This window comes from Brienomyrus brachyistius, chromosome 1, assembly GCF_023856365.1.
Source record: "Brienomyrus brachyistius isolate T26 chromosome 1, BBRACH_0.4, whole genome shotgun sequence".
NCBI lineage: Eukaryota > Metazoa > Chordata > Actinopteri > Osteoglossiformes > Mormyridae > Brienomyrus > Brienomyrus brachyistius.
In genome coordinates this window covers 43,311,773-43,588,254 of record NC_064533.1, presented here as the reverse complement: position 1 = coordinate 43,588,254, position 276,482 = coordinate 43,311,773, and the positions used below count along the sequence as shown (strand labels likewise).

General features: G+C 48.1%; 12 protein-coding genes and 4 long non-coding RNA genes across 39 annotated transcripts; 5 read left to right on the top strand and 11 right to left on the bottom strand.

The window, feature by feature from the left end:
• Positions 1-15,961: 15,961 nt before the first annotated feature.
• crlf2 (cytokine receptor like factor 2) lies at positions 15,962-20,709 on the bottom strand. Of its 3 annotated transcripts, none has more exons than XM_049015945.1 (7): positions 20,596-20,709; positions 20,049-20,197; positions 18,283-18,428; positions 17,518-17,677; positions 17,037-17,130; positions 16,706-16,784; positions 15,962-16,394 (listed from the first exon to the last, which is right to left on the bottom strand). In XM_049015945.1, exons 2-7 carry the CDS (start codon positions 20,059-20,061, stop codon positions 16,185-16,187), a joined length of 702 nt encoding a protein of 233 aa, XP_048871902.1. In that variant the 5' UTR covers positions 20,062-20,197; positions 20,596-20,709; the 3' UTR covers positions 15,962-16,184. The 3 variants fall into 3 exon arrangements, with proteins under 3 accessions (XP_048871902.1, XP_048871903.1, XP_048871901.1); XM_049015946.1 differs by having other exon boundaries at positions 20,049-20,296; positions 20,596-20,672; XM_049015944.1 differs by having other exon boundaries at positions 20,049-20,661.
• A 2,961-nt stretch (positions 20,710-23,670) lies between these two features.
• Positions 23,671-33,077, bottom strand: LOC125749420 (granulocyte-macrophage colony-stimulating factor receptor subunit alpha-like). Of its 3 annotated transcripts, XM_049026689.1 has the most exons (12): positions 32,979-33,077; positions 30,058-30,099; positions 29,593-29,664; positions 29,419-29,486; positions 28,872-28,983; positions 28,553-28,694; positions 27,549-27,721; positions 27,329-27,459; positions 26,812-26,950; positions 26,492-26,597; positions 25,038-25,172; positions 23,671-24,609 (listed from the first exon to the last, which is right to left on the bottom strand). In XM_049026689.1, exons 3-12 carry the CDS (start codon positions 29,654-29,656, stop codon positions 24,525-24,527), a joined length of 1,155 nt encoding a protein of 384 aa, XP_048882646.1. In that variant the 5' UTR covers positions 29,657-29,664; positions 30,058-30,099; positions 32,979-33,077; the 3' UTR covers positions 23,671-24,524. The 3 variants fall into 3 exon arrangements, with proteins under 3 accessions (XP_048882646.1, XP_048882638.1, XP_048882655.1); XM_049026681.1 differs by lacking the exon at positions 32,979-33,077 and having other exon boundaries at positions 30,058-30,678; XM_049026698.1 differs by lacking the exons at positions 30,058-30,099; positions 32,979-33,077 and adding an exon at positions 29,822-30,051.
• A 3,947-nt stretch (positions 33,078-37,024) lies between these two features.
• On the bottom strand, positions 37,025-43,668 carry slc25a6 (solute carrier family 25 member 6). Of its 5 annotated transcripts, XM_049029545.1 has the most exons (5): positions 42,088-42,392; positions 39,327-39,389; positions 38,903-39,245; positions 38,300-38,440; positions 37,025-37,416 (listed from the first exon to the last, which is right to left on the bottom strand). In XM_049029545.1, exons 1-5 carry the CDS (start codon positions 42,196-42,198, stop codon positions 37,259-37,261), a joined length of 816 nt encoding a protein of 271 aa, XP_048885502.1. In that variant the 5' UTR covers positions 42,199-42,392; the 3' UTR covers positions 37,025-37,258. The 5 variants fall into 5 exon arrangements, with proteins under 5 accessions (XP_048885502.1, XP_048885512.1, XP_048885480.1 ...); XM_049029555.1 differs by lacking the exon at positions 42,088-42,392 and adding an exon at positions 43,453-43,668 and having other exon boundaries at positions 38,903-39,389; XM_049029523.1 differs by lacking the exon at positions 42,088-42,392 and adding an exon at positions 43,276-43,405 and having other exon boundaries at positions 38,903-39,389.
• A 930-nt stretch (positions 43,669-44,598) lies between these two features.
• Positions 44,599-48,445, bottom strand: LOC125751063 (uncharacterized). The gene is made up of 3 exons (XR_007400511.1): positions 48,416-48,445; positions 45,425-47,802; positions 44,599-45,316 (listed from the first exon to the last, which is right to left on the bottom strand). It is a non-coding gene; the product is annotated as an uncharacterized LOC125751063 (long non-coding RNA).
• Positions 48,446-55,075: 6,630 nt separating this feature from the next.
• On the bottom strand, positions 55,076-65,708 carry LOC125745842 (ETS translocation variant 5-like). 4 transcript variants are annotated; one of them, XM_049019075.1, is made up of 13 exons: positions 65,525-65,708; positions 63,461-63,586; positions 63,131-63,221; positions 62,763-62,810; positions 61,834-61,884; positions 60,449-60,572; positions 60,091-60,357; positions 59,037-59,323; positions 57,894-57,956; positions 57,574-57,642; positions 57,197-57,366; positions 56,989-57,096; positions 55,076-56,878 (listed from the first exon to the last, which is right to left on the bottom strand). In XM_049019075.1, exons 2-13 carry the CDS (start codon positions 63,506-63,508, stop codon positions 56,645-56,647), a joined length of 1,560 nt encoding a protein of 519 aa, XP_048875032.1. In that variant the 5' UTR covers positions 63,509-63,586; positions 65,525-65,708; the 3' UTR covers positions 55,076-56,644. The 4 variants fall into 4 exon arrangements, with proteins under 4 accessions (XP_048875032.1, XP_048875058.1, XP_048875042.1 ...); XM_049019101.1 differs by having other exon boundaries at positions 56,995-57,096; positions 65,525-65,706; XM_049019085.1 differs by lacking the exon at positions 65,525-65,708 and adding an exon at positions 64,604-64,903.
• Positions 65,709-69,253: 3,545 nt separating this feature from the next.
• Positions 69,254-142,122, bottom strand: LOC125744660 (diacylglycerol kinase beta-like). Of its 3 annotated transcripts, XM_049016717.1 has the most exons (26): positions 141,746-142,122; positions 125,781-126,068; positions 124,109-124,185; positions 122,751-122,771; positions 121,245-121,395; positions 118,316-118,543; positions 117,660-117,788; positions 117,014-117,063; positions 116,603-116,677; positions 116,088-116,207; positions 115,537-115,654; positions 114,736-114,824; positions 111,873-111,989; positions 111,416-111,514; positions 110,285-110,392; positions 109,838-109,911; positions 108,262-108,336; positions 104,980-105,065; positions 104,122-104,211; positions 102,180-102,340; positions 94,031-94,095; positions 82,629-82,719; positions 81,061-81,262; positions 74,768-74,888; positions 74,111-74,171; positions 69,254-72,802 (listed from the first exon to the last, which is right to left on the bottom strand). In XM_049016717.1, the coding sequence occupies exons 2-26, from the start codon at positions 125,845-125,847 to the stop codon at positions 72,707-72,709; spliced, it is 2,571 nt and encodes an 856-aa protein (XP_048872674.1). In that variant the 5' UTR covers positions 125,848-126,068; positions 141,746-142,122; the 3' UTR covers positions 69,254-72,706. The 3 variants fall into 3 exon arrangements, with proteins under 3 accessions (XP_048872674.1, XP_048872683.1, XP_048872664.1); XM_049016726.1 differs by lacking the exon at positions 122,751-122,771; XM_049016707.1 differs by lacking the exon at positions 122,751-122,771 and having other exon boundaries at positions 69,254-72,797.
• Positions 142,123-143,409: 1,287 nt separating this feature from the next.
• LOC125744673 (uncharacterized) lies at positions 143,410-150,890 on the top strand. The gene is made up of 3 exons (XR_007398470.1): positions 143,410-143,466; positions 150,608-150,739; positions 150,838-150,890. It is a non-coding gene; the product is annotated as an uncharacterized LOC125744673 (long non-coding RNA).
• Positions 150,880-151,452, top strand: LOC125744676 (uncharacterized). The gene is made up of 2 exons (XR_007398471.1): positions 150,880-150,927; positions 151,236-151,452. It is a non-coding gene; the product is annotated as an uncharacterized LOC125744676 (long non-coding RNA).
• A 15,376-nt stretch (positions 151,453-166,828) lies between these two features.
• nbeal1 (neurobeachin-like 1) lies at positions 166,829-196,509 on the bottom strand. Of its 3 annotated transcripts, none has more exons than XM_049007957.1 (55): positions 195,772-196,509; positions 194,658-195,072; positions 189,159-189,250; positions 188,514-188,675; positions 188,348-188,429; positions 188,025-188,152; positions 187,858-187,940; positions 186,040-186,125; positions 185,606-185,948; positions 185,410-185,516; positions 185,167-185,250; positions 184,218-184,301; positions 183,697-183,795; positions 182,989-183,560; positions 182,490-182,622; positions 182,264-182,383; positions 181,866-182,172; positions 181,703-181,788; positions 181,531-181,620; positions 181,112-181,283; positions 180,846-180,979; positions 180,606-180,765; positions 180,364-180,466; positions 180,106-180,262; positions 179,836-179,994; positions 179,071-179,230; positions 178,724-178,812; positions 177,819-178,364; positions 177,517-177,692; positions 176,649-176,937; positions 176,261-176,566; positions 175,807-175,956; positions 175,547-175,704; positions 175,339-175,463; positions 175,122-175,248; positions 174,883-175,031; positions 174,589-174,722; positions 174,378-174,479; positions 174,203-174,298; positions 173,988-174,112; positions 173,686-173,826; positions 173,472-173,602; positions 173,122-173,231; positions 172,913-173,030; positions 172,740-172,837; positions 172,309-172,425; positions 172,107-172,196; positions 171,905-172,014; positions 171,529-171,701; positions 171,282-171,376; positions 171,084-171,200; positions 170,834-170,995; positions 169,748-169,896; positions 169,357-169,492; positions 166,829-168,876 (listed from the first exon to the last, which is right to left on the bottom strand). In XM_049007957.1, the coding sequence occupies exons 2-55, from the start codon at positions 194,706-194,708 to the stop codon at positions 168,775-168,777; spliced, it is 8,175 nt and encodes a 2,724-aa protein (XP_048863914.1). In that variant the 5' UTR covers positions 194,709-195,072; positions 195,772-196,509; the 3' UTR covers positions 166,829-168,774. The 3 variants fall into 3 exon arrangements, with proteins under 3 accessions (XP_048863914.1, XP_048863931.1, XP_048863922.1); XM_049007974.1 differs by having other exon boundaries at positions 189,159-189,246; XM_049007965.1 differs by lacking the exon at positions 185,167-185,250.
• Positions 196,510-198,994: 2,485 nt separating this feature from the next.
• stradb (STE20 related adaptor beta) lies at positions 198,995-206,904 on the bottom strand. The gene is made up of 13 exons (XM_049009987.1): positions 206,682-206,904; positions 205,705-205,785; positions 205,513-205,581; positions 205,046-205,126; positions 204,556-204,658; positions 202,987-203,108; positions 202,616-202,724; positions 202,401-202,524; positions 202,028-202,199; positions 201,779-201,883; positions 201,340-201,587; positions 201,203-201,245; positions 198,995-201,104 (listed from the first exon to the last, which is right to left on the bottom strand). The coding sequence occupies exons 3-13, from the start codon at positions 205,522-205,524 to the stop codon at positions 200,946-200,948; spliced, it is 1,278 nt and encodes a 425-aa protein (XP_048865944.1). The 5' UTR covers positions 205,525-205,581; positions 205,705-205,785; positions 206,682-206,904; the 3' UTR covers positions 198,995-200,945.
• Positions 206,905-206,911: 7 nt separating this feature from the next.
• trak2 (trafficking protein, kinesin binding 2) lies at positions 206,912-221,198 on the top strand. Of its 5 annotated transcripts, XM_049009955.1 has the most exons (17): positions 206,912-207,253; positions 210,851-210,987; positions 211,712-211,882; positions 213,906-213,962; positions 214,354-214,430; positions 214,513-214,629; positions 216,174-216,383; positions 216,467-216,545; positions 216,713-216,843; positions 216,941-217,015; positions 217,162-217,299; positions 217,498-217,574; positions 217,738-217,929; positions 218,019-218,299; positions 218,509-218,913; positions 219,010-219,109; positions 219,251-221,198. In XM_049009955.1, the coding sequence occupies exons 2-17, from the start codon at positions 210,933-210,935 to the stop codon at positions 219,888-219,890; spliced, it is 2,805 nt and encodes a 934-aa protein (XP_048865912.1). In that variant the 5' UTR covers positions 206,912-207,253; positions 210,851-210,932; the 3' UTR covers positions 219,891-221,198. The 5 variants fall into 5 exon arrangements, with proteins under 5 accessions (XP_048865912.1, XP_048865883.1, XP_048865893.1 ...); XM_049009926.1 differs by having other exon boundaries at positions 218,509-219,109; XM_049009936.1 differs by having other exon boundaries at positions 210,801-210,987; positions 218,509-219,109.
• A 136-nt stretch (positions 221,199-221,334) lies between these two features.
• Positions 221,335-230,348, bottom strand: trim25l (tripartite motif containing 25, like). 2 transcript variants are annotated; one of them, XM_049009975.1, is made up of 16 exons: positions 229,625-230,348; positions 229,171-229,266; positions 228,407-228,640; positions 227,758-227,917; positions 227,360-227,398; positions 226,547-226,597; positions 226,340-226,384; positions 226,210-226,257; positions 223,612-223,659; positions 223,506-223,535; positions 223,286-223,408; positions 222,805-222,870; positions 222,625-222,672; positions 222,325-222,390; positions 222,179-222,244; positions 221,335-222,085 (listed from the first exon to the last, which is right to left on the bottom strand). In XM_049009975.1, exons 1-16 carry the CDS (start codon positions 230,252-230,254, stop codon positions 221,511-221,513), a joined length of 2,325 nt encoding a protein of 774 aa, XP_048865932.1. In that variant the 5' UTR covers positions 230,255-230,348; the 3' UTR covers positions 221,335-221,510. The 2 variants fall into 2 exon arrangements, with proteins under 2 accessions (XP_048865932.1, XP_048865938.1); XM_049009981.1 differs by having other exon boundaries at positions 223,612-223,656.
• Positions 230,349-232,882: 2,534 nt separating this feature from the next.
• On the top strand, positions 232,883-236,690 carry LOC125733816 (caspase-8-like). Of its 2 annotated transcripts, XM_049006075.1 has the most exons (10): positions 232,885-233,446; positions 233,626-233,954; positions 234,037-234,130; positions 234,243-234,381; positions 234,483-234,520; positions 234,703-234,736; positions 234,938-235,047; positions 235,135-235,246; positions 235,714-236,197; positions 236,280-236,690. In XM_049006075.1, exons 1-10 carry the CDS (start codon positions 233,354-233,356, stop codon positions 236,407-236,409), a joined length of 1,563 nt encoding a protein of 520 aa, XP_048862032.1. In that variant the 5' UTR covers positions 232,885-233,353; the 3' UTR covers positions 236,410-236,690. The 2 variants fall into 2 exon arrangements, with proteins under 2 accessions (XP_048862031.1, XP_048862032.1); XM_049006074.1 differs by having other exon boundaries at positions 232,883-233,446; positions 234,938-235,246.
• On the bottom strand, positions 235,525-244,008 carry casp10 (caspase 10, apoptosis-related cysteine peptidase). Of its 3 annotated transcripts, XM_049006073.1 has the most exons (13): positions 243,891-244,008; positions 242,687-242,972; positions 241,138-241,243; positions 240,889-241,024; positions 240,073-240,155; positions 239,918-239,957; positions 239,739-239,803; positions 239,543-239,579; positions 238,315-238,380; positions 238,157-238,200; positions 237,910-238,030; positions 237,332-237,818; positions 235,525-236,891 (listed from the first exon to the last, which is right to left on the bottom strand). In XM_049006073.1, exons 1-13 carry the CDS (start codon positions 243,898-243,900, stop codon positions 236,729-236,731), a joined length of 1,644 nt encoding a protein of 547 aa, XP_048862030.1. In that variant the 5' UTR covers positions 243,901-244,008; the 3' UTR covers positions 235,525-236,728. The 3 variants fall into 3 exon arrangements, with proteins under 3 accessions (XP_048862030.1, XP_048862028.1, XP_048862029.1); XM_049006071.1 differs by lacking the exon at positions 243,891-244,008 and having other exon boundaries at positions 242,687-243,159; XM_049006072.1 differs by lacking the exon at positions 243,891-244,008 and having other exon boundaries at positions 238,157-238,197; positions 242,687-243,159.
• On the top strand, positions 243,199-248,209 carry LOC125733858 (uncharacterized). The gene is made up of 4 exons (XR_007393197.1): positions 243,199-243,336; positions 246,799-246,960; positions 247,826-247,898; positions 248,001-248,209. It is a non-coding gene; the product is annotated as an uncharacterized LOC125733858 (long non-coding RNA).
• A 90-nt stretch (positions 248,210-248,299) lies between these two features.
• On the bottom strand, positions 248,300-275,922 carry LOC125733842 (disintegrin and metalloproteinase domain-containing protein 23-like). The gene is given in 27 exon segments (XM_049006076.1): positions 248,300-248,485; positions 250,804-250,894; positions 254,435-254,546; positions 254,720-254,888; positions 254,972-255,091; positions 255,357-255,462; positions 255,764-255,827; positions 255,908-255,958; positions 256,097-256,177; positions 256,296-256,382; positions 256,488-256,559; positions 257,081-257,180; positions 257,573-257,624; positions 259,506-259,593; positions 259,675-259,759; positions 260,007-260,173; positions 262,142-262,210; positions 264,786-264,851; positions 265,494-265,561; positions 265,678-265,750; positions 266,297-266,360; positions 267,288-267,325; positions 267,327-267,371; positions 268,705-268,771; positions 273,080-273,156; positions 274,308-274,501; positions 275,492-275,922. Coding segments are annotated over 27 exon segments (2,331 nt in total). The 5' UTR covers positions 275,571-275,922; the 3' UTR covers positions 248,300-248,439.
• Positions 275,923-276,482: the final 560 nt, after the last annotated feature.

Here is a 276,482-nt window from a genome sequence, read left to right as displayed (position 1 = left end):
CAACAAAAGCGAACAGCTCCATAGCTACTGTGAAGTGCTTTTTCATTACAGGGATCCCCAGGCAAGGAAATGCATGGAAACACAAGAGGAAACCTTGGGGGGAAACTGTATTACAAAGGAAAACAGCCTGAGCTACCATCCAATAAGACGATACAGCCATGTGACTCTAGTGAAACGCTACATCAAACAGAGGCTCCTTGGCAGGGTGTCACTGCGCAGAGTTGGCGGAGAAGGGTCCCGCTTTGCTGCGCGGCTGCCTGGGGATGCCGCCGGAGCTGCACTTCCGTACGGCGCTCGGCAAACAGCTGTGAAATGACATCAGCTAAGGGCCTGGCATTTTCTCCCACCCACTCTTTGGCTCCTAAGAGGTTTCATCAGCGCCACCGTGAAGAGCTGCTGAGTAACATGTTTCAGCGTCGCGGTCTGCCCCGGCCAGCTGGCCCCAGTCATGCTAAAAGTACCTCATGGACAGGGGGGTTGCTCGAAATGGCTTGTTGCCCGACATCTTGTCAAGCAAAGTATGGAATTCAGTCTTTGTTCTCTGGGACAACGTACCAGTGAACTGTGTAGGCACTTTTATCGATACCAGCATGGAAAAGACCAGATAACGTGGAAGAAACCCCAAAGTATGGCTGATGCCCGTTTTGCCTTATGAGAATCGCCTGAGGCACAGATCCAAAGTTAGGGTTGTGGTATTATTTTGTAGAAAACCAGCACCTAAGATCTGGGTGATTTCTAATCCAAAGACTGACTTTAATCAGCAGAGATTGCTAAACTTTAGCTTGACCTTACTGGCTTTTTCTTCACAGAGGTTTACTCACGACTGAGCGATTTTGAATGCAGGCACAGGACTCAGAGCAGCCCCAGGTGGGGATAATCACCCTCTAATTCATTAGAGTCAGTCCAAACCACCCACGCTGCGTGGCTGCGTCAACACTGCTACACTGCGGAAGAACTAACTTAAATGTCTTTAGTGAGATGAATAACTGGATTTGTAACAACAAAGAACTTAAAAACAAAGAAGAGACCATAAAGTGCGATGAAATAGATTTGCCCAAATATCGCGAGAACTTTAAACTTGAGATGGGGAATGAGATACTTAATGCTACGAATGTCATTGCATTACTGGGTTCTGCAAGCCATCCACGCTTAATGTTAATCCATACTGTCAATAAGACGAAACAAAGCTGCAGTTCATGCTTACAGGACTTAGAATGCTGAGACGATGCATGTTGGTAGCGCATAGTTGTCCTCCATAGTTGTACAGTGCATTTAGGGTAAATTGAATAGTACACCAATGTCAAACCACACATATAAGTGATTCATATGAGAGAAACAAGCTTATGTGAGGCCAAACTATGTCTAATGTAGCTTTTATTCAAAGTATTTGAATGTTAGAAGAGAAATTCACACAAACCTCAAGACAATATTAATCTTTTCTTTTTTTTTTTTTGCATCATTAATTTTGACCCAGGTGGGGCACATCATTCTGGTATGGCACATATAAATGGCCGCTTAGGTTAAAAAATGTTTTCAAAACATTGTGGGGGGGCTGTAGCTGACCTCAGTCTAGGTACCTGCCATTAAGTTTTCATGAGGGCCATTGCACTGAACGCTCTTTCTGAAATAATGTGTTCTCAAGGCACCAATAACAGCCCTTACATACATAGTGAAATCTTTTGTGTGACGGCTGTGTTTTTGTGCTTTAGTATTACCACCATAAACCCCCCCCCCCAAAGCATGCACAGTCCCCCACCACTACTTTCGGTCCTCATATCGTTTCTGCGATGACACCAAGGGACCAATTGCGAACAAAATCTATTTGCACGGCGTCCAAGTACGACCAGAGAGGATGGCACATTGCCTGGAGTTAGCAAATCACCAGAGTGGAGAATAGAAGAAGCGTGGGAAGGACCCTAGCATTGGTGCAAAGCGGCCGAGGGCATTTAGCGGGTCCTCGTTACCCCACACGGGCTGCTGGGAAACAGACGAATAGAACTGAAGTATCTGAGCGCGACTCACTGCGTTTGTGGGCTGGATCCGCTGAGTTTTTCTGACGAAACGCAGTGACACGGGTGAGGCGACTGCGGTCTGCCCCTGGATGCACGGCAAGCCTGGGAGATACGAGTGCATTGTTTACCCAGGTGAGGATGCCCGCGGACTGCCTGCTTCTGCCCGCTAAATCAGAAAGGAGCAAATTGGATCAAATTAATTCCCCTGGACTCAAACAAGTGTGTGTCAAACTGTGAAGCAGCCATCCCAGCATGCACATGGAAAATGACCGCTAAGAATTTCAAATAAATATTATAAAACTGGAAAACGAGCAGTTGAACCACTGGGACTGTATTCAAAATCTCAGTACTACCTTTGGCATGCACAAGGTTTTTGCACTGGCTGTCATGTTGCATCCAAGTCAACGGTTACGAGATGAAATTTCACTTTTCCCATTTGTGGACAGTATTATTTGTAAATCCGTTTATTGGATTATTGTTCATCAGCCTAACTGATCAGTTGTGGCCTTGGAATTAGAATCGCTTACAATAAACGACAATGACAATAAACCCTTTTAATCCACTGAATCCTTAAATTAATATTTTTATTATTTAGATCCAAAATCAGTGCCATGTGATCGTTTTCCCTCAGGACTGCCCAGTGCTCGCCTTCAAATCTCCTTAATCTGAGGCAATCTGGGATCTGAGGAATGAACAGCATGCAAAGGCTTCCCAAGAAATCCTAGCTGGCCTTAGCTTTTTAACTACACAAAACAAAACAAAGGCAATTAAGGGCTTCAAAACTGCTGTAACCCAGACTTGAACCAACAGTGTCTGAGCTGAAAGGCCTCGCCTCTGGAGAGTGTTGTACGTTGTAATAACCCAAAAAAAACACGTTTTTCATCTGTAAATTTCCACCTGTATGACTATCAAGTGGAACACCAAGAAACATATAAAAATGTTTTATGTCTCCAAAAGTCACCATAAAATGAAATAGTCGTATGTATGGAATGCACATGTATTTCATGGAATACGGAAAAGTGTATTGATTCCAGACATATAGACATTTAAGGGGAACATGACGAATTTTTCAAAAAATTGTTTACTTTGTCCTTAATCAAGGCAGGCGAGGCTTCCTCAGACTGGAGATCCAGCGGCAGACGGCGTGTACTGGGGGGCCTTCTGGCTAACAACGTTAATCAATAAGTAACAGCGTTTCCGAGCGGCGCGGGTGTTAGATATAACCGGCCGCTCGCCAGTCCAGCTTCCTGACCCAGTCATTAGTGCCCACGGCCGGTGTCCATGCAGCACATGGCTAAAGCCACCTCCTCTTCCACATGATATGTAATTAATGCTTCCCAGCACTGTTTCTCCGAAAGAGTGGGCTTTGCATCCCCCCCGCCGCCACCCCCACCCCCATCGCCTCCCCACAAGACGTCGCTAACGCAGGGTTTCAGCCAGGCCTGATCTAGGGTTGGCGCTTTAGCGGATGGTCAAGCCCCCGACGCTCTTTGATCTCGTGAAAGTTTGGGAGATCGCTGTCTGGATCCGGCCCCAGAGCCAGCGTACGGCAGCTTCATTAGCAGGGGCCTTCTGCCGCGTCGCAACAATTACGACTTCAGCGAGCAGCCCTGATCTGCCCGGGAATGGGTGCCTGACTAATGATTCCCGGAACAGACCCGACACGGGGTCACAGTCAGCCGTAATTGAATTTAAGCTCTAACGAGCCTTTGAACGGTTGAAAGAAATGTTTCATAGACGTGGACAGTCCTGTCTCAATTTGGTGATGTTGATAATCAAAATTATTTCACTTGGTCTTTTTTTTAGCCTGTTTTTTTCTTCCGACAACAAGTGGGGAAATAAATGTAAAATTTTTGGCTTGAAATATATTTGCAGGGAATTGCCTGGTCCGCGAAACATTATGAATGCTTTCTCGCATATGTTTCCTGTGCAACGTGTCTTCTGACTTTAACAAGCTTCATGTGCCATTCTGGGTGTGTGATAATGTGTGATGCGTGACCTCTGACCCCTAACAGCCGGGGCCTTCAAATGCAGAGCAAAAGGCCGCTTCCTTCTCTCTGTTCCTGCACACATGACTGCAGAGAGAAACACCTATTATCCCTTTGGGGTGTTCAGGGAATAATGGCCGTCATTGCATTTGCACGGGAGCATCACAGGACAAACTTTCACAGGCTACGCAAACCCTGTATGCATCGCCGTGAATCCAAATGGCACCGCGCCGTTTAAAAATACATTTAAGTGGTCGGATCCAAGCTAAATAACAGCTCAGTAAATACTGCCGGTTCCTTGTATCCAAAATAAAAAATAAGCAGAAAAATATAGGATTTTTTGGTCCAGTCAAAGGCACCGAACGCAGAATGAAACATCAGAAGACTGTAATATCATAGGGTCCAGTAATAAAGGGACCTAGATCTCAAAAATGTCACAAAGCTAAGAAATTACAAAACAAAAATGATTAATTGGACAAAATTGGACAGAAAAACAGTGAAATATGAAACAGGCTCCTCTTCACTTCAAGGGCACACGATGCACAAACGGTATCATTTTTTTCGCTTAGTGTAAAATTGTCAATTTCCTATGCGTGCGGGAAGACCAGCACTTATTACACACAAGGTCTTGGACATTTTCAGATCAACTGCATGTCTTTAATGAGGACAAATTTAGGGAGAGAAAGTCATTATAATAATGGTAATGATGATAATAAAATGCATTTTGCTCGCTTGGTTTTTAAGGACCTATTTGTGTCGACGAACAAAAGGACTCTGACATGGCGTTATGAGTTTTTTTAGTTTATAAAAAAATCAAAGTTGCAAATCATAATTATGAAACTGCAGTCAAAAAAGAGAGAAATTTTAAATTAGGTCCTGTTTCATACATATATTAAAAATGTTTTTCACATAAATGTCACTCTTTGAAAATGGTTTTTATCCATAACATGAATACAAGTGTTACAGCTACTCTTGTTCTTCATTGAGCCGGTAGATATTTTATATTTATGCATCCCTTTTCAATATTTTGCAGGTTTTTTAAATGACCTCGTTAAGAAGCTTACCTAACATTCGACTGTCTTACCTTAGTGTGGAATTGACTCACTGCAGCTTCCAACATCATAGACTGTGGGTCCCCTCTGTGTATGTATGTGAGTGTATATTATGTTTATATTACATTGCAGGGACCAAATGTCCACACAATGTGATAAAAACCTGTTATTTTGACATTGTGGGGACCATTTTTCAGGTCCCCACAAAGATCTGTGAATGCAATCAAAAAACTAAAAATTCCGAAAGTCTCGTATTTAGTTTGGTTACTTACGGTTAAGGTTAGGGCTGGGTGGGGGTTAAGGTCGTCATGTTGGGATTAGAGTTTTCCCCATAGAAATGAATGGAGAGTCCCCACAAAGATATAATTACAAACCTGTGTGTGTGTGTGTGTGTGTGTGTGTGTGTGTGAGAGAGAGAGAGAGAGAGAGAGAGAGAGAGAGAGAAAGAGAGAATAGTGTTGCGTTTTCCTCTGCCGCTTGTTTTTGTCTCTCGACCTCTTCCTACTGCTGCGTGCCCTGTGATGGGCTGACCTTCCCCAGCTGCCCCCAGTGGCAGGACTGAATGCTACAGACATTTGCAGCTTCCATCATTTTTCATAACTTCTGTAATTAACCTTTTATGCTGCTAAGCACTAGAAGACCTGCAGAGAGCTAATAAATCAATTAGGCATGTGTCATTATGTCAGCTTCGGACAGAGTTAATGGAGCTAATAAGTCTGCACACATTTGCAACATATAGTTCACTGTCTGAAGGAAATGCAGGTGGTCGCAATTATGTGACATATAAAGGTATTTCTGCTCATTCTGCCCTTCTTTGTACATCATTGGTTATGGAGACCACAGAAGCGGCAGAGAAGGTTTACGGATCAAATATTGTGGTGCATCACTGGCTACATTGACTCACATGGGTAAGTCATACAAACCCTACGAGGCTTCAGTCTCTCGATGGGTGTGATAAGCTCCGCCCCCATTGGCTTCTACCCACCAGAAATGTGCAGACAGGCCCCCCGCCCGTCGCTGCGGCCGTTGTCATCCCTTTGTACACTTGCTGCTAATTGCCGCTGGGTCAGCGTTACGCGGCTGTGTGTGTGTGCATCGCACGAAAGGTCCCACCGGTGTCACGGGCGGAGTGCACAAGCCGCCACCACCGTGTGCCACGTCTGCCGGGTTTGTTAAGGGGCCCACAAGATTCTGATGGCCAGGGTGAACATCACAGGGCCCCAGGTCTAAGAGACAGGCCGATCGGGCGCTAGCCACAGGGTGTCATCCGACTCAAACCCGGAGTCAATTAAGTGGCGGCAACGGATGGCGGGCGCAGCCCAATCAAAGGCGAGGGCGGCCCGCGTGATGCCACCGCTGGCCATGTTTATTGTTTGAGCAATGGGCTCAGGCAATTACGAGGACGTCCTGAGATGCCACCGCTCAAAATCCCCCTTTCTTCCCGTTAATGGAGAGTGGGCGGCAACCCCCAGCCCCCCCACACCGGATGGGGAGCAGGTGACAGGGGCACCAGGACGGCAGGAGCTGGAGGGAGGAAGAGGTGGGGGCCAGAATTAATTTGACAGTGAATAAGTGGCAGCCATTTGAGGGCCTTTATTTCGGCCCCCTTGTCTGTGCCGTGTGCTAATTGCGCCACACGTGGCACCGAGCACATGGGGGAATTACAGGAAGATTAACCAGCCCAGCATGCTTTTGTTGCTGCTGTATTTGCATGATAATTAGTTGATGGCAGTATATATATTAATCTGTTTATTCTTTCCTTTCAGGAAACCGCAGAGAGGTACTGAGGAGGCAGTGCAGGAGAACACAAGCACATGCATTAATTACAGTGATTAAAGCACTCCCTGAACTTTGCCTTGATGTGTTTATTAAATTAATAAGTGAGCTGAAGGATGAGTCTTCGCATATCATTCTGATTTATTCGGTGTCCTCCTGAAATCTCGGCAGGTTCTGAGGCTGAAGCCGTCAGGTGGGTTACTGGTCTGGGCTGATGTGTGCGACCGTCGTGCTTCAAACAGAGTCATGGCATCAGACAGACAGCAGAGGCATGCGGACCACGCAGGGACCAAGGGGAAAAGAGACACAAAATAATAATGTGGCGAAGCTCACGGACACGACGGCGCTCAGAAATGCAGGCGGCGCTTTAAGCACATATTATGATTATAAAAGCACTTCTAGAACGTGGCATTTTTTAAACGTGGCCCTTTGGCCCAGGATTTTGTCATCAGACAGAAAACGTAACCGCCGGTCATTGTCAACAGCGACTGACGGCCCTTCAGCGCAATTCAGCCACTGGCTGAATCCGCATGTAGATAAAGATTAGAAAAGCCATGACAGCCAAAGAAACGGCAGGGGGAAATTTGCCAGAACACGCTTGTTAAATATTAATTGTGCTTGAGGAGCGTTCTGGAGAGCGACCGGAGGAGCGCGTGAAGCAGCCCTTCCTGGGCTCCTGTCAGGCCGCTGCCTTTGGGAAGCTGCAGACGCCGATCCCTGCTACTCCTCTCCTTGGGGTCTCGGTGAAAAGGCACTGCTCTGCCCGACCGAGGTGAAACCAAACTGCGGCTGTGTCCCGCGGTCGGGGCGAGAGGGTGTCCGATCCAGACCCCCCCCCCCCCCCCGCCTCACACAAGGGGGAACAAAGGGAACAATCTATTTTCCTGATAGAAGCCAACAGTTGGTAAGAGGTTTTAGATGAGTGTGAGGATACAATTTGCCTAGAGATCGCCTGAGGATCAGGCCGGCCCGGATCGCTCCGGAATGAGTCTGTCAGCTGGCATTTGGCGGTAATTGCATCCCATGGCAGGACCCCAGCAGCCGGGGAAGGATGCGCCCGTCTCTTCGGTCAGCCCGGGAATCAATTTCCGTGGCAGTGCGGTCATGATTGTTTTCTGAGCAGACAGGACCTGTTGCCGGTCTGGGCGGTGACTGGAGCTTGACTGACACCCATTGACCCAGGAAAGCTTGGGGACTGGATGGGAGGGGGCCTGGAGCTCTGCTGGGCCACTGCCTCCTCACTGCCCCCCACCCCACCCTGCTTTCAGTACAGCAGAGCACGAAGCATTCCCCAGTGTAAGTTCCAATGCGATTTTCCAATCGGATTTAAAGACTGGTTTCCAGTGGGTTTTTGGACAGCACAACCTGTCTGTGGGTTGGGCTGTAATCAGCAACAGTTCTGGTGACTGATGCAAATGAGTTTGTTTCAGGGCAGACCAGTGGAGAAGACCCACTTGTTTCATATGAAATTTCCGCTCGGGTTTTGAGGGCTCACGTCCAATTCAGACAAATGGTGATAATCATCAGCAACCTCCGACATGCTGCAGTGGTGCTTCTCAGCCGAGCAACAAATGGGACCTATTGATCTGTATATTAAGCGAGCAGATTATAAACCACTACATTATAAGAAGGGGAGCATCAGGTCTCTGCATTATTTAGAAAGAAAAGGTTAAAGGTTCATATAGGACTTAATTGGCCCCATATGAGGTAACATCCTCATAAAAGCTTTTTTACAGCGCTGGGTGTGAGTGGGGTGATCGCAGTGTGGAACCTGCGTGTGTATATCGGGGGGGGGCATGAAAGACGTCCTCACCACCTGATCCTGGCAGTCAAGTGCCGCACCTCTCTCCGAAATGTCACTTCACCCGAGTGCGAACACGCAGCAGTTGGGGGCCAGCGACAATGACATCCTATTATCTCTCTCACAGGGAAGGGAGATTTTGTTGTCAGTAACGCACGACTTTACACGTGTATCCATCAGTGATAGGCAGATGGCAGGGATCAGAGCACTTCTACGTTAAAAGCCCTGTGAAATGCCCTCCCCCCAAGAGCGCTTCACGGTGGACGAGTCCTGTGGGAGACTTCAGAGGCGGCCTATTGGCTAAAGAGACCCCATGTTGTCACTCCATTGACATTCTCTGGGGTGAGAGCAGGGCGCCCTGCTGCATTTAACACAGGGTAACAACGGCGAATTACGAGCCTCAGTCCGTGAGCAAACCCGCCGGGCCCCGGGGTCGAGAGGAGTACAAGTTGCTGGCAACCCGTTGGCAGTTCGTTAAGGAAACTCTGCTGTTTCTGGCTTGCTTTCCGGAGTATTCCCTAATGCACCATAACCAAAACAAACATTAGCCAAGTTATTTTATTATATTTAGAATTATTCCATTAACTTCAAACTTTCATTAAAAATGCATCTGATAAATCTGGCGGCACCATAAACGCTCCCTGAAAGGGTGGGGGGGTGGGGGGGGTCTGTCATGCGACAAGAAGAAGCTCAGCCTTCAGAATAACAAAGCCAGGCTGCCTTAAGGACGCTTGGCTGGACTCTGGCCTATACCAGCTGAATGGGCGGAGGGTTACGCTCTGAGAGCAGACACAAGCAGCCCTGCTCCATGCTGCTCTCTCCTCAAAAAGCAGGCCTTTCCCCATTTCACGTGGGGAGGAAGTTTCGGGGTACCCAGCCCGACAGACGGCAACGAGAAGAGGAAGTGGAAAGGCGACCGCAGTATGCAGTATCGACTCACAACGCCAGCTGGCCGTAAGACTCTGACCCACAGGAGTTAATTAGAACATCTTTGGTGGAGTCGGGATGCCGGACAGATTACGGTCTGACGGCGATTTGATGGCAAAGCTGTCAAAATGGAAAAGGAGAGCAGCCGGAGGTCACTTACTGGCAGGTTCACATGCACCGGCCGCCTTGTCCTGCAGAGCCCTGCAGATCTGCTCCAACACCCTGCTGCTGACTTTGTAGAACTGAGGTTCTGTGGGCTGCCTGTACACCCTGGGGATGTTATTTAACACTGCCACCCAGTCTGTCAGCGCACCCCCGTCACAGCGGCTCACTAAACAGATCACGCCCGCTTTCCGAACTCGTGCTGCCACGCACGGGCGCATTAGCACCAGCGCTGGGGCTCCGTCGCACGCGCTCTGCATCCTGACAACTGCCGGCGGAAGATGCCTTCCCGTCCCGCCTCTATTCCAACGTCCTCAGAGCAGATCAATGTGGCACGAGGGCCCATGCTGATCAGACGTGGACGTGCTGTCACCGTGGCGACGACCGTGTCATCCGTCTACATCCGTGTTGGGCTCCGGTGCGAATACTGGTGTCCATCCCCAAGCGTGACTGACTTCTCCGAGAGCCCGCAGGGGTGTCAGGTGTATCTCACCTGACAGTCAGGCCCTCCCTGAACCAGCCGCACCCCCACCGCCGTCCTGATAAGGTGCAGTGCCATTCAGCCCCCCACAACGGAGGAAAATTACACTTAAGTTAAATAACAAAAAAAACACAGCAAATATATCATCAGGGTCTATAAATGGGCTGCATGCAGAATCCTGACAAGAGTCCCCTTGTAAGCAAATCAGCCCCAGTGCTTACACCAATGTCGCATTGTAATACAAATTGAAATTGGATTGAATCCCCCTCACGCTGGTGCCTCTGCGCAATCGCAGGCATCTTATGCAAACTGTGTGTTTGTCGGCAGTATCTGACGGGCGGCTCGTTATGCCGGCACCGCCGGTACACCCTGGCTACGGCATAATGAAAGCCCGGGGGGCACGTATTAATTATCCTTTTGAATAGTGATGAAATTTTAAAAACATCTCCTTAAGGCTCACATCACCGGCAGATGAAACAAAGCCGAGGCTCACATGTGTTTTTACATCTGTTCAGGATATTTCAATTTGACGCTCAACAAGCCGCACCCGAGATTAAAGGACGGCAGGAGCGGCGGCGTCCCGGCGTTCTCCAGGAGCCGCGTCACCCGCTCCCCACCGCAGACGCCGTCTTCCAGAGCGCGCTGCCAGTCAAGGAGGCTGCTCTCGCACCAACGTGCTGTCGAGCCGACGCTCTCCTCTCCCCTTCTTCACTGTGCAGATTTGCTTTTAAGAAATATTTATGAGCTGGTTTTCTTTTTAAGAAAGCGTTGTCTTTAATGAACATGTTTTAAAAATTGTTTCAGCATCTATAATTTATAAGGTAAGGCTTCATCTGAGAACAGGGCCAGTTTGTAAATGTGAATACTTAACAGTAATGGAGAATCTGCACCCTGCGTAAACTAGACTTTGAAAACAAAACCGAGCAATATTCAGCAAGCCGGCGAGTGCAAGGAATAGCCGGACAGCCAGCCAAAGGTGCAGAATTCTCATCATCTGTAGAATCCGTGATTCACCATCCCAGAATTCTGTCTGCTGCAGTCCTTTCCATTTATACCAGAGATTTGTGGGCCTATCAGCTGATGTCTGGGCCGAAACATCACCATAGCTGCAGGATTCCACCCAGTGCGGCAACAGCCAATCAGGTGTGACATCTAAAGAGGTGATTCTCCAGCCTTACAGACCTCAAGTGTCTCATGCACTCGTTCACTGACTAACCCCAGCCAGAATGCTTGGTGATGAGTACAACCACCGAATGAAGAATAGAAATTTGTTCCAAAGGGCTGAAATATGTAACACTGAGAAATTAGAGCTTGAAATTATGATAATCTATTGCATTTTCAAACTTAATGCACTAAGAAAATTTCACCAGCATAATTTCTGAAGATATGGAGCCCAGCTCCCGTTCCTCTGGATTATCAAAGGCTCCTGAAAAAGACTTTGACGTTGCACCAATAAAGACTTGAATTTAGAAAGAAAAATGTAAAAGCTCTCTGACACAACCGGGGACCCTGTTTATACTTTCACTGGCACATGTGTAACTCTTAAAATCTCATCTGCTTGAAAAATCTGAAAAGTTGATACAAATCATTAGTTCTGACAATTCTGCCAAAATGAGGCCTCTAAAAACTTAACTACTCTTTGCGTTTCTGGACGTGAGACAGAAGTTGAATGTAATTTCCAGTCGATGGACTAATCAATAACTGATCTGAGGTTCACCTTCTCCACCTCCCACTCAGTGTTGTCATCTTGCGGTCGTAGGCAAGCATGTCAACAACAGGCTGAGGCGCTGATCCTAACGGTGGTGCACAACCCTGAGCAGGCAGAGGTCACGAGCGATAAGCGCTATTGTTTTTCGGATTGGTGCTAATGCAAGGAAGTTCAGAGGAGCTCTAAGCTTATAATTCTCAAGAAAAGCATGAGGCTGTTCACACCAGCGAGGGTGTTAACCCAGCAAAAACAGCTGTCAGGCTGTCGCCTTCTCTCAGCGTCTTTCAAGAGCTCCACAATCTTGCGCGCACTGTGAATTTGCAAGCGATTCTTCCATTTGTCAGGCTGTTGGCAAACCTGTCACCTTCTAACGATGAGAAGCATGCTTATTTATTTAATTTCTGGAGTTCAACGTAATTATAGGCTTTACGGCGGCAGTCTGTCGTCAACGCCTCTTCACACAGTTTAGCGTCGGAGTGCTTGCAGTTGAGACGTTCTCATAGGAAACGTTGCCTCTTTTTAATCTTCTAGTGAAATTAAACAGTGCCATTTCCTGGAAATGGCAAACAGGTGGAGAGAAGGAATTATTTCCTGGAACGTACAGGCAAAAAAAGTAACCTGGGAGTCTTTTGTCGTCGTGTATTTCCATGAATTTCGGCCAACGGGATTTCCCTAGAAGCCAGGGATGCATGCGACTAGCTGTTCAATTTGAGGTCCTTCCCTTGCATTCCCTAAAGTTGTGCGCCAGCTGAATCAGTGCGGGGTCCCTGGGCACAGCACTTCAGAGAGACCATGTTGATGCCGTTGCCTTACATTCTCACTCGTTAAATAATTGAATACAAACGGTTGCCCCTTGCAGGGTTTCTGTCGATCTCATCCGCACCTCCGTCAATAAAAAGACAGGTTACGAAAGCCCTTGCATCTAATAGCTGTGATCTACCCTCCCCCCCACTACAAAAAAACAGTAGAGGGGATTAAATACTGTTCCTCCAATATGGTCAAGCTCCTTTCTCCAGTGGTTTTGCCAACAGTCATGTTTGTCAACCACCCCAGACAGCCTGAGGGGAGCCCTGACAGCGTCGACACGACATATTAAAACAAGTTGATGGCAGCAACAAAAAGCTGAAAAAGAGTTAGTGTTTTACACCCACCCTCCCCCCCCAAGTGCCTGCTTCAGGGAAAGTTTATGTTAGAGAGTGGAAGGCTCTTTGACTCTGTCAAATTCTGTCACGTCGCTGCAAGCCTGGCGAACGCAAACGGGAGGCCGGCGATAGCGGGCGCTCCTCCGTGTGCCTGTTCCATGCCTCATGGTGCTGCAGTGAATTCAGGCGTCGCGCACAATGTCTCCGGGCCTTTATGATAATGAACTCTTCTGCTGGATCCTTCCCAAGGAAAACCGTCCGATAAATAAAACATTGAACCCCAAACCCGCATGGCACGGATACAGGCAGCTCACCTCAGCCCCGTTATAAGGACAGCCTCCGCACAGCACGTACAGCACCATAAATACTTAAGACAGAGTGTATTTCCTGCTCCGCTGGAAAAGTATGATGCATAATTAAAAGTGCAAAGTGTAAAGATGTAATTCTTTGGGAGGGGGGGTGTTGATTACCATTAAGATGCGTTAAAGAAACATAACTGTGAGCCACAATCAGAGTACTTTACTTATTTGCAAGTTGCTTGCTACCGCTTTTAAGAGAGGTGACATGTTGATAAAAGGTGCATACGGGGGTTGGGGGGGTGGGCTGGAAAAGCAGGACAAGAAACAAAGATGCTGTTGAGGTCAGGAGAACTTGACCACCTTCTGCTATAAAAACAAGGTGTAAAGGACCATATGTAAGAAAGAGAGGCTCAGAATGCGGTACTGGCCCTTGCCGAGAGTCAAAGCCTCAGAATGCGGCACTGGCCCTTGCTGGGAGTCACAGCCTCAGAATGTGGCACTGGCCCTTGCCGGGAGTCACAGCCTCAGAATGCGGCACTGGCCCTTGCTGGGAGTCACAGCCTCAGAATGCGGCACTGGCCCTTGCCGAGAGTCACGGACACAGAATGCGGCACTGACCCATGCTGGGAGTCACAGCCTCAGAATGCGGCTCTGGTCCTTGCCGAGAGTCACAGCCTCAGAATGCGGCACTGACCCATGCCAGTAGTCACAAACACAGAATGCGGCGTAGGTCCTTGCTGGGAGTCACAACCTCAGAATGCAATACTGGCCCACACCGGGAGTCAGAGCCTCAGAATGCAGCACCGGGAGCCAGACCCAGGTCCTTCACATGCTGCTCCACAGGTTCCTATTGAGTCAGACAAGCTAATGATTGACAACACCTGGTAATCCACAGTGAAGCCTCATTTGTCCTGTCACAACTGTGTACCATTAGCCACTGAAACATTATACATGTTTAATGGAGGGGGGGAGTGAACACCGTTCAAAAAATGGGTCGTTTTTCTGCACCAGAAAGGAATCAGGTAAGGGAGGAAACTGGTCAGCAAGTGGCTACACAGGGCTATGTGGGCTCTCACAAAAATATTACTGTTTATTCACTTATTTGTGTTTTCCGTGGCTGAAGCTGATTCGGGATCCTTCTGTTTGCACTTAGGTGTTCACCAGTAAACAAAGCTTACGTATTCCGCCAAGGTCACGCTCAATCAACAGCCGCCCCAGGCTGCGAGTTTGCTCTTCAAAGGAACTTCACTCAACAGAGTCCTAGGGTTAAAAAAGAAAGCGATGAAACATTGATTAAGAAAGAAAAAGCTGGCCTTTTTATTTCCAGAACCAAAGTAATTTTGATGGGTTAAAAAAATAAATTAGATAAAGAAAGGAACGAGGCTGCCTGCACCGCGCCGCTCTACAAAACACGATTGTGACCGTCCACCTTGACGAACAGTCCTGGCCGCCTTCAGAGGCATTTTCTCCGTATGAGGGAAAAATTACGACGCTTGAATGGCAGAATTAAAATCTCGGCTCGCTTAACGGGCAATTATTAAAAGAAGCGCAAGGCAGCGCTTCGATCGGCCGTGACAGTAGACGCGAGAGGGGAGGCACCGCCGTCCCGCATCACGAGCGTGGCTAGCCGCGCCTCGTATTATTCTAAGAAATTAGTGCCGCGGTTGTAAGACGAGGAAACTGTGGGCCTTTCCCATGTTACTCTGCATTCTCGCTGCTGAGAACGTCTAATTAAGCGCAGCACCTGCAAGCAGAAGGAAATGATTAACAGCGGAGAGTAACATGTTAATGACCTGGACACATCTGCTGGGAAAGGCAGCGGTAAAGCGGGCTGCAAATTCAATTATACACGGTGGTTGGAGACCTTTATTATTTACCTCATTACAACAGGTTAGTGTTTTAAATAAATTTATCTCACGTGTGTGACTGCGCTGTTCCGCCCTACTGTACATCTTTGGATCCTTTCAAAGTTTTCCCGTTATCGATCACGATGGACTCGAAACGCAGATTCCACTTTATTGGCGATCCGCGTGCAGTGTGATGTCATGCACGTGCACATTCATCTTTAAACCAGCCTTCATATCAACCTACATCTTGTCTTATATATATATATATATATATATATATATATATATATATATATATATAATGTGTGTGTGTGTGTGTATGTATATATATGTGTGTGTGTGTATATATATATATATATATATATATATATATATATATTAGTGTGTGTGTGTATATATGTATGTATATGTGTATGTATGTGTGTGTATGTGTATGTGTATATATATATATATATATATCGCTGAGTGTTTTTAGTGTTCAATGGAAATCAGGATGCAACACTGCCCTCTTTTGATCCATTATAGGATTTCACTCAACGCAAAGACACATTCACGGGAATACAAGGCGGAGAAAGTTAAATGACTAAGAGATTAGTGTATGTGTATGTCGCAACCTGAAATACCTTGGTACGATCCTCAGTTTGGCCGGTTTGGTTTTTTAAAAAAAAACTGATGACAACCCCCTTCACAAAAAAAAAAAACTTGGTAACATTTCAATACACGATGGACAGCATGATCGACATATACATTTATTTTCCATGATTTGTATAAAGCAAGTATAAAGCAAATTATTTGTAAATGCTAAATGTGATAATAGTGAATAACTACTGAGTGCTGTCAAACCACCCAGCTGACTTACTGGCCAATCAGGTGTGACATCTAAAGAGGCAAGGGCAAAGCCACAGTGACCTGGCGATTCCTAGACTGCATCCCACTCCCGGGAAAGAGTGGTGGCAGCACTGTGTCATGTGACGTGACACGACGCCCCCTTACAGGTAGACATAGGCACTGTGCACAGGGCTATGGCCACAATCTCTAGGGGAGCAACTGCTTTCACTGGACACCACTGTTGGGACCAGCGTGGACCCCTCGGTGCAGACTGCCCCTCTGGGGTCTCCGCCATCTTCCCCCTTTGAGGGAACAATCTCGATGTCCGCCGTCATACAGTCCATGTAGCGGTTTTCCAGGCTGTTCCACAGCTGCAAGCAGAGATCAAGAGGAACGTCATTTTCAGGTGAAATCCCGAAGAAAAACACACAGATGGAAACAAAACCTACTGCTATAAGATAGCTTATCTCTATACTTGCGTATAAATTGCATTTTCCATTGCTGCAGAGCAAACTGAATAGATTTTGAAAGACACCCATTTGGGGGGAAAGTACACAGTATGTAGAAAACTATACGAAAGAAAAGTAAACTTGGCGTTACAGTTATGCCGTGATATGAACTGTGGAGGAATGGAAATCTCATCAAGCCACTTATAATGAATGTATATTCGACAGATTCAAACCTGAGACTCGTCAATGGTCAACAGGCGACTGACTATGTTCTTTGGGTCAGGGACTTGAGAAATGCATTTTCTTTTTATCCTGAAGAGAAAGTCACAATGTCGTCACGTCAGTTTGCCTTCTATCACTTCATCTTATCTGCTGCATTTCGCAGAAAAATAAACATTGTCTGCAGCGCACCGGCTTCCCGGTTTGAAAATACAGCACATATTCAACATGCACGAATGGCACGATACACAAAACTTGTTTTCATGAGATTTTAGATAAGCAGAGAGCGTCCCCTTTAGATAAATGCACGACTTAAGCAGAAAAACATAACTTGAAGACACTTGCCACTTTTCTGAAAACAGGCAGAACAGCAAGAAAGCGATGAAGGGTATGAGAATGAGAGAAGTCAAAATGCCGTGGTTTGTGTCCATATGCCGAGCTGTGGGGAGAAAAGAGAGATGCATCACTTTATAATGGTACTGCACTGGCCTGGGCTTAATGCACGTTGTACCTCACATGAACAAAGCATCTGCATTCATATGTGCTGAGAATGAAGCTGCCAAGCTCAGAATGAAAGTCTTCAGCTTGGCTTGAGGGTTCCTTCTAAGTTTGGGTGCAATTTACCATAATTGTATGACCATCATTTTGGTGCCCCACTGAATAGTCATCAATCTCCCTCCGTAACTGAAACTCCATTGTTTCAGGTGGGTCATGATCCTGTTCTCGACACCACTGCGAAAACCCAGTATTCTGTGTTCGGCTATTAAATGCCCTAAGGGCTGGATGCGTGTTAATCCTAAAACCAGGAGATGGATGTAAAGGTCACCTTCAGAAGGTGGTGATGTACTGTTCCACCACTTCTCCAGCGTCCACTGACTCCAAGGCCCTATTGGGGAGCAGCTGTACTTCATCCTCACTCTAAACGCATAGCTCTTCCTCCAGTTTGGACTGGGCAAGGTGTAGGAGAACCCAGGAACTTCCAACCCCTACATAAGGCAAGGATACGGCAAAAATCACCGCTTGAGGGCAGAAAAGGAGCTCATTACTAATCCTTCTGGCTGGAATGTTCTTATAGAGCCCTATTACTCAAATCACGGTCCTCGGGGTTCCAGCACTGCTGGTTTAACAGCCTTCATTTACCTGTGAGTCAGGTGTGAAGCCAGTGACCAATCAGAATCAGTCATTATTAAACTAACTACCTGGGAGAACTGAAAACAAGGCCTGGATTTGGAATCTAAGTCCAGATTTGAAGAACCCCGTTATAGAGCATAGGACCTGTGATGGAAAGGCACTAACTAAAATGTGTTTATTTAGTTATGATGTAATAATGTATACTTGATGTGAATTATCACTAGGTGGTGGCACTGTCATGTTCAAATAAATGTTCTATTTGGGATTTCTAAGGCTTTCAAAGCTCAAAGCATGGCTGGGAAGTGTGCACACGCTCACCTATAAACACAAGCTTCTTGCCAGCACTCCTTTGACCGTATTAGCAATAATGTAAAATTGTAGAAATATTCCATGCAAAAAAAAATGTTTAAATCATCCTACATATGAAGTCGTTTCTAACAGAAGGGAAAGTGCAGCTTACCTCCCACTTGCCATCTGTCAGGCTCCTGAACTGTACATTGGAGGAGTAGCAAAGGTCACCAGTCCTGGGCTGTGGATTATTCCACTCTGCTACTATGGAGTCCGTCGTGTTTCTTATAGTCAGCTGTATTTTACTCGAATTGATATCTGAAAGAACGCATGCATTTTTTCCAGGGCAGGTAGAGAAAGTCAGAAGTGTGTGAGTCCATATTTCTTGAGATCATCACATTTTCCCCCAACATATAATGGAAATCTTTAATGGGGAGGGATCTTGTGAATGCAGATTTGAAAACCAAATGACCAACAGCCGTCGGAGCCGTGAAACACACACACACACACACGCACACACACAGAGGCGTTATTAATGACACAACAATGTAATTGGTTGCTGGTTCTGACCATGAAATAATACACGCTGATTCAGTCAGCTTAACTAATTATTATTTGCAGTTCTTGATTGAGTTGCAAAAGCCTAAAGTACGTGACAAGAGCTGTACTCAATAAGACTATGTTTGAATTTATATTTAAAACCAGAAGTGAATATTGAGAACTTGAGACGGACAGGAAATAAAGTAGTTTATTCTCTAGTGTTCGTTATGACAGCGAAAGTCGGTTATTATGAAAGAATTTGTCACAGAAGGACACCTCTCTCCCTGGAACAAAAGATACGTATAACCTTATCTGCTTCAAAGGAGTAGGTTTTTAAAATGTGACACATTAATAAATCACCTACACGTTGTACTTTCCAGAGGAAGTCTACAGCGAGTACTCTGGGCGGTTTATGGTTATTCTATGCAAGACGCTCTTTCGCCACGTAAAACATCCTCATCGAAGTTAGCTGCATCGGCTTTGGTTTATCAAACGTGAACATCAGCTGCTCTGCACACCTTCGGCTGAAAGCACAAACTTGTTCCTTTTGTGAAAAAAAGTCCCCCAACCGCAGTGAAAAGGTTGGGGTATCCATCGTAGGGCGTTCAGGCCGAACTATACATATGAGCGTTCGAACAATGTATGGATGTATGACATTCATGCCCGTTTATAACACAATATACATCGAGGAAATGTGACCATTAACCCACGACAGTCACGAAATGAAAAATTCTGCGCAGGCCATGTTCATGCTTATGCAATTTTACACAGAATTTCCTGGCGACTTTGAAGTGGTTTAGGCGCCGCATTCTCACACTGCATCCTCTGGCTTTTCCACAGTCGCGCATCATCCGCGCCGCTCAATCAGACGCTCATTTTCAAGGCGATTTTTTCCCACGCGTTTAATCGCGCCCCTTTACACCTTTACTATAGGCTCCGGCTTACTCGTCTAAGTGGAGGTAAATGTTTAGATAGATCACATTTTACAGATGAAAAGGTTTTTTATTCATTCCTGCTTTAGGTACATTTTAAAATATAAGGCTGTTACGGACATGTACAATATACTAACAATATGAATTTGTTACAAAACATAGGCTACAGCCTATTATTTAGCTGCCGTATAATTGGTTAAAGCTTAATTAGCTCATTTTGTGAATAGGGTGACACATTCTCGATGTGTCTGGGGGTGCATATATCAGTCGGAGTTTAGATTTAATGAAATTAGAGTTAATGAAACACCTAAATTCTACATAACAAATAGGCTACATGCATTAGGAAACAAATGTTTTAAATACATATCTACATTTCCACGTTTTGCCGATTTTCAGAACACAAATGACACTTATAAGAAAAGACTAGCCAGACTCCGACTTCAATAGTCAGTAAAGTGCGTGTTACCTGGTCGGTACATCGCTCCGCCGGCGGGCGACACAAGGCACAGGCGCCCCGAGCGGGATCCGCAGCCTCGCTGTTTCGCAGAAGCTGCTCCGTCACCTCACGTAACGTTAGGAAATTCTGTCACTTGACCAGCGCACAGGTGAAATCAGCTTGAATAATTTAACAAGGCAACAAAAAAGAGAGAATTCGTACCGCAGACTGATCAGACACTTTGCCGTGCAAATTCTTATAATCCACTCGTTTTATCCCTGAAAGTGGTGTTCCCGACAGTAATTATCCTTTTCATAATTCGTATGAACGCCGATGACAGTACCGAATACAATATCACACAAAGATAGTTAACTGAAATGTCAAGTTAATTTCCCAATGAATTTTAACTGCCACTTGCCGTGAAGAGGTCAAGTTCAGCTGCACCAATTGTCTAATTGTCCTTCGTCAAACTGTGCCGTAAATGATATCAATAATATTCACTTGCACTCTTTATGTTGCTACCTCCTTAATGTTAATCAATTTGCCAGTTATAAAAGTGAACTAATGTAAATTTTACCTGAGTGCGTCGAAATAAATTTGCATCCACGCGAGGATTGTATCAGCAAAAAAACTGACACCCAGATCTGCTGTGATGCCATTATGAATCACTGTCTTACAGTTTCTTAGAACTGCAGAACAGCCGTCTATCATTGCTTTTAATCTGCGAGATGTCGGGGAACCACCTGAGTAAAATTCGTTACTAGAATTTTGGTATATTCATTTTGCTGGAATTTATTAATGTTTTTCTAAGCGTTTTTTGGCCCTTTGCTAATTAGCCTATACTTATGCAGTTGTAAAAGATTGCTGCTAATTATAGTGACACTCGTCTAACATGTAGGAACACTGGACGGCCTGAAGCCCTTGTCTAGCACAGAAACCCAAATCCGAAGCCTCGTACAATGAAGGTCACATATAAATCCAATAAGAATCGATAGGAAAAGCTTTGAACTGTATATACGATTCTGTTAATCAAGTATTAAACTGATCAAAATTAATGTACTGACGTTCGCTTCCCATTTATCAAAGAACGTCTGCTTTTAGGGAGGTACATTTAATATATTTTTGGATGAAACCGGACCCAAGTTAGTCAACGAAATCTTTCTGAAATGAAAAAATATGTTATTTCTGTTTGCTTAAGCTTTGACCGTGACCTTTCTGTGGAGAGTATATTTCTGTTGTAAACAACTAGTTATTGAAAGGAGGGACTTACTACCATATATCTACCATATATCATTGTTGTGTCAGCAAAATGCTGAGAATTATTTCGGGACGGTTCCAGCCTCATTTTCAAATGCCCTCGCGATTAAGCCTGTCCTCTAGGAAATACGGGTAATAAATTAGTTCATTGGAGCACTCGCAAGATGGCAGCAAAGTCACTTCTTGGTCATGCATTCTTCTCTTATTGGCAAAACAGAACAAGTGGTATGAACTCGAAAAAAATATTTTTTGTGGGAAATCACAAAAAAGAAAACAGTTGAGATTGACCATGAATGGAAGCGCTGAGGAGTTGGAGTACTGCTAAACTGAACCTCCTGGCATCAGGTCTCCGCTGGGAGGCTATCAATGTTTGTTCAGAAACCACAGCAAGACGAGGGCTGTCATGAACAAAGCGTGGAATTCCAGTGATAGGTTGAGCTAAAAGGGTGAAAGAGGAACTAAATCAAAGCAGTGCAGGATCAAAGAAGGAAACAATAAAGTCAACATTGTTACCATGGGACCAGCAGAACATGCAGATACTTTATGAGTTAGTCTCCGGCTCGCTCTGAAGTGGGGGCCATGACTGCTTTTTTATAAAATGGGGGGGGGGGGGGGGGTTAAGAGCACACTGGTTAAAAATCACAGGTCAGAATTGTACAAAGGAAGTTACACCCAGCGATAAACAACATCTTCACACATGTTAGATCCAGCAAAACAATAATAACATTGACCTTTGATACAAGCAAGGACACATATTTCAGAAGTTGTGGTGTCTACTTTCTCCATGAATATGAGTGCAGTTGTGTGTGCATTCATTATACAAATTCACTGTAATTCCTGTGCTTTATAAAAGTTCGAAAAATGCTAGTTATTTCATATGCTAACCCACATTATATGAACTGTTTAAACTCAGACGTTTTACAATGTTCTGTTGTCTATGTAAGTCTGCTGCTGTTTGTCATTCTCAAACTGTAATTTAAGGGTTTGTATTCACACTGGAGGAGCCACAGATTAAACACACATCACTTATCAAATGATTCCTCTCTGGCTGATTAGCAACGGTGTCTTCAGAAGGATGAGGAGTGAAACAGTCATTCCTCCATTACCTTACTGCTTGAATCGAGGCAACCTAATCAGTTTAGGGAAGAGGTACTGGAACTGTATGCAATTAAAATTTCACCCTGAAAACACATAGTTTGCAAGGAACTGCTTTTTAGCAATGCAGTACCTGAGCGGTTATAAGGAAAGCCTTATGTACCTGTAACAAACTTCTAATGAGCAATGGGTAAGAACAAAATACTACATCCCAGTGCAATTAATGTCCCAGCTGTTGCTACTTGGAGCTTTTATCCATTTGTACAGTTGGAAATTTTACAGGAAAATTGAACCCAAACTTTCTGGACTCAGGTCTCCCTTCTCACCTGTCACCTGAACACATTCCTTGTCTTCCATACTGAAATATTACTTTTTAGACACAGAAACATTAATGTACCATTGTGATCCCCAAAGTGAATACTTGCAGTCACTGAAAGTACATAACAGGATTGTTGTTACCAGTTTCCAGGATTTCAAAAATGAGTTGCTCACGTCTCTTTTTTGCCACATCTCTGTGACTTTACAGTGAAAGACGAGACAGCCAATCACCTTATAAGTATATAAGCAGTGATGACGCAGAGAGAGTGTGGTGCAGTGCTGGAGGATCGGAGAGAGCATGGTGCAGTGCTGGAGGATGGGAGAGAGCCTGTTGCAGTGCTGGAGGATCGGAGAGAGCCTGTTGCAGTGCTGGAGGATCAGAGAGAGCCTGCTGCAGTGCTGGAGGATCGGAGAGAGCCTGCTGCAGTGCTGGAGGATCGGAGAGAGCGTGGTGCAGTGCTGGAGGATCGGAGAGAGCCTGTTGCAGTGCTGGAGGATCGGAGAGAGCCTGTTGTAGTGCTGGAGGATCGGAGAGAGCGTGGTGCAGTGCTGGAGGATCGGAGAGAGCGTGGTGCAGTGCTGGAGGATCGGAGAGAGCCTGCTGAAGTGCTGGAGGATCGGAGAGATTGTGGTGCAGTGCTGGAGGATCGGAGAGAGCCTGTTGCAGTGCTGGAGGATCAGAGAGAGCCTGTTGTAGTGCTGGAGGATCGGAGAGAGCATGGTGCAGTGCTGGAGGATCGGAGAGAGCGTGGTGCAGTGCTGGAGGTTCGGAAAGAGCGTGGTGCAGTGCGTGGTGAGATAATTACTTTTAGGCAGGAGGGTGCTGGTCCATTTTTGGCTTTGTAGGCAAGCCTCAGTGTTGTGGTGTGTAATGGAGACCCTTGGCTGTGACCTAAGTGTTATTAATCCTTCCCTATATCAGTTTCTAATAATGTTAGAATTAGAAAGATATCACTTTTGAAAACACAAATTACAAATCTGACAAATTTTTAAAGCATCTTTATTCCAGCATGTAAAAATTCTATACATACATGCAATATTCTAAAACAGCATGTTACATACACCAATTGAGTAGTTTGTTTCAAACTGGACAGACACCGAACCTGTCCAGTAAATATCATGATCAAAATAACTTCAAAAGTTGCTGCCAAATGACAGACCCTTTATGCCAGTCTGTCAGTGGTGTGTTTATGCTTTGCAGCAAATTCAAATCACACCAGAAAAGCTTTCGCCATAATTTAACCACCCTGCAGCTTAAACACTGTTTACCTTCATTCAAAAAATCCAAATATTAGCTTAGTTTCTAAAGTGTACAACCATGGCCTTTACTTAAAATATTTGCGTGGAGTATGATGATATTGCCTGAAATCAGCAGGTCCGCTTTGGAGGATTTATATGAAACCAAAAGACAAAACTGAATTCAAATGCTGCACAGATATCAGCCCTAAGGAACAGAGCAGAGAAACCTGCTATTTGAATCCGTAACTGTGCTGTTATAACTTATACCACAAAAAGGACATTTTCTCAGTGATCTAACAATCAGTGGCAGCCCCCTTAAAAATAAAATGCCTTTTCTATTAGTGTTTTATGTTTTTCAACTCACGCCACAATGAATGGTGTACAGGGGTATGAACTGTAACACTGCACCTTACTTTACCTCTGAAATGTATTCATGTACCCCTTTGCACACCCCCCCCCCCCCCATGGCTGATTTAAACCTGAAAACATTCAAAAATTCAGTTCATTCTTCAGTTAACACTGTAAAAATTGTACGTGCAAATCACTGTAAGAATAAAGGAAGCCACAAAGGAATAAAATTACAGATAGAATAAAAGTCTAGATGGAGGCTGTCCAGCAATTCAACAAATGTGGCCTGTTTTCAGCGTCACTGTTTCCTCCACATGCTTCCTCTTCACAGCCGCTACACAAACATGAATTATCAATTATTTTCACTTCAACACTTGGGAGCTAAATTACAATCTAAACATTATTTCCTCATGATGCACAAGCAATGCTGGACATGGAACCAACCTTAACAATGATAATATTTTTGCAAAAATCACTAAAAACTATGAAAGCCAAAATCCAAGACTCTCAACCATGAAAGATGCATACATATCTCACTACATTTCTTATATGCAAGGATGCCTTAGAATGCAAAGGCAGGAACAGGCATGCAGTGGTAACAAATGTTCATGGTGATATATCTGGCAATCAACTCTCTTATAGACATAAATCCAAGGGATAAGTGAGAGACTAAGCCAAGCTTTATTTAAAATATGTAGATCATCAATAAACAGCTGTTAACAGCTGTGTCCTTCATGCATAAAGTGTATTTTGAATTTTCACCATCTTGCCATTGTGTAGTCCCTGTTTCCCTTGCTGTATGTCTGGCCTGGTTTCCATGAAAAATCTTCTCTTTCCAGCAAAATCTTTATTTTTCTGGAAGGTCCTGGAACCGGAGGAAACAGCTTCTCGCAGATCCTGAAACAAAAGCACCATGAGTATTCTGAACAGAAAAGTATTTTTATGAAGATTACTTCAGTCTTCTGTTTTCATTTTCATCTGCTAGGCTGTCATCCTGAGCAGGCAGCACGCGAGTCTGAAGTGTATCGTAGTCCCTCACACAGCTCGGGGCTGGGGTCTACCCTGGGGGGGACGCCAGTCCAGTACATGGACATCTATACGCATCATATACTACAGGTAATTCAGAAACACCAATGAGAGTATCTGCTTAAGGGAAGGCATGTGACTAGGTGAGAACATGCAAACTTCAAATGTATAGCTCTAACATCATATGCACATGTACTGTTTAAAGCTTAAGATATTTTTCTATATTGGAACCACTTCCATATTTCTCTGTATTATGTATATATTTCACTCTTAGTTTTAGTTTTAGTTCATTGTAAGATTTTTAACTTGCTGACTTATTCTTAATTCTATTTTTGATTTGCACAGTCTACGGCTCGCTCAGGGTACATTCCACTACATGTTGTACTTGTATAACTATGAATGTGACAAACAAAGTATCTAGAATTTTGAATCTTGAACTTTGCACACAAAGAGCAGCGGCGGGATCCAAACAGCCCAAAACGGAGGCCACAGTTGGCCTCAATGCTGCCTACTTTCATTTTCATTTCTGCTCATTTCTTGACCTGCTGATGCATGGCCTTCTTGGCTAATGTATAATGGATAATTTGGCAGCCTTTGTTCATTTTTATTCCCTCCTACGTCCTGAGGATTTCCTGCCACCAGAACAGGCGTCTCCTTTGTCTGTGTGCTTGTCATCCTGTCAGTTTTGGGTGTAAAATGAGCCCAAGTTCAGAGAAAAGAGAAAAACATCTCCATTCTGCACATTCCTTTTTTTGGTTTGTGCTGAAAAAGTTAATATGTAAGCTGAGGTGGCAATGAGCGCTTCAGCGAACTAGTGGAATGAGATTAGTCAGAGAACGGAGGCTGGAACTGAGCCCTTCATTGTGAAGAAAACCATTCATAAGACTAATTTGTTAATTGTCACATTGGACATGCACCTTCCTCAGCAGGCTTTCCTGCAGCAGAGGTCTTTCCTCAGTGATGAGGGATGCAGTACCGCTGTATTGCGTTAGAAAGCTTTTTGCTGCTTCCTCTTTCGTAGTTTTGTACTGAAAGTCTGTGGTCGCTCCTCGATTACTGCAGACGCACGTTTTCTATATCAGGACCAATATGGGTGACAGGCGGCAAGCGTGTGTGTGTGTGTGTGTGCGCGAGTGTGCGCGAGTGTGTGTGTGTGTTTACACTGGTGCACGTCAGGAGGAGTGGCTCACCTCAGTTTGATGAGCAGCAGGACGGAAAGCACTAACATGGGAATGCAGAAGGTGATGATGACTATTATCACGAGGCTTATTACAGAGGGGTTGATGGGATTCATCACTGGAAAACAGAGGCAGAACATGGGCACATTTCTCCAGATGGAAAAACCACCAATGCATGGCATGTTTGTGTGTCACGTGGTGTAAAACATCACACTCATCTATTCGTAGCGCCCAGCTGTAGCCCTAGTTGATTCTACCACACAACATCGAAACAGGAAATTGATATTCAGATTATATCAGAAACAGCCCATTACTGTCATATAGCGTCATACCCAAGACGTCACTCCAGTCACTCCATATATGGTTTATTCTGCAGATCCCAGTTTTGGTGACTCTCATCTGCACAGAATACCTCCTTGTCGGATCTGCCCCTGCTATAGTATAGTCCCTTTGTGCAGTAACATTAATAACCTAAAAAGAGATTTGAAAATTCAGACACACGCTTCCTAACTATGAAAATATGTGGCTACAGACAGCGTTACAGATCTTCCCTGTATTTCCCTGTGGAGTGAACTGATATGTCTGCATCAAATTCTTTGACCAAATAAAGTTAGCTGAAGGCAATTTCTCAAACAGTTACAGAAATATTTGCCTGTGAACCTAAGTATCAGCTACAAATCCTTGTGAGAAGAAGCCAAGTACCTACAACAAACCTTTGTGAACACAACAAGAACCAGGTGCAATTCAACTTTTGATAAATGAAAATACAAAGATACTATTATTGCTACTGTAAAGCAAAGATGCGGCGATATCATGCATATCCACATATTAGACCAATGGCAACATTACCTCAGAATTATTGTTGATTTTTAACTGGTAAGTGAAGCAATGGTCACCAATGCTGGATGGAGTGTCCCATCGGATTACGATATGTTTAGAAACAGCTGACATTGATATATTCTGGGGAGGGTTAAGTTTTTCTGGAAAAAAAAATACACACCCGATGTGAATATATGCAAAATGTCTATGTAACATTCCAGCAAGCAGAAATGTATTAATACACCCTTACCGATATTTTTTACATCATAATCCTGAGAGTGGAGGTACCACACATCTGGGAGTGACACGTTGATCTGTAAATTCATGTGTAATGCCTCATAATTAATTATAGCCTGGCATGCCACAACATTTCCGTTTGTGCCGGTGGGACAGTTCCAGTTTGTGGTGCTGAGATCAGGCTGTCTGAAGGCAGAAGGATATCAGTCAATTATTCTTGCTGTAGACATGGAAAACACTTTAATATGCCTTAATGAAAGATAGTGGTGGGAACTGCTTCAGTGAAATAAGTTAAGTCAAGTTAAGTAAAGGCATAACACATGGTAGTATGTCAACAATCGGGTAAAGCCTGGCTGGTTATATTGTCTTTCTGTATTGTCATATATCTGTACAGTTCTCTCCTTCTGTACAGCCCCCTCTTTCTGTACAACTCCCTCCTTCTACACTGCCCCTTCTTTCTACACTGCCCCCGCTTTCTGCACTGCTTCCTCCTTCTGCACTGCTCCCTCCTTCTACACTGCCCCTTCTTTCTACACTGCCCCTTCTTTCTGCACTGCTCCCTCCTTCTGCACTGCTCCCTCTTTCTGCACTGCTTCCTCCTTCTGCACTGCTCCCTCCTTCTACACTGCCCCTTCTTTCTACACTGCCCCTTCTTTCTGCACTGCTCCCTCCTTCTGCACTGCTCCCTCTTTCTGCACTGCTCCCTCCTTCTGCACTGCTCCCTCTTTCTGCACTGCTTCCTCCTTCTGCACTGCTCCCTCCTTCTGCACTGCTCCCTCTTTCTGCACTGCTTCCTCCTTCTGCACTGCTCCCTCCTTCTACACTGCTCCCTCTTTCTGTACAGTTCCATGCTGCAGATTCTCTGCTCTGCTCTATCCCAGTTTTTCCAGTTGTGACTTTTTGCACCAGTAAACACCAAAACGGCACCTTCGTTTCCCTCTATTAGCCTTTGGTTATAGGAAACATAATGTAAACCAAGCACATGGCGAGGGAACCACAGTGACACTGGGATCTTACCTGACAGTGAGGGTGCAGTGAGGGTGACAGTGAGGGTGACAGTGAGCATCCGCGGGCAGCTTCAGGGCAGCCCAGGAACACTGCAGGTGATGGTGGTTGTACACAATGCAGGAAAGGTTTTTCAGAGGAAGCCCTTCGATGCCTGTAGGGACACCATGACCTGAAACAAACTGCACTGCTTCTGTCTTGTAGTCTAAACCAAGATCAACAACATTTTATTTCATAGCACCTGCTACGTCTAATTATCGGTCATATATGGACTGTCCTTCTGACCTTTCTGTGACAAAGTTAAGTGAATGGGATATAAAATATATCTTACCCTCCAAGTAGTTTGATTTTGTAAAGTTTTCATATTCGACTTGAGGGAGTCTTGAAGAATTCGCTTTGGTCATATATCCACTCTGATTCCTCAAGAAAAGGTTGACTTCAAACTGTGATGGAATTGAACAATTTGTTGTGATAGTCTCTACATTTTGAGTGTTAATATGCAATAAGCTTTCAGTTTAATAATAATAGATGCGTTATTGACCCCTGGGGGGAATTCTCTTTAGGCCTCCCCCCACTTGCTCTCTGCAGGTGAGAGCAAGCTGGCTGCAAAGGGCTGCCACCCATAGCAGCACCCAGGCAGCTGGGGGTTAAGGGCCTCGCTCAAGGACCTGCAATTGTGCCAAGGCCAGCCTCGAACCGGAAACCTTCCGATCACAGGCACCGAGGTTAGGTCACTGAGCCAGACAGTGCCCCCATGTGTGTAGACTTTTGGCATTAAAGACGTTTTAGATGTAAAAATTTCAATGCAATTTGAAACAAGTAATACGCAGATGAGTCACATGACATAGCTGGGATATTCTACTTGGAATGTCTCTTACAAATTCATCGTCATAGTCAACATCTTGATCATCATCCTCCTCGGTTTCTGAGCCTTCTGTCTGTGCCTCTGAAATACATTTAATTCTATGTAAGCTGTACTGAAGTCAGTTGTACATGGTGGACATGCAATCATGCGTTTCCTCTGATTGACGGTAGCTGACCGACTTACGCACCACTCAGGAAATATGAAGCGCCCAGTGCGGCCAAGAAGAGCCACATCAAAACACTTTGGGCCATGCTATGTCCTGTCAAACAGAGTGATATTATGCCTTCACTGTGATGATAACAAGTAACAAGCCGGTCACATTATAAACCATGACAAAACTAAACATTTTAAATTCGAAAACCTGATTAATTGTTAATTTATTATACTTTCAGTTTTTTCCTTTTCTTCTTGCTTACCAGTTAAATATTGTAAGACATCTGGCCTCACTGAGAAAATCGCTGAAATCTCTTACCATTGATTAAAATAGAGTTTTAAGCTTTCTCCCGTATCCCAATACTCACGGGAACCGTAACACGTCGTGTAACACAGGTTGTAACACACGACGTGTTTTAATATTCTCAGTTATAAGAAATGTGAAAATAATTCTGATCTTAAACACAATCTTTAAAGTAATCTGTACTGCCAAACTTGCCTTTCCGTTTGGATGTCCTGCCAGCACGAACACGTTTAGCTTCTTTCGTAAAATGCAAAAAAACAGAAAAAAGGTTTCACTTCTCTTACTGGAAAGCATGATTCTGTACGGAAGTTGCGATACGTCTGACTAGGAAGAGAGTGGTGTAAAACTTATACTTCGTAGCAGAATTTTCTGTATTTTACATATTGTGTCCGGCAATATAATATTTTTGAAAACGCAATTAAAGTCAACCAACACGTCTTTGTAATGCTTAGGTTTTAAGATAGACATAGCGGACATATATACGTCACGGAGTTATGTAGATTTGCTTACATCTGTGGGAATTTCCGGACTGGGAGGTTTCTGCTTTCGGGGGGATTTTACTCCATTGCTCACTAAATCTATGTCTACCATAAAACCGGCACACAAACACGCATATATGAAAGGTAAGACAACAAGCAGACTGGCTGACAAACAGACCGAGCACAGAAATATTACAGGAAAGCCGGAGAGAGAAATTCTGCCTTGTTTTACTGTAGTGAAACGGTTTCGTTTCAAAATGCGCGCACGAATCTCTGGTCGCCTACACAGACAGGAGACATAAAACGCTCATTTCACTGTGTATTTTAATGGTGTAAAAACATGAACGAAATGTCGATTGCAAGTGTAAATGATGTATTTATGTTTTATTGTCCATTTGCCAACATGTACCCAGCTACAGGCACGTGAGCAGCTATTAAATTAGGAGTTTGAAACATCACCGGCCCCTCCCCTCCCAAAATTTGTTACCCACATATGAAGCATGTAACTAGGTAGTAAAATGAGTTTAAAATGCATTTCCCGCCCTGGGTCGGCGAAATCCAAGGAGAGCGCCCCATCGGTCAGGCATAAACTGACCAGTTTCTACCAGTAGGGGCGCCAGTCCACTGGCCCGCTACCACCCCCCAAATTGCAACTGACTACAGCCGTTGCTGAAAGTTTTGAGAATGACACGAGTATTGGTTTTCACAGAATTTGCTGCTTGAGTGTTTGTAGATCTTTTTCTCAGATGTTTCTATGATATACTGAAGTACAATTACAAGCATTTCATGAGTGTCAAAGGCTTTTAATTGATACTTTATTGATCCCTCTGTGGGGAAATTGTCTTTACGCCTCCCTCAGCTTGCTCCATGTAGAGTAAGCTGTCCGCGAAGGGCTGCCACCCGCAATGGCGCCCAGGGAGCTGGGGGTTACAGGCCTTGCTCAAGGACCCACAGACATGCTGGGGCTGGGTTTGAACCTGTGACCTGCTGCTTACAAGCACACAGCCCCCTCAGTCTCCTTTGCTTGAGACTGAACAGCTTTAGCTCAAGTAACCGTTCCTCATATGACATTCCTCTAAGACCAGGAATCATTTTTGTGGCCCTATGCTGCACCTTTTCTAAGGCCACAATGTCCTTTTTAAGATATGGTGACCAAACCTACACACAATATTCTAGGTGAGGTCTCACCAAGGAATTGTATAATCTTAGCATTACCTCCCTTGACTTAAACTCCACACACCTGGAGATATACTCCAACATTCGGGGTATATCAGAATTTGTGGGTTTTTGTCTGTCCACCAGCCTCTTGAGGATCAACCACAAGTTCTCAATGGGATTAAGGTCTGGGGAGGCGCTCAGACCTGCCTGCTGCTGTTCCTGAGCGAGCTCTGCCCTGGTGCTGCCCTGATCCCACAGCTGAATCAACTGTCCTGGCACTTGCTGGTACCCTGAAGCCTTCTTCACAAACATCAATTCAGCTGAAGAGCTGTGTGGTAATTAGCATAAGGAGTTGAATCAGGTGTGTTAAAAGAGGGGAAACCCCAAAAATGTGCAGAGCTCTGGCCTCCCAGGACTGGAGTTTGACGCCCCTGTTCTTGATGATACGATAAATTGATTTAGGTGCAGTCTTACTAGCAGCAATATCCTTGCACGTGAAGCCCTTTTTTTTTGCAAACCTTGTGAAAATAAATATTTGTATCATTCTCAAAACCTTTGACCACGGCTGTACATTAACAGACAAACACCCCTGAAGGTACTCCTGAATTCAGTCCCATCTGAGTTTCAAGCAAACAGACTGATTTGCCGAGATATGATGACTTCTCAGTCTCACTAAAGTGGAGTCATTGCATGTGTAGAAAATTACACCTTATCTGATTAAAAATGATCTGACTCCCCACTAAAACACTTTGATTTCTAAGAAACAGTTAGACCTACTTGCAGCAAGGTTACGTATATACAATTTAAATAATTATATTATGTTTCAGAGAATGTGGGGAAGTATCACAATGTAGGCCTAGTATAAGAAACGTCGTTTTCCATAAAAAAAAAAAACCGCCTGTAGTCTTTTGTAATTCGTTTCTTTTCCCCCGGCACTGCTCTCACGCAGTGGAATGTATCTCTCTTGTTATATTTTGTCATATAGAATCTTCACAAATTGATTTACTACACACACAGAATTAGTACTCAGTTAATTAGTTATGGTGAAAATAGGCCTATGTGAAAACCTGAAATTATACTTAATAAACTGCCGACTTCAGCATAGACATAAGCATGTCTACTTACGACATATACAACTTAATATATATTAATCTACCAAGGTATCAAAAAAACAGGCTACGTGGCACTAGGCCTACATATTAGCATAGCAATATACAGTATGTCCAAATTAGAGGTAACGGTGTTTTAATTGATAAATGTGGGTAATGGCGCGTTTTATTCAAATGAATAAACGCCAGGGTGAATAGTTAATCGTAAATTAAAGTCTTGTTAGTCACCACTTGCAGCACGACGACGTTACGTTGTGCGATGCCAACTACTAGTTACAACATATCGCAATCGCTATTATAGAACAATATCATTACCGAAGAATATCAAAAGGAATTTTAAGGACAACTATGTAGCGTAGAGCAAACTAACATTTTAAAAGCCACACAACAGACTTATGTCCCGCTATTCCAGAAGATATGCTTGTCCGGCGTAGCACACATGGAAGTGGTTGCGAGTTTCCTGCCATCAAACCGGTTTTTGTGCGCTAATTTAAAAGCTCTAGCAAGATGTCGTAATTACTTGCAGGTGGATTCCCAGTGCAGCATATCACAATTGTACTGGAAGAACATGGGCTTTGTATTTATCTGACAAGTACAGTACGCTAGACGGCCAGTGGAGCTTCGTATTACTAACGATTACACGGCATTATAGCCATTACAACAAATCGCATTGGCCTTTTGATCCAAGTTAAGCTGATTAACTTGCATGGTTTTCATTAAAATCACTTAAACGTCAGCCTAGATATTCCCGTAAAGAAAATGAAAGTCTGTCTGTCTAAGTGCAGCACGCTCCCGGTACGATTGCAAATGCGCGTAACAATAAATAAATAAATGGACATAAATTCAGTCTCCCCTGTAACGGATTTGAGCACCAGCTCGGATTGAAATCAATGCAGATTGTCTTACACACGGATATTTGCCAAGGACATAAATATGCAAAAAATGTGGTCTTGTCACAGGAAATAAGCCTAGGAAATAACTGCTAATAAGCGTTAATTAGGGCTGTAATTCACGAATATGGATTTTCCGCACAGCAGCATACGAATGATGCTGTAATTGAAGGTACATTTTGCATTTCAAAAAATATTTTATTTTTTTTAAAGAAAATCTTACTTTTATTCAGAAAAACATATTTGTTTATTGTATGATAAGTCGACTCTGTTACGGACAAATTCGCCAATGTGTGTAAATAACCCCAGGGACAGTTTGATGGTAACAGAACTGACAACTTTAAACTTTTAAGACACGAACTCCACTTTCCAGCATACATGCTAACAGCATACGGTTAAAAGACTTTTAGATAAACATCTGCCTGAACAATAATCGATGGTGCTTTCCTTATGATATCGCGGTAACTTTTTAGACTGAAATAATGTCCTTGAGAAGAGCAAACATATACATCTTGGTACTTAAGATCTTGCAAATAAGAGGAAGTGGCTTCGTTCCTGTAGCTCACATAGTTCTGGGAGATAATGCCCTCAATCCGAAGAGAAAGTGGTAACAGAAATGATGCAAGATTCTCTGACACATAATTTGGAGAGATACGTTATTTTTAAATAATTAAAACGTAAAAGAATTATGAAATTGATTGTTTAGGCATTTCCATCCATCCATCCATCCATTATCTGCCTCTTATCTGGGGTGGGGTCGTGGGAGCAGCAGTCTAAGCAAGGGGATACCAAGGCGTTCCCAGGCCAGCCCGAGAGACATAATCTCTCCAATGCGTCCTGGGTCTGCCCCAGGGCCTCCTCCCAGTTGGACATGCCCATATTTAGGCATTTTATAAATAAAATAAAATAAATGAAGTGTTACCAAAAGAAAGGTAATGTAAAATATTTTTATTTCACAACAACCCATGATGTACATAAACTACTGACCAGTTGGGACAAGAAGAAATCATGTTTTTCAGCTGCATAGGACACATTTTTAAGATCGTATGTGACATCTTATGATCCATACAAGTGAGCAACAAATGACTAATATCCGAAAAATAACGTCATTTGAACAATGCAGGCCAAAAGTAGTGACTTCAGACCCCAAATGAACCTGTGATTACAGGATCAGCCGCCCACTCTTAAGTACACCAACGTTTCCAGCTCACGGGTATCGGAGATATTTGCAAACCGCAACCTCAAGCACAGATTCATAATCTTCCACAGAAGATGGAAATTGATTTTCCCCCATAAACTATCATTTCAAAGTAATATGGATGCCAATCACATTTTGTCTATGGGTCTATGTAATTGTATTCTATACATTTCTCACATTTACAGCCAGCTAACCAGACTTACAATGGATATTTCATTGTGTATCATTAGGCTTAATTCAGTATGTAGATGTGCTGTCTCTCTCCACGGTTTCTGAGAACCAAAGGTATATTGCTGTGACTTTGTGCTTTACGTCTGGCTAAATTTAAATCAGCACTTCTCCATTTTAGAGTTCCTTTCCTGATGTCGTGTTCCTGCCGGCCTCTGGTATGAAGCAGCCTAAAATAACTCTTCCATCAGAAAAAAACACATTCTCTTACAAGTAGTCGCAGCATAATCATAGAGAAATCTATGCGCACTCACCTTCTCGGCATTTACCATATACATTTCAGAGGCAGCCCCCCTCAGCAAGGTAAACAACTAAAGCTTCTAAAAGTGCAAATATCAGCTCTAGCTGCGGCCAAGAGAGGGAAAGGGTCATAATGATAAAGGCTGAAGCCGAAGCGCAGCTAAAAACTTTGGGCCCCTTGATAAAATGTCACCTCTGGCCCCCGTCCTGCTATCTTTGTATTATTTTATAACTGTACATATTCCCTGTGCCCCCCCCCCCCCCCCCCGAATCTGCCAGCGTGTCCATGCTCCCCTAGTCTACAACAAACGAAATAATTTCACTGGAAAATTGAGGTTCATCAATCCTGCGTCTTTGGCACCACCTGGAGGAACATTGCAGCATAACGAAGCATGACGAAGGCGGTGACTCGGGAATTACCGACTACACTTCCCATCCATCCATCCATTTTCCAAACCGCTTATCCTATTGGGTCGCGGGGGGTCCGGAGCCTATCCCGGAATCAATGGGCACGAGGCAGGGAACAACCCAGGATGGGGGGCCAGCCCATCGCAGGGCACACTCACACACCATTCACTCACACATGCACACCTACGGGCAATTCAGCAACTCCAATTAGCCTCAGCATGTTTTTGGACTGTGGGGGGAAACCGGAGTACCCGGAGGAAACCCCACGACGACACGGGGAGAACATGCAAACTCCGCACACATGTGACCCAGGCGGAGACTCGAACCCGGGTCCCAGAGGTGTGAGGCGACAGTGCTAACCACTGCACCACCATGCCGCCCCCCCGACTACACTTATTAATGTGAATTAAATTAATAGTCGAAATCAAGAAATGTGCTTATTGCACTGTTAAACTACCGTTGGTATTGTACCGTTAGGTTACAAATGGCAAAAATGTCAGAGACAGTAACATAAAATGATCCATCAGTGCCACATCCACCCACCCACCCACCCATCTATCCATCATCTGCAGCATTGGTCTGCCAAGGCAGCAGTCTCAGCAGGGATGCCCAGACCTCCCTCTCACCAGCCACCTCCTCCAGCTCCCCCGTGGGATACCAAGGCCTTCCCAGGCCAGCCGAGAGAGAATCTTTCCAGTATGCCCTGGGTCGGCCCCGGGGCCGCCTCCCAGTAGGACATGCCGGAAACACCTCCCCAGGGAGCCACACCAAAAACCAATTCTACAGACAGGGCTATGGTGACCCAGAGGCTACCTGGGACCAGCAGCTGGTCAACTTTTGTGACAGAGATCCAGTTTTCCAGAAAATCTCATCTGCTGGACTGCAGAGAGCAATGCTACCTCGAGACTTGATGACCTGCACAAACACATTTATATTTCAGGTGTTACCTGTCATGGTCCTTAAGCAAGACCCTTAGCCCCCAGCTCCAGCTCCAGCTGCACACTGGCTGACCTCATGCTGCCCTTGGCCCCTACCTCCAGCTGCGCACTGGCTGACCCCATGCTGCCCTTGGCCCCCAGCTCCAGCTGCGCACTGGCTAAGCCCGTGCTGCCCTTGGCCCCCAGCTCCAGCTGCGCTGTGCACTGGCTGACCCCATGCTGCCCTTGGCCCCCACCTCCAGCTCCAGCTGTGCACTGGCTGACCTCATGCTGCCCTTGGCCCCCACCTCCAGCTGCGCACTGGCTGAGCCCGTGCTGCCCTTGGCCCCCAGCTCCAGCTGCGCTGCGCACTGGCTGACCCCCAAACTTGCTCTCACCTGTCTGTGGGTCTCATGGAGAGCAAGAAGAGGTTGGTGAAAAGAGGATTTCCCCACAGGGACCAATAAAGTATCACTATTTTATTGACTAAAAACTACATGACCAAAAAAAATGTAAAAAAAATCGAAGTACCACATACTGTTTAAAATGTTTATTATCTCAGAATGCCCATGTTTAAAATTAAGACACATATATGGTCAAAATGTGCGAAAAATGTTAGAACATACAAAATGAAAAGGACATTTCGCAGGTCAGCGGTTTGAGGCCTTCTGCCACAAGTTTTGTAAACTCATAACGGATCTTTAGTGGTAACATTACTTCCTACACATAAGTCTCTTCACTCCGAGCCGCTAACACAAGTGAGGTCCAATCAGACAAACTTCTTGAATTCATCGTACAGAACCAGCACGAAGGCCCCGCCCATCCCGCGGAGCACGTTGGACAGGGTGCCTTTGAAGAATGCCTTGTGGCCTTCGTCCCGCCTGATCTTTCGCCAGCAGTCCAGCGTGCCGGTGTACATAATATCGGCTGTGTGTACGGAGGACAGAAAGTCAGACATACCCGTAATGCTATGTGGGAGTTATTCAAACAGATGGACGGATGGATGTTAAATATACCCTGTGACAAGTTTGATAGGGGTTACATTGTGGGTCTGCATGAGGCTGGGTGGTCGTATTGTGTAATTGCCCCGCATGTGCGGCATGCAGATGTCACAGAAACGACGGGCAGGTGAGGGTGCCCACATGGGGCATGAAGGTTCCGGTCGCCCAAGACAGACCCCACCGAGGGAGGATCGTCGTATCGTGTGCCAACCATTACAGAACCGTGCCTGCCATGCGGACACAGGTATTGGACACCCTGTGTCATCCTGCATCGTGTCTTGATGGCTGGCATCAGCCGGGCTACGGGTTCACCTTCCCATGCGTAGGCTGCTGTTAACACCAGCGGAAAGACGGCTGCCATTGGAGTGATGCTGTAACTGGGAGGCATGGATTGATGACGAGTGGCATCGGACCATGTCCAGCGATGAATCCTTGTTCTACAACAGCTGTGGGCTGTTGCCCGACTTGCTGCAGGAGAGGATATACCGGCTGTACGACTCCCTTCTGCACCGTATCACCCCGTGTATCCAGGCCCGGGGAGGGGGGGGGTTTCCTATACCCTACTGACCTGGGACCAGCACTGTGCCCACACTGCCAACTCTGTTGTCCGTTTGATCTGATATTAACGTGTAACGTGACCTTTCACCACGTGCAGATTCATTTCATTTCCACCACCATCTGCATGTTTCGCTTTTTTTTGTCACTGAGTGTAATTGGCTCATGATCCAAAGTCCGGTTTCTCCAATATCATGAAGAATCTTTGTGTAAAACTTGACAAGAGTCGCTTTTAATGAAGGTTGTTCACTTACCTCCTTTGAGGCCCGACTGCATCATCATACGGCGCCTCACAGTGTCGAAGGGGTATGACATCACTCCCGCCACAGCGGTCACCGTCTGCGCGATCATCCAGCTCACCATCATGTGGGTGTTCTTGGGGTCTGGGAGCAAACCTGCCGACACAGCGACAGCGCGGGCATGTCACAGCGAGGGCGCGTCACAGCGAGGGCGCGTCACTCCGAGGGAAGCACAGATTAATCATGTTATTACGGTGCCTATTTTAAAACTAACATTCTCATCAAAAGCACACCGACAGAGGATTTAGTGCGTTTTTAAGAGGTATACCCGCAATCTGATTAGAGTTACGATTTTCAAAGGGCTCCTCTTTAGATCGAATATCATTGGTTAATGAAGCAGAGAAGCTCTGGTACAAGGAAGGACAACTTCACTGGCTGCAACTTCTGAACAAGTTTCTGGATTCTAAGCAGAATATTATTTCCCAACACTGGTCACCTCTAACAGCTCATTCTGTAACCCAGGTAGGATGAGGCCTGTCGATCGCTAATAACAAACACGGAGCAGTTTGCTTTGCGAGGGTGGGTACTTCACGCTGACAAGTGTGCGGCATCGCTCACCTTTAGCTGTGTCATAGATACCGAAGTAAGCAGCTCTGTATATCATGATGCCCTGTACCGACACGTTGAATCCCTGGTATAGACCTCGCAGGCCGTCAGACTTGAAAATTTTGGCCAGGCAGTCGGCGAGCCCATTGAACTCTCTGGAAGGCCCGGCCTTGCCCACGTCCGCTGCCAGGCGGGTGCGGGCAAAATCCAGCGGGTACACGAAGCAGAGCGAGGTAGCCCCCGCAGCGCCACCCGAGGCCAGGCTCCCGCCGAAATAGCGCCAGAACTGCGTGTGCTTATCCACGCCGCCCAAGAAGACCTGCCTGTACTTGTCCTTGAAGGCAAAGTTGAGGGCCTGCGTGGGGAAGTAGCGGATGATGTTGGCCAGGTTGCCGCGCCAGAAGGAGGCGAATCCCTGCTCTTTGGGGATCCTCACCATGCAGTCGATGATCCCTTTGTACTGTTTAGCTGTACTTATCTGCTTGCTCGCATGTTGTACCTGCATAGAAGACAGAGAGGGAGATGAAGTGAATTGTCAATCAGGAGAGCGACATACAAAGAGTCTATTCAGGCAGTATCAAACAAACAAACAAATAAATAAAAAGGAAAAAATAAACAAATAAATCAAGCCATTTTTTTGTCTTGCCTCTTAGGGCTAGCAGATCTCTCCATAATTTGACTTTGTGTCAAAGAAAACATACTACAATCTGCAGATGTCGCTCAGTTGGTGTGATTGACTGAATTTTACATTTTAAGAGCACAAATACTGAATAAATCTTTATTTTATATTACCACCCCAATAAAAATCCAAGTCAGGCTAAATGAATTAACCACTAGAAGCAAAATTAAATGAAGATCTTTACAGCTGACAAAATAAGAATTTAGAAAAGAATAACATTAAGTAAAGGATATATTTTGTTTAATAAGATTTGAAGATTAGTTTGTTTAATAGATGGGAAATATTCTTTGGGGGTGGCACAGTGGTTAGCACCGTCGCCTCACGCTCCTGGGACCTGAGTTCGAGTCTCGCCCAGTATTCCCCGTGTGTAGAGTTTGCATGTTCTCCTCATGTCATCGTGGGGTTTCCTCTAGGTGCTCTGGTTTCCCCTCACAGTCCAAAAACATTTGGTGCTAAGGCACCAAATTGCTGTGCACGCGTGAGTGAATGGTGTGTGAGTGTGCCCTGTGATGGACTGGCACCCCATCCTGGGCTGTTCTCTGCCTTGTGTCTGCAGGCTCCGGACCCCCCAAAACCTTGAATAGGGTAAACAGTTTCAGAAAATAGAATATTAAATTTTATTTGTATAGTGCATTTTCACAACATTACATTGTATCTATGCGCTTTACATTATCCCTGCCCAACGCCCCCAGTGAGCAAACCAGAGACAACAGTGGCAAGGAAAGCCTCCCTAGAAGGAAGGAACCTTGGGTGGGAGCCCATCTTTCAGGGGCACAAAGTCAAATGAGCAAAACGATGTCACAATTTTAAGATTTGAAGGTGATGTTACAATTTTAAGATTTGCACAAAAAAGACTGAACACAAAACAAAAAAAGCAACAAAAACATGCAAAAATAAGGAACACATTACTTTTATTTGTTTGTTTGTTTAAAAAGTGCTTAAAAGTTTAAAAGAACATAACCCCACAGTGTGGGGAAGCATGGAGCGGGATGCGGGAGACTTTAATATGGCTTCTCAAGGAGAGTGATGACCAGGATGCCACAGCAACCTACCAGACTGCAAACCGAAGACGTACAACTAAAACTCTGCAGCGGACAGTCCGCAGCTCTGCCATGCATTTCAGTGCGGCCGGATAACAGCAGCGCTGCATCGCCCGCCTCCGTGAGATGCTCGTGTTACCTACAGCAGCAACTTCACTAATCAATAGGCGCCACTGCAGTTTTGGAGACAGCAGCAGCCACACCGCCAGCCAAGAAGTCCTTCGCGAAAGAGACGGCAGCGTCCGCCATAGCAGAAGTGCCATTTTAACAAAATAGCGCCAGTAAAGACAGAGCGACGCAGCTGGGAGCATCTGGCGAGGCAGGAACCATCACTTCGGTCCCTGATGCTGCGCAGCTCTCAGCGCACCGGAAAAAAATGACCGAGGGTAAAAAAAAAAAAAAACAGCGCTCTTCTTACTTATCGCGAGAAGAAACGTGGGATCACGGGAAACTCTTTTTTCTAGTGAGAAAAGTGATGTGACGAGGTGTGGGAGCGTTTCAGATGCACCTCAGGCAGCGCAAACAGTTCTGGTAATGCGATCAAGTGCAGTTATGACAAGTATCAATTTAATCCTTAATCATTTTCAGTAAATCAAAATTGCCCATCTTACATTAAAAAATGTACACTGTTTTCAAATAAATATATACGTTTACTAGGCCTATATATTCTTCAAATATTTCATCTTGCATGCTTCTTCAGTAGTTATATACCACTTTTATGTATTTTATATAATTAGCATCATTTTGTCCCCAACATTCTTAATCTCTGCAGATGACCATCACAGGCACCTCAGTCTTTTCCTTCACCGTTTCTTACAGCGCTTCCATTTTTGAAGACTAGTACTTGGATTTCAATTTACGCGGCTCATAAAGACGTATCCATCTATAATCTTCCATGCTTCCACGTGTAAACCATTAACTTCACCAACAAGAAAACACCTATCTGAGACAACACTGAAACTACCATTAAAGAGATGGTTGTAGACTAATGAAATTAGTCAAAAACAGCAGAGTCGGGGAAAACGGCAAATAATTTGTTCCCAAAATACCCTCTGCATTATTATCATCATTTCAAGGCAGATGACATACAACACTCTCAGACAGGCCTATTAAAACACCAAATTTGGTCATTTTTTCCAAAATAAATGAAGGACATATGCGATCGTATGTCGATGGCTTTTGGACATATGAATTGCTATTCACTTCGAACACAGCACAGATCTTGTGGTATATACTGAAATATTATCTACTGATCGAGGGCTACAGCCAAGCGATTTTCCCCCCAACATGGTTCTCCAGGAGGAAGCCGATATGTGGCTGCATCACCATACCCGGTTAATGGTTTTCGTCAGCAATTTCCAGAAGTATATAGCAAAAAAGCAGTAGCGCCTGTTTGCAGTCTCGTGATGCGTCTCACTGCTGCTGTATTATACAACGACGGGCGCGCGCCAGTCGTCACCACGAGATGCTCCGTTTACCTGCAGAAGCAGCTTCACTCTTTCAATTGGTGCTGTTACAATTTCGGTGATAGTTGCGGCCACACCGCCGACCAAGAAGTCTTTCCCGAAAGAGATGAGCGCGTCCTCCATGACACCTGTGGCTCACTTAACAAAATAGCATGATTCAGCAAAGACAGCGGAAGAAGGCGGCAGGTGAGATGGGCTTGGTCTCTGGTGCTTCCCACCCCCCAGTGCCCCGGAGAAAATGAACACTATCATTTCTGAACGAGCAAACACGTCGTGCTAGCTTGCGACGACTTTGTTGCGTGCAGTTCTTCGCAAAACTTATTCAGTGTGTCTGGTTTTGCTGTTTGTCGGATCTGTGGATGCGGTCACCACTTTCCATCGGCAAACGGGGTTAATGCTTGGGACAGGAGCTCGATATTTGTTATTCACATTGTACAGCTGGAGTCGCTACCTGTGTACGGTCACCACCTGCAGCACGTTGGGTGATGACGCTGCGGACACCTACTCCAAATGCACATCATTTTCTGTGGATTATTCAAGCATTGTCGAAGTTGTAGTTTAACCCAACAGAGCTGTACGATTCACTACTATGTGTCTTCTCTGGTTAAGACCACCGACCACACCGCACATGGTGCTGTATGCGGTACTGATAACTGCGAAAACACTCTTCCTGGATAAACATTAATCATCGCCGTCCGTTAAAGTTTTACACCGTTTACTACCAAGGCGTCTCCTGCTCCAGAAGAGGAAGCAAACAAGCCAGACTTAAGACTTAAGGAAGAAATTTGCATTCTAATAGCTTAATGCGAAAAGGCTCTCCGTAAGGCCCATTATAAGCAAAATGATTAACAAATAGGTGTAAAAAATGCACCATTAAACACCAAATCTGTCCCCCTCTTTCTCCCCCTTTTCTGCGAGATCCGTAAATGGCTGATGCGGCTATGCCATATTATATCATGACTGCAGAGAACGAACTTCTACGTTTTTCATGCATTACAGAGGTTATGAGGAAACGCTTAAGATTTAACATATTATTACAACGATCAAGATGAACCAAATTTCTCCGTTACCTCCCAGATTACAAACACAATATGCTGACATAATCTCTGAAAAGATTTAACACGTAGCCTAAGGGATCATTTGTACATCAAGCCTTTTATTCTCCATAAACACCCATTATGAGAGGCTAAAATCCTTTACCTTATTATGGGTCCTTATCGAGAGGGAACCGGTTAAACGTACAAAATATGACTTGCATTTGGTTTCAGTTTCACATTTTTGACAGTAGTCAGTCTTCATGTAATAAGAGTGAGAGAACTTTGGGTACAATTGATGGTTGTTTTTGGTACATTAATGTGCAGGCCTACGAAAGCTTACCCCTTATAATCGACGCCTATACGGATAGAAAAACGCTTAGCGTCCAAAATTCAGGTTGTTAGCTGGGCTGCGATTTCAGTCTTTTATAGTAGATGGTGTTTCCGACCTCTGAAGGCTTCGAGAAGTTTGACTCGGAAGGTCCGTATAGTTGAGGTAGGCCTACATTAAGACGCGTAAAGCGCCGTGCTCCCCTCTCCTGTTTCCGGGCAGAATGCTGGACTCTGCGTGTAGATGCGAAGCTCCAGGGCAGCTGTCCTTCTGTGGACAGGGGTATGTTCACCAGATGTGGATTGATACGCAGCAGTCGTCACGTGATTCATTAAAATGTGCTTTGCCTACCGTATTCCCATGGAAACATTACATTTCCCCTAATGGAAATCAGAGCCATCCACAATTTGATGAAGACACACTGCAGCGCACCAGTCCGGAGACGCGCAATTTTAGAAGAAAGGCGCTATAAAAAGTTGGCAAACACAGAACAGGACTTCGGGAACAAACTGGGAATACAGTATGACAGCACTAGGGGCTCGGCCCCATGGTAAATGTGCAGGACATTCACAAAGACTGTACAAGGCAAAATTAACTTGGTAACGTCCAATACAAGTTTTCTCGGCTACCTGAATTTTATGTTATTATTTTTACGTGGATCTTGCAAACAAAGACCTTCTCCATGCATATGCCTTGGCAGTTGAGATCAGCAGGAGTTACGGAACCCATCCTATACGCATACAGTGGCCAAATCGCTGCTTTTTAATGTCATTGTACGGAATGAAAGGAATCTGCATTTTCCACCCATTTGAAAACACTACAATCATTCCGGTTTTACAGATGCGAATGTGACGAGTAGTAAAAGATGCAAATACAGGGCTTTTATTTATATAAAAATGCTGCACATTTATTGGTATCATGGCCAGAGGCGTTACTAAAGATTTTGGGCTCCACGGCGACATATTATATTGGGCCCCCCAGTCCAGACCAATAATTTTTTCATTTAAAAAAATTGCTACAATTTTCAGTAATCGGTCAGTTTCTGAAATCCCATGATTCCTCGCGTAAAACCTTGAATTGCTTTCCTGGGGTTGATCAAATAGTTCAAAAACGGTAGAATCGTGACAAAAGGAAACATGTTTCCAAAACATCCGCTATATTTTATTACAAGTTCAAAGTGACGTTCAATACAGGGTAGCCCATTGTCTTTGAACAGAAAACAGGGGGATCTGATATTTTTTAAAACTATCTCGGATACTGCGATCTGCAATTCAGGATGGCTTTTGAAAATACAAACAGCGATTCACTTTGAACTCAGAGTAAGACTACTGATATACTTCGGCATTTAGTCTATTGGGGCTTTGAAGTTGTATAAGCCAGTTGGATACAGCTGGGCCAAAGCCCACTTTTTCAATGTGGCGACCACATGACAATGCCGACACGGTTGTTATAGTAACCAAACAGGTTAAATGGTTTCGACTGCAAACGACACATATAAGTAAATACAAAAACTCTGCAGCGGAAAGTCCGCAGCTCTGCCATGCATTTCAGTGCGGCTGGATAACTGCGCAAACAGCAGCGCTGCATCACCCGCCTCCGTGAGATGCTCGTGTTACCTGCAGCAGCAACTTCACTAATCAATAGGCGCCACTGCAGTTTTGGAGACAGCAGCAGCCACACCGCCAGCCAAGAAGTCCTTCGCGAAAGAGACGGCCGCGTCCGCCATAGCAGAAGTGCCATTTTAACAAAAAAGCGCCAGTACAGAAAGAGCGACGCAGTTGAGGGCAGCCGGCGAGGCAGGAACTATCACCTCCGTCCCTGATGCTGCGCAGCTCTCAGCGCACCGAATAAAATGGGCGATCGCTGTCATTTCTACCTGAGGATAAAAACAGCACTCGTCAGACTTATCACGAGTAGAAAAGTGGCATCACGGGGAACTCCGTAGATTTCTAGTGAGGAAAGTGTAACCAGGTGTACACAGTACCTGTGATGCTGTGTATTATTCAAATATTACTTGCTTCTTTATCTTTCCATCTTCTTTATACTTCGTATCCACTGTATGGCTGCAGTGATACTGCTTTAATGTTGTCGTGGTTTTTTCTCCTTCCCCGCCAAATCAGAAGTCGGAGGTCCGCTTGTGCAGTATCCAGAATTCAGTCTTTATTGCAACAATGAAGTTACAACCAAGGCTGGACACGTAAAAGTGTGTCCAATACTGTTTTACACCAATTTTTATACAAGTTCTTATCATTTAACAATATCTCGTCACTTAAGCATCATCATTCCTTCAGCCATTCACAATAATTGTTTTTTCCCTTAATCCACACCCCTAGGTGATAAGTTTGTCCATCATTTCTTTTACCGTTTGGTCTCTCGGCTGAACATAATGGTGGCGCGAGCAGCTCCACTTGGTTTTTGAAAAATGCTCAGCCGTGAATGTCTGGTGTACTCAGGCGAATCCCTTCCTTCAGTAGTAAACCTAGGCAGTTTCAGCCTTTTACACATTGTCTAACTAAAAGGTTGATAATATATTTGTCCTTTAATATAGTGATAAAATATACGTTAATAAAAGTGAATATTCATAGATTCAGGACTAACATAAAGTAGCTAACAGAAACTCAGACTAACAAAAGGTGCAAATACATACTCAGTTGATTACATTGTGTTGAGTACATTATAATGTTTACATTGTAATGATTACATCATGGATATCTGGCATACTTTTAATAATATCATAATACTTGTATTCTACGTTATACAGTGCTAAATAACATTCCATAATGTCTAATTTGTTTCCAATATTATCAACACTGCGTCGATCTATGAAAAAAAAAAAAAGATTCGTTCAGGCACCTCGATCTCTGCCTTCCATGGTTTCACAGTTAAAATCACGAACTGGTTTTCTGAAGTAAACTGATAGTAAAAAAAGGTTCTAGGTTGCTGAAGTAGTTATAAAAAACTGCAGAATCAGGGGAAAAACAGATAACTTGTTTGCAAAACATTCTTTGCAATTAATTCCCATTTCAAGGTGACATTCCACACGACTGGTGAGGTCTGTGGTCTTTGAACAGGAATATATGGTTCAACACAAAAAAAAAACATTTGAACTGCAGGGTGTCTTTGGGAAACACAAGCAGCTCAGAGTATCACTTCTGATTGACATTTGGTCTGTCGGGGTGCTGAAGCTGTACAGGACAGATGGATCCAGCAGGGGCCCAGTGTAGCTTGCAGTATTGTGCTGTAGTGGTGCCACCCAGTGGGGTAAGCTAAGACTTACTGTTTCCTATCACTGTGGAGCTACAGTTAGGTTCCTCAGTGTTTGGACAGTGACACACTTTTGTAATTTTACTTCTGCACACCCCCACGGTGGATTTCAAATGAAACAATCAAAAATGTTATGGAAATGTAGACCTTCAGCTTTAAATTAAAGGGCTTAACAAAGGTATTGCATTAAGCTTTGAGGAATTACAGTCATTTGCACAAAGCCCCTCCATTTTCAGAGGCTCAAATTTGCCTTTTTTTACTAAAGTGGGGTGGGAACCCATAGCAGTCAGTGACTCTGCCTCAAGTCTGGAACCAATGGACATGCTGACACCAGGGGTTTGATTCCAGGCTGAGCAGCCTCTGTTTGATTTGGTCGCCATGGAATCATGCATCAGCTCTATACATGAGTCTCAGGATGAGGGTCATGGAAAATAATATCAGAAGGCAGCTTCAGGGACAATGCAGAAAAGACAGAGTTATACACTGGCTTGCCAGTCCCTTTTCTCCTGACCCTTATTCTATGCCCCTTACAAATCACCAAGAACGCGAAACGTTCTCACTTCATTCCAGGAGCTCTCGCTGACTCTGAGGCAGGAATTAACATGTCAATTCAATGCGTAAAAATCATGCACATGCAGATTATTTGATAAGTGGACTGTAATCTTAAATGCTTGCCTCATTTGATACTCAGAGAGACCATGTTTATGTTTTATACAAAGTTGTGGATTTAGAGCTGAGGTTATCAGTTCTGGTTTTGAAGACTTCATTTACAGACCCTTTAATATACTTGCTTGAAGTGTTACATGCTCCAGCTACATTCACCGTAATGCTGTCAGATCTTTGACTGGTGTAACTCCAGGAGACCCTGGCTCATTTACATTTAAGGTATGCAGAAGAAGGGGTAGTGTCATACGTTACTGAAAATTGTGGATGTATCAGCAAAATTCAGCCAGGGGACGTCGTCAGGAGAAAATATTCCATCTTGCGTGGTACTTTACCTTTGGAAGTGTTTCTGGTGCATTCGATTATCTTGGCGAAGTAGTTAATTCCAACGTGCGTGACGTCACTTCCCCCCTGGAACAGCCACCCTCAGATGGACTGAGGGCAAACACAAGATTATATGATTCAAGGAGCTTACCAAAACTGTAATTTTAAATAAATAAATTTTACATATAATGTCCCATAAGCGCAGAGGTGTACCATGTACAGGCCTACGCCTAAATCGCACCAATTCGGTGGAATGGCCCATAAGTACACATAGTGAAAAATGTACTTAAGTACACTGAGAAAGTAATTGTACTTCATTACTTTCCACCACTGACAATTACTACCTTGATAAATCGACAATATTTGAGATTTTGCTTCACATATATGCATTTGACTGCGCTTCTCGTCCTATATATTACAAGCAATCTAACACACCTTTATAAAAAAAAGTCAAAAATATGCTGTATATACGGAAACATGTCACTATAGAGCTAAACATACGTAATCTAATAAAATTAGTGAAACATTTCTTATCGAGCGAAATATACGGTTATTATCCGTGAACCATATCACTGTCAAGATAAATACAGATTAATAATAACACATGTCGGTTATACTATCAAGCTGAGTGTAAATGATATTGTAATAACTAATAAAAACATTTGTTATGAAAACATAGATAAACGTATTTTTATGTGAAGTCTCGCTTGAAACTTATAGTTACCTGGAAACTGCGTCACAGGGGGAAGGAATTCGAACGACGGAAGAGATTTAGCACGACAGCGCCATCACGGTGCTGCCATGCTCCAGCAAACTGGAGGTGGACTGGGTTTTCTGCAGTAACTACTGTTAAACAAGAATAATAGCAGATTTCGAGAGAAAAAGAACAAAAAAATAAATGGAACAAGGACTTTTGGTCTTCAAAGCATCGTCTATTTTCGGTAACCGCTTGTCCTATTCATCGCAGAACACACTCACACACCATTCACTCACATACGCACAATTTAGGCACTTTTGTAACTCCAGTTAACCTCGGTATGTTTTTGGACTGTGAGGGCACGCGCAGAGGAAACCTTACAATGACACAGGGACAACATACAAACTCCACACACGAAGGCATGGTAGAGACTCAAACCCTACTCCCACCGGGGGAGATAACAGGGCTAACCACTGTGCCACCGTCATTTTAAACATTAATTAAGGCTTAATATTACTAATACATTCTGTTTGTGCTACTGGTAGAATTCTTGAGAATACTGTGCATGTACTTTTTGTGTTTTTGGGTATATTGTGCTTTTCTGAGTTCTGAAGCAGATGTCCGCTGATACTGCACTGGGTAAGGGATTAAGAAGATGGATAGATGGCTAAACAGATTAAGCAAATATAGTCCTCAGGTGTTGTAATATAGTTTTGCCACTGTGTGGCAGTCACGAGCCGTGTAGTTCCTTTTGAGCATCCCAGGGATAGGACAAATTCGAATCTTTAAGTGCTAAAACTTACAAAAAGTTGCATTTTCCATAATATGTGACATAGAAACAGTTCTTTTATGATTACTGCTTTGTGGGTGGACAGATCAATAGTTTCACATACATACATTATTCAATAACGTTACTCTTTTTAAACGGAAAACTTAGTATTTGATCATATCCGAAAGAACGTGAGGTTTACGTCATGACGTGGGGGATTCTGGGTAACGGAAATCATGGTTTTGTTTACGCGCCGTGTTGTGAGGGTCGCGCCGGTTTTCTGTTATGGGAGCTGGAGGCTGGTAGGTTAGTGCTGCTGCATCAAGAACTGCCATAGTAGGTCACACAGTCATTTCGGGACAAAACTCGATAATGGAAGACGGTTTTTAGCTTTTCCCGCATGGACTAAACACGAAAGGAAACAGGTACCCGAACTACAAAGGAGAAACATCACTTTTAACTATAGTCCTGTGTGACAGTGTGTGCTGAACATTTTCATTCGGTTGAGTTCTCTGGCCACGAACTTTGGCGTAAATTATACAATATTCTCATTTTGCGGTCAATAGCTTTCTTATGATGTTCTGTGAAGTGTAAACATCTGTTACTGTGTGATAGAGTGTGTCTGTGTGCTTGTGTCTGTGAGAGAGAGAGTGTGTCTGTGTGAGAATGTGTCTGTGAGAGTGTGTGTGTGAGAGAGAGAGAGTGTCTGTGTACGTGTGTCTGAGAGTATCTGTGAGAGAGAATGTCTGAGTATGTCTGTACGTGTACGTGTGTCTGTGAGAGAGTGTGTGTGTACGTGTGTCTGTCTGAGAGTTTGTATGTGTGTCTGTGAGAGAGAGTGTAAAATATATATATTTTTGGATTCTTCACGATGAGTGGAATTCAAATAAATGGCATTCACTCTAAGGCCACTTAAAAAAAATTGGTTCTCGTCCCCTCCCGACACGCCGAAATGCCTCCGACCCGAATTATTTTTTATTTCGTTAAAATCGCATAGAAAATGCCCAAGAATGACGAAATTTGAATTTCCCGCGCATTCCACATCGACGATTGATCCACATTGTGTAATCCTAGTCTTGGAATGGTTTCAAGAACCTAAATTTTTCTGTACCTGAGATGGGCTGGTGCAAAGATTTAAATCTGGGGAAGTGATGTGGTACATGTTCTTAAGTACTTGTTTGTAGAGTTGCATTTCCTTGTTCAACCATTCAGGTTCCTGTATTTTGTAAATTCCTCGTGTTTTAACATGTTTTAATACACTTTCTTTCTAGATACATATTTTAAAATCTTGGTTGTTCATTTAGAATGGGAATGACAAACAGAATATTGGTTTCAAATAGTATCATTTTTATATTCACGAATGAAACATCAGCATAAAGTATCCAAGTCCATAGTTGGGAAGGCATTTATGAGATACACATGGATCAAGGAATTTACATTCTTGTATTTTCTTACATTTAATATATTTGAAACGCAACAAACTGGAAGAACTGAGGAGGCGTACTAAGTAGGTCTGCTCTCTTCGGTATGTACTTTCAAATATGTATTTTCTTACATATTTGAAAGTCCAAACAGTCAATCAAAATTTGTAAAAAAAATAAAAATCCCGACCCCCCGACCCACCCCCTCCAAAAAAAAGGACAAGAACCTATTTTTTTTTCTAAGTGGCCTAATTTCCAAAGCATCCAGAGCATCTTTTATTTCCATTTTATAAAATACTGAAATATTTCAAGAGTGAAGAATTACTTAAAGATGACAACGAGAGCTTGGCGACTGGGCGCACGCCGCAGCCGTGTGTGGAGCAGGGAGTAACGTCAGAAAAACGGGCAGTTGTAAAACCACAACAAATGCTCAGGGATGCAGCGTATGTCTTACTTAAGGTGTCCATCATTCTCTGTCCTGCCAGTGCATTCCGTTTTGTTCTTCTGCAAGCATGAAATGATATAAAGGCTTGCATCATTGTATATAACCAACAAAACTGCTGTATTTACAAGGCGTCCAGCATTTGAAATGCTGGTCACCGATCCTGACTGGATGCCATCTTTGCTTTTGGGCCATGATGCAAAGAAAGTGACAAACGAAGAGAGGTTTACACATCGGTCAAAGAGACGCTGGAAACACAAGAAAACCCGAGAGACGCGGACAGGGGACAAAATCCCGATGAGCAGAGTGTGCTAGTGGAACTGTGCTCTGCATATCCAGCCATGTGGACGGTAATAAATCAGAATTTGAACTGACTGAAAAAGTGGGCCATTATTAATAAGGCGTTAGTGAGCAGTAATGGACATTGTACGGCATTGCAGCCAGTAAAGAAACTGAAACCGGTGTAATATAAGAACGATCACTTTTAAGGCGCCAGTCTGTTCGCGGTAATGCCATGCAATAAATATCGAGCACAGGGAGATCAATGAAGCTCCGTGCTATTACCGTGAAGCAGCGCCGCACTTTTTCTGGGGCAGTGACAAAAACCAACCACTAGAGGGCTGAACTTCTTTTCTTTTCTATCTTTGGCATAACAGCAGTATAATTCGAGGTCATGGGTGTGGTATACAGCAGATATGCATCGCTAAGAAATATATAATATATTACACTTTCTTTAAAAAGTGCATAGAGCTGCATATAAAATATGAATGATTTGCATTTGCTTTAACAATAAACGGAAACGTATTAGAAAGCGTTGGAAAAATTGTTTATTTGAGCGCACTTCATTTGGAAGCACACCCATTATCTAAAAAAAACCGGGTACACTCAGTCCTTAGCATTTACATATGTGAAGGGAAGAAGTGTGGAGATTCAGGAGGTTGGAATATAATGTTCAACATCAATATTATACTGCAGCGATTCCTATTTGGGCAGAAAGTTTTTTTCAATGTAAGAACTGTGTAAGTTGGAAGAGAGCTTTTAACAGCACTTCGATCCCCGGGTGAAAGCATGGCCCTACTTCGAACCCCGGGTGAAAGCATGGCCCTACTTCGAACCCCGGGTGAAAGCATGGCCCTACTTCGAACCCCGGGTGAAAGCATGGCCCTACTTCGAACCCCGGGTGAAAGCATGGCCCTACTTCGAACCCCGGGTGAAAGCATGGCCCTACTTCGAACCCCGGGTGAAAGCATGGCCCTACTTCGAACCCCGGGTGAAAGCATGGCCCTACTTCGATCCCTGGGTGAAAACATGGCCCTACTTTTCCCAGACAAGCTTATAATTCATAAAGCGCATACATTCTCATGTTTACTGTATGCATTAATTGTTAGCATGTCTCTTCGCTGTAGGAAAAGTCTGACCATATAGAAAAGTGCATTAATGTGTTGGCAGGAAAACAAATGGGAAAAAAGTGGTGATCTAGGCTCAGATTTATGGCGTTAAGCAGAAAGCAACCACTGGATCAGGGCACTCAACACGCTTTACCAAGTATGGCAGACCAGATGAATGGTGTCACAGGTTAAGTGAGAGACCAAATTCTTGGGGGAGGGGGGGGCTTTAATGGCTTAACCATGTGCTGTCCTGCCTCAGGCTGGTGAAGGAAGGTGGATCTTGGAGTGCCAACATTTGCACGACAAAACAACAGAGAAGGGGACATTTGTGAGGGCCGGGGGGGGGGGGCAGCAAGGAGGAGTGGGGGGAGGAGCAGATTTCTGTGGTGATGTGGCAGACTGGCTGCGGTTTTACTTCATTTCACAGGCCTGCTGGTCTTCTCATTCCGGTCAAGTTCTCACTTTGCGTTTTTGCATTCTTCCCATGGTGCTCCCAGAATTCCCTTCTGCTGATACCGTCTTTCCCTTGTTTGTCAGTCTCACTAGCTATGGAGACTGTGAACAGCCAATGAGCGGAAATAATGGAGATTAGGGCTAAGCTCAGGGAGGGAATAAATGTGGCAGAAGCAGTGGGACCCTGTAGCCCAGCTTCTTTCAGGGACAGGACTGCTAAGAAAACTCATCTGCTCGTTTAACTTAGCTGGGAGCAAAGGCATATGCAATATGTGTAAGGAGAAGGGGGACAGAGGCGGCTCACACACCGGAAGCCCGATGCTACAGTGAGATTAATCTCTAAGACCGAGTTTCAGGATCACACAGAAATATCACCCTGGAAAAGTGACCCGTGGCTCACCTTAAAATCTGGAACTAAATCTGGATGGAGATCTGGTTGCGGGATTGCAGGAGCAGGCCACGGATATCTGCAATGCAAGAGGGAAGACCGTATTTCCTGAAGGAGCAATGCGGAAAGCAGCTGTAAAAGGACATCCTACCAAGCTCTGTGGCACGCTGCTGGCTCCTCCCCTCTGGGAAAGCAAAGGGCCCATAATAGCATTACAAGGCACTTTACCTCCTTCCTCCAATCAATAGATCTCCTGGCATCGCGTGCTGAAGATCAAAAACCTTACGCGTTTCAGTTTTAAGATCAGCGAGGTCCTGGACCGAACCCCAGACGCCAAGCTCAGCTGCTCCATCTCTAGGATCAAATCACACATGGTCTCCTGCTTCAGGTCTTCAGCTGTCTTTCCTAAAAACGCACCTGAGCTGTCAGGTTTCCCGATATCCGATATTCTGATATCAATTGGCAATTTAAACTAAATTAGGTTAATGCGGTTTCTGTCAAGCTTGAGATTGGTTTGCTGCATTTTGATCGCAGCACTTGGCAGGTAAGAGGGCATGAGCAACCCCCACAGTCATGAGAAGCTGGGAGAAACCCAGAGGACAGAGCTAAGCCTAGCGTTTATCCGCCATCATCCAGTGAAGACCATCACTGCATTCACTTCATGGCATTTGATAGGTATCAAACATGCATTTGTCTTATCCAGTTGAATCTGAGTTAAGAGGAAGACTTTCTTGCATTCGATAGAAATTAGAGAACAGGTCTGTGCTGCTGCTTGTGTGTTTGCAGACACTGTCCGGTCTTTCTGGTCCATCCATCTATCCTGAGCAGGGGCTTTGGGGAGCCCTGGAGCCCATACTGGGCAGCACAGGGCACCAGGCAGGGCTGCACCCTGGATGGGATGCCAGCTCATGTTGTACCACCCTAGGTTTACTCACCAATATGGGTTTAATCACACCACTGCGCCTGGTGAGGTACAAGACAAGACCCAAGGCAGGTGAGGGGATGTGGTGAAAGAGTTGTGGTCCTGGGGACTTCAGATGAGCTGACAGCCTGTTCGGCGTCTGCATTATTTACGACTGACACCAGAAAACGACCAAACTGCGACACTCCTGCCCATAGCTGCAGCCTAAGTGTGTCTGTTTATACTGCGCAACAATCAAGCAACGAGCATCGCATGGCCAAGATAGCCGCTGCATCGCAGCGCCAGCAGTAGGACATCCCATGGACACACCTGCACACAGCAATAAAAATGCACAGTATACATAACCAGAACTTGAGCTGCACATCGCCACCTCATGTACTCTTAACATTACATGAGAACATGGGAAATGGGCATTGGTGAGAAGGACAGACACGCAGACTTAATCACAGTGATATAACCAGGCTACGATGAAAGGGGGGTGGATGGTCAAGCTGTTCAGAAACACTATCTACATACTTTGCCTCCATACAGACAGCCACACCTGCACAAAAGCAGATAAGCGTTTCAAGTCGACGGTGCACAGCTGCGTCAGACCGGTGTCCAATCACGCTTACTTCCCCACATGCCACGGTGCATCCGGACCAAGACTTACCAGCAGTAACTAATAAAAGGAGCCTGACTACTGAAAAAGGGGGGGGGTCCTCTACAGAAAGGGCAGCTAGCCTTTACATCTGACCACGCTGCCAAGCGTCCCCAGACCAGTCGCCGAGCCGCTTCACTCTGTCGGAGTCGCTGCTTCTGTCCAATCACCAAATTACATTCGTCACAGACACAAATAAGCATTCTGAGCTTGTTCAAAGGAACGAAGTAGGTCACATCAAAAAGCACCAGAGAGGATTCAAAGTGGAGCGGTATGTGTAGTTTATTGTACAGATTACAAACTCAGTGTAAGGAACACGTTGTGAAGGGAGAGGTGAACGTCTGTACAAGTACAACACGCCCCCACGGCGGAGCAGCGCAGGCAAGTCCATTCGTCTACAGGAGACGTCAATCAATGCTAAGCACGCGCTCACCCCGGACTGCCCCGCCTCCTACAAGCTCCTCCCACCCTCTTCACCAGTAGGCTGCAATCTTGGTGATCAATCAATGTATCAAAGGGATCTAGATTAGGATATACTTACATGTCTGTAATCAGCAGATCTATACAGTGTGTACAACAGATTAAACAGATGCAAGCTTTGCAAAGATATATTTATACAAAGTTCCTTAATTCCCTCTGTACCCCTAACCCCCACAAAAAAAAAGAAAAAGACACCTTAAACTATACAGATGCAGGTTATTTAATTTGCATTAATTCTCAAAAGCAGTGCATTACAGGCAGTTTGCCAGACACACGTGGCCCTTCTGACTGGGCCGTACCACTTACAAATCTGGATGCTGGGAAGGGGTTAGGGGAGGTCAACAGTCTCTAAAGCCCCTGCTCTTAAGCTTGGTTTACAAAACTTTGAGTGCCAAACGGAACATTAAAGCTGCAAATACAAAAGGCCTGAAAAGAGGTTGTTCTCTTCCTTCCCTTTTGAAAGTAGTTACACTAAAACATGGGGGGTTAAAAAGGCCCAAATCTTAAGAACTGTTCCCTTGGAACTGGGGGTGCGATCCCAGCGAACCAGTCCGGTCCATTTCAGGACACGGGGCACAGAAGACCATGCTAACAGCTCAGCTGCAGGGCGCGACTAAATGAGCACATATCGCACTGTGTTAAAAGAAAGAAAAAAAGAATCTTAAATTAAAAATTTTGAATTAAACAGGCTTTTGCTTTAGACAGCCATTCAACCAAAACTGCAGTACAACCTACAGAGTGTGAACTCAAGGGGAAGAGGCTTAGAATTTAAAACCAGCAACACGAGTACAGTAACCCTTAAAAAAGTTTAACCAAATAAATCTAGTTAACAAAGCTAAGGTAGTTTCCTCCACAAATAAAGCCTTTTATATTTATTATGCATGTAATATACTTTTGTAGCTTTTGTTTAGTATTAGAAGACACGCCATAAAATGAAATAGGCCTAGCATAGTTTAGTGCTCTGTTCTTTCTCCTTTAAATAATTATGATACAGTCACACTTCTAGAAAAGAAGATTGTCGGTACAGAATTGCCACAATTCCTATAAATCAGCACATGAAATAGAAACCTCAATCTCTCGGCACTGCACCTACATCTGCACCCCCCACCCCCACCCCCACAGCAAGGCCAACCCCAGAAAGACAAAACCATTTGTGTCCAATCTGCCCAATATCTCTCAGTTCCAGCTGATTGGCTAAAATCAGAAGGGGTGTGGCTGGGAGATTCGTCTTCCGTTCCCTGTGGCTGGAGTGTGGGGGTGGGCTCCTGGAAGCAGGAAGTCAGGTGGAAAGACAAGGGCAAGGTCATATCTCCCAGTCTGCTCAGCAGATTGGGCTTCAGTGAGCCTGCGATGTCAGTACACGTAGCCGTCTGGGAACGGCAATGCTGCTGCGCACTGCTCCACCCCATCCACTAGGTAGGGGGCGCTCTCATCGTAGTGAGCCAGCGGCAGGGTGTCGTCCTCGGCCCCTGGGGGCAGGCTATCTGTGTCGGCCTTCAAGTTGGGCCTCTGGTTGTCGGGAAAGGCCATGGAGAAGAGAGCCTCGGGGTCACACACAAACTTATAGACATACCGTTCTCCGGCAACCTGGAGCAGAGCAGAACAGAAATCGGTCCTTAATTTAGCTAGCAAACCACAAGGAAATCAGAATGTAAATGGATAAAAATATAAGGTAAGGAAGTGGAACGTAAACCTGCCTTTACCTTCTGCATGATTCCCTTCTCATAGTAATAACGGAGCGAGCGGCTAAGTTTGTCATAGTTCATGGCTGGCCTGTTTTTCTGGATGCCCCAGCGCCTAGCAACCTGAAAGAGACAAAGGGCACACGCTCAGTCTCCTGGGTCCTAATGCCCACCCCACGAGGCCAGGGGATCCGAACTGCAACAGGATGCCATGGAAACGCACCTCCTCGGGCTCGATGAGCTTGAACTCCATGCCGCGGCCCGTCCAGGCGATGAAGTGGCCATTGGCAGGGTCGTCCAGTAAGGTCACCAGGAACTGCCAGAGCTGTAGAGAGCCGCGGCGCTGGTAGGGGGGCCCGTCACGGAACACGGAGGGCTCCTGCTTCACTTTGCCTATGTGTGGGGGGGGGGGGGCAGGGGCCGTGTCAGGGCGGGGCATCACACCAAGGCAAGACATTCCACTGGAGTGGGGCTCACACAATGTGCTGGAGGGCCTGTCCACTCCAACCACTCAACCCCCCCACCCCAAACCAACAAAGTTCATAGCATCCAGGCATGCCGCACTGTTCACCGGCCCAAACACCTCAGCATCCAACTTACCTTCCAATCGCTCAGGGACCACACAGGTGTCGTCATAGTATAGGTGTGGCTCTCTGTCAAAGGCATAGCCTAGGACACAAGGGGGGGCAGGTAAGATGAGAGGTTCATAATGTCCTCCTCAGCAGATATCTGCAGCTAAGCGGTCTCTCCTTTAAAACAGCATCAGTGAGTCGACATCCATCCAGATCGATGCCCAAAATGCTTCTGTAACGTCACCTACTTTCCATTCGCAGCCCTTTGGCTGAGCCACATGCAACAGCTACGTCATAATACCCCTCAGCCCCCACTACACCCAAGAACACACCGCATGGTTTACTTACTGTCATGGTTGTTTTGGTAGAAACTAGCTGCTCTCCCAAAGGAGGACTGGCAGTTAGGCACTTCTGCAAGACAGAAAAAGAAATTTCTAGACCCAACAATCTCTCACCACTCAAGCCTCTATTTGCACTAAAAACAGATTTAATAAGGTATTTTAGGGATGCTCCTTATGCGAGGCTCCGCGAGCTGCCCCTTCAGTCAACATCAAGGGTGTTGTCTTCGCGCTGCCTTTAAATTTCGTGACCGTCTTCCCCCCCCCATTTTCCTACAAGTGATGCACTTTCATTTCACTAAAGCAGAGATAGAAGCACAGAAGTGTGGCCACTTCCAAGAAGACAAAGGGCTTTCACCAAGAAGCAGGTTCTCGTGAAAAATCCAGGCCAAAAGTTCAATCTGGGCAGGACAGCCAATCATAAGCTACGTGCTCAAGGGACAACCAATAAGCTTGAACATTAACCAGCAGTCATGTGACAAGTCAGAATGGTAGCATCTCCACCATCCCGCCACCTCTGCATCAGTGATCACGGAGGATGTGCCCTCCCCCGGCCAGCCCCAGACCATCTGTCACAGCACCGCCCTGGGAAACATGCTCTCCGCACTGTTACTGGAGAGTCTCCATGGTGACCATTTAAAAAGATTACAGCTGCGACCCCCCCAGCAGCCCGTCATTTTGTACTGTAGGCCCCTGAGACTCAAACGAATGAAGAAAAATTGGCTTTAAAATCCCGTTGTACTGGCTGGGGGGGGGGGGGGGGGTGTAGCTTACTGGGAGTGACTGCCAGCCCAGCAGATGAAAGCCCCATAACTCAATCACTGAAAACTTAGCATTGTAGCGAGTTATTGCGCTGCGACATGCAGAGCTAAAAACACTCAGGCTGTGAAGTGCTGAATTCAGTCTGCAAGGCCCCCACACTCAGCCTGAACGACCCCCCCCCCTCTCATGGACATAGCCATTTCACACAGCTCACTGAGTCAGAGTGGGGGGGGGACACAGAGCAGGTCCTTGTGCGTCTTTACGCCTGGGTTTCATACCGAGGTGCCAAAAGTGACAGAGCAGCTCCAGGACGCATTCTCACGCATTCCAGGGCGTGACCCCCCCTCTGGCATGTCTCCATGACGACCCCACATCGTTCGCTGCCACTCACCAGAATCAAAGCAGTAATCTCGGGGCTCCTGCTTGATGGGCAGGGGGGGGAAACTTGGCTGGGGGGGACCCATGTTGGGGACGCCCTGCTCGGCATAACGGGGGTCCAGCAGCTCCTGTTTGAAGCCCTGGGGGGGCACGGGGACGAGGGGCTCAGACATCTGACGGTGGTAGGCCGGCCGCCCATCACGGGGTGAGGTGCTGGGGGCTTGGGGAGAAAATGAGTGGCATCCCTGGGCCTCGGAGGGGGGAAAAGGCAAACAGGGCTCCGAGAGCTGGCGGTGAAACCTGTGGGGAGGGGGGAGAAATCACCATTATACAAAGGAACAGAAATTGCAGAAATGCTCTTAAGGGCAGATCTGTCACCAGCATGGCGAGAGCATCAGATTGGGGACAGGCAGCCCAAGGTTTAAAGCCAGTTCAAACTGGTATAATCGCCAAGACAGATGCTGCAAATGACTTCTTGCACTTCTGGCCCAGTAGCTGCTGCCGGAGGGATAAGGGCTGTGGATGGATGTCTGTGTCAGTCAGCTGCCCCCCCCCAATAACAGCTGCCGCACATTCCCTGGAGTATCACCGGAGTCCTGGCTCTGGGCTGCAGGGCGGGCTGCCTATTCCCACGGGGGTTGCGTTAAACCTTCTTTGCCACCCAGGGTTGAGGGGGAGGGGCATAGGGACTCAGCCGCACCCCCCCCACCCTCCACAAGCCATTCTCAGGAAATGGCAGACTGCAAGCCAAACCCCTCACATGGTCTTGGGGCATAACGACACCCAGCGGTGGCCAATTCGCCCCCCCCCACCTCCACCCCACCCCACCCATGTAACCTGATCGCCGCAAGCACTGAAATCCCATCACGGATTTGGCAACCAGGCCAGAAATTTGATCTGTTGCCTTTTCCTCTGCAGATATTGTCCTTGCTTACATATTTACACAACGCGGCGAGTTTCGGGAGGACAGGACAAGCCGGAGATGCCAGCTCACATCATCCAGGCCCCTGAAATCCCCAGTGTGTTGGGGGGGGGAGAAGCACAGAGGGGAGGGGACGCTCACTCACCTGTGCTCAGAGCTGTAGGCCGCATCGCCGTGGCTGACAGGCAGACAGGGCACGGCGAAGGGCAGGGACCGGGCAGGGAGGGGCAGCGGCCTCTGGCGGGTGGGGCCGGGGGCGGCGGCGTGCCCGTGGACGGGACGGGGCCCTGGAGCCTGGGCAGGGACCGGGGGGAGAGTCTGGTCCTGGAGTGTGACGGGGCCACACGGGGAGACCGGCGTGGACGGGGGAGTCAGTGGCTTGAACCCGGCAACGGGCTTCCTGTCACAGGCACTGTGGGGGGGGGGGGTAAAGAGCACACTGTAACCAAGGGCTGGTTCACAACTGGGGGTGTGGCCTCGGTGCAGTGGGGGCGGGGGGTTACCTGCAGCTGTAAAGGCACTTCTCTCCATAGGGTGCAAGGCTCTGCTCCTGTCTGCAGGGGGTCAGCTCCTTGGCAGGACTCACTTCACGTTTTATCTTGCTTGGAGGGGGGCCATGGAACATCACTACATAGGTGGGGGGAGGAGCAGGTTATTAAGGAGCTCATCACTGAGCCATAGCACATTAGCTGCATGCTGTGATGTGCTGGTCGCCAGTGGCTGCAGGCTGCAGTAGACCCACACAGATATGCAGACACAAAGCCCCCACCATCCCCACTCACTACCAGTATATGCACAGTCTGAGTTCCATTACAGACCAGTCAATACTCATGAATCAGTGCGGCTGTAATTTAATGATTGCAAACGATTCCCCCACTTGCTTTGAAGCCATTAGCCTCTGGATCTCCTCATTGGCTCCTATTAACCACATCACACAACAGCCGGTGAAACCTTATAGCACCCCCCCCCCCCCCGCTGCAGGGATGGCCCCCCCCACCGCAGGGACAGCAGAGCCCACCCCCTGCGCTTCTCAGCAGACATGTGGGGTTACCTCACAGGCTGCAAGTCTGCTGCCCCTCAACCTGAACACAGGAGTCACGGAAAATCTCAGTAATCAGTTTGTTAACCTGGGACTATGCAGGCTGGCGGGTGAGTTAAGCCTGGGCCAGTAAATGCTGGCAGCCGGCAGCCCATGCGGATCCATCGCACCACAATAGGCACCATCTCCTTCTGCAGCCTTTCTTAGGCTCATCTCCACACGTGGATCTTACTAGCAGACTCGCCTTTCAGCGGACGGCGGCTGGGACAGGTGGCCCCCCAGTGGCTGGGGGCCTCCCCTCTGACCCCCCCAATCTACAGCCAACGGCGGGCGGCTCAACCAGTGGCCGGGAGTTTGTGTGTGTGTGTGTGTGACACAAAGCTTAGATGAGATTACAGGCCCCTCTCACGTGACCAGTTTGATGCCAAACGGCAGATTAAGCTTAAGTAAACAAGGAGAATTGCTCTCCACACGCTTAGAACAAGAAGGACATTCAGCTGTTGAGAATTGGCTAACCACAAAGAAACAGTCAAAGCATCCATCTGTGTATCTAGAACTTTGTCCCAAAGAAACAAACCAATCACAGGCTTGTTAATGTACTTAAAGGGCCGCGTTTAACCAACCCCAGACTCACAATGGCGGCGGGTGCAGAGGCACATTGGATAGCAGGACTGTGATTGGTGGCTACACCCCTTTATACCTGTTCCCACTGTTGTGCGATGGAACCGCCAGCGGGGGATGAATTATTAACTCTAGGACGACGATTTTAGCCCAGAAAGCCAAGCCACACCCACCGTTCCAGCAACCACTAAATTAAAATAAAAATAAAAAAAACACAAATGTACTCACGATTATCTGACTGGAAATCTGGGACAAACTGTTCATCGTCAGGCACCTGAGCTGTGGGGGGTTGGGGGTGGGGAATGAATCACAAACAATATACAAACTGAGATATTAGGTTCTGCAATCCAGACTCGAGATTCCCCCCCCCCCCCCCCCAGCCAAACAAAAGCTGAACAAACAGCTGCGATAATGCAAAATTCCTGGAAGTGACTGTCAATTGGAGGAGAAACACTTCCTGCTTTATTACAGCTTACATGTTATGCAAAACACTCCATGGAAATGCTGGCGACAATTTCGCCGCTGAATAAACTATAGCTTGTGGTGAACTAACCAAATCTCACACCATGTACGGTGTACTGGGGGGGGGGCTATAGCCAGGGGACTATTAATAGCATTTAAAATGCCCGAGTTTTTCCTCCATCAGCAAGAAGCAAAAAAGACTCAAACTCTCCCGAAGCGAAATGCTGCCAACAGCCCTTACAGCCTCCCCACACGGCACCGCCGTCCTCAAAGCACAGACAGACAAAACCCAATCAAGACGATTTCTAATTAGCACACTTTTTGAGGCTTGTATCCTGGTAACATGGAAAGCTAAAAATAAGAAACTCTTTGGGAAGGTGGGGAGAAAGTATGGAAATTGGATTCAATTTACGTCACAATGAATTTTTCCATGAGTGATATTCATGGGAGCGATTAACTCAAACAGCCAGAGTACAGGCAGAGTGATAACTGCTCGCACTTCTGTGCTATGGAAACAGCCAACCCACAAAGAAAAACCACTCCCCATTCAAGATGAAAACTACCCCCAATTTTATTTCACCCATAAATTGTGTATGTGAATAAGACCATAAGATCAACGCCACATATACATGCCACCTACGAACAAACATGCCAATATATGATGGGTGATGAGAGGGTGGGACTGTTTGCCTCACCTTCAGCAATCCATATCTCCTGCAGTTGACTGAGGTCCTGAAAAAGCTCTGCAAAACAAAGAGACCACCAGTTTGGTATGAGATCATAGACTACAAGTCATGTGGGGCTTTCAGTCTGTCAAAGCCAGACGCTAGCAGACTAAATCATGCATTACACCACCCTAGGAGAATCAATGTGGCTGCACTCAGATCGTTTGTCAAAGGCATGGAGAAAATGGGCACAGACAAGGTATGGGCAGGCAGTTGATTTAGAAGCTGATTCCCACGTGAAATTACTTTAATTTTTTAACCTTAGATGAGATCGGGTAACCAAAACAAAATATTGCTTATCCTCATGAGCTAAGGAAAGGAGAGAATTGTAAATGTACCTTCTGTGTCTTGGGCAAGTTCAGTATCTACAAACTTCCTTTTTCTGTCATTTACCGGTCTGCTACATGGTTCCTCCACGTGAGATTTATGCTGGGGGGGGAAATCGTATTTAGATAATGTGCGCATATAAAAGCACTTGTTTCAGCACTTGTCCCACAAAGGATTACCTACAATATCACAAAGGATCAAATTACATCTTAAAGCACGTGTCACCAGCTGGAAATGTGATTATCGTGGTGTGAGGAAAAAAAAAAATCACGTAGAATCACGAGAGCAGGAATCACTGCTCTAGGAGCGACTCCACAAAAAGCACTAAGGCGAACACTTACACTGGGGGCGACCAGGAAAGGGACTTGCTGATCATAAAATCCATCCATTTCGTCCTCGTCTTCAGGTTTTCGAAAACTAAAGGTCTTCGCTTAAAGCGACGGCCGGAGGGGATGTACACTTCTGTCCTGAGAACAAATAGTAAAAAAAAAATAATGAAAATGACACGCAAGTGCGCTTCAGTCGCATGTGGCCATCCATCCATCCATTTGTGCGGACACAGTAAGCCTGCAAACCATGCCAGATTCACCCCGAAGGTCTGTCCATCCCTACTCTGTCGTCTATGGCAACAGCCCCACTGACCGAGCACGCTGGCTCAGTAACGTAAATACAGATTTAAACCTTACATAAGCAACGCTACCATCTGTGCTGTTACTTGTTGGAGTCGAGCGATAATCACTTGATCGACTTCTCAAGGGATATAAACGCACTTTTATTTGGTGCATCTTTATTTAAGGAGCAGGCCGTGCTGATTAAAGCGCATTTGGTGAACACAGCCACAGAAGCATTTCCCATTATAATTAGTGACGGACACATGCTCTTCATGTGATGCACAATGAAGTCGAAGGCCAACAATATTGTCTGAAGTGCCGGATTTGCTTTAAATACGAAAGGGCCACAGCTGCCGCGGCAGTGAAGTATCTCACTAGGAGCAGGGAGGCAGATCTACGGGGAAAGAAGCCAGAGATGGAGTAGCGTGAGTCCCCACATGGGCAGCACAGACCGCGGGACACCCACGCCAGCAACATGACTCATGTTTAAAAATCAACCATGCGTCTTGTTAACAGATTACGTGTAAAAACCATTCGGACTCTCTCACCATGCATGTACTTTGGATAGTATGTTAGTTAAAGCTGACTATCAATAATCATTTCTGAAAACAACGCTAACAGCACAGACTCAGTTCTGATTTATCCCAATTAAATTATTGCAGTGTCCTGCAGGACTGGAAAACAATTCCATGTATGGAACCAAGCTCTGTGCTCCAAGAGATCAGTTATCAATTAATTTAATCCGGGCCCCATATAAAGGCATGACGGCCAGTCGCTGAGCATGAAAGTTATCAGAAACCGGGCACCGCTCGGCCCCATAAGCGAAAGCGATAAAGCCGCGCTGCTCGCATCCTTATATAGTCCAGCACTCACCGATGTGTGCGCCTAACATCGCCAAAGGAAAGAGCTGGTTAAGGGGCAGCAGGATCCTAATAGTCAGACTCCAACACATTAAACCAATGTGATTTTAATAACTCGAGGCGCAGCTATACAGGAAAGTTAAATATTCGACATTCAAGCTTCTTGCGGTCCTACCAGTAACATATGAAATATGAAACAGTCAACATGAACTATTTTTGACGTTAACGACAAAAAAGTGTGTTGTATCGAAAATTCAATAGACATTTAAGTACTATTTAAAATACAAACACAACTTGTAATATTAAATAGGTAAATGACCTGTAAAGCAAATTAACAAAATCAGTTTCTCGGCAACAGAGCGCCTTTCATGTCCACCCAGGCGAGATGTGAAGTCCTGCTTGCTCACTGTATTGCCCTATAGCAATGAAAGCGTTAAAATCTCAGATCAAAGCAATTGCAGTTGACGAGGAGAAAAAAAAGCCAAGCCAACCCCCCCCCCGCCGCCCTTTTCCTCAGCGCACCCACCCCCTCCCCCGGCCCCTTGTTTTTCTCAATGAAGTGAAACTCGATCCTTCTGTTACAGGAAAAAAATCCCGACTTGTCCATTCATTAAATCACAAACAGCCGAAACTGCACTGACCCCGAAGGTAATACAAAGCCCAGACAAGCACAAAGCCATATCAAATGCAAACCCAATACTTTTTGGCAGCACTCGAAAATACATTTAAGAACATTGTGTAACTTGCAAAGCCGCAGAAAATGGTTGTCCGAGTAACTGTACACTTGAAGAAAATGGCGTTCGTTTTCCCTTTCGCAGATGCAGCGTAAATCTGTTGCAACTCGGTCTAACTTCAAATGTGGCTTATTTACTTGCCAGCCAGAATCTGCTCCGAACGGTCGTTTTTCTGCTACTGCAATTATGATTAAACTTACCCTCAGAGTTCTGTATTTCCTTGGTCTTGTAAAAAAATGTGTTTATTGTATATCCGACCAAATAAAAACGTACGTCTCAGCTGACTGATCCGCCGATGCGAACCGCCCGACTTGCAGAACTTGAATAAGCTTTTCTCAATGGAAGCGCTCGGTTTTTCCCTTGGGCTCCGAGCGCGGCGCTGAAGCACACGCTCATTGGTACATAAACAATGCTGTGCCAGGGAATAGCCAATAAGATTTTCAGAGTCACTAAATTATGCATGGTTCTTTGGGACATCCAATCGGAGCGTCTGCCTGGTCTGTATTTATGAATGACTGGGTTTCATTCACTAAAAAATGTTTTCCATGGCCGCGGAGTCCCTTAAAGCACTAGGCGTTGGTTCGCTGTGGAAGTAATCTGACCGCAAATTCCACGTGATTCGATCAAAGATTTACTTTGTTTATCTTTTCTTCGGTGACTCAGAAATGTAATGAAAATGTTTATGTTGTATTGTGTTGAACGCCACGACGGCACACAAAGTTTCTTTCATTGATGTTTACTACAGCTGAGTCTGAATTTTAACGATTTAATACATTATATAAACTTATTTTCTGTTTATTATATTCGTTCTAAAATTTAATTAGGGTTACAAACTACTGTTTAATAAACCAAACGGGTATTTTGGTAGACTGCGTTTCCCCCTTCTTTAAATATGAACTTGCAGATTTAATTCCTTAATTTAATATATGACAGAAAGCAAAAGCGATGCACGCCTGTCGTCACATAAATTCTTAGTGTCAACAAGCGTCACCTGTTTGTTCTGCCTGAGAAGCATGCAATGCGCCAGTTTGCAATGTTCTGCAAAAGGCCAGGGGGATCGAGTTGAGCGCGCGGTATTCCAAAGGCATAAAATGGCCTCGCAACCAGGTCATGGGACGGTTGGCCTGAGGCTTCGGGAATGCCTCCGTTTCAGGTATCCTGAACCAGTAGAAGTCAGTCAAATGGCAATTTCCATGTGTGATTAGGACTGTGACCTGTCCGGCTGCTGCTGGTCAACTGTCTTTTTCTGCAGGTACCTTGGCAGATGCACATTTGTAATATCACATCTGGCCCTGCGGAGGGCGCTTTCATGTACATCTCCAGATTTGTTGTTAGTTTCTGGCTTTATACGATATCAAACGAAACATGACTGAACTTGGTGTCAAAAGGCAATATTTATTATGCAATGTTTTCTATTATGAAAAAGCCAACTGTTCATCAGCAACAGCATCACCTTTCAGTGAAATGGTCACGCTTTTTGTCCTGGTTTCACCCAAAGGAGGACACTTCCAGTGTTTTTAATGAGGCCCGAAAGAGTTACAACCACAAATGCAAAACTAGCGTGTGAGATTTATGCTGTTGCATTTGCATCTCAGGGACGTACTTAATGTGTCTGTGTGGCAGTGACCCATGAACCTGAGCTTGTGGTGACCCCAATAAGACCATAATAGCCTTTGATATTTCCACCGTCATATTATATAAGCGTAAGCCGGCCAATCTGATGTCCTCTGTGGAAGGCATTATTGCCCTGGGGTCAAAGGAGCGAGCAAATAAGCTGCAGTCATTAGCGCAGCTGTCCCAGGTTAGAGCTATATATATCGCCATCCCTCCAAGGGCATTCTGGGATGCCCAGCGTTTGGCATTCAGAAACTGTGCTTAAATTTCCACCTGTTGCAAACTGGTAGTGAACCGAGAAAAGACTGAAATTTTAAAAAGTAATGGTAAGTGATGCGCAGCTTCTGTTATCATCGACATCTGCGATGGACTCAGGAAGGAGGGGGGTGTCAACTTTAATGATGGCTTTTGTTAGTTCCCTTGCTGTGCGCTCAGTACAGATGGGCGGCTTGGGAGAGAGCCACCACCTGCGCCAGCCGTCACGCGGCATGGCATCTGCAAGAAGCAGAGGGCGCCTGTGTTTCTGCCCGTCCTCATTTCCCTGGGGACTGGGTCAGTGTGACACGCAGGGCTGATCCGCCTCTTCCCCGCGAGCCGTGCTGGCTAAAAATATCCCCTGCAGAGGCGGCTGGAGCAGCAGCAGGCAGGGCCCGTTGTGTGGAGGGGTCCGGGGCAGGGGGCCAGCATCCCGCCAGGTTTCACCTTAACCTACCTCTCAGAGCCTCGAGTCACATCAGCCATCGCACAAGCAGAGCGGAGTCCAGGTGACTTTCCCACTTTTCCAGCCTCTTTTCCCTCGGGAATGATTGTCAATAAAACAGGGGAGAGTTAGCCTGGATGCTCGGGGCCGTCGATGCATTCCTAACTACAGGCATGATCTGACATGCTGGCTATTAATAGCAGGTAGAGAGCTAATTCCTGCCTCATTATTTTGACACACCTAGGCACCCTGCCTCGACCCGCGGGGTTCTTCTTGTATAACAGCAGCTCCTGCTCTCGGAAGGGCACCTGGGATGCGTCCTGCAGTCATAGCTGCCTGCATGGACCACAGGCCTCCCAAATGTCCTGTTGCTGGGAACGGCCCTTTTTGTCCCTCTTCAGCTCCTGTACCTGTCGCCCTCTGTGTCTGAGGAGGTCACTTCTCGCCCGTACATGGTGCTGGTCTGAAGGTCTGGGCAGGATGATGGGCAATGACTGGTACTGTAATTAGTGTTTCAGATTGAGACACAATGAGATTTCCCTGGTTTTACCTGTGATATAGCTAATCAGGGATTGTAGTTCATTTTACATCACTGCATTCTTTAAACATAACCTAGACATGCTGTGTAGCCCACTCTGTTAATTCTCTATCATTGAGTGCCAACATTCTTTGATGGTGCTACTTCTGAATGGATAGATTTCCATAAAACACTTGGAGGTCGCTACAGCACTGCAGCGTTAAGTGACTTCCATAAACGGTGCAGGGTTTACTGGGCTGGATGGCTTGCGTGTGGTAATTACAATCAGGGAAATCAGCGAGATCAAAGGCAAAAGACGCCCAAATGCCAGAGGAGCCCAAGCGGGGCGGAAGCCATGTTTGCTACATTCAATAAACAGAGTCAGTCTGAGAGGTGGGACTCAAACTGCTTGATGTGTATCGCAGAAGCAAACGTGCATGATGCATGGAGGGGTGTTCTTGTGTGTGTGTGTCTTTTGTAACGTCATGGTGACATTTTCGGAAAAAATGTCCAGCAGAAACTATAAATCATGAATATCAGCCTCTTTGGGATCCAGAAAGTACCAAAGTTTGTCTGCTTTAAAAAAAAAAAAACTTTTTTTTGATGTCAGCTTTCATATGTTTCTGAATTTCTGTTTGGGTGGAGTTTGGAATACTAACTAGTGCATATCAGTGAGAAGCCCCCACCATAGGTAAACAAAAGTGTGTGTGTACAGCGCACGGGCGTGCATGTGTGTGACTCTGATGGATGACGGTTCTCCAAGGCATCAGCCAGCAGGACAAAACCGTAGGCGAGTAGATGCTTGTCTGATTTCTGAAGATGCTGCGCGGTAAGACAGGCTGGCAAAACAGACACCGGTAAGACTCACTTTGTCAGCTGGGCGTGAGCAACCTGGCAGAAGGGAGCCCTATTTATTTATACTTTAAGCATCGCTTGCAACTTTATCATTCTTTCATTAAAGAGTGAGGTAATCTTTTCTACATGGGGGCTGTAATGTGATTTGAGATTCAGACCCAACGAATATGGGTGTGTAAGAGACTTATTTGTCAAAAGACTGACTTCTTTACATAACAAAAATGGCAGCAATCAAGCAAACAATTCATTTCATTTTGCTCCTTTTATTTATGAATCTATTCCCCAGGTTTTCCTTGTCGCTACACAGGCAGATGGCTAAACAGTGCACCCTAAACACACATGGTTTACACAGACAGGAGAACATTATGCTCAGGAATGATATGGATTTTGTTAGGCCCCTCTGCCACTGATGTCACTTAATCAACTTAAGCCGTCCATTTCCAAAAATAGGATGGTACATGCCACAAAAAGCATGCTGCTCCAGTGAAACAGCTCCAACAAAGGCCAGAATAACAGAGACAGGAAAGGTCATCTGTTAGGACCCCCGCTGGCCGCGTCGGTGCCTGAGTAAAATTCCGCAGAGGAGGTCGAGGTTGGAAGTCTCCACAAATCAGCGAGACACCCCGACTGATGAGCCCCCTCGCAGGCGTGAAAGGATGCCGGAAGCAGCCTGGTTCATCCCGAGAACGTTGGCACGTGTCCAGATGCGAGAGCAAAGGCAGCTACGATGCATGTGACAGGTCGATGAGAGAGCTGACATAATGTTGGCGGCCCACAGGACTGTCATATCCCTGCGACTGTCACCGGTCTGCTGTTCTAGAGCGGAAACGACGAGTTGCATCAGGCTCGGGGGTTTTAGAAATGATAGTCGCAGGACCGCAGCACAGACTGGGCTCGGCCAAATAGCCCCAGGCTCAAAGTTATTGCGAATGAGACAAAGCTGCCTCATCTCCTGCCATCGCGTTGACTCAGTTTTTGATTCTTGCTCGTATCAACTAGAGTGGCTGAAATCGATCAGTTAAGGCTCAGGAAGAACATAGGGTCACTAAAGACAGTCACACGGACACATGTGGTCAGGGGTTGAGCGTCTCTAAGCAGGTCTGTTAGTCGTTAGGAGGATGGATACATAACCGATACAGACCTGCTGAGTCAGACACTTGTTGTTTAGCCTGCTTAACACTAAGAAAGGCAGCGTTACAGCTCTAACAGACAGAGGGCGAGACATAATGCGGGACATGACTCAAAAATGCTCATGAGAGACATACTCATCACAGAAACGCCATGGTATTCCTCCCAGTAAATGTATGGCACTGGACCGTCAAGACAAACAGCTGTCCAAATGAGGATTTAAAACCATTCCCACCCTTAACAAAAATGTCATTGTAAACATGCACGTTGGTTACTGGATGGCACACTCCTCTAAAATCAGGGGCCGTAGATAAAGGGCCATCATCAGTTCACCCCACGGCCTCATTTCGGGAGCCCGTAACGGAGATATACTTGATATGGATATTGATATCAACCCATGTAATGGAGCGGTGCCTTCCGGTACTCGCTGTGTTTGGGAGCGCAATGTGAAAAGTGTTCCTGCAACTGCTCCTTTACAGGCCAGTCACACAGCCGCCCAGCGGACCCATTATTTACAGTCTTTGTGTGGCACTCCGCTGCGTAGCGCCCTTAAAGGGAAGCGGACGGCCTTAAAGGGAAGCGGGCGGCCACGGGGGCCGAGACCCCAGACTGCCGCCAGGCTCAACATTCAGTCGCCTTTTGTGTTATTCTGTACAAAGTTTGCCGTTTGCTTGTTCCTGCAGGAAAGGTTGGTGGTTTCACAGGCCAGGGCACCTGTGAAATACCTTCTTACTGCTCGGTAAACATACAGCTTAGTGCACAATGCACGTTTATCATAAAATAGCATCACGTCTGTGTGTTATACGTTTCCTATTTATACAAACATAATATAGGCAAGTAGATGACTTATCATTAGACATGTGATCGGTTCTGACAGGGTAATGTGATATATGCACTGTATCTTCTTTCATTCCCTTTCTGGTATCTAATATGACAGGTTAATATATCAGTCTAATGCTGACTCCCTTTCAGAATACTGGCCCATTGACCCCTTGTAAAGAACGACATTTACATTGAGTGCTTTGGAAATTTCAGGCTGCTCCCAGTATATTTTCATGTTGCTGGATTGATTAATGTGAATGTAACTAATATAGTAATACGCACTCAGCTAGTGATAACCTCCATCTGAAATACTGCTTGATGATTTTACAATATTAGAATGAAACGCTATAGTACCGTTAATGAATGATTCTGTAGGGGCAGTATTTGTGCTGCATTGTCCCGAGCATGTTAAGCAGGGACTGGGATATCAGGGAGGTCACGTACAGAAAGATCCGGACAGCAGTTACATATTGGTGACTCTCCTTCATCTGCTCGACGATGTTAAAGCGATATAAAAGCACTGTGCCTTTAATTCGCTGTCTCCGGGGCGACCTCGCACCGTCGTTGCAGTGCAGAGCCCGAAAGGCGAAGAAGCCAGTTCACAGCTAAAACGTGGCCCCATTCCCCTGTGGATTATCCCCGATCATCTTGGGACAGGAACTTAGCATCGTCCACAGCCATCTGGCGTTCTCCAGGACCGCGGGCCTGGCCCGGCTGGACTCACTGCTCGTGCCAGTGGAACAGCCGAGTGGGACAGGTGGGTTCTTTGGCACCAGGACCCCAAACCTGCCAGCATCCTCCGAGGGGGGGGGAACTTTTCCCACCTGCCCTGGCGTAATGAAGGAGACATCAATAAGGGACGACACATTCCTGAACGCTGCGAGGCAGTGAGTCACACATCAGATGCGCAGTGATTTAAAGCCTCCCAGGGTCTTTTCCTCTATGCCTGGTCACAGATTTTTGGCTCAGGAAAGGAAAAAAAAATAAAAAAAAAATCCACCCACTCGTTCAGTATGGCAACATAGGGTCCTCTCAACATGGTCTGCATTGGGCACACATGCTAGTTACACTCTGCAGAGTCACCAAACAAACACTGACTCTCTGGCCAGCCTCCTGCCTGCTATGAGCCCCACTACTCAGCTCAGTAAACCTCAGGCAACCACAGCTTGTCTGCTGTGTCCTCCCAACTGTAAGATGTACTAGGAATCAGAGCTTGGACTAAATTCGTTATCCTTCAGCCCTATTCTCACTGAGCCAGTAGACACCCCCCCCACCTCCCCCCAACCTGACTTCCACCCCAGGACACCCCTGTAACTGGTGGAGCATCGTCAATGTGATGAATTTCTTGTTCACTGTAATTCTTAACGACTTTCCCTGGTAACATGGTCAGCCTGTCAAGACTGTGGCAGTATCTGTTAGTAAAAAGCTGCCCCCTCAACATGTCGCTACACATAGCTGTGACACGGACAAAGGGCGCAGTGGCCAGTATAAAGGGAGGACAGGGAACCGGGCAGATACAAGGACAATCATCTAAAAGGCAGGGGGCTCCACCTGTGGCGCTCAGGGGGGGTTTGTGGCAGGTTTTTGTGTCTGGATTCTGTTTCTGTCCAGGAGGTGATGAGAAGTCTGACAAACTAAATTCCGTTGTTTCTGCTATCAAAACTGAAGCTCCGCCTCCATGAGCATTGACCAATCAGCTGGCAGTTTTTTCTGGCGATTCTGCCCAATGTCTGTATCTCCACCCCTCTAGTCCCGACTCTGGTTGCGCCTCCAGAAGAAGAAGGAAGTCTTCAGTGATGGTCCAAACAGCATGGGCACCTGATTCTTGTGCGTGATCCTAATCTGAGAAGCAAAGAAAGGGGTTTTGGGCCACTGAAATGTACTGAACCTTCAAAATAAACATAGTTATCAATTGCTGCTCTCCGAATGCAGACAGCTAGCTGCACAACTTCATTCTACCACATTTTATTCCATTACACCAAAACAATGCATGTAAAAACATCACCCTCCATTAACTCAGTCTGAGAGACCCATGGAAAGCACTGCGCAATGGTGCTGATTCTCGGACGCACATCTGAGAGTGTCTGATCGCTTTAACCTTGAGGGTTTGTTCTATAACCTGCAAAAGTGTCCAGAAAAAGAAAACTAACATTTATTTGTGCTGGTATTAATTATTCATTCCGAGAAATACAGTAAAGACTATGGAATTTTGACTGGAGTTTAGAGATACTAGTGAACGGTTTTGTGGAGATTGCATCGGATGTGTGGTGTGGTCCATCCTGGAGCTGCGTGGTACGGCTTGCAAAGTGACACCAGAGAGCTGAGTGAGAGCATCGCAGAGTGACAGTGGCACTGCCTTCTCAGCACCACGGGGTAGCTGCACCAAAAGCCGGCTCCAAAAAGCAGCTCTCCGCGTGAAGGACGCCGGTCGGCCTTCACAGGCACCTTGCTGTCTCCTCCCCTCCAGCACCATAAACAGGCAGCCACCAAGATTCAGGGACGCTTTTCACCCGAAGGTCATGAGAACACACAACACACACTGATTTACACTGCACTTTATACCAATACTGCTAGCCTGTCAGTGTTACATATCCTAATACTGCTGCAGTGACTCTCCACTTCATCTCACTGCTGCAGTGACTCTCCACTTCATCTCACTGCATGCTGCTGCAGTGACTCTCCACTTCATCTCACTGCATACTGTTGCAGTGACTCTCCACATCATCTCACTGCATGCTGCTACACAGGTTACAGGATTATATTTAGTGTTTATGGTCCACTGTGTTGTCATTTATTGTTCTCTGTAAATCTTACATGAGCCTGTGGCTTAACACTGCAATTTCACTGTGCTTAGAACACCTGACAATGACATTCGGGGCCCTTGAATGCTATTGAGAGGATGCCTGGGCCCTGTGACTGAGTGGCACTGAGCCTTAGTGCGCACAGAAAATGTATTTCTACCGTGCTTGAAATGATTGCTGTTTATATCCTCCTCGGTGATGACATAATCTGTTTGTCGCTGGGCACAGCATGACAATGTTTCAGTGAAGCGGTGTAGGCAGGAGGGGGGGGATGAAAGAGGAGCGGGTAAGCGAAGGAGGAGGGGCAGGTGGTATTTTAGGGGACGAAGGCGTAACGTGCCCATCTCACCGTGCACGGGGGCTGCATCCAGGGCTCCCCGTCGATCTGCATAGGCAGGAGACGAGACGTCCTGTCAGAGGAGACATGGCAGTCAGAAGACGCTCGTCCCCAAAGGCACTCCCCATGACCGACCCCACAGAAATAGCACGTCCCTTTGCCCGAAAGCCCAGGGCAGGTGCCGGTTCCACAAAGGAGACTTAAAGCAGTGGGGGGAAGTTTAAAGATCTCTGTGCAAATTCAGGTTCTATGGGGGCAGAGCAGGAAAAGGCTGTAATGGGGGATCTGTGGAAGTTTCCATTGTGGGCAAAGTGGTTCAGTACCGCAGTCAGGAATGATTATTAATGATACAGGAAGAACTTACAGGGGAAGACATATAACACATATAAAGCAGTGGCTTAAATAAATAAGGATATGACACTCCTTATATGACCATACCCAAGGCTACTAGCTGTGCCTTCGAACTTCACAATCATCGTTTTCTGCTGCAGAGGTAACTGGGTCACTTGTCCCCATTAACAGCCGCGTCAGATGATTAAAGGTCTGATTAATTTTTTTCAGGCCTCCGCAAAATCAGAAAAGGGAGACGCTGTTACTGGAAAGAGTGCGATCAGAGGGCACTTCAGAGCGGGCAGCTGACCTGGCCATTCCCAATGCGAGGACACCTACCTGATGGTGATGTTGGAGCACTGAGCCAGTCTGTGGCCGGCACTCTTCAGCCCTGTGTAGATCTGTCCCATCTCAATGGCCCCCTCCAGCCCCACCACCTCCAGGAGCTGATCGCTCAGGTCTAAGAAGATACAGAGCAAAGCAGAGTTATGGCCACTGGCTGCAAGCCAGTGGATCTTAATCAGAGGAGCCATTTCTGAGTGCCATTTTTCACACCTAGAAATAAAATTAAGCTCAGAAAAAATGGCCGCTCAGCGCTGATAACGGGACAAATTAATATTAAACTCTTAATCTTTCTTCATGAAGTTCTGCAAATATAAGAAACCCGGATTTCACTCATTCATACCGCCTAACAACATTTACATATGAAATATATTCTCCTTTTTACTGATGCTCACAAAAGTAGAATATACACGCCGAGCAGATGCGACAAGAAGGTCCCTCATTCTCCTGAATGCCAGGGCTGCGTGACGAGGACATGTGACCATCATGGGCGGTGTCACCCCCACCTCCTCACGCCTTACATCAGCTGTGTACACAAACAGAACTTTCCTTTATCGGTCCCACTCGAAAGTAAATGCCAGCCGCCAGCCCAGAGCCTCCAAATGGCTGCTCCTCTGAGCAAAGCAGGACCCGCTGGAGCTCGGATTCCCCAGCAAGATGTGTTGCGACTTGTCAAGCAGGCAAACCGCACAGACGCCTGTATTTTGACTCTGAAAGTCAGCAACGTGCCGCCATGGCGATCCGACAGGTAGCTCCATAACGTCAATGACTTTGTTTGTATTCCTGGGCCAATGGGAAGCACATGTTCTTGTTTATTTTTTTGTAGCAGATAAGGGACACTGCAGTCTCCAAGGCCTCAGTTCTGGCCAGGTGGAAGAGCAAACAAGGCGATGAAGAGCTTCACGTCAAGTCGCAACAAGGTCCATTTCTTATGGCAGCATTCGAGAGGAACGATGACGCTACCAATCCAGGATGAGATACGCTAATGACGCGCCGTGTTCATTAAACAGACCCTCATTCATGAAGCATTTCCGACAATTAAATACTTTGCTATAGAGATTAGATTCTAAAATTGCTCCATCTAGAAGTTGCAGAAGATCTGAGGATAATCCAGGTGGGCTTTTTAAACTGGAATTTTCCACTTGTGTAAGTAACATTAAAGACTATGAAACACCATACACGTTAAAAAGCATGTGTTTTATTCATTAAAAAGTGCAGAAAACACTCAGGTCCTGGGCAATTACTGCATCAACTCCATTACTTACTTGAGTGAATGGTGAGTCATCCAGCTTGAATATTTTAGTCAGCAAAGCTAACAGTGTGTACCTTCCTCCACGTGGGATTGTGGGAAATTATTCAAAGCTATCCACCCGCAGAGACTTAAACACACAGGGGAAAACGTCTCACATGGCCTGCTGACCCATCACACCACGCGAGAAGTAAAGATTCACCGCCCAGTTTTAATTTTAGTAACCTTGATGTAAAAACAATGTATGAAAAATGTGCCTGCAGACAGGAGAGTGAAGACAGTAATCTATGGCCGACCTTACAAAGCTGCTTCTGGTGTTGGGAATAATAAAATTGATAAGGTCTGTATGGGTAACCAAGGGAGTAATTCTGTTTTGCTATATATATTTTATAGGACATGCCCCTTTCGTACCCTTATTTGTCTACGGATTCATCTTCCCACAGTTTCATAATGCTGCTTTGCATACACTGGCTTTACCTTCAACACGACTTGGTAATCTCACACTGTCTGCTCTGCATACATTTGCATATGTGCGAGAGAGCGCACGCCTGCACACGCCTCGGCTGCGAGAACCGTTACACCGAGAGGGCGCGTTGGGCCTGAGAGGGACTGGAGAGAAAGCACATTAAAAAATGGAGGTTTAATATGAAGCAGGAAAGGGATGCGGAAGTGATGATGAGTCAAAAGCCAGCTCAGCTGTGACCAGCTGTCCCGCCTGCCAGCCTGCCCCCCCCCCCCGCCGGCATCTTCCTCCCGTGTGGCGAGCATATTTTACATTTTGCTCCCTGCGGGCACAGAGCCGGGCTCTGGCGGCTGCAGCGCTCGGGGAGCCTCCTCGAGCCGGATCGGTTCGGCTCGGCCCAGCTCGGCACCACACGCCCGCTCTGCGGCGAGCAGTGCTATTATTAGGCGGAGAGCGGCCTCTTACATAACACTGCCGGGGAGCTTTCTGGGGAGCTGCGGCTCTTCCCTGCCAAGCTACCGCGCCGAGCAGCCAGCTCCGGCAAGTGTGCCGGGCGGCGACGCGGATCCCTCTGGATGGGGGCCCGAGGCGGGGGGGCAGGCTAATAGCTCCGAAGCAAACCCGGAGATTAAAGTTTGGGGGACACCGAGCTAATAAGACCGGCATGAAATTTTATAAATACTCCCTCTGCTTTCAGTGGGGGTGTGATGTCAAGATGCTGTAGAAATGGGCCCCTCCCCTGGGGGCGTGGGGGGTGCGGCGTACACCTGAGCTTTTCAACTCCCCCCTTCAAAGTGACTGAGTCGAGGCTGAACCACATGACACCAGGCCGGCAGATCCACGTTACAGCTGCCCGGGCCCAAAACCACCCGACCCCCAAACTGCCAGACCCCGACGGCACCCACGACTAATACCGCGGGACCCTAACCCTACCCAGGCCCAAAACTCCCCCACCGTGGTACTCCACTCTGAAAATATCTGCGTTGATCCTCGTGTGAGAAAGCTCCGTCGTAGCGCGAGTATAATGCGCTGTGGGCCCTTCTCACGCCGTGGCGTGCTCCACATGCGCAGTGGCCTGCTTGTCGCAGGAACACCGGCACCTCCGATTCATTCTACACGGCTTGTTCCTAACCCCCCCCCCCCCCACATCCACCTCCGATGTTACTGCCTCCGTCTTATTGCAGCCCTTGCATGGGAGTAATTCCGGAGGAGATTTGGGAGGAGCGGGGGCGGTGGTTATTTCGCATTTTATAATTCCTGTCAGAATGGGAGCGGTGCTGCATGCGCGCTGCGGCCTCTGCTGACTGACAGCACGCAGGTATCACACCTGAAGAGGACTGCTGCCTGAGCCGAAGTTATCGCAAGTGCGAACACGACAATAGCAGCATTATTAAACGCACACACGGGGGGGGGGGGGGGGGCTGTGCCTGTGTGTGGGAAGCCAAATATATTTAAGCTTTTTGCAAATAGTTAGCTAAAAGTTAAAAGCTTGTTTGGTATGTAAGGCAGAAGAGGAGCAGGCTGTACGGCAGCTGACTGGACCCAACGTCTGCAGTGTCATTACTGCTCAGTCACATGACACGCGGGTAAACCATGTGACAAGCAGGGTGGTGGAGGAAGAGGCGCCCTCTGTGAGGGAGAAGGGCGCCGAGGCCTTGCCGTCGTTCCCGGTTTTCCCCCTCATGTGCTGCTCTCACGGATTCACACCTCACGGAGTTCATTAACGACGGGAAGAAAGCCAAGCGGCTGTGTGGAGACGGCCGTCCGCACTGATGTCACAGCGCCTGGCAGCTCTCGCAGCCTCCCGGCTCCAGCTCCCCGTTTAGCCGCTTTACTGACTAATTCTCAGGCAGATAAATCGGTGCCTACATCTCATCTTCCGTTTTTGGAATTTGACAGGGTTTGCGCTCAGCTGACGGATAAACTTCTTTATTGCTTTAGCTGTTTGGGAAGGGGGGCGGGGGGAGGGGTCTTATGATAATCGTAAAAATGCGAACACACTCATCAGTATAAGAGCGCCTGAAAGTCCCCCCCCCCCCGTCAGTCTTACAATTTCCATTCCTTTTAGCTGAAACTCGAGACGCTCTGCTATCCAATCTGTTTGTGAATGGAATTAGGGGAAGGAATTAATTTAATAAAGGTTAAATCCTCAGAGAATACATCCCCCCAGTCGTCCTGTTACATACCCTCCTCTCTCATTACAAGCCTGCCTCTCACGCACACGCACTCATAAAGCAGAGCGAATACAGACAGCAGTGTCTCCATATTCATACCTGCAGCTGATTCAATTAGACACACACACACTTAAGCAAAGGGAAAAAAAAGCCTTTTAAGAAATGTAAATATTGTGAGCATTACAACAGCCGTGGTTCTGCCAAAATCAAATGCGGCAGTTAATTCCTTAGGAGCTGAATCCTGACCTGAAGTCTTAAAAGCTCCGCTAACCCATTCGTCTGGGGAAACTCCTCACGTTTGGAATTCAGCGATAGCCTTGTTGCACCTAGGCGCTGGGAGAAAGGTGTGTGTGGCATGGCGTTCGAGCAAGCGTTTCTGGGGGGTGATTCTCAGGCTGGGGAAGGGGGGGCCCAAAAGCTACCCAATGCAATAACAGCATCTAGGCATTTTACTCAGCTTCGGCTTGGTGGAATTTCTCAAACGCGTCACCTAAACTGTGTGACAGTCGGGTATTTTGGCTCCAACGAAACATCGCAAGGAGCTGAAAAACAGGGTCCCTAACGAGCGCTTGTATTTCTTATAAATGAATATAGAAATCGCACCTCGGCCAACTGGACACCTCTACACAAAAACAGGCCTGTTACATAAACCCCAAAAAAAGCCTTACTTAGCATATATGGAAAACAATTTCTGCTCTGCAATACTAATGTCAAATATAAAGGTGAGAGGAAGCCAGAGGATACTGATATGAAGGAAAGAGATCATTATAATCTTCTTTGCCTCTGCCGGCCGGGGGGAGGGGTGGGTATATTATTTATCCGTCATCTTCTGGTACTGTGTGTTCTCTCCTTGTGAGCCGATCGCTGCTTTGTGTTAATACACTTTAGACTTCTGCACCAGACAGCCCAGTTAAATACTGTTATGATTAACTGACTGGGCAGAATGCATACTGGGAAACGTTAGCACTGGCTAGCTGGGAATTAAAGCCAGGAGGCTCTGTTTCACAGCCTGGAGGGCAATTAAGGATTACAAATATGAGTCACGCAACTGGCAATGATGCCCCCCCCCCCCCCCCACACACACACACACACACACACACACACACACTCGCCCTCATTTCTTTCACTCACTTTCTCTAGTTCGGCAGAACCCAGAGGTCTCCATGGAAACTGTATCTAGCCCAAGTTCAGACAGCGGAGTGTGGAAGAGAGGGAAGGAGGAAGGGCTGGCAGCAGGAGAAGTGGAAATGAAGAAAGGAGCGAGAGGAGGAGAGGTGGGTGGCGAGAGAGCCAGACAGATGGAAGGAAGCTGGCGACTCCGAACGGTTTTCTGTCCTTTTTGAGCATTTCGGTCTGCGAGCATGATGTTCGATGGCAGGCCTGTCCTTCAGGTGCCTGCGCTGAGGCCTGTCCTCCAGGCGCCTGAGCTGAGGCCTGTCCTCCAGGCGCCTGAGCTGAGGCCTGTCCTCCAGACGCCTGCGCTGAGGCCTGTCCTCCAGGCGCCTGGACTGAGGCCTGACCTCCTGGAGCCTGGGCTGAGGCCTGACCTCCTGGAGCCTGGGCTGAGGCCTGACCTCCTGGAGCCTGGGCTGCTCAGCCAACAAAGAGAAAAGCCATCTGACCACAGATGGGGGTTCATAGGGAATGATGGGAGATAAGTGTCTGTCACAGGTCTTGGCCCCAGTGGCGTATGAGGCTAATTCACAGCAGCCTAAAGCGCAGGAACCCTATCGGCTTTCCGGATCACTCCTCTAACCACAATGTTCAGAAAATGACCTTAAATTGCGCCACTTATTAGAGGGCTATGCAAAACTTACAGGGGTTTTATAAATTAATCAGCAGAAAGGGACAGGAGGTAACATCAGTTCAGGAGCAGCTTATAAATCACCCCCCCTTTGTGCTTTCAGCTTCACCGATGATACTTCACAGGTTCCATAAGCTTCCATATTTAATGTAACTCATTATCAGACCTGGGCTCCCAGCCTGATTACAGCACGACGCAAGATGAAGCTGCAAAACAAACTCCCAGGTTTCACTGGGGCAGAAAGCAATCGGTGGCTCTCTGGGTTATTAAGGCTCATAAACCAATCTTCCTCAACATGAGAGTGAGTCACATCCCCAGTAATAAAGAGGGCCGATTAACCAGCTCCATGTGGCAAGCAGAGAAGGGCCTGCTTTCCATCCAGCTCCAAGCAGCCCTCTTTACTGTGTTTCCTGAAGTCTGTCATGTTCAACCTGATTCCTGTGTCTCTAGATTTTTGGACAGTTTTGAAAATTAATTTGAAATTAACTTGTATTAATGTTGAGCATTTGAATAGGACTCTGTGCATGAAGAATAACAATGAAAAGGTTGAAATTAGTATCGCATTGTACCAGGAAAAAATGGCTCCTTAATCAGACTTACCCTGTATACAGAATTTCAGCTCTTTGGCATCGGTGACTGTGCTCGCTGGCGCCCTCTCTGGCACCTTCTTGCTCATGCGGCTGTAGTTCCGCCTCTTCTTGCTCTTGCCCCACAGGTTGGAGCCACCATGCATGCTGGGAATGTTGAGGATGGCAATGCCTTCCAGGGAGGTGCTGCTGAGGTCCAGGATGATGCCATCGCACTGAGTCGAAGGAGAAGTGGGAGGAGATGAAAGAGGGAGTGAAAAAAATCAGGCGGAGAAAGCAGAAATGGGGTTAGTGGTGAAGAAGCTGATGAGATGGCACTCCTTCAGCTTCCAACTGAACCATAGCACAAAGTCCACAAGATTATCCATTAAAGAATCACTGGACTTTGGCCAGTATGACTTGGTGCTGACATCCGCAGTGACAACTACAGCTTCACATGACGCGGATGGTAATTGCCAGGACACACAGAAAAGCTCATAGGTTATAATCCCTTTTGTTTGCCATGAAAGCCGTCAACTTCAATGGAAAGAAAACTCCAAGAAAAGCTCGGTCCTCATATACCCCAAGCATTTTGGGCAAGATTCTGGTAAAATGTGCAAATCTCAAGAGAGCCCCCTGCAAAATGAGCAATCAATTTACACAGAACTAGTTCAGTAGATATTTTAAGGAATTAATGGATAAAATGTGACCCACTGTTTGCAACTTGGTAAAAATTCTAAAAAAGTATGTACATACTTCTGACATATCAGAGGCGAAAAAGGGGGGACCTGCCTTCTGAGAAGACATTATTTCAGACTGTACCATCCATCTAGAAATGATTTGTGCGACCTACAAAAATATGGCCGTTCTGTGCATTCATTAATGTGTTGATTTTTAATAAGCTTCCTTAATTAGCGCAAGATGAAGTAATATAAGGAGTTTGTGTTAATTTTCCTACTCCATGTTACATTTTGAATATCTCACCCATCAAACTTCCAAAACAATGATGCAGGATGTGGATGCTTAACATACTACAAACAGGACATGCCCACAATGCAATGCGCACATATGTCAGACTCTGCTTCCGAGGCAAAACTAGATTAGAACGTGGGCCAAATTTGTTCTGGATCACGGCTCTAAGTGTTTTCCAAGGAGCGAAACATTAAAAATGTGTGGTTTGGATTTACTGATAATTTTGGGCAATCGCTGTTACTTTTACAATGGTGTGAAGCAACGTGAAACACGAGACTCTTGTTTCCTGACACACTCGACTGCCCGTGAAAAGTGATTGGGCTTCCTATGGATAGCATGCTCCAAAAATATTGCAGTAGGGTACCGGTGTATCTCCATCGTGCCGTACATTTAAAGGTTCTGTTATTTACTGATGTTTCTCTGCCAACGCTCATGAATAACTTTGCACTGTTGAGGCCCTCATGGGTCCATGGGAAGTGCATTGTCTTTCATCAAAAATATCCTGCCTAAATGCTCGGCACCACATGGTACTAAAGCACTACAACTTTAACGTGACTTTTTAATGTTCTAGCAATGGGGGGCATTACTTCTAAGCACTGGAAATGGATCCTACGGACACAAGAACCTCACCTCCACCTCCAGACTCTCGTTCAGCTTCTTACACGTGGCGGAGATGGTCTCTGTGGTGCCAAACTCAAAATACCACAGCTTGTTCTTCATTCTGTGGGGGGGGGGGACAGGAGGAAGGGGCTCAGCAGTCTCCAGGAGCACAGATATACCCGTGAGCCCCTCTGACAGTGAAACGTTACCCTGGAGGATAACGAGCGCTCGCTCCAAAAAAACAGAGACAAATAGCTGAGAGGTCAGAAAACAGATTATCAGCCCTAAATAGTTAAAGTGTGTCCTTCAATATCGGGAAAAATGTAATTAATAAAATAAAAGCTAGGATGAATATACACAGACAGAAATGATCATTATGTACAAGAAACATCTTATGCATGCTTGTCTTTTCATTTAATGCTAGAGCCATTCATTTAACATCAGGCAAACGCAGGACTGCGTCTTACATTTTTACATTTATCTGACAGTTTTATCCATATCAACGTACACTAGAGAAAAGGGTTACAATTTATGCGTGCACCCTGGGATCTGAACCCACAACCTTTACATTGTTAGCGCAAAGCTTTACTTTACCGACAGGAGGCATTAACCAAAGCCGGTGACGGCTCACAGCTGGTCCTCTGAGCCACGGCTGAGCTGGGATTTGGGTTTGTGCTTTTGTTTTACGTCTCCTGCCCAGGCCACAGGTCGACAGGAAGGCAGTGGGTGGGAATGGGATCTTCAACCCCACTGGGAGGCTGATTCTGCTGAGGCCGCCCTTTCATGCCGCTGGGAGACTTCCTCCTACAATCACAGCTGTCCACCTATACGATCCCAGCACGCTCACGCTCTGACGAGCTCGCTTCCGCCCCCCACAGCCTGACCATGGCTCCTGGTAGAAGCCTTAATAGTACAGCAGCCACTTTGCCAAAAACAAGGGCAACAGGTTGTCTGTGTGCTATTTACAACCTTTCACTATGGGAGACACCAGACAACCTCTCCACGATCCGCAAAACGCCTCGTCCTCCCTCACATCTCGGGCGGCAATCGGTAATTACCAACTAGCCGGCAAAACAGCGCAACCCATAAGACAAGCTTAGTCATCCCAACTTGCCCGTCAGAGCCCAAACAGCCTAAGGCCTCGCTCGGTTCGGACAGCACCTGGCTCGGTTCGGACAGCACCTGGCTCGGTTCGGACCGCACTTGGCTCGGTTCGGACGGCACCTGGCTCGGTTCGGACATTGTCTGATCGAAGGGTCCATTCGCTGCATGCGAAACGCCTACAAATTAAGGGGCTGTTTCCACCACTGCTCACCTCCTCACAGGAAACGGCAAGTCGGGTCTGTGGTTTGCCGAGCAGGTCCTTGGCCCGCTGCTTAGGTGGGCTGCTAATACCTTAACGTGGCTAGAAACAGAGTATTCAGATAGATGGTATTCATTGCCTGGGTCTTTATTGAGCTAGTATCTGAAAAATTCATTGTAGAGTCTTAAAGCACTCATGTAAGTCGCTCTGGCTAAGGGCGTCTGCCAAATGCTGTAAATGTAAATGTAAATGAAACACTTCCGGCAGCACATGACAACAGAACACCCTCTTAGTGGAAAACTGGCATAATGAAAGTCCCTCAGTTGGCTCAGGAAAAGGTCCGATTACAGAACCTATTACCTTTAACCATATAAAACCACATTGCATTTCTGTTTAAAGGGTGCTGGATAATATCGGCACCATTCCTCTTTATAAATTTCTATATAAACATCAGAACCCTTCCGGGCGATACAGAACCTTCCAGAACAATTACGCTTTACACTGGCCTTATGGATTTAAAGGATTTTCTTGCCCCTTTGTGTTCTTTGACACAGTGTATTTCTTCAGTTACGGGCTGCTGGGTGGGGCCTTGAGCTGCCTTTTATTCCCCTTCTCTTCGGAAGTAAACCGAATGCTAAGCTAGCTCAGCTGGCGCTGTGAATGCTGGGTAATAATTAAAATGTATTCGCGAGAACCTGCTGGAACACGACGCACCCCCTCCCACCCCCCTCAGCGCAGGATGGCCTCAGACCGAGATGTAAGAGGAACTTCAAGTACATTAATAAAGAAATAAACCCAAAACCCCCACATGAAACACCGCCCCCGAGGTCTGAGAGTCCCAGCACTCGGCTGCCGCTCTCACTGGCTGACAGAGACTAAGATCACGGCTGGCTGGCAAAGTAACCCTCAGCAGTAAATCCTGACGGGCGTCATCTACTTGATTGGTTTAGTCCAAGGTTCCCACGAGGCAGAGCGCAAATGTTTGGCTGTTAGCGTAGCCAAATCGCTCCCTCCATAGATTACTGGGGCACCGGGGGCATGTTTAGCACCCCAGCAGATGGCACTTATATTACCCCACATATCCATTTTCCCGGGGGCTGAATCTTAGAGCCACACCAGGAGATACACAAAACACAGCAGTGGGTGTGTGCTTAGACGGGTTCATATGCAAATGAGGGGGAGGAGCCACCATATTTTTAGATACTCGCTCAGCAAACACCATTTATTAGAGAGATTTAAGAGATCGCCTGCTGAATTTTTGTGCATCTCATTTAAATTGCGAGCGGGGGGGCTGATGGAGAAGAAGGAGTCCAGGCGCTGGAAAGAGGAACCTTTAGTCCAGGCGCATGCATCACTGCCATGTCGTGCCCATGAGAAGCGGGGCGCCGTGGCAACACGGGCGGCACTGCCTCCATCTACATCCATCTGTGTCTATAGCCTCCATGCAGCCGGAATGAGGGCACGGGCCTCACCGGGCTGTTAATCAGAACAGCTACCTTAAATTCCCAGTGGGGGGGGGCTATTCTTTTGTTTTATGTACAACTTCACAGTCCCTTCAGTCCCTTCAGCACAGAACTTAAGTAGCTTGGGATTTTATATAGCTTTCCTGGTCTCATATAATGGCTGGACTGATGGGTAGGGATCCTGGAGGTGGGGGTCTGACCTGCCAGGGCCAAACCCCCCCCAGCTCAAAGCCCTGGCCTCTGCCGATCAGAAACAGTGGCCCTGGGTACATTACATGCCCTGTTTCAAATGGAGACATCAGATCACACCTTCCTCATTCCTGCAGGTCGCAGGTGGTTGAGGCTAAATATTATGTGACTCGTAAATGGCGGGTTATTCGTTTCAGACTGTGTGAAAATGGCGGTGGGCCGTATCAATGCTGCCTTCTCATCGGTTCATCGGTCAGGATTCTGGAAACTGAACTTCTGCTGCTTGGACCAAGTCATACCCTGTTTACCCTGCGGGCACCTGTCTGTGTGAATGCCGTCCCAGTAGGTCCCACTCTGGGCCAAACCCCCTGATCTTCCGATTGGGTTATGGCTCCAGGGTTGTGAAGGGCTGCTCCAGTACAGGCAGACAGGTGCCAGAGAAATGGACCACCGTCCTGGGCCCACCAGGTCAGCGCTGTAACTCGGTCCATCCATGGTGCAGGCATCTGTGAGGCACTGAGGATCTGTTCATTTTATTTCTATGCAGCTGATCTCCAGAACAGGCAGGGCGGCGTGACGTGGAGGGGTTATGAAACGGAAACCCACGCACTCGCTGGATCAGAGGGGGCCCGCCCCCCCAGCTATCCTTGGGGCTCCACTCGGGAGACAGAGATCCCAGTCTCCCCCCCCCCCCCCGTAAGGCTATTCAAATAAAACACAGATGTAATTAAAAGCCCAAGCACCCGAATTAGAGGAACAATAAGCTCCTCTGACTTTGGCTGAAGATACTACATTTGCATTTCTATGTAAGTGTGTGAGTGTGCTGGGGGCGCGGCGAGTGAAGCCACTTCACAAGTGTTTTTTATCTTATTGCTGAACTGCCTCTATGTTCCACTTCCCAAAATACACACTGTACCCCTCTTGAATTCTATAACCCAGCTGCAGTTTTACACGCTGAATACACACTCGACTGGCGCATTGTGCTCCAAGTGTGTCCGCCAGGGACCCGCATGAGAAAGCACTTGTTCTTATTTTTTTGTGATTTTTTTCCCCCTAGGAGGGATACGGACTGGATACACCTTTCTGATCTGGATTCCAATTCCGAGCGTGAAGCCCAGGGGGGTCTGACCATCTGGGGCTCAGGCCGTTTCCGTCCGTTAGACGTACAGCAGGACTCAGACTGACTGACATGAAGCAGCTACCCCGAGGGACAGCAGTCTAACCCTGCCTCTCCATCAGTCTTGCACTTTAATAAGAACATAAGAAATTTACAAACGAGAGGTGGCCATTCGGCCCATCAAGCTCATTTGGGGAGAACTTAACTAATAGCTCAGAGTCGTTAAAATCTTATTTAGCTCCGATTTAAAGGAACCCAGGGTTTTAACTTGCGCTACACTAGCAGGAAGACTATTCCATACTCTAGCTACACGCTGTATAAAGAAGTGCTTCCTCAAATTCATTTTAAGATGTTCTCCCGCTAATTTCCACCTATGGCCATGAGTTCTAGTATTTAAACTAATATTGAAATAGTCATTTGGCTGAACAGCATCGAGACCTGTTAGAATCTTATACACCTGGATCATGTCCCCCCTTAGTCTCCTTTGCTTGAGGCTAAACAGATTGAGCTCAGCTAACCTCTTCATAAGACATTCCTCTAAGACCAGGAATCATTCTCGGAGCCCTGCGTTGCACCTTTTCCAAGTCGGCAATGTCCTTCTTAAGGTATGGTGACCAAACCTGCACACAATTCTAGGTGGGTCTTACCAAGGAATTGTATAATCGTAGCATAACCTCCCTTGACTTAGACTCCACAAACCTAAAGATATAACCCAACATCCTACTGGCCTTTTTAACTGCTTCCCCACACTGGTGAGAGTGGGACATGGAAGCATCAACATGCACACCGAGGTCTTTCTCGGAATCAGCTACCGTTATTTCAGTGGGACCCATAAAATATTGTGCTGCTAGTTCAGTATCTGCTACACCACCCACCTTGGTGTCATCTGCAAATTTAACCAATTTACTGTACGCATTGGTGTCAATATCATTAATGTAAATTAGGAACACTAGTGGTCCTAAAATTGAACCCTGCGGTACCCCACTTTGACATTGTGCCTCTAATAACTACCCGCTGCTTCCTGTCTGTTAACCAGTTTTCGATCCAAATAAATAGTTTTATTTGCAGCACTGAGCAAGTACACTGTGTAAGAACAGAAATGGGATGGGAAGTTTGAAGTCCATAAATAAATCATGTCCTCCATCTTGATATCATACATAAATCTACTCAGGCAGGTATATACATGATGTTTTCATGATCAGGATAGCCAGCAGGACAGGAGATCTGGCTGTCATACTGTCAACTTCTCCGTTTGTTTACACAGCGAACTGTAGCGGTCAAAGGTCAAGGACTCCTAAGAGGATTCTATCACTTTGCTTCAGTTTTGACATGAGAAACATAATTGAATCCTTGGCATATTCTGAAGTCCTCCCACATGGATCTTCTGGCCAAATACATGCACATCTTTCCATATTTTGCCATTTGCCACAAGAAACATTCACCTAAAAGTTTTCTGTTACAGTCAGTTGGTAGGTTGTAGTTTCAGCTGAGATCTGTGATTCTCCTTCTAGGCTCTGCATTGCCTGTAGGTTGTAGTTTCAGCTCAGATCTGTGATTCTCCTTCTGCACTCTGCATCTCCTGTAGGTTGTAGTTTCAGCTCAGATCTGTGATTCTCCTTCTGGGCTCTGCATCACCTGTAGGTTGTAGTTTCAGCTCAGATCTGTGATTCTCCTTCTGCGCTCTGCATTGCCTGTAGGTTGCAGTTTCAGCTCAGATTTGTGATTCTCCTTCTGCGCTTTGCATCGCCTGTAGGTTGTATTTTCAGCTCAGATCTGTGATTCTCCTTCTGGGCTCTGAGTTGCCTGTAGGTTGTAGTTTCAGCTCAGATCTGTGATTCTCCTTCTGGGCTCTGCATTGCCTGTAGGTTGTAGTTTCAGCTCAGATCTGTGATTCTCCTTCTGCATCGATATGCACAGTCAAACTTAAAGCTAAGCCTTCGCACTGTGTTTTGTTAGTTGAAAGAGAAATAAAGAGCAATGGAGCCCCCTAATCTGGAACTTCTACCCCAGGTCTGCAGAAACAGACGAGAGACGGTGCTGATCCTTCTCCATTGTTCCTGACAGGCGGTCATTAATACTGGGGCTACTGGGGCCTTGTGTCTGCCTTCTGGGAATCTCACACGAGGATGAGGCTCCGGCAACAGAGGCGTTGAGGGTCACACATCTTTCTCAGTATTGCTCACCCCACCCCCCTCCCTCAAACAATGAGGTGTTGGGACCCTCCCCCAGGGGGAGATAATACACCCACCCCCTCACCCCCATCCATCGGAGAGCACAGTATGTCACCGTTGGAGCTCGATCAACCAGGACGACACGCCCCCCCCCCCCTCCCCCCAAGCTTCCGAAACCCCACTGGAGACACAGCATGCCTGTCTAAGTACACTCATTTACATTTATCTATTTGGCAGACACTTTCTGAGCAATGTACAAAAAAAGTACAGTATTAAGCACCAAACAATAGGGAGAGACGTAAGCAAACAGCTGAGATCAGTAGGGGTCATGCGTGTTCACAGGCCCCTCTACGAACAATCAGTGTCATGCACCAGTTGAAAGAGGTCTTTAATACGCTCTATCTCCAGAACCAGGGGTATCGTAAGGAGGGGGGGGGGACTTCCAAGAACCGCTGAGTGAAAGGGGATCTAAAAAATGAAAGCTAATTGACAGGTGGACATGACCTTATGCCCCCCAAGTCCCCTTATGCCCCCCCCTTGCTCAGATGTTTCTCGTGGTCCATGCAGTACTAGTTTCTGTGAATGTACTCATGCATAATAATGCCAATTTTGATGCCTTTTCCTCTCTATTTTCTTGTTTATTCTCCTGCCCAATAACCTGGTGTGACATAAAACTCTCTAAGTAACAAACACACAGAGTTATTCGCTGACAGCATTGTAACCACACATCAAATGATCCAGGTTTATGTACAAATTGTCTTAATGACTGCGTTATACAGCATGCCATTAAACTTGTACCTTTCAAAAAAATTTTGTACCTAACAGCTTATTTTACAGAAAACACACGTGTGTTTACATGTATGTTTCCTGTATCCTTGTGGTTTCATTTTGTTCTAAACCATAGAGACACGGTCTCCTTCTCCCAAGACTAATGGCACCTGGCCGCCCTCCCTGCAGTGTAAGTTTGCTCCAGGTACTGAATTCCTCCCAAAATACATGCAGTTCAGGTGACTCGGTCACTGTACTGTGCTCTTACCGTGCATGTTGCATGACACACTGTCTGTCACCCAAGGTGCATGCTGCTCCTCACCATGACTCCCCCACTCCTTGCCTGGCCCACCTGCTCCTCACCCTGCCCCCCTGCTGCTCACCCCGTCCCCCTGCTCCTCAAGCACTCTGCTCCTCAAGCACTCCGCTCCTCACCCCGCCCCCCTGCTGCTCACCCCATCCCCATGCTCCTCAAGCACCCTGCTCCTCACCCCGCCCCCCTGCTGCTCACCCCGTCCCCCTGCTCCTCAAGCACCCTGCTCCTCAAGCACCCTGCTCCTCACCCCGCCCCCCTGCTGCTCACCCCGTCCCCCTGCTCCTCAAGCGCCCTGCTCCTCACCCCGCCCCTCTGCTGCTCACCCCCGTCTCCCTGCTCCTCAAGCACCCTGCTCCTCAAGCACCCTGCTCCTCACCCCGTCTCCCTGCTCCTCAAGCACTCTGCTCCTCACCCCGCCCCCTGCTCTTCACCCCGTCCCCATGCTCCTCACTCCGCCCTCCTGCTGTTCACCCCGTCCCCCTGCTCCTCAAGCACTCTGCTCCTCACCCCACCCCCCTGCTGCTCACCCCGTCCCCCTGCTGCTCACCCCGTCCCCCTGCTGCTCAAGCACCCTGCTCCTCACTCCGCCCTCCTGCTGTTCACCCCGTCCCCCTGCTCCTCAAGCACTCTGCTCCTCACCCCACCCCCCTGCTGCTCACCCCGTCCCCCTGCTGCTCAAGCACCCTGCTCCTCAACCCGCCCCCTGCTGCTCACCCCATCCCCATGCTCCTCAAGCACCCTGCTCCTCACCCCGCCCCCCTGCTGCTCACCCCGTCCCCCTGCTCCTCAAGCACCCTGCTCCTCACCCCGCCCCCCGCTGCTCACCCCGTCCCCCTGCTCCTCAAGCACCCTGCTCCTCACCCCCTCTCCCTGCTCCTCAAGCACCCTGCTCCTCACCCCGCCCCCCTGCTGCTCATCCCAACCCCCTGCCCTTCACCCCGTCCTCATGCTCCTCACCCCGCCCCCCCTGCTCCTCACTCCGCCCTCCTGCTGCTCACCCCGCCCCCCTGCTCCTCACCCCACCCCCCTGCTCCCCTGCACTCAATATTGATAATTGTCTTTATTTCTTTACTTCAAGGCTCCATTTTCGCTTAAATTACCTTAACATTCCTCTTAAACAAACTTAGAACATGAAATACTCAAACTGACTGCAAACTGAAATCTTATTTATAAATTATACATCTTATTTATATATATATATATGCACATTATACATAGGGGGCAGTATTATTATAGATTTTAATTCTTTTTATTCTTTATATTACATTCCATAATTAATTTGAAATCCAGTTTAGTTTTCAATCTGTTTTTAGTACTGATTTTAAAGATATCTTTTTATCTATTTATATTTAGTGTTTTAGTTAAAGAATTAGTAATTTCTAAAAATAGACTCATAGTGGTAGAGCTAGTTCATGTGTCCAGTCTTCAGAGAATCCGACCGGAGTACGGAATGCGCTCTACGCAGTCAGAGAATCCGACCGGAGTACGGAATGCGCTCTATGCAGTCAGAGAATCTGACCGGAGTACGGAATGCGCTCTACGGAGTCAGAGAATCCGGCCGGAGTACGGAATGCGCTCTAAGTAGTCAGAGAATCCGACCGGAGTACGGAATGCGCTCTACGCAGTCAGAGAATCCGACCGGAGTACGGAATGAGCTCTACGCAGTCAGAGAATCCGGCCAGAGTACGGAATGCGCTCTACGCAGTCAGAGAATCCGGCCAGAGTACGGAATGCGCTCTACGCAGTCAGAGAATCCGGCCGGAGTACGGAATGCGCTCTACGCAGTCAGAGAATCCGGCCGGAGTACGGAATGCGCTCTAAGTAGTCAGAGAATCCGACCGGAGTACGGAATGAGCTCTACGCAGTCAGAGAATCCGGCCAGAGTACGGAATGCGCTCTACGCAGTCAGAGAATCCGGCCGGAGTACGGAATGCGCTCTACGCAGTCAGAGAATCCGGCCGGAGTACGGCATGCGCTCTACGCAGTCAGAGAATCCGGCCAGAGTACGGAATGCGCGCTACGCAGTCAGAGAATCCGGCCAGAGTACGGAATGCGCTCTACGCAGTCAGAGAATCCGACCGGAGTACGGAATGCGCTCTACGCAGTCAGACAATCCAGCCGGAGTACGGAATGCGCTCTACGCAGTCAGAGAATCCGACCGGAGTACGGAATGCGCTCTAAGTAGTCAGAGAATCCGGCCGGAGTACGGAATGCGCTCTACGCAGTCAGAGAATCCGGCCGGAGTACAGAATGCGCTCTAAGTAGTCAGAGAATCCGGCCGGAGTACGGAATGCGCTCTACGCAGTCAGAGAATCCGGCCGGAGTACGGAATGCGCTCTAAGTAGTCAGAGAATCCGACCGGAGTACGGAATGAGCTCTACGCAGTCAGAGAATCCGGCCAGAGTACGGAATGCGCTCTACGCAGTCAGAGAATCCGGCCGGAGTACGGAATGCGCTCTACGCAGTCAGAGAATCCGGCCGGAGTACGGAATGCGCTCTAAGTAGTCAGAGAATCCGACCGGAGTACGGAATGCGCTCTACGCAGTCAGAGAATCCGGCCGGAGTACGGAATGCGCTCTACGCAGTCAGAGAATCTGGCCGGAGTACGGAATGCGCTCTAAGTAGTCAGAGAATCCGACCGGAGTACGGAATGCGCTCTACGCAGTCAGAGAATCCAGCCGGAGTACGGAATGCGCTCTACGCAGTCAGAGAATCCGACCGGAGTACGGAATGCGCTCTACGCAGTCAGAGAATCCGGCCGGAGTACGGAATGCGCTCTAAGTAGTCAGAGAATCCGGCCGGAGTACGGAATGTGCTCTATGCAGTCTGAGACCCTAACCCTAACACATGACAATGCCGATGGTACCGTTTGCTGCCTTTTTTCTCTGATGGCCTCACTGCTCATTCCAGGGAACAGGTCCTGTCCTGAATTTTACAGGACTGTCCCCAGTAGAAAAATAAAATGTGTGTTCCATGTTGAGCCATTACAGAACACGATGTGCTCCCCCCAGCGTATTATCATCGGCAACCCCGCCTCGATTGAAAGTGAAACCCTACCTGCATTCTGTATCTACTGAATGGCAGTGCTCCACATGGCATAAATTTTTGTCAGAGCACCACTTGTTGCGTGCTGGACTTTAAACTGCTAAAGTACCACCACACCACTGGTGTCCTTTCACCTTGTGTATCCACAATGTCCTTTCCTTAAATTCAAATAACTTTATTTGCCCCCGAGGGCCAATTAAAGGCACACAGGGCAGCTGAACAAGGACAGGACACAATGACATGAAGCGCAACAGTATTTGAAAGATGCTGTGTAAAACTGCAGTCATGCAGTCAATCAGGTAGATGTAAGGATGTTATAGCTGAGGAGCAGTCGATAGCTTCACAGCCCTCCCGGCTGCCACGTACACCCTGCTGTCACTCCCCCGTCACTCCAGGCTGCCACATACTCCCTGCACATCATCACTCCTGTTACTGGGTCATATGCTGTTGCCAAGGAGAATCTATTACCTGATTCTGTAAGCAGGCACTGTTTGGTCAGTCGGTCATCGATTACTGCCCATTACATGTAATAAGTGAGGAAAATGCATGTGCGTCGAAGCACAGCCCTCTGATATGTTGTCACTGCCTTACCCCGCCCTTCGCCCTTACAATGTTGAGTCACTGCCTTGATTGTTTACTGTTGGCCAGCTTAAATGCTCTGTTATTGTTCTATTGACTTGAATAATTACATAACTGTATAATGTATCTTTTAAACTGATATCCTTATTTTATAGTGCGGCTAATGCCTGCTATCCATGAGTTTCACCTATTTTTACCGCAAGGGATTTGCTGAAACCAGCGAATCGTCCCGTTTAAAGCAGCAGCTTGCAGATTAGAAGCTTGTGACGCCATGTGCAATGCCGTGTAGTGCAGACACTCTCCCCGCTCACAGGGACTCCTAAAGCAGCCAGCCAGGAAAACTGTTACGGGGGGGGGGGGGGGGGGGGCTTTCACCACTGCCATTCTCACGCCAGCCCAGCCACCATCTCCATGCCACTCTACCCCATCATTCTCTTTGTCCATCTACCAGCCTTGTACCCACTTCCTCTCTTTCTCTCACCTGCTGTTAAACTTTTCCGGGTGTTTCTCCCTCATTAGGTGGAACCGGTGGGCGATGGAGGCGTCCTGTGGAGGAGGGGGACACAAGTCAGGGAAACTTAAAACTACAGGCCTCACAACACTCAGCACTGGAATGCACACACCAGTAAACCTCGGTTTAGGCCACAGACTTAATCACAGATTATTCTGCATTACCTGGAATTAGAAAGAAAAACAAGTATTCAGTAACCGAGGGCTGACGCTATACCACACTACTGCTGCATCTGGGGGGCTACATTTCTGCTTGTGATCACGGTAGCAGATACGGTCCAGCTATGAGAGAGGACCATTCCATTTTTTCCCATCACCCCCACTTTACAAAAAAGTGTTGGCTGGGTAAATACAATACTGGCATCTGCCTGAGTGGGAGATTCTCGGAATGGGGGTGAGCAGGGGAAGCGTTTTGCAGCAAACGATTCGAAGACACTCACATACCAGGACCGAGGAACAGTAGGGAGAACACCAGGCTCATGGAAGCAGGCTATCACTGGAAGGCGGCACTTTGTAACATACGGAGAAGCCTATTTCCATGAGAATACCTCTACAAATTCAGGTGGGGCTTGAGTAGAACCATAAAACATTTTTAAGCAAGTTATTGAGATCTTTGTCAGACCTTGGAGGACCGGAAAACTAGAGGGGTGCAAATCCCTGCAGCAGAGTTTGTCCTGTAGTGAGACGATGCCTTTATGTCTCCCATCAGTAATGAGGTTGTTTTGCATCCAGAAATAAAACAGATCTGTGTGTCCATTTCTGGGTGAGCTACAGCCTGAGCAGGCCCACAAAGCTCAGTACCAGTGTATATACACAGCACTCCCACTCACGGAACCAGTTCATGAGTAGGAGCTTCGGACCTGCAGATAATCTGAGAGCTGTGCAGTGGAGGTGGGTGGCAGGAAACATCAGGGACGCTCACTGCCAGACACCAAAACAGCGAGACACACTGGAAGGACATCCTGGCGGAACCAGGCTGGTGTCTGTGCGCTTCGGCACTGCCAAATGAGCAGTGCTGTCAGTCAGGTTTCTGGGCCCAGTTTTGACCATTACTGCCATGCAGTGATTCAATAGATCCAAACTTTGTATACTTTAGGAGGTGGGGGGGGGGGGGGGGGGGGTACAGATGCTGGTAAAACTTGTGGAAAAAGAAGATGAAAATACGCATTTCCAGATTTTTTAATTGTGATGTTGACCAGCAGGGAAAACCTCCAGTGGACTTATAGGCTAGCAGGGAAATTCTGTTCTGCCAGGGCAATGACTGTAGCAACTAAGACTAGTGACTCGGGTGCATTCTGAGAGGCACCTGAAAGAATCGGGACGTCTGTGAAAGAAAGCAGATGGCAAAGGGTCGTCAAATCATTAAACTGACTGGCCAGCAGAGCGACTAACCTGGGAACTGCTGCTCCAGTCAAGCCAAATGAGCCGGTGCCCAGTGGCATAACGAAGGGCCCCAATCTAATCCCACCAATAATTAAAGGAAAAACTAAAGATACACTTTTGCAATATCCATTTGCTCCAACACCAGCATTTAACTGATTAATAATATAGCGATAAGCTACAAGGAGCTAAATGCAAAATGCATGTAGACAGGCACTCTCAGAGCAGAGTTACAATGCCAGTACTCTGAACACCACAGAGTTACGATGCCAGTACGCTTAACACCACAGAGTTACGATGCCAGTACTCTGAACACCACAGAGTGACGATGTCTGTACTCTGAACACCACAGAGTTACGATACCAGTACTCTGAACACCAGAGTTACGATGCCTGTACTCCGAACACCACAGAGTTACGATGCCTGTACTCTGAAAACCACAGAGTTACGATGCCTGTACTCTGAAAACCACAGAGTTATGATGCCAGTACTCTGAACACCACAGAGTTACGATGCCAGTACTCTGAACACCACAGAGTTACGATGCCAGTACTCTGAACACCACAGAGTTACGATGCCTGTACTCCGAACACCACAGAGTTACGATGCCAGTACTCTGAACACCACAGTTACGATGCCAGTACGCTTAACACCACAGAGTTGTGATGCCAGTACGCTTAACACCACAGAGTTGTGATGCCAGTACGCTTAACACCACAGAGTTGTGATGCCAGTACGCTTAACACCACAGAGTTTTGATGCCAGTATACTGAACACCACATAGTTGTGGGGCTGAATGCCTTTCTGTGGAGCACTGCAGTATAGCACAGTGCTTTGAATGGTTTTGGGAGGCAGGCAGAGCCAGCTACCTTGTGTGGGAACCCAGTGCTGGGATCTGTGGCTGAGGAAGTTGGACTCAGGTGCATATTCCGCTCCCCGGCCACCTGTGCTGTTTGCCACGAGCAGACAGGGGCCCTGAAAACAGGCCGTGTCGCCAGGTTTGCCTCACATGGCAATCAATCTAAGCCGTCGCCATGGAAGAGAAGGCTCCTGGAGGCGGGGGGGGGGGGGGGGGCGCGGCAGCACAGAAATAGAAACAGAGCTGCTGCTCCCTGCGCCTCGCCGCAGTTGTCGGGTGACTGCGACTTACACCAGAAGCGAAGGCAACAAAAGCGCTACATTGCTAACGCTAGGTCACTGACTGCCGTACTTAAACACTTATCCATTTCGGATGCTAATTTTAAAAATAAAACCCCAGTAAACCATTTAGCCGATGTAGTCATGCTCAAGTAGGGAGTGAGCCATGCTGATGAACTAGATAAAGCACTCGCCAATGAAACAGAGCCTCCTTCTGGCTGTGCTGCACAGCTGGGCTGGATCTGGTCAGGGAAGAAGCTCCTTATAATTGCCAGCTGGGAACTATCTAGGCAGATATAAAAATGTCCCCCTTACAAACACCGAATTACGACGACTTGATGACTAATGGGCTCACACTGAGGATAAAGCCCATCCTGCAGTTATTAGTGTCAGTTTGCTGTTATTGAGAGTATTTCACTCAGTAATACAAACCACAGAGGAGCAGCATGCTGTCCTTCGGCACCCCGGCTCAGTATGACACGGGCAGTTACCTGTCCATCCTTTTGGATGAACTTTCTATACCAGCATTTAAACTTTCACACGGGGGGACTGAGCCACCTTTCATTAATCTCCATAAACCTTTTGGCCGGTGCTGACATCAGACGGACCTCGAATGATGTCATCACCAGCCTCTCCCGCAGACTGCCCTCTGGCCCCCTCCCACCCGAGCATCGTTAAGGTGACCGGCACCTTCCCCTTGTATGACGAGTACCTCTTGGCCTCTCGGCTTCAGTGCTACGTGTAACCTGACCGTTAATATAAGGTGCAGTGAGTGGAATAATGATACATGTTAGCCACGTTTGAGGAGAGACCCGAACAGCTTTCGGCATCCTGCTTTCCGAGCGCAGGGCCACTAAGAGCAGTGAGGCGGGCACGCTTTCACTCCGGGGGCAGCCGGCGATGTGGGGCTTCACCCACGGCAACCAGAACGTGTCAATGGGCAAAGAAACACAAGACAGAAGAAATGAACAAAGGCCTCTGGAGACCTTTGTGTGTCAGTCAGGGTGCCTTACAGTAAGCTGCTGTGTCTGTGCACCGTCCTACTGTCAATCTTCTGTGTGAGCAGACAGCAACTGGTGCATATGGAACCTGACAACAGATAGCATGTTTGCGTGTGTCGTTTATGTATATATTAGGGCGCTTTTCCACAGAAGGTGGATTAGACTTTTTCCCACAGAAATGAACGGACAGTCCCTATAAAGATATGAATACAAATGTGCGTGTGTGTGTGACACCAAATGTCCCCACAATGTGATAAAAAAATCTGTTATTTTGACATTGTGGAAATATTTTTCCAGGTCCCACAAAGGTTACTTCAATTTTATTAAAATCTGTGACAAAAATCAATCAAAAAACTGTCTGTTGGTGTGTGTCTGTGTGTCTATGCACGAGTGGGTATGTGTGTTTATGCATGCATGTGTGTGTGTGCGTGCATACACAAGAGTGTGTGTGCATGTATGTGCGTGTGTGTGTCGGTGTGTGTCTGTATGCACGGGAGAGTGTGTGTGAGTGTGTGTGTTTAGGGGGTGTTCTTTTCCCTTCAGGCCTATCTTTACAACCAGCCAGGTGTCACTCAGCACGGTCATTCATTACCGTGGTAACCCGCTCTGAGCCTGGCAGCCCTCTACTTCCTGTCACTGATACTTCCCCTGACCTTCAGCCCATGCCAGCATTTCCAGCCCCCTCCTCCCCCATCCCGCCGCCTGCCACCAGTCACAGCAACCTTACGCTCCCCTGAGCATCAAGCAGACCTTCTACCATCCAAACTCCGCTGACTCGAGAAATCTCTAGAAACCTGGGACCACTTGTTATCAACACCATGGACAGGCATGTTGCTTGGCTTGGTGTTAATGCAAGAAGAAGAGCGGCGACCGCCCCCCGGCCCACCCCCGAAGCACAGGCTGAGCACTGTGCCAGGGAAGCGAGACCTTGTTTACTGCTGGACCGCCGCTCCTCTTTCACTGCCGCCAGGGATCACCTTCCCAGATCGGGGCTGCAAACCTTCCGTGCCGCTGACTGAGGTATTCACGGCAGCGTTCTTTCCAGGTCCAGAGGAAGACCAGACACGTGCATTTCACGAGTTCAGGAGACACCTTAGAGGGGCAGATAACCTTCCCGAGCTTCAGGTGTTACAAGACTTCTTCCTGAGAACATTCTTTCCAAGTCGTGAGTTCCTACTGCTGTGATTCTGTTGAGTTTTCCAAACAATATTTGAGTCCTTCATAGAGACGTTGGTCTCCTGCATTTGCACCAAGGAAAACTGATCACATGTACACAGTACAGCAGGAATTCGATGTCCCTTATGGACGAGTATATCAGATGGGGCAACTGATACGGCACCCTGAGATGGCACTTTGGTATGGGGCAGGAACAGGAAGTGACCCGCAAATATGACGTCATGCTGGAGGACAGGCCCAGTTCGTCCCACTGAAAGGTACTGGATTAAAATCAATACCGCAGATCGCAGCTAATGCCGTGTCTCCTGATATCATCTGTCTGAGGTCACCGTATCTAAAACTTCTCACAGAGAAAACAGTCATACAGACAGCCGCACCGATGGTGCTCACCCCACTAATTTATCCACTTGCTGGGGAGTCATTCTGTGCCCTTGTTCAACCAAAACAAGGTACAAGCTCTGTCCCAACGGGGATAAATAACGATTAATTTTTCCATTTCAGATTATTCCGCACAGCTCGACAGCCGAGAGCGCCATGGCAACCCAGCCCCGGCGAGAAGCTGAAACCGTAAAGAAACGGTGTCGCTTGGGATATTTTGTCAGGTTTTTGTGCTGTCCGGGCCATGAGTCATGGCCGGCGGTGCTCATGCCGGCGGCCATCTGTCGCTGATTAGGAGCGTGTGCGCGTAGGGGCATCACGCAGGACCGGCAGGCCGCTCAGCAGCACTCCGCACTGCTCCACACCGCCAGCAAGCATAATAAACGCCACGTCCGTAGCCTGGACCCTGCTGCGTGATTAAAGGGAACGCTGGGGCTCGTTTTGCACCCGGCCATCTCTGGAGAGGAATAAAATAAAATCAAACTAAATATCTGTCTTATGTGTCTTAGCTGAGCCTCTCACTCGGGCCTCTTAACATCAGTTCTGCAGATCCAGCCAAAGTGCTCTGCTCCCTCTGCAAAAACCCAGGATTGACGTCCACAAGCGAGGCTTTGTCCTCTTGTTCTCCTTGTCTTTGTGCACCCCCCCCCCCCCCCCCCCCCCCGATGGGCGGACGGCAGCACCCTGCCTTGAATCACTGACATTGTCAATTGTGTTGGCCCACCTGATGGGGCGTCCGCCGGAACGCTTCCGCAGCACTGCAGAAACGGGGGCACCAGTGGTGCTGGCAGGGGGGGCCCGTGTCTGCGTTGGGTCGCCCGCCACAGGACGGCACCGCTGGTCAGGAGTCAGCAGGCTCTGAAGTTGCATAACCTGGCAGCGTTGTGCTGCCGCCCCATAACTCCCCCTGAGAGTCGCTGCCCCGCTGGATTCCGTTCCGTTACCGCACCGACGTCAGCCGGCCTACTTTAGGCCCCGCTATATTTTTGGGCATCCTATGAAGGTTGCCCGTGGTTTTTGGCCCAAGATCAACAGCTAAAAACCTCTCGCTCATCCACCTGCGAGGTAGCAGTCAGCATCCCCAGAATGTGTTTCATGAATGGGGAGGGGTGCTGAGATCTCGTTCGCTGAGCCCATACTTGTCCGAATCTGTTTTCCGAAGCCGACTCGTATCTTGTCAGTTTTGACTGTAGAATGTGACAAGACCCCGGAGTAGCATGCTGTTTCCTGGACAGCAGGGTACAGTTTCTGGAGCAAAGGGACTCGCAGACAGCTATAGGACAGCTTTGGGAGTATTTTTTTTTACCCCACAAACGGCAGTCGCTCCCCAGGGTGTGTAAGATCACGCACATCGCTCCCCACTGGCCTGACTCCGAGGGTCAGGGCTTGCTGGGATTCGGGTCGCGAAGTCGGCGGTGACTCACAGGCAGAGCTGATGTCAGTGACAGGGACCCGGGGGGGAGGGGGCAGAGATGGAGCAAGAGTGAGATGCGGGAGCCCGGCGAGTCCTCTCGGGGCCGCCCCCTGAGGCGTGCCACCCGAGGCGTGCGTGTGACTTCCGGATGGCTTTGGGTGGCTGGCTGCAGGGCCTACAGTCGGCAGTGACAGAATCGCCGGGGCGGCGGAGGCAGTCGCGTGCGACTCATCAGCGCCATCTGCTTCCACGGCGAAGGCTCCCGCTTCAGCAGGGAGATTCTGCTTGGCTTGCGGCGTGACAGAAGCTGCGGCCTGCTGTAAGCCACACACCGGCATCCTGCGCGGTTCTGCAGGGATTCTGCACTGACCCTCACACAGACAAACAGCAGAGTGCGAATGTGCGGACAGGCGTGTTGCACATATGCGAAAATTCTCTCCCATCCTGCTTTACAGTCAAGATAAACTTCAGTTGCACTTTACAGGTGATGAGCGGAGAGCAGCAGAGACGATACTGCACGGAAGCGGCTTATTTTTAAACCTGTCGTTTTTTTTCTCTTTTTATTTTTCTGATGTGTCTGCTTTGGTGTAGATTCTGTTTCCTCAGTAGACACTTCAGTCCTTGAATTTTACCTGCCCATAGACGTGTCACCGGCTTTCAGGTGTAAATTACACTCATTGTGAGCAGTAAGGAGTTAAACCGAGATACAATAAGCTGGAGATAACGACTGTTGACCTCCTCCTACCTCTTGTTTCAGCTGAATGTGTCTCCAGTATCCTTATTGAATTAAAGAGAGATAAAGAGTTGCTAGGCAACCATAAAGTGCCTATAATTTTTTTTCTGGTTAAAGAAGAATGGCTGAAATGTAATTTCTAGACTATAATGGTCGGCTATCAATTTTCCCAGTGAATGCACAAATTCAGCCGTGATAGACGAGGCAGGTGTCCATCCACTTGACGTTTTGGACGCACGCTAACACTGGCACTAACTGTGACAGTGACAGTGCCGGTCCTTATGCCCTCATGGCATCTGTACTGACTGGACTGACTGCACTGAAAACTCTGCCATTCAAATCCATTATTGGAAATGACATTCATGATCATTAATCAGGCAATTTTTCATTGATCTATTATGGAAGTGCTGGGAGTCTCCTGAAAATTGACAACAGCTCTCTGACACCCATGAAAGATGCACAGTGTCCTGGAAATCTGTCATTCCACTATTCAGCAGTGAAATTAGTGGGCAATAAGTTTTACTGCATCAACGCCAGCCAGCACTAGGCACAGGCGGTAAACAGTGTTTAATACCATCTAGAAGTTATACAGTGTTAAATGGTTTGTATTTTGAAGGCATTCACACAGCAGCAGTATTCTGTCATTTCCCGCTAAAATTTGTGGGGGGGGGGGGGGGGACATTATATGGTGTCACATCCTTGAATTCAGTAACTCTAACGTGGGATAACTGATGGCATAGAAATTACCAAGGGACACTGGAGGGGCACAGACACCCCAGCACTTAACGGGGGCCCTTGAATACAGGAAAATTGTGCCCAAGGGGACATTTTGTCAGGGGGCCCAGACCTTCTGGTCACCCCCCAGGAATGAGCGAAGCCGGGCAGTCTGTGAGGGCCTCACCACTCCAATGGAGAAGTAGTTGTTGACGATGCTGTAGGGCACAGGGTCACCCTTCGCCTCCTTGTCGTCGGGGATGATGTCGATGTTCCAGCGGTCCAGCATCACCTCAGCGCTGTGCTCAATATCCCGCAGGACGCGGAGCAGGTTGCCGCCCTCGTAGCCTGGAAGGGGATCAGGGGGCCGTTACTGTGACTGTGAGATGCCAGGTAGCAGTTACTTACGGGGACTGCATGTAGGGGGGCCGGGTAGGTAGCTGTTCCTTTAAGTAGGTCTTCAAATTACAGGCAGAAAAAAAAATGACTAAATATATACGCAAAAAAAAAAAATAGCAATTAAATCCACACCATGGGAAACTTAAGTAGGCTCTGGATTGACATTTTAATAAGTTTGTATCTTAATATTTTAATTCTGCAGTAAGTCTGTATCTTGATATTTACTAATTAACTAAATAAAGTTCCACTTTTCAGCAGGCTTGACATAAGTTCCTTCAGACTTTTTTGAAACCATACTCCGCCTTCTTGAGCTCTTTCCTACAGGGTCAGCATGCCGGTGAGCATCATCCCGTGCGTCTGACCCTGGAGGGGGACCTCTGCTCAGTGCAAGAGGCCATTTCCACATCCAGTACCTGCCAGCTCCACACGCTGTCATGGTTTCTGACGGGTTGCGGCACAAGAACAAACCTGATATCTATTAACGAGGACTGAGAGGTAGGGGGCTAGCAAACGCTAGTGGGTTTGGGGGAGGATTTTGGTGGCGATGGAGGTGGGGGTGTAAGAAACTGCGAGAAGAATCTAGTGTCCGCTCAGTGTAATCAGGCTCGCGAGTGTCAGCGTGACCTATATAGATATGATGTGAATTCATGAGACTCCTCCGTATTACACTTACGGGAGCCTTACACTGTAACCAGCAGAAGTATCTCATGCAAATTTAGAAAATATTGACTTATCTTTGTGCTGAGAGTTTTATTTAACAACAGAGATTCTTTTCATTTATAATGATTTTATTCATCATTTGTACAAGTACATAGGAATTCTTTGCTTTCCGTAGACCAGGTCTTGCTCTCATATAAGGGACACAATCACACAAAGCGGGGAGAGTGAAGATAGGGGTGCTGAGGCAGGGGCAGACCGATTATCTGGCACCCCCAGTTTTTGGGTTTAAGGGCTTTGCTCAAGGGCCTAATGGTGACAGGGTCACTCTGCCAGCCACGGGATTTAAACCGATAACATTCTGAACAAACATGAGGTTTTTCTCTCATGCTTGGAATTCATACTGCCATTGCTGGACAAAATATTTCCAACATTCTCTCAAGCTACAATCTGATATTTATATTTATACATCTGAAAGAGCAGGCTTTTGACCGAAGTAAAGCATGATGTAAAGGACCTGCTCATGAGGCAGTTACAGAGCACGGCTAACGTGCAGACTCAGGACTGTCAAGAAGTCTAAGAGAAAGTTATGGGGTGACACGTTACCTAAGGCCATTTTCTTAGAAACTTATAAACACATTCATAATGCATTACAATGCATTCAAAAAGCATTATAAACATGGATATAAATATTTATAAAAAAGAAGCATTATAGCCATGTTTATTATGCATTATGACTGCCTTATGAAGCTCTCATCTATGATGCACTATAGATACATAATGCAGTACAAAGCATCCTTAAAGCTTTTACCGAGAATTATTATGTATTATAAATGTATATATAGTGCATTATAGATATGTTCTTAATAAAACATTCACAATGCACAATAAATATGGCTATAATGTGTTACGCCTTTTGATAAATATTTAGAGCCATGTTTATAATGCTTTATGAATGCATTGTACTGCATTATGAATGTGTTTATAAATGACTAGAAGCACAGCCTTAAGTTAAGTGTTACCTGTTATGGCTTTATGGAGAGCCCCCCCAAGCAGACCCACGTCTTCCTCACCTCCGCCCCAACGCAGACAGCGAGCCAGATCGTTCCCAGTGCCTAGGGGCAGGATAGCCACTGGCGGGTGGTGGGCAAAGTTGGCCTTGTCTATGGAGCGAAACAGAAAGTTTGGTGATTGTGGTGATTCTGTGTGCCGTTTGAACCAAACAGGTCACCCGGCCTTTTCACAGGAGAAGCCTCGCCGTCACAATGCATTTGTATCCCTCATCCATACTGTGGTAACCTGCACGGAACGTTCCGGAAGCTCCATCTGCAATCTGTGGCACATGGCACTTAGGGCTGGCCTCCACCTACTGTGGGCACGCCACAGCGCACGAATGTCGTAATTAAATTTTTGTTACAAAAGGTTGGGCGCAAAGAACACATTTGAGGAGCATGCATGAGGGTTGTCAGAGAGGAGCTCGAACCTGGGACTGTGTATAAACACCTTCGCTAGCCTCTCTGGTCAAACACATACGAGTAGCGGATTCCAGCCTGCCTGAGGAACTATGTAAGTATTGCCATTTGTATGCATTTGTATGCATTTGTAATGCCACATACCCATCTGTGTCCTTTAAGGCTGCACTGTTAGCTTTAGTAAAATACTTATTTTTAGTATAACATCCACATCACACTTCATAAATGTGACTTTAAGGGCATCTTTACTCTACAGCGCCACCCCAGGCCTGGCATCTTAGTCTGCGGTGGGCACTTAGGAAATCAGTATGGACACTAAACTGTGATTCATCCAATGTACGCGTTGCATGTACGCAAGGGGGCTCTCAGCTCCTTTGATACAATGCATTATGGGAAAGCCATATGACCGGCATAATGGAGTCGGCGGGTGCCAGTCCCCGTCTCTGCGCTGACTGTTACCGATGCAGTCCAGGATCCAGCCGACGGTGCCGTCACCGCCGCACGCCAGCACTCGGAAATCGGGGACGTCATGGAAGAAGCTGAGCCTGCGGGCGAGAAGCGCATTAGCCGTCAGCTAACACAGCTCAGGTGACCGTGCGTCTCCGTGGTCACACTCTGCCATGGTTAAACCCTTTCAAAGTGTCACCTTCAAAGGGCCTTTAATCTTGGAAGGACAAAGGTGGTAAAAAAAAAAAAGAGAGGGGGGGGGGGGGGGTGTCGCAGATTCTTTCATCTCTTCAAGTTGCCCCACATCAGAACATTTGACTGTCCCATGGGGGTGCAGAAGCAGCAAGACACTGCCCTCTGCTGGTAACAAAATGTAACCGTCTCAGTCAAGTCAAGCACAGGAAAGGGCAAATATAGACTGTAATACTACAAGGTACAGACTTATCAGTTTGTGTTTCCCACATGGACATTCAAGAAGATTAACGTAACATGGGAATGAGATCTAAATCCTCAGACAGTAATTACAGCATTAGGAGAGGTCCCTTTAAATGTGTAAGGCAAATCCTTGCATTTCCCCCATCATACCACAAATCAGCTCGAAGCGGATGCTGTCTTCCAGCTGAAACTTTCAGATATTAAAGGACATGTTTTTCCATTGGATCTGTTAAACCCAGGGCCTCATTTTAGGGTTTACTTAGGCAGCAAATGTACTATGTCTTCTACTCATTTAAAATATACACATATTTTATACTGAAAGACATAAGTTTGCACACACAATAAAAGAGATGCAAAGGGAAATAAAAAACTAATAACAAGCACGATTTCCCCTGAAAATTTATTACAGACACCAACGAGTGCATGAGGAATCAGCAGCCTGGGTGTTTGATCTAGGCGGAGTAACAGGCCCCATAGCAGCCTGGGCGTTTGATCTAGGCGGAGTAACCGGTCCCGCAGCAGCCTGGGCGTTTGATCTAGGCGGAGTAACAGGCCCCATAGCAGCCTGGGCGTTTGATCTAGGCGGAGTAACCGGCCCCGCAGCAGCCTGGGCGTTTGATCTAGGCGGAGTAACAGGCCCCGCAGCAGCCTGGGTGTTTGATCTAGGCGGAGTAACAGGCCCCATAGCAGCCTGGGCGTTTGATCTAGGCGGAGTAACCGGCCCTGCAGCAGCCTGGGCGTTTGATCTAGGCGAAGTAACAGGCCCCGCAGCAGCCTGGGTGTTTGATCTAGGCGGAGTAACAGGCCCCATAGCAGCCTGGGCGTTTGATCTAGGCGGAGTAACAGGCCCCATAGCAGCCTGGGCGTTTGATCTAGGCGGAGTAACAGGCCCCATAGCAGCCTGGGCGTTTGATCTAGGCGGAGTAACCGGCCCCGCAGCAGCCTGGGCGTTTGATCTAGGCGGAGTAACAAGCTCCACAGCAGTTTGTTCATTTGATCTAGGAGGAGTAACAGGCTCCGCAGCAGCCTGGGCGCTTGATCTAGGCGGAGTAACAGGCCCCGCAGCAGCCTGGGCGTTTGATCTAGGCGGAGTAACCGGCCCCGCAGCAGCCTGGGTGTTTGATCTAGGCGGAGTAACAGGCCCCGCAGCAGCCTGGGCGCTTGATCTAGGCGGAGTAACCGGCCCCGCAGCAGCCTGGGCGTTTGATCTAGGCGGAGTAACAAGCTCCACAGCAGTTTGTTCATTTGATCTAGGCGGAGTAACAGGCTCCGCAGAAGCCTGAGCGTTTGATCTAGGCGAAGTAATAGGCCCCACAGCAGCCTGGGCGCTTGATCTAGGCGGAGTAACAGGCCCCGCAGCAGCCTGGGCGTTTGATCTAGGCGGAGTAACAGGCTCCATAGCAGCCTGGGCGTTTGATCTAGGCGGAGTAACCGGCCCCGCAGCAGCCTGGGCGTTTGATCTAGGCGGAGTAACAGGCCCCGCAGCAGCCTGGGCGTTTGATCTAGGCGGAGTAACAAGCTCCACAGCAGTTTGTTCATTTGATCTAGGCGGAGTAACAGGCCCCGCAGCAGCCTGGGCGTTTGATCTAGGCGGAGTAACAGGCCCCATAGCAGCCTGGGCGTTTGATCTAGGCGGAGTAACCGGCCCTGCAGCAGCCTGGGCGTTTGATCTAGGCGAAGTAACAGGCCCCGCAGCAGCCTGGGTGTTTGATCTAGGCGGAGTAACAGGCCCCATAGCAGCCTGGGCGTTTGATCTAGGCGGAGTAACAGGCCCCATAGCAGCCTGGGCATTTGATCTAGGCGGAGTAACAGGCCCCATAGCAGCCTGGGCGTTTGATCTAGGCGGAGTAACCGGCCCCGCAGCAGCCTGGGCGTTTGATCTAGGCGGAGTAACAAGCTCCACAGCAGTTTGTTCATTTGATCTAGGAGGAGTAACAGGCTCCGCAGCAGCCTGGGCGCTTGATCTAGGCGGAGTAACAGGCCCCGCAGCAGCCTGGGCGTTTGATCTAGGCGGAGTAACCGGCCCCGCAGCAGCCTGGGTGTTTGATCTAGGCGGAGTAACAGGCCCCGCAGCAGCCTGGGCGCTTGATCTAGGCGGAGTAACCGGCCCCGCAGCAGCCTGGGCGTTTGATCTAGGCGGAGTAACAAGCTCCACAGCAGTTTGTTCATTTGATCTAGGCGGAGTAACAGGCTCCGCAGAAGCCTGAGCGTTTGATCTAGGCGGAGTAATAGGCCCCACAGCAGCCTGGGCGCTTGATCTAGGCGGAGTAACAGGCCCCGCAGCAGCCTGGGCGTTTGATCTAGGCGGAGTAACAGTCTCCATAGCAGCCTGGGCGTTTGATCTAGGCGGAGTAACCGGCCCCGCAGCAGCATGGGCGTTTGATCTAGGCGGAGTAACAGGCCCCGCAGCAGCCTGGGCGTTTGATCTAGGCGGAGTAACAAGCTCCACAGCAGTTTGTTCATTTGATCTAGGCGGAGTAACAGGCCCCGCAGCAGCCTGGGCGTTTGATCTAGGCGGAGTAACCGGCCCCGCAGCAGCCTGGGCGCTAGATCTGGGACATTTTTATCACTTTCATCTACACATAGAACACGCTATCATCATAACTGCACCTCCCTCACCTCCAGCCCATCGATTTCCATGAGGTGAGGTTTCTCAGAGCCAAACCAGAAGCAGGTGGAGACTTCCCCACACGCAGGAATATTCCCACGACTGACAGCAATGATTGTGAGAGCCATGTCATAAACACACTGAGGGTGGAAATATCACAAGCTGTCACATGACTGGCTTAATCAGCTCCCATTGGTCGCTTTGTGAATTAAGACAAAGACGGTCTGTTCCCATTATCAGTACAGACTCACCCCATCATTGGCCCTCCGCGGTCCAGACTGTACACCTGTCGTGGGTTCAGGAGGTACTGGAATTTCCGCAACACCCTGCGAACGTGTCCAAGTGTCCGCACACACATGGGCACATAGACACACACAGACACACACAGATCGAGAGGGTCACTGCTTGAATACAAATGATGAAACCGAGATATAAATTTGGTAACATCAAAGAAATGTTTCATGCACGACTTTCTGTGTCACTCTGATCAATACAGGCCCTCGCTGCTTAACTAAGACAACATGATGAAAAAGCTCCCTGTGCTATTGTCAATTGTCAATGCGCTGGACGCGTTAAATTCGGCACTCTGCTTGTGTACGTCGTTTTCAATAACATTGAATGAGCTGCTAAGTGAGTACAATGTAATACAAATGTTAATATGGCCACAGTTCATTAAAAGACTTACTTATCTTATGCATTATCTAATTACACTTGCAATGGCTCAAGGATGGATGGATGGATTTTTTCGCTGTCATATTAAGCTCTTTTGCAGTGTTTGAAATGAATCATTCATGCTGCCCTAGTTGCAGCAGGTAGCATACCTGAAAACACACACATCTATACACACACACATTTATACACACACACATGCAGGTTTATATCTTTGTGGGGGCTCTCCATTCATTTCTAAGGACAAAACCCGAATCCCAACATGACGACCTTAATCCCCACCCAGACATAACCTTAACCATGCTGTTACGAGACTTCTGGCATTTTTACTTTTCTGATTGTATTCACAGAACTTTGCGGGGAAAAAGCCCCACAATGTCAAAATAACAGGTTTTTATTACATCGTGCGGGACATTTGGTCCCCATAATGTAATAAAAATGTAATCCACACACACACACACACACACAGCGAGTGGAAAGACGACAGAGGACAAACAACAACTGGAATCCACCGGCCTGAAACACGTCATGTGGAAACTTCTCCATCTGGGGAAATAGCCATTACGCAGGAAGGAGGGGCGGGGCAGGGTGGGGGGCAGTGTGTATGGGGTGGGGGGAGGGGATGGGGGTGCTTATCACTCCTGTTTACGCTGCTTACCGGAGAAGAAAAGAAGCAAAGCGCACACACGAAGCTGCTAATGACATATCGAGCGACCCTGTGAACTCCTCCCTGAAATTAACTCTTAATATTAGAGCGTATCCATTTACTTGATTGTTTAGTTGCACTAGAGAATGGCAGTGAGTGAAATCGATGGCACACGTGATGTTTCCACATCAGTCCTGTCCTGTTTGATGGTACCTGCATCCCGCAAGTCCACGGCAGCAGCACCAGGTTATGGTTTACCGCAGCCAAAGCCCGCTCTCACTGACCAAGCGAGGCCTCCATTTCTCAGCCAGGCCCTGCCTTCTATTAAGAGGTGGGTCACAATTCTACAGCTGCTTCAAGCAGCAACGTTCCACTGACTTTGTGCCGACTCGACTGCCGGCCATCGGCATGCACAGATCAAACGGCAGCAGACGTCAGGACGTGCGACGGCAGCTGGGACGAGGACCCACTCAGGCTCCGAATGCGCTACCCGGGACGTGGGTGGGTCTCACCTCTCGCCCTGTCGCCCACCGCTCTTAGGGTTCACCAGGACCAGGAGGGGGTGTGTCCCCGGCAGTGGGCTGATCTAAGCAGGGGAGAGGGGTCAGGAAGATCAACACACATAAACACACACACACAGAGGGCACAAATCCAGGCTCTGTGCTGCTTTTCTCTCTGTAAGCTCAGGCTGGAGATGTAGGACTATAGCAGGACAAAGGACTAGCCCAACCCAAGAGCCTAGGGCCCCACCTTTTTTTCTGGTTGTTACAGCAGCATTTCTTGTAGCTACGACCCCTAACACCTGGGAAGCTCTCGTACCTCTGTAATTATTACTTTGTAATTGTTCAAAGGATTTACATAATGATTACATTTGCGTGATAGTGACTGAGCGATATTATCCATTCTGATTCACTGTGGGAACGGGACAGCAAAGCCTCCCCTCTGCTGACAGCACCCACCTGAAGGCCACGTCCCTCTCCGGTGAACTTGAAGCTCATGCTGGTGTCTTCAGGGCTGGCGCTGGGAGGGGACTCTCCATCACTGCGCTTCGCTGCAGACTGACGATCCTAGGCGGGGTGTGTGTGTGTGTGTGGGTGGCAATTACCATCAGAGTTTCATTGCAGTGACACATCAGAGCACATGTGATGTACCCTGTTATACCACCATAAAATGTATGTGAGTCTTCAGAGGCTTTGGCTGATGCTAATTCTCCCCCTTGGACTATTGCAGAATAATATACTTAATGGCTCTTTATGCAGGCCGACGGCTGCAACTTACTCAGCTCATTTAGCTGCAGTCCATGTACCAAATGGGCACACACCATGGAGGCTGATATCTGCTTTTCAACAGTACAGTTTCCTCTGACCGCTGGTCCCAGCAACAGCTTTACTGCTGTCCACAAGGGGTCACTGTGCGTTTAATTTACTGCTGTCCACAAGGGGTCACTGTGCGTTTAATTTACTGCTGTCCACAAGGGGTCACTGTGCGTTTAATTTACTGCTGTCCACAGGGGGTCACTTTGCGTTTAATTTACTGCTGTCCACAAGGGGTCACTGTGCGTTTAATTTACAGCTGTCCACAAGTGTCACTCTGCGTTTAATTTACTGCTGTCCACAAGGGGTCACTGTATATTTAATTTATTGCTGTCCACAAGGGGTCACTGTGCATTTAATTTACTGCTGTCCACAAGGGGTCACTGTGCGTTTAATTTACTGCTGTCCACAAGGGGTCACTGTGCGTTTAATTTACTGCTGTCCACAAGGGGTCACTGTGCGTTTAATTTACTGCTGTCCACAGGGGGTCACTTTGCGTTTAATTTACTGCTGTCCACAAGGGGTCACTGTGCGTTTAATTTACTGCTGTCCACAGGGGGTCACTTTGCGTTTAATTTACTGCTGTCCACAGGGGGTCACTTTGCGTTTGCTGCATTTCTGTCCAGAAGGGGTGACTGTGGTTTACTTTACTGCTGTCCAGAATGACTTGTTTGCATATGAGAAAAAACTGGACCCTAATATGGGCTCCATAAAGATGCATAAAGAGAATTAATAACATAAGCTAAACGGCACAAAGGTGTAGTGATGTGACCTCACCAGCACCAGAGGGCAGATGTATGAGGGAAGTAGGATGTGGTCCTTCAGCCCACCCCCGTCACACTCGGGCTTTATGTTAGAAGCACACTTGTTGTGCAGCTGAAGGACAGAGAAGACCAGCCATGATTAAGTAAGACAGAAATGATAAGTAATGCATATATAGCCTATGTAACTTGTAACTTTATATCACTCGGTGCAATGTCTGTGTCTGTATTTAGGGTATCCATCTGTGCAATATGTGTAACTATGTGCATTAATCTTCTTATTTATTTCTATTTGTATCTTGTATTTATAGTATCTTTTGGTCTGTTTTTATTGCTTTTTTTATCTATATGCTGTTGTACATTTCCCCAGTGTTGGATCAAAATAGCCTCATCTTATCCGATCACATCTCATCTTATATGAAAAAGCGACAGGTGCAGTACCTCCAATCCGCCACTAGAAAGCGCATACTCACAGTAACATGGCACCACACACAGTGCAGAGCAGTCAGGCCCTGGTAGCACTTCATGCTGCGGTGACAGCGGTCGCACTTGGTGGTCGAGTTCCCCTCCATCCACACGTGCTGCATAGCCTGCAGGAAGAAGGCAGAGAGAGAACGAGCAACGCGTGGAGATGAGGGAGATTAAATATATGTAAGAAAATGAATAAAGCAAAAAAAGTTTGTAATTAAACTGGCAGTTACAAAATACACTTCATTTACATCCATCCATCCATCCATTTTCCAAGCCGCTTATCCTACTGGGTCGCGGGGGGGCCGGAGCCTATGCCGGAAGCAATGGGCACAAGGCAGGGAACTTCATTTACATTTAAATAAAATTCATTAACGTTCCAAATGAACGGCCTGTGCATGAGCGACACTAAACTAGAGAACAGACCTGCTATTAACCACCATTAACACGGTTTTGCTATTATGGCAAATGATTGCATGTGTGCAGAAAGCCATACATAGTATAAACAGCAAATACTTTATTAAGTAAATATTACTTATTAATTAATGAGAAATGTAATCATTTTACAATAGTTACAATATACAATAGTTGTCCTATAATATTAAAATAATTGTATTAGTTAAATGTAGTTCTTTTCTGTCTGAAAAGAATTTTATTTTTGTCTCTAGCAGTATTTTTATTACCACTAGGTGTCAGTATGCATATGTAAACCTACTGGTTCCCAGCCCCCCTGTAATGTATGACGCACACCAGCCCACGGACATCCCAAGGTTGGGAACCCCTTTTTCGGCAGCTCAGCGACGTGAAATCTAGCCATAGCGCAGAGCACAACCGTTTATGACTGAATATTTAGATGCCTGCCCAAGGCTCTGGCTACAGAGAATCACCCCACATCATCTCTAACCTGTCTTTACACTCACCGGCAACATGGAGTCCACCTGCAGAGCCAGCAGTGATCTGTCCCGCTGGCCGGTGGGTCAGGTCATGTGACGAACCAATAGATTTTTTGTTCCTGTTTCATAGCCAATTTGACGGTTTCCTCGCATTTTTGTTAGCTAATCACCCAACCGGTGTCCCCACCCCGAGTGCCCACCCCATTGGGCATCCCCCGAAGGGCAGCGTGTGGTGCGGTGGGCTAAGCCTGTGTGCCTGTTATCACAAGGTCACCGGTTCAAACCCAGCCTCAGCATGTCTGCAGGTCTTTGAGCAAGGCCCTTAATCTCCCTACATTTCATCTATTACCACTAAATTTTAAGCAATACCTTATGGTCTATCAGTTTGAAAGGGTCAAAGTACCACGGATCCTCACCGGTCACAAAGAGCAGAACCCCTTGACAAGTAATTCTCCCCCAGCAGGAGCCTCAAGCTTAGGGGGCTCTGGAAGATGGTTAGCAGAGTAACTGAAATAGCTACCCCAGCATGAAGGTTTAACCAGCTTTGGGCTTTCTTCTCATGTCGGAGCCGCTGGCCAGGTACCATGGGTGGTAAGTCACAAGCAGGTGGTGAGAAAATAACAACCAGAGCAGTGCGTAAAATTCCTCAGTCTGAGACACTTAATTCACAGGTGGCCCTTTTAACCAGCCAGAGAGGCTCTGTTGGCTGGCTGGCAATCACCGGGCGGTAGGCTTATCACCAGCCAAGTGCAATCCCAACTCGAATGCCAACTGGCCACCTGCTTAAACCCTCGCAAGCCCTCCTGTCCTGCTCGTGTATAAAACTCAGGTGAGGCCAAAGCTGCCACCCTTCCCATATTTCATGGGATTGCGGTGGCTTGAAAAATAAAATGCTGAGTTCCGTTTTGTAACAATACATGATGCAATTTGTCCCGTATTTCATAACATGCCCCCCTGCATGGCAAATTTGTCAACAGGACCTTGGGGTGGGTGCCCTGTATTGAAAGTGCAACCTTAGACGAGAATGGACTGGCTAATTTTGAAGAGATTGTCTACACACTGGGACAAACATGAAAATTAGTGATGGACAATATGATGCTTCATGAACCATTTGGTGTATTTTTTGACCCCAGTAGATGGCGCTCTTGGTTTATTTTGGAGTATGATTTGTGCCCTTTTTTGAACAGAGAGCACCATCTAATGGGGTCAAAAATACAAATAGCTCATGAAGTGCCATTTTGTCCATCCCTAGTAAAAAAAAATAAAAGCTAAACTAATGATCATTCCAGAATTAAGACAATTCACACGGGTTCTGATTCACCTCAGCGGTATAATTACCGTATTATAATAATCAGACTTCCCTAGAATGTTCGCTATCAATGTAATGTACTCATTGACCACAAAGTGTGTGAAAAACATCTTAACTCTTGGCCTAAACAGCTCTTTGCAAGCAACTTGAATTTCTCTTCTTCAAAACCTTCGACCCTAAGCAATCTCCATCAGAGTTCTCCAGCAGCTCATATGGATGGTTGAGGTATCCCCAATCATAAATAGTCCAGGAATAGCTAGTTTTTCATGTGGTAGTGAAGTCATGCTTAAGTTGGGCACATGCCAAGCTGTTGGCAAAAGACCAGTACCAACAAAGACTGATGCACGGTCGGCTTCCATTGGCTGACACTGACTGCCGCCAGCTCCTGTTGATCGTGAACATTTGCACTAGAACACAACAGAAGGATTAGAGGAGAAGGTTGACAAACAGCCCTAGTTCCATCGCCAACTCAACACGTAAAATCGGCCAGAACAATGCCAAAAGGGGCCGACTGTGTCCAACTGAGCCGTGCGTATCAGCACGGCATGCAGTCACTGACTCTCACTGATGTTCTGACGGTTTCTGAAGGCCGAAAATCAGCTTGGTCTGTTCCAGGCTTTAGTTGCAGACCAGTGTATAGCAGAGATCTTTTAAGCATGTACTCACGTTGGTGTGCCTACGGGACTTGGCATAGGTGCTGATGCAGGGGGTGATGTTTCTGGACACACAGCGTTCATGAACTGTGTACTTGCATACTGGGAACAGAAAGGACATGGCAGTTACAATTCCAGCCAATGATGAAGGGAATGATTGTTAATGAATTAGATGGCATTTAGGCAGGTAAATAACCTACAGGCTGACTCTTAATTTGGGCATTTGCTTTAGAGCTTCTACAGACAGGAGTGAATCTGCTTAATGTGTGTCATGTGTTTTTTAATTACTCACTTCCTGGTATTTGCATTTGGTAAACAGGCTATATTGACAAGGGTAGTGACAGACAAAATGACACTTTATGAACCATTTGCTGTATTTTCTGATCCCACTAGATGGTGCTCTTGGTTTACTTTGGGGTATTTTTCTGCCCTTTCTTTGAACAGGGGACATGGGTCATGAAGCCTCATTTTGTCCATCACTAGACAAGGGTAAAATTGATTATTTGTGTGGAAATTACGATCCATTTAACTGTTTTAAAGATAAAGAAACATTTGCTATTTAACAGTGGATATAAAACAGTCACAGAAATCTCTGTACCTTGCTGCTTAACAGAAAACACTGGCTTTAATTAATGCGGTGATGTCATCCAATGAAGACTGTGATTGGGTATAGAAGTGAAACACAAGCCCCTCCCTTGTTGATCCAGGGACACATTGAAATTGAGCAAATCAGGGCGTGCAGAATTTAATTTCTATGTTGGAAGTACACTGCATTATATCAGCCTTACGGATGTGACAAATATTTGTGACTCACGGGAGCAGCAGAGGCCCTGCTTTCGCACCCCCAGCAGCATGCTGTTGCAGTAGTTGCAGTAGGCTGGCTTGTTGAAGTGCTTCAGTTTCCACACGTGCTGTCCGTCCTCCTGCATGTTCTACAGAGAGAGCACACGTCGACATCCGAGAGATACACAGCCTGCATGCCTGCGCACGGCAGCGCAGCTCGCCACCGCCAACTGGGAAATAAACACAATATAACCTTTAACTGGGGGGGTGACCCTCGTTAGTGTGAAATATCCGTTGGTTAGAAATCGTAGGATGGCTTGAATAGCAGAGACCCAGTGACGGGCTGGCATCCCACCCAGGGCCTCTCCTGCCTCCCGTTTCTCGAGGTAGGAATCCCCGACAGATGGTGCTGGGGTTTGACTCCTTTCTCATGGGTCATGTATGGGGATATTGTGATATTTTCAGAGTAAAAATGTCCACTGAAAGAGTGCCATTAGTGTTGGTTTGTCTGTCTGACCATGGTGCCACATTCTAGGCCCACCCCCCAGCCCCCCCTCCCTTTTCAGTCAAAGAGTGACTCACGGTCTCCATGCCCAGCAGCACCAGCAGTGGGATTGTGGTCATGCCCCCTCTGATCCACTCCTCCAGGGTGACTGTCCCATCCCGGTCGTAATCGATCTCCTCCATCATCTCCTTCAGGATCTGTGTAGCAGAGGTGAAAATGGCCAAGATGGCCGCAGTGGATATCATGTGACGGATTGATGTGTCAACAAATGTCTGCATGCCAGTGACCACTGACACACACAGACTGATACACACGCTCCTCTGGGGGGGACACGCACGCTCCTCTGGGGGGACAAGCATGCTCCTCTGGGGGAGACATGCACGCTCCTCTCGGGGGGATAAGCACACTCCTCTGGGGGGGACACGCACGCTCCTCTGGGGGGGACAAGCACGCTCCTCTGGGGGAGACATGCACACTCCTCTCGGGGGGATAAGCATGCTCCTCTGGGGGGGACACGCACGCTCCTCTGGGGGGGACACGCATGCTCCTCTGGGGGGGACACACACGCTCCTCTGGGGGACACGTTCCTCACCGGCTGCAGCTCCGTGGAGTCCCACTCCAGGTATTCTGCCACATGGACCATCTGATTGATGATGCGGTCCAGCTCCTAGGCAGACAGGTAAGCAGGTAAGACACTTTTGCTGACAAACCAGGGCACCTAAACCTAACCCAGACTGACAGGTGCCTCGGGAGACTGCGATCAGGTTCTGTCATGTATAGGACTGGCTCCAGGGCAATTATTGTCCTCATTCCCTTGGACATTCAATTCGTACATTTTTCATAGATTTAATAATCGGGCATGAATGTCAGACATCTACTCTACACAGGCCTCACCGCACTGTTACAGAAGGTTCTAAACCAGCTGCAGTCAGGTTGGCTTATAGCAGCTTAATGTAAATTATACATCAAGGATGAAAAAGGTAGAGTTCAGGGCGGGACTTACCGAGCTGTCCAATAGGCCATTACCATCTGTGTCATAAAGCCGGAACATGACTGGAAGGAAATGGGAGAAGGCGGAGCTCATCAGTCAGAGCCTGCTGGTGCATTTCGACGCATCAATGTCACCTGGGTCCCCATCCCAAGGTCTGAGAAGTGTAATCAGCTGACACCATATGTAAAGGCTTGGGGAATTATGAAAGAGCTTATCGCTGTCAGAAGGCAGACAGGACTCCGGCACAGAACGGGAGTGACCGGCAACACACTGGAAAGGCCGTTAATGTGGCCAGGTGGTGGGTTAAGCGGCTCCCAGCGCTCACAGCACGCTTGGGTCAGCTCCAGCTGGGAGGCACTGGGGTGCCGTCTCAAGGTCCAAAAGCCACTGACACGCATCGCAAGGCATTTTATGCTCATTCTTATATCATTATACAGATACTATTAAAATGGTTTCATTATTTTTCTGACAGATTTTCTACTTAAAATTTTTACTTCCAGTTTATGTGAAAGGAAGGGATATGACCGCGCTTCCCATAGAAAGTTGCTTTGTTAGTTGTGTCTCGACATTGCAAATTAAGCCAGAATAACCACCACACAGGAACTGCATTCGTGGGCAGTGCCAAACCCCCTTGGTGTCCCCTCGCTGCGTCACTCACACTCCAGTTTGTCCTCTGGAGTACCCCGCTCCAGCAGGGACAGGTAGCACACTATGTCCTTCAGAAAGACGACCTGGCCGGGCGACGGCAAGGGGGCTCCCTTCCCTGACGTTTCCACGTTATTCTGCTCTATGGGAGAAAGTATTGTTCAGAGGGAGGGGGGCACCACACGACACAGCTGAGGGGGGGAATAATGATTAAACTCCTATAGCTGTATCTACCTGAACATCATTTACTAATCTGTGCAAATAAGTGAAGAGAAAATGAAGACATTTTCATATGTCAATATTGCCAACTGACTTCAATATTAGTTTTTTTTAGCAGCTGGTACCTAGAAAGGTCAGCAGTGTCCTGGTGGTAATAGAGTTTGTGCGTGGAAAAGCTTAATTAATCTGATGAGTCACAAATGCCTTCTAGAGCTGAGCACATGTGACTCGTGTTTCAAAGCTGCCCAGTCAGTAAGCGGCATCTTTTGATAATAAGGTGAGGTGAAAACTAAATGTCTGTCAGTAAGCGTCATGCTGGGTGTGACAGTCACTGGCTTCACTCACTTTCCATTGGCTGCTTTTTTGTTTAAATTTCAGTTCAACCAATCAGTTTTGCTCCATATAAAGGCATTAATCGGCATCTGAATGTTCAGCTCACAGAGGGCATACCTGGCGACTGGGCTGTGGGCAGGGCAGTACAGCCACCCCTGAGGTCTTTTCCCTGGGCACAGGGTGACTGGTGTGCCCCCCCCGGGGTGTGTCCTCCTGTCCCGGAGTGCAGGGAGGACGAGCGTGACGAGCAGGGGGAGGCAGAGACGCCAGAACCAGTCGGCACGGCCGCCCCCTGATCAGGACCATGCCGGCACATTGCCATTCGAATGCTTTTCCCATTCATCCCTGGGGGGTTCGAAAGGTTGGGATCAGGGATGGTGATGAATGGGGTGGGGGACGGAGTGTAGCGGGAGGAACACCAAACACAGAGGAAAACTTTAGATAAAGAAAAGAATGAATAGGATAAAGGAAGGGAACAGGCAAGAAAATGAAAATATCCTAACAGGAAAAAGCAGACCTATGAAAGTATGGTACCACTGAAAACAGCCGAATGGAACACAAAGAGGGCCAAACCCCCGTACCGATAAGGGAGGTCTACTCCAGCTTCAGCTACGTCACTGTTTACGCTGGGCGCATGCAAGGACTTAATAGCCTGATGCAGCGGAGTGGCTGCGTCAAACCACGTAAAGCCCAGGCGAGCCGCACACACGATGGTGATTCTGTGTTGGATCACGGCCGCAGCTCCATACAGGACGGGGTAATGAAGGCAATCTGCTACCCGCTCATTTTAGAGAGGGAGCTTTCAGAAGGCGGTAACTTCGTGCATGATAAGGGATTAGAAAAACGTAAACAGATATTAAGTCCATCTCACGTGGAACACTATCAACGCACACATATGAGAGGCGGGAGCTTCATGCTGGGTCCCGACGCACTAGGTCAGAAATAACACAGCCACCCACAAGGACAGACGAATGGCACAGCAGTACCTGTTATAGGAGCACAGGTTACTTTGGTCTGTACAGAGATGCCAGCATCGATCGTTTTGGGCTCTGTAGCCAGTGCGGTGAGGATGGAGAGAAAAACAGAGGGAGGCAGATAACGAGGGCTGAGGGACAGGAAGGTGAGAGCTGTCTGACACTCCCAAACGGGGAGATGGATTTGGCTGCAGGGGCATAAAGATCAATAAGGTTCCCGTAACCAAAAAGGGTGGCATCTGCTACCTGGGAGCGGCATGGAACAAACAGTTAAAAATTCCGATCGCAAATTTAGATCGAAGTTTCAACATTTTACGGAGTAGCATCATACATAAACAGCGGCATCATACTCACTGATGATTACGATCCTGTATGAATGTTCTAATCAGATGGAAATGTTTAACAAAAGGAGAACAAGCCAGATCCTACTAAAACAAACACAGAGAAACCCGCTTCACTGAAGCAAACAGGTATGATATATACTGAATTTTAATTTTAATATGTATTTAGACTGAGGTCATTACAATATGGACAGTCTGTCGGGCTATAGAGGGGACAGAGAATGACGCATTTCTGATATGGACAACCCAAAAGAGAATTTCACACAGCCTGCAGCACATGCCACCTCCAATGCCGACGGTGGACACTAGGTGGGACCATGAACCACATTATGGTGCAGTTCCTATAGTGCAGGTCTCTGCTGTGGACGGTCCGGCTGCCGATTGGCCCTAACGGCCATCTCAGCTCATTAATCCTCCAACTGTACAGCTGCTGGCACAGACACTGCCCAACTTCTCCTGTCCTTGGGGCAGAATCTCGCCATCTGTCTCCACTAATGCCTTCAAGGTGAAGGATGCCCAGCCCAGGACCCAGACAGGGCTACTGACAAACGCAGATGGCTCTGATGGAGGTCCGGAGGCTGTGTTTGGAAAGGGGAACCGCGGGGATGGACCGAGCCTTTGTGTCGTCTCCAGAGGACGTCATTCAGATTTTACTGTGGCCAAAATGCAGATCTGAAGATCAGGGGTTTAAATGAGGACTGCAGCTAGTCACATAAAAGCTGCTTCGCTGTAATGCAGGATGACTAATCTGTGTTTGAACACCAGCTACACAACTGGCACACACAGTGCACATTCGAGGCACACACGGGGTACACAGGACACACACGTGGCACACTCGGGGCACACGGGACACACATATGGCAAACTTGAGGCACACGGGACACACACATGGCACACTCGAGGCACACGGGACACACACATGGCAAACTCGAGGCACACGGGACACACATATGGCACACTCGAGGCACACGGGACACACATATGGCACACTCGGGGCACACGGGACACACACATGGCACACTCGGGGCACACGGGACACACATATGGCACACTCGGGGCACACGGGACACACACATGGCACACTCGGGGCACACGGGACACACATATGGCACACTCGAGGCACACGGGACACACATATGGCATACTCGGGGCACACGGGACACACACATGGCACACTCGGGGCACACGGGACACACATATGGCACACTCGAGGCACACGGGACACACATATGGCACACTCGGGATACACGGGACACACACAGGGCTCACTTGGGGCACACGGGACACACACATGGCACACTCGGGGCACATGGGACACACACATGGCACACTCGAGGCACACGGGACACACACATGGCACACTCGGGGTACACGGGACACACACATGGCACACTCGGGGCACACGGGACACACACATGGCACACTCAGTGCACACGGGACACACACATGGCACACTCGGGGCACACGGGACACATACATGGCAAACTCGGGGCACACGGGACACACACATGGCACACTCGGGGCACACGGGACACACACATGGCACACTCGGGGCACACGGGACACACACATGGCACACTCAGTGCACACGGGACACACACATGGCACACTCGGGGCACACGGGACACACACATGGCAAACTCGGGGCACACGGGACACACACATGGCACACACAGGGCACAGGTTGTATATATAACTCAGCAGGACTCGGAAAGGCCATGGGACACTTACCCAGCAGCCCCAGGCTGGCATGGGGGCCCGCGGGTGAGCCCTGCCCCGTCTTGCTCTTGAAGGAGGTGAAGAGGTGTTCGCATAGCTCCTGGGGAATGTCGTTCTCCAGGTAGGTCTTCATAAAGAGCTGGAAGCCCTCATAGTCGATGGGCTGTGGGCAAGAAGCCGACGGGCAAGACTGATGAGAGTGGGTGGACCTTAATGAAACCAGACTGCTCATATGGCCACTAGCCGAGGGTCTGTGCGAGACACGGCAAAGAAAATAACTCGGCAGACAGTGAGTTATCTATTGCCGAGACCCGGCTCGCGGCTTGCAGGCGAACTGCAGCGCAGCCTCTCCATGGTCGGGACCCGGCTTGCGGCTTGCAGGCGAACTGCAGCGCAGCCTCTCCATGGTCGGGACCCGACTTGCGGCTTGCAGGCGAACTGCAGCACAGCCTCTCCATGGTCGGGACCCGGCTTGCGGCTTGCAGGCGAACTGCAGCACAGCCTCTCCATGGTCGGGACCCGACTTGCGGCTTGCAGGCGAACTGCAGCGCAGCCTCTCCATGGTCGGGACCCGACTTGCAGCTTGCAGGCGAACTGCAGCGCAGCCTCTCCATGGTCGGGACCCGGCTTGCAGCTTGCAGGCAAACTGCAGCACAGTCTCTCCATGGTCGGGACCCGACATGCGGCTTGCAGGCGAACTGCAGCACAGTCTCTCCATGGAAGGGACCCGGCTTGCTTCAGTTGTTCATGTAGCTGAATTTGCCATAATCTGCAGGTTTATGTACAACCCAAGAGTGCCTTCCTTCCAGTATTACAGGATGAAAGAGACGTCAATTTCATAAATATGATTATATAAATAATGCAAAAATATCACAGCGTTGTGTGCAGTTAGTATCAAAGTGAAGTGTGTCCACTTTGATCATCGTAGGATTTGAATACCAAATAATGTCTGATATAATTTTTCAGGATTTTTTTTATTATGTTAATGTTGGAAAACGTACATTATGTATCAGATAAGTGGACAGCATTAAAAAATTCCTTACAGGAAAAACCTGCGTTGCTCTACAAGGCTTTTCAAACCTGCTGCTTTCAGAAACATGGTGATGAAATAGGTCACATTTACAGAAAAACAGCAACATCGTCACCCAATCCTGCTCCAGACATCCTACACATCAGTAATCACTGGACAATCACTCAGACGACATGAACCCACACATACCAGTGTTGCAAGAATTTTTCCAAGAAAACAACACCACAGGCTAAACGGCCACTTTCAAGAGGCGAGAGAGTCCACAGAAAGTCAAGAGAAATTTCTGGAACAATTCTTTGATTTCCTTGATATCTGGAAGGACAACATGCCATCTGGGAGTGGGGGTAGGAGGAGGGGGGGGGGGTCACAGAGGGCCGCGAATGGAGGGGTCTGCACTCAAAAAATTAAATTCTAATCAAACAAGGATGAAAGCCACTGACCAAAGACCAACATGCACAGCACGAGACAAAGATCTGAGAGCTGCTTACTTGGCTGAGAACATCTTGCTTCTGTTTGCCAGTGAGAGGTGGAAAGGAAGAAAACACATTAACTAAAAGCCTTCTGAGACTGCAGCCCTGTTTCGCTTCATCAGAACTGTTTTAAAAACAGGGTAAATATTCTGCTATTAATGACAGTGACCCCAAACTCAACGAAACTCATTGAAAAGCATTAGAAAGCATTTCTGAAGGGTTTACATTAATCAACCTCCTATCGCTCATTTCAGGGTGAAGAGCTACTCTGAAAATTCCTCTTCAACACGTAGTACCACAACGAACCATCTGCAACTCGTCAGCATGTTCAATACTACCACTTTCACTGGGTCATCACAGCCTCTCTTGTGCTTTGGAGAGCTGTGAATCTCAATGGCATGGCTGTATTTAGCTCTGTATTCTTACTCTGTTGTCTCTGGCTTAGCAAAAAGATACTGAGGATTTTCGCATCACTCAGTCTTATTTTATTTAACAACATCAACAAGATCTAACATCATTCCCTTTGGGATATCTTACATTCCCGTCATGTTTCTTTGAAAAATCACAGAATCACTCATACACAGGTGGGGTGTTTTTTTTTGCCTTAGCCAGAAATGTTACATGTGACTGTTAAGTGTCTTATTTGCGAGACCCGATACGCATGGGGCTCACGAGGAGAGAGTTAAAAATCGAGAACGACAGGTCTTTTACTGAGAGAAAAACGTGGGAGTTCAGAGAGGTCGTCCACCCAAGGGACTTCCTGTCTGAGCACCTACACACAAAGCAGGAAGCAGTGTGCCCACGCACAGGCAAAGAACCACACTCTCAATCTGCACTCATGAGAAGCTCACCCTCAGAGGAACCAGCTATCTCCTTTTAGTTCTTGTCTGACTGTATCAGCAAAGCTCCTCAGCCTCTCAGAACATCATTTCCTTGGCAAAAAAGTCACGACACCCAAAGGACCAAAAAGCAGCATAAGATTTGGATGTGACATAGACCCTCCAGAAGAATGGCCTTTCATGTTGGATGTCATTTTATGATTTGTAAAACACTGACACAGGCTCCCTGGTCGAAATATAGCCTGACACCCTCATCTTTCACAAAGACATACAGCTTTTTGCCGTCAGTGGCTGAAATCAGTCTTCAACATTGTGCTGACGCTGTTGGTGTCACGTTCGATCCACTGTCAGCGGTGGACAGGAATAGCACATATATTAGAGTTCTGGGTCACGTCCTACAGCACCATGATCCACTGAGAAAAACACACCGACCTAATGTACCATGACGTCAGCTTCCCTCAGCTAAGGGCGCGGCCATTGGGATTTTGGGTGGCAACAGTGACAGACCAACACCACCACGCGTTACTGCCACCCTACCTCCTCGGGGTTGTACTTGGAGAGGATCCCATCCCCGTGAAACTCTTCCAGAACATCCTTTAACTTCTTTGTGGAATCTGGACATGAGAAAAAAAAAAGAGATTAAATGTACAAGGCATCATGAAGATGGCAGAGACACAAGTCCCAGATATGGAGGCCGCTTAACATGAAGCATCGGGAACGACTGACATGGGGGGTCCTGGGAGGAGGCCTGGGAGCGGCACCATGAGACCAGAGCTGGGCCGCCCTGTGAAATGGGCCCAGACTGAATCAAGAAGCGAATCAGCGTAAAGATCTCCATGTCTGTGGAAATGACCACAGAAGCAAGCATGGTCTAACGCATCTCTTAACAAATGATTAATTTAAAACTGCTTCCCTTTAATCTCACACACAGAAGAAACCATTTGGAGGTCAGAAACTACATTGTTCACTGAGAAATCACAGTTCATAACATGCCCCAGAGTACATAATGTAAATGTATCTTTATTTTTAGAATAAAACTGCATTAGCAGAATAAGATATTTGATTGCTGTTTAATAAGTGTCAGAATTAATGAAGAAGTCCGCAGATACAGAGTTTAATGCAGATCCCGGTGCAGGGATCATTTCAAAGGCCCCACGCCACACCGTCCAAGCCTTCAAGGCACAGTCAAGGGGAGAACAAAGAGCAAAACCATCACACTGCAGGTGAAGCCACAAGGACAATGTTTTTTGTTAAAAAAAAACAAAGCAGAGATATTTTTAGTCGTGGCGTTCAATAAATCACACAGGAAATATGCAGCTAAATGTTCCACTGAGCAAAGCGGTGCACTGTGCCGTGTGAAAAATTCAATAAAATCCCACAAAAAAACAGAAGATAACATGTTATTATAGCATCTGTCTTTGTAGTGATGCAAAGGCTCACTCAGAAATCCCACCAAAACGCCCTGAATCTACGTCAAAATCACGTTGTTTGGCTGCAATGCACAAATATCTCTCATTTATAATGGTACAATTTATTTACACGAAGACACTACCCATGATTTAATGCAACCGTGCATCAAAGTACTGCTTCTCATCTATAGCAGTCCAGCATCATGCACTCACGTCTCCACACTGGCCTCTTTCTGCCGTAATTTCCGCAAAACCGTGACAGCACATGCTGCCGTGTGTAAGACTTTAGTGAACAGGCAGGCAGACACAGCAAATGATGTCATGCACAGGGTGGGTAAGGTACTGATATATGAGTCATATCTGTCAGATTAAGAGGGGGAAAAAATTAATATCTTGCACAATGGTATCCGGACAAAAACAACATTTCCTCAATGACTCGTAGCAAAAGGAACATACCTAGCTAACACTAACGTGCTCCGTTGTTCCGTTTTGACCATAAAAATAAACATTTGGCAAACAGCACATAGCCAGTACTTAGCATCCTGGTATAAAGGCCTTTTATTTAAAATAATGCTAAGTACAAGTCACAGGACAACAACAACACTAGACATGAACGGTTCTGTAAATATTAATGATTTCCAGAGAATATAGCCTCAGATATACTGCAGAAACGATCAATGCTACCAGAAGTGGGAAGATTTAAAAAAATCAGATCTTTCAAGGAATTAATTCGCTGAAAAAGGCGGCTCCGGTGAACTGCACTCATGCAGGCAGGGCAGTATTTACGGGTCGGGACTCACACTCGCTGTACTGCTGCAGCTGCGTAAACTCAGCCGGGCTGAGGCACACCCAGCTGCCGTCGCCCATCTCTCCGGCTGGGGTGTGTGGGCGTGCGCTGGGGCTCCCGATTATGCCTGGAAGTGGTGTGGCCTGAAGCCGAGGGGCGTTCGTGTCATCCCAGCTCGACGATGGAAAGGTCACTGGGGGCGGCCCGCCGGCTGTGGCTTCGCTGGTCGGGAGTGGGATCCCACCAGCGGGTCTTCGTCCAAAGCGCGTCTGCGCCGGCGGACATGCAGCCGCGCCCTCCGCTAAAGGGATCGACGAGACAGGGGAAGGCAGAGGGAGAGCAGGGTCACGGCACATGCTGCTGGGTATATGGTGCGCATGTAATCACATTCACTTCATTCGGATATCACGTTATAACAGCAAAGCTATCGCTTTCTGTAGAGGCTCTAACGCAGCAAAAAATAAGCAGCCCAATTCTCACGTCTCTCATCGTGAAACGGTGGGGGCACATCAGCGCGAACCCCATGGAAAATGTAATGGCGTCAGAAAGTTGAAATTTATACTTGTGTAAGTAACAATGCTAAAATGGATGCACAATGCGGCATAAACCTGCGAGAAAAGTGCCCGCTGATGCAGAAATAAAGCGGTGCTTGTTACCTAAGCGGCCAAACACAGCACACTAATACAAAACACGTAACGGGTATGCATTTCTAGGAAACCCGTTTTAAAATCAGGTGTAACACTGGGTTACATTACCACCTCCTGCCCTATGTTAATGCATTCCTCCTACCTTATGTGGTTTTCTTTGGTCTTTAAATTAACCAAAGTGTGTATCTGTGTTATGCACTGTGGTGCACTGGTGTCCTACCCTGGTTTATTGCTGCTCTGAAGGCCCAGCTACCTGATATAGGACAAGTGGCTGGAGGATGGGTAAATATTATTTAAAATCATTATTTTTGGTATCTTTTAAAAACTTTTTTAAAAGTTCCCCCGTGTTCCTGAATGTCAGAAACGACCTGAGGACACGCGTAAGTGCAGAAACGACCTGAGGACACGCGTAAGTGCAGAAACAAGCTGAGGACGCTCATAAGTGCAGAAACGACCTGAGGACACGCGTAAGTGCAGAAACGACCTGAGGACAAACGTAAGTGCAGAAACTACCTGAGAACACATGTAAGGGCTGAAACAAACAGCATGCTTCCCCTTCTGGGGGCCGAGCTCTGTGTTCAGGCGAAACATGACCTCTCCCAGTGCCGTGTGATCTGTATCGAGCGGACAGAGACCTATGAAACTGTAGCCTGACCTGACTGGACCCCCCTGGACCCACAGACATTAGAGTAAAAGACATGTTAATAATGAAAGCCATCCATCCATTTTCCAAACTGCTTATCCTACTGGGTCACGGGGGGTCCGGAGCCTATCCCGGAAGCAATGGGCACGAGGCAGGGAACAACCCAGGATGGGGGGCCAGCCCATCGCAGGGCACACTCACACACCATTCACTCACACATGCACACCTACGGGCAATTTAGCAACTCCAATCAGCCTCAGCATGTTTTTGGACTGTGGGGGGAAACCGGAGTACCCGGAGGAAACCCCACGACGACATGGGGAGAACATGCAAACTCCACATGTAACCCAGGCGGAGACTTGAACCCAGGTCCCAGAGGTGTGAGGCAACAGTGTTAACCACTGCACCCCATATGAACCAATGCCACCCCATAATGAAAGCCATGTATATTTATTTATTTACACACACACACACACACACACAGCTACTGGCTGGTCATTATGGTGCAGACAGACATCTATCCATCTCCTAATCGATTATCCTGGTCAGAATTGTGGGGAGGGGACAGGGGGCTGGAGCCTGTTACAAGCAGGGAAGTGCCTAAGGATGGTGTACACCCTGGGTGGGATGCCAGTCCACCACAGGGCATTAGGCTGGTGTACACCCTGGGTGGGATGCCAGTCCACCACAGGGCATTAGGCTGGTGTACACCCTGGGTGGGATGCCAGTTCACCGCAGGGCATTAGGCTGGTGTACACCCTCAGTGGGATGCCAGTCCACCGCAGGGCATTAGGCTGGTGTACACCCTGGGTGGGATGCCAGTCCACCGCAGGGCATTAGGCTGGTGTACACCCTGGACAGGATGCCAGTCCACCACAGGGCATTAGGCTGGTGTACACCCTGGGTGGGATGCCAGTCCACCACAGGGCATTAGGCTGGTGTACACCCTGGACAGGATGCCAGTCCACCACAGGGCATTAGGCTGGTGTACACCCTGGACGGGATGCCAGTCCACCACAGGGCATTAGGCTGGTGTACTCCCTGGACGGGATGCCAGTCCACCACAGGGCATTAGGCTGGTGTACACCCTGGACGGGATGCCAGTCCACCACAGGGCATTAGGCTGGTGTACACCCTGGACGGGATGCCAGTCCACCACAGGGCATTAGGCTGGTGTACACCCTGGACGGGATGCCAGTCCACCACAGGGCATTAGGCTGGTGTACACCCTGGACGGGATGCCAGTCCACCACAGGGCATTAGGCTGGTGTACACCCTGGGTGGGATGCCAGTCCACCGCAGGGCATTAGGCTGGTGTACACCCTGGGTGGGATGCCAGTCCACCGCAGGGCATTAGGCTGGTGTACACCCTGGACGGGATGCCAGTCCACCGCAGGGCATTAGGCTGGTGTACACCCTGGGTGGGATGCCAGTCCACCGCAGGGCATTAGGCTGGTGTACACCCTGGGTGGGATGCCAGTCCACCGCAGGGCATTAGGCTGGTGTACACCCTAAGTGGGATGCCAGTCCACCGCAGGGCATTAGGCTGGTGTACACCCTGGGTGGGATGCCAGTCCACCGCAGGGCATTAGGCTGGTGTACACCCTAAGTGGGATGCCAGTCCACCGCAGGGCATTAGGCTGGTGTACACCCTGGGTGGGATGCCAGTCCACCGCAGGGCATTAGGCTGGTGTACACCCTGGGTGGGATGCCAGTCCACCGCAGGGCATTAGGCTGGTGTACACCCTCGGTGGGATGCCAGTCCACCGCAGGGCATTAGGCTGGTGTACACCCTGGGTGGGATGCCAGTCCACCGCAGGGCATTAGGCTGGTGTACACCCTGGGTGGGATGCCAGTCCACCGCAGGGCATTAGGCTGGTGTACACCCTGGGTGGGATGCCAGTCCACCGCAGGGCATTAGGCTGGAGTACACCCTGGGTGGGATGCCAGTTCATCGCAGGGCATAAGTAATGGCCTTTTTTAATTGACATTGTCTGGGTTTTGGCCAGATCTTTTGCATCAGTTTGACCAGGATAACAGATTTTGCTTGGAAGACCCCAGGCGGCTGCCATCTCCTCTTCATCTCTACTGCTGCCTCATCCAGTCAGCCAAGATTTTATCAAGCTATTTTAAAAAATGTCTGACACCCATTTTTTCTACTGCCCTTTAAAAATCTCAGATCAGCCGTTTGTTTTCAGACGTGGGTTGGAGCTGTGAATGTCAGTTTGGTGGGAAACCATAAAAACAAGGAACCACGTCGGTAAAACGGCACCAACCCCGCAGTGTTTAGACTTTTTCTGTATTGTGAGTTTTCAAATTACTACTAATCCGACGTGAGAATAAGAGGATGATGAAAAGGCCACATTGTGTAAGTTCCCCACACCGGCGGCAATCAGCAGGAATTACTCAAGCTCTCTAATCTTATGAAGACACAGTGCTGGAGGTAAACCTGAAGATCAAAGTACTGAAGTGGTGATATCAGGGCTAAAACAGAAGATAAAGAATGTTCTGGAAATAGTGGGGGCTGAACTACATACAGAGAGAATCCAGGATCCGTTTCAAGCTTTGAGAAAGTGTGAACCTTCAGTGAAAGAAAGGAACCACAGGGTCAGTGTGCCTCAGTTCATGAAAACACTCGCAAAAAACACCTGGTTTTGTGTCAGTACAAAAATATGCTCTCTGTGTGGGAAACAGAATCTTACTACAAGATTGTAGAAGATAGAGAAGGCATTACAGCAGCCCTCAGTAGAGGCCTACACACCCTTTCACATCTTTCTTGTAAGGTACCTACTCCACCTCTGCACCCCTGCCCTCACAGGCCTACATTTCACTTTGCGTCATGCCAAAACGGAGGTCCGACCTTGTGCCATCGCTCTAGTGGACTCCGAGTCAAAGACAAATGTATCCTAGACACTCACAAACTGCACAGAGTTAAGACAATGGAAGTAAGGATCAGGGCAAAATTTAGTTTTGGAGGGGGCCGCTGGGCTAAAGTCATTGTTAGGGCCCATACAACCATAAAAAATGAGGGGCCCCAGGTTACAGCCTAGGTCAGCTTGTGCTTAAGTCTGGCCCTGGTAGGAATGACATCACATACAAACAGGACAGAAGTCATGCTCTACAATTATCTAGTTCAGTGTGTAAAAAGCCCAGCAGACGGAAAGGAACTAAGCTCTCTGAAGCCGGGTACTGAGTCCCCGCTAGGATTTCAAAATGAGTTCACAGGTAAATGCCCCCCCCGGGAATGCAGTGGATTTAGGGGATCCAGCAGCCTCTATAAAAGCCTGGTCAGCTGTCTGTCTCGGCCAGTTGCCTGCCTTGCAGTGCGTGTCAGTGAGGCTGTTATCTAGCTGCCTGTCTGGAGCAGACTGATGTGCAGTGGAGGAATGTGCCTCATTCCGGGGAGGGGGGTCCCTCCTGTGCAAAGAGGCATTCTGTTTCCCTCCGTCGGTTGCCAGGCAACCTGACATCATGAGCTCCTGCGGAGAGACGCGGGGGTGGGGGGCGGAGAGGCTTTCTGTGGGCGGTGCACACCGTGTCACACATGCATGCATGGATGTACTTTTAGATGGCAGAGGAATGGCGGCTGTGTCAGCCTGCTCACTTTGACGGGACGGAGTCAGAGCATCCGCTTGGTCTCCACCATGCTGCATGTCACATGCTGCCCCAGAGGCCGATCTTCCCTGGCCACTCAGAGACGAGCGCTGTCCAGGCACCAGCATCCAAGCACGCACACGCACACGCACACGCACAGAAAAGCTGCCAGTCACCAGGTAGTTCTGATTGCTTTCAGAGATAACATCAGGGTAACATTCTCCTTATCCTTAAGCATTCCGTCCACATCACAGCATCCTGATAGAAAGGACCACATTCTGTAGCAGAGGCGTCACCAGCATTGGTCCTAGGTGTGGCCCCATAAAAGTGAGGTGTTTTAGCTATGAACAGTGGTGATTATACCTCTCTATTCAAGAATTACGTAATGAAAGGATGGCACCATCATTCAGATTCAGAATACTTTATTGATCCCTGAGGAAATAATGTAACTACATACTACATATAATACATTTTGAGATCATGTATTTTAATTCTGTGAACATTGTCTGGCATCATTTCAGGCTGAATATTCAGTGCTAACATAATAAACTGTCTCTTCTGTATTATAATAACGGAATATGGGCGATGCCCTTGGCACAAAGCGCCAGTCCTCTCTTTTAGTACCACCAGCCATTCCCTGCCCTTCTCTCACTGCCCTCTAGCGTGTCCAATTCAGCTAAACGTGTCCTTGGAGGGAATCGCCAGCTGGACAGTTAGCCGACTAGTTTAATCCAGTTGCCTGGAGGTGGAGCTGAACCATTAAATAGTACATAGACATTACACTATGCACTATGTGCTGTATATAAACCCCTATGTCCAGCCCCCCTGTTTTGCACTTTAAATATTGTCACCCCCCCCCCCCAATCACTGTGTATTGTACCACGGTCCCTTCATTTCATGCAGCTGTATGCCTGTATAGAGATGATGTAGAGTAACGGCATGCCTCTGGTCACACTGTCGGTAAACATTATGATGCCGTACAAAACTCAAGAAATGCAATGTGATTTGTGTGAGTAGAACAAATGTTAAATATTAGTTGTGCTCATAAGGATGTTTTGGTGGGCAGCGCTGTGACCTCACAGCTCCTGGCTGGTGGGAGTTTCACACTATTCTCCTTATGTCTGTGTAGTTTTTCACTGGGTGCTCTGATTAACATGAGGTGCCACCACATGGCTGTTGTGTGTGTGTCCCAGTGTCCCAATGTAAACTGCACTTAGGAAACTAGAGGAAGATTTCTATGGCTGAAAACTGGCCGCTGCCCTTCCTGTGTTCCCTAAGGAGCCGGGTTCCTTCTAGGACGGCACGCTCAGACTCCTCAGACATGTGCCAGACTTGAGGATTGCTATTGTGTGCCGATGAAACTAATTGTAATTAAGCCATGCCGCCCCCTCCCATTTTGTGATTACAGCAACATATTCCATGAACAGAGAGGACCTGGAAGTCTAGAGCCCATGGAACATGTGCAGGAGGACCTGCGCACACCTTGACATTATTAGGATTCATTCGTTTTCTGCCTGCAGCAGAATTGCAGAGTAAATGTGCCATTTAATGAGTTGCTCAATCCAGGCCTGAATACAGTGCATGGCTGGAGTGTCTTTTCCCCCTTTGCTCTGTGACCAAAACTGTCATAGGGTTTAGGGTTCACAGGCATCTGTGAAAACCCTCATCAGTCGTGGAGATGGCCTGGACGTCAGCCACCACGGTCAGAATCACATCCAGGCCTGCTGGGAGGGTAGCTAAGAAGGCAGGTGTGAATGACACCACAAAAGCTGTCACACCTTCAGAAATAGCCCAGTGCATGTGTGTGTCACTCCTCTCTCTCACAGTCCCAGAGGGCTGGGGGGGGGGGGGGGTAGAAATGTCCTACAGGCAGTCTGAGCGAGCAGGAAAAAAAAAAAACGCCAATCACAGTAATTTAATCACACTTAACATGCATTGTTTTCTGTGAGGCAAGACGCCATTACTTCATGTACCCAGTACTCTTCATGTTCCCAGTACTTTCTATCACTTGTTTTTATAGGCATGTGCAGAAAACCATCCTGCCATTTAATGTTATTTGTGTTTCAATTAAAGTTAACAAAGCAATTCAGAGCAGGTTCCTGATTCAAGCTGTTAAACTCCCCTTTGGACCTAGAGCCACACTAACCCTGCTTGTCCTATCCTTGCAATGCCGATATCGCTTTTTAGCATATCTATACTTTTACGAGTCTGCAGCTAGGTTATTTTCTGGAGTACAGTTCGTTCAGACACTGCTACCTCACCATTCCACACTACAGGTCACAGGAGGGTAGCTAGACATTCTGCGCCCCTGACAAAATGACACCTGCCCAATTTTGCAGATAATTTTACATATTCAAAGGTCCCTGTAAGGTCCTCCCCGCTGAATCTGGCAGGGTGTCCTTGCCCCTCCTGCACACCTACCACAGGATTCACACATCTGCACATTCAAAGTGAAACGCCCAGCGCAGCAGAGAATACCTCGCCAGAGGCTGGCTATCAGCTCATTTTGCCAGAAGAAGCAGCCCTCTGTCAGCCGCATGATGGGTCTTTGGATCATTGGTAGAAAATGCTACCTGAGGTCGCATACAACTCTGCCATAATTAGCACAGTCCCTGGAGGGCTGGGAGACAGAGGAAGACCCTGGTCAGAGTCAGTGAGAGGAACATGACAGAAGATACCTATTACCAGGCTGCTGTCGGGGAGTGGTCGCAGTTAGCAGAGTCTCGCTCATCTACCTAAACGGTGACAGACCTGGAATAAGGTCACATGACAGTCGGGGAGTGGTCGCAGTTAGCAGAGTCTCGCTCATCTACCTAAATGGTGACAGACCTGGAATAAGGTCACATGACAGTCGGGGAGTGGTCGCAGTTAGCAGAGTCTCGCTCATCTACCTAAACGGTGACAGACCTGGAATAAGGTCACATGACAGTCGGGGAGTGGTCGCAGTTAGCAGAGTCTCGCTCATCTACCTAAACGTTGACAGACCTGGAATAAGGTCACATGACAGTCGGGGAGTGGTCGCAGTTAGCAGAGTCTCGCTCATCTACCTAAACGGTGACAGACCTGGAATAAGGTCACATGACAGTCGGGGAGTGGTCGCAGTTAGCAGAGTCTCGCTCATCTACCTAAACGGTGACAGACCTGGAATAAGGTCACATGACAGTCGGGGAGTGGTCGCAGTTAGCAGAGTCTCGCTCATCTACCTAAACGGTGACAGACCTGGAATAAGGTCACATGACAGTCGGGGAGTGGTCGCAGTTAGCAGAGTCTCGCTCATCTACCTAAATGGTGACAGACCTGGAATAAGGTCACATGACAGTCGGGGAGTGGTCGCAGTTAGCAGAGTCTCGCTCATCTACCTAAACGGTGACAGACCTGGAATAAGGTCACATGACAGTCGGGGAGTGGTCGCAGTTAGCAGAGTCTCGCTCATCTACCTAAACGTTGACAGACCTGGAATAAGGTCACATGACAGTCGGGGAGTGGTCGCAGTTAGCAGAGTCTCGCTCATCTACCTAAACGGTGACAGACCTGGAATAAGGTCACATGACAGTCGGGGAGTGGTCGCAGTTAGCAGAGTCTCGCTCATCTACCTAAACGGTGACAGACCTGGAATAAGGTCACATGACAGTCGGGGAGTGGTCGCAGTTAGCAGAGTCTCGCTCATCTACCTAAACGGTGACAGACCTGGAATAAGGTCACATGACAGTCGGGGAGTGGTCGCAGTTAGCAGAGTCTCGCTCATCTACCTAAACGGTGACAGACCTGGAATAAGGTCACATGACAGTCGGGGAGTGGTCGCAGTTAGCAGAGTCTCGCTCATCTACCTAAACGGTGACAGACCTGGAATAAGGTCACATGACAGTCGGGGAGTGGTCGCAATTAGCAGAGTCTCGCTCATCTACCTAAACGGTGACAGACCTGGAATAAGGTCACATGACAGTCGGGGAGTGGTCGCAGTTAGCAGAGTCTCACTCATCTACCTAAACGGTGACAGACCTGGAATAAGGTCACATGACAGTCGGGGAGTGGTCGCAGTTAGCAGAGTCTCGCTCATCTACCTAAACGGTGACAGACCTGGAATAAGGTCACATGACAGTCGGGGAGTGGTCGCAGTTAGCAGAGTCTCGCTCATCTACCTAAATGGTGACAGACCTGGAATAAGGTCACATGACAGTCGGGGAGTGGTCGCAGTTAGCAGAGTCTCGCTCATCTACCTAAACGGTGACAGACCTGGAATAAGGTCACATGACAGTCGGGGAGTGGTCGCAGTTAGCAGAGTCTCACTCATCTACCTAAACGGTGACAGACCAGGAATAAGGTCACATGACAGTCGGGTAGTGGCCGCAGTTAGCAGAGTCTCGTTCATCTACCTAAATGGAAAAAAGGCTCCCATTTTACAAAGAAGCCTAAGAGATTCTTTGGGTGAATGGCCTGAAGTTTTCTTATAATTCCAATATAGGTGCAGGACATGGCACTGTCTGAATATTTCTAAAAGCCCCAGCCATTCATAAACGTACCAGAGGTTATGGTAAATATCGCGGGAACATCCACTCAAAGTACTTCCCACTAGTCACCTCTGGATTCAAGGCTATGGAAAGAGCTTTGGTGAGGAATGGCGTGGCTTTCAGCGAACAGACAATAGGGTGAAAGCGACACGGCTGCACAGGTTTGATTGCAGCCAGCGCTGAGCATCTTCTCGCCTGTGCCGGGCATTTCCTGCCAGATTGATCCACGTGTGAAAGACGTTGCATCTCCAAAAGCAGTATTTTCCCCTCGACATTTTTTGCTGTGACCCTGAAGGTGACATGCTCGTCTTTCCAATGTTCTACAGGAACTTAGCTGAAGGAAATCTGTGTTTTCATCTTAAAGTTGCTGGTCCCTTCTTAAGCATCTCCTTCTATGTCGAATTCAGTGAGAAGCCGCATCTACGTAAAACTCTCAGTCCCAAAAGAACTCCTGCCTTGCTCTTGTTGATGGAAAAACCACATTGACGGGATCACCAGTGACGCAGGAATTCCTTTATTTAACTTTTTATACATAGACCAAAGACACTGTTTAAACTGTCACACGGTACTCACATCCTCCGAAACAGTTCAGCTGAAGCGTAAGCCAGTGAGCTGGAGCAGTAGGTGCCAGGCTGAGCAAGCTGGACTTTTGACAAGAATTCTTTGGTTGTCCTTAGTAGGAGAACCGCGATTTTAAACATCGGCCAGTCCCAGAATCCCACACAGTAGCTCACAGCTTTTAGGACTCATGTTTACTTGTGGCGGTGTGAGGATATGGAAGGCACCTGTAAACAAACTGCCAGGAGTCAGCGTTAGCGACGGCTTCTGCCGGGGACACCCTTTCTGCGTGGCTGACAGGAGGCTGCACTGGATTAACAGTCAGAAGGACAGCATGCGGTTTGCTCTGGTTTCCAGACATGAGATCCCAGCAGGATCCATCCCACTCCCCCCCACTGAAGATGTAGGGTGTCGAGAAATCAAGTAACATGAAGTCCGGGAGCCATTTCTGATGAAGGTTATTATATAATTTTTTATTAATCTAACTTAAAATTTGTTGTTATTGTTAGTTCCCAGATATGCTGCTCACCCCTTGCTTTTTTATATAAGGGGTTTTCCTGTCAATTGAAGCAATTGTGGCAGCTACTTCCCCTAACACTTTTCGTGGGCCTGGTCCCTGTCCCCAAGTAGCCATCACCATGCTGACAGGTGACGGTCTCCCGATGAATGAGCTCCCTCTTCGCTTCCTTTGCTCCAATGATATTTTCACATGAATCCAGAGCAAATCCTGGAAGGCCTCCCTAGACTCCTCCTTACACACTGTGTGCTCCACCAAGGACAACGCAGTCTGCACATAGCTGTAGAAGGCAGGTCTGTAACGAAACCGATCACTGGCTATGCCTATTTTGTGGTGGTCAACATTAAGTTTATCTTGTTTATTTGCAAATCAATGTACAACTGAGAAGGCAGGCTCAGCCAATGCCTAGAGCAATTGGGGGTTAAGGGCCTCGCTCACGTGCCCAATAGTAAAACTACTCCACTGACCCTGGGATTCAAACCAGCGACCTTCTGACCACAACAGCCTCTCAACTCACTAAGCCACATGCTGCCCTGCATCAAAACCACCTGAGAAGCTTTTTTGGGCATTTTGGGTCAGGAATTAGCTTCCCCCAATGACACCTTTGGGTACCGTGTTTTATTTCAGTTCTTATGGTCATAGAGACCTTTACCCTGGCTTGGAGAAACCGCCCTGACAGCAAAGGCCGAAACAGCGCGTGAGGCGGAGCTGGAGGGGTGCCGTGTGCTGTTAGCACAGGATCTATCTTTGGCAGGCTGTGAACACCGTTAATCAAATTAATCACTGGTAATAATCTATTCACCATTCTCAGTGTGACTGAGGTTTTACTTATGGCAGGGTAACACTGCAGTTTTATTCACTTTTTAATGGTTACTTATCCAACTCTTACAACACAACAGCTGGCCGTATCATAACAGAAGATGTGGACGTGGACGTGGGCTATTGAGGATGGCATTTCACATAATTCACATAAAAAATCCAGCTGCAATGGTTCTAAATGTTGGCTCAGTTTATGCAAATAAGTGCAGGGAAAATGCCGTTACCCTTTTTGGCTAAATACTAAGTAGCTTTTCGTGTTTCGCACAGTAGATACACATACAAATCCCTATGGGGTGCAGCATGTGAGCCCTGCAGGACGGCCACAACCGTGCGGCGGGGGAGCGACATTATAGAGCAAGGCCGTCACTCGGCCCGGCCTCCCTCTACTAGCGCAATACCAGTGAGACTGCACTGCCAAATTTGGACACAGATCAGCAGAATGATAACCGTGGGGGGAAATCCTGCTGACGTCACAGGCCTGGATGTGGCAGGAGCAGAGAGGCAGGCGCTGTAACAGGGCCCAGAGTGCAGCATTAAGGCATGGGGGTGCTGACACAAACGCACAAAGCACAGCCCCCCAGCTCCCACGCCATGCACCACATTATTTGATTATCCGTTCCTGCTACAGCTGAGCACAGATCCAGCCCCAAAGACACACAAATGCTGCCTGTTCGTAATCCACCAGGCTAATCAGCGTTTGTCTTGGCATCTCGTCATACACAATCGAAGCTGCTCCTTCGCCCTGGCACTGAAAGTGTGCAAGTTAAAGCAAGAGTCAAAGCAAACTGCTACTTACAGACTTCACAGTAAGAGCAAACCAGTAAGGTGGAAAGTGGACACCTGTCTGCAGAATCTCTATAAAATCACTAGTGTTACCTAGTCACTAGTTTACTGGTCTCAAAAAAGATCAATAAACCAAAAGAAATCTTTTCCCCTAAAAGGGATGAGGTGCCTAACCAGCTGCACCCCCAAAGACCAGGTGCATTGTCCACCATCATCAGCAGTGTCCCATGGAAGGCTGTGCCAGGCAGGGATGTCCGATTTCAGTCTAAAGTGGCCCCGCGATGACCCCACGGAACACCATGGGACACTGGGGCATATGGAAGCCAGCTGACAGAAGACCTAACACCCCCTTTCCAGAAGAGTCCAAAGGACATCACTGCAGTTCCACTAGCGTGCAACGCCAGTGCCGCCCAGAGACAAAAATGAAATCTGGCTTCTTCAACGAGAATGTAGAGAAACGGTGTGAGGTTTTGCAAAACATGGACTTTTCCGTCAGGAGACAAAGCAGGCTGACAGGACCACGAGCACGCGGGGGCCCTGGATGAGACGTCCGTCGGGGAATTCTCCAGAAAATGAAGAAAAGATACAATGAGAGCTGACCGAAAGAAACCGAGGGGAAAAAATCCTGCAGCTACTTTGGTGGTGGGTGTTGGTGGGTAACAGATTAAATCATAGTGAAAGTGTTCTACGCTTGTTTGTAAAAAAAAATGCCTTAATTTTATGCATGCATTAGGGTTCATTACATCGTCACAAAAGATTTACTTTACCACTTCGAAAGCATGTGAAGTTCTGAATGGCTCTCCAAACAAGCTAATCGTTCTCTACAAAGTGGGGAGCGACATTTTTATTAAACACTGGCTATGATTTAATTGGGCTCTACATATAGAAGGTGCACCCGACTATAAACAAGGCGTAATCATGCAACGTTCTTGCTGATCGAAGCAGATATATTCCTTATAATAATATTTAATTTAATACCTCTATGCTGGGTGGGTTGCTGAGATCAGGAGATACGTCTTGACGTCTGCGGCCGTAACGCTGCACTGTGTATCAAATGGTACGCAAGTGGTTTGGCTTGGAGAGAAATGGGTTTCTGCACTTCATAAGCCAATGAATCCCATGAATGAACTTGTATATCAAGTGGCCCAGTAACACCAGTTTCTACGTCAGAAATAACATATGAATGACAGCAAGGCCTGTGTAGAGTTTACAGTCGTGCTATGTGGTTGAGTGCTAAGTCGGTGTGGACCAGCAAGAGAGCCAAAGATCTTCAGTTTCTAAGGTTCTGATTTCTCCAATCAGGCAGGAACTCACTGACTAGAGCTAGAAAAGCATGATTTGTAGCCTACATGCCTTCCCTACTAACATCCAAATTAACTCATGCTACAGAAACGCGGACTTCTATGCTAACATCCAAGTTAGCACACGGTACAGGAACGCAGTGTTCCCTGCTAACATCCCAGTTAGCGCACCTACAGGAACAAGCCTTCCCTGCAAACATACAAGTTAGCGCACTTTGGTTAGCGTTCTCCAAGGGTGGAGGACAAATTTCATAGATCAAACAGCGTTCTGACCTGACACTTTTCAATCATTCAGCCATACTCACTGGCTCAACGTTAGCCCGCTCCTTCCAGAGATGAAGAGCTTTGTCCCCTGGGTTTCACCCGTTTCCTGACCCCCTCGGGCAAAAGGACGGAGAATGGCAGCGGTTTCCACCCTCCAGGGGATAGAAACTGCTAGTATTTATAGTGGGTCGGATGTCATGGAAACAGCTTTTTGTTTTATAGCGTAGTGTAAAAGCGAGTCAAGGCAGTGCAGCTCCCAGGCTCTGAATGAGTCTCCCCAGCAGGGCACTTGAGAACAGAACTGCGGCGCAGCACCATACCGGGGAGTCGGGGAACAGCATTTAACCCCCTGACTGCATCTGAACAAAATATATTGCATCTATAATTAAGGAACAGTGTTGTGCAAGCAGTTACAAGCAGCTGTCAAAAACTTCAGAATACTGCGTACTGGCCTGCCTTCACATTCACGGTTTAAAAATCCAACAGAATGGGGAGCTACAATAGCAAACACCCTAGTGCATCCTGACGGACATTTTCATCAGAATTCAATTTTTACCTAGGGCATGGTATTTAAAAACTTATCCTACTAATTCTTTTTCTCAGTCAAAACATTTTGCCTTGGACATGTTGCTCTGTGTACGGACAGGTGGACTATCCTAGTGTAAGACACATCTGCGACAATATATAATATCCTGCAAGGGTGGGGGGCATGAGAGCCAGACATAGTGCTTATGAATTTTCAAACAAATAGGCATCAAAAATCTATATGTAAGATCTGCATGACTGTCCTACTGTGGTTTAATTATCGATCCTCTTTTTCTTACCAATCCTTCCATAGTCCGATTTGTGTAACAGGTGGTTTATAATGAAATCGACCTTCCCAGCAGGGTTTGGTGTTTTGAAACCAGTTAGGAGCTGAAGTCATTCAAAAAATTCTGGACAGAACAATCCACAAGGTATGTCTGACACTGTCATACCAACAGTCAGCTACAAATTCAACAAAACTTCTCAATTTACAGATGAAATGTTCCATAATGATGTTACCCCATGATGGCAATTAACAAAAAAAAGCTTCTGCAGACGTTGCTCTCTATAAGACCTCAACACATGATGAAAAGCAATAATCTGAAGTCTGTGTGATGCTGGCAAATTATCAGTCAGCCACTGATCGTAGCTATTGATTGGTTGATCGGATTTTGTGCTCACTCGTCCCAGAACCCCTGGAGAAGACAAATGGCTTGTAAATATTGATTCCAAGGTGCATCCCTAATTGCTGTAATCAAGCTGACCTACTTTTGGGGGGCAGAGAGGACCTTCTGCCGCTCATCCATGGGAGAGGATGTCAGCATCACAAGTCAGTAGCAAAGGGAGAAATAATGACCATAGAGAGTAGGATCACTCATGCAGATCCACCCGTGTGCGTCTAAGCAGAGCAGGTCACACGATCTCAGAATGATATCTGTTATTTAAAAAAACGTCAGACTAACCACAACAACCTACAGCCATTCTCCATTATTCTGATCAGTTTCTACGGTAACCTTTGCATCGGCCCACGTACGTGAGTAAAAAAGAAGACTACTGCCATGAACTCTAATGCAGATGAACTTTCTGCACAAATACTTCGGTATGAACAATGACTTTCAGCTGAGGAACCATTAAACCATCATTGCCAGGTGCATCGATTTGTTTTACTTCGGCTTGATATCTTCGGGTTGTACAATAATGTTCAGTCTATAGACCTGCTTTTAAAGATGGCAGGCAGTCTGCTGGGTCCCTCTCTAGGAGTGCAAAAGGTGAGCCGATCTCAATGACCGATCACACTCGCGTTCTGTCATCCCGGGGCGGGCTGCTAACCGGCATGGTAGCACCAGCCTCCAGCATATGAGGGAAACACACAAAAATATATCTGCATGGAGATTAGATTGCATCTGTGTTTGCGGATATGCATAGCACACATGATTAAAATGCACCGTGAGAGATCAGCCATGTCCACCCCCTTCCATCAATCCCCCACCAGAAAAAATCAATAGGTATTCAAGATGGACGGAAACAAAAAACAAACAAACTGCAACTCACAAAATGCAAGGATGAGGGTGAAAGGCGATACCAAGGGCACCACAGCACAACAGGAAGGAGGAGAAAGCCAGGACACCAAGTGATCAAGTGCCCGTGTAGTAGAACCGGTGGCTGGCTGGAGACAACAGAAGCGCGGGGGGGGGGGGGGTAGCAACACGGGGAGCGAGCCGGGGCTGAACAGACGGCACCAGCCAGCGAAGCACAAGCACCATACAGAAGAAGTGAGAGCGGGAGGAACAAGAGGGAGGTGGGGAGGACTGGTGCTTACCTCTGTACACCCCGCGATAGTCAGTATCCTGCTGCAGGGGGTCCCTCAGTCGGGTAGGGTCTGAATTCTCCAGGGCCAGCGGGGTACTGGTATGCCTCCCTCACCGGGAGCAGCCTTGCCCACAGATCGGCATCACCATCACCGGGACACCAGTGTCACCGACAGCAACAGCATCATAATTTTCCTACAGCGTGGATTAATGAAAAGCTCTATGAGAGGCAGAGAAAGAGAGAGAGAGAGAGAGAGAGAGAGAGAGAGAGAGAAAGAGGGGTTTGGGTGCCCCTGAGAAGCGCTATCTCTCTAGCACAGAAAAGCTCCGTCTTGTCCTTTTCCTGGTTCTCTCTCACCAACGCGGCTGTCTCAGCAGAGATCTCCGCCGCTGCTCTGCACAGCAGCCTGACTCCAGCCTTCCCCCCGGCCCGCCCCCCCCCTCACTCTCTCTCTCTCTCTCTCTCTCTCTCGCTCTCAGACTTGCACTGGCTACATCCTGTACGTTAACAACCGAAGTCTAACAGCAGTATGGATGGTATTCCAATGATTTGCTTTGTACTGATTAAAAAATAAATAAATACATAAATAAATAAATCCTTTTTCCTTGCTTTTCTGAAAACCAAGATACAGTAAAATCCCGTTATAACGGACTTCAAGGGACCTGGCAAAACAATCCGTTATATATAGTTGCTGTATGCCCAGAACACAACTACAAGACACCATTTACTCATGCCACACCCCAGCAGACACACTTGTGGTATAGATTATTATATTGTACATGTAGTAATCCAACTTTACCTGAGCAGATGCGTGACTATTAATAATCCCGACTCCGTATCTGCGCTGGATATCACCGGCACGCCACGCGCCTTGTGGGCGGAGCCTGCATGTCCGTTATAGCGAACAAAACTACAGCTAAAAGCGGCCATGTGGACCAAATTGTTTGTCCGTTATAACCGAAATTCCCTTATATGCCAGTCCGCTATATCCGATGCTTTTCCTGCATGTTCTTAAAGGCGCATGTCCGGTGTTCTGACGAGTTGAGGTACTTTGTCGAGTTAGGCTACCGTAGTGTTAGCTAATCGATAGCCCTAACTCTAAAAGAACACCTAAAACCCTTATCCTAACCACTAAACCCCTAATCCCAAGACGGTGGAACTGCACATGCGCAGAAAGGCTCGATATCACGTCTCGATAGGTAGCTCAACTCGTCAGAAACCGGGACCAGCGGTCCTCGTCTGTTATAAACGATATTCCGTTATAAGCGAGCCACTATAACAGGAATTTATTGTATCTTGAAAAAAGAAGAACCATAACACACAAACCCACCCAATGTTACGGTATAGCATTAATATTAAAAATTACATACATGTTGAGTTTTCAATGACCCCTTTAATCTCTACCCTTCTCTTTTGTTGACTGAAGTTTAATTTTCACCAGTTTTGCCATAATAAATACAGCGATCTAAATACAGTGGATCTTTCTGGCTGTATCTCTCTCGGAATAAATGTGATGTCGTTATTTTCCAGTAAACGTACATAATTGTCTTATTTCATTGGACATCAAATAAGCCTTCCATGCCTAACCCCCAGCTTGACAACGCCCATCCATGACCTATCATCGTTTTATCTGCTACCACAGCTAATACTTCACATCAAATTACAGATTAGAGTGAAACAGCACAGCAAGACTTGGGGGCTTGAGAGAACCTTCCAGAACCAACCAGAAAGGTCTGTCCAAAGTACCCTTCACCAGGATTTCAGTGTAATGAAGCCATTTGCTCTGTTTAGCTCTTGCAGATAATATGAGTTTGTACAGACTGAAGATCTTCACGGCTACATATTGCAAATGTTTCATATTTCCAAGTAGTACATCAATGAACACATGCCTGCATTTAACAATTCAGTGTAATGACATATGTGAACCTTCAGTGTGTGATAACACTGTTCTACTGGTAACATGCATTCACAGTTATTTATACTGTTTTTGTTTACTGTGGACTGGTTTGTCTAAAAAGGTGCGGAGGACAGATAGGCTACTGTCTAGTCCTGTTACAGATATCACATATAACAAAGAGGAAAGTCGTTCGTCTGGAAGGTTTGTCTTTAGGAACCTCACACAGACAAGAAGAGCAAAATCTATATCTGCAGCGCAGATACAGCTGCACAACTGCAGCGAGGGCGCCGCCGCCGACAACCCATCTGCTCAGGCACCAGAGTGCTCGCTTACGCTTCCAAAGTGAAAGTTAAGGGCTGGATGTTTGACACGCTTTCTCATCTTGGCTGAAACCGTCTCTTTCTTAGATTAAACTGCTGCAGAAAAAGGTGAAGGCCGCACCGCAAGGGTCGTGCTGCCCGACAGTGCCCCCCGGCCAGGCTGTACCACGCCGCGGTGCTGCTGACCACGTGGAGATTGTGTACAACAGATGACTGTCTCTCCTCGAGCTCTAAAATAAGTCTTTCTGGTGCTGTCTCTGTCCGCTTCACCGCCCTATCAGTCTGTAACTTCCTCGTGGTCCCAGACTGGGGTGCACAGAGCAGGCAGGAAGTGACACGGCAGTTTCTAACCCCCCGATCAGCACCAAAACTGAGATCTAAGAGGAAGTAGAGTGGAAAATTAAGCATGCTGGTCAGTATGGAGGAGCGTGGCACCAGACTGAGGGAATGCAGCGAGCCACACATCGCCCCCTAAAGACAGCACAGGGGAACAGCTGACTTTTATCAGGAAGCATAACTGTCCAGAAGCTTCACCCTCCAGCTGGAAACCGTTTGACAAGAGCAGACCTTTGGGATCCCAAGCTTAGCAGGCTGATCTAGCCTGTGGTGACATTGTGTTTACTGTGCCATGCAGTGAATGAGCAGATGAATCCACTTTACTACTGAGATCCCTCAAAAAGTCTCTACTTCCCAGCAACATGCATCTGAGACCTTCCAAAAGGGACTTACAGAAGAGGGAAGGGTTGCAATATTTTTTTTTTTTTTTTTTTTAGTGTCCCATGGGATTTGAACCCACAACCTTGGCATCATTAGGAAAACACTCAGCATTAATTTGGTGAGTTACAGGAGCTGTATTTGTAATTCCATAACAACCTAAAATTATCCAGGAAGGAGCTTGATCCTCATCTCATGTTAGGTGCCGGGACGCGAGGTTCTGGCACTTTCTGGGATGGGAGGAGTGGAAGGTGGCACCTACACCCAAAGGTCTTAATTTGTGCGACACATGGCCGCTCCGTGGGGGTCCCTGACAGCTCGATCTCGCCCTTGACCGGCTGCGCAGAGGGAGCAGCCCAGGAGAGAATATCTCAATGACGCACTGAAGGGCATGGCAGAAGCGCCAGGGATGGGTGGCAGCGCCCTGGAGATCGAATGCCATGTGCTGAGCAGGGATCTGCCCGGCCCGCCTGCTTACTGCTAGCTAACAACACCCTCAGAGCTATGCTAACCTTTTCCTGGGGTCCCATTGCTTATAGGTGCTCTTTTTCAGTCAAATGAACTCATTGATGGACTCAAGAAACCATTTTTAATACTATTTCAAGGGTGTTGGTTCTACAGTTATAAATGTCCCCTTAAAGTTACATGGTCATGGATCTGATCCATCCATCCATCCATCCATCCATCTTCTAACTGCCCATCCTGGTCAGGGTCTCGGGTGGACGTGGGGTTTAGGCCTGTTGCTTTCAATTAGCAAATTTATTATTTCAATTGTTTCCACAGTTTATGTTCCTAAACTGAATTAAGCTTGTGAGGGTGGAAGAAATGTAGCTTTGCTTGACTTTTATCCATGACCTTTAACTTACATCTGTCTCCGACCCTCAGATCATATCCAAAATCCAAACACTGTACTGCTGCGTCTGTTTTATTTGGCAGATAAATAACTGCGGCCATTTTGACCCAGCAGAGCAGAACTTATTATAAATGACAGTAGACTTTGCCCTCCTGCCTCGGCTCTCAGCTGACGCCGTTTAGTCGGAACGCCGGTATGATTACCAGCCCACCTTCGGAAACACCCTGTGAAAAGAACACAAAGGTAGGAGGTTGACCTCCCTGTGTCTGCTAGAGGTCACCCCCCCACCCCACACACACGCCTAGTCGTTAGCCAGAACGACACTCTCACCACCGCTCGTGCCACGACCCCCTCCTCGCCCCGCCATTCAAAAAAAAAAAAAGAAGCTATGCAATCGCACAAAGCAATTCTGAATGGATGCGCTGAGTTACACGAATGATAACACAGATTCTGTTATGATTACAACAACTGAAAACAACTGGTTTTTGACCATTGCAGACAGAATTTTAAAGCTGTGGAATTTTGGACTGCATCACTTTGGCTCTGGGGGATGCACGGTGAATAATTCGTAGCCATGAAGAAACGATTGGCACGCATTTATTACCAATAATGTTTTCTTCACTGTATATATTCCACAGCACTGTACCAGGGTCTGATCGTGGAGAGATTTATGAGGCTCTGTATTATTAATTGAGCTCCATGCTCAGGGATAATTAAAAGATCACTCAACAGGAGTGCCGAGCGGCCTGAACACTGTGCTTTAGTGGGGAACTCCCTGCAGGTACAGTGCCCCTTACAAGGACACGTCTGTGGAAGGAAGGAGAATCTGCTGATAATTAACATTTCGCCATAAAATACTGGGGAGCCTTCTCTTTCCACACACAGTCCCCTGTCATATTTTAAATAATGCAGGACTGGATTTTAATAATTCAGTTTTTAATTTGAATTCAAAATTTGGTTTAAAAAATTTAAAGCCCGGAGACTGAGGGCAGTCACGAGCTGCGGCCTTTGTACGGCGGGCCAGTGGCTCCTCCACCAGCCCGACCTGCTCCACACCTCTGTGCAGCATGGCTCTCTATCGCCGCCCTAGAGGTGTTAATGCTGGAGATTTACCAGCAATAAATATGGAAAATGTCAAAACTTTCAATTTGCAAACTATCTAAAACTTTCAGCTTGTCAAAATGAAGAAATGCAGAAATTAACCAAAGTCAAAATAATGATAATTTTACACAAAAACAGCAGATGCTCTTGGGAGTCCCACTTAAACTACTAATCTCAGTGTGCACCTTCCAGTTCCAATGGTCACCAGCCAGTCTCTCCCTACTAAGCCTGACAGCTCTTACCAGCCTGGTCAACCAGACGTGTGACACAGTTAATAATTAGAGCAGTTATGGAGTGGAGTTTCACTGAAGTCAATGAAGACATTTACACATTTGTTTCATTGACAGAAAGTAACCAATAATTTAAGCAGACCAACAGGTGCACTATAGCTAGATCTGACGAGAGCTCCTGTAACTCCAAAGAGGAAGTTGAAGGAGCTTCTTGGAAAACACAGGCTTCTCAAAGCCCCTTACCACTGAACAGGCCAGTTCTCTCGTTTTTAAAAGCGATCGTAGGATGGGAACACTCATTGTTTCATGAGCGAGGGTACAACTTTAGGAGCAGCATCACATGCCGATAAATTTTGAGAGGGGGCCCTCATTGAACAAAGGTGCCGGTTTCAAACACTTCTACTGTAAACAAAGCCTTCGCTGGCTTTTTTCACTGGCTTTCGTTTGCCGGTGGGGCAGGTGACCTCTGTCACAGAGTCACCCCCCCTCCCGCCCCATACACAGAATATCGATACGGCTGAAAGAGGAGGCAATGGCGAGGTGGGGGTATGGAGTGCAGCCTTCAGGGGATTTATGGGTGTGTGTGGCCTTTAAAAGCTCCCTGGAATTCGAATGCTGCCTCTTGTCCTCCGCGACACTGACTGGCAACATGGTGATGGGACGTCTCCAATTTATTTGTTGTCTTCCAAAATTCCGGGATGATTCCACTACTTAACGACAAATTTCAGCCCCTTAGAAACATATAGTCCATAAAAATCATTTAAATATGTAGCTAATTTAAGGAGTGGGCGATGGCATATTACTGAGGTTTATGATGTAAAACACAAATGAAAATGCACGTCCAGGGACAATTTCCCCCATTGTATTGCTATATATTAATGCAATCCCTCGTTTTTATTGCAGTTACTAATCCAAAGGGAAAGGCAACACATTACAGTGCTTTACAAATAATCCAATTTCGCCCTTGTCTAAAGAGACAAAACGGTATTGATCCGCCCATTTGTTATTTTTTTTCCTTCTCGGTTGTGACTAGCAGAAACCGAACTCCTTTCTGTCCTTTTGGTTTGGGCAAATGTCGTCACTGGCTTGTGGTAACCATGGCAACACCTCAGAAAAAAAACCCGGAGAGATAGAGAGTGAGGCACCGAGGCCGGCAGCGCCCTGACAGACAGCTGCACGTTGACATCACAGGAGCTCCGCCCACTTTGCCATCTCCCGCATGTTAATAGGTGGGGCTATTTATAGATATAATATCAGTAGGGAGCTGCATACAGTAGCTCAGGTAGAGTCTGTAAGTAGCTCTGGGGCTCCTCCACAGGGAAGGCTGGTGGGAAACAAGTCAGCAAACGTGGATCAGCAAACGCGGATCAGCAAGCGTGGATCAGCAAACACGGATCAGCAAGCGTGGATCAGCAAACACGGATCAGCAAGCGTGGATCATAGAGAGATGACAGCGTTTTCTTCACTGTAGACTGACTCTGGACCTCTCACTGATGCAGAACAAAGGAAAAGCTGAGCGTCTAATTTCTGGCACTGAATGACCCCCCGTCACATATCAGAGGCACATTCTGGGTGAGGTCAGACCAAGACTCGAACCGGCAGCTAAAATCAGTGGTTAAGAGAACAGAATAGTGCAGACCGTGAGCTGAGCAGGACCCTTAGACGTTCTTCCCAGGCTGGATTCTGCGTTTAAAGACTATATGAGACACGACATTGTCCAGCATTGACATGGTGAGCGGAGAGCTGCCCTTGGCACAGTCAGCAGGGTAGGAGCGGGAAAAACAGTCAGCTGGGCCTCCCAGGCACCCAGCTCCATCACCAGAGCCCATCTGTGATGTGTGGCCCCCATCCAGTGTGAATCCAGGGCTGGACAGCCCAACACTGGCCAAGAGGACCTTTATGAAACCAGCCAACAACTCTGCAATGGCAATAAGGAGCCGAACTAGACTAAACACATATAATCAAACGACTGTTACGGCAAAAAACAAACCATCACAGAGGTTAAGAAGCATTTCACAGCCTCTGTCTTCACCCCCTAAAATAGAAACCGTGTGGTTTCAGGTCTAGAACAATAAACAATAAATTTCCATTTTGTTTATTTATCAGCTGCTTTCACCCAAAGCGACATACACAGTATTTCTGAGGAAGCGGCATCAGACCCAATCAGTCCCTGGAGCAGTGAGGGCTTTAGGCCAAAATACCACTTAGCAAACCTTGGTGAACCAATGACCTTCCAATCACAAGCACAGTGCCCTAACAAGTGCTGCACACCGCCAGCCCTGGTGGGGGCAGTAGGGGGAAAGGTAGGCTGTTGAGTTCGGGGTACGGTTTTTAAAAAGCCTTTTATACGTAAAATATGCCGAGTGCCCTGTGAATTTCCGCTGGTGAATTCCATATTTGGATTGATCCCTCCCCCTTCGCTCTGGGCAAGCATTCCCTGCCCCCAGGGATCACTCGGGCTCAGCGGTCTCTAATTAAAACTTGATTTTACCACCTATCCTGGCTGCAGAATATTGGAAAATACATTTCTACACACTTGTCCGAGCAGTTGGCCACCTTGGGTCACAGCATGTGCCCGAGTCCACCAGCAGAGCACTAGAAGGTCCATTGGCTCTGAAATGTGGGAAGCAGGGGAGTGAGAAGTGAGGAACCCCAGGATGGAACTAGTTTGTCCACTTTCTAGCTGTTCAGAACTGGTCATTCCTCCTGCTTATTATAGTGCAATATGCTGACGTGGGGGTGCTGACTGGATCAGCTGGCTACGTCTCTGCAGCCAATCAGAAGGTTGCCAGCTGAAGCCCTGCCCTCAGCACAACAGCCACAGGTCCATGGGCCCCTGAGAAAAGCCCCTACCCGCTCATCTTCAAGGACACCACACATTGGCTGACCCGGTGCTGTGACCCCTCCCCCCCCCCCCCCAAGCAATGGAGGGCAAGATATGATAGGGAAGGAGAAGGATTCCAGTGTACCTGTACTCATACTTGTGCAGACAGCAAATAAAGGATTTATCAAGTAGAAATCAAGTAGAATATCCGTGCTTGACTGCAGCCGCATAAAGCACTTGTTTACGCGTCAGTAAAGTACCCAGGATGCTCTGTGGGGAGCCTAAGGTCCAAGCCATCAATCGCAGGTGGAAAAAGGTGGAAAACCTTCACTGCACTTTTAAAACACCACTGTTTAGCCCCTGGTGTGCCGGCGTCCATTACAGAGGGAGGGGTCAAATTAAGGGCTGCTGTTCCCCTCATGCCTGCCGTAATCACCAGAGCTCCAGACACTTCAGGATAACCCCAAACTCAATGCGGCTTCCAGGAAAAGTCTTACAGCGTCGCTCAATAAAAGCTTCATTAAAATCACAAAACAAACATCTTCCGTTACAAAACATGAGAGGAAGCGACCTGCAGAGTTGGTCTCCAAGCAGCCGGAGCGTCTTTTCTGTCTATTAACTTGTTTAGCATTGCTTGAATACGACAGGGCTCCCGCATGGGATGTATGCAGACGTCTGTAGGATTTCACGCCACCATAACGGGGATCAGGACTGGACTGGCCAGGGCGTTAACAACAGACACTGCAGCAATCGTGGTTAGTAGCTGAGTCGTCCAATACTAGGAGCGACTGACTGCAGAAGATGCCAAACCAAGCGCCGGGATCTTTTTCCGTAATCAGAATTTGATGTTTGTGCTGGGGGGCATCTTGCTTACCTTATGTCTTAACACATGCATCTAATACACACACAACCTATTATTTTGTCTACCTATAGCAGGGTTCCTGAGATCTGTTCCTGGAGGGTCAGTGTGTGACAGTTTGCAGAATTTCCGGCTCTTCCCTCCAGGACCGGAACTGGGGAGTCTTGACCTGCAGAACATGTGCAGTGCTGGTTCTGCGAATTAAGGTGACCGGCGGGGGCCCCATCTCCCCAAACTTTGTCCATTTCTATTTCTGTTTTTTTTTTATTGCATTAACAAACACTGCATATCCATATATGTGCAGGCATTACAGAAATTCAACCAGCACATCACCAGGAACCCCCCCCCCCCCCCCCCGTCACAGGGCAGAAACCGCCGCTGGTCAGCAGGAAAGGTGACGCCCAGAAAACCGACTCTGGGCATTAGTCTCCATGCACGTTGGTGGGAGATTTTTTTTCCGATGTTGCTGAACTGAAGCTTCCCAACATTTGTGCACTAAACCAGTCAACAAATATTAATCAACATGAAAAGTGTCACAGACTGACGTAACATTAACCAGTGTTGCATGGCATTACAACAGTAAGCCTCTTGATTTCAGCCATTCATAGCAAATGTAACAGCTTAAGCCGACCTTAAACTGCACACAATAAGATCAGTCCAATCGGCACGGGCATGTCGCCCCCTTCATTCATCTTTCTGCAGTTCTCAGGGGACACATCGAGAAGAGCAGACAATTAACCCAGCCCAAAATGACAAGCTGGATACGGAGATGTCACACGTCCAGAGTTTGTAAGCGACTTGCAGCACCCCTGAGAAAATGAGATGCTGGTGTAATTGGTGTCATTTGTCATGAATCCTCTAGGGCGGTGACATCGCGGCCCAGAGTATCAACGATACCTAATAAATCTGTTCTTGAGTATGAGTGGATGATTCATCTCGCCTGGTAAATGGTGACAGTTGTGGAGATGCAGATTCAGGCCTTACACAGGACCACGGCTGATACCTCATTCCCCATGTTAGAGTCTCCCCCCAGCAGATAGAAGGGAGCTTAACAGACACTGGGGGGTATCCAGAAAACAGTCAATAAAAAATGAGGATACGATGCAGGCAGATCAGTGAATGACAACATTTTTAACTATGAGTGTCATGAGTTCACAATTTATATTACACCTCATTTACAGGGTTTTTCCAGCCCTATATAAAAAAATCTGAAATTTCAATTAAATTATCAACTGAACACAATTATTCCACCAAATTATTGCCAAACTAAAACTCATCTATCCATCCATCCGTCTTCCACCTACTTATCTGGGAGGAGGGTCGTCAGGTGGACTGAAATTATAAATCGAATATTATGATGAATACTTCTCACTATGGGGGGGTTGGGGGTGGTAATACCCTAAAACTCAAAACCAGCTAATACAACCCCTCCCCCTCCAATAATCACGTCTCCCTCTATACTTCAACACCCCCAATGTTCAAATCAAAAGTTACGCCCTTACTTTTCATATGGAGCGTATAAATATTTTTGTTTATGCACACACCCATACACACATATGCGCATATCGTCACACACAAATATATGTACAGATGTTTAATTATAATGGTTTCTGGATGCACGCGTAAGTTACCCTTTAACTAAAGCATTTTAGATCACTCCCCTTCTTGAAGATGAAGCCACATACTGAGCTCACAGGTCACAGGGAGGATGGCGGAGACCTACGGAGAAGGGTTTCCATGGCGATACGTATGCGCGTGCTGACGCCACCCTAGCCGCTGCTTAGTCACTTACGCTGGACGGCTCGCGTGTTGAGCGGAGAGAGGCGAGTCAGCTGGCAGGATTGGATGGATTTATATATTCATTCTGACAACATTGAGTAATGGCTATTTTCGATTGTAATATGTACATGCATTAGTTATGGAACTGGTATTTTTGTCAGCGCTATTAATAACTTGAAAGAGAGAATGCGCGAGTGAGAGAGGGAAGAAGATGATGAATGGAAGGACGGCCAGATCAATCAGCACCGTACCGTGAGAGCCGGGCCTCCTACAGTCCGATAGTAAAGCGTAACGTAAAGAAGAGGGCATAAGTGCGATATACAACGTCAGCAACATCTTTCGACTCAGACCGAACAATTTCACTTTCGTATGGCAAATGTGTCAACAGCTGTGCTGGTTAATGAAGCCCTGCTCGCCGCAGCTAGATAAATAACGCTGCTGTAGATAAACAGAGCAAGCGGGGTGCATTTTGAGGGATCGAGACACGGAAAACTCTCCGGTTATTTATAGCAGTGACTGCAGATTAAATTTAGCTTGAACATTCAGCTTTTTGCATGTTTTGTTTTTTGTCACTTACCCATTTAACCATCGTCCATTTCAAGACATTCCTCATCAGCTACCAGTCAAGGCTGCAGATATATGAATAGATACAGCAGGGTACAAACTGCGCGTGAAGGTCAGCGGGGGGTGGGTCTGGACCACTGTGCATCTCATGATACATGCATCACAGTGTGAAACCTCTGTGTTATACAGCACAGTGCAAAAGCTTCAGGCAGTCAAACAAAATGTTTAAAGGCTATTTCCCTGGGTAGTAAGTCTGTATTTGATTAAAAAAAACATGCACACAATTTAAACGTAACTCCATAAAGAATGAGCAATTTCTCCAGGAAGAAAATGCTTCTTTTAAAATAACAAACCTAAAAGTAGATTTAAAAATTAGGTAAGCGTGAGTCACAAGGTAAAGAAATGAAAGTTTAGAAGGTGACAGAGAATCAATGGAAGTCAAACAAGTGAAATCTTGAAAAGGAACATTTTAAGTGGAAATACAATTAGACATCTAATTTCCCTTACAGTTTAAGGGAGACTCATCACACGTTAAAAGGCGATTCCTCATGGGGAAAAGTTGAGGAAATGCAGTTCATCTGGTCTTGTGGTGATGTTATTCCCATCAGTTCTAATAAGACCACGCCATTCCTCTTCCCGTGGGTATATTTTAAAGCGTACTTTGAATGTTCCATCATAACCCAAAACCACTGTATCTGAAACAATATCAGAAAGCAATGCAATGCAACACATTAGTGTCAGAAGATTATTTTCACTTTCAGAGCCAGCTATACTTCTTTGAAACTAAAGCGCACTGTGTGAGCAATACTGACCTCTGGCGGTCAGAAGGAAACTTTAAACCGGCGATTCTCAACGCGCGACCCAAATTTGGCAGAGTTGGGTATGTAAGCGTTTTAAAACTAGCAAACTCCTATGCTGATCTACGATCAGATTCCCGAACCCCAATCCTAAAATTAACCCGTATAAACGGGTCTTGCGTCTACAACTGCTTAACGCAAAATTAGTGAATACAACCAATCCAAGAAGCCAATCTACAGACGCTTAATTTAAATTCACTGGCACATCCAGTCAGACTGGTGCAATAGGCATTGATTGGCACAAGCTGCAGAGCGCACTGCGTGCTCCATCATAGCGTTAATTTAAATTTATACTTGATATAGGGCTGTGACTGAGCTGGCATGGGAAATGGTGGATCATGGGACAAAAAGGTTGTCATTTTTTCCTTATGAAAAAACGAAGCTGGCAGCGTCTTTGTAATTAAAACAGAGATTCGCTGCAACCAGAAGCTCCTGTTAACACTGTCGTCTATCACGATCCACTCCCACTACCTTCTGCCAGATAACGGAGTTCGTGACCAGGTTGTGGCAGAAACCTAACATGTGCTGGTTCACGCCCGGACGGGGGCCTAATTAAGGGCCCAGCGTGCGACCCAGGGCCAGGTGCACAGCACGGCCGTCGGTGCGGATACGCACCACCCCCTCCTGCACACGGGAGTGATGGAGCAAGGTCTCGGAGGACGGGCGGACACCGAGCAAAGAGCAATAACGAGAACCCCTGCAGCATGCCGAGGTGGATAGTCTGCACCACTGGTGGTGAAAGTTGGTTAAAGAAACCTGACAGTCATTTGACATCCTTCACCATGGATTGCGGAACTGGACGGCCTGCCGAGCACGTGTGACTTTGGGAGCATTATAATAATATTAATTAAGAATTAAGAATCAATCGTTCAATCGTGAACAAATTACGTACAAATAATTTAAAGCAACCCGGTAAAACTTTATTAATAAAAATCCGTAATTATATCCATTTTCTTAATAAACATAAATGTAAATTACTGTGAATTTTAAGTCAGGCAAATCTCTTACTAAATAAGTGTGGTAGTTATACAGCAGTAATATACATCCCCCCACCCCGTGACTTGTCATTTTTCTGAGAATATACAAAACTCACACTGTGACTGGCACTGCATTTTACAGTAGAACAGCAATACTTTTCTAATGTCTGTGGGGGAATTCTCTTCTAACCTACCCCATCCTGCTCTCTCCATGAATGGGGGCTCAACTGGGAGCGCCCCTGGAGCTGGGGGTTAAGGGCCGTACAGAGCCCCACACCGCCCCCATGACACTGAAACAGGGGCAGCCAGTGGATGTGGAACAGGAAGGACAGGGGCAGCCAGTGGATGTGGAACAGGAAGAACCGGTGTATCCAGTTGATGTGGAACTGGAAGGACAGGGGCATCCAGTGGACGTGGAAGAGGAAGGACAGGGGCAGCCAGTGGACGTGGAAGAGGAAGGACAGGGGCAGCCAGTGGATGTGGAACAGGAAGGACAGGTGTACCCAGTGGATGTGGAACTGGAAGGACAGGGGTAGTCAGTGGATGTGGAACAGGAAGGACAGGGGAAGCGAGTGGATGTGGAACTGGAAGGACAGGGGCAGCCAGTGGACGTGGAACAGGAAGGACAGGTGTAGCCAGTGGATGTGGAAGAAGAAGGACAGGGGCAGCCAGTGGATGTGGAAGAAGAAGGACAGGGGCAGCCAGTGGATGTGGAACTGGAAGGACAGGGGCAGCCAGTGGACATGGAACAGGAAGGACAGGTGTAGCCAGTGGATGTGGAACAGGAAGGCCTGTTTAATATGAAGTGCTATGCTGATCGTTGTTTGCGGAGCGGCCTCTTTGGTTCTGAAGGGAGGGGATTTTTAAATAAAAAACTACCTTACACTGTTAGCTGTTATGCGATTCTGCTCTTGAATTGGACAGTGGTGAGCACTCACGCCTCTGGGGCCAGGGTTCGAGTCTCCTCTGTAGCTCCATGTTGTGTGGTGGATGATTGTTACGAAATATTTACCAAACAAATAGTCAGAGTACCTTTTTAATATTTTACTTTAACCATCTTAGAATGACACAGATGGACTCTGGTTATAGGATAAAGTCGAATGTTAACTTAAATATTTGCGACTTTCCACCCAGGAATCACATGTGGTGAAGATGGTGGTGGAGCACTGAGCTCCCCCAGGCATGCTACATGTACCGGGTTAGTGTCCTAGGCCAGGTGAAGTGTCCGGGGTGATACCCCCCCCCACCCCTGCTTGTTTGAGGTGAAGTGACTGAGCCCCCTTAAGGATAAAAGCCCCCGTTTGCCCCAGCGGAGTGGGGGACTGTGCTCTGTGCAGTAATTGCCTTACATGGCCACCCTTTGCCACTGCAAGTTTATTTTTTGCATTCCTGCCCTGAGATTACACTAATTCCTGTCAGCTGTGCAGCCACGTTGCTGACCTCGGTGAGTAAAAATAGCCCCTGGCCAGATGGGGAGTGTCAGTTGATTTAATTAGCGGGTGAAATGCCTCTTATCCCAGGACATCAGTGCAGTCAGGCACCAAAGGCAGAGATGGCGTAAGTGTCCTTTCTGACTCACTCTTTGCCTCCGCCGCCCCGCTCTGTGACGTGTTGGGCTAAGCAGTAGACTCTCTAAAGGCAGGATCGAGCCTCCTGCCCGCTATGTTGATTCTGGGTTCTAAGCCCATCTGGCCTATTTGTGGGGGCTCCTCGCGCCCAGCTACACTTCTGTTTTCGGGCCCCTCCACTTACGGTACCTAAGGCTCAGGCGCCAAGAGCGCGCGTCCACGCCGGCGTTTATTAGATCTGCCCCAAGAGGGCGGCCGTCCTGACATTCACACCTTTTCTCAGTCAGCCCCTCAGAACCTCATTTCCTGCACCATGGTGGGAGGAAAGACGTGTTACTCCCTCCGCTGTGAGTATAATAAGTCAGGAAACCGGTCATTTTCCGGTGGTGGGGCACCAGACAAATGGCCATCACAGTATGGTGGGGGGGGGTATCACCCCATGGCTAAACAAACATCTGCAGGTAACACAACACCTGACGTTTGAGGACAGATTTCCGATTCCACTGCAGGTACTAAGCTTGGACTCATACTGCAGGGCTCACAAAATCACTAACCCATCATCCCAGGACAATCAAGTTTATCCGTAGGGCTACCAAACTATAATAACATCCTGCCTGACCAGCTATCAGAAATGATCCCCTAAGTAAAATAAAATTCCCTCCTTGCTATTTGGAGGAAAAATGGTTTGTCCGCTAGGAGGTCTACGCTTAAAGCCTGATTGACAGAAAGGTTGCAATTTATTGCACGATCGCTAAATGCCACCATCGTGGTGCATTGTCATCATGCTGTCTGTGTACGTGTGTGTGTGTGCGTGTGCATGCATATGTGCGTGTGTGTGACTGTGTCTGATTGTGTGTACCCTAGCATGCCCGCCAAGGTGTTCCTCCGCCTTGTGCCTGTGGTTTCTGGGATAGACTCCAGGCTCTCTGTGACTCCTCCTAATCGATGGGCAGATGGATAGGTGGGTGGAAAGCTTCTGGTTCCTATATTTGGTTTTAAAGCTAATACACACTTGCAATTTTTAAGCCCTTTGATAGTATAGTAAGCACAGGTTCCAAGTCTACAGCAGGATTCCCCAGTCGCGGTCATGTGGGGCTAGTCTGCATATTTCCCTGCTCAGACACACCTGCTACCCCCTGGGTATTAGCCAAGTTAGTCGTGTTTGAGCAACTAAATCTGCAAACTGTATTGGATTCTTTTCCTCCAGGACCAGAACTGGGGAACCCTGCTCTAAGGTGTGGTCGCAGTTGTTTCAGTTCTCAGTGATGCTCCTTAGAGTCATACGTGGTCCCAGTAACACAGGGAGTTATTCTCCCAAATCCTTGTGCCATCCTGATACCTGCTGCCACATCAGCAGAACCCTTTTGGGTGCCTGGCTGGCTTGGTTCATCCTGGCCTTGGTTCCTATTGTTTTGAGGGTTTAGTCACACTCTGCCAACCCCACCCCTCACTGGGGTCCATAGCTGCCGTCCATCTTGCCCTCCACCACATTCCTGCCCACTGAGCAACATTTTTGTGCGGGTGCACTACAGCCACTGTTGGCAAGCTGCAATAACAAACACACTCAATAACCACTAGCAGTAGTTAAAGATATTGGCACAGAGATCCCCATCTTGCCATGGAGACAAATATGTTGTACTGCATAAAGAAATCCCTCCTTTCAAAGATCTGCTTGTCCTTGGCTAGCTGCCGTTACAAACATAATACGCCTTCAAAAGCTGATTTGTATAGACACATCCCTGTTGGCCCATGCACATATAAGCTACTGCCCAAGCCAACCAGTAGGGGGCGACGCTGAGTAACTCTCTTGCCAAAGGATTGTCTCACTCCGCTGGGTTTGAAGCTGGAAGAACATTAAAGAAAACCAGTCGTAAAACAACAACTGTGCAGCAATGCAAAAAAATGAATCAGCATTTTTAAAATTTAAAATAATTTAAACTCACCAAGCTTTCTAGGTAATGAATCATTTGAAAATGTTATAATAAAAAAATGAACAGCCAGTTTACTTTTGTTTTCATATTTTACACACTGCAGACTGAAAATCAGTGTGACATTGTGCTGCTATTTACATTCCATGAGCACAGACACGATAGTCCCAAGATTTGCTTTGGGTGACTAACCTAAATTAATAAAGACCACGTAAATTGATTGTGTGCTGAAAGAAAAATAAGGGCATTTGCATTTAGTGTACAATGTGCTGCAGGCAGGGAGGAGAACAGAACTGGATGATGCAAGAAATCGGAACTGGGGTGGAGATGAGATGGAGAGATTAAGGAAGAGGTGAACAGAAAGAGTATACAGCAAAAGAGCATACAGCGATAGAACGTACAGTGAAAGGGCGTACAGCGATAGAATGTACAGTGAAAGGGCGTACAGCGATAGAATGTACAGCGAAAGGGCGTACAGCGATAGAACGTACAGCAAAAGAGCGTACAGAGATAGAACGTACAGCGAAAGGGCGTACAGCGATAGAACGTACAGCGAAAGGGCGTACAGCGATAGAACGTACAGCGAAAGGGCGTACAGCGATAGAACGTACAGCGAAAGGGCGTACAGCGATAGAACGTACAGCGAAAGGGCGTACAGCGATAGAATATACAGCGAAAGGGCGTACAGCGATAGAACGTACAGCAAAAGAGCGTACAGCGAAAGGGCGTACAGTGATAGAATGTACAGCTAAAGAGCGCACAGTGATAGAACGTACAGCAAAAGAGCGTACAACGATAGAACGTACAGGGAAAGGGCATACAGCGATAGAACATACAGCTAAAGAGTGTACAGTGATAGAAAGTACAGCAAAAGAGCGTACAGGGAAAGGGCATACAGCGATAGAACGTACAGCAAAAGAGCGTACAGTGAAAGGGCGTACAGCGATAGAGCATACAGAGATAGATTGTACAGCAAAAGAGCGTACAGAGAAAGGGTGTACAGCGATAGAACGTACAGCAAAAGAGCGTACAGTGAAAGGGCGTACAGCAAAAGAGCGTACAGCGATAGATCGTACAGCGAACGAGCGTACAGAGAAAGGGCATACAGCGATAGAACGTACAGCAAAAGAGCGTACAGTGAAAGGGCGTACAGCGATAGAGCATACAGAGATAGATTGTACAGCAAAAGAGCGTACAGAGAAAGGGTGTACAGCGATAGAACGTACAGCAAAAGAGCGTACAGTGAAAGGGCGTACAGCAAAAGAGCATACAGCGATAGAGCATACAGCGATAGAGCATACAGCGATAGATAGTACAGCGAAAGAGCGTACAGAGAAAGAGCGTGTAGCTAAAGAGCGTACAGTGAAAGAGCGTACAGCATCCACCCTACCCCATGGTGCATCATTATTGGGTTTTACAGTAGATTTCAGCACCTTCGGGATATAGCCCTCTGTCAGGACCCCACCTAAGCATAATGCATTCACCTGACTACAGGCTGTACAAGGATGACAAGGTGTAACTAAAGACTCCAGAAAGTTAAAGTTAATGTTGTTAATGTTTTCTTTAGAAGCAGGGGCTTGACATGAGAACCTCTGAGGGTTTTATGCCAGTGAGGGTAACTTTAAACCTTTAAAAGCAAAACTATCAGTAAATATGTGCCCTTGAGAGGTAATGTGGGCTATCCCACAAAAACAAAGTTTTGAGAAAATGAGCTCCAAAGTTGACATTTAAAAAAAACAAAAAAAAAAAACAGTGTGCCTATATCCTACAATTGATATATATCATAGGTAGCACAGAGGTATGACTTAGATAATAACAACTTATCCAATTGAAAATATTCAATAAAAATGTGGTAGGGGTCAAAAATGTGGGATAGCCCACTTTACCTCTCAAGGGCACATTCAGGTCAATTTACTTTTTATATAGCGCCTTTCACAATAGAGACACCCCAAAGCTTTTTATATAGCGCCTTTCACAATAGAGACACCCCAAAGTGCTTGACAAGATTGTGTGTGGTAATGCATTATTACAGAACAGTGCATGACACAGGAGAAGACTGAAAGACAGAAAACCGGAAGACAGTGGAGGGAAGGAACCGAAAAAAAACCTCTGGGGGCCCAAGGTCAGCTGGCTGCCATATACCCCCCCCCGGGGCATGCTAGCATTATAAAAAATAGTTTATTAATTGTTTGGAAAATGCCATCCGGTCTGTTCTAGATAAGAGTAACTGTGACATATAACACAATAAATAACTGGAAACACCACGATAAATAGTATTTCTGTTTGTTGCATCACGGGCGGACAGACTGTTGCATAACAGAGGGCAGTACTGTGCAGTACAGTACGGCTTCCGTGTGCTCAGATGATGCGAGCAATGCGGCATACAGCCGTGCTCCTGCTGTAACGTTTCTCTCTAAAGTTCTGCTTATTGTGGTCTGTCTTCCCTCAGAATGTTACGATTACCCCTGGCCAGCACGTTTAATTTTATGTCAGTTTAATCAAGTTGATTGGGGTCTCCTGAGCTCAGACATCTGAGCATCCAGCTGAGAGTGCCAGAAGGTACTGGGAAGCTGAGCTGACGTGGACCCAGGGGGGCATCCTGGTGGGGCGGGACCCGGGAGGGGGCATCCTGGTGTGGCGGGACCCGGGGGGGGGGGGGGGGCATCCTGGTGGGGCGGATCCACTGGCTCTAGTAGCCTCTGACTAGTAGTTAGTCTGTAAGAGTGCAGGTGCCTCACGATGGACTGGCATCCTGCCCAGGATGTACCCTGCCCTATACCCTCTGATGGACTGGCATCCCATCCAGGATGTACCCTGCCCTATACACTCTGATGGACTGGCATCCCATCCAGGATGTACCCTGCCCTATACCTTCTGATGGACTGGCATCCCGCCCAGGATGTACCCTGCCCTATACCCTCTGATGGACTGGCATCCCATCCAGGATGTACCCTGCCCTATACCCTCTGATGGATTGGCATCCCATCCAGGATGTACCCTGCCCTATACCCTCTGATGGACTGGCATCCCATCCAGGATGTACCCTACCCTATACCTTCTGATGGACTGGCATCCCGCCCAGGATGTACCCTGCCCTATACCCTCTGATGGACTGGCATCCTGCCCAGGGTGTCCCCTGCCCTATAACCTTTGATGGACTGGCATCCTGCCCAGGATGTACCCTGCCCTATACCCTCTGATGGACTGGCATCCCGCCCAGGGTGTCCCCTGCTCTATACCTTCTGATGGACTGGCATCCCATCCAGGATGTACCCTTCCCTATACACTCTGATGGACTGGCATCCCTCCCAGGGTGTCCCCTGCCCTATACCCTCTGATGGGCTGGCATCCCATCCAGGATGTACCCTTCCCTATACACTCTGATGGACTGGCATCCCACCCAGGGTGTCCCCTGCCCTATACCCTCTGATGGACTGGCATCCCACCCAGGGTGTCCCCTGCCCTATACACTCTGATGGACTGGCATCCCACCCAGGGTGTCCCCTGCCCTATACCCTCTGATGGACTGTCATCCCATCCATCACGACATTCTGGTGGACCATGAATTTGGACCACTCTCACAGGTCCCAGTGCCCACTCCCCACTCTGATGGAGCTGTAGTGGTTACAGGAAGCATGCAGCTTGCTGGTATCTACCTGGCACTCATGCAAGCAGCCCCAGAAATCCCTGCCCTTGTCAAGCACAATCTACGAGAAAGACTCAAGGAGCTCAGCAGCAGGAGCATCTCAGGTTCATCAGAAACGATAATTAATCACTGATGCTGAAACCCATTCAAATGCAGCGAACCCTTTTGAATCCCGAAATTTACCAACGCAGAACCAACACACACGATGTCAGCACAAAGTCTGAATTATCCCTCCGGAGTACAAGAACAATGCGGACAAACACACATCCAGCACAACTGAGTCAAAAAATTCAATCAACAATTTGAAATTTTATCTGGGCCTGAGCCTAAATAAAGTGCTGAACCACAGATCTCCCCACACAAAGGTGACAGGGTGTTGGGTACAATCACTTACATAAAACTTCCTTTATCACACCACTGAAATAGCCATAGAATGAGAAATGATTTCGTATTGTCTTGCTCTTCTACGGTGATTTTACATACAGGGTGAAAGTGTTGAAGGTTAGGGAACTCAGGCCTCTGGCAGGATAACTGGCTTTACGACATCTTTTCAAAATAAACGTTTTTATTTTAAAAAAAGAGCCGTCTGTAGATTTTTGAGCCCAATGTTAAAAACACCACTTGCACTACACTGGACATTGTTTAAAATTACATTTTTCTGTTTAAAGAGCAATTTAATATATTACATCATGAAACTTGCTTCAGGCACCGCTCTTGTATTCATATAAAACTGTCTGAATGATGCAAAAGAAGGTAATCAGTGAAATTAAATGTTTCTAGGACTGCTTTAAAACTGGGTCAAAAGACGATAGACTTTTAAATTCATTGTCAAAGCGCCCTCTTGTGGCAATTTGACATATTTGCTGTCAGGCACCAAAGGCCTGACATTGTGATTGAAAGAACAGTACCAACGTGCACCGCAATAATTAAGAATAGTATTATAGGAAAATCATTATATGAATAAACTAATAACTTGATGTATCTCAGTCATCAATAATCCACAAAAGTTGCAGGGTTTGACACTGTGACATCGCACAAGTGATATCGCGCGGCAGAGCTTTTATCCGGAGGGCTTTGATGTGAACCCTGTGATGAGAACATGCTCGGCTCCTGTAGTAGTCTGAGCTCCTCAGGAACTTCATGACCCTACGTTAAAAATGTATGTTTGCTCCCTACCTTTAAAACTCACATGGAAAGCACAGTCACCCTAAAAGACGATCATTCGTGGTCCTGCACTTCGAAGTGAAGCCTCTTTAAGGCCAAACATGAAGGATGGACTGTATAGCACCAGACGTTCCGCACGTGATCTGCTGTTCCGAGTGTTTACCACCTGACGTTCGTACGTGTTCTGCTGTGTTGCATACGGTTACCAGCTTACGTTCCGCACGTGATCTGCTGTACCGAGCGTTTATCACCTGACGTCCAGCATGTGTTCTGCTGTGTTCCGAGTGTTTACCACCTGACGTTCCGCACGTGATCTGCTGTTCCGAGTGTTTACCACCTGACGTTCCGCACGTGATCTGCTGTTCCGAGTGTTTACCACCTGACGTCCCGCATGTGTTCTGCTGTGTTCCGAGTGTTTACCACCTGACGTTCCGCACGTGATCTGCTGTTCCGAGTGTTTACCACCTGACGTTCCGCACGTGATCTGCTGTTCCGAGTGTTTACCACCTGACGTTCCGCACGTGATCTGCTGTTCCGAGTGTTTACTACCTGACGTTGCGCACGTGTTCTGCTGTTCCGAGTGTTTACCACCTGACGTTCCTAACGTGATCTGCTGTTCCGAGTGTTTACCACCTGACGTTCCTAACGTGATCTGCTGTTCCGAGTGTTTACCACCTGACTTCCCGTACGTGTTTTGCTGTGTTGCGTACGGTTACCAGCTTACGTTCCCCACGTGATCTGCTGTTCTGAGCGTTTATCACCTGACGCTCCCTGCATGGATTACTTTACATTTATCTATGTTAAATTTCATCTGCCAGGTATCAGCACAGTCGCTAATTAAATCCAGATCCCGTTGCAGCCTCTCCGCTGCTAGATCAATATTTGTTACACCACCTTTTTCAGAGAGCAGGGTCAGCTGGCCCCTGGAGCCCATTAGTGAAATCACTCTAGAACCACAGAACCTTCCGATCACGAGGTGGTGCAGTGGTCAGCACTGTCACCTCACGCCCCTGGGCCACGTGCCCATCCAGGGTTGTTCCCTGTCTCGCACCCGTAGCCTCCGTGCTGAATAGGACAGAGGGACGGACCTTCCAATCACAGGCACAGCTTCCGAACTCGCTGAGCCACACAGCACCACGTAAAACTAAAATGGACGCCCTGTGTATTTTGATGCACCCTTCCTTCTGAATGTCTGTGAGTTCACCTTAAAGCACACTGCCGGGGCTGTTACTGGGCTCTGTTGTACTAGGTTATCCTGTGGCATCCAAGTCAGAGGCCCAGTGACACGTTTCCCACCAAGTTTGAAAGTGTTACCCTATCCATCCGTAGGCTGGTAAGGAGCCATTTACCGCAACAAATTTAGAGGTTATTTTGCTATCAAGCCAGACGTAAAAGAGCTGTAGGTTTGTTAGTAGCATTGCCCATTACCATGGGAAGCGTAAGGCTCAGACCCAAGTCCATTTCAATATGATTGCAATACTTAATATTGCTCACTGTGCTTCTGAGCAAATATTGTGGATGGTTTTACATAATTAGTATTAATCAGAGTACTCTGAGTTAAATAACTGGGGTTAGTTATCACCTGATTTCTCAGCTACAGTATATTTTGCATTCTTTGTGATATAATGGCCATAGATGTATGTGATATAAAAAAAATCAGGCCCTCAGTATGAGAACCAGTTTAACTTCTACATAGCTGACTCTAATACCAAGGTGATACTGAAGGGCCTGATTATCTATATCAGGTGTGTTAAATGAGGGCTGTACCTAAGCTCTGCAAGGTGGTAGCTCTCCAGGAGTAGGATTGGGCAGCCCTGACCTAGAACATGACAGTCAGCGGGATACCAGCAAAAACTGAACCCAAGCCTACAGAGATTAGTCCATAACACCCCTGATTTTGTAGACAGTGATTAAATTGGAAACGATGATGAATGAGATGGAGCAGAATGGTGCTCTAATGCTGTCCATCACCATATATGAAAACAATTGAGTTTGATAACTCATTCAATATAAAGTGCAACATGCATGTGTGAACATTACGACACAACAGCCTAAATCTGCTGCCACCATTATAATCTGTTTGAAACTCTCCAGAGATCTGTGGTTGTGCTGTATTGCACTGAGGGGCATGCCATCAAGCCATGAAGACTCCTGTAGCTTTTATCATTGACTGATGGAAAACATGACAAAACATAATTATTCCATATAATACGGTACAAATTCATCGCAATCGTTTATAACGTAATTCGTTTTCTCGCCCAGAATTATTCAATAGTTCACCACAAGGTGGCACCAAATAACAGCAAACCGGAGGGTTATGGTCTTACCGAGGCTTCGGTTTATTTCTATACATAAAAACAGGTTTTACAGTAACTAAAGAGGTGCACACATTTGGTATTCTGTCGATTTCGAATGTAGTTTAGACTTTAATCTTCTTGTTTTTATAATGTAAAGATTTCAAAACAATCTGGCATATCTCCATTTTATGTCCTAATGTCATATTTGGTTATTAACAATTTCAATGCAATTTCATGCACGCATTTAACTGAAAATTATTTTTTAATCTTGTAAAATGATAACTATGGGATACAGGTTTTCCCAGGTCCGAATCGCGTGTGGAATCAAATGCATGAAATGCAGGCAATGCAAACTGCAGCCTTTGTGCAGGTAACAATCAGATATTAGTGTCCCTTGGTAGCAGAATTACTGGTCTTTTGTTCTTTGGAAGCTGTACGGCTATTTGTACAATTGAATGATTTAAATAACATTGAGTGTTTTTTTCATTCACTATGTAAACAACAGATACAGTTTGAAGTGAGGCGATCAGGTGGCCAAGACAGTGGGAAGCTATAGCCGACTGTCCTGCTGCACAGCTCTCCAGTGGTATGTAAAATAAGGGAGCCCAGTGAGACCTGAATAACATGGGTATCAGACACAGACACCCGGGAGGTCCGAGCACCACGGGCCGGAGGACTGAGGCCTCCAAGCAAAGGCTTGCTGATTGACAGAACTGAAAAAAAAGATTTTAAATAAAAGCTGAACTGAAACTGATCATTTATTTATATTTTATTTAATGATAAATAAAATAACAGCAGGATATGAGATCGTAGTTCTTTAAATGATGTGTACTGGGTGTTCCATCTCAATACATCTTGCTGGTTTCTCCATAACCTTGGATCTCAATTGTTTTGGTTCCTGACCTCCAAACGCACAAGGTTCTGATCCACATGGTGCAGATGAGCACACCTTCTATGCATTACTATGGGGACATATGAGCAGAAGTGTCTCTGGCTGCCCGTCTAGCGACACACAGCTTACTGTCCCTCACGGTTCATCCTGTACTTGGTGCTGCCAATAATCGTGTGCATTAATCACCAGACACCCACATTACCGTCACTCAACAGCTACCGGGATGAGAAACAGCCAAATTCTTAAACGCTGAAGTTTCCTAATTCCCACACCGTTTATATATAAATGAATAGCATAGATTCCAACATACGTTTACCTGTTTGCTGTGCTCCATCAGAACACCAGCCACTGACCTACATGTTTGCAATCAGATTGAGTGAAAGTGACCAAATTCACACCTCCCCAGGTTTCGGTAAAAGTGTAACAGTGCGGGGGCACAGTGGGCGCTGCATCGAACAGCATCAGAGCAGTGTCCCCCCCCCACTCAAGAAAAGAATAACCTAGTTTCTGAAGTAAAGCTCTTGTCAAATCTGTGTCAACAGCTAAAAGTGTTATCATCATGGTAACTTTACCATGGAAACAGACATTGCTGGCATAGTTTGGACCATAAAGGGAATAGAGCGTCAGAGGGTTTTCTCCTTTAATTTAATGATTGCTGTCTCACTTCTCATTTAATAGAGCAGTTTGTCCTTACAGACAAGGGAACATTAAAAACAATTACAATCTGTTGTACCTGGAAAGTGCAAAAAAAAAAAAAAAAAAAACATTTCAAAACACCAAAATAAAAACCACGCTGTACATTATTTATATACCATATTTATAAATAGTTACCCACACATATACACCCATCAAATTTGAGGAATTGCAAAATGAAGCAGCTAGAATTACGATCCGCCGGATTTTGTTCAACACTTCCGAGAGAAATCGCTCTTCATTTGGTTCTTCTGGAAACTGCAGCCCGGTAATGGAATGGCGTCGTGTACGAGGGATCGCTGGCGAGACATCAATTGCATAACTGCACGTGACCTTCCTTTAGGTCATGTGACCCAAAACAAGAAAAGGCACTGCCCTTGTTTAACAGTGGAATTTTTAAAGATATCATTTAAAAAAAGAGAGAAAAGAAAAAGTTCTGTAACTGCTTGTCAAGATTCTGAGATTCGACCAGACTTGTAGGTCCATTAGTGCCACCTGCTGTATAAGAGGAATCTTCTTTGTTTTTTAAAACCTAAATCCTACTGCTATTCATGAAACCCGCATGCTGGTGTTGTGCCCAAGCTAAAAACAATATTCCCCAGATGGATACAAGTGTCATTAACTGGCTTCCCACCAAAATATTATAAAAAATGTCTGTGTTCATCAGCATGTTGGCATATAAAACGATTTCATAACAAAGATTAACAAAAAAAAAGTTGGGGTCAGGCTGGATTTCGATAAGACACTGAGTTCAGTGTCTATAAGAAAAAAAATCAGATGCAACAATAATTAAAACAATCATCCACTCAAGTACACAGGAAAATAAGCGACGACGCAGACTGGCAGCATGAGCATCAGTCACCTCCTGCAGTGACGGGACACAGACTGCATCCCACCAGTAACCAGGAGGCTAATTGGGGAGAGGTGTGACACCAGAGTGAGCACCCTTTGAGGACCAAACCCGGGACAGAGATGAGATGTTAGCAGCTATGCTAGGCCATTGGTGATTTAACCATCCTCACATCTCCACCATCGTCACTGAAGGTCAGACCCTCAGACAGGCACCATGAAGACAGACTCCACTCCGCACCCTGGCTTAGTTGGGGCTACCTGCCATGTTTACTTTCACAACTCTGTACCCACAAGTCAGTCGACGCAGCAAGGGAGGGGTGGGGGGGTGAGGGCACGCCAATGATGGTGACTCAGCATGAACAGACTGGCACTTTGCATAAAAGCCACAAAAGCGTCAACTGCACCCTCAGAGATGACAGGGCACAAGACTGCAAAACTTACAAAGAGCACTTAAAGAAAGCTGATAAATGTATGAACAAACGTCACTTTAAAGGGCCCCTCTAGGACAAGCAGAGCACACTGACGGCATGGTGCTCAGTTACCTGAGATCGGCCATTAGCGAGAGCGGACTGGGTGACCTGCATGACCCCCGCTGAGGAATGGGACATTAGCTGGGTGGGAAGGGGGGGTACATGGGACCTGGGGCTTGGAAGGCGGTGAGCTACACGAACAGATCACTCCTCAGCGCCAGCGCTGGCTGATCCTGCTGGAACACACACACACACACACACACACACACACACACACACACACACACACACACACACACACACACACACACACACACACACACACACACACACACTTACCAATGCACAAACGTGCACACACAAAATATACTCTGTCTTAGTAAAATTAATCTGACAGCAAATCCAGTATGGCAAAATCCACATTTCAGCTGGATGAAAATTCAAGTGATTGACAGGGGCTTGGGCCAATCACATTGCAGATGAGTAGTGCTAAAGGACGACAAATGCCAGCAAAATATGGGGGGGGGCAGTGATGGTGGGCTGGAGGGGGAGGGTCAGTTCTGGTCCCGGGTGTGGTACTCTGTCTCCCCAGCAGAGATCTGGGTCAAGCGCTTACTGGATCCCCAAAGCTTGCGGGTGATTTGGCCAGAACGCATCTGAGAAAGGTATGAGAGGAGGAACGGGGGTAAGAAACAGTGAAGGAGGGGAAAATGGATGAAAGGATGATTGTTAATTTACTGGATTTCTCATTCACTTGCACATGCATCAATCCAAATCCGGTGGGAAATTATCGGGAAAGCAGCAGGACGAGTTTAAGGTCCTTGTGGGGGGGGGGGGGGGGGGGGGGGTTCCTTGCATTGTCATTATGTTCTGGGCATCTGGGAAATTAAGGAGGGCCAAACTATTCAGAGGTCTGCTATGGAACACGAGCCCCGATTTGCCCCGATATCAGAGACGGCTGCAGAGGCGAGTCCCTTCACACCCAGCAAAGCCCCCACACCCGCCTCTCAGGGGCGGGGACGGAGGTGGAGCAGCCGGGCAGGGGAGTGCACTCGGAGGGGGGCCAGAAGGGGAGAGGCGATGAGGCCGGCGCCCCCCAGGCCCTGGGCGATGTAGCTCCTGAGTGAGGTCTTTACCTCTGCCGGCTTGCCCACGCCCACCACGATCAGCTTCCCGTCCTGCAGGCCCACCAGCACGTGGCTCTGCTCCTTGGTGACGGAGACGCAGTGAACCGGCACCCTCATAGCCATGGGTGCCATGCAGAGGGAGAGGCTGTGGGCATTAGGGGAATAAACGCAGTCAGACAGGGAAGCGTCCAGCCCTTCCGCCGGTGCCCTCTGTCTGTGTATACCATGCTCTCTTCTACTCCAGCTTCAATCTTTACAGGGCGTTTCATGGGAAAACGACCCAGCCAGAAATGAAAATCAACTCCGGCAGACCAATGACTGACTGCGTAGCCAGTTACATACAGAAAAAAGTCCTTATGGACCAGTAAACCCAGGACAGGTGCAGTGGGGCCCAGCTTACCTGTAGAGGTCCCGGATGGACAGGAAGCCCTGCTCGCTCCCCAGCACCACGTGCTCCGCGGACACACACATGTCCGTCACCTGCTCCTTCAGGCCCTCCGAGCACAGGTACTTCCCATTCACGGAGTACAGGTGCAGTGCATTCTTGTCCTGGACACACACAAATGGATAGAGTGAAGCATCAGTGCTAGAACAATCTAACCGTTATCTTCAAAAACCAAAGACATGGGGCTAGTATCAAGGGAAAAAGCCGGATGAGGAAAACCTATCCCAAAATCCACTGCAGTGTTAAGTCTGTCGATAAAAACTAAGACAAAAAAATACTAATTTTTTCTGTGATGAAAACACAGCAAAATTAAAGACATCTTAAATAACGAGAAGTAGGACTAAGTAAATGCATGTGCAGACTTGTCTGGAACTGAAAATCTCACGCCAGCCGGCTGACCAAAGCGGGAGACTCTGCTGTGACCATGCTCCCTTCCGTTTTAGTCTGTTGGCTGAATAAAACCCTGTTTGTTCGCCACATCTGCTGCTCCTGCGCCCTTCACCCCTTACTGCATGACAGTCTGATACTTGGTAACTTTTGAGAGAGGACAATTTTTTATGCATAATATGAATGAAGGTTAACATGCGAGTACTTTGTTCGAGACTAAATTCTGGCTTTATTTATATTTTATTTAATGATAAATAAAGTTCATATAAAGTCATTTAAAAATTGTAGTGTTCTGCATTACCGCAGTTAAATCTCTGCCCTTAAAGACTGCATGTTCAAGCCTCATGGCATGATATAACTGCAGCTTTACAGATGCGTCCTTCAGGAATCAGGAGTGGACGGAAGTAGACTAATCTGCAGGCACACGTGTGCATGCATGTTGGTTTCATCTGACCACACATTTTGCAGATTTAGTCGGTATCGTCGGTATTTTCCTCAACTAAAGAAGAAAAAAAAATAGATGGCTAAAATATCACTAAAACTAAGTTGCATTTTTATCAAAAGACTAAGACTAAAACGAAATCAAAATATGCTGTCAAATGAACACAGATCCACTGGGGTGAAGAGTGGCGAAAGAGGGTGGGGCTGACTGACCTTTAAAGAGGCCTTGCCCTCGATGCAGGAATGGACCACCAGGTGTCCCTCCCAGGACACGGCCAGGTGCAGGATGGAGGCTGGCAGTGAGCTCTCACAGGGCGGGCGCAGCGAGCGCATGTACTGGCCCCTCCGCACGGTGTGTATGATCACGGTGCCGTCCTGTTGCACGTGACCACAGAAACGGTTAGCGCCACACACAGACATCCCATAATGAAGAGCCAGATTTACTGGATGGAGAGTTTGTTACCCGCGATCCTGAGACGGCCATGTCCAACTCGGTACTGATGCTGACACTAAGCACCTCGTCAGTGTGTCCGTACAGCACCTGCAGGGGCTTGGGGCCCAGTCCCACCGGCGCTCCGCCCTGGACACGGAGAAACCAAGCTGTTAGCCCAGGAGTGACGGCCAACAAGCTAAAGGCACCCACATGCCACACTGGCCCCACCTGCTGGAGGACCTGCCACACCATGCAGGTGGTGTCCTTGGAGCCCGAGATCAAGTGGATGCCACAGTAGTCTGTTGCCAGGCAAGTCACAATGTCTGCAGGCAGAACAAACACGGGCTGTCAATGGAAGACGAGAGACAGGAGGATCACCGCAGACAGCTGCCAGATCTCAGTGGCGATGTCCCAGTGGGATCAAACGGACTCCACCATCACTAGTTAATGGCTGTGCAGCCCCTGTGGCTCATACCCATATGGCGGATGTGCTGGCTCACAGTCTTTCCTTTGGTCAGGGACGTGACCCGCAGGCTGTTGTCCCAGTGGCCCCCGCTGAAGAGCAGCTTGCCGTCGTGCGACACCACGAAAAGCTGAGCCGTGATCTCCACACCGGGGGAGAAGGGCCCGGCTAGGAATCGCTGCGCCCTGTGGGGAGAGGCAGACGCGGGGCCCTCAGACGCGGGGCCCTCAGACGCGGGGCCCTCAGACGCGGGGCCCTCAGACGCGGGGCCCTCAGACGCGGGGCCCTCAGACGCGGGGCCCTCAGACGCGGGGCCCTCAGACGCGGGGCCCTCAGACGCACTGCTGGCTGGCCGCCCGACCCCTGCATGTTTGTGCAGAGAACACACCTGGGGTTGGAAACGCTGGGGTCCTTAATGAAGGTGAAGTAGTTGGAGATGTTCCTGTCATAAGGCAGCCATCCGTGCATCCCCATCAGACAGGTCTGGCTCAGAGTCACCTGGAAACCACAGCCGTTAGCCAGTGTCCACGCTTGAGGACGCTGCCGCCTCAAGTACAGCCTCAAATGCTCAGCGGGCTGAGGAATCTCACCAGGGTGTCAGGGCTGCCCTGAGAGATGAAGGAGTGGGACTGGTCTTTGGGTACAGCTGCCTTCACTAGGGGGACATTGTCACAGATACCCTGCAGCACAACAGCCAATGAAAACAACCGGTAAAATCAAAACTCATGCTCCTCAACCAGGATGACCTTAACAAAGACCCCCCCCCTTAAACACTCCTGCCTCACGCCTCACCTCCACGAAAAAGGATTTGAGCTCGGACAGATGCTCGAACATGTTGAGCGGACAGGTATCCAGCTTCGATTTCCTCTTCTCAACCTCCTCGAGGGACAGGCGGACGGGGTGTGGCTCCTGGGAGGGGCCAAGCACTAGTATGAACTGAGCCAGCCTGCAGAGACCACAGGCTGAATACCGACTGCAAAAAGCTTTAGCTGCAAATTGACCGCATGCAGAAGATTATCCTCTTCAATTATCTGTTCCTTGTAACAGAAGCTACAAAGTCAAATGCAATCCACTTTCCCCAGAGTACTGTGCTTATTCTGCTTCTGTGGAGGGGTCTAACCAAACACATTAGAGATTCTGAATTTTAAGGAGTCTAGTTTCAGAACTAGAGACTGGTTCCCAGGACACCAGGGGTCTATTGACTGGCCAGCAGAGGGCGATACCTTCAGCAGCTGGCAGGGCGTCTGTCCAAAGTTGCTGATCATGCCCTCGAGGGCCTTGCGCTCCTTCTCATCCATTATAGCGTCCAGATCCACTGCACCTGCATGTGCCCAAATTCATGTGAGCCCCCGGCCTCTGGGTCTGCTCGCCGAGAGGGGGCAGGACGCACTCATACCTTCATAGGTGCAGTAGTAGAAGACGTTGAGGGCCTCCACAGCTGCCGGACCCCTCTGCTTGTACCCGAAGATCAGGTCTATCCACTCGTGCAGGTGGGCCGAGACGTGCTCGGACTCCTGGGATATTAGGGTGGACATGCGCGCGTTAGCCTCGAGCTAGCGGGTTCCACAGCTGCTGTGTTGGGGGAGGGGGCACCTCTCCACTCACCAGTGCCTTCCTGTGCTTGTAGATGAAGTCTTCGGGGGACTTTGCCCACTTGGGGAGGATGACATCGTTGACGCTCTCTTTGGATATCTGCAGGCGACCCAAATCGAAATCTGCGTGGAGAAGGAAATTAGTGCAGGGAGCCTCTCTCAAGAAGAGCGTACCAGGCTGCTAGTACCTGAAGCGATCTTATGCTACTCACTCCTGCATAAGGATGGAGACAAGGTCAATTTTTACAAAATGCACATTGGGTTCCACTGTGACCCTCCACCGGAGTGGCTTGGAAATAGATGGGTACATGGCTACTGCTCCACACAATAATCCAGAGCCCTGGGCAGATGCTCAAGACTCACTATTTTGGTTCTCCAGAAACTCTGGGAAGTAGAAGAATTCTGGGATGAGCTCCTTGACGTCGTTGGGATTGTCCATCAACACCTGCCAGGTGGCTGGGATGGAGTGGAACTGGCGGTCGGCACAGTCAAACCTGGCAGAAGTCGTCACGTGAGCACCAGAGAGCCATGGACAACCCCAGCGACAGCCACCCCCCCTGTCTCCACCCACCCTTACCTGCCACTCTGCAGCTGGATGTGCAAGGAAGTGAAAGGCTCCACCCGAATCAAGTAGTGCATGACCCCAGCGGCGTTGGAGTAGTGTGTGCCATAGTGGAACTTGTCTATGGTTCCCGTGGGGTCCTCAAAGCTTTCATACCTACAGAAACACAGGCTCAACTGTAAATTCCTCTTAACTGATACCACTACCTATTTTTTGCTTTCCAAAAATCAACTGGTCCACTTTGTTTTACATAGGAATTGCTTGAATGCAAGCCGTTCTCTGCTTTAAGATCTCCAATGGGCCAAATAGGGACATACTTCTCCCTCACGGCTTTGGCATTCTTCTCGTTGACCACGGCAATGGGCTTGGAGAGATCCCGGAACACCCTTGGGTCTGTGAGGTCCAGCTCCTCAGATGTGTAGTCAGCTAAGACCCAAGGAAACTGAGGCGCGAAGGATTAAATCGATCATTGATTGTCATCATCCATTTAGGTTTAAAACCGTCCCCAGAGGCTACTAAGATGGACGCTTACCACAGGATACTGGGCCAAATCATTGTAGGTACGGCCTGCGATGGTGTTCAGCTGGATGAGGTAGTCAAAGTTGGAAATTTCCCGGTTCACCCATTTCTGAAAAAGAAGAGGAAAATAACACCAGTGGTCTTGCAGACGTCAGCTACCTGAGGAGCCAGCGGTGCAGAGCCCCGACCTGAGTGAGCCCCGATGCTCTCAGCAGCTCCTGAGGCGACCGTGTGCCATACAGGTTGAAAGAGCGGAGAAGCAGAATCCGATTATAGACCTTGTTCCGCACCTGCAGATTGAAGAGAGTATCAGTGGCTATCACAGCAGGCTTGAGAAAGACAGGACTGAATGGAAATTCAATGGCAAGGGGAAAGTCGGGGGTGGGGTGGGGGGGTCACCTCTTTCTTGAAGTTGAGGAAGTAGTTTGTCTGGTCGATGAGGAAGACTTCTAGGGCAGAACGCCTCAGGTTATACCGGCGCAGGTGAATCTCTCGGATCTGTGACAACGGCCACTTGAAGTCGTAGCCCACTCCTGGAACAGGGAGACCACCTGTCTATCAGCTCCCCCAGCATCCATCAGTCTGAACACCCTCCCTCCCATGGCCACCCCTCCATACCCTCCTCCATCTCCTCTTACAGCGTCCGTCAGCCTGAAGACGCTCCCTCCCACGGCCACCCCTCCATCTCCATACCTTCCTCCTTCTCCATGCTGCTGTCATAGAAGTAGATGTGCTGGGTGGTGACCTCCAGGCGCCCAGGGATGACATCCACCACCGTCACCAGCTCACAATCCTCCGACAGCACCATCTTCTCCCTCTGGGTGGCCTCCTCCGTCTCGCTCCTGCAGCCAGCCAGTATAAACCTCCATGCTAAAGCGTCCCATAGCCCCCCCACATAAGCCCACCACTTTAGCCCCACTCCTCAGACTCACATGGGGTTCCCCCCGCTGGGGTCGTCCTCCGGCATGTCCAGCATGTCTTCCTCCAGGTCGCTGACCTTTACCTGCTTTGCTGCCTCCAGCAGCAGAGACTCTGCGTTGGTCTGCCGCTGCTGCATGCCTGGGTGGCGAGGATAGGGGTGGCAGAGATGTTAGCGATGGCAGTGAGATGGAAAGGGGGCCCCACTGAGCATGGTGGGGCTCCACTCACCCAGGTTGTCCCTCAGAGCGCTGGCTTCACGGTGGGGGTCGAAGCTGTAGTTGGGCACCAGCTTGAGCCTCATACGGGAGTAGTTCTCCACGCTGGAAAGCCTCCAGTGCCTCTTGCCCTGCAGCCTATCCAGAAAGCTGCCGTCAGGGCCCAGAAAGCCACCATCAGCACCCTTTTAGGACCCCCCCCTCCACAGGTTCCTACTCACTCCTCAGCCCACGGGCCTCTCTCGCAGACCAAGTTCCGCCGTGCTGCCTTCCACTGCCTCAAGATGGCGCCATGCTGGCTGTGCAGTTGCTTCAGCATGCTGTTGTAGCGTAGGTTCTCCTGCCGACTGCGTCGGGAGAAGGGCTCCACGAACTGCTCCTGAAGGCCGGGGGGGGGGCAGGGGTTGGGGGTGAGTGTGTCTGGAGCAGTGCCTCCGCAGGCATGGGGGAGTGGGGGGTGCGACGTGGCTGCGACCTTCACCTGAAAGCGGATTTTGCTCTCCCCCCGCTCCCTCTCTCGCCGGTGCAGGTTCACCATGAACGCCTCGTAACATTCTTTCCAGTAGAGCGCCATGGTTTCGTGCCCCTGGCTGAACATCTCGATCTCGTACTGCTTCATGTAGGGGATGATCTGCAATACGGGTAACCAGCCGGTCAAGGGAGCGACTCTCCCAGTAAAACCAGTACTACTCAAGCAGTAAAATCCTTAGTGTTGTATCATTATGTTCTGTGTTGTAGGCCAAGTTAAAATGTCCTACACATGAGTTCTACATAAAGCTACTGAAATGTGCCCGAAACTGCAGATTTCACACTGATTCCTGTATTCGTTCCCTGTTATCCTGACATACCCTGATTTTTCCCATCACTATCACACCGTTATCCGTGTCTGTATGATCACGAGTCACACGATCTGGTCCGTAAACGACGCCACATACGTATTTATCAAGATAGATCCTCCACTCGGGCGAGCTGCAGTAGAGCTGAAAGTCCTCGAAAAAGGACGGGCTGCCGTTGGTGTCGGGCAGCGAGGGAAGGTGCAGCTCCATGTAGAGCAACTTGTGGATCTTGGAAAGCAGCGTGCGCAGCAGTGGGATGAGGAAGGAGTAGGTCTCCGTCTGCTCGCGCACCGAGCGGCTCAGGATGCCCTCCAAGCGGCCCAGCAGGTAACAGGCCTCGTCCTGCGTCTCCACGCTTTTCGTTTGCAGGATGGCATTCAGCTTGGCCGTCGCCATGGCACACACCTGCAGGCAGGGGGCGTCACACAGGGCACTGGAGCGCTTCCCACGTTTTGAACCCGGCAATCGGAAACATCCACCCGCTCACCTGCATGTTGTCCTGCGCCATGAAGCCCAGGAGCAAGCGGATGCCGACGCGGCACAGCTGCAGCCACTGGGCCCCCGAGGAGTACCACACCATCAGGCTGTCCATCAGTGTGACGGCCTCCTCCAGCAGCCGCTCGGTCCACAGCGCCGGGTTCACCAGCCCCTCGGCCTGCAGGAAGTCCTGCAGGACGTGCAGCAGCCGCACAGCGTTCTCCGTGTGCTGCGGCAACATGGCCGCCGTCGCCTCCCGGTTATCGGTCACTGCCCACTCCAGCATCTTCTCCAGGAGGCTGGAAGCGGGACCCCGGCTTTCATTTAGCATTTATACTGAGTTGTAGCTCAGTAATTTCCATGATAAAAGATATGTTTAGTTTTTGTACATTCAGCTAAAAGGTTTTAGTAATTTTACTTCTGGTGAAAAGTGTACAGCTATTTTATGTCTGATCTTTAGTAGCCTTCATGAATACACAGAGGACATTATGTACTATTATGTATTATGTCCCCAAACATTTTTAGAAACTAACAAAGTATCTATTTTTATTTCAATTTTATTAAGTTTTTGTTTACTTGTGGGTTTTTTTCATTTCATTTTTGGATCTCATTCCATGAAAATGTTTCAGTTTCATTACCAACAACCCTGGCGGGTCCTGGGTAGACAGACCGGCACGCGAGAGCCACACGCATTACAGCCCACCTCTCACCGTCTCCAAACCATGTCTAAGAAGCGTTCTTTAATTAGCCACAAGAGAATAATTCCCCTGACTCAGTCAGTATTATACAGGATTCTCATTGGCTGAGAGCTGAGAGCATAGCCGGTGATTTGGCGGCTGCCTGATAATAAAGCAGCTTCCAACCCGGAGTCTGCATACCTCAGCTTGATGTTATCAACAGGGAGCAGCAGCTCATTGGAGGTGCTCAGCTTGGTGAGGGCAGAGAAGACCTGACCGCGCTCCAGCCAGGCTGCATCATCGGAGCACTCCACCCCGCGCCACATCATACACAGCATGATCTCCAGCAGGAGGCGGCACAGTTCCTCCTCGGTCCTCTAGGGGGAGACACATCCCAAGAGCTTTCAGAACGACAACACATACCATCCCAGGCTCCTTCACGACTGAAAGGAAGGTATTCACAGGAAGGACAGGAAACACAGAATCAGCCGGCGATGCTCCACCTCCATGCCGCTGAAGGATTCCCCGAGCGACAGGTCATCGCTGAACAGGAAGCTGTCCTCGGTGAGGGACGAGGAGGCGTCGCGCTCAGCTGCCAGCCCAGGGAAGGGCTTGGCACTCTCCAGCGGCGACGGCGTGCTGGGCATGCTAGCGGGGGTCTGGCTGCCGCTATCGCCGTGCTCATACAGGTGCACGTGCGTCAAGTCCAGGGTGAGTCCGCCGGCCTTGGCGGCCCAGGCCTTGGCGGGTGCCGGCTCCCCGCTCTCCAGGCTGTCCAGGGAGCGGCTGTCGGCGATGCTGTCTAAGCCCTCCTTCTCCTCATCCACCCGGCTCTCTGCAGGGTCTCTCCTGTCCCCCAGGGGGCCGGCACCATCCCTGCTCAGATCCAGACTGCCCGTACTGCTGCTACCGTCGCCCCCCCCACCACGCCCCGCCGCGCTCTCGGGGCCCGAGGGACGAAGGAACAGCTTAGCCAGTGTCTCCTGCCAGCAGAGCTGCCTGGAAATCTGCTGGGCGGCGTCCTGCTGCGACTGGAGGAGGTGGTACAGCTGGGGGGGGGGGTGGGGGGGGTGGGGGTATTAGGGTGTGTGTAACAAAAGGTGACACTGGCACAACCCGCAGAGGAACAGCGGCCAAGATCGCTGTCTGTTCCTCCTCCTTAACGCTGGCTATGTTGTTTTGGATTCCATGGTTAACACATCAAAAGTAGTCAGCCTGGTGTGTGTGTGGACAGGGTCAGTCACTGGGTGCAGATGGATCCCACTGTTGGTTTAGGGACAAACCTCATAAGCCAATAATAATCTGAGGAAGACTGGTAGGCTGGTGTCACAGTTCATTAATTATAGTAAAATGAGTGAACAGGAAGTCCCAAGCACTGTGTCTGCATGTGCCTGCGTACATGCCTCACCTTCTTGCACACAAGCAGACGCACACTGAGCCCAGCCCGGTGGCTCAGCTGGACCAGCGCCATCAGATCCTTGTAGTTCACCACGGGGTCTGCAGATGATAAAAACAAAAAGGCATAACTGCATAAATACACCCCAGGCATTGTTAAGATCCTCTCTGCCGATCCCGGAGCGGCCATGGAAATCCGGCAGTGCTCTCCCGCTACCCACGGAAAGCGGCTTCCTGCAGGGCAGCACAGCTGGCCTTAAGGCCTGGGGTGGGGGGGCAGGTGGGCATCCTTCCTGGCAGGGCAGCAAATTGGGTGAAAAGGGATGGCCGGGGTGGGGGGGCGGTAATGCGAGGGCTCACCCGCAGAGAGCACCTGGTCCAGCAGGCTCCGGACGAGCGTGGGGGTGACATGCAGCTCAGAGAAGAGCAGCGTCAGCCCTGAGTAGCCAGCCTCCCGCAGCTTCAGCCTCTGTTTGCTCTTCTCGTAGACGCGGTCGCATTTCAGCATGCGCTGGAAGAGCTGCGAGGGTGGTGATGTGAGACATCAACAAAGACTAAATGCAGGACAACAGCACGAGAAAAGGAGCAGCCATTTTGGTCACGGGGACGTTTGCTAATGACTGGCGGCGCATTAGCCGAGAGAGTCTAACTGCCTTTAACAGGAAAGTGCATGCAAAGCCCCATGAAGCCACAGCGCAAGCAGACACTCGCTCTGCCCTGCCTAATGGATCCCAAGCGGTCCCCATCTGCTGCTAATCATGCTAACAAATAGCGCTCCAGCCAGTCACTGGGTTGGGAGACAGCGGGGGGAGGGGCAGACAGGTCACATGGTGTGGGGCGTAAACACAGGTAGGTTTTCTAATTCAGGGTGTTGAAAATAACTTTAGGAGCAAAGCCATGTTTTGGGAAGACAGCAAATGTAAGGAACAGCCTAGACGGGCTGGAGCAGAGACGTCACTTCCTAATCAGGCTTAATGATCCAGTTGGGTCCCGGGTAAAATGGCACAGGGACACACAACATCTGACAGACCAATGAGAACCAGGGGAACCGAGGCCGGCGTGGCAATATCGTCCTGCAATCAGAAGTAGCGCCCCGCCCTTCGCCGGCCGCCGCCCGCCGCCCACCTTGAAGACCAGCTCGCGTAGCCGGTCTGAGTACTTGCTGTTGAGGATAAGTGCATAGCACGTGTCTGCGGCCCCGGGTTCAAAGAGCAGCAGAAAGAGCTGGTCCCTCGCCACGCTGGTCTGCAATAGGCTCAGCAGCAGCTCCAGCATCTCGCAGAGCTGTGGGGGGGGGGGGGGGGGGGGGCAGCAGGAGAGCAGGATTCAAGGCGGGGTGGGACAGCTCCACTGAGAGGCCACTGCCATATGCTGGCTTTTGCACCCAGTTCCCACCTGCTCCTCATTCCCAATGGCTGCGATGTATCCCAGGATGCTATGCAGCTCCTCCTGGGCCACGCCCTTGCTGATGTAGTACTTGAGGAGGCCGCAGAGCGAGGCCCGGATAGTGCGGAGGTCATCCTCGCTCATGTCGGTCTCCGGGCTGCTGTTCCTGGTGTGGAGATGGGAGTCAGACACATGCCGAGGAACGTAGCACCCTGACGGCGGAGCACAGGCGGAGGTGGGTGGGAGGGCAGGCAGAGGTGGGCTCACCCGTAGTACAGACGCATGGTGTCCAATAGAAACTGCACGCCGTACTTCTTTCTGAACTGTTTCCTGTTGTCCTTGATGATGGTGGACATGTACTGGATGTGACCTTCCGCCACAAAGAGACACTCTCACTGACAATGCCATGGGCCCGAAAGGCAGGGTGATCATGTGATCTCAGAAACACGAGCAAACAAGCACACAGACGCACACGCGCAGACGCACACGCGCAGACGCACACGCCTCACCGATACGCAGGGGGAAATCTCCCTGATTCCATATCCCGAAGTTGAACAGCAGGTGTGTGTGCAGCTGCTGAAGGAGCTGGGGGTTCTTCTCCACGGTCATCTGCTCCACCAAGAGCTGCACGGCCACCAAAACATTCACATCCACCAGGCCCTGGGGCATCTGTGGGCGAAAGGGCCTGCTGGGGTCAGTGTGTGGAGAGAGGCGCCCTCTGGTGGGGAGCCAAGGGTGTGGCAGCTGACCTTCTGAAGCAGGGCTCCGAGCGTAGCCACGCCGTGGGAGTGCAACAGGCTCTCCTGGTTGATGGGGTGTCTCTGGAGGAAGTGCTTGATCACCAGCAGGAAGGTGGCCACCAGGTTTTTCTCCAGACGTGCTTCTAAACAACAAAAGCAAAAACAGACCTTCCAAGTTTTTGGTATAAATTAGCATACAACCTTTACCATTTGGTGGTACAGTTTAACCAAGCAAACACTAAGAAAAGGTCAAACGGACATCTAGAGCTGCTGACCTGAAGCCCGGCTGGAGGGCAGGATGACCCAGTCGCCGTCTGCAGGTGTGCTCAGCTCCGGCGTTATGAACTCGGGGCCCCCGGACTCAGCCTGCGGCTCCGGCGTCAGCAGGCAAAGCTGCTCCAGCAGCGGGAAGAGCACGGGCAGGCCGCCGACGCAGTTAATCATGTCCTGCACAGCAAGGGGGCCGGCACGTCACACAGGAACAAGGATCGTGGCGCGGGCCAAGCAGCAGGACGAGGAGGACTGCGAAATGGACCGAGCAGCCGGACGAGGAGGACTGCGAAATGGACCGAGCAGCCGGACGAGGAGGACTGCGAAATGGACCGAGCAGCCGGACGAGGGGGGACTGCGAAATGGACCGAGCAGCCGGACGAGGGGGGACTGCGAAATGGACCGAGCAGCCGACTAGCCTTACCTTGACATCCCAGTTCACCACGTTGTTGCCAGTCAGCCGGCCATGCAGCAAGTTGGGGGACAGATCCAAGCAGATGGGGCTGCGGCACGCCTGTCAGGGCAACTGAATGTCACTAATGTGCCGGGAAAGGGGGGAAATGAGGGGGAGGCAGCCAGGGGCCAGCAGCACTCACCTTGGGGGAGTAGTGCAGGAGAAGCCTGGAGGACAGGTCTCCCAGCTCAGATTCCACGTTCTTCAGCGGAGAGATGCAGTTTGGTCCTGAAAGGCAGGATGACCATGTTGACTTGGCGCCCGCTGTGTTGCTTCCCCCCCAACCTCCCCGGCACGCCTCTCACCTGAGCCACACAGGGCCCTGACCTGGGCTGCCTGCAGGGGCTCGTGGAACACCATGACACCACCTAGCTGCCCCTGCAGGGAGGTGGGGCTGCCCCACTCACTGTCCTGTGTCCCGGCCGAGATCAGCTTGGTCACCGACTCCGGCTTGCTGCCTAGCAGACCCCCCCAGGCCTGCGGGGACAGGATGCCCCCCATGGAGGAGCGGCTGGGCGCCGGTGCTGCCGAAAAGGGGGGGTCCGGGATCTGGGATGGGGGGGGCGTGGTGGTCCTGTGGCCTGCCGAGCCGATGCAGCAGGACGTGAAGGGCTGAAGTGACAAAGAGGGACAGTTACAGGCAAGGAGGGGCCAACTCAGGGGAAATAGCGCCCCCTAGCAGGGCAGACACATGGCCGGACACCTCTGTCATGGTTGGGTACTTCAGGGGAGCTGACAGCTTCTGCTGGCCGTCCACGTAGATGTAAACCAGGCTCTGTCCAAAGGGCCGCTTTCCTGGCATGTGGACCACGGCAATGCTGTGCTGTGGGGGAGACGCACACATCAGATGGCATAACGTGCACGGCACAGGTCACACAAAGGGCCCCGGCCAGGCGGGGCGGGGGCACCGGGCACCGGGCACCGCTCACCCAGAGAGAGTCGCAGAAGCAGTGCTCCGGAAGCATGACGGTGACATACTCCTTCTTGGTGCACACGGCCACCACCAGCACGCCGGCCGTGCTTATGAAGGCCTCGAACCCGGTGCCACTGGACGTGAAAAAGCTGGATGCACAGAGGAGACACACGCAGGTTGAGGGACAGGCTGTGGCTGGGGTTCCTTCCCCTTCATTGTACACTCGCCCTGCCCTCTCTGAGGATGAGAGCGCCACCTAAAGGTGATATTGCTTCAGTGCAGCCGTTGGTAACTTGCTGGTCAAACTATTAACTGGAGTGTACATAATTCATACAAACTGAACAATTCACATACACCATGAATAATAGACAAGTTGCATAAATAAAACATGACCCTGTTTGACTGCTGTAAAGGCAGCACTGCAGACATTCCTGGAAAAATGAGAATTCGTAATATATTTGTAATCTGATAACATTTTAAGAAGGAAACCTTTCTCCAGCCCCCCTCCCCCTCACCTGTAGAGCTGCTTCCTCTTGTCGCCCTTGTTAGGCCCCTGCTGGTCCTGGTCCAAGGACAGCCAGGCCAGGAAGCTGAAGGCGGAGCCAGGCCAGCGCTGGATGGTGGGCACGGCGATGCCCGCCATGCTGGGCGACAGGTCGAAGTACTGCATAGCGCTTTCCAAGCCCTGCTTGCGCACCATGCCCAGGATGGTCCTAAGAACTGGCGCCACGTAGGGGTGTGGCTGGCGGGCATCTCCCGTGCGCAATTGGCGGAGCAACCGCAGAAGCTCCTCCCTGCTCAGGGACTGGCTGCCCAGCATCCCCAGCAGGGACACCAGGCTCTCGGCACAGGCACGGTGCAGTCGCGCATGGTGGCCCAGTGTGTCCAGGATGCGCATGGCCATGGCGGCATTGACGCAGACGGCGCGCGTCTGCCGGTTAAGGCCGCAGAGCCGGCGCAGCCAGTCAGCCGTGAAGATCTGCAGCTCCGGGGACTGTAGCTCCGGCAGCCACTGAACCAGCAACAGCAGCGGCTGCACATTGCTGATCCCCAGGATGCCCACGGACGTGTGCTCACCCTCCACGGCCTGCGGGCGATGGCAGAGGCTGCTGCAGCTGGGAGGACTGGAGCCCACCGGCCGCACACACAAGTGCAGACACACACAAGTGCAGACACACACAAGTGCAGACACACACAAGTGCAGACACACACACACACCGTACCATATTCATGAGCTCCTTCAGCAGGTGCCGGGACGGCTGGCCCTGGGACACCAGCACCTCGTAGAGGTGAGTGTAGCCGATGCGCTCCTTGAACACCTCCTGCGGGAGACAGTGGGGGCGGGGGGTCAGTCCTGCGGACACAGGCTGTCGTTCTGCCTCATCTGCTACCCACATTCTCAACAACACTGAGTTTAAGGGCCCACCGGACACAGGACAGCTACAATGACAGAAACAAGTGAACCAGGCATTTTCCCTAATTACCCAAATCAAATCAAAACAACGTTTATGAAAGTTAATAACTAAAAACATAAATATTTTGCTAAAAAGGGCAAATTGTCTAATACTCTGATCATCTATTGAGCAGCCTTTGCAGATTACTAAGATTCTAATTTTTTATTTTTTTTTTAAGAATGCGTCCTTGGTTCAAGGCTAGCAGGCCAAGGTTAAGTGGCAACATAGAAAAGCTCTTAATCACCGCGCCCCCTGCTGGCATGTGGCCCCTGGCCTTCTCTGCGCCTCACCTTAGCAGCTGGGGACTTGTGCATCACCGTCGTCAGGGTCTGGATGGTGGCCACCGCCAGAGTGTCCAGCCGGCCCTGGAACACCTGGCAGTAGCGGCGACACACGGGTCACATTCACTCTGCCCCCTCCTCACTGCTCCCCACCCCCCTCATAACAGTGCCCGCCCCTTTTCAGTCAGTCCCTAGGCACAGCAAGGCCCACATGCAGAGAACACATGAATATGAATGATGTCATGAGGTCCGCCAGTAGGGGGCACCGGGGAAGTCGCACTCAAGACATAACGACAACATGCCTTCAGATGCATGCTGCAGTCGCCACACCAAGAAGAAAACAACATCAATAACATGATGAGCCACCACAGTGTGGCGACACTGACCCACGGCAGACACCAGGGGGCGTTACGGGCTCCAAAAGTCTCTGGGAATTTTGCAGAGCAATTTGCACCCCAGAGAGCTTTGGCGGCCATGACAGATGCTTTCTGTTCACGGCAGAAAGCTCGAAGCACATGGGGGTATGAAAAATCAAGGGCCTTATTAGTCTGCCCACCCCCTTTGTGACAAACTCGCCACGTTTGCTCCGCCCCAGATGGGGCAGGACAAAGGCTGCACCCGGAAACCAAACTGGTCCGACAAACAGACAGAACACAGGGGCACCAAGCGACACCAGCAGACTCAAACCGAAAAACCCATGGGAGAACAGAAGTGGGGTGGAGGGCAGGGGGTGCAGCAGCGGCGAGTGTACAGCAACAGGATCATCCACAGAGTGGAAGTAGTGAGAAACCACTCCACCAGAGGGCGCTCTTCAGCCTCAGGCAGCTGAGGTTTTTAAAGCGATTTCAAGGTAATACGACGTCGTAGGAGCCTGCAGCGGAAGCCATACAGCCCTGTGGTGGAGTGGTGTGGGTGCGGGGCCGGTGGCAGGCGGCAGGCACACCAAGCGTGGCGGTACCTGGGGGTCACTCTCTCCTGTCAGTAATCTGTTGGTTAAATCTTTCTGGCTCTTCTCTGCTGTCTTACATCTAGCATTAAGCAGCTGTTGGGTGAATAACAAGGAAGGCGTCAGCTGTGGGCGGGGCCAGGGGGAGTGGGGGAAGGGGTCACCGGGAAAGGCGGGGCGTGGCCATGCGGCGCAGAGGAGCAGCTGGCCTGTGGGGGTGGGGGTGCGGGTTGCCCGGATGCCTCGACGAACTACCTTGCTGTTCTGCAGGAGACGGATGAGGTGCTCGAAGCAGTTGCTGTTGAGGAAGATGGCCTGCAGCACGGGCCGGTCCGAACACTGGAACATGTCCCTGATGGTGTCTGCGGACACAGCAGTGGCACACTGGCCGTCAAGCTACAGGTACCGCCGGCAGGGAGCGAAGCAGGAGGGGGGCGGGCAGCTCTCTCACCTAGCATGTACACTTGGAGGGCCACAAAGCGCGCCTCCCAGGGCTGAGAGCGCGGGGAGGGCTGGGCAGGCTGCGGCCCGCCGCTTTTGGCCTGCAGTGCCGCCGCGTCAGAGTTCAGCAGCTTGAAGTAGTTCTCCAACACGGCGGCAATCTCCACCTGCCGCTGGTCGGAGCTGCTGGCGAGCAGCCGCTGCACCACCTCGCGCAGGCAGCCAAGCGTCAGCAGGGCCCGGCGATCAGGGGCCTCGGAGTCCCAGGAGTCGCCGTCGGCGGCCTCGTGGTCCGCCAGCACGCGCAGCAGCACCTCCATTGTGGCAGGCGAGATGGCCAGGAGCGCGTTCCGCTGCGGGGGCGGGGCCAGGCACGTCAGGAAATGCTTGGCACCCATCTGAACATGGCCGCCCTGTGAAGGACCCCCCTGGCTATGAGCTCACCTGTCCCCCAGCCACAATGGCCCCAAAGAGGTGCAGCAAACAGCATTTCAGACTGTTCTTCAGGTGCTCACTTTCCTGGAAGCACTCTGGGGGGGGACGACAGGGGCCATGTTAAGCATACTCACCCAGCAGAGGGGGTCAACACAAGCAGCCATTACACCCAATTCCCTTTGGCACTAAGGCGCCCTAAACGAATGTGGCACAGTGTATTTCCTGTCGCGTCTCCATAGATACGCTAAATCACGCCCCCTGCTGGTAGCTGTCCAACCTTTGTTACTCCTCAGCCTTGTGCAGCCTTGCTGTCAGGATGAAAGTCCAGTCATTCTCTCCACACGGTGAAGGGAGAGGGACCGGCTGGCCATGGGTAGCATATCGAATTCTTATAGCACATTTTCAAACCAGATACAGGACAAGAAAATACCACTTTTGTAGACATACTTTTTGTACTTTAAACCAGCAAAGATTCTCAGGAGACCTATAATATTCTTTCTTGGTTGTAAACAAAGCTTTGGTGGTGATGCTGCACGGAATCCCAGAATTCACAGCTAAAATCAAACCGTTCATTTAGTGTCTCGCCGGAAATTTATGGGGGGTACATTGCATTTAAAAACAAGGCCAAATGGCCCGCATACTAAAATGTAGTGATTTTCAATATTCATTTTTATTTTACTTTAGACTAATGCCTTAAAAGAAGGATCTTTCCACACATTTAGTGGTCAGGCGTCTTTTTACATCCATTTGCCAGACATGTTACAAACATTCACCTCCTGTTTTGAGAGCAGTGTCATGAAATGAGCTGCTTTATTTGACCCATGCAATATAAGAGCATTTATTTTCCCTTAATTTTGAGATGTCTGGAATAATGAGAATGTCTGTAACGATTCCAAAGAGAGAGAAGGAAGCCCTGCACTGGCATCTCTACACACGTTTTCAGTAAATCACCTAACTGCGTGTTTGGCTTATCTGCGTTTCTCATGATTTTATCTTCCTCTTTCTTTTTGGTGAGCCTGTACAGCACTTTGGCCAATAAATGTTGTTTTAATATGTGCTTTATAAATAAATTTGACTTTGACTGCTGAACATTTATCCACTTCACAGACACACAAATACGACTGTACTGCCTAAAAGCACCCAGACACAGTTTTGGTCCCACATCATTCAGCCCCCGGCTGGACGACAGCCTGAAATCACCGGGATCCAGATGACCTCCCATGAGATCCGTAGGGACACGTCCCCCCGCACCCCCGCCTGCACCTGTCACACCCGAACCTGCCCCGTCATGCACAGTTAGCTACCAGACAGGTTCTGCGGACGCCACCATTGCAGATAAACTGCAGGTCCACAGATACCAGCCTTCCGACTATCGGCCCTTCTAAGCCCCCACAGAGCCAGCGCTCTGCACAAAGCATGGATTCTTCCTCCTGGGGGGGCCCATCTGGGCCCAGAGGACCAGCCTACAGACAGGTGTGCGAGAATAAAACAAGCAGCTGCTTCCCTTCACTGAGAGAACCTCACTCATCCCTCAGGCAGCGAAGATCTCGCCAAGCTCACGCCCCAGGCCACCTCGGCACAGACAGCACACCTCTGCTCATCTGCGCCGCTCCACCCAGAAAAATACAGCGTGTCAGCAAGGCAGACCTGGAGCAGAATCACTATCCTGTGCTGTCACGCCTGACGCCGACTCCTGGCAGCCATACAGACAGAGTCATTAAGTGTTCAGTATGACACAGGCACATTAATGAATGAAGACAGATGCGTCAGCATCTCTAAACCGTAGAAGTCATCGGGGGGGGGGGGGGGGGGGGGGTAGGTACTCACGATAGAAGAAGGGCACAAACTCCACAGTGAGCGGGGCAGCTTTGTACTTCTGTCGGCTGGTTTCCGCGGGGCTCAGCTGCTCCCTACCGACAAACACAGCAGACCGTCGGCGTTATTCCTGCACTTGGGCAACACGTGCCAGGCAGGGGGGGCAGGGGTGGACCTACCCGCAGATTCGGTGCCGCCAGTTGTGGTAGGGGTCGTACAGGCTCTCGCAGAAGGCCAGGGCGTGCCGCACGAACTCCTCGGCCGGCGTCTGATCAGCCAGCTCCTTCTCCTTCGTCTTCGTCTTCAGCTGTGGGGTGGCAGACAGGGACAAGTGACCCACAAAACAACAAGCAGATCACGAACCTCCAAACCTTCATAAGATTGTCTTTCTTTCCTATAGAAGGTGACACACAAGGTTTTTGTCCTAAGCTTCCAAGATGCCCTCACAAGGTTGGAAAAAGTACAAACATGCATACACACACACACACACACACACGCTCACCTGCTGTATGTACAGTGTCGTTATGGTGATGATGTGGTTGATATAGGAGCAGGTGCCAATCTCCTCCACATTGGAGATGTTCCTGTCAAGACATTATGCCTGCAGGTTATCCTGCCCCCCCCCATGCAGATGAAGACAGAGTGGGTGGGGGCACGGCGATGCACACCTGCACACCACGATGAGGAACTTGACGAGCAGTAGGGACAGGTCCTGCTGCTCGGGCTCCAGCCCGACGGACACCTTCTGGACGCACTGCAGGAGCTGGTGCCGGAGAACCTGCAGAATGTTGTCTGGCAGCAGCGACATCACCGGGGGAATCTCCTCCAGCCTGCGGTGGGCAGCCGTTTGTGGGGGGGGCACCATAGAGATTAGAAGGTCATCATGCGTTTTTATCTTCACGCGAGGGCCAGTCAGACCCGAAGAAGCCGGTCAGCTGTGGCGCTATGACGCAGACAAGCTAATAGAGCAGCGGTGCAACTAATGGGATTCCGGGTCACTTGACGCTTGCTGCCCCACCCACCCACAGCTCATGCTGAGAGTTACATAACCTTGAACAACTGGACATTCCACTGGTCATGTGACTGCAGCCAGGCCCTGGGGACATGGCCTCACAAACGCTGACACACTTACAGCGCCTGCATAGGACAGGACAGGCAGAGCCCCCGGCCCGGAAGCGACAGCACAGGAGGGGCAGATCGTGGCCACAAGAGCATCGTAACAGCTTCTGCATACATGACGGAGCTGCTCCATAAGCACAGCCCACAAATCACTGCGGCACCACGGAGAGAAAGACGCGTACGGATCGCCTCACCTCGTGGGCGGCTTCTCGAAATCCACGTCCAAGCATTTTTCATAGGAGCTGATGAAGATTTCCAGCCACAGTTTTAACAGGTCCGGGTCTTTCTGGAGATGGACAAACGGAGGACTTAACAGAGAAGCTGAGCAGGCAGACAAAACGAGCAGGATTCATCATCACTATTCACACTGGCAGACAGCAAGTGGACATAAACCATGGACGACTGTAAGTGTGACATGGCGGCTCAGTGGTTAAGGATTGTAATCCCACCGCCGTCTGAGCCCTGTCTTTTGTACAGTTGGGCTAACCCATATCCAAACTGCCCACAGTGTGTGTGTGTGTGTGTGTGTGTGTGTGTGTGTGTGTGTGTGTGTGTGTGTGTGTGTGCACGTGCGTGCGTGAGGGCTACAATACACTGCATACGCCAGTCTTGTCCCGTGCTGCCTGGGACAGACTTACCCTGACAAGGAAATGTGGTTAGGAGATGGGCAGACAGACGGACGGATGGACGGATAGATGGGGACAAGTCCAAAACAAAGATGTGTTTGATACTGACAGAAAGATGAGGAAGCAAAAGGACGCGACCTGACCCAACCGGTGGGGCAGGAATCGCAGGGAGCCGGTTGACTCCAGTGAAACTGGACTCCTCTCAACAGGCTTTGCCACATTCCCAGTACTGGAGCACAATCGTACGCCTCCGTCTCGCAGGCATTCCCGGCATTCCGGGAACGTGACCCATTGCCAGCATCCGAACACTGCGACGGCTCAGACTGTGCACGGCCCGAGCAGGACTATGGCAGAATGACGGCACTGACAGATTATTGCACATATTAAAAGCCATAAATAAAGCAGGAAGGCAAGGAACCATAGAAAAGTAACAGCCACGGACAAGCAACAGGAAGTGGGAGGAATGTGAAGCGATGGACAGGATGTTCTCTTTTGGGTCTAAATAGACAGAACCACCGGCAGAATCCCTGAAGCAAGCCCTCCGGCCTGAAAAATCCGGCGACTAATCTTTGGGGGGTCGTGTGGAATCCATGGGAGGCCTGCATCCCAGCATGCACTTTAACAGACAAACAGAGGCAGCCTAACGTCTGAGTCAAAGTCCTCCGCAAAGGGAAGCTTTCTCTCCTGCATTCCTGGTGACGACAATGGGAGGAGGCACGTGTGACTGTGTGTCATGGCATGAAATGATCTTTTCAATGCGTTAGCCTACATCTGACAAACCACTGATTCGGTGACAGGCTGGTTACTGGGGAAACACCTTCTGCTACCGAAGCGATGTTTGTTTTGGATCGAGCTGACCCAACATGAGGTAACAGGCCGACACTGAACCAAGACGCAGCTGGCAAGAGGTCAAGTTAAGGCACTCCCTGCCAAAGACTTCAGCCTGAAAGTCGACAACGGCTCAGAACATCTACACGCCAATTTAAATGCTACAATTCTCATCGCGAAGGCAGCAAACACATGCACACATTTAACAACAAATCCTGCATTACTTACTGACTTCAGAAGATCAGGGTCTAGGTTCATCTTAAAGGTGGCTGAAGCACATCGTCAGACAGCAGACTGGTGAGGGTCCACCCTGCTGCTCCCACACAGCGTCAAATGAGGCCTTAATGCCCCGCATGTGATCCTTTTGTCAAGCCTGCTCTTCCTACAGCCAGCAGTCCCGGTCACATGACATTTTAACATAGCCTCTTGGCCCGAATCATGTGATCTGATCTCCCTGGGAGAGCTCCAGGGCCTCGCCGACCCCAGGTCTCCTACCAAGATTTCCTCTCCGGTGGCAGCAGGATGTGGGAGTCCCTCTCCCCCTCACTATGTCTGACACATACAATAAGTCCCCAGGCACCTGGCTACAGCTCCGGCACAGTCTGCATAAAGCAGGACACTTCTACTCAAAGCCATAGCTATGAACAGCCACCAGCAGCAGGGCGACTTGGCTTTCGCGGTTCCCAGACCTGTCATTACGGGCAACGTGGGATCCGGCGAATTCTACGCAGCTCCTTCTGTCGCGAGGCTAGCAGCTGTGTCGAGGACTGGTTCTGTGGCAGCATTCTCACCCAGGGGCCAGTGTCTAGCCAGACGGCTGAGCATTCAAGAAAGCCGGCCCACTCTATGTGCGGCAGGCCCATGAGGGCTATAATGAGGCAACCGGTAGGTGCACAGCTACACAGCACAGCCAAGAAAGTATCACGGAAAACTGTAAGGAAGCCACATGCACACATCTCTGGGTATCTGACCCAACACTGCGTGGGCGATTCACTCTACGTTTACCTTCACCAGATATACTCTACATTTACAGGGCACACAGGCTTCACCCTGCTTTAGGCAAGGACCAGAAAATAAGAGGAAGGATAAGACCTGCATCTGGATCCTAGGCGGATATGTTTGGATCCTACGCAGGAACGAGGCATCACGCATGAGGTCAGAGCAGTGGGAGGGGCTGGGGCCCTCAGACCTACAAAAATGGTTAGCTGTAACGGGGGATGGGCAGGAAGGCAGAGCCTGACAAGTGCCTGATGTCACCATGCTGCCGGTATTTATAGCACAGAGGAGGGCAGCTCCAGCAGGGGAGACGCCTGTGGCGGATCTGCCATGCAGTTTGGCCATTTTGGCAGAGCTCACTGACAGGGGGTGTGGGGAGGCCGCAGGACATCTCAAAATGTCACAGTGGCCGACTGAACGGATCAGAGTCCACCACTTCAGAAGCCCAGCAAAAACAGAGGGATCTTCTTGCCATTTTATTGCAAAACGAGCTCTCCCATATGCCTCCCCCCCATAAGTCTGGCCCCCGCAGAAGCAGATTAAACTGTAACCAAGAAACAGGGATAATCTGCTTGGGTAAATATGTGAAACTGCTGCAGTTTCTTTGCTCCTAGTGCTTCCCATCTCCCTGCACTGCTCACAAAAATCTTGATAATCCTTCAGACTCATTCCTCCGGCTTCGTTTTCGCGACAGTTCCCCTAAAAAGATGATCGAAAGCCGCATCACGCTCCCCACTGGCACACGATTAAGACACTCCCTGGCAGAAAGTTGGTGGTTTTTTGTATTAGGCTCGGTCTAGTTTGTGGAATGTGATAATGAACACACGTTACACTAACAAACAATAGCGAAAGCTTAAACACACAGAGCCCCCAAGATCAGTAGCATGGCAAACCTCCAACCATGGTGAGAGTAGACTGACACTCGTGCTGGAACAGGCAGTAAGAACGACCGCTTGACCTCATAAAGGGCTGGTGCCCCCACCAGCTTCTGCTAGCCCTCTCTTACAAGACAGCACAGCACAGCTCTAACTAATTTAAAGAGAAGCCTTGACAGGAATTTGGAGTCAACTCTGGCAAATGGGGGCCTATGATACCGAGCTGAGAGAAGCAGGCGCCCACAGCTGCTCCCCGAGGTTAATAATTACAGCAGCACTGACAGAAGGGGGACCTGCAAGGGGAGAGCAGGCCGGCCTCTCACGACCCGCAGCGCCACCTACACGCATAGTCCCGCTGCCGGCATGGCAACGGGCCTGGGGCCGCAGGGAGGGGTGAGCCTGGGCGAAGCCAGGCATGGGGCAGCTGGAAGCAGCATGTTGAGAGCGGGACAGTGCTTGGCAGCTGAGAGGACCGGAGCAGCCGCTCAAAGGACGCCTTGTGCAAGACGGGAGGAGCCGAGGCCAGGAAGGGCAAAGCCTGGCAAAAAATGCCTTCAATGATTACTAGGAGCAGTTCAGTGGCTTGCAGGGTAAAAATTGGGAGGAGGGTGGAAAGGAAGCAGCAGAACAGACACCAAACCCAGATAGATCAATTATTTATTATGACAAAAGTACCCTAAACCAATAATAAAATGCAGATAAATGACCCCTGAATGATACCAACATTATGAGGCCATTGACACGACAGTGAATATTTATTCCCGATGCTCCGATATTCCCGATGCTCCGATATTCCCGATGCTCCGATATTCCCGATGCTCCGATATTCCCTTTGCTGAACAGGCAGCAGTAGATACATTGACTGCTTCATCTTAATGGCAGGGCGCCCTGATAAGAATGACAGTCGAATTCCAAACCCAACAGCCGGAATGCCGGAATGCCCGACCGGGTCTGGAAGGCGTGCTGGCCACAGCTGATAGCAGCATCGCATGGAAGTTACACCCTAAAGTTTCTCAAAGAGGGATGGAAGACAGTGATCTGACAAATCGATTTCTGGGAGACTGATGAGGTTGACTTGAACAGGGAAAATAAGCAGTTCAGTAAAGCCAAGGCAAAAGGCAAACATGGGAGCCCTGTGGACTTCAGAGGAATCTCCCCAACAGCAAATCATGGGTCAAAAAGCTTAAGCTGATATTTTCCACAAGTTCCAAAATATAGCAAAGCGCATTTTATTCAAAGAGCTCAAGCTCAGGCAAACCAACCCTCTGCACTTCAGAGCTGTCAAGCAATACACAAAGACAAGCAATATGTCAAAACGTTCAGTTACACTCAAGGGATGAACCTGGGACTGTGCGCGTGCTGGAAGCTTCAGATTGCTGGACAGGCTACGTCGCTCACGTCAGATTACAGGGCCCACTCCACAAGGCACCACATGAGACCCAGGCGGGCATAAACATACCAGAAAGTGTAGAAACTTATAACCACTTTGTCAAAAATCGCTACATTGTTCTCCCCACAATAAAATAGCTTCATATATAAAACTGCACAACTGATACAGTAGTAAGCATTATTTAACAATGATACAATAAAGGAACACAAGAGATAGACTCAGATTTAAAAATGAAAAAGGAAATGAAACGTTTTACCACAGAAAAACGGTTTAGCAGCGTACAATGAAGCGCTACATTTTACTGAATCTTTGCGTGCGTGCGTGCGTGCGTGCGAGTGTGTGTATGTGTGTGCGCGCGCGCTCGCATTACACACTCAGCAGCTTCCTCGGGTTGCAGAAAGTTGGCAAACCTTACGTCCGCCTGAGGCACTACATCCCAGTTTGTTAGGCAGTGGGAAAGAGAGGCTGCGCTCCCTCTAAATGCCGAAGCACTTCAAAGAAACCCATTACTGTGCACATTTATTGCTTAAGATCAATTTATCCAACGACCTTTGGAAACGTGGTAGAGCTCAGTGTGAAGAAACGGTGGAGACAATAACAAGTACAAAACGTAACTCCTGGTGTCGCGTTTTTTTAAACAAAAAGTATTTCTATGCCTTTCTGAATTCATGCTCATTGCCCTAAGCCCAGTGCCAGAGCGCTCCGTTCGCTTCGAAACCACGGCGGACGCTTCACATCACCGCCAGCCTCGGGTCAACTGTCCCCGCTCCGGCCTGTAAATACCGCCAGGTCCTGGTGCGGGTACCAGTCGGTGTACTGCTGCGCTTCATCCCTCCATTACCACATATACATACGTCTCATTGTTTCAAACACTGATATTGTCAATAAAAATAGAGCGGATATTGTGATTTTAATCCTCCCCAAAGCAGTGCAACAAAAACTCGGATCGAGGTCGGAAAGAGCCGGCGGGTGATCTACCTTGCTGCAGTAGAGCATCCACACCTCGTACAGTCTCTCGTTGGAGGCCATCCCGGCCCGATCGTCAGCGCCGGCCGCTTGTGGAAGCTGCAGCAGAGACGCCCCTGTCTCGGCGGTCCCTCCTCATGGCCCGCAGGTCGGCCAGCGACTAGGGGACGTGGCGGGCCGCTTTTCAAAATGGTTTTTTATTTTGACTTAAGAAAAACAAAAGCTGTTGTTCCTTTTTGGTGAGGGGAGGCGGTCCTGCGTTGGACGGCGTTAAGTTCCCCGCCGTGAATTATTTATCCCCGGGTGACAGACCGGCAGGCCGGTGTTATTGCCGGGCGCCCCGCACTCCGCTCGGCTTCGGTTTCAGCGCATCAAGCCGCTCCTCCGCGTCCTGCGGCCGGTCCAGCCGAAGCGAGACTCTCTGTCTCTTTAAAGGGTACAAAGTGAAAAGAAAAGGGAGGAAAAACACACGCAACTGTCAGCGGCGAGACGGAGAGCAGCTGGGCGGAGGGCTGCGAAAGCGACGATTTGTTAGTGAAATTCCCAGGGAGACTGTAACCCGATCGCTCGCCTCACTTGACAGGGCATCAGCTACAGTTAATTATCAAGCAAAACCCGGCAGATGTTACGACGCGGCTTAAAAAGGCCAGATTTGTATCCCGGCGTGGGAGATTTATCAGGCTCGCCGGCGACAATATAGCAGCCGCGGGGAAGGCAGCGCAGGTGGGTCTCAGGGGCTGCGTGGTAACCGGACGGACATCGCCGCTCGGCTACGTTGAACTATTTCAGCATTAAACGAAACCGGGCAGCCTGAGCTCCATTATAACAGCTATTTGTAACTGGATCCCATCACTGACATTGCATGACAGCCCATAATACGCAGTCCAAGTACAAACATACCTACAGATCGCTCCCCTGATTAACGTACATGTTTCGATCGGTTTATAATTCGCCACCGACCGGACCTGATCTTCGCGGTATTTATCAAGGCAGAGCCAAGCCGTCCTAAAGGGAAGCGCACACCGACAGGCCGGCGCATAGGATGGCTAGCCACCGGCCAGGTAGTTAGTGGAAGTCGCGGGCTGCTAAACTACCCCAGGGTGGTGCTGGTTAAGTAGCCGCCTACCTGTGTCGACAAGTCGGCAGCGTTTCACCAGAAAGACCAGTAAGAGGCAGAAAACTTCACCCAGACGTAACGGCCAGTTCGGCTCCGTCCTTGCAAGGGGGAGGATCTCGTCGCGTCGCCCCACTTTCCCTCACGGAAACGGCCGGACAGACGGCGAGGGCGCTGGAGAGACCAGGTTGATGTCGCGTCCGTCACATCGGCCCGCAGCCCTCCGAAAGCCAGCGGCCACCGCTGACGGCTTGTTGACTAATCGGCCCGTCTGCTTTACGACAGTCTCCCCCTCCTTTACGGCGACGATGTGGAGCTCGGCGGTCAGCGGGTCGTTAAGGGTGGGTCGCTGCTGCTAGGGCGCCGAACTTCGGTTTGGTAAAGGCTGGACGTCGATGAAAATGAGGTCCATGTCTGTCTGAGGTCCAAAACACGGCGTAATCAGTAGTCCGAGGCGCGCCTTGCTTCTCCCATTCCTGTGTTTAAGTATGTCGCTTAATTGCTTTACAGAGATTATACCGTGGGCTATAATAAAACGTGACTTGCTGAATTAAAACGACTGAATAACAAGAATATGGAAATGAAAAGTCATTACATTACTTGCGAAACTATTCGAAGTACAGATAACTCGAAAGATTTGAAAAACTGTTTGGCAATTTTATGCGAAATAGCATATACTTTGTTCTGCTGAATGTTCCCGTGTCGCTAATATCCTCTCGATATTGTGTAAACACTAACGAATTAATGTACTGAAATTGTGCGGTTTCATAGCCAATGGGGAGAAAATGACGTTTAGGGGAACCCTGGACAGGGTTAGTTTTGTGTTACCTGCAGGACAGTATATTGGTAGAGGGCGCCATCTGCTGTCTATACACTGCTATTACTGAACATCACGTGTAAAATTGTGTTGTTAGCTACACGTCTACGTCTCCGCCATATTGTTATTAAAATATTACTTTTCATTATAATAAAGTCATACTAGCAATCCTAGATGATTCTGAACAGACTGTATTCACTGATGAGCCTTCTAAGCACTAATGTAAGTCACCCTGGCTTACAGCTCCGCCAAATGCAGTAAATGTAACAGGTAAACAGTATGAAAAACCTGACATTAGGAAAGTCCTGATTTGAAATTGATTTTTCAATGATTTTGTTTTAAATGATGCAGAAAGAAAACAACAATAATATGTAATAATTAATGTAGCGGGTGGGTATGAAATTATTGAAGGAGAATCCATCAGAAACTACATATATGGTTATTTATTCTCAAAAATATTAGAATACATGAAGGGGCAAACAGTTAAAGTTGTGATTTTGATTAAGGCACTTAAACTGGACTAAGTGTAAATTAGCAAATAAGCGTTATTTCTGCTTTTAGGAAGAGCTACGTTTTGATTGATAAACTATTCTGTAAAACATTTATATCCATCCATCCAACCACTTGTTTTCCTACCACTTATTTTCTTAGTGTCACAGGAAACCACTTCTAGAACATTTTTTCAGAATGTTATTTTATTTACGCTTATTAATCGTATCACCAAATATTTTTAAGCATACCCGGTGTGGTGATTCATTTTTGCTGTCAGTATGAGACAGCAGACGGCCATATTGGGAAACTTGTTTGGCTGGATTTGTTTGTTTAAAGGACAGACTGTAGGTTCCTGATGCAGGCGTTTCGCTGACCTTCGTCTGTGACTCGCTCTCACGGACTGATTCAAAGGAGTGGCAGGCTGATGCAGCATATTAACATGCACGCTTTTTAAAAGCGTGATCAAAGTTCAGTAGATTGTTCTGCAGAGGTGATAATTAGGGTTTTGCTTTTGGAAATTGAGCAGAGACATGAATGCATGGAGCAGTTTGGATTACAGCCCATGACTGCGCTCCAATGTAAACATCACGCTGCTGCATGGGGACTCATGTGACAGAAACTGAATACATACAGAAACAGATGGGTTGAGGACGATGGCTTACTGCTCGCCTCAGCATCGGTATGGGTGGCACCAGCATCTCAGAAGCAGTCACCAGGGAATTTCATACGCTACATTATCTAGAGTTTGCAGAGAATGGTTTGATGAACAACAAAAATCCAATCAAAGGCATTTCTGTGGACAAAAAAAGCATTGTTAATGAGAGAGGTTAGAGGACAATGAAGCTAGCAGGAAGGGCACAGGTACAAAAATAACAGCTCAGTGGAACACAGCTTGTGTGGCCCTGAAGCAGTTCTGGAGGTAAGCATGGGCTAGCGGGCTGTACGGAGCAGACACGCTTATGGCTAGGAGATCCCGCACTGCAGGGCTGCCTGCTACATTACAGCACACAATCATTAGCTACATCTACAAATAAGCTATCTAGACATGGCACAGGGGTCAATGTGAATTTTCTCTGTGGTCCTGGACCAGTCTAAGCCTGACTCAACAGGACAGATCAGTAAAGTCCTTTGAGTTCAGACGCACATTCTACTCTGTGGGATGCTGTTATACTAGAAGTGCATTTAGCCCTCATCTCTACATTGTTATCATCTATGACAATGGCGCAGTTTGCGAAACGTATAGCGTCGATGGGTAAATACTGGCTTCTGTGTATAAGGGCCGTATGACTTATGAAAACACTCTCCTGGGCCCGACGGTGAATGTGGAACCGTGGCTTGGGGCACATAGGGGAGGGGCACAGTCCAGTCACGTGACAACCATGGACAGAAAGCAGCTGTACAGGACACTTGCTGAAGATTCCTCAGGCAGTGTCGTCAGTAAGGCGAAAACCAGGGTGACCACTGCTTCCACTGTCCACCTGCTTTGTCTCCCAAAAGCCGCTGTCCTTGTCCCCTGTATCTCTTCTTCACACATCACCATGGAATTCCTCAGGCTACCACCTTGGCCACAAAGGTTTCCAGTATTACTATGAATTTAACCCTGTAGTACTTTTCTGAATTTCTCAGTTTCTCAGAATGACCACAAACCTCAACTCCTACACAAAGAAAAAACTCACATCTATGTATTTTTGCACATCCTCTGATGTGTGCATTTGCTTCTTCCTCCACTTAGTTCTCTCTTTCACATCTCATCAGCAAAATAGGTCACTAAGGCGATGTTATTATGGAGAACAGCCAAGTGCAACACTGGACAGAATACAGAGGAAGACATGGATTCAAAAACAAACAGGGATGGGTTGGGGGACTGGCTCAGTGACAGAATCATAACTGAACACGGCCGGAAGGTACGGGCAGGGGGACACTTGGTGGGGTTCCTTGTCATGCTTATATTTTATTATACAAAAAGGATTCACACACATATAAACAGATTAAGAATACAGTTTGAAAAACGCACACAAGGTATTTTACAGTCAAAATGTGTTATACAGGTTTCCCTTCACAATATATAAAATGCAAGGGTGAAACAGCATCTCAAGTCAACCGTACAAAGGTAGCTGTACAATACAAACGTGTGTACAATGCACAGGAATGGTGGCATCGCCGTGCAGATCAGTCACAACGCGCCACTTTGCTCTTGACGTTTTGATGTCTTGACCAGGGAAAAAGAGTGATTGGAACCGCATCAATAGGGAAAATAAGATACTTCCATGAACAAAAATGTTAAGGGAAAAAGTAGCTGGAGTAATGTATAATTTTAAGATTATTAAGTTGACTTGGTAGGATGACAATATAAAAATAATCTGTAAAATATAGATAGCCATATGACAGGCGGATAGCCATATGACAGGCGGATAGCCATATGACAGACTTTGCGGATACTTCATTTAAACATGTATAGCAGCCATACATCTGATGTTGACCGTGCTCTGGCAGAGAATTTCTGCTGTCGGGACGTCACCCTACAGGATGCCGTCGTGAGGGAATGTGGGCTTCTTCTGTCACAAGGTACAGAACACTGATCAAGAACACTGAAATATTCCTCGTATGGAGGTATATGATATGCTGTAGTAACGCATGTTCCCCACAATACCGTTGATTCAGAACCAAAGCAGGACATTTCAAGGGGGATATACACACACACACAGACATTGTCAAATCACATTACCGATTCATGTATGTGCAGTTCAATAACTGACTGGAATTGCAAAGGAACACTGATGAATATTGCAGTCACTAGTCACTCCAGAAATAACTAACTCTAAGCAAGAGGGAGGACACACAAACAACAGTACATGTAATGCAGGTAGTACCACCCTCATTAACACGGGACGGCAAGTGCTCAAACCAAAAGGCGTCTAGTGTTATAAATACACTGGAAAAAAAATCAACATATTTTTAATGTCATTTTCACAGGTGGGGCAGAATGTGGGCTCTGCTGGGAACAAACCGGTTCTTTGGAGAAATTCACCATCTATGCCCTGGTTGAGACGCACGCATAAACATGAACGAAAAAACAAGGCAAAACACAGAAAATATCCCGAGAGACGGGGCAGAGGGAACCCAGGCCTAAGCCCAGGTCAGACCGCCTGTGCTGTCACTGCAGACAAGATCAGGTCAGACCGCCTGTGCTGTCACTGCAGACAAGGCCAGGTCAGACCGCCTGTGCTGTCACTGCAGACAAGGCCTGGTCAGACCGCCTGTGCTGTCACTGCAGACAAGGCCAGGTCAGACCGCCTGTGCTGTCACTGCAGACAAGGCCTGGTCAGACCGCCTGTGCTGTCACTGCAGACAAGGTCAGGACAGACCGCCTGTGCTGTCACTGCAGACAAGGCCAGGTCAGACCGCCTGTGCTGTCACTGCAGACAAGGCCAGGACAGACCGCCTGTGCTGTCACTGCAGACAAGGCCAGGTCAGACCGCCTGTGCTGTCACTGCAGACAAGGCCAGGTCAGACCGCCTGTGCTGTCACTGCAGACAAGGCCTGGTCAGACCGCCTGTGCTGTCACTGCAGACAAGGTCAGGACAGACCGCCTGTGCTGTCACTGCAGACAAGGCCAGGTCAGACCGCCTGTGCTGTCACTGCAGACAAGGCCAGTCGCCCTGCATTCACATTCCTGTAGGTTGGGGCTGATCCTTTCAGCCGAGGCTGCAGAAAGCAGACTATTCACAGCTCTTCAGTGACACAGCTTCTGCCTCACTGGACCAGGTCTTACAAAAAGCAAAAATAATAAATATCTCACCTGGGCAATGGAAAATGTAGTATTCTGGTTTCTGGAAGCAGTGCTGGTCATTTAGGGAGTGGTGGGGGTTGAAGGAAACTAAGAAAAGTCCCAAGCCCCATCCTGAGAGTCCACCCGGGGGGCGAGGCCGTGGCAGGGCGGGAAAAGGGGGTGCGACGTAGGTGTGTCCAGGGGACTGGAAAAGGGTATGGCCGGGTACATGAGGCTGAGGAAGGAGTCCCGGGTGTGTCGTCTCACCTGAAAGACACAGAGGGGGGAGCAGACAGGCGCAGTGTCACAAGTCAGCCTGTAGGGGGCAGCAAAGCAGCTGCTAAGTCACAGAAGATGAGACCCACCTGTCTGAAGAAAGTGTGTGTCGACAATGCAGAGGCAGATGGTCTGTGTGACAGAGAGATACAGCGTCAGACCCCCCCCAGCCATGAGGAAAGCCCAAGAGCAGGTGGCATGCGGCCATACGGGACGGCCAGCTCACCGGCGCTCCGGCTGCTGCTGCAGGCACAGCTGTACCAAGTTGTGGAAGGTGGCCGAGTGGTTCTTCAGCGTCGGGCTCTGCGGCCGGTCCGGGGCCACGGCGCGGGTCAGGCTGCCTGTAGCCACGCTCTCTCCGATGCCAGAGTCCACACCTGAGCGGGACACCTTGAGGCCCCCCATCTCTCCCAGGGGGAAGGGGGCCACGTCCAACAGGCAGCAATGTGTACCACGCAACTTCTGAAGCAGCATCTGGGTGAGGAGGGAGCACAAGCCTCATTTAAACGTGGAGGGGAGGGTTTAAAGGGGAATTGCACTGACTGCATTAGAGACAGGACTGTTACAGAGCAGATTAGTGACACACCGAGCCGGAGATGGATACAAACAGCCCGTGTGGACGAGGACAGAGATGGGAGTACAGGCACTGAGGTGCGGGTTAGTACCAGAGTGGGGTGCATGTCCTGGAAGGGCACCCGCCCGCTGACCAGCTCACAGGCCACGATTCCCAGGCTGTAGATGTCCGACTTTACCCCGTATCCATGGAGATCCTGGGTGGAGGGAGGGAGGGTGACGACGGCAGCATGTTTCCCACACAGGCATACAGACACAGAAAGACCCACCGACATACACACACAAAAACAAACAAACAGACAGACACAGACAGCCAGACAGACAGACACACACACACACACCTGTCGAAGGAGTTCTGGGCTAAGCCAGGGCAGCAGGGCAGGGCTGTGTTGCGGCATGTCATACACGGCCTGCAGCCGCCGGCCGTCCCGCACCAGGCTGTAGGCGCTGTGCAGTCCCGACAGGTAGACACGGCCCTCGGTGGACAGCAGAATATGGCTGGCCTTCACGCCTCTGCCAGGAGACAGGGAGATCTCCCTCAGTCGCGACACCCGGGTGGTCCTTGTTTTTGCTACCTCCCAGCTCCCTGACAGAATGTCTGTGGGTTCCCGAGGACCAGTTTGAAAAACACCGTTTTAAGGTACAGCAGTTGAACACCTATATGTTCATTTTCCAGATGTTCCCATCCAAAGGAGAACTGCACTCTCCTCTCACCTGTGCACGTATCCCATCTCATGTAGGTACTCCAGGCCCTTGAGGACACCGTGCAGAAGGTATGCGATGAGGGACTCGCTCATGCCATCCGGGAAATACGTCCTGAGAAGGGCGTCTGCCGAGCCTGGGCGAGCCAGCCAGAAGAGACGTCAAGCTGTGGGCGGCTTCTCCACCGGCCCCGTGGGATGCACCCGAGGAAGTGTCAGGTGGCTCACCATAACTAACGAGGGGCGTGAGGACCCACAGCTGGCAGCAGAAGCCGAATACCAGGCGTGACGTCAGGAGGTTGGGGTGGCGGAACAGCCGACACAGTAGTACCTCGTTCTAGGGGGACGTAAGAGCAGACGAGCACCAGTGTAACACCAAAAAGTGTCCCCATGGAAAGGAACGTCAACTGAAAGCACCAGCAGCACAACTTCATGTACGACAGGTCTGTTTACTGAAGAAAAGAGCCAATAGTCAGCAGCCAATACTAATTTATTAATTGCTAATTTATTTCAGATATACATGCAAGGATGACAATGTTCCAAGCCTGATCAGAGAAACATGGACAGATATTTCCACCACCCAGCAGGAGCCAGCTCACCAGCAGCTGTAGCAGCTCATCCTCGGTACAGCGATCCAGGTTGGTGCGCTTCACTGCCACCAGCCGGCCAGACGGCATGTGTCGCGCCATACACACCTGACTCAGGTTGTTGAAGCCCCACCCTGTTTTCACAAAGCACAGGGGGTTGGGGGTACAGCCCGCATTCGGCAGATCGCCCATGGAGGCTCAGCACAAAGCACGCGGCCATCTTGGCCACTTTTCTCCATTTTTGATGGGACGCAAGCAGACAGGCCCGGACATGAGAGACCACCCGTGGGGAGGGATCAGGAGTATATGATAGCTCGTTAGAAACCACCCCGTGAGGAGGGATCAGGGGTATATGATAACTCATTAAAAAGCTCACCCTTTTCAAAGTTAGTATGGGAGCAGATGGGATCAACTTTTTTTCAAACAGAAAAATGCCCGAGCTAAGCTGGCAAGGGAGAAGAATACCCTCCCCCCCCCCCCAAACAAGATAAGCTCCACCCAAATTATGTAAATTTTCAGCATTTATCCGGGTGTGTATATATATTGCTATATTCGGAAGCATTTACGAGACATTTCTTTCCTAAGAATTCCGTCTGGCATCATCAAAGCAACTCTCGACTGCTCATTAATCATTGGCTAAGTTAGTGACAAGATGACTGAGAATAAGTCGTGCTACGCTGTTGGATCTATGACTAAGTTCTGTCATGAGATTGCAGCAAATTTACAGCCTCAACATGTACTAAACGCACTTAATGCTATGATGAGTGTGCGCCAAGCAACATTCAATATGTCCACTAGAGGACCTCCTGCCATCAGGTCTTTCTTAGAGGAATAACATGATTCTGGCAAGACACTGACAGAGGTTAAAGGTGAGGTACATCAATAAGAGCATGATTGTGTATCTCCAGCATAACACTTGGGAATCCTGCATGTACTTTAGAGGAACTGAAGTGCACTTCTTAGTTACATGCCTGCCTGCTCCGGCCTCCTTTCTGCTCTGCAGGTCCAATGAAACCAGCATGGAAAGGCTCGGAGCCGATTGGCTGAGCGGCGTGGCCGTGGAAAGGCTCGGAGCCGATTGGCTGAGCGGCGTGGCCGTGGAAAGGCTCGGAGCCGATTGGCTGAGCGGCGTGGCCGTGGAAAGGCTCGGAGCCGATTGGCTGAGCGGCGTGGCCGTGGAAAGGCTCGGAGCCCATTGGCTGAGCGGCGTGACCGTGGAAAGGCTCGGAGCCGATTGGCTGAGCGGCGTGGCCGTGGAAAGGCTCGGAGCCGATTGGTTGAGCAGCGTGACCGTGGAAAGGCTCGGAGCCCATTGGCTGAGCAGTGTGACATCTCTGCTGGCAACCACTAACTGAGAGGCAGCTGACTTATGAGGCCAAGTGCTGCAAGTCAGCAAGCAGATGCCATCCCTCAATCTCCCCAATCCCTTTAGCAGAACAAAGCCAAGTCATTTCATCGATATCACCTCCTGGCCACCACTGGTCAATGAAAGACACACAGTGTGCGTCTATGGGGAAGGCACTATATGCGAAAGATTGCGACTGCTGCAGAAACAATAGCGGAGGCTTGTGACAAACTCACCCAGCTCTGACAGAAGCTGGTAATGGGAAGCATCAGCGGAGAGCGAGGCGAGGTCATCACTGTCAGCTGCCCCACTCACAGCACACGTTGACCCATCTCTGCTCTGGACAGCATCAACAAACAAGTGCCAAGTTGAGACCATTTCCCCCTCATGCTTATGCAGGGGACACGGGACCCAGGGGGCCTCTGCATCTTTCAGAGGGGGTGGCCTGTCCCGGGTCACTGGGCAGTGCATTGTGGAACTGCGCTGTTAGCACAACAGCGCAGAATGCTGCAGGAACAGAGGACTTCCAATTGCAGGAAGGTGTTTCAGTAAGAGCTGATGCCCAGTAAAGATAGGATTCTTTAGGGCTGTACCAGCAGATGAAAAACAGCTGAGAAAAGTGCCCAGCAACACTAAAGGACAGCACTACCAGTACTAGTAGTAGTACCTTGGACATGACTACAGAAGAAAGGCACAAAATGATGCAGGGGGAAATGGCGTACAAACCAAGTGCTGTTGGCTGACATCCTCATAGTGGTCCTCAATGCTGAAAGAGTGGACCTGGGTGTTGGATATGCAGGAGCAGTCCTGGGGGAAAGTGGGTGGAGGGTGTTTAGTGAACAGCCTAAAGGAGCGGAGCTAGGAGGAAGCGGTGTTCAAGGAAAGTGGAGAGTGCTGTGAAATGCTGGTGCTGCACAAAAGCATGGAGTGGGGAGTAGGTGAAGGAGTTATGTTAACTACTGACCCATCTCAAGGGCGGACTCCAAAAAATCATGACATTTGTTAATAGAATACGCACCGGGCATTCTCAGACCCAAAATATCACAGAGAAAAACATACATGTCATTGTATATGTCTGTCGGCAAGAAGACGTTCAAAAATCATATTGTCGATGCCGTTATTCAATGAGAACAAAAAGGGAGAAATAATTCATACATTATTTAATCGCTCATCACGCCAGTAACAAAACTCACCAAGAAAGACATGGAATCGCCGGGTCCACGTCGATCTCGGCGGGGGCATTTATCCTTCAGTTCGCCGCTCTGCAAAACGACAGCAGGAACAACACGGATGAGGAAACAGCGGCAAATCGTGTGTCGCAAATTCACGCCTCATATCTCTTATACTTTATTCGTTTGTGACAACGACTAGATTGGCACTCTTACCTGCTCGCATTCAAAGCGGGTAAGGATTTCCCACCACGATCTCTGCCTTCAGATTTCGGCAAACGGTGCGCTCTCCATTTCCTTTCAAGCAACGGGAAATATTTTTAAAAAGAACCTGAGTACGTCGCATAGTGTCTCAGATATAAGATCCAAATAATTTAACAACGCTAGGGTCATTTATTCGGATGTCGCCTTTGCCTTTTATCAAAGCAGACGATGAGAAAATGAAAAAAAAAATGCTATAAATCAAATCAAGATCCGCATTCCTTTCAAATCACATGCGTGAAATTCACTTCTCTCACAACGGTGTTTCTGTTGGAATCAGTAGTGCAGTCTTTTCATGACTAATAATTAAACAACAGAGTGCTGCATTACGCAGTTCCGTGTTAAGTTCTTCCATGGGATGAAGCCCCTTCTCCGTCTGGCGGTGGATGGAGGGACCGAAGCGTCCCATGCCGTCGCTGCTAAACGGCGCCAGTGTCACGGCTAACAGTGACGGTGTCGCTGCTGCCTATTCAGCACTGAGCGCAAAGCACCCAAAGGGACGTGTGTTTGCGGGTCTGTGTATTACAGCTCTTTGTGGGGTTAACCAGCATGCCTATACCTGTCTGATGTGTACCTTTTAAAGAGCGTCATTAAGGTAAAGAGTAAGAAAAAAAGGACTCCATAAAACGTGCTCCGGAAACTGGGAGAAAATGACCGGGTAAGAAGAGCTAAAAGAGCTTTAAACCCAAAGCACATGAAAGGACAACAAAGACGCGAAAATCAGCATTGCCATAGTCAAAACATTTTATCCGTTGCTAATATTCCTCACTGATATTAACTTAATACTGATCATCATATCCCTTTCAAGTTTTCTGCAGAACTTTTTGCAGTACTGCACATATCAGGTTAGTCTTTCACAAATAATTCCGAAAACCCCGAAAATGCCAAGAAAACAGTGCTGAACTTTAACTTAAGTGTACTTACGAACATACCATTGTTTGACTTCGCGATTATTATATCTAATTTACAGCATAACTTTCCACCTTGACAGGCAAAATTGCACAGAATGAAGTTGACTTTCACTAACGCGCAAACCGTATTAACACAGAGTTAAAAGTTGTAGAAATGCCAGCGCTCTGCAGCGTCTGCTGTTCCCCACCGATTTGACAATGACGAACAATATAAATGGACGTGGTGGATCGAAAACAAAGTCGCACAATAATGACGACAATGACGCCTTCATTTTGTCCCCATCTAACGGTGCTGCCTTATTCCAGTGGCCACTTTTTATCCAAGGAACGTAATACCGTGAATACATATGACAGTGTTTGTCGAGTCATTCACAAATTCTGTTTAATAAGTTGCAACTTGAAGCTGCCCTGCTTTACGTCCAAGCGATTCCAAATGGAGTCCGCCGATGATGACGAGATGAGGCTCTAATCTTCCCAAAGTGTGCCCTAAACTTCCCTCCCTGAAATCCGAGCTGTCTTTTGTTTCTGACTCCGAAGAGAGAGAATCACGTGTACTTTCGGGTCTGGACCGAATATAAAATTGTTTCTGAGAGGTACGTGCTCGATTACCGTCTGCACGGCTGCGTTTGGCGAAGTAGCGGCTGAGGAAACACCAGAAATAAGGCGAAAGGCGCGGCACTGAAATGCAGCAAGCGGGCTGCCCTTCAATCTAACTGTCACCGTCATTTAGATGATACATGTTCGGAAGGAGGCGATCAGATCTGAATCCATTATTCTTTTTTTTATAATTATGGCATTTCACTCATCTTTAATATTTTCGTGTCGATGCGAGGGTGATAATTAATTTCATTACTATGATTCTCTTACCCACTGTGCATCTATAGCCGGATTTTCCTCAGGTTTAACAAGTGAAGTTGTTCATACATGAACCACATGCATGGATCCGCATTAAACCTGTAATATTTTAGACGTATAAATTATGTAAACATGTATTTACAAGTCTAAGTAGAAACTTTTTTCCTTCATGCAATGCAGTAAAAGATACTTAAGGAAATAGTTTTATTTAACCGTATATTTTCTTTGTAGCAGTTCTCTGTTGTCAAGAAATTGAAATGAAAAGTTTGTACCATTGTTTAAATAACTTTTCAAATCAGTAGTCAATGGAGGTAGATTTAAAATGGTTTTAAGCTGTACTGGTGTACAGTGCTTAGGGCAGATCTAGTGGTACAGTAAAAGTAATATTTGTAATTCATATGCAACTGTTTAACTGTTCAAAATCCTATACTGAAAAAATTTGTGGCACTATGAGAATGTGAATTATCGGTGAATCAAGACAAGTAGGAGTCATTTATTGATGTTGTGTTGACCATAATCTAAAATGCAGTAATATGATTAAATATAAATGTAATTTGAAGACTATTCATTTTACTTTAGACTGCAGACATTTTTTGAAGCCACCTCTGCTCCATTTTAAGCAAACTCATAGAAGTTCTCCATGACGGGCATCATCATGAAACACCAGCAGAGGGTATTTTTGAAATTCCTGAAGCTCAGATTGATGGTGCTGGGGCAGCAAAGAACAGGTGATGTTATGCTGCTGTGCAGTAATATAGGCGAGTAACCCTATCAGATAGGATGCGTGTTCCGCAGGCCCTCCTTACTCAACGGAGACCATCTGTGCCGTGTGAGGACATCTCAACATACAGCCCAGGGGGGTTAGAATCTACTTCTTCAGGGGAAACGTAAATAGCTCCTCTAAACCCATAATGTAAATAACTCCCCCAAACCCACAACGTAAATGGCTCCCCCAAACCCACAAGTGACATTCCCCTCAACGTGGTTAACAGTTACAGAATAAAACTTACTGAAGACTAAGGGGAACAATTAGTCTGAGACATTGGCAGCTGAGAAGCATATCTTTGGATCAGTGTTTCTCAACCCGGTCAGTCCACATTTTTGCTCCATCCCAGGTCCTGATAGTAGCAAAAACGCATACTGTCTGGGGTCCTTGAGGATCTGGCTAAGGAAGTCTGCTTTAGATTACAGCTGACTGATTCCCTCTTGCTGTGGGATTTCTACTGGGGATTGGGAGTGTGTGTGTGTGTGTGTGTGTGTGTGTGTGTGGGGGTGGCAGACAGCTCCGTATGTTTTGGGTTATTAATAATTTTTTTTACTGCTTTCAGAAGATGCACTCACATTCCAAGGTCAGTTTTTGAGTCTCTCCATTAGGAGGGAAGGATTTATTTAATGGTCAGAACCATCTAATTTCATCATAAGGTCATGCTCCGGGTAAATTGTGTCTGAGCTGTGTCCCCTGAGCTAGAACCTCAAGGATAATTTACTGCTGATTCAATCCGTAGATCTATAACTCATTTTCTGATTGGACCGTCCACTAAGTGGTACATTGGTTCTCTGCTTGGTGTGCTCATATATTAAGGATTCTGTTTTAATCTTCAAGATTAAATAATACTTTCACATACTCTGGAGAGCATGTGAGAGTGAATGGTGTGTGAGTGTGCCCTGCAATGGGCTGGCCCCCCATCCAGGGTTGTTCCCTGCCTCGTGCCCATTGGTTCCGGGATAGGCTCCGGACCCCCCGCGACCCAGTAGGATAAGCGGTTTGGAAAATGGATGGATGGACATACCCTGGAGATATTTGGAAGACTTTGTTTTTTTTAGTCTAGGTCTTTTAGATACATCCATCCATCAATTTTCCAAACCGCTTATCCTACTGGGTCGCGGGGGGTCCGGAGCCTATCCCGGAAGCAATGGGCACGAGGCGTCTTTTAGATACATGGTATTTATTTATATAACAAACGTAATTTAGATAGGGCTTATGGTTGCATATGTGAAGCACAGCTATATAACCATTTAAAGCATGTTAATGATGATATTCGTGTATGTTTGTCCTCTCTGCATGGCTATGTGAGAATGATGGTCTTTTTCCTACTATGTTTGCCCGTGACTCTGTTCTGACGCTGCTCTGCCGCTGTTCATTCCTGCCACCTGACTCATGGGGCTGGCACCCCCCCCCCCCCCCCCCCCCCGACTCACACACAAGCACTTTTAAGCATAAAGCCACTCACCTAGGCCTCCAGTCTCAATTAGATGGCATGTCTCATGCATGCTTCAGAATTTCAGATTCTACACCAGGAGCTTCTGAAAAAATGGGTAAGGGAGGGGGTTAAGGCTTAAGGTTTTAGCAGAGTCCTGCTGTGCTGTGAGTGTGGGGGATTATTGGTACTGTACACACCCACTCACTCACAAGATGAAGGAGAGATGAAGGTCTCTTAAGTAAGAGCCCAAAAGCTCTGTGCTGCCAGCATTCAGCAAATGAAATGCGTTCTGAGGGCTACAACTAAACTTGCTTAAAGCTACTGACTGGTTGGGTTTCAGATCCAGGATGGATGGTACTGTTACGTGCTGTCAGCCACCAGCTTCTCATTGTCTGATTTATTTGTTAACACGAGCGAGAGGGGGTGGTCTGGATGAGATCCGTGTTGGTGACGTTTTGACAGGCGAGCGAGGGGGGTTACTGGTGTTTATCTGTTGCATTCATCATTATGTTAATATAATTTTTACCCATTTTTATATTTACTTGCGCAAATCACAACAAGGCCTCAGGGTAGCACTGACTGAGCCAATATCAACAGTTCTGCTCATCTGCTACAGGGGGCGCTGTCCTGGAGTATATTTAGCAACCAGCTAAATGGTGTTTTAATGGTATTTTAAAAAATACCTCTGGGGATCCTTTCTACCTGACCCCCCACACCCCCCCAGCTGTAGCCCGCGCAGAAGCTGCCCATCTTTGTAATGATACCAATCTGATGCCATCTACTATCTGTATTCCATCCATCCATCCATTTTCCAAACCGCTTATCCTACTGGGTTGCGGGGGGTCCGGAGCCTATCCCGGAAGCAATGGGCACGAGGCAGGGAACAACCCAGGATGGGGGGCCACCCCATCATTATGATTATTATTATGATTATTGTTATTGTTATTATCAGTAAATATTTATTTCTTTAATATCTTAATATTTTGTTTTTCAGGATAATTGTACTGTTACTTTGTACCGTTTGCACCACATGCACCTCCCTGTGTGTGTCTGTGCTGCACATGCTCACTCTTGTATGCACTAGAATTTCCCTCTGGGGTCACTGAAGTCCCTCATCATCTTGGCCTTGATTAGGGCAGCCTCTCCTGGCAGAGCAGCATGTGATGTGGTGGGCCCATCCTCGGCCACAGCCCAGGCTGCACAGCAGGGCCAGGAGATGTTTGAAGTGAAACCCACGAGTGGCGAGAAGGTGGACCCCTCCAGCGACTCAGGTGCGTGGAGAGAGGCCTTTCGCTGGGAGGGGGCATGTGGGGGCGGGTGTCCGTCTTCATTCTTACCTGCACCCTCATGTAAGAGCTCTGGTGCTTTGCTTGCGATTTCACCTCCAATGAAACCCCCACATCATTGAGTTTATGTATAACCCTTCTCTCCCCTGGGGCGGGGGGTGGGATCTACGCTAATTATGTATTTTGAACTCCAGTGTTCACTTGCCGATTTAAATCAGGATGTCTAATTATTAAACAGCAAAGAATTCAGCCACAGTTAAAGGTGGAAAAAGGTCTGTAACATTTAAGCCACACATAGACTCTACTGGTCCCTGACACTCAAACCCAAAAGTCAGAAAAGACAATTACAGGCGTCTGCAGGCTGACGCAACCCAGGAAACTGCATTTCAAATAACTAATTTAAGTTTATTAACACATTCTTGTTACTGGTGTTTGTCAGGTCCTGCTCTGCCCAGCCAACACGCACACACACACTGACACGCTCACAACGCCCTTTGTGCTGCATTGCATTCACTGGCGGCAGAGGTCAGTGTTTCAGTTAGTTTCGGATGAAGTGATAACAGTTATGCAGCCCCCGCCCCACAATTCCATGAACCACTGCAGTCCCTAAAAGCCTGCTTTAAGTAACCACCCTACGCCACAACATTATGCTGCCCTCTTGTGGAATGTTTTTCGACTGCGATGACAAGGTCATCTTCTGCGTTCTCAGGTGATGGCGCTGAAGCCCCTGAGCCCGAGCCCGAGCCCGCTTGGTTTGGGTCCGAATGTGAGTCCCTGTACCCGTTTGAAAGCAGAGACTTGGTGGTGCCTCCTTGTGGCGCTGAAGAGCAGGATGCCACCATTTGCCCAGTCCTGGCAGAGGAGACGCTGCCCTGCATGGGTGAGTCTGTGATACCCACTTCGTAAGGTTTGGTCATAGGTCAACAAAGCGACCTGTGTGTCTGGCTCAGGGGTGGGAATGTGCATGGAATATTTTGAAGTTGGGAGGTAGCGGGTGCTGTTGAGGGACTTTCCCGTGTTTAAAAATCCCAGGGAGTGGTTATACTTGGCCAGCGAAATGGGAGTTCTGCGCATGTTTAGAAAAAGTTGAAGGATTTGATTTGCTGGCTCGACTTGAGTGACAAGTGACTCAGCCAATTGATGGAGGGCACAGAATGACAGTATCTGCATTCAGGCTGGCTTCTCTGTTCCCTCCCAGTCTGAGCGCCTTCAGGGCAGCGTAAGGAGGAGAGTGCTGGATTGGATGACATCCATAATAAATCCTTCCACATATTGGAGTTCGGCGGCGCCCTGTCCTTTAGAGTGCTGTTGTGGTTTTATATGTTATCCATTCTGTTAATTCACACTGACCATCCATGGTCAAACTATGAAGCAGTGATCAGAATTTCAGTTTCCTTAACCTTTTTCCCAGCTCTTACTGAACAAGTGTGACTGTGCAGTGTGTGTGCGCGCAAAGCTGGCAGAGATGGGAGAATTCCAGTGCTTGGGTCAGGGGGGCAGATAACACAGGAGAGAGGGAAGTATGAGAGGTGGGGGCAGGGGGAAGAGGAGCAAAAAGGGAGACGTGAGCCGAGGGAGGACTGAGGCTGAGTCAGTGCTCCTGGGAAGGACGTCGGCGGGAACTAGGAGTGGTGCTTTGGAAGGTGAGGCTGGCTTCTTAAGCGTTCACGGCGGCTCGTTTCCCGCCGTGCTCTGCAGGCAGACGTCCATGTTTGTGTTTATAGAGCGGAAGTGAGCTACAGCTGCAGAAGGGGCTTGGCGGAGCGGACATTCTGGGGCCTGGCCGGAGTGTTGGGGGCGGACGTTACCTCACCTGGCTCAGCCATGTGTCACCCGTTATGTTCACAGAAAAATTCACGCCAGATTGGAGCAGAACTAGTATATAACTCGGCCTGTTTTAGAAGCCAGAGGATTAGGCCTGATTCGACTGCAGCGGAAATTTTTTTGTGTAAGTTATGGGGGTGGGGGGTGTGGCTTAGAGGATACTTGGGCCAATCCCTCCCTCCCCCCCCCCCCCCGAAATTAAGGCAGCAGATCTATAAATATCTATCTGTTGCAACCTTGGTGAAGAGATGAGTATTAAAATTTAATTTGTATTAAACACTGCATTTTATATTTTTGTATTAACCATAACTTTTAAAAATATAAATATATTAAAAACTGCTATTGTAATAGTCATATTTATCAAAGACCAAAGTTCCAGGCACTCTGGCCAGTTTCTCTCTGGCATTACACCTCGTCACTGCCAGTGGCTCTCTGGCATTACACCTCGTCACTGCCAGTGGATCTCTGGCATTACACCAAGTCACTGCCAGTGGCTCTCTGGCATTACACCTCGTCACTGCCAGTGGCTCTCTGGCATTACACCTCGTCACTGCCAGTGGCTCTCTGGCATTACACCTCGTCACTGCCAGTGGCTTTCGCTGGAATGGAAGGGTACTGCAAATGTTAAGCTGGATCCATCCAGAACAGGTCATTTCCTTGGGACCCTCTAAGAGCAGTAACTCATTTGTAATTGCCGCATTCATTTTTTAAGTGTCTCTTGCTACAGGGTATGACTGGCTGTCAGTCTCCGTTCATCTTAAGTCACTCCTTTGAAGTTCACTGACTGGTGGTCTAGTGACAGCTCCTCCTGGGAGCCGGTGTTGTGCATAAGGGTGCCGGCTAATGGAGGGACTATTCCTTTCATTCATGCAGGTCCCCCCCTCCCTGTGAAAGGGGGCCACAGCAGCTGGGTGGGGGTGACAGGTGTCAAGCGGTAAAGGTTCCCATTGGCAACCATTAGGTTCTTCTTCCATGCTTCCTGTTCCTCCCTGGAATCTGCCAGCACCTTGGTGTCTTCATCCTTCCCCACTCTCCCTCTCTTTTTGACCGCTCCCTCCTCCCTCCTCCTGTCTCCCTAGCTCTCCTAACCCTGGAACCTTCCCTGACTCCTTCCAGGTCTCAGAGCCTGTTGCACGGTAACTCTGACCTCTTCTGGTTTCCGCGTCTCCTCTCTCGGCTCTTTTCTCTGTGACTTGTTCCTTGTATCTTGCATGTTGTAAAAGCCCAGTCCTGGAACTCCCCCCCCCCCCCCCCCCCCCCCCCACAGGTCCCAGTGTGATAGATCGGTCATGCTATGAGAGCCCCCACCCCAGAATGAGTACCGGAAACTTGGGTGTGTTTGTGTGCAGTTGTGAGGGGGCTTGAAGCTTGGAGTAGAGAGACTGGGGGTCTGTCACTTTGTTTCTGCAGTTCTGTAGTTTGGCCTGTAGGGGTCTCTTCTGTCTGTGTGTTGGTGTGTAGCCAATCGCCTCTTGGATTCCCAGGCTGCTGTGTGTATGTGTCTGACCACCTTTTCTCCCCCAACAGTCCTCACTGCTGACGGGATGGACCAAATGGCCAGAACCCACAATGACGTAGACATGGTGACATGCCTGCTGGCTGAGGTAGACTGTCTGTGATTTTTCTCGCCTGTTTTCCAAACTGTAACCAGGGAGGACTTCGCCATGTGCTTCTCTCCACTTCCAGAGGGACCGCGACCTGGAGCTGGCCGCACGGATTGGCCAGTCCCTACTGCAGAGGAACCACCTGCTTCAGGAGAGGAACGAGGCCATGGACGAGCAGCTGGCCAAGACATTGGACCAGGTAAGCAGGGACCAGGCCCCCCACACCTACACCGTCACCCCGAGCCGCCTACACCTACACCGTCACCCCAAGCTCCCCGCACCTACACCGTCACCCTGAGCCCCCCACACCTACACCGTCACCCCGAGCCCCCCGCACCTACACCGTCACCCCGAGCCCCCCGCACCTACACCATCACCCCGAGCCGCCCACACCTACACCGTCACCCTGAGCCGCCTACACCGTCACCCCCAAGCTCCCCGCACCTACACCGTCACCCTGAGCCCCCCGCACCTACACCGTCACCCCGAGCCCCCCCCACACCTACACCGTCACCCCCGAGCCCCCCACACCTACACCGTCACCCCCGAACCCCCCGCACCTACACCATCACCCCGAGCCCCCCACACCTACACCGTCACCCCGAACCCCCCGCACCTACACCGTCACCCCGAGCCCCCCCACACCTACACCGTCACCCCGAGCCCCCCCACACCTACACCGTCACCCCGAGCCCCCCACACCTACACCGTCACCCCGAGCCCCCCCACACCTACACCGTCACCCCGAGCCCCCCGCACCTACACCGTCACCCCGAGCCCCCCGCACCTACACCGTCACCCCGAGCCCCCCCACACCTACACCGTCACCCCGAGCCCCCCCACACCTACACCGTCACCCCCGAACCCCCCACACCTACACCGTCACCCCGAGCCCCCCGCACCTACACCGTCACCCCGAGCCCCCCCACACCTACACCGTCACCCCGAGCCCCCCGCACCTACACCGTCACCCCGAACCCCCCGCACCTACACCGTCACCCTGAGCCCCCCGCACCTACACCGTCACCCCGAGCCCCCCCACACCTACACCGTCACCCCGAGCCCCCCGCACCTACACCGTCACCCCGAGCCCCCCCACACCTACACCGTCACCCCGAGCCCCCCACACCTACACCGTCACCCCGAGCCCCCCCACACCTACACCGTCACCCCGAGCCCCCCGCACCTACACCGTCACCCCGAACCCCCCGCACCTACACCGTCACCCCGAACCCCCCACACCTACACCGTCACCCCGAACCCCCCACACCTACACCGTCACCCCGAACCCCCCACACCTACACCGTCACCCCGAGCCCCCCCACACCTACACCGTCACCCCGAGCCCCCCACACCTACACCGTCACCCCGAACCCCCCACACCTACACCGTCACCCCGAACCCCCTACACCTACACCGTCACCCCGAGCCCCCCACACCCACACCTACACCGTCACCCCGAGCCCCCCACACCCACACCTACACCGTCACCCCCGAACCCCCCGCACCTACACCATCACCCCGAGCCCCCCACACCTACACCGTCACCCCGAACCCCCCACACCTACACCGTCACCCCGAGCCGCCCGCACCAGTACCCCAAGCTACATGCACCTCTCTCTCCCTCCCTTTTCTCTCTCTGCTTTCCCCTCCGATAAATGATTTTAAAAATTTCTCCGGTCTCTCTCTCCTTTCCCCTTCTTTTCCCTCCTCTTCTTCCTTCCCTCCCCCTTTTTTTGGCAGGTGCGGCAGCTGCAGCACGAGCTGGTGAAGAAAGACAAACTCCTGCGTATGGTGGCCAGCGCCTCAGAAGAGAGCGAGGCGGACCCCCACTGCCCATCGCCACCGTTATACCGCCATCCTTTGGCCGCCAGTCTCACCGCCAACCAGCTGGAGGTGCTGCAGAGCAAGCTGCAGGAGCTGGAGGAGGAGAACGTGGCACTGCGGACCAAGGTGGGTCACCTTGTGGCAGCCATGCTGGGCTCCGGGTTCCACTCCACACGACCATGCTGATGTGGCCGTATGTGTGACTACAGGCATGCCGTCTGAAGACAGAGACCCTCACATACGAAGAGAAGGAGCAGGAACTGGTGCGGGACTGCGTGCAGGAGCTCCGTGAGTCTGTCCGCTCAGCCTTGGCCTGGGGTAGGGCTGTGATAGAACTTGGGTCTGGTAGAACCTGGAAGAACCTAGAACCTAGCATGTGTGGGGGGTGGACATTGGGTTAGAGGTGAGCTGCTGTGAGAAAAGTGCTAAATCCTTGACTCCGGCTTCCGTTCCAGGTGACTGTAGCAGCCAGATGGTGGCACTGACGGACGAGCTGTCCCAGAGGAACGAGGAGCTCCTGCGTCACCAGGAGGAGATCGCCCAGCTTCTGTCTCAGATCGTGGAACTGCAGTACCGGGTGAAGGAGGTGAGGAATGGGGGGGCAATGAGCGGCGGGGGGCAGGGAGGGGCAGGTCCCGTCCCCTATGACCCGCCTCTCAATCCATCTGCCTGTATCTGTGCAGCTGGCCCTGGAAAAGGAGGAGCTGAGGGCCCATTTACAGGCTTCCAAGGATGCCCAGAGACAGCTCACTGCAGAGGTGAGTTAGGGGGGCTCTCACACTCCCTACATGTGACAGTGTCTATGAGTGAAGCTCATTGGATAAAACTCGTCAGCTGACCGCCGATGCAGTCTCGCACTCTGTGTGATGCCAGGAGTTAATGGGCCTCTTCACGTCTGCCGTAGCTGAATGAGCTGCAGGAGCAGAACAGCGAGTGTACTGCCATGCTGCAGGAGTCCCAGGAGGAGATCAAGGAGCTGCGCGGCCGGAGCCTGCCGTCTGCAGCCTTGCATGCACACCTGCCCTACGGGCTTCTCCCCCAGGTGCATCATCTGCTGCTGCTATTTTTTAGGGTTTATAGCCATTTCTGCTGTTCAGCAGACAATGTGAGGATGTCACTGCCATGTACTTCCCTCTCCTGACAGCTAGGGGGCAAGAGACCCATTACTGACAGCTGTTGCAACAATTACTGTGAGTGCTGATGTCCCAGTGTCTGACGCATGCGTGTATGTTTATGATAGGACTCTCTGGCAGCAGAAATTGAAGGCTCCATGCTGAGGGATCGGAGTGAAGAGGATGGCGCCTACGAGGAGCAGAGGTTAATCTCCGTGGCAGCTGCAGTCAGGTTTTTGGGACATTTACACTAACTGTGTAAAAAGCTAGGATACCTGCAAACACCGGGGCCCACCAGCACCCGGGCTACTGCAGACACTGGGGAATTCCGGGGAATTCTCCCTGACAGAAAGTTCTGTGGTGCCCAGGGCCTCCCAGAGACGTGTGTTCCAGGCGGTGCGCTCCATGAACAAGTCCGTTCACCAGGCCGTCATCCCGGGGTCATCCCGAGGTCATCCCGGGGTCATCCCAGGGTCATCCCGCGGCGGCGTGGTGATGACGGCACAGCCCTTCCTATCCACACAGGTAGATGGCGCCGACGAGTCCGGCCACAGCGGCAGGTGAGGCCCACACCCGGCTTCCGTGTTCTCGGTGACTGTATGCTGCTCTAAAAACGCGATGCTAATGACTCTGTGCTGCCGCGTGGCAGGAAGCAGGCCCAGCTGGGGCAGCCGGGCTCCCCAGGAGGAGGGGACCTCCTTGCTGCTCTGCGCCGCCTCTTGCTGCGGAGGCAGAACCACGCCTGTGAGCTCCGCTTCTTCCAGGCCGAGCGGGAGGGGAGGCTGCAGGAGCAGGTGGGGAAGGAGGCTGAGCTGGGTGCCTGCACCTCCCTGGGTGGCAGATCCGTCTCCTTCAGCATCTCTGACCTGTCTGCCAGCGGCTACAAGACCTTCCTCCCTGAAAAGCTGCAGATCGTTAAGCCGATGGAGGGTATGGCCTGCCGCTCTGCTCGCATCCCTAGTTAGCCACTTAGCGTAGCCGAGCAGCTTAGCTTAGCTTACCCGCTTAGCTTAGCATAGCACAGCCATTTAGCGTAGCTGCTTAGCTTAGCCCCTTTTTATACTCGATTCATTACGCGGGATTTTCATAAAACATGTGGAATGGTCCCATGACCTCTGACCTCGTCTTCCCACCACCAGGCTCGCTGACTCTGCACCACTGGCAGCAGTTGGCCCAGCCACACCTGGCCAGCATCCTGGACCCGCCCCCCGGCGTGGTCACCAAGGGCTTCCGGCCCCTGCCGCAGGACACCATGTACCACCTCACAGACCCGGAGGAGGACGAGGAGGAGGAGAGGCTTGCAAACGGGGCCCTGGGGACACGGTGGCAGGCGAGTGTGGGGAGCAAGTGGGAGGAAGAGGACAATGAGGAGGAAGAGGCGGGCATCCTGTTTATGGTGCCGTGCACATCCACCCCCGAAAAAAAGATGGAGAGCAGGACCAGCAGGAAATTAAATTCCTCACCCCCATCACCTCCTACCCCTGTGGCCCAAGCCGCCCACCAGCAGGGGGCTCAGCTTTCCAGTTCACATTCTGTCGTGTCAGGTGAGCTTCCAGCAAGCACTGCTTTGTACTGGAACAGCTGTGTTGAGGTATGTTCAGGTGCGCCGCTGTGCAGCAGTGCTCTGTCTGCCTCTGCAGATCGAAACCCCGGGAAGTGTCTCAGCTCCACTTTCTCCACCTACACCTTCACCACCTGCAGAATTCTGCACCCCAGTGACGTAACCCAGGTCACACCCAGGTCAGTTTAAGGTTGAACTTCATCACCAATTTATTGTTCAAGTGACTTGGTCATAATTCAGTTAAATCTGAGGGTAGCTTGCATGTTTTTCCATTATCCCACTAAGGTCTTTATCACCTCATCTTGTCCCGCTTTGTCCAGCTCTCTCTGCCGCCCCCTGGTGGCAGTGACCAGCAACATACCCAGCTCTTTGCGCACAGGCCCCAGCACACCTGTAACTGCCTGTCAGCTCAGCCTAGAGGAATCGCTGCCCCCAATGGCACCATGTGGGCTGGCCAGGATCCTGCTGGAGAAGGGTATCTCCGCCCAGTGCCGGCCAGCTCCTGTCACACCTCCCTGCTTGCCGCAGCATGCCGACCCCCCCTCGCTGGGCCCCTTCGAGCCAGCCGCCTCCTCCGACAGTTTCCTGGCCTCCCGGCCCGCTGAGCTCTTCCTCCAGGACGTGTACGGGCTGAGGTTGGGTCGACCGCAAGCCGATCCGCCCTCTCTGGGATTAGCTGAGCGGCTCCAGCAGCTCGGATTCACTAAGACGCTGCAGGCGGGGTCGCCGAGGACCCCGGAGCCTGCCCTGCCCCGTGTGGCGGCCGGCTGCAGCCTCCTGGAGAGGCTCCGCAGGAACCAGAGCCTTCCCACAGTCGTCGGGGGCTGGAGTCTGCCCCTGAGCAGCCCTTTGCACCAGCTCACACCCCTGCAGCACATGAGCCTAGCCCCCACAGAACCAAACACTGCCCTTACCTCTCCGTCCCATTCACAGTGCACACAGGGGCAGCATCAGGCTTGACATTAGAGAGGGTCCATCTACTGACAGATAATTACCCTCAGCTCCACCTCTGTAATCTAGCACACATACAAACCATCATGCCATAGAGGAGGGAGGCAATGTGAGGTGTTATCTCAGGGTTTCACACCTAAGAAGAGCCATTGAGCTGCTCCCCTGAAAGAGGTGCTGATCCTGAATTATCCCAGTGAAATACAGAGACGTATAAATGGCAACTATCCTGCATTAAGCAAAAAGGTAATAATGCAAATATTAATAATAACTATAATAAAAGCCAAAAGAGACTGATTCAGGCATTAAAAGGAGCAGCATCCTTTACTGTTACTTGAGTTGTGGCTGTAGTTTTGTATCTTTCTGCAGTTGTTTTTTTCAGGGTCCCTGTACCTGTTTTGTAAGGTCAGACGTAGCTCCGGTCTGCAGGCCCTGGGCATGGAGAAGCAGGGTAGATGCGTACGTGTTAAGTGCTAGAGGAATGTGGACAGAAGTTTTTGGGATGTTTAGTGGAACTCGAGGCTGTGTCGTTCCTGACCCGAAGAAGAGGAGCTGAGGTGAGCAGAGAGAAGCAGCCTCGTGCTCCGCAGCCCTGGCTCACACCAGCGCACATCCGTACTTTTCCATGGAAGGAGACAAGCACAAAACTCGGGCCAGAGATCGGAAGCTCAAGAGTCCCATTGTCACCCATTAACGGTTACTGCTTTCTCTCCCAATGGTTTTTGTGGCTGATTGCACTGGTTAGCACTGGTTAGCACTGGCGCCGTGCTAATACCCACTAAACTGCAGAATGCAACACCGCAGTCGGTCAGCTTGTGGTTCACATGCTAAAGGTCCTGCAAGGAGGAGCCGGTCCTGCTGAGTGCTCTTCCTCCTGATCTCCTGCACTGATTACAGACACATTATTTTCATTCAGTATTTATTGTCTAAAAATGAATTACACTAGTTTAAAATGCAGTTTTAAGATATTGAAGGTTTTGATTTATTTAATGCATGTTTGTATTATATTAATGTGGAGACTGTTGGCTCCCCCACCCTCAGCCCAGATACATGTCCACCGTGAAGCGTTACGATGAGGCAGACGGCTGCTTGAAGAGTGTAACTTTTTCAAAGGGAATCTGTATGCTTTGTGCACTGTGATATTTAGGGCTAAGCTTCTTTTTTGCCTGAGACATGTTCATGCACCTGAGGGATCTCATTTTATACTTCTAAATTTGTGGAAAAACGGAACGGTGACCTTTTCTCTTATGAAGTACCAGCATGGATTGTGTGTATATGATGATTGGCAGGGATAGTGGGGGCTTTCAAAGGGAGGGACCAAGAGGAAAATGAAGAATCTTCAAGGAGCATAATTTGTGAATTTTGTACCAATGCTCTGAAAGTAAAGCAGTGTGTGCCAGCGTCAAACTCCTAACCCGCTTATAGAGGGGTGCTCAAGATTTACAGCTGCCTGCACTTCAAGGGAATGCACGTCTTTTTTAATAAAGCAAAGAAAAAACATGTTTTTGTCACTTAATTGTGCTTCCCCTGCCCCAGAAAACCTGACATAGGCGTATGGTCACCAGAAATGAGTATGTCTCCAAACAGGAAGCTCCCCCTCCCAGGACAGCAGGAATGGAACCTTCCTGCTGCTCAGATGGAGCAGATCTTCACGCTGTCCACTGTGGAGCTGAACTGCCCCAGGGCAAAGTCCAGGCCGATGCCCACACCACTGCCCACTCCGAACGCAGGGAACAGGGGCTCCACGAATTGGCCGTGGAACACGTGCAGGAGCTGCATGTTGTTGCCAACGCTGTAGAAGGCCAGCCTGCCCTCGTTCTGGTCCAGGTAGACGCCCACTCGTGGCGAGTAGCTCACCATGATGTCCTGCTTCTCGTTGTTGTGCATGGCCGAGCAGCAGGTGTCTGACAGCTCCAAGCTCCAGGAGACGGCGTTGTATCCCAGTCCCGCCCGGGCGTCTGTCCCCTTTCTGGCTAGTGCCGCGTAGGCCACACCCAGCGAGGACCCCCTCCCCCTCCACTCGACCTCCCAGTAGCAGCGGTTGGCAGCCAATGCGTCCCTGCACATCACCTGCATCCAGCTGTCAAAACGCTGCCACAGGTCTGGGTAGGGCTGCGTGGAAGCCTGCAGGGTGGCCTTGGTGTTGCCCTCTGACAGACAGAGCCGGCGGTGGGCGGTGTTACAGTCAAAGACCAGCTTACAAGCATCTTGAGGAGAAGGAGAGAGGAGACGAGGGTTATGACAAAGGTCCCATTCCTGGCCAGCCAGATTTAAAGGCTTAGATCCCAATGCCGACTCACATTGCAAAAACTCGGACCTGGTCTTGGGTTCTGGACTCTGCAGACTTTGCTCAGGGATTTCTCTCACTGGTATTTGAGGAGGGAGAAAGGTCAAAGGTCAGGTTCAGATGTATCAAAATCTAGGGTACTGCAGGGAGAAGACTTACAGACTGGGAGGACATGGCCCCCTGGACCAACAGAGGTCAAACTGTCCAGAAAGAGACTCGGATTGACTGCAGGCAAGAAGAGAAAATATTTTCTGGTTAATCTAACACAGTAGAAAAAGTGTGGAATATTCTTTATTCACAGGTTTGCGGTATTAATAGATAAATGGAGAGGTAAACCACTTACCAATACATTGCTTTGCCCAGACTGTTACATAACAATTAAATTTTACTTAAGATTGAGAGTTTAATCGAATCCTGAGAAAAGAGATGCTTAGCTTTTTAGCAAAATAGAAGGGTAACCTTGGTTCGCGATGACCGTCACACTGGGCTGGGTACCAGCTGACCCCCCTAGAGAAAGCAAAAGAAGAAAAATGTCACCAAAACCCTGCACCCTTCAGCCAATAGTGAGCATTAGCAGCTCCTCGTTACCACAGTCTGAGTCTGTTGTGGGATGTGTGCAGAGCAACCGGTCTTACGCACAGGAGCTCACACCAGCCGTGCCAACAGCCTCTGCCAGTGGAGGACGTGCAGTCCCACCTGCCGCCACTGGGGGGAAGGTGACAGCAAAGGGGGTTACTAATCAGCAGGTGCAAAGCCTAGGGTGACCATAGCTCTCAAAAGGAGGACACTGAGGGCAGGATGGAATGAGGTGTCACAGCAATGAAAATATGTACATAGAAAGTATTCTGGGTGTAGATGGCAAATGTCAATATGAAACAGAGCGAAATTCAACACAGACATTTCAAGCAACTTAGATACCCTGGCCAGACGCTTTTTTATACCCCAAAAGAGAGGACAAGTCCAGGACAAAGAGGACATGTGGTCCCCCTACCCAGTCAGTAAAGATACAAGGTCAATTTTTTTAGATTTGAAAAATCACTTAAGTACTTTAACTGTTCACACACAATTCACAATGTTCACAAAAGGTGCTACTGGAGTTACATGTTGGTCTCGCACTCACCTTCCTGCTGAACTGCAGCTCTTCCGGATCCAGGCTCCACTGCAGCGTGGGAACAAGGAACTTCACCTCTGCTAGAGGCCTCTGCCTCCTTCTGCTGGCTGGCTCCTGCTGCTGCCGCTCGCCCTGCAGTGAGAAACAGGGGCCCGTCATTCGTTCAGCAGGGATGAGTGTAGATGTATATATCTGTGCATATAAGACACATGGGTGGTTTTTTTCTCACCAGCTTCTGTGTTCCTGGTGTCTCTGTTGACTGAAGGAAACACACATTACTACACATGTGTCCGTACGTAAGAGAAGCATATGCATCTGAGTGAACTAGGCCTCACCGACTGGCTGGTCTCTGCTCCTCACGTCCAGAGTGCCGAGACCAGCTGCTGAATAATGAACGATAACATGTTAGAATTCGCCCGTACCCGTCACTCTTTGACTTTAAGGTGTTACATGCAGTGTGTAAAGAAAGCACACAAACAAAGGGAGTCAGGAAGCCTGAGGGCCAAAGCAGCCCTGGAGTTGGGGGTGAACTCTGCCTCCACTGATATTCCCACAAATGCTTTGAGGGACCAGGCACCCAAGGTGCCAGGAAGAGGTACCGCCGAGAGAAGCAGATGCCCCCCAGCAGGGGAAGATAACAATTTTCAGGAAAACAGACGGACGTTTAGGATTGTAATGGTCTAACAGACTGAGTCGCAGGAATCCTCCCAGTACCAGGGTGCGATAAACCGTTTGGGCCTGAAGCCCCATGTCGTTCTTGTTGCCCTGTAATCCATGCTGGACACAAGCTTCCTCCTGCCGCTTGCTTTTCATTTCACCTCACAGTTCAGAGTAATACCTTCATTCTTTCACACCCTGGGCTTCCAGACTACTCCTGTTGGACTTAGACCTCGTCTGCAGCCTCTTCCTCCCCTCTTGAAAGACCCTCACTATGTCAGCGGTACATGTATGTTGACGTCCTTTTGCATGGAGCCATGCTGACACAGGAAAGGTATTTGTACAGTAGTTAAACCAGAGTTTGAGTAAAAATGAATCAATATCTGTGTGTCATTCTCTGACAAACAAGAGTGCAGAAATCATTGGTATTCTTGTAAAAAGAATTCATCCAATCAACTTCCACCTACTTATCCTGGTCATTATGAAGGTCATAAGGGGGCCTGGAGTCTATTGCAGGCAATACTGGGCACATGGCAGGGGTTCACCCTGGACGGGATGCCAGTCCGTCACTGGGCAGGGGGCTGGGTACACCCTGGACGGGACGCCAGTCCATCGCAGGGCACGAGGCTGGGTACACCCTGGGCGGGATGCCAGTCCATCACAGGGCACGGGGCTGGGTACACCCTGGACGGGACGCCAGTCCATCGCAGGACACGGGGCTGGGTACACCCTGGGCGGGACGCCAGTCCAACGCAGGGTACCAGGTTGGGTACACCCTGGACGGGATGCCAGTCCGTCACTGGGCAGGGGGCTGGGTACACCCTGGACGGGACGCCAGTCCATCGCAGGGCACGAGGCTGGGTACACCCTGGGCGGGATGCCAGTCCGTCACAGGGCACGGGGCTGGGTACACCCTGGACGGGATGCCAGTCCATCGCAGGACACGGGGCTGGGTACACCCTGGGCGGGATGCCAGTCCATCGCAGGACACAAGGCTGGGTACACCCTGAATGGGATGCCAGTCCATCGCAGGGCACGAGGCTGGGTACACCCTGGGTGGGATGCCAGTCCATCACAGGACACGAGGCTGGGTACACCCTGGGCGGGATGCCAGTCCATCACAGGGCACGGGGCTGGGTACACCCTGGACGGGACGCCAGTCCATCGCAGGACACGGGGCTGGGTACACCCTGGGCGGGACGCCAGTCCATCGCAGGGTACCAGGTTGGGTACACCCTGGACGGGATGCCAGTCCGTCACTGGGCAGGGGGCTGGGTACACCCTGGACGGGACGCCAGTCCATCGCAGGGCACGAGGCTGGGTACACCCTGGGCGGGATGCCAGTCCGTCACAGGGCACGGGGCTGGGTACACCCTGGACGGGATGCCAGTCCATCGCAGGACACGGGGCTGGGTACACCCTGGGCGGGATGCCAGTCCATCGCAGGACACAAGGCTGGGTACACCCTGAATGGGATGCCAGTCCATCGCAGGGCACGAGGCTGGGTACACCCTGGGTGGGATGCCAGTCCATCACAGGACACGAGGCTGGGTACACCCTGGGTGGGATGCCAGTCCATCGCAGGGCACGAGGCTGGGTACACCCTGGACGGGACGCCAGTCCATCGCAGGGTACCAGGTTGGGTACACCCTGGACAGGATGCCAGTCCATCGCAGGACACGAGGCTGGGTACACCCTGGGCGGGATGCCAGTCCATCGCAGGGCACAAGGCTGGGTACACCCTGGACGGGATGCCAGTCCATCGCAGGACACGAGGCTGGGTACACCCTGGGCGGGATGCCAGTCCATCGCAGGGCACAAGGCTGGGTACACCCCGGGCGGGATGCCAGTCCATCGCAGGACACGAGGCTGGGTACACCCTGAATGGGATGCCAGTCCATCGCAGGGCACGAGGCTGGGTACACCCTGGGTGGGATGCCAGTCCATCGCAGGGCACGAGGCTGGGTACACCCTGGATGGGATGCCAGTCCATTGGAGGGTGCATACACACTCATACAATCATAAACTATAGGCAATTTAGAGACAGTCAATCTGCATAACTGCAAGAGGAAACATGACATAGAGAGAACATGCAAACTTCACACACAGAGCAGAAGTGACATTTGAACCCTGAACCCTAAAGGTGAGACAACAGTCCAATTTAAAAAATCATTATATGTTGTGAAAAATATCGAACTTCTCTGAAAAGAGGAACCCTAAAACATACTACTCAGGCTACAAGAAAGACCCTCAAAAACCGCAGCAGTCAGACTCACCTGGACTGTGTATTTCACTGTGAGAGGATCCGGGGGAAGCCCCTGGCCCTGTGTAACCGACAGATCGATTAAAAAAATGTGGTGTGAGGTTAATTTATCTTCCAAGTCCAAGTTCTCATAGCCAACATACCTTGGCCTCGTTTTTCCGCAGCTTTGGAGCCCAGTCCACCAAACACTGCAGGATAAATAGAGTATTAGCTAGGGGGGGCCCTCATACAGGGTGGGCATGGGTACAGCCAGCATTACAGGTCACTGAAATCGGTTCCTGCCCTGATTGGCACTTCTGTTACATTTAACCTCAGAATCATTTCATTCTTAAAGGGAGAAAGGTACTTACACTTAAAAATCTCGAACTTGAACCTTGGGCCAGAAGTCTTAGCCACAGTAACTGCAAAATGGGTGGGGGGTCAATAGTTTGTCTCATGGTCTAGAGCCTGTGGAGAAGCTTACAGCTGCAAGGGTAAATGGCTGAAAGAGTTATGTATGGATTCTCTAAGTAGGGCTTCTCACCTGCACTAGACTCAGCACCCACATTTTTCTTTGATCATTGAGTCATGATCCAAAGTTTTAAAAAATTGAACCAAATTAATAAAAAAAAATAGTGGAGTAACAGTAGTACAATGCTTTCATGAACTGTTGCACATCCTGCAACCCAATGGAAATGATCCCACGCCACACTTTTGCTCATTTAACTTGCACAAAAATGCTCTGAGAACAAAAGGAGAACTGATTAGTTCAGAGAGATAACCAATTAGATTGTAGAGGAAGTTGGTCCAAGCACCTAGAAGTAGTGGGACCAACCAATTGGATGTTTTGGTCCCGCCTCCTCAAGTTGCTTGGACCTACCTCCTCTACAGTCTGATTGGTTATCTCTCTGAAGCAATCATTATTTTCCTTCTGCCCACAGAACATTTTTGTGTGAGTTAAACTACACGAGCCCCACACTTGGGTCGCAACCCACCAGCTGAGAATCAGTGCCCTACAGGACTGGATATTCATTGAAACAGATCATTGCTATAACTGAAACTTGCTGAAAATAGCTGTCAAATGACCAAATCTAGTTACGCGTACTTATCTTCACCATCTAGACACAAAGTAATTACTGGTGCCTGTGAATGTGGATATACAAATGCTTCCAGACTGGCCTTACCGTTATTGTCTCCCAATGTAAACACTGTTGTGTATTTCACTGTAAAGAAAAGGACATCTTTTCAAGTAATCGACTAACAGCATCAGCGTCAATCACTGACAGTGATTCTCCGATTATGACCACAAATCTTAATGTGACACCAGTGGCATTGGAAGGAGTTGGGGGGGGGGGGGGGGGGACCAGGGGGTAAGACAAATTTCAAAATAATATTAGAAGGAACAAGCTTTGCCTGTGCAGCGAATTGGCCTCAGTAACTGGCGGATTTACAATCAATGATAAGGAACACGCTCTTGATTGTTCATTCATTCATCCATTTATTTGTTTGTTTATTGCAATACCCCCCCCAATTTCCAACACTCCTGGATGCCACGCTTGTGTTTGTCTTTAAGCAAACTTACCTGTCGTACTGATCTTACTCAGCTGCTGGTTGCACATGTCCTCCACCTCATGCTGCAGGTCCAGCAAGACCCTACGCACCGGTTCAAAGGATGCGTCAGGGTGCGCGGTCACCTTGGGCAGCTCGCTGTCGCCGAGGGGGCCACAGAGAGCCTCACTGTGCTGCAGCAGATGAGGAGTTCAGGGAGCAGAACATACCATGAGTTCCTCATGATCTTTCCAAAGCTATGTACACCCTGGAGACACCTTATTGGGCACACCTGTTCATATACGCCAACTGCCTGCTTCTAGAATCAGAGGCTGTGATTCAGTACATAAAGCACACAAATATAAACTTTTTAATGGCCAGTATGCATGCTCTCTGTCATACTGAGGGTCATGTGATTCTGGGATCCAGATGCGGTTCCAGCATTTTAGAAACAGGGTTTTCACACAGTGTCTGCAATTTACAGAGGATGGGGTTTTCTGGCAGCCGCAGCTTCCCGCCAGCACCCTGCACTTGCCAGGTGGACGGGGGAGAGCCGTGAGCGCGTGCAATAGCGCGAGCTTCACAGCTTCCTGCCAGCATCCTGCACTTTTTGGTTGTACCCTATAGCAGCTACTGTCACTGAAGCCACCATAAAACTATTAAATATAAAAAAAAGACGCTACCTGCAAGAAGTGGATATTATCCTCACAAATAAGCAGATCTCTCATTTCAGAGTCCCTCCTCTTCATCTCGCTGATCTCGGCCTCCAGCTTGTCCACCACCTCCTGGGCTTCATTTAGCTTGTCCCGCCCGCTAGACTCCATCACCTCCCCGACCAGGGCCTGCAGCCTCTCCACGGAGCGCTGAAGCTGGGTCAGGATGACCTGAGCATCCTGCTGGACCCGTCCTGCTGAGCCCTGCCAAACATGCCGCAGGATCCTTGTGCATTCCTCCATCTCCCCATGTCCAGTAAGCATTTCAGTACCTGAGGTTCAGGGCTTTTTGAGAACTTGTAAGACTACGTTATGTTTTAATTGTAGTTTAAGTATGATTTTATGCATTTTGTCAGCTTTGCTATTTCATAACCTCTCCACAAATCACCCTAGTATTAGCAGTTATCCAGTTTCCCATAGGTCTGCTGGATTCGACCACTAGCACTAAGAAATGCTAATGAATGTTAACATTTTTCCACATTTATAAAACAAATACATACATACTGTCCAGGAAAATAGCTGTAAGAATAATTTGGTGCCCTAAGACTTTTGCAGAGTGCTGTCTCAGAGGATCGGCCGCCCTCACCAAAGAACTAGTGAAACTAGTTTAGTGAAATTATTTGGCTGCCGATTGCTCCTTTTAGACTCTATGTTAAGCAGCTCACTCCTTTATCCAGGTGTTGGGGGGGGGGGGGGGGAGGGTCCCAGGCAGACCTATGAGATTGATGGCCCACCTTGAGACACTCCAACACTTTCTTCATCTCATTTAGCTCACTCTCCCTCTGCTCGAGTTTCTTCTGGTTCTCCAGCTGTGATGTCAGGAGCTCGGGCTACAGCAAAAGGCAGACAAACAAAAGCTCTCTGCATGGGAACATGCCAGGGCATCTTATCGCAATGCACTTAACGACGATGCCTTTGCACTATAAGCATTGTCCATGACACCTGACAGTACGCACATGCAGGAGCAGTCAGGGGAGATAGTGATCGTGACATATAGAGGGGGGGGGGGCAATGCAGGCTGAGCTAAATATACAAGAATGTAGGCAAGAATGTTCCCAGGCCACATAGTCAGAGAGCCACCATGCAGGAATCAGCCCCACCTTGGTAACCTTTCTGCAGCAGGACAGACTTATGCAGGAATATAACACTTGATCCTGGGGAGTCACAGTAAAAAGCAGTGAGCATTACCTGCTTCTCATCTCGTGCGGTCTTGGTGGAGACTGTGTCATGCTCCTTGTGCTCGTTGCTGATGCACAGCCAGCAGATGTAAAGGCGACATGACCGGCAGTAGAATTCCTGCAGGTATTTGTGCTTGCCGCAGATCTTCTGCCTCAGCTGGCCGGTGGGAGCGATGAGCTCGTGTTGCTTCAGTGCCGCTGCCTGCCGGTGGGGCTTCAGGTGAGCCTTACAGTAGGATGCCAGGCACACCAGGCACGTTTTGATGGCGGGCTGGGAGTCACCCTGGCACACATCACAGAGCACCCTCGCAGTGGGGGTGGACCCTGCGGGAGCTGGGGCGCTTCCTGAAGAAGAAGTGCTTGGCGGCTTCTTGATGGAGGCCCGAGATCTCAGGCCACCACGCTTCAGCTGCTCCACAGCCTCCGCTAGCATGGTATTCCTGGACAGAGGAGGCTTAGGACAGAAGGTCTGCCGGCACTGAGGGCAGCTGTAGATCCCGATGTGGTCATCTTTACCCCAGTAGTCCTTGATGCATTCCATACAGTAGCTGTGGCCACAGGGGATGGTGACTGGGTCGTTGGGCAGGTCCAGACACACGGGGCAGTTGAACTGCTCCTCGGTCCACACCTTGGTGCTCATTCCGAAAGGAGATCAGAAGGAGGAGGTAAAACAGTAGAGACAGGGAGGATTATGCAGTTTTGGAGAGCCTCAGCAGTCTTGAGGAGAGTGAAAAATGAAAGAGAACTGTACTGCAGGTACTGATAAGGAAATGCAGAAGGGGGCGGAGTTATGGACTCAGAGCTGGGGTTAGGGAGGCAGGGGTGGGGTTAGGGGCACAGGGGGCGGGGTTAGGGACTCAGAGCTGGGGTTAGGGAGGCAGGGGTGCTATGAGACAGAGAGGTGAAATGCAGAGGACACATTTCATTGTTGCACAATGTGTGTCAACAATGACAATTAATCACTTTCCCTTCCCTCCTCTAACATTTTTAAATGTTGGAGGACTATATAGTGCTTATAGTGACATCCAGAGGCTCATTAACCCGGCTGTGCATTAGAGTGTATCTGCTGACTTCGTTTTGCAGGAAGCCATGCACCAAACCCAGCTTAAACGACTTAAACTTATCCAATACAGATACGGCTTTTGCGACCTCAGGGGTTTTTACAAAATTTCATAGTGTCTGATATGACTGCAAATAAACTTTACAAACACAGTGATATTTGGTCTTTGAATTGCAAAACTTTTTTTTTTTTTAAATGAAGAGCAAGTTGAATGTCTGCCACTTATATCTTCACCGTTACACTCGGAAGTATAGTCTCCTTCTTGAATCTGGCTATCTTGCACTTGACTGGGGAACAACAGTGAAGAATCATAACAGCAGGCATAGAGAGAGTACTACAATATTTTACTCAAGTAACCATTATGCTTCCAGTTATTTGTAAAAATATCAACGCAAGTAAAAACCAGACTAGAAGCCCAGAAGCAGCTGAGAGGTACGGCTGACAGCAGGCGGAGAGGGAAGCGGATTCAGCAGGTGCTGAAGCACAGGCTCCGGTGTGGAAGGAGACTTTTGGTTCTGGCAAAAACCATCGGGTGACTCAGGAGGGGGCCAGCAGTATATACTGTATTGGGGTGGTCTGCGGCTGAATGCGACACGGCCAGGATGAGGATCAGCCTCAAGTGGAAGTTGGGAGGTTCTTCGGGCATGTCCAGCTGGGAGGAGGCCCTGGGGCAGACCCAGGACACACTGAAGAGATTATATTTCTGGGCTGGCCTGGGAACGCCTTGGTATTCCCCCGAGGAGCTGGTCGGTGAGAGGGAGGTCTGGGCATCGCCGCTTAGCCTGCTACCCCCATGACCTGACCCCATATGTGGGGCATATGATGGATGGATGACTGGAGACATATTCTGTTATATATTATAATGTGTGTGGGAAAGATTGTTTCCATAAAATGCACAAAAAGGACAAGCATTTAAAATGCATTAAAATTAAGATGTCAGTGAGTGACTAAATTCACACACACATTATATGCTTGAATTTTTTGCAAAAAAATTATTAGTAGAAAAAGCATACAATTACAATAAGAATATACAAATTTCCATTAAAACACTGAATTTATGAAAAACACCCCCTCACACCCCACCACGAACACCACTGACACCCCCTTGGCAAATCAACAAACAAAATGTACATTCAGTAAGGAAGAATGGTACAGAATGTTACCAAACAGGTTCTGAAAGTATTATTCCCTGAACTTGGTCTTCAGGTTAAGAAGGAACTGGTTTCCAAAGTGGGCAGCACTAAATCTAGTTCTCTTTTCAGTAAATAAATACCCAGCATGCAACTGAAGAGAGGCTTACATGCTGCAGAAGCAGGTAAAGCCTGTGCTGAGCTTCTGGCTTTTCTGGTACATGGAAATGAGTGCAGCAGCTCATGCATGAAAGGTACCCATCCAACTCACTTCAAGTCCTCGTTCCTCTCACCCAGTTATTCGAGTAAGGTAGCAGTTGATTTTTTTTACAAATATATATTGTAATAAGTATGTATACAAGTTTAATCATATTGCACTTGACCGAATGTGATAATCCTACCCGCTTAATTTTTTTTAATGCATTGTTACAATGACTTCCTCAGTACCCATCCTTGCTATTATTTTAATTAGGCAACTCCATTTATTGGATTAGATAGCAAAGCCAGCAATAAGACGCTTTAATCAAAACGTTTATTATTGTCATGACTTAAATTCTGCACATGAATTGCAGTCTGACAGTTCAAATTCAGGTCGCATGGAAGCGAATCGGATACGCATCAGATTTAGTACCACATATGAAAGTGACATAAATCCGATTTGAAAAGATCAGATTTGCGTGTCCACACAGCCCTGAAAAGACCAGATCTGTGTCACATTAAGGCAAAAAAAATCCGATTTCAGTCACTTCAGCATGGCAGTGTGAACGTAGCCTTAGCTTATACGCAGGCGCTGACATCATCAATCTGCACCGGCAGGCTCGTACCCACACATCTCTTGGTGCAGCAGTTCCAGCAACAACTACGAAAACAGAAAAAGCTAGCCGCCTGACTTTTTTCTCCTTTTCGAAAACGTACAGCTGATTCACTGTTTGTCGTGCTCCAGAGCTAAGAGCGATACATGCATGAGCTACTAACGCCTCCATTTTTAATACCATGAGTCGTCCCACAGATATGACGTTTTTTGTTGTTGGTGATGAAGACGCGTGTAAAAACGTATCAGTGTGCGCATGCGTGACGTTTCAGAGAACCTTTGCGTTCACATTGCAGTCAGATACAGGTCGCTTGTAGTTATGAATGTGAACCGTCAACATAGACAAATCCAATCTGAGCAAAAAATCAGAATTGAACGATGTGACTGGTAGTGTGAACGTAGCCTAGGTTCACTGGATCCTCCTATACGCTCTTGCTTGCCGGGAGATTGTCGGACGTGATGTCACACAACTCGGAATTTCCGAGTTCCAAGAGAGAAACGAACGCACCATTGGAAAGGGTCGTGTCCTTTAAAACAGCCAATAGGAATCGATCTCTTGAGAAAATTTTCCAATCGTCATAGATCTCGAAAATGAAACTGGGGAAAACAGCATTATTTTATTTATGCATTTCATATGATAGATTATTGTAGTCGACGATATCCCTAAGGAAACATTACACCAACTGGGAGGAACTAATTTTTTACAAAGTTTTGGTAAAAACAGGAAGCAGTCGTTTTATGATTAACAGCTTGTTTTATGTTTTGACAAACTTCATGCCGGGAAGTCGTTATCACAACCTATCGAAACCACCTCGGCTTGTTCAGTACCATGTAAGTCTCGTACCGAAGTTTTTGTATGATATTACCAAAATGTTGTGCTTTAATTGTATATGTCTTAAGTATTGCTCTTCCTACAATAAAAAGACTCGATCAGGAATGCGACTGAATGTGTATGGGTATATTTTTCTTCTGTACGATAACCGGCAGTGTTTCTCTCTTATTTTAACTAGACCTGTAATTCAAATTACCGGAAGAGCATGGATATCAATGTCTTGCTGCACAATATCAGCGAAGAACTGGACTCCAACGAGATTGATGCACTCAAATTCCTGTGCAAAGACCACATTCAAAGGAAAAAAATGCAAGATATCCACGATGCTCGCGATCTCTTCTTGAGGTTAGAAGAACAAGGGCTCTTGGAAGATGTCTCCATTGTGGGGGAGCTGCTGTACACTATCAAACGATATGACCTGCTCAAAGTCCTGGGAACAACTCAAAAGAAAACTCAGGATAGGCTTCAGATGCAAGTGGACTGCGGCTGTCTGATCTCCTCCTACAGGTAATGTTTTGATACTCTGTGTATCAAGATGAGAATTTAAATCTCTGGAGAAAACTCCTAATCAATTAATTTATCTGTTTAGAAAGCTACTGTATGAGCTGTCAGAAGATGTGTCTGAAGACAGTCTTGAGGCTATAAAGTTCCTGTTGAAAATTCCCCAGGTCAGATCTTGTAAGGTGAGTCTTGACTTGGCCTATTTCCTGTCCTTACAGGCCATGTGCTGTGGATATGACTTGTAAAGCAGAGCAGATTAGTATCATTTCTTTTCTCTTTCCTACATCCCTGCAGAGCTTCCTTGATGTGTTGGTAGAGATGGAGAAACAGGAGCTGTTGGCTGACGACAATCTTGAGAATCTTGAGAGTTTGCTTAATAACTGTCAACCAGAGCTGTGCTTCCGGGTCAAGGAGTATGCAGCTCGCAAGGATGGTGATTATAGCAGAAATCAGACTTTTATTGTGTGGATCAAAATGCCGTACGCTGCAGTGGACCTTTTTTTAAAACTTAATTGCATCGCTTCTCATTTCTAGTTGACAATACAAGCAGGACCTCAGTGACTGAATCCATGGTAATTATGAAAGTCGCATTGAAATTCAGATGCTTTTTGTTTTAGTTTATATGCATATTTTACCTTTTTATACTTTTTCAAATCTGTCTCCAGTTATTTCATTAACCATGTGACTGACATGTGCCATGCTTCATGTCCAGTATATATATAGTTTTTTAAAAGAGCATGTTTCCCCTACTCAGATTGTACCATCTGTCCAAGAGTCACCTTCCTCTAGTAAGTTTATCCGAGTTATACACAAAAATCTTGAGAAGATGCACCACCAATGCAGCACCAATGCACCAATCTTGAGATCTTATTCTTTGGTTTGCCTTGTGTTTCTCTTGCCTGTGCCTGAAACATAAGCTCTTTTCACCATGTCTACAGTTATTATAAAGCTATTTCAGTGGTGCACTAAATCTTTCCTGTTTCTGCCAGCTATGAGTCCGATCAGTGGTGAGGGAGAAACTACCCTTTTCACAGACACAGGACCTAATGGAGAATACCTAGGGGAGGTAAATTTGCCTCGGTATGATGGCAACCACAAGGTATATACAAGCAGTTGTTGTTGTTGCATGTTTTTTTACCATGTAAAATCTGTACAACTGCTCTACGTTCATCCTCTGATGTTACAGGACTTGTATAACATGACTCGTCGTCCACGTGGATACTGTATCATCATCAATAACTATCATTTTGAGAAGGCTAGTCAGCTGGGAAACCGCAAGGGGACAAATAAGGATGCTGGTGAGAACCACACACAATGTAGGAAGGGCCTCCTCCAGGTCGTGTGCACGCCTGCTCTTAAGTGAAGGGACTATGCTGTTATGTGTTTCCAAAATGCAGATTGGTTTATACTCAACTGGTAAATTTCTATAGACTTGTACACAGTTTTATGGCTGAAATGTGTACACTTTGCCTGCTGGAGAAATGAACATGTCATTCCTGAACAAGGAGTACACTGCATATTCAGTTAGCTAAATAGGTGAATGTCAATGAAAAGCTGGAATACTCAAACAAAAGCCTGATCTTATATGTATTTTATGAGTGTAATAATGAACATACAAGCTTTTCAGTTGTCTGCCCCAACCTTAATTATTTCCCATAAAATATGCCTTAATAGGTATAATGTTTTGAAATTTCTGACAGAAAGTCTCCAGAGCAAAACAGGTATCTGAATTCACTAACTTCCCACTCTGTCCCTTTGACTTTAGACAACCTATCATCAGTCTTCAGCTGGCTGCATTTTGAGGTGCATCAATACAAGGATTTGACTGCGAGAGACATGCTGAACACTGTGAAAGACTTTGGAAAGAGGGACCACAGCTCCAGGGACGCCTTTGTCTGCTGTGTCCTCTCGCACGGCGAGAAAGGCTCCGTCTTTGGCACGGATGGCGAAACGATCTTCATCCAGGAAATCACCCAGCCGTTCAAAAGCAGCAACTGCCCCTCCTTAGCAGGCAAGCCCAAAATGTTCTTCTTCCAGGCCTGTCAGGGCAAGGGAAAGCAGCAGGGTCTGTCCATCCAGGCCGATGGCGATGGAGACGGCGACAGAAACTACAGCAGGGAAATCCCGGATGACTCAGACTTCCTCCTGGGCATGGCTACTGTGGAGGATTACCAGTCATTCCGCCATGTCCACCTAGGCTCCATCTATATACAGGAGCTCTGTAAGCAGCTGAGGCACGGTTGCCCAAGGTGTGTGGGCTGGGCTACAGGAAATGCGGGGGGCGACCGCCTTGTTTTTATTACATGCCTGCATTTTCTTCTTTTTTGGTAGGAACAAAAGCATCCTGGAAATCTTGACCATAGTGAATCGGGAGGTAAGTCTCCAAAGCTTCCAGGACTGCAAGCAGATGCCGGAGCCCAGGTACACACTGACCAAGACGCTGGTTCTGCCTGTGGACTGAGGGAGGACCTCTGCTGGATCTCAGCCCTTTTCATCAGAACCCTGGAGGCACTTTTTAGTGCAGCTTCCTTGTGTTGATGCTGAAGGAACAAATGAAGGATTTTACACGTCTCCTCATTTCCTGGACTTTAGTTAAAAAAAAGACGAACTCCCTTGGTCTGATATGTTGTACTCTTGTTAGAAATAGCAGAAAGGGTATGTGCTTAACGCAAAGAATCTTAAGTAGAGTTTTTTTTATTCATAAAATTTTATTTTCTAAAAATAAAAACATTCTTTGCAGTGCTGTGTTCTTGAGATGCGCTGTTTTAATGTCGGACTCTTCACTTGTGCAGCGAGGGGGCTGGTGCCTTTGGCGTGGGGAAGATGACCTTCTTACGTAGTGAAAATGCAGGCTGGGGTATCTGCCTTTTGGTGCCTGTGAAATCTGACATTTTGCTGACGTCGTTGTTGACCTCCGTCAGGATGGAGAGCAGGTCTGTCCCTCTGGCCAACAAAAAAAACAAAGATCAATTCTGCCTTTTGCATTCCAGATTATCAGATGTATTTTCAAATATACTATAAAAGCTGTTGAACTACAAAACAATAGTTTACATCCACAGGAAAATATCATATATATTTAAAGATATAAAACCCCCGGTTAACTAACATTGACATATACACACATGATGGTAGCACTTCTAGAATCTTCGGTTCCGCCAGACCAAAGGAACCACACGTTTATTTTATGCCTTAGCTATTCTCTCTTTACAACATCAATAAGGTGTGTTACACAGTTTTGGAGAAGGAGAAAAGTAGGAGTCCTAACACTAAAACGATGACCCATTGTTCAGCGTTTCTGAAGTCCATGCATATAAATCCATTCACTGTCATTTTTGCGGTCAGCTCTTGCAAAATGGAAATGGAAAGGGTGCTGGGGCACTGACCTGGGTACCAGTAGCAGCAGTTTTCGGCAAAGAGACTGGATATACCAGGTTCCCTGTTTCCCGTCTCTGTAAGAAAGGGAGTAGGGCACGGTGGACATGCCTATCAGGAAGTCCGCAGCATCATGGAGGGAATCCTTTGGCACTGAGGCGTCACTCTCAACGTCTCCGTCGGCCTGGACAGATGAACAAATCTGCCTCGGCTTTTCTTGACATGCCTGCACAAAGAATAACTTGGGCTTGTCCCTTAGCGTAGAGCACCGGCTGCCTGAGAAAGGCTCTGTCAGGTCCTTGAGCGGTACCGCTTTGCCGTCCACCCCGTAGACCTCCCCCAGCCGGCCGTGGCTGAGCACGCAGCACGCCAGCACATCCGTGAGGGTGTGGTCTTTTCTGCCCAGCTCCTGAAGCAGGGACAGGATCTTTTCGTGGCTGCAGTCGTGCTCAACCAATGTTTCAAATCCAAGCCAACGAAACACATCCTCCAGGTTCTCTGCAAAGCGGGCAGATGATTGTCTTATATGCTTGTCATTTTTAATCATTTACATTTTGTCCTTGAAATCCAATTTGGAATCAGTACTTACTGGCATCTTTCTGTGTTCCTTCCCTGTTTTTTAGACTTGGTTGTGAGCTTGAGAAGTCATAGTTGTTAATGATTAAACAGATTCCCCTTTTCTCCCCCTTCATCTCATATACACCCAAGGCCTTTGAGGAAACAGTGTACAACACAATACAGATTAAAGCATTAAAACTTCTTATGCCTACATGACTTTCTGAGTCCCTTCAATCATAAGAATATAAAATCCTGCACAGGGAGAAACAGCAGGGTACCTGGTCATCCAAGGGTGTGACTGAGGCTTCTGGCTTATGGTCTGCTGAAGGAAAGCAAAGTTTATTTTCTCAGATATAGCAATATGAAGAAGATGCTTGCTACACACTGAGGACAGAGGATCAGGTGGCATGTGTAGTCGATGGCAGGCAGAGCTCACCAGTGGAATCGGATGCCTCCGTGCTAAGCAGGCTTGGCCTGCTTAGTGTGTCAGCAGGCCCACCATCTAAGAGCAGGACAAAGTCAAATCCCTTACATTCACTCATCCTCACACACATTCCCGCTGAGGGCTGGAGGGCACAATACTTTATGAACGTCAGGAGCCTGTGCCCTATATTACATCCAAGAAACGGCAATTCTGAATATGTTGCATGTTCTACAGACGTGGTTCCAGTGTCCGGGATAAACCTGACATCCATTTCCTTATTTCTTATACAATAGAACAGTGATACTTTATTCATCCTGTGAGGAAATTCTCTTTTCACTTCGCCCCATCTTGCTCTCCGTGAATCTTGGGGGTCACACCGAAGGACCATCTTCTTGCAGCACCCAGGGAGCTAAGGGCCGTGCTCAAGGGCCCACGGACATGTTAACATGCTGCTGAGGCCAGGGGTCAAACCAAAAATCCAGTGATATTCTGATCTCAGGCACAGAGGGTTAAGACTGATTTAAGCTCCTGCATCATGCCTACGCCGTAGCCAGTGCAAGTGGCCCGTACCTTTGCGAGCCTTTTAATTACACTGTCGAAACCCTACTTGGCTAAGTGCAGTGGCTTTAAGTTTTGCTAAAACATTTTAACTCTTAACAGGAAAAAAACTCAGCAAGCTTTGTGATTTTTATTATTGTTTCAAAATCATCTAGCATACTTTTACGAGTTTGCTGCTGCTTTTGCATAAGCTCTGCATACATCCCCATCGTTGCCGTTTAAATCACACTGCGATACGTAAAATTTTCTAATATCATGTAGCCTTAGCATAAATGGCCGCTGCCGTATTTTTTAACAGCATGAATGGCTGCAACCGTTGCAAAAACAGCTGGCTAGCAACAAGCTAAACAACTTGCTCCACCCTAAAATACCCAACTAGAAAGTTTTGTAGAGGAGGAATTGTGATGCTACCAAGCAGACCAATCACAGCTGGTGCAGTCGGCGTCGCCGCGATTTGTAGTTACATTCCAGAGGAGGCGCCCATCAGGCTGTGGCGTTACGCTGTGCCATGCTTACGGCATCGATTCCATGCAGACGTATAAATCAGCCTTTAGCCCGCTGAGCTACACGCCGCCCTCAAATCATGCACACTTACACACACGCAACCAGCACATGAATGACAAATAAGCGAATGGAGTTAGGATCACATGATTTTGCTCCACCTTTAAAAATCATGACTCACCATTGGAGTTACTCTGGAGGCTGAAACCATGGAATGTCTGCAAGACAGAACAATCATCTATGACTAAAGGAGACGAGCTGACTTTTTAACACACCCCTAAAAGGTGTGTGTGTGTGTGTGTGTGTGTGTGTGAGAGAGAGAGAGAGAGAGAGAGAGAGAGAGAGAGAGAGCAGGTGGCAGGGGAAGCCCCAGGTACCTGAGATAAGCTGGAGGATAATGATTCAGTCTCCATAGGGATCCTCAAATTGAGCTCCTGTGTGGCTGTTGAACACAGCAGGGTTGATCGTTGCTCACAGTTTAACTTACATTTCAGATGTCTGAAGCTGACTCACACTTGCTTTGCTAATAAGGAGGAATAAGGCAAATGAAACATACCTGAAGTATGACGCATGTGAGAGGGAAGAGACAGTGCACTCTGAAGAGGAAAAAAATATATGGTTGTATGTGACCATGAAAGTAAAACGGAAACAAAAAGGTTTTCATAAGAAACTGAGCTATAGAGAGGGATGTGCATTCATATAAACAACAACCTGTGCAGTTGTTGTGCTCTGCTCAGGCATAGACAGTTTCACACTCTCAGTCCTGCTCTCGCCAGTCTCCTGAGAATGGGTACCTGCAAGACATGGATGTGTCACAGACAAGGACAGGGATAAAGGTGATGGCCTTCATGGAGGAGAGATAGGTGGGCACTCTATTTTAATACCTGCCTGAGCTGTGGTAAGTACTTGGGCAAATTATATAGATAAGGACCCTTGCAAGCAATCAATAAAAAAACGCACAGCAGGGCTTCTCAAAAAAGGCAATTTTAGCATGGAATTCCATCCATCCATCCATTATCCAAACCGCTTATCCTATTGGGTCGCGGGGGGTCCGGAGCCTATCCCGGAAGCAATGGGCACGAGGCAGGGAACAACCCAGGATGGGGGGCCAGCCCAGCACAGGGCACACTCACACACCAGTCACTCACACATGCACACCTATGGGCAATTTAGCGACTCCAATTAGCCTCAGCATGTTTTTGGACTGTGGGGGGAAACCAGAGTACCCGGAGGAAACCCCACGACGACATGGGGAGAACATGCAAACTCCACACACATGTGACCCAGGCGGAGACTCGAACCCGGGTCCCAGAGGTGTGAGGCAACAGTGCTAACCACTGCACCACCATGCCGCCCCTAGCATGGAATTATCACATTCAATTAGTTGAATGTTTAGCTTTTTTATGATGCTTAATATTAACTCCATATGATACTGTTGGCTTCTTCAAAATCGGCCTCCACTGTACAGCTCAGCATGCGTCACATTTATATTTGTGAAAGATTCTACAATGTCCCACTACAACTTACCCTGAGTCTTCATATAATGGCTTATTTTGCTTTTGAGTTTGGGATTAACCTTCCCGACAACTTTCTCCAGTGTTTCCAAGTTGCTATGGCTAAGCTCGTCTGCCTTCTCCAACTCCAGCAGCAGTTTAAACATAGTCTGAAAGCAAAAAAACGGCTCAGTATTTCATGCAGTGTTTTCTCCCTCCTAACAAATACATGCTGCCCCGTTCTGGCAGACAGGACAGTTTGGTTTGACCATTATTCACTTACAGTGGTTTCATCCATTCTACTCCGAGGAAGGTTTCTTTGCAGCAGAAATTTAATACTCTTAAGGTCCTCCTGTGTGATTTCTTCGGACAGTTCAAACAGCATCTTTCTGAAACATGTCGAACATTATGTTATATGTTTAACTGATAAATAAGGAGGCTAGACTCGCTCCATTGCTTACGCCTATCTGGTTGATTTAAGGTCACGTCCACCAGAGTGCAAGAAAACCATCGTGGTCGGCTCTTTCATTTCCAGTCTCCCCTGTTTTGTATGAAGTTGTGACATGTAAGATGTACGCTCACTGCCTCCACAGCGATCGGGTTCCTGTTTTTTAATACTGCTGACGCATTCCCTGTATTCTAACCACTGCTCCACGTCGTGCTTCGCTCTGCCACACATCACTTTACTACCCCATGTTGAATGTTGCATTATAATCTTGTTGGACATCTCGTAGTAGTTAGTATTTCGTAATTAGACTGCACGACACTGGAAAATATCGATTTCTGCAAGAAGTATTGCTGTACGACACTGGAAAATATCGATTTCTGCAAGAAGTATTGCTGTATTTGTAAAGAAAAAAAATAGTTCGAAATAAATTAAATTCCCACAAACACGTCTATTTACGAGTGACTTAAACAACAAAGGTGATGAGGAAACAGAAAGTGATGAGGAACGGTGTTCAGACCGCAGGCGGTAAACATCAACCTGTGAAATATATACTAAATCAGGGGTCAACAACCTTTTTGAAACTGAGAGCTACTTCACGGGTACTGAGCCATATTAAAGGCTACCAGTTTGAAACGCCCTCCTAAACTTATCTAAACTTCATGTATAATAAACATGTTTTAGATGTTTTTTTTTTTTTAGATATTGTCATTTTCAAATCTACATAAATGCAAATGTGATTAAAAAAGAATAACAACAGGATAAAATTACATTTTAAACGCTGCTCACTGGTGAGTTGTGCTATTTTTAGAACAGGTCCGCAGGCGACTCCTGTGGTCCTTGGGGGCGTCCTGGTGCCCGTGGGTACCATGTTGGTGACCCCTGTACTAGATAATCCAGAAAATGGCGGTCATTAAAACTGCACAGCTTGCTAAGTTTTGTTTCCTATAGCAATATAAATGTTCTAGCTAAACGTAAACCCCACGCTCTCGGCGAATTTTATAATCAAGATTTATAAATACAGAAACTGTATTGAAAAATAACATTGCTTATGAAAGTATGCAAGTCAGGATTTCAAGTTAGTTTCATTGTACTTCATACACATGATTATGCTTTCTTAGAAACTTAAACTACAATTAAAATTTGAAGACGCTCTATACAGAGGGACAAAATAGTGCTCGCAATATGTTATGTCTTGTCTATGAAAAAATACAGTTCTTCCGGCCATTCATTCTTAAAAAAACAAATAGTCCCACGACAAAAGGTGACCGAACTGCCCCCCGTACACCTACGACGTAGAAAACGCCTGGCGACCGTGACGCGTACGTGTACGCGTACGCCTTCTGAGGGTCAAATATAAATCGGCCCTAAGAAAACAAACCAGTACCTGTAGGGGGTTACATTACTGGAGGCAGGAGGCAGTCGATGATCACGGATCAATTTGTTATGTCCGCAAATTGTAAGCAGCTCTGTCAAAAGAGAAGGATCCTCTGCGGACAGGAGGTCTTCCTTCTGCAGCATGGAGAAGAGATCGCTGGCCGCGGTAAGTCCGCGCAGGTCCTTGCGGAGCATCTCACTGCACAGGAATGCAAGGGCCTCCACGTCCTTCGTGTTAAGAGTCTGTTCCACCTCCAGCAGAACAAACTGGAACTCCATCTCCTGTCCGTGTAAACCTACAGAGAACCCGACAACGGCGAGATTAGGAAAGAACATCCAGGAAAAATAAGGAAAAATAAGGGGATAGAAAGTACGCGCATAGCATGCCCTTCCCCTATGTTAAATATATGAAAGGGGTATAAAATGGAATGAAGTCGGTTTCATTTGCGGAAGTAATAAAGCTACCAGGAAAACTAAACCCGTGACGACACACGGTTTGCCTTTCACTTTCGAATTATACATCGCTTATTGAATACGCTTTACCTGTTTTGACATTTGAAAGTTGATTTGAAAGTCGCCTTGGAATAAATTCGATTCACAAATACCGTCAAATTCATCAGCTTTAATTTCGCATCGCGATGCTGCAATGACCGTTTGACCGTAAGTCTCGTTAGACTCACTGCTCATGTTTTCTCTTTAAATATTATCTGAAAATAATACTACAGGACAACTTGGCTTCTTCGGCAGGATTGGAAAACGTATTTCACACGGGGCGATTTTTTTCTGAATGAGAAATTCTATCGAGAACGACTTTATCGAGTTATTAATGTTAATATCGACAGCCGGAGAATAACCCAATACCCTATGATTATGTAATATACTAACTTTCAAACCATTTTTAAAAAAGCAGTAGGCCTAAGTATCCACTCAGTGAAGACAAGAAAGGGTATTCTACTTAAGACATGGAGTTTCAAGAAACACAAAAGTGATAACGAGACTGACCATAACTAACAAACGAGAAAAAAAGAAAAACATCGCTGCCATCACCACCACCACCACCACCACCACTACTACCATTAATAATAATAATAATAATCATAATAATATTAACAACAACAACAATAATAATATAATCGTATGTATCATAACTAAATCAATGCCCAGTAAAATCCTTTTGTAGACCTTTTTCCCCAGAGAAACACAAGAATGTTCACCTGTGAACATTTTGAAGAATGTGTTCGGAGGTTTTCAAGAGCTTTCTTCAGGAACTTATGGAGTAGTAATGAACACACAGTGTTTATAGCCCAAAGAGGGGCGGGGGCAATTTTTGCAAACCGAGTCAAGCTTACCTGGGGCGTGATTTTTAAATTATTATTAATTTATTTTTTGGACTCGGGCACTGTTTATTGAGTATTATTCAAAATGAAATGAATTAATAAATATTCCTATCATTAATTAAATATGTCCTTTTATTTTTGAATAATAAAAATACTACTTTGTATGATCACTGAATTCGAATTATTTTTCACAATAAACTTTTCAAATTGATATATTTACGGTTTTCTGAAGTGTATTTGGTGAATCGGTAGGTGAACGTGAAAACTAAAATGTGGGAGAGGTCTGAGGAATATTCCCTAGTCAAAATTTTTGTCATTTTTTCGTATCGCCAGGTAAACAGATAAAAACAACCTACAGGAAACGACGAAACTCGAGCGTCATAAGCAGACAATGACTCAAAGGACAGTGACATGGGCAGGGCACGCAATGAGAGACTGAGAATGAGAGCACACAACGAGAAATCGACGATAAAAGTCCTTTCGATTTCTGTAACGCATACAGTACATTTGACTACGGTTACCATACGTCCCGGCGCGAATATTCGTTTTATCGGAATTAATATTCTGATTACTGGACACGTCCTCTTTTTCATCTTATCAAATATTATTACCCTACATTTGACCTATATGAAATCAGGCATAAATTCCTCTTGGGGGATTATGTTTGAAGCTCAGCAAACTTTGCTGACGCTAATTTAATATATGTGACACTTATTTCTGTTTAAGCTCCGTTACTGGAATGTACTTATATAAGTTTGAAGCTGGCACAATCCTTTATTTTTTGTGCTATGCATGTTCGTTTCATCTATATAAGAAAGTGTGCCTTCACGGGAATTTAAAAAAAATCTTATTTATATAATCATTAAACCTTTTGAGGGTTAGGGGAAGGTGGTGTCAAATCTGTCATCACCTGTATGAAATAAAATATGCTAGAAAATTTTGTGCAGTTCTTGAACAAACATTTGAAATATATGAGGTATAAAATACGGTGAAAGTATACTTTTCGTTCTGTATTAATAGGTATATTTTTATTTATTAGTAAATACGTTGAAGTCAGTGTAATATATTTCAGCAATTTATCATTCATTTATCATTTATTTGTCATTCCTGCATATAATTTACCAATTTGACTGGTATGTCTGTGTGTGCGCGCGCGTGTGTGTATGTGTGGGAGAGTGTGTGTGTCTGTGTATAGCGCCAGTCAAAAGTTTGGACATACCTATAGAAAGATTTATTAGTACTTATTCTCTACATTTTAGAATAATGCTAAGGACATCAAAGCTGGAAGATATGATATAATGTGAATTATGCACTGACCAAAAAAGTGTTAACCCTGGGTCTGTACAGTGATCCCATTACTGCCCCCCACTTGCTCCAGTGACTGGCTGACCCCACTTTCTCCTCTACTCCAGTTCCATGAGGTGGCCTCCTGAGATGCTTTTCTAGCTGTTCTGAAGAAGCTCCCACATACTTTTTCTTCATTCCCTGGTCAAATTCCTCCCTAATCATTTCACTTGTGTTTAGGTCAGGTAGCCAGGTCATGTGGCACTCTATGACTTTGTAGTTGGCTTGGCGTGTCCACACTTTTTACTTACAGTTTGTGTGTCTGCATATAATGTGTGTGTTATATATATTATATACAGTGCCTTCCACTATTATTGGCTCCCCTTGTAAAAATTAGTAAGAAGAGTTGGAAAAAGGTTGATTTCACCCCCACATTCAGTGAGAAGGATGGTTAGAGAAACAAATATTTCCAAGGATCACTGTTGGGGAATTGCAAGAAAGAAGTAAAATCCTAGGGTCAAGTCTCCAGAACTACCATCAGACGGCATCTCCATGCCGACAGATTGTCAGGAAGAGATATGCCAGAAAAAAATGTCATTTCTGTCAGTTATACACAAACGTAAGTGCCTGGAGTTTGCTAAACGTTACTATAATACTGTTATATAAGTATTAAACGCAGGGGTGCCAACAATTGTGGCTCGTGTTTTTGCTAAGAATATTTATTTCTTGATGAGGGATTTGTGTGCGTGTTTTGTTTTTTTTTTTTAATAAACTTGTTTCGATTTAAAGTCAGGTTCTTCTCTTTAAGAGCAAGATGAAAGTATTTCAGAAAACAGCGATTTTTTTCAAACCCTTCCTACTAATTTTTACAAGGGGTGCCAATAATAGCGGAAGGTGTCGTATAAGTGTTTCTGTGCAGAAATGGACGAGGCAGCCAAAGGAAATTATGTTGTGTGAGTAACTGTGATGTTTTTTTTAAGTTCATCAAAGTGTATTGACTTTAAAAACATCTAAGTCATCCCGGTAATAACAGTAACCCCCCAATATACCCATGACCACTAACACACCATGTTTGGCTAATCGATACCTCATCAAATTCATTAACTAATTAAATTCATGACATGAGCTGGTGGTGAGATTTAACGAGCACTTGCAATGACTGAGCTGCCCCTAGGGGGCAGCAGTAGCTAATGTAACGTGTCGAAGGCATCAGAAGAGCCAAACCCCAAAGCAGTTTATACCGTTCAGTCTATGTTCCTTTCACTGGCAGATTGAATGAATTATTTTTTATCTCAGAAAGTGTTACAATAAACCAACAGACCAGACTCTATAAAGGATGCCAGGCATGATGAGCTCATATCAGTGTTATACAGTAGTTTAGATTTTTTATGTAGTTTTTATTTGTATATTATTTTAAAATGTAATTTGAAATCTATTTTAGTTTTCAGTGTGATTTCATTAGTTTTCATTTTATTTTTATGTCTCTATTTGGTTTTCATAGGTTTTAGTTTCAGGGGCAGCCAGGTGTCCCTGTGATAAGCGCTGCCCCACACCTCCAGGAGCAGAGTTCCGTACGTGATGTTTGTCGTGTTCTCCAAATGTCTTCGTGGAGGTTCCTTTAGGACTCCGGTTTCCTCGCCCCCTCTCCCAGTTCAAAAACATGGTATGGTCAAATGGCATTTTGAAATTGCCCATAGGTATGCATGTGTGTGTGCATGGTGTGTGAGTGTGCCTTGTGATGGGTTGGCGCCCCCTACTGGGTTGTTCGCTGCCTTGCATGTGTGTGTGCATGGTGTGTGAGTGTGCCTTGTGATGGGTTGGCGCCCCCTACTGGGTTGTTCCCTGCCTTGCATGTGTGTGTGCATGGTGTGTGAGTGTGCCTTGTGATGGGTTGGCGCCGCCTATTGGGATGTCCCCTGCCATCCACCTGAATTTTCTGGGATAGGCTCCCACAACCCTGAATAGGACAGGCGGTTTCAGGAAATGGATATATGGATGGAGGGATGGATGGATGGTTATTATTACGCTAGGCCAGCATAGAACATCCACTGAATCACTAGCCCCAGGTGTGGAGGAGTTTCTCTGCCAACTGTTTGAATACAAAAACCTGCTATGTGGGGGTGTGTATGACAGCCTTTATTGACTCCCAGGTGGGGGAGGGGTGCCCCTGTGTCTACTCCTTTACTTCTTTGGCTTTTTTTGTACGGGATGTACCCTGGGATTCCTGTGACAAAGTATAATCCAAAGAAAATCTCCTTGGGCTCGACATGACATAGAGATTTCACCCCATCTAGAGTATATTCTTCAACCCCCTCCCATATATTACATTTCTGACCTCAGTTCCTGAATGTGATTGTAGGCAATATATGATAATTTGTCCAAACTCACAATAGTTTTTTTTTCTTTGTTTTTCATAAACATAGCCCAAGGCACCCATTATATAACATGCTAAAATTTTTAAAAAGCATTTAATATCAGTGTCAAATGATATGTTAAAATTTTGTGAGTTTTGACTACTCTATGCACAGTCTTGTCTCTAGTTCTATGCTGTCGACATGGTTCCTGTGTCCCAGCCAGGCAAACAGACACTCCCCCATAGAGGTGAGGACTTCAGCTTTCTGCTGCCCATTTGCTGGCTTGCTTTTGTAAATGTGGAATTTCCGTCTTTTTCTGACATAAGTTTGCTTTTGTTTGCATTCACAGCTCTCGCAGCCATGCGGGATCCTTCAGCGAGGGCTCGTCATGCCAGGAAGAGAGGGCGGGGCTGTTCTGTACAGGAAGGGACACTGGCTGCGCATCACCTGGATGCTATGCCATGCTCCTCCCTGCCCCATCCATGTGTCTGCACTGGTGTTTCCAAAAGCAGAAATCTTTCACACTGATAACTGGGTTCAGTAAAAAATGTGCAGGGCTGGGGGGGGGGGGGGGGGGGGGGTGCTTAAGCCTGCATTTCTATTTCAGCTGAAAGGGTGCTGCTGTACTTGTCCCCTGTGTGTATTTTTTTTTCTTCAAGTAAAACGAATGACAAAATAGAGCAGCAATAGGTGCAGTCCTTCTGTAGATGAAAAACGAAACCAGGGAAACCGCTTCCGGGCGCCGGCTGTCCCCCGTCTCCCGGGCGACGGCTGTCCCCCGTCTCCCCTTAGATGGCACTGGCATTGGGGTCGTACCTTCTCTTCTTGACATTTCTTGCCATTGCAGAAGAGAACAGGGGAAGACAGAGAAGAGGAATCAGGGCCAATCTGAGCACTCAACCTCAAGCAGCATGTCACAGACTGGAGCCTTCGCCTCCTCCCAACACCACCCAGGCACACGGAGCCCGTCGGTCCTGCTCCAGCCGGCTTGCCACTCAGATTTGCCTGGGCTGCCCTTTTTCTTGGTCTCCTTTTGCCATTCCTTCACGCCACAATAATCTGTAGGAATATACAGACATGCTGCAGCCCATCCACGAATGACTGTCTGTGCTAAAGGCTAATCTGCTAGCTGCCGCTACTCTGTGAAAGCGTCACTCGGTTCCATTTTGTTTCGGTAGTGCTGGTGAGCAGGTGAGGTACTAATCTGTGGAGCTGCTTCTCTTCTGACATCAGATACAAACAGCATTTCTGTATGTGGATGCAACTCTATACAGAAAACACACTGGATCAAACAAATATTACCAATAAAGAAAAAAAAACGACACAAAACAGGAAACGGAGTATAGAAAGGAAGGGCAAGTGGACGTTACGGTACAATAGGCACAACGACACCAAGGGGTTTGGCACAACCTCCCCGTACTGTGGCTTCCTGTGGGGCATCCAGCAGTCTGTCATGCATCTGATCCAATAGCAGGCAAGCATCTGCCATCGCTATCGCAGTCCTGGTCCAATAGCAGGCGAGCACAGGACACTGCTATCGCTGTGGACGGGGGCATGCAGTGCAGCACACCGTGTCTGTACCAGGTCTGTGAGGCAGGCAGCAATGGCAGCTGGTGGGCCAATCCGGAGGGTCCAGCTCTGCATAAGGGGCGGAGCCTGGTCGTTCATGGAGGTGTGGTCAGCCATGGCATAAAGGCTGCAGCCAGCCAAGTGTGGGTATGGCTTCTCTCGCCACTCCGCATGAACCATCACCCTCTGGCGATATCGGATTGAAAAAGAAATCAGCGGCGATTGGATGGCGGCGGTGCATGTCAGCCGGGATGGGGGGGGTTTCCTAGGGGCAAGCCCAGCCTTTCTGCAATGCACTGACCCGCCTCGTTCTGTCCCAGCTCGGTCCAGTCAGCATGCAAATGCCCCCCCCCCCCCCCCCCCCCCCCACCAAGATGCCATTTCGACCCGCATGCTTTAGGTGGGTGCTGAAATCCCTCAGAGATACCAGTGTTGATAAGCTCTCCATCCTAGCCAATCCTTCTATGCTACAAGCCGTGGTTAGTGCTAACACAGAGGTGTCCAAGCCATGGTGCGAGAGCGCGTGCTCTAAGACGGATGGGGACAGACGATGTGCACGTATCTCCCTCCCACAGATGGGCGAGGACGCTGAGGGTGGAATGACGACTTCTCTCTGAGCACACAAAGCGACAGAGAGTAGACAGGAGCTGCCACTGCTCAGGCAAAAGACCATCCATGTTTGACGTCACCCTGCCTCTTATCCGACCGCAATTCTTTCAGTTTCTCCAGTGTCTCCTGCACTTTACTCATATTTAATGCTCTTTCTTTTCTCTGGACGAGTCTCTTCAAAACCTTTAGAATCAAGGCAGGTGTGCCTAAGATATTGTATTAAAAGACTTGTCCCATTTCCACTTCCTGTACCACACCTACTCTTGGCTAATGCATCTTGTACTGAGCCCCACCAGGCCATCCTTCCCTTAAGATCCAGCAGATCAGCCTAACAGCAGGCCCTGAGCACTGATGCATGCGCCGTAACGGGGCTACAGGTGCCCACGTGAGCTCAGTGGGCGAGGGTCCAAAAACCGAGAAAAGAACCAGTGACCCCAGCCCATACGAGCATCACGATGGTGGCTAAGCATGACAATCTGCATGTCGTCTGATGGGAAACAGTGTGTAGCATGTGAGTTCAGAGTAACTCCATTCCTCTTGCAGGTGTTCATGTCTCCCATCCAGATGGGTCAAGTGTTTTTCAGGCACATGCGCGTCAAGCTCTGAGCTGGGCTGGGCCCATCGGTTTGGGGTTCTGCTACAGATTTACAGGCTTTACTCTTTTCAAGCCGAAGCTCCTTCTGTGTGTCTCCTTCATTTCCACGGTTTGCCCAGCCCTAAACCCACAAGGCTCATGGTTCCTGTGCTGTTGACTTGGTGTGTAAGTAGGGTTGTGCTTCAGGAAAAGTATTAATTTTTGCCTAGGATGCCCACATGAGAAAACAGGCCTTCCCTCATCTGTCCTGTAAGGTAACAAGTCTCCGATCTCCTCGGCTTATTGCTCAGATTTCTGTAGCAGAAGCTCAGACCCTGGTGTCTGTAAGCAGGAGAGATGCCAAACTCATGGAAGAGAAGACATGCATCGTGTTGCTTACTTAAAGCCCCATCCTGTCCCCCCCAGCACAATGGCCGCCACGAGGATGGCCCCCGCAATGGAGCCTATAATAAGATTGGTGGCGCTAGGACCTGTGAAGGGTTGTGGGGAGAAACACATGAGACCCTGATGTTCATAGGAGACATGGACGTTCTTGTCAAATGAAAGATGGTACACAAATACTCAGTGTGGAAAACAAGTGACGGATACATGAAATAATAATGAAGAGACTGAATTAAGATATTGGTTTATTTCTCCTACTCTAAATCCTCTGTGATGTAAATTATAACCGTGGCCCTATTGCAGTTGCATTTTATGATGAATATTAATGTCCTACACAATGAACTGATTCTGCTGTAAGGTCAAAGGTGTCGATTTAGCGTGGATGGGGGGATTATGGCATATTCCTGATAAATTACATGCATATGAGGGGGTGGGCCCAAAGATGCTCCCCCCCCCATATCCAGATGGAACCTACATGGCTGACTGGTATCTTACAAAGAAGGGGCAGTCAGTCCGAGGCAATGATTTACTACTCAGTCAAGGTCGATCTGTCCAGAGTACTGGTGCTCAACTCAATGAAGGGAGGGAGTACCAGTCAACCGCTGATGTTCTACATGGTGAAGGTCAACTACTTCAATACTGATGCCCTATGCAAGGGACAACCAGTCCAAAGTCTTCATGCTCAACCAAGAAAAAGTCGACCAGTCTAGTGCTGATGTTTTAATGTTCTATGGTGTTTGGGCAAACGGCCCAGGGCAGTAACACCCAACCAGCGAGAGGCGACCAGTTCAAGGCCACGATGCCCAGCGCAGCGAAGGGTCACCTCAGGTTAACCTGCTTTCCCTGCATTTTGTGTACATGCCCCACATGGCCCAGAAAGGAGAGGGTTAAACACTGCATGGCATGGTGCTAATAATAACAACAACAATGGTCATAACAACAGATAGAAGTCGTAGTAAGAACAACAATGGGGGAGGTAAATCAATCCATCAACCCATCACACAGCACTGACACGTTCAATCACATGACGTCGGCACAATCACCCCACGAGACAAAGTCACCGGGACACACACAGGGCTCAAGCTGAGTGATGTCACCCCCCACCCCGCCCCGCCCCCACCCAAACCCAACCCCACATGGAGGCAACCACTATGGAAGGGAGAACTGTGAAAGGGAGAAAGATGCTTACTCTATTCCCCACCCTGTGCCTCCAAAAATCACCCCTAGGGCCAGAATGGTCCCTGCTACTGCCCCTATCAGCCTGTTAGTGGCCATGCTCACTGCACAGAGGGAAAAGGGGTCATTCAAAACAGAGCATCATCACCAGCTGACTGGAGGCAAACTGCGCATGGAGTCGGACTTTCTCTTCCTTTAGTGACTATCAATGACATGTTCTACCCTCCCACCCAGCAAAGCCTTTCTCAGGAGTCCACATTCCCAGGTGACGCATCCCCACTCAAAAGAATCCTACAAGCATACGGAATAAAAACCAGTCATCAGTATGGGTGACACTGTGGAATAAAAGGCTGACTTAGGACACTGCATACTGTTATCCTGCATTTGCTAAGTGTGAGTGTCTCTCCTTACATGGCATTAGTGATGCGTGAGCTCACGGTGGCTCTAGAGTGGCCATCGACTTTGGTAAGGGTTAGGGTTAGGTTAGGGTAGGGTTAGGTTAGGGTTAGGGTAAGCTAATCCCTGGACCTGAGAGCAAATTCTAAGTGGCTTTTCTTGACACCAGTGGTGGGCACAGCTAGCCGAAAAGTTAGCTTCGATAACCGCTAATCCGTTAACTCCAAAGTTTCGATAATGCTAAACCGATGAACCACTAAGAAAAATCAGCATAAGCTAATGATAGTCGCTAGCTTATATTGTATGAATTTGGTTTGGTTTGGTTTTTGGCTCTGAAAACCTTAAAAACATACCTAGAGAGCTCCAATTTTAAACAGTTTAACACAAAAATCCCAGCTGTCAGGCTAGAGAGATGACCTCCAGTTGGGTAGCTTCATCTCTGGAATACATCTGCACTGAAATTTTCATTCTATGATATTTCATTTGCATGATATAAGCATTTTTGTCAGAGCCCTATTTTGTAGCTGGCTCATGCTGACATTCTGCCCTCCATAAAGCCGCTTAGGGTCTACAAACATGGCACAGTTTACTCAGAACTAGGAATGAGGGTCTCAGCTCTTTATTGGTCTATAGCTCTGTCAATCAGAGCCCAGAAAATACAACTGAGGGCCTGTGTCATGAAGCAGGATTTTTTGCTTTGCTGGAAAACTTGTCTGATTTAAGGTAGTCTGGGTTCAATTAAATTGAACAAATACAAAGTCCATTAAAACTAGGGTAACCTTAATTCTGACATATTATCAAGCTAAGCAGGAAATTCAGCTTTGTGATACAGGCCCCTGTTCTCCACTTAGTTCAGGATACCTCACTTTAAATGGACTTTATTTTCATTGTCTTACATTTAGCCCAAACTACCTTAAATCCAACAAGATATTGACCAATCACGTCTTGTGTTTATGCGTGTACCAGACAGACTGTTGCAGACACCCTCACTACAGAAAGGGACAAATATGCATGATTTTAGTATTTACAAACGTTTTTTGACCATTAAAATTTATTCACTTGAATTCAATGAAAACATGTTAGCAGATTTACAATTAGCAGAACTAAACTGGAAACTAACCGGTCTGCTAATGTTTTTCAAAGTTAGCAGAAATGCTAATCCACTAACGAATTTTAGCTTCACTAAGTAACGGTTAACGGATTAGTGGAACCCTGACCACCACTGGTTAGCAGCCTCTACTTCATTAGAAAAGTCACAACATTACACTGAATTCTTTATTGTTTTTCCTCTTGTTTTCATTTTTAATAAAGGAATATCTGTAATGGTGAAAATATAACCTTTTATCCTTTTCATAATGATGGACATGTTCATTATTTCAGTTATGTACTATGTGAACTGTACCAGATGTTTTCTGCTTATGAAGCTACAAAGCAAATTTCCAAGACTCAGTCCACATATGTTTTCGAGAACATTTCTGTGAAAAAGAGTTTTGTTCTTCCGTGGACTACACGAGGACTGAGTGAGGTTTGGTTTCCAACACTGTAGCATTCAATGAGGAAACCTGACTTTAGGTCAACAGTGGTCTCATCTTAAGAACTACAACAAATGGACTGAATGAGTTCTGGAAATTTGCTTTTCAGTTGCGTTCTCATTTCTCTTAAATTAGTTATATCATAAAAAAATAGATGTTAAGCATCGTAACGGTAAATGACTAAATACTGTGATCTGATGCTGGATTCATTATTGTTATGAATTTCTCTCTGTATTATTTAATGCATTCTGAAGAGCCCAAGCATGTTCACCTATCAATGCAGGTTAATTATACATGACCTGGCTTTGAGGGAGAGTCAGGGAGCCCTGCAGAGCTCCAGGAGCAGGGAGCTAACCTCAGCATACAGAAAGGAAGGCAGGTCAGTCAGGAGACACTCTGTGTCCAAAATCTGTTCCCAGCCTTTAAGTCACTTAACCAAATGAACTAATGACAGTGTCTCAGTGGCTCCGGATGAAATCCCAGAGTCAGGGTACTCTGGTCCAGGTGTGAACAAAGGTGACAAACCCTTGGGTCCTTCGTCTTCCTTAGGCGGGGGCGTCTTCGGGGGGTCTGACATGCTGCAGTCCGTCCCGGCCCAGGTGGCATCACAGGAGCACGCCGCCTCATTATTGCACACCTGGTTGTGCAGAGGGTGGAGGGTTAAAGGGAGGAGTCAGGTGGAGAAATACATCAAGGTAACTGATCGGTGCATAAAATGCATTGGGACCATCCTGGTTGTTGGATGCTGATACTCACCCTGTGGGTGGGGAAGAATTCAGGTAACCTGATTGGTGGAGCAGTCATACTTACCCCATGGGCGGAGCACACCTGACCATTGGAGCCACTGGGGCAGGCACTCATGTTGAGGGACTGGATGGGCAGACACTTGCGGTCAAGGCACATCATAGAGGGCCCACACGGTGTACCGTCCTCCACATATCCCAGGTCTGTCTCGTCATCCAGAAGGACGTGCCCACCACTGCCAGGGGAGAGGGACATGAAGCCCAGGTCCAGGGCCCACTCCACGGTGGACTGCAGCTGCGAATGCTCGCCCCTCCTGACCTGCAGTCAACCAGCCTGGCCTGATGGTTGAAGGAGGTAGGTGTGATGTCACCCTTCATCTGGCCAATGCGAGGGGTCCGGCCAATGTTGGTGCAGAGGAGGTATCCACAAAACACATCGCTGCATGGGAGGAAAATGAGAGAGACAACTAACTCAGCCTCTCTCCTTGAGTAGACTAGAGCTAGACTGGACTGTCATGTCTGAAGCGCACTACCATACCACACTCGAATGACCTAGAGCTGGAGCTAACGGCTATGTAATAGGAAAGCCGATGTGTGCTGTGCTGAAGCTGTCCTGCATCTCCACTGTGCCATAAGAACATGCTGTGTCCTATGGAAGCCTGTGCTGCTGGATCCTGATGGCTGTGCACTAGCATCAGACTCACTGCTTGCTGCACGGGATCCACTTCTCTCCATCCTTCCCACAGTTGCCCTTCTCGGTACCCTCAGTGTTGAGCTTCTCGTAGCAGAACTTCTCCGATGCCCCAGCATCTGGCCCGGAGGATGTGATGTTGTGTTTAAATTATTTAGACATAGAATCACCAAAACAGGAAGCAACTGGAGGAAATTCTAAAGACCCTGATCCAGCCAGCTCCTCCATCCTTTAGGCCAGTGTTTCCCAAACCGGTCTTGGGAGACCTGCATACAATCCATGTTTTTGCTCCCTCGCAGCTCCCTGTATGTGCACTGTCTAACAGAGAGCTGGAAGGAAGCAAAAACATGGACCATCTGTGGGTCCCCGAGGACGAGGCTGGAAAACACTGGGCTAGGCAGGGCTGCTTCCTCTACTCACTTGGGCCCCATACGTATCTGCACTGGCTCTCTCGGTTCTTGCATTCACCAGCGTAGCAACGTCCCTGAAACAGCCACAGGCTCATGTTCTATTGTCCCTTATACAACATCACCCCCCTCCCCTCACACTTGTCCTCCATCTCACCTGGTTGAGGTGGCAGGCATAGCCATCCTGCTTGTGGAGGTTGGGGGGGCACTGAGGTGAAGAGGACGATGAGAAACTGCCATCAGCTGTCATGTTGCCCCCACGGTGGCACTATTTCATCTGACAGTATGACATGAGCCAGAGCCGGGGCCCCATCCGTATCAGTGCACCCCGTCTGGATCAACCCACCTGGCCCGAGTCCCCAGTGCACGTCTCGGAGATGTCACAGTCATTAAACTCGAAGCGGCAGGTGAATCCTCGTGGGAAGAACTGCGTGGGGTGGGTCAGGGGCAAGCAAAAGTGCACCTGGTTATCACATGGCTCTTCTTCAGAATTTACATGGGCATGTCTCTGCCCCCCCACACTTACATGGACAGCATATGCTTACCAGGCAGGTGTTGTTGCAGCATGGCCCGTCGCTGCAGTGGGCGCTGTTGGCGAGGGAGCACTTCTTACAGCAGTGCTGTAAGCAGTCCTGCGACACACATGCACACCGCACAGATGATATGCGTGAAGATGCGTCATCATCAAGTGAGACAGGCACCCGCAGAATCAGATCACCACACATGCAGAAACTCACCGTCCGCAGGCCACAGTCGCATTCCTCCCCCACCTCCACGTAGCCATTGCCGCACTCCGTCGCCTCAAAAAGCTGTAGGGGAGAGCGCAGCATTAGCGAGACATGGCTAAGAGTGTGGTGGCTGGGTAGTGGTACGGAGTGAAGGGCGTGACAACCAGGTGGCGGTATGGAGTGAAGGGCACAGTGGCCGGGCAGCGGCTCGAAGTAAAGGGTGTGATGGCTGGGCGTCAGCACGCAGTGAAGGCCGCAGTGGCCAGGCAGCGGCTCGAAGTAAAGGGTGTGATGGCTGGGCGTCAGCACGCAGTGAAGGCCGCAGTGGCCAGGCAGCGGCTCGAAGTGAAGGATGTGATGGCTGGGCGTCAGCACGCAGTGAAGGCCGCAGTGGCCAGGCAGCGGCTCGAAGTAAAGGGTGTGATGGCTGGGCGTCAGCACGCAGTGAAGGCCGCAGTGGCCAGGCAGCGGCTCGAAGTGAAGGATGTGATGGCTGGGCGTCAGCACGCAGTGAAGGCCGCAGTGGCCAGGCAGCGGCTCGAAGTAAAGGGTGTGATGGCTGGGCGTCAGCACGCAGTGAAGGCCGCAGTGGCCAGGCTCACCTTGTTGGGTCGGTTGAAAAGGCAGGAGCCGCCCCCCTTCAGCAGGAACTCCTTGTAATTGGAGATGCTGCACTTAGAGAACATACGCGGGTGCTGGATGCTTGGTGAGGAAAGAGGAGAAAGGGCGTCAGAGCAGCAGGACAAGCTGCTACACAGAACGGGGTCAGCCTGCTTACGGGGCACAAGGCATTATGGGCTCACCCGGACAAGACACTGTGGGGATTTCCACTGGACAAACAGCTTTTTTCTTATTTTTCATAACAGTTGCCATCTGGTTTGGGTAGTGTTTCCTTAACTATGCAAAAAAGTCTGGTCAATTATAGCTAAACAAAATATGTGTGTGTGAATGACCAAGTGCCCAATTTTGAACGGAAGCATCAAGTGCCTTTGGAAAAATGGCATATGTGGAAAGGAGCATGTGACCACACAGGCTCGCCCCTTCTGTACAACTGGATCTTTGACCCAGGGGCGTGTGCAGATGCAGGGCATTACCCGGTGTCCTCCATGATGCAGCCCACCCAGGAGTCCCCACAGCCGCAATCCTCTGCCGAGGAGAGAGGAAGACGCAGACTGAGAAGCAGACTCCCAGGCATGCCAACGGACCACTCAGTTTAGTATGTGACCAACACTTTTAGCTAACAGGTCCACTGAGCGTCAGGGACGTACATGTCATTAAAGGAAAGTCTGCAGCAGCTGAGAAGGTCCATTTTTATTCCAAAATGAACCATAAACAAACAAACAATACCGTATATAACTGGAGTCCAGAAATGATGAATGAATCTGTGTGTATTTCAAAACCAGAACCAGAATACTTTCACCATCATGGAAAAAATCTCTTGAAATTGCAGACTGCACAGTGCACAAATGCACAAAAAGACAAAGATAAACATTACACCACATTCGACGATCTCTATGCAAAAATAAATACATATAGACATGGAAACAAAGGCGTGAATATGAAAATAACTACAGTACTGTGGTTGAAGATATACTAATTTCACTGGTAAAATCCATCCATTTTCCAAACTGCTTATCCTACTGGGTCATGGGGGGTCTGGAGCCTATCCAGGAAGCAATGGGCACGAGGCAGGGAACAACCCAGGATGGGGGGGCCAGCCCATCGCAGGGCACACTCACACACCATTCACTCACACACGCATTTCTACAGGCAATTTAGCAAATCCAATCAGCCTCAGCATGTTTTTGGACTGTGGGGGGAAACCGGAGTACCCGGAGGAAACCCCACGACGACGTGGGGAGAACATGCAAACTCCACACACATGTAACCCAGGCGGAGACTCAAACCCGGGTCCCAGAGGTGTGAGGCAAAATAAAATACATAAATAAATATAAGTCAGTCCTGCTACCACACATGATATCACAATGCAAATTTGTTCTGATGCAAATGATATATTAGTACCCAAATCCAATACAACATGGAATCACATTTGTATTTGCGCCATGTTTAATTGGAGGGAAAAGCACTATGCAAAGTACAACGCAGTATGGTCTTAGTGAGACACACTACTTACACACAAAAACATATCAAATAAAAAGAGCAACATTTTTAATGCACTTACTTCTGCTTTTCGTAGACTGTCTGTAGCCATGTTGCCTTCAGTGCCCCTCTGCACACCGTAATCCGGTTGTGTTTGTGCTGTGTGCACGCCCTGCCACCTAGTTGCTGTGGCACACTACTACCGACTGATGATGGGCAAAAGGACGCTTCATGAACCATTTGCTGTATTTTCTGACCCCACTAGATGGGGCTTTCTGTCCAAAAAAGCCCCCCCCCCCAAAGTAAACAAAGAGCACCATCTAGTGGGGTCAGAAAATACAGCAAATGGTTCATGGAGTCATTTCGGCCGTCTCTACTCCCAGCTCATCGTCATGTTCGGTTGATGCAGTCACTAGGCAATTCTCCTGAGACTCATAAGACCCATTGGAGATGTTTAAAATACATTTTATCAATGTATTATTATTATTATTATTATTATTATTATTATGTCTTAATTAAAATTAATATAATTGTTGGCCACTGGTATTTGTTTTTATAATTTATTTAATTTTGTTTGGCATACATTACTAAGTTTTGAAGTAGCATTCCCCTAGACCTAATTTTCTTGCTGGAAATTAGTATTTTAGTACGTGATTTTAATGAAGTCAAGGTTTTTCAGGAATGGATTAGTCATGTTGTAACAGGACTGACTGTAGACAGATATTGTTGCGCCAATTTTGGGTAGTATTGCACAAGTGACTTGCCAGTTCTACAGTTTATGTGTTTGTGGAAAGTGCATGTGCAGCTGTGTGGGATGGACATGTGCAGCTGTGTGGGATGGACATGTGCAGCTGTGTGGGATGGACATGTGCAGCTGTGTGGGATGGACATGTGCAGCTGTGTGGGATGGATGAGTCCGGCACATACTTCTCTTGATGGCTGGGTCCCACTGGATGCCCAGGTTCTGGGCCAGACTTTGCAAAAGCGAGGCAGCCATCGTCCATGTATTGCCGTACTGTGGAGGGACAGCACCAGATGTCGTACGCTTGTGTCGACTCAGATGGGTACAATGGCCCGTGGGGATGGGTAGACTCACCTCGTTGACCCCGACTCCCCGGCTTGATGAACATACACCCCCAAAGTAGGCGGCGCTACTTCTGCGGTAGTGAAATGTCACGTTGCTGTTGGCAGCAGAGACAAATATCAGCCTTCTTAGCAAGTAGAACCAATCAGTATTATTTATTTAGTTTTTTCTGAAGCCTGCTATGTAGATCAAAGCACATCATACAAATCAGAATTGAACCCACAACCCACAACTCTGACCCAAAATCTTCACAATGAATCTTGGGTCCTCAGTCACTTTGAAGTGTTGAGTGACAGGATGAAAAAACGAATCAAATTGGTGGTATGAGGGAGTCAGGGACCTACGAGAAGAGCTGCACCGCATCTGCATGCTGCTTGATGCTGTGCTGCCGGTATTTGGCGAAGTCCCGTAGCATCTCCAAGGGCCGCACACTTATGGGAATCTGGTCCCGTTCAGTCCAGATCTCCATGCCAACCAGAACCACTCGCGTGTGCAGCTGATCCTTGAAAATCTGAGATTGGAAGAAGAAATAGAGGGACAGGGCCATTGACAGGCAGAGCAGAGAGGTGGATGCACAAGTTGGGGGGACTGGGTAAATGGGCACTGGGTTTAAGTTTATGTGGGTTCCTGTCAATGCATACAGAAGCACACAGCACAGGGGACAGAGGAGCAGGGGAAGACAAGGAGCCATGGTTAGACATACATCATTACTGCACAGAACAGGAAGCACATGGCTGCAGGAAACTTCAGAGGATGCCTAAGGGAAAGTTGGGGGCCTCACCCAGATGTGGACAACACTTCCTAACCCTAACCCTAACCCTGACCACCTCCTTGTGGAGGTACAAATAGGATGGGATCTTAACCCTAACCACCTCCTTGTGGAGATGCAGACAGGATGAGATTTTAACCCTAACTTCCCCATGTGGAGGTACAGACAGGATGGGATCCTAACCCTAACCACCTCCTTGTGGAGGTGCAGACAGGATGAGATTTTAACCCTAACCACCTCCTTGCGGAGGTACAGACCGGACAGGATCCTAACCCTAACCACCTCCTTGTGGAGATGCAGACAGGACAGGACCCTAACCACCTCCTTGTGGAGGTACAGACAGGACAGGATCCTAAACCTAACCACCTCCTTGTGGAGGTACAGACAGGACGGATGCTAACCACCTCCTTGTGGAGGTGCAGACAGGATCCTAACCCTAACCACCTCCTTGTGGAGGTACAGTCAGGACAGGACCCTAACCACCTCCTTGTGGAGGTACAGACAGGACAGGATCCTAACCCTAACCACCTCCTTGTGGAGGTGTAGACAGGACAGGACCCTAACCACCTCCTTGTGGAGGTACAGACAGGACAGGATCCAAACCCTAACCACCTCCTTGTGGAGGTACAGACAGGACAGGACCCTAACCACCTCCTTGCGGAGGTACAGACAGGACAGGATCCTAACCCTAACCACCTCCTTGTGGAGGTACAAACAGGATGGGATCTTAACCCTAACCCTAACCACCTCCTTGTGGAGATGCAGACAGGACGAGATTTTAACCCTAACCCTAACCACCTCCTTGTGGACGTGCAGACAAGACAGGATCCTAACCCTAACCATCTCCTTGTGGAGGTACAGACAGGACAGGATCCTAAACCTAACCACCTCCCTGTGGAGCAGCAAACAGGGCGAGATTTTAACCCTAACCACCTCCTTGTGGAGGTGCAGACAAGACAGGATCCTAACCCTAACCATCTCCTTGTGGAGGTGCAGACAGGACAGGATCCTAACCCAAGCCACCTCCTTGTGGAGGTACAGACAGGACAGGATCCTAACCCTAACCACCTCCTTGTGGAGGTGCAGACTGGATGGGATCCTAACCACCTCCTTGTGGAGGTGCAGACAGGACAGGATCCTAACCCTAACCACCTCCTTGTGAAGGTGCAGACAGGACAGGACCCTAACCACCTCCTTGTGGCGGTACAGACAGGACAGGATCCTAACCCTAACCACCTCCTTGTGGAGGTGCAGACAGGATCCTAACCCTAACCACCTCCTTGTGGAGGTACAGTCAGGACAGGACCCTAACCACCTCCTTGTGGAGGTACAGAAAGGACAGGATCCTAACCCTAACCACCTCCTTGTGGAGGTACAGACAGGACAGGATCCTAACCCTAACCACCTCTTTGTGGAGGTACAGTCAGGACAGGACCCTAACCACCTCCTTGTGGAGGTACAGACAGGACAGGATCCTAACCCTAACCACCTCCTTGTGGAGGTACAGACAGGACAGGACCCTAACCACCTCCTTGCGGAGGTACAGACAGGACAGGATCCTAACCCTAACCACCTCCTTGTGAAGGTACAGACAGGACAGGATCCTAACCCTAACCACCTCCTTGCGGAGGTACAGACAGGACAGCACACATTTTTGCAGGCACTGACATCTTTCCCCATGCAGTCCGCCATTTTCCCCAGGCTACTCACACCATCCACCAGATTGACCACGGATTTGGCAAAGTTCTTGGTGTGTTGCTTGGTCTTGTGTCTCTTATACTATAGGACAGAGGGTGAGAAGACATGAGAGTGAAAGTGGCAGCTCACAATCCTGCAGATTCTTCCCCAAAGACCTCAGGAACAGGCAAGATCTTCCCAGAGTCTACGACCCTTCCTCTTGTATTTTAATGAGACTGCAAAACTCACAAAATAAAGATAAGGTCTGCACTGTGGCTACGGCTGTCAGTGCAGAATTATACTGGTGCCATGAGTCAGAGGGCAAATTGCCTTAATGTGACAGGATGGGAGTGGGACATGGGCAACAGGAAAGGGAAGTTCCAAACTGTTGGGTGACAGAAGCTGAAGATGGCTGTGTTTGCAGTTATTAATGTAATGTCATTGTCACGCGATAACGAGATCGTCCATCTCACTCTCTCGAGATAATAAACCTTGTTTTCTTGAAATAATAACATATATAATTTTCTCAAAATATCAAGATAATTTTCTCTAAACAATTACAAGTACAAACATACTGTGGCAGCCTGGGGCCGTCACACCAAGCGTGCCACATGTACTGAAACCAAAGGAGAAGAGTTCAAGTCCAGAGAATACAAATCCAGACCAAGATTTAGTTTCAATCAACCAGCTGAGTTCTCTGTAACTTAATGAATGCATCCAAGCTGAAATGAAGTGTCGTGTTTTACTGTGACGTGCAGGTCATGTCCTGGGAAATGCCGTCATTTCACTGCACACAACATCCATCCATCCATCCATTTTCCAAATGCTTATGCTACTGGATCGCGGGGGTCCGGAGCCTATCCAGGAAGCAATGGGCACGAGGCAGAGAACAACCCAGAATGGGGGGCCAGCCCATCACAGGGCACACTCACACACCATCCACTCTCACATGCACACCTACGGGCAATTTAGGAACTCCAATTAGCCTCAGCATGTTTTTGGACTGTGGGGGGAAACCGGAGTACCCGGAGGAAACCCCACGACGACATGGGGAGAACATGCAAACTCCACACACATGTGGCCCAGGCGGAGACTCAAACCCGGGTCCCAGAGGTGTGAGGCAACAGTGCTAATCACTGCACCACCATGCCGCCCCTGCACACAACATCTATAATAAAATCAGTGAAAAACCTTCAAGCCCACATTAAAATCTACACACACTGTCTGAATCCTTGGAGGTTATCCCACTGATCCATTTGCACTGCGGCAGGTACACAGACCAACTCATAGATATCAATGTAAACTGTGTATAACCTGCAGGTCTTTTTAAAAGGCGTAACTCACACTGCCGCAATGCCAAATTATCTCGGTATTTTGAGAAAACAAGCTTTATTTTAGGCTGGGTATTGGCACAGAGCCCCCGATTCTGATCCACAAGCTAATGATTCAATTCAACTGAATATTGATTCAATAGGAATGAGACCCTACACAGTGACAGCGATTTGTAAAGAAAATTGCGAATCTCTAAATGGATCCACACATTTATGAATGCAGAGTCACTGGAAACAACTTGTGAAAACCACTAAAGAAATGGCCAAAGGCTAGTACACCAATTTCTTTGGGCTTTGGTTCCTTAAAAAACAAAAGCAACTTTCTGTCTCTTTCAAAGCACAAAAAAGACTAAAAAGAAAAGCTGAAAATAAAAATGAGTAAGTCTAAAAGTCACACGCAATGTTTCAGAAAGGCTTGAACTTAAAGATGTGTCAAAACATAAATTAGCTTGTAATTGTTTGCATGAAAAGGAGGTCCACGGTTCACATGCATGCTGAAGCAGAGATCATAACACCTGCACCAGTTAGGCTGATAAATGGTTATGTAGGTTTGTCGTGTTAAGTAAAATTCAAGCCACAAATAGCTGCAACTGTGCAAACTTTTACTGAATAAATCTTCCCTGAACACTAAGAACATTTTCCAATCAAATGTAATGTTTTATATCCACTTTAAATCATTTTCTGCTCGAAAAAACATATGAATATTGTGTATTGTTTCATAAAGGCTACCAGGCGAAATGTGTCTTCCAGTTTATTTACATGCACAGCAAAGCACCCACGTCTTAGAAAATGCTGACATCAGTCAGAGTCCTTTGATCAAAATCTATTATCGTTCTTAATCCTCAAAACAAGCTAAATTAGGCAAACATTGCCCCATTTACACATCAAAGTTTAGGGACAAAGTGGCAGTGGGAGCAGTAAAGGTGAAAAAAGAGGTTAGGGTTAGCAGATTTCTAATGTTTTTACTTCAATTTGGTGATACTCTACAAAACTGACTTAGGGAGATGACATAATGAGAGAAAATGGGGTGTTTACAAGCGCAACACTTTACATAAAAATACAGACACTGCACAAAAGGGCATCTTAATTTCTTATTTAGCTTTTAATCTGCTGCATAAGGCAGAACACTAAGAGAACTTTTATGGCAGAGTTCCCCAGCTCCCGTCCAGGAGGGCTGGAATCCAGCACACTTTACAGATTTCTCCTCAAACATCTACTAAACTTGGCAATTATTTGATTAGGATGCATGTGAGCAGGCTGCAACTTCCACTGGGGAACTCTGTCTTAGGGAGTCTGCATGATCTGAAAGATGATGGCTTGTGGAATCACCACTAGGGGGCACCCACCATGTTGTGATCGGCGACTATCATGAGCTCCAGGTACTTCATCTCCTCGAAGACGCTGCGGGGCATCTGTGAGGAGACAGGCAGGTTCAGGCTGCCTATATAACGATGGAGGTAACAGTTTTGAGCGAGAGAGAGAGAGAGTGACAAACAGTATGACCCTGCAGGGGCTGTGTGTTTGTTAAAGACTAATTGAGCTTTTGTGAATTAAACAAATACGGGGGCTGAAATGTGTTTGCATGCATGGAAATAGAATCATTTTATTTTAGGAAGTGTAACTGAGGACACTATCTGCAGGAAGCAATTGAGAAAAACATACAAACGTCACCAATCTGGAGCAAAGGACACAGAGAGGAAACCAGCCCAGAATACAAAACTGTGGTAGAAGTAGACGGTTACCAGCGGCCCTGCTACTGCTGATTCAGGAAAGGAAGGACGCGAATGTAAATGGGATGGGGGCGGCTTACAGCAGCACAAAGCACACAGTGGGGGCCGGAAAGAGATCCCGGGTATGGTAGTTGTGGGCCAGTGAACGCAGGTCAGTACTGGATCATATTTTAAGATGATGTTGGTAGTATATATGTCCAAAGTGCACTGAGTGGTGATATTTATGCTCCTAAGATGAGGGTAAGTTTGAGGGCAGAATAATACAGGTAACACAGCTTTGGTGGAGCACGGTAGACGGGAGGGAAAGCCTGGGCAGCTACCCACAGCACGTTTCTTCCTGCGCCTCAGCCAGGACATCTCCGTCAGTGAGGAGAGCAGCATCTCCTCGTCCGCTGAGGAGAGAGAGCGGCTGCCGTTAACACAGAGCAACGTCTTTAAGCGCGTGGACAGAGTGATACCAGCACATAAAGGGCATGACAGGTCACATTGGAGTGGACCCAGTACTTACTGAGGCTGTCTGGGTCACGGGCCCACTGCAGCGTGTGCGAGCGGCAGAGGCTGTGGGGCCGGGCGACCATATCCTGGGGGTGAAAGGTCAGCGGTCAATTCATGTAAAAAAAGGCAAGGATCTGCACAGAGAATCAGCAGAGCCATATGTCAGTCATCAGCCCTGTGTTAGCTTCCTAAACCAATAAAAAGCAGAGTCTTAAAGCATTTCTTCTAAACAAAGATGCTTACGGCTTGACCTATTTAAATTTCTTGTCATTTAGTAATGGAAACAACATGGAATCCAGTATATGGTTCATATAGTTTAATTTATATCAGGAGTGTCAAACTCCAGTCCTGGGGGGGGCGGATACCTGTGTAGCTTTGTTCCACCACAAATGATTCAGCTGAAGAGCTGTGTGGTAATTAGCATAAGGAGTTGAATCAGGTGTGTTAAAAGAGGGGAAACCCAAAAATGTGCAGGGCTCTGGCCCCCCAGGACTGGAGTTGGGCACCCCTGATTTAAATAATGCTGCTGTTAAATAATACAGTATTTTCATTATTTTATATACCCGTATGTGTGTTCTTTATGCCACAGAGATTTTCCAAGACACATAAATCTATGATTAAATGGCACTTACTATCAGATGGGTCTGTTGTAAGGGTTCTATAATGTAGACATAGTTTCCATCATCAAACATTCCACTGTCAAGCAATGAAGGGGATGTCATTAAAGATAAGAGAAAAGAAGAGTAAAAGATTAAAAAAAGGCTTGTTTAGTGTGAACCTTTAGTGTGAATCTGATGGTAAAAAGAACAGATGTGTCCCTGTTGAGCACAGCACCAAAGTGATATCGGGAGATGACATCATCATCCAGGGTGGATGTCATTGGAAGTTTAGGGCTTTGAAAACCACATGAATGTAAACAGAGCTTCCCACACCACCACGACACACATTCAAAAACACAAAATTACAAACGTGCTGAAACAGAAATAAAATGGGGGGAGTGTCTGGTAAGAGTGTCTGGTGCAGAGGGTCTAGTAAGGAGTGTCTGGTGAAGAGTGTCTGGTAAGGAGTGTCTGGTGAAGAGTGTCTGGTAAGGAGTGTCTGGTGAAGAGTATCTGGTACAGAGTGTCCTGGTAAGGAGTGTCTGATGATCTCTACTGATTTCTCTATTGATTTCTGCTGATTCCTTCCACTTGCCCCTTATTCCCTGTGATTTGTTTAAGTACATTCTGTTTTTCTTTCTTGCGAAACAGCATCACAGTGCTGTCAGTTGCATCCCGTCAGCATGTTTGTGGTTTGGTTTATTCGTTAATTTCCCATTGAAACAGAAACAGAATTTTCCCCTCCCCACCCCTGATAAAATGGTGCCTTTACTTTTGTACTGTAGTAACTGTCTTATTCTGTTCCTGTTCCCTAATATGGGTATAAATTACTACTAGAACATTAATCTACAATCCCCTTTAAACCTCCTGTTCTCGGGATATGGTTGACTGGAAGTTTATCACGTCACACACAGCCACTTACACATACATGACAAGATCATTAATTGTGGTGAAATTACCTTCAGTTTTGAGACTTTCTCAATAGCACACACCCATAAACACACAAAGAGAGCACAGGACTCACTGCAGCCCGTTGCAGGTGGAAAGGGCAACGTGAGAGTCTTTGACCCCCCCTGACATGTCCGTGGTAATAGCAGTGCTCACCGCCCTGCAGGGAGACGGTTTAATCACACATATTTCTGTACAATCCATTAGCACTGTGTTTCAGGCAGTGGTTTCAAGTGTCCATTGATAAATGTTGTTTACAATGTCTGAAGTTTGGACTCCTTAAAGCCTACTAACTTATCTTGTCCTTCTTTGGTCACATGACACAGCCTGGCTATAATTAGGGTTGGGCCACTAATTGCATGGGGCACCCAAATCACACAATTGGTTGGTCACACCCCCCTTTGCCCCACCCACCCTGGCCACTGCTGTGGTCTGGGGCTCTTCCCTGTCACATCACCCCCTTTCCCAGAAGGCAACGGCAGGACAAACACAGTCCTGCTGAATAAGTGCCTTGGTATCCACCCCCCCCCCCACCGCCTCCACTATCATCCCCTTTCCTGACTCAACAGCCGCAGTGGCATTGAGCTGGAGAGAGCAGTGTGAGCGTGCCCCATCTCTGATTCTCATCAAAGCCCAGGGAACACCAGCAATGTCATGGAAAACGCTCCATCCTGAGACAAAACGCAATGCTGTTTCCGTAGTGTCGTAAGCGCGGCTTCATTAATTATTTAACACAAATTACCATAGACATCACAGCCGCTCTCTGCAGACCCCTAAGGCACTCGCATTTATAATCCTGCTAGTGGCTCCCTTCAGACAGAGCGCCCAGGTTTACGCACTGGACGTAGCCACACACAGCATTTGCCTGAGCTCTGTGAGAGTGGGAAGGTGGGCCCTTTGTGAGTCATGCCGACATGCAGATTCTGGAACAATGATGTTTTCCAGATAATACAGAGAGGCTGTATTGGACTGAGGGAGAGATGGGCAGTATGAAGACAGTGCCAGAGGTCCAGATCTGGAAGTGTGGATAGTCATGGTCACCCAGTGGTATTTGCACTGTAAAGCACTACTAAAACAAACAGTCATAAACGAAAATAATACAAGAAATCATGTGATTCTTTGTATTCAAACAAATCCTGTCCAAATAACCAATTACTTACACCAGCCCTGGAGTTGGGGCCCTCGTGAGACTGCAGAAATTAGGCCATTTAATTTAATTAGGCCACAAATATAATACATTCGGTTTGCACTATCCTAGAACAAAATTAGAAATGAACTGGGATCAGACACTAAACATGGCAAGGTACTGGTACTGACTGATTTAATACTGGCTGCCAGCTACTTCCTGACATTAAGTCAATAAAAACACTATGTGTGGCCACCAGCTCAGCTCCACAACTCCATCCTGTTCAGGAATCAGAGAGAGGAAGAACATGGCCTTTTTCAGTTCCTGCCACCTTTGCTGCAAACAGCTGCAGGGCTGAAGGTCTTACCTTTGACAGCACAGGCTTGCCACCATCTTCATAGTGGATCTCCACGTAATCCGAAGATAGCAGGTCACTGGGGGGCACAAAAGACAAATCAGTTCATTCTGTCATTTTGTCCTGGCTTCACCTGTAATTCTCTTCTCTACTTTTGGGAAGGAGGGGGTAACATAGCCATGTCAAGCAGGCTAGCGTGGCAGAGGACATGGCTGTTGTTAAAACCATGGTCCAGTTCACACGGCACATGCAGTTCTGTTTTACATCCCGTGTAATTTGAGTTGAGTGAGTCTGTAAGTGGTCCAAAAGGCAAAAAATGATGGTGATATTCCAGGGGATTGTCACGTTTTCACAAAAAAGTGATGGTGAGATCCCAGTGAATTGGTCACGTTTAACAAAAAAGTGATGGTGAGATCCCAGGAAACTGGTCACATTTGACCAAAAAGTGATGGTGAGATCCCAGTGGATTGGTCACGTTTGACAAAAAAAATGATGGTGAGATCACCAACATAGAAGGGACTGAAGGAATAACGTAGTGATGCCTGTTGGTTGATTGGACTAGACCTTGCTGCCAGACCTAATGGTCAGAACAACTGAAAAACAGAGGCTGTGTCAGGATCCGTGGTTGAGCGATTAAGGCGAACGGGCAGGCAAGTGGGCAAGGAAGCAGGCAAGGAGGCAAAAGTCGGGGTAAACGGGGATTTAATAAGGTACGGGGACCAGGAAACATCGGACATAGACTAACATCAATGACGGACAAAAACCAAGGTAAGACATGGACTGAAATAGACAAGACTGGCCGAAAATAATCAGACACAGTTGGGCTAGATCGGGGAAGCACACGTGGATAATCAAGGGGTGTGGCACACACGAGGATCGGACGAGCCGGGCATGACAGGCTGTAGGTCAGTGTAAGGGAAATATGGACAGATAGCAGAGCATCAGTGAGACCCGGACGGAATTCCGGGATGAATTAAAAAGATAAAGGAAAATATGAGTTAAGCTGTTGTCTACATCTGAATAATCTATTGTTGTGGCCCCTACATTTCAAACAATTGGGGGGAAATGGCTGCTGTCCGTTGTGCCCCTGGCTAGTGTTGGCTTTACACACCTCAGCCTCCAATCTCCTCTTACTTACTGCACCATTCCTGTCCCTCGATCCCCGTATGTCCTAATGGTTTTGTTCTATTTTGCTTCACCCCACAGCAAAGAGGATCCCTAGTTTGACAAATGTTTCCCTTTTCGGTTGAAGCCTCCATCCCCGTGTCACATATTTATGTAAATTAAGAAGATAATATAAGTGTAAAACTAGAAGGACAATGAGCCTAGTAATGAAGGAAATGAACTGTGGGAATGACGACCACGTGCTGCCAATCACTGACATGTTTAACAGAGTAACTACGGGGAAATGGGTTAAACCAGCACTTTCTGAAACTCCCGAAACTTTGGGAGTTTCTCTTGAGGGGAAACCCAACACATGACGCTAATGTTCCTTTTGACGTTTATCCTTTGTGGTTAGTACATGTCAGTCCTGACCTGACGTAGCCGATGGTGGCAGCTCCGGGCACTGAGAGCCCACTGAGCGCAGCAGGGAAAGGAACTGGGCCCGAATCTTTGAAATGAGGGACTATTTTTTAACCCAGCGGTTGTGGCAAGAAGAAACTGAGTTTTGACGCTGCAGTGTGCGTGTATGTGGGGGTGTGTGTGAGAGAAAGAAGCAGGCAGCAGCAATGCAGAATAACGCTGCAGTGTGTTTGGGGGGGGGGGGGGGACCGGGTGTGAGGGTGCCTGGGGTGGGGGGCAGCGAGGGGAGCGAGGTAGAGACTGCAGTGGGAAGCAGAGTGGAGACATGGTGTCTGTCTGCTATAGAAAAGCAGGGGCAGACTGTGGGTACACACTGAGTTTCAGGGGGGAGTGGTTGGGTGGGGGGCGACTTTGGGGGGGCTGCTGCAATGAAATCCATGTCCGCAGGGGCATGGCGCAATGCAGAAAGCAGCACTGTGGACCCTTGAAATTAGCTTTCTGGGTCTGCAGCCAGACTAAACCGGAATAAAGAGCCCCCATTAACACAGAGACCGAATTTCAGTGGCACATTCAGTGAGGAAACTCCGACACGATGTGGATCAGCGTCACAGACAACATTCTGTTCAGCAACACAAGGCTCCACCTTGCCTGGCTCCCACTGCTGTAAACCTCTTATAGGGCCCCCCCAGCCTGCATCGGCCCAGGCCTGGTCCCACAATACAGCTTCTGACCATGTCCTCATCGGATCGAAACCTGCCGGGAACACCTTCCCCTTAACCTTCAGTGCGTTACGAACAATTGTGAACCGCATCCTTCTCAAATCCATGTGCTGTTTGAGTTTAGAGGGTTCTGTGTCGCCAACAGGCATTTTCAGGGGCGAAAGAGAAACATAACCTTACCTTCCTAATCTGACAAATAAACTGAGAAAGGACCTAATAAGAGTTGCTATACATTCATATAAAACCTGTCTAATGAACAAATGGCGACCCCTGTAGCCAGAACCAGAAAAAATAAGGAAAAAAATAGGAGCGAAGAGCTAGGAAACAAACTCCTATGTTTCATGTGCTGCTATCTGCCACTACCACAAAAAAACAATGAGGGGAATAACTTTCTCAGGAAACTTCACCCATTGTTAAAAACCAACCAGCATCTAGCCGCAAAAGACCACTTTTTCTGTAAGGGGCCGTATAAGCTGGACTCTCTGTTACCTGACAACCGTCCCACCAGGGCTATAGGAAGCAACGGAGGCAGAGAGATGACAATGAAAAAACAAAGAGGGAGACAAAGTGAGCGAGAGACGGGAAGGGGGCGTCTCTTCCGCGCCATCCTGAACATGTTTTTCACTTTTCGCACATTGGGAGGGAGCAGAATGGCAAAAACATCGTAAAATGGCTGTATACTAAACAGGGTCACCACCAGCCTGCTCAGAAACAAACCCCCAAGACAGACAGGATTTGTTCTGCATCCTGGATAACAGTAACATCCTGGCGACATCTGAACACAGTCAGCACGAGCGCGGAGAGAAGCCGCAGACATGGCTCCCTGGGTCTGTGGGAGCTGGGCTACTCATCTGGTTGAGATAATAATCACCCTCCTTCCCGCCATCTACGCAGACAAGGCAGTCACAATCACATGTCCTAAGTCTATATCAATGAAGACGTTATTGCTTAAGTGAGTGGCGCAGATCATTAATGTGACACTTGAATTGACAAACCAGTGAATTACGTGGGAAAGGTTACTGTGGAGTGCCTTTGCGCAGATCAAGGCTGGGCTTCGAGGCTATTCTGGGGCGTGGCAGGTTCACAGACAGATGGCCAGTCGGCATCATAGCCAATTTCATCTCGTCTCATAGACAGTCATGATGAAAATGTTACAATCGGCTGGACAAACATGTGCTTATGTGATTAGGGAGTTTAGAGAAACACAGATGAACACCGAGCTGTTTGGACATATCGGGATGGTCCGCCATAATTTCGATGAGCATGAAGATTGGGGCAATTAACTAAACTAAGAGAAGCAGAAACAGCTAAAAAAATCATTGTATATCTGATGGTCCAACAGTTGCGCCAAGTCTCTGGCCCAGTAAAATCACCGGAAGCTGTGTTTCCTCTCGTGCCTCGATGCCTCGCTGGCTTAAAGTGTGGCCTCCTGCATCTCTATTTGGGGGACTTTGGTTCTTCATAGGATTCGGACTGGATAACTGGCTCAAAATTACATGTACTAAACATGTTCCCCTTTTCCTGTCTCATGAGCTACTGTCTGACGTGCTGCATACACAGTTCATTTTGGATCGTAGTCCTGCTTCTCACCAACCGGGCAGCTGCCACATCTGGCGGCTGACAGACACAATCTAATGTGTGACACCGGTGATAAAGCACTCGTTTCATAGTACTCAGGACTCCCTCCGCCATACTGATGAATTAATGAGTTGCGGCTGTTGCCTTTTTCGTCACTCTGATGCATGTTTGTTTTGGTCTCCTCCATCCGTATAACATTGTTATATAATTGCTGCGCTAACCCTGTGCTACTACATTGAAAACCTGCTTTTTCTTGGAATACAGTTTTGTGTCACACACTCAGAATTATTTTGAACTTCACTAGCAGCGATTCTTGCTATTTTTCTTCACACATAGACACATTTTTCTATCACACATTGATATTCTTGTTTTCTAATGTCACAAGTTGTGCTACTGTTGTATAATGATAAATAGATATTTGTAGAATTACCCATAGTTAAAAGGGATATTCTTTACATTTGTCTGCCATTTATAATTTGGTCATAAACCCAGATTTCTTGAGCGTGACTCATTTCACTTAATCTCCCAGTACTTTTGGAGGGTGTCATACGTTAAGCAGTACTTACTTGTTCAATGTGAGATCCAGTATGAATCTGGAGCCAAAGGCCTCTATCTTAAAACTGGCTTGAGAGAGGTGCACCACCTGCAGATGTAATAACGGGGTTTAGATGACGGTGCACTGCAACACGGGAGCACACAAGCAGAGCGGAGAGGCCAGTCAGCGTGGGTATAATGCTCACACTGATCTGCTGCATAAGCCAGATTTATGAGGCATCCTACAACCAAAATCAGATCAATAATTTCTCCAGGAAATCACCCGGGGCCCATTGGCTGGATGAACGTTACTCCAACGCAGCACTCACAGGGGTATTGAAGTGCAGGGTGCATCATATCTGAAGATGTAATGACCTCTTCCCCTTTAATGAGGTTAAGTGTGGTGTATTTCAGTGCAGTCTATGAGGAACGGTGGTCCCAGGGTGTGTTTCCTGGAGTCTGACAGGAAATGAGAGAGTCTGACACTGAAGCAGGTGATTAGTACTGTCATGGAGGCAAGGGCTTTATCTGCCAACCCTCACAGCTCACCATGGCACACTAACCAAGGCGGCTCCGGCCTTATTCCCACAAACCAAGTAAAATGGCACATGTGGAATAGGAATACAGCAGGGTAAATGAATGAGGATTACACTTCAGTGAGCTGTAATACAGACTGGAGACCTGTGTCACACAGACTGGAGACCTGTGCAATACAGACTGGAGACCTGTGCAGTACAGACTGGAGACCTGTGTCACACAGACTGGAGACCTGTGCAATACAGACTGGAGACCTGTGTCACACAGACTGGAGACCTGTACAGTACAGACTGGAGACCTGTGCAATACAGACTGGAGACCTGTATCATACAGACTGGAAACATGTGTCACTCAGACTGGAGACCATTGCAATATGGACTGGAGACCTGTGTCACACAGACTGGAGACCATTGCAATATGGACTGGAGACCTGTATCACACAGACTGGAGACCTGTATCATACAGACTGGAAACATGTGTCATACAGACAAAGTATGGTCAACAGGCCTGGACTGGCTGTCTGGCATACCAGGTATTTTTGTTGCCTGGCAAAATTTATCACGAGGCACCCCTCCCCAGCCCCAAATAATTCATCATAGGGACCCCCTGCTTGGCAGAATTTATCGTGGGGGACTCCAAAGTCCAGGGCTGATTTTAATCCCAGTCCAGCCCTGGTGGTCAGCCTTTATCATCTCAGGACATATGTTGCTGTTGCCACATCACCTGACTCTCTCCATCCTGGTTCCGAGTCTTAGTATCCAGGTCATGGTAAGTGCTCTCTGAATCTTCGTTCAGGTAATAGATGAGCCTGGAAGGATAGGTGACCTCACACGCTACCCTGTGTCGCGTTGAGTTGTCACTGCTTACGCCAGGCGACGTTGCAGCTTTCAGAAATTCATTCTCCACTGCGCTGGTAACTGCGGGGAGAATCGCAAACAAAACAGTTAAGGAGAACCCGCAAACCAGTAAGGAAAAGAAAAATAAAACAGTTAAATTATGTATAGAACACGAGGAGTGAAGAGGATAAGATAAGAAAGCATGAGTCCCCAGGCACATCGTTCAGCAAATCGCAAAGATATCGCAGTGCGCTGGCATTTCATGTGGACCACGTACCTAAAAAATATTCATAGCATATATAAATGCACATAAATATGGCACCGTTAAGAAAAGTCCAGTTAGGATAACCTGAAAAGATTATATTTGCAGACAACTGATATTGCCAGCAAACTCTCTTTAACTTGCCATCGAAAAACCAAACAGAATCATGTCCAATAAAACTGATGCGTCTTTCATTATGTCTCATGAGATCAATTTGCCCTAAAAACGTTATAGCCGTCTGAGTTAATACCCTACGATTCATGATTCTCGAACACATATTCGTTCACAATTCACTGTTTAAACCCGTTTCGACGACTTACCGTTAGCTACAGTACTATCTGTGAAAACCTGTTATCTCCATCACTTGCTAATATCTGCGCTTACGCGACTGAATCAGACTTATATATATATATATATAAAACACAGTATATAATTGAACAACACCACAATAAAATATGCATAATTGGTCGTATCCTGCCATTTCCCACCTGCTGTTAAATAAGCTGTGCATAATAAATAATTTAGACAAAACATCCTCTAAAAAGCGCAATGATATCAAAAACAAGACCAACGTTAAACGACGCTTCGGAAAAATTGGAATTACACACACACACACACACACACATACACACACACACATATATATATATATATATATATATATATATATCAACAGTAAAATGTTGATATATATATCACCTGTATATTTACATTTTACTGTTGATATATATATATATATATGTGATATATATATATATATATATATCTGAAGGTATAAAAAAATATCTTTTTTTTCGGTTCATACATACCAGTTGATGCTACAGCGATTACACTCAGCCAGGACACAAGGATGCTTGCGAGAAGACTTGAAACAAATATCAGATACATGATTCATATTTGAATGTTAAAAAATAACGATATTAACATGGCAAAGCAATGGGGAGGCTGGGGTCCATCGAGGCGGAGCGCCCGCTATTTATCACGGGGATTTCTTCATTTATCCAACGGGAAGACAAGTGGTTCCTACAACGGCGGTAGCAGGGGCTGGGGGACACGGCTGGAAGGCGGTGGCCAGTTGCGATGCAGGAAGGCAGCTCCTGCGATGCAGCGAACGCGCCAGTGCCTCACCAACCCCAACCCTACCCGTTTTCGCTCCCTCCCATGCGCGCTCACGGATAAGCATACGAGCACAGGTGCGCGCCCCTATCAATACACCCGCTCCTCCGCCGCCACCTCCTTTATTACCCACGAGCTGAATGCCACAGCTTCAGGAAGATGCGTGAAAGCATGACATTTCCGCTTTAAACTCGGAGATGTGTACACGCAGCTGTATTGTCAACATATTGAGGTTCATCTGAAATAGCGCACATTTTCAGGGATCCATCATGCCATGCTTAGGCTGTTGTCGAATATTGTTGTAAAATCAATTTAAAACGTACTTGGTATGCGCACGAATACTCCTGGACTCCTGTCAAAGGCATTATTAGCCTGCTGCCTAGGACTTGGTGAGAGCCTGTCAGTGTGGCATGGGGAAGATGAACAGTATTCTGCACCCATTTACGTTTAGGTAACAGCAGACAGCCTGCAGGGTGAAAATTGTGCAGATTTATGAGGAAAAACCTGCTGACTGTCACTGCGGTGTTTGGCCCGAGCTGGACTGTATGCAGGAGATAGGAGTTCAAAATCCCTTTCACATTGTCAGAAAAAAGCTTTTGTGGTGTTGGTTTGCATGATACATATGAGACCACTGATATACAAAAAAATATATATCAGACAGTCTGTCCCTCTGCGCTGATACAT

Bases quoted from the DNA above. Each gene is read 5' to 3' on its own strand.
- trak2 (XM_049009926.1), top strand. From the start codon at position 210,933: ATGTTTGAAGTGAAACCCACGAGTGGCGAGAAGGTGGACCCCTCCAGC. The intron at 210,988-211,711 runs GTGCGTGGAGAG...CTGCGTTCTCAG, and splicing joins GGACCCCTCCAGCGACTCAG to GTGATGGCGCTGAAGCCCCT. The intron at 216,546-216,712 runs GTGAGTCTGTCC...CTTCCGTTCCAG, and splicing joins GGACTGCGTGCAGGAGCTCC to GTGACTGTAGCAGCCAGATG.
- nbeal1 (XM_049007957.1), bottom strand. From the start codon at position 194,708: ATGGCCTCCAACGAGAGACTGTACGAGGTGTGGATGCTCTACTGCAGC. The intron at 172,426-172,739 runs GTATCGCCCTCT...GGCCCCTCCCAG, and splicing joins CGCCCTGCCAGCTGCTGAAG to GAGCCACACCCCGTCCGCCT. The intron at 172,015-172,106 runs GTGAGATTCCTC...TGTGGTTTCCAG, and splicing joins AGGGCAGCCCTGACACCCTG to GTGACTCTGAGCCAGACCTG.
- casp10 (XM_049006071.1), bottom strand. From the start codon at position 243,012: ATGTTCTTTCCTAATCTCGCCGTTGTCGGGTTCTCTGTAGGTTTACAC. The intron at 241,244-242,686 runs GTACTGGTTTGT...GACATGTTTCAG, and splicing joins AGTAATGTAACCCCCTACAG to AAAGATGCTGTTTGAACTGT. The intron at 241,025-241,137 runs GTAAGTGAATAA...TTTTGCTTTCAG, and splicing joins GTAGAATGGATGAAACCACT to ACTATGTTTAAACTGCTGCT.
- stradb (XM_049009987.1), bottom strand. The intron at 202,200-202,400 runs GTGAGAGGAGAG...GTCTCCTGGCAG, and splicing joins GAGATGGGATACGTGCACAG to AGGCGTGAAGGCCAGCCATA. The intron at 201,884-202,027 runs GTGTGTGTGTGT...CCCTCCACCCAG, and splicing joins GCCCAGAACTCCTTCGACAG to GATCTCCATGGATACGGGGT.
- trim25l (XM_049009975.1), bottom strand. From the start codon at position 230,254: ATGAGCACCAAGGTGTGGACCGAGGAGCAGTTCAACTGCCCCGTGTGT. The intron at 222,673-222,804 runs GTGCGTAAGACC...TGCTTTCTCTAG, and splicing joins CACGGCTGGTGTGAGCTCCT to GGGGGTCAGCTGGTACCCAG. The intron at 222,245-222,324 runs GTAAGTCTTCTC...CTCAAATACCAG, and splicing joins GGGCCATGTCCTCCCAGTCT to TGAGAGAAATCCCTGAGCAA.
- LOC125749420 (XM_049026689.1), bottom strand. From the start codon at position 29,656: ATGGCCCAAAGTGTTTTGATGTGGCTCTTCTTGGCCGCACTGGGCGCT. The intron at 26,951-27,328 runs GTAATGTTGCCA...ATCTCTTTTTAG, and splicing joins AAATCAACAATAATTCTGAG to GTTATTAATGTTACTGCACA. The intron at 24,610-25,037 runs GTGAAAATTCAA...ATGTTTGTGTAG, and splicing joins GACTACACAATGGCAAGATG to CGGCTGTGAAGAGGAAGCAT.
- LOC125733816 (XM_049006074.1), top strand. From the start codon at position 233,354: ATGATTAACAGCTTGTTTTATGTTTTGACAAACTTCATGCCGGGAAGT. The intron at 234,382-234,482 runs GTGATTATAGCA...TCTCATTTCTAG, and splicing joins GTATGCAGCTCGCAAGGATG to TTGACAATACAAGCAGGACC. The intron at 234,737-234,937 runs GTAAGTTTATCC...TGTTTCTGCCAG, and splicing joins CCAAGAGTCACCTTCCTCTA to CTATGAGTCCGATCAGTGGT.
- crlf2 (XM_049015945.1), bottom strand. The intron at 17,678-18,282 runs GTAAGCTGCACT...TGCCTTATGTAG, and splicing joins TGACAGATGGCAAGTGGGAG to GGGTTGGAAGTTCCTGGGTT. The intron at 16,395-16,705 runs GTTTGAATCTGT...CTCTGCTTGCAG, and splicing joins TGACCATTGACGAGTCTCAG to CTGTGGAACAGCCTGGAAAA.
- LOC125745842 (XM_049019075.1), bottom strand. From the start codon at position 63,508: ATGGATGGATTTTATGATCAGCAAGTCCCTTTCCTGGTCGCCCCCAGT. The intron at 61,885-62,762 runs GTGAGGCAAACA...AACCCCCCACAG, and splicing joins GGAGATATGGATTGCTGAAG to CTCAGGTGCCTGACGATGAA. The intron at 60,358-60,448 runs GTAACCCCCCGC...CCCCCCCCACAG, and splicing joins AAGTGCCTTTACAGCTGCAG to TGCCTGTGACAGGAAGCCCG.
- LOC125744660 (XM_049016707.1), bottom strand. From the start codon at position 125,847: ATGGGCGACGGCAGCTGGGTGTGCCTCAGCCCGGCTGAGTTTACGCAG. The intron at 117,789-118,315 runs GTATGCCCTCTG...TTTCTCCCATAG, and splicing joins GCCCACAGCCCAGTCGCCAG to AGCAGAATAACGTGGAAACG. The intron at 102,341-104,121 runs GTGAGGAAGACG...ATCCCCTTCCAG, and splicing joins CTGTCTGCGTTGGGGCGGAG to GCTACGAGGGCGGCAACCTG.
- slc25a6 (XM_049029513.1), bottom strand. From the start codon at position 42,198: ATGGAGGACGCGCTCATCTCTTTCGGGAAAGACTTCTTGGTCGGCGGT. The intron at 39,390-42,087 runs GTAAACGGAGCA...TCTTCTATGCAG, and splicing joins GAGTGAAGCTGCTTCTGCAG to GTACAACATGCGAGCAAGCA. The intron at 38,441-38,902 runs GTGAGCGATGCC...CTGTGTCGGCAG, and splicing joins TATCTATGACACAGCTAAAG to GTTTGCTCCCAGACCCCAAG.